This window comes from Miniopterus natalensis, chromosome 9 (assembly GCF_054644295.1).
Source record: "Miniopterus natalensis isolate mMinNat1 chromosome 9, mMinNat1.hap1, whole genome shotgun sequence".
In the NCBI taxonomy this organism is placed as follows: Eukaryota; Metazoa; Chordata; class Mammalia; order Chiroptera; family Miniopteridae; genus Miniopterus; species Miniopterus natalensis.
In genome coordinates this window covers 13,853,511-14,137,577 of record NC_142089.1, presented here as the reverse complement: position 1 = coordinate 14,137,577, position 284,067 = coordinate 13,853,511, and the positions used below count along the sequence as shown (strand labels likewise).

The 284,067-nt window shown below is 49.6% G+C and overlaps 8 protein-coding genes across 8 annotated transcripts in view; 4 read left to right on the top strand and 4 right to left on the bottom strand.

Moving 5' to 3' along the window:
- The window catches only part of PAFAH2 (platelet activating factor acetylhydrolase 2), a 24,683-nt gene extending 18,496 nt beyond the window's left edge, over positions 1–6,187 (top strand). The window contains exon 11 of the mRNA XM_016216431.2: positions 2,847–6,187. Coding sequence (XP_016071917.2) covers positions 2,847–2,941 — 95 coding nt within the window. The 3' untranslated portion in view covers positions 2,942–6,187. The remainder of the gene's footprint in view (positions 1–2,846) is intronic.
- A 33,315-nt stretch (positions 6,188–39,502) lies between these two features.
- Positions 39,503–45,561, top strand: STMN1 (stathmin 1). Its single transcript, XM_016216426.2, has 5 exons — positions 39,503–39,577; positions 41,081–41,153; positions 41,649–41,821; positions 43,951–44,142; positions 45,050–45,561. The coding sequence occupies exons 2-5, from the start codon at positions 41,141–41,143 to the stop codon at positions 45,119–45,121; spliced, it is 450 nt and encodes a 149-aa protein (XP_016071912.1). The 5' UTR covers positions 39,503–39,577; positions 41,081–41,140; the 3' UTR covers positions 45,122–45,561.
- A 24,774-nt stretch (positions 45,562–70,335) lies between these two features.
- On the top strand, positions 70,336–75,919 carry PAQR7 (progestin and adipoQ receptor family member 7). Its single transcript, XM_016219490.2, has 2 exons — positions 70,336–70,938; positions 74,847–75,919. Exon 2 carries the CDS (start codon positions 74,868–74,870, stop codon positions 75,909–75,911), a length of 1,044 nt encoding a protein of 347 aa, XP_016074976.2. The 5' UTR covers positions 70,336–70,938; positions 74,847–74,867; the 3' UTR covers positions 75,912–75,919.
- Positions 75,920–78,040: 2,121 nt separating this feature from the next.
- AUNIP (aurora kinase A and ninein interacting protein) lies at positions 78,041–82,696 on the top strand. The gene is made up of 3 exons (XM_016216406.2): positions 78,041–78,207; positions 79,893–80,031; positions 81,341–82,696. The coding sequence occupies exons 1-3, from the start codon at positions 78,124–78,126 to the stop codon at positions 82,192–82,194; spliced, it is 1,077 nt and encodes a 358-aa protein (XP_016071892.1). The 5' UTR covers positions 78,041–78,123; the 3' UTR covers positions 82,195–82,696.
- Positions 82,697–83,526: 830 nt separating this feature from the next.
- Positions 83,527–93,727, bottom strand: MTFR1L (mitochondrial fission regulator 1 like). Its single transcript, XM_016216394.2, has 6 exons — positions 93,006–93,727; positions 92,365–92,469; positions 88,658–88,767; positions 88,232–88,443; positions 86,711–87,032; positions 83,527–84,524 (listed from the first exon to the last, which is right to left on the bottom strand). The coding sequence occupies exons 1-6, from the start codon at positions 93,027–93,029 to the stop codon at positions 84,419–84,421; spliced, it is 879 nt and encodes a 292-aa protein (XP_016071880.1). The 5' UTR covers positions 93,030–93,727; the 3' UTR covers positions 83,527–84,418.
- A 2,139-nt stretch (positions 93,728–95,866) lies between these two features.
- SELENON (selenoprotein N) lies at positions 95,867–110,208 on the bottom strand. The gene is made up of 12 exons (XM_087820228.1): positions 110,017–110,208; positions 109,272–109,389; positions 105,810–105,943; positions 104,994–105,206; positions 104,698–104,822; positions 104,034–104,171; positions 102,230–102,311; positions 101,596–101,784; positions 101,141–101,246; positions 99,981–100,093; positions 99,787–99,888; positions 95,867–98,359 (listed from the first exon to the last, which is right to left on the bottom strand). Exons 1-12 carry the CDS (start codon positions 110,206–110,208, stop codon positions 98,189–98,191), a joined length of 1,683 nt encoding a protein of 560 aa, XP_087676354.1. The 3' UTR covers positions 95,867–98,188.
- Positions 110,209–117,525: 7,317 nt separating this feature from the next.
- On the bottom strand, positions 117,526–226,849 carry MAN1C1 (mannosidase alpha class 1C member 1). Its single transcript, XM_087820227.1, has 12 exons — positions 226,125–226,849; positions 186,006–186,102; positions 148,229–148,344; positions 145,965–146,045; positions 140,223–140,317; positions 132,966–133,092; positions 129,876–129,969; positions 125,616–125,731; positions 123,187–123,406; positions 120,308–120,480; positions 118,991–119,106; positions 117,526–118,038 (listed from the first exon to the last, which is right to left on the bottom strand). Exons 1-12 carry the CDS (start codon positions 226,617–226,619, stop codon positions 117,912–117,914), a joined length of 1,857 nt encoding a protein of 618 aa, XP_087676353.1. The 5' UTR covers positions 226,620–226,849; the 3' UTR covers positions 117,526–117,911.
- Positions 226,850–254,484: 27,635 nt separating this feature from the next.
- LDLRAP1 (low density lipoprotein receptor adaptor protein 1) lies at positions 254,485–277,241 on the bottom strand. Its single transcript, XM_087820226.1, has 9 exons — positions 277,135–277,241; positions 268,973–269,115; positions 268,093–268,205; positions 266,017–266,131; positions 260,551–260,623; positions 260,086–260,172; positions 259,442–259,572; positions 258,007–258,041; positions 254,485–256,483 (listed from the first exon to the last, which is right to left on the bottom strand). The coding sequence occupies exons 1-9, from the start codon at positions 277,220–277,222 to the stop codon at positions 256,339–256,341; spliced, it is 930 nt and encodes a 309-aa protein (XP_087676352.1). The 5' UTR covers positions 277,223–277,241; the 3' UTR covers positions 254,485–256,338.
- Between the last annotated feature and the right edge of the window lie 6,826 nt (positions 277,242–284,067).

Here is a 284,067-nt window from a genome sequence, read left to right as displayed (position 1 = left end):
GTCATTGATCGGCTGCCTCCTGCACACACCTGACCAGGAATTGAGCCCGCAACCTGGGCATGCGCCCCGACCGGGAATCGAACCCCGATCACCTAGATCCCAGGTCGACGCTCAACCGCCAAGCCATGGCTGGCTGGGCTGAAATTTCTCTTAAAAAATCTTTCTCTTGCCTAGCTGGGCATGGTTCAGTGGCTAAGCATCGACCTAGGATCCAGGAGATTGTGGTTCGATTCCCAGTCAGGGCACATGCCCGGGTTGTGGGCTCGATCCCCAGTCGGGGGCCTGCAGGAGGCAGCCCAACAATGACGAGACGACTCTCTCATCATTGATGTTTCTATCTCTCTCTCTCCCTCTCACTTCCTCTTCCTGAAATCAATAAAGATATCTTTAAAAAACAACTCTCTCTTGACCCCATCAGTTACCACGCTGTTTCCGTTTCTCCTAACAGCAAAACAACTCCAAAGAATGTCTGTCTGTACGTTTTCTGATTCTTCTCTTCCCATTATTGCTTTCTTTTTAAAAATGAGTTTTTATTGATTTTTGGGGGGGAGAGAAAGAAAGGGGGAAACATCGATTGGCTGCCTCCTGCGCACCCCCTACCAAGGCATGTGCCCTGACTAGGAATTGAACCGGCACCCTCGGTGCATGCGATGACACTCAACCAACAGAGCCACATGAGCCACACTGATCGGGGTTCATATCTGTTAAACCCATTCCAGTCAGGCTTTTGCATCCCAACTCTTCATGAAAACTGCTTTTGTCGGGGTTGCTAGTGACTTTCACGGTGCTAAAGCCAGTGGCCAGTTCTCATTCCTCATCCCAGTGGAACCCTCAGCAGCTTCTGACAGAGCCGATGATGCCATCCTGCCAGGACACCACACTGATTTCCGCCTGTCTCTGTGTCAGCTCCTCCTCTGTCTGCTTCGCAGCTTTCAGGGCTCAGTGCTTGGACCTCTTCTCTATCTGTATGTCCTAATGTCATCTAGTCTCATGGCTTTAGAGCCATCTCTAGGCTGGCAAGTCCCAGTTTATATCTCCAGTTTGATCTCTCCCATGAACATCAGACTTATATAACCCACTACTCAACATCTAATAAACATGACAAACAAAAGTTTCCATTGCGGTCTTTCCCTTCTCAACTAATAGTCACTCCATCCTTCTAGTTACTCAAGCCAAAGTCCTCATTCAAGTCTCTTCTCTTTCACCTCCCATCCAGTCTCTCAGAAAGTCCTATCGGCTCTACCTTCAAAATATGTGTGGAATCTGATCACTTGCTGACACCCCACAACTACCATCCTGTGCAAGTCATCTCTCACCTAAATTAAAATTACTGTATTAGCTTCCTAACTGGTCTCCTGCCACCTGTGCTGCTCCACACAGTCTTAATAGTACAGCCAGAGGGATCCTGTTAGAAAGTAAGTCAGATCTTGTCACTCCTCTGCTCAGAATCCTCCAGTGACTCCCCCTTTCTCCGAGAGTCAAAGCCAGCGTCCATTATCCTGCTAGGACAGATGACTGGTCCTCCAGTCAGCCTCTCCTGACCGCTCCTGCTCCTCTCCCCTGGCCTGCTTCACTCTCGCCGCACAAGCCTCCAACACTCCAGGCACAGTCTGGCTTCAAGCCTTTGTAGTGTTCTTGCCACCACCTCGAACATTCTTCCTGTATAATCCCATGGCTCACTCCCACCTCCTTCAAGTCTTTGCTCAGGTCTCACCTTCCCAGTGAGGCCCACCCTGACCAGCCTTTTTAAAACATTGTACCTTCCCTACCTCCCCTCACCCCCATCCCTTGGCCACCACCGCTGCTTCTCTTATCTGGCTCTTTTTCCCCCGCATAGCACTTACCTCCTTTTCATATCCTATGTAATTTATTATGTTTATTGTTATTTCTGCCTACTAGATTGTGAGCTCTATGGGGATGAGGATTCCTATTTGTTTGTGGATGGATTTTTTGGAGCCAAGAATGGACTGTGACACATCATGGGTGTGCCCAGTATTTTTTGAATTAATGAATAAGTAGCACTCACTTGTTGAGGACCTATTCCACCCCAGGTTCTTTGCAGGGCACCGCGATCCAAAGATGAAGGAGAATGGTCCCTGCCTTCTGTCCCAGGTTTTGTTTGTTTTGAACAAGGTCATCATTTGCCAGCTCAGCTGTGCCCTACTCCCTCAGCCTGAGCCGTGAGCCCTTTTTGACTCTTCTTACCATGTACCATCTTCCCATGACCCCAGGACCTTCTCTTGAATCATACCCAGAGTTAACACTGTTTCATGATGTTGCCGCCCTACTCCTGCACTTCACTGAGGTGCCTGGGGTTGCATTCGCTGGCTGGCTTGTGAAGGACCTTTTCTTGCTCAGCACCATCCCTGAGCCTGGAAGTAGGCTTTCCATTTTCTCACCCTTCTGACCAAGGTGTGAATTCTGTCTCTTGTCATTTACCAGCTGTAATGACACTGGACAAATCAGATAGCTTCATCGAGCCCCAGTGTCCTCAACTATAAAGTAAGGCTAATAACCATACTCAACTCATAGGGATATTGTGAAAATTAAATCAAACAGTGCATGTTCAGCACAGTTCCTACAATGAATTATTCGTCAATAAATGTTACTTTTTGTTACTATTATCATTATTGAGTTATTGTGGAGTAAGCAAGTCTTTTATGAAGCATCTTTATAAAGGGACTGAATGAATAATAGTTACCATTACTGCTGTCACCATCACAACCAGTCCTTTTAGTGTCCCAGGTACTCTTCTCTCTAGGATGCCCCACTAAGTCTATGGTAGGTACTCTTTGATCTAACCTTACAGTGATTTACCTAACCGTCCTGTTTTGTTTTGTTTTCAGACCTGAAAGAGAACTATGACCAATGGAACAACCTCATTGAAGGCATTGGACCATCGCTCACCCCAGGGGCCCCACACCATCTATCTAGCCTTTAGACACAACTGGCCATTTGTAAAAGGTCACAAATGGGAGAGAAGCTGAGCTGAATTCTAATTTGGGGTCTGCCCATAACCTCCTGTCAGGAAGTGGTCGACATGGCCCTTCACAGATCAAAAGGATATGATCACACTGCTGAATGGGTAACTGGGTAATTTGATCTTGGACTTGTTGATCTTAAATTCATGGTAGGACTTGGATCACTTACTGATCAGCACATTGACTTTCTGGGCCCTGAGCCCTGATGGTGTAGGGAAGGAGCAGTGGGGTGGGGCTGGGGAACACCCAAGCCCTAAGCCTACTCCCCCACCTTGGGCCAGTGTGGCTCCTGCAGTGGAAGAAATGAAGCCGAAGGGTGGAGTGAAAATTCCTGCCTTCAGGACCTTTAGCCCAACCTGGCTCTCTCTCTTCATACCTCTCAGCCTTCCTCCTCTCCGGGGCTACTTGGTGAGTTCTCAGCAAATTAGGTAACTTTCTAGGATATGGACCACTGTCAGATTTTCTGTTTCTTTTAAGCCTTCTTTATGCATGAAACAGTACTGGGCACTCAGGACTAAGTTATCCTTGTGAGCCCATGAGGAGGTCAGACAGCATTGTCCTCAGAGCATAGGGACAGAAGCTAAGCCCAGAAGCTCTGGATATTTTGGAGTTTTGCTAAACATGTATCTTGACACAAGTAGGTTGAGTTGGAGACGGTAGAATAACAGTGTTAAGTAGCATTTGAACAGGCCCTTGCCACAAAAGGGAGCTGGTTTGGTCAGCTCGGGTTCAGGAGACTACTCCAGGACACGTTAGGAACACTTCAGCCCTGCCTCTTACCTCAGGTATTTTGAGCCTCCAGCTTGCTCAGAATCAGGGTGCTGTAAGTTGTCTGTTTTTTGACTCTGAAGCCCTAGCCCCAAATTTAAGTCAGGATATACGTTGAATTTGTATTCTGTTCCACTTAAAATATGAATTATATTAATACTCATGTTTGCCTAATGATATGTTGGAATATTCTTTACTTAATCTGCATGAGAGCAAGATGGAGAGCCATCTGGAAGTCACTTTCCCTTCTGTCTTTCTCTGTTCGCTTACCACTTTTGCCCACAAGGAAAAAAACTTTAAAAGGGAAGGAGGTCTTCCAGGGTAATCTAGTTCCAAGCTCTGTGGGAAGACCAACCTGAAGCACCCCTCTCTGCTATTCTAGACTTCTTACCTCAGTTCAAGAGGGGACCCCAGAGGAGGCCAGAACAAAAGGCAAAAGCATCTCTACTCAGTAGGTCCAAGGTCAGTGCCACCATCACAGGCTGGGACCGGGTCTCCCACCTCTCAGCAGTTGTTCTAAGAGGTGAAACATCAGATGCATGGAGGCTGTGAACCTTGGGAGGATCTATGAATTCCAATGAGACGTAGCGTAAAGAGAATCTCATTAAAGCCCTGGGCTCTAGAGTTCTATAGGCTGATTTTGAGTCCTGGTTTCACCATGACTGGCTGGTTAAATTTGAGCAAATTATGTTCTCTTTCCAGTCTTGGTTCCTGCATTTCTAAGATGGGGATCTGCATTATGATAGGAGAATTAAGTGAGAGGATGTATGTGCGTATGGATTATTTAAAAGTATGCCTCCTACTTTCCAAATAGACAAGATTTTTCCATTTATCCTATAGCTGTTGTTTTCTAGCTTAATTGCTTTTGGTCAGAGAAAATAACCCATATGATTTTAATTCTGAAACTTGCTTGTTAGCCCAGTAGGAGGTCAATTTTGTAAATGTTCCTTATATGCTTAAAAAGACTGTATTCTGAAGTTGTTGGCTTACTGAACAACATGGTGGATTCCCTTCCATGGGAGTGCAGACAGATGTATAATAGGACCTTCCGACCCCTGCTGGGGACCGAGAGCCCCTCAGCACTCACAGAAGCAGTAGATGCCACCCCGTGTGCCTGAACTGGTTCTGCAGATGCCAAGGTTCTGGCAGCTTTAGCACATGAGACCCACCTTCTCTCTACCTTAGACCCATACATGATACAGGTATATTTTGTAACGACTGGGGCCTCCCTAGAGAAAGAAGTTGTTTGGAAACTGGATCTATCTCTCCTCTATTCATTTTATATTCTAGCAATGACATATTTATCCAGCAACATTAGAACAGGTGAATTTTCCCTATAATCAAAAAATTATCCTTTAAGCCGCAAAACATAACATTGACTGTTTTGAATGGCAATTTACCAAAAAAATAATGCACACACTGCTTAATGTGAACTGACTTCATTTAACTTTTGAGGATGTTTCAGTCAGGATAAACTAGGTCATATGGTAGTAGCAAGCAACCCCCAAACGCAGCAAAAGTTTATTTCTTGCCCATGCTACTTCTCCTCTGTGGGTCAGCTGGAGGCTCTGCTCTGTGTCATTTTTATCCTCACTTGGGGACTCAGGCTGGCGGAGTTGCCACGGTCTGGTATTGGAAGAGAGATGGTGAAGCTTTCTTCCCAGAAGTGACACTCATTATTTCCATCCACGTGTCATTGGCCCAGGCAAGTCATCTGGCCATACCTAACATCCCATAGCATCCCAAGAGAGCCAAAATTTCTGTGACCAGGCCTAATGACAGAGCACTGCCACCCTCTGGCCTATGAAGATATGGCGAGCTCTTTGCATCTACACTACATGACTCCCAGCAGCTGTCCTCTTAGTCTGATTGCATTTCATAGTCTGGGTTGTCTCCCTGTGATCAGGCAGCAGCCATTAATCTTCATTGACTTTGATGTGCCAGCCCCTAACAGCTCTCCCTGTTCACTTTAGATTTATTACTTCTGATCAGCTATATTATTTCAACTGTCTGAAGTAAGGCTAGGTAGTTACTGAGAGAGGGCTTTAGAGACCCTCCTGCAACTAAAAAGCACTGCCTTTAGTGCATAGAATTCTTTGACTGCTCAGAAAGGCTTTTGGTCCTTTGCCTTGGCTTTTGGTTAGCTTCCAGGGACTCAAGGATACCAGATAAATGGCCTTTAGATAAGCAAGATAACCCTGCATGTTAATTGTCATGTGCTGATAAACCTCATTCTAGTGCATCTTTTCCAGGAGCAAATCTGTCTTGGGTTTCTTTTGCATCTTGTTTCCATCCCATTATAGCACTGTACTCACGGGCGCCTCCTAGTGGTATATTGTGAAGTTTCTGAGTGGGGGGAATGGTGCTGTCAGTCAGGAAGGGAGGAGTCAGTACTGGATGGAATGAGATTCCTCATCCCTCCCACTTCCTGGAAACATCAGGCTCAGGCTGGATGGGTTTTCACTATGCCCCCAACACAGACCCCAACCCCTTTTCTGGTGTGTGTCCTGACACAGCTGCCCCCTTGCCCTTCCTCAATTGATGGACTCTAATTTCATGTGTTGGCCATGTGGGGACCTTCATCTGCCCCCTTTTTCTTCTGGGACACCACTTACCCCTGGGCCTGCAAAGTGACAGAGGGACAGGAGAGGCCATAGTCTGTACTTGGGATCCAGTCCTTATTAGGAAGCTTACTTTTTGTCCCATCACAGCCAGATGCAAAGGCCAAGTTTCCCTGCCCATAGCTGTGTGGCAAATGATGACGATGACGATGATGACGACAGTAATGATAATCGCGGTAAAAACCAGCACTGATGTCGCCCCGATTGCGTGTCAGGGACTGTGCTCAGTGCTTTACATGCCTTATCTCATTCAATTTTTTACAGTAACCCCATGGGGTCAGGTGATATTAGCCTCATTTTGTGTAGGAGGAAACAGAGCCTTAGAGAAGTGATTTGATCAAGCTCTCACAGCAAGAATTTGGCAAAGCTGGGATTTAGGCATCAAAGTCCAAGCTCTTAGTCACTGGGCCATACTGCCTAATACACATACTTGGTTTTGCACCTCCCCCTGTCTGTCAGGGTATGAGGAATATAATTTCATGATAGATCGAGTCAAGAATGCCACATTCTCCAGCAATTTCCATGTGACTTGTATTGAGATTCAGCGATATCCTTGGGAGTATTGAGATGTGGGTGGGAGAGAGCTGAGCTTCACTGCGGACTGTGGGTCTGTTGATTTGATAGATGAGGAAAGCAGTTCAGGGATTAAAAACGTGGTCTTTGAAATCAGACAACTCCTACGCTGTTATCCCTGTGACTTTCTGCTAATTTATTCACTTACATGAACTTCAATTTTCTCATTCGTAAAATGGAAATTCTAATAGTATTCAATCTTAGAACTGTAATAAATGAAATAATGCATGGAAAGCACTTAGCACAGGGGCTATACTAAGGGGCTAGTAAACATTAACTGTTTTTACTAGTAGTGTTTTCTCTGGTCCTCCTTAGGTGCCTATAAGGTGAGGGATTAGCCCTTGTCCTCAGTGGCCCCAGATGGCCTTGGTCTCAGTCCTTATTCTAGCTCCTGTTTCAGTTACTCCTTCGCACAAAGCCCACTGACCCACTCAGCTGCTACCGCCGTGTGAGGGCGGAGCTGGATGAGAGAGTTTTTCACTCTCTTTGCTCTCACTTCTCTGCTCCTCACATCAGACATCCAACCCCGCACCACAGCTCTAGCCTTGCAGGCTCTCTTCGCCGCCAGGAAAAGTCTACACACTTAGGTTCTGGTTTGGGTTTTAATTTCACACCTGATCATCCAAACACACGTGTCTGTGCACCAGATGGAAACGGAAGGCCCTAAAATGTAGAATGGGAGGCTCAGAGGAGAAGGTCTGTGTAGAGGTTGGCCAAAGCGAAGAAGACGTGGGGATAGGGAATTTGTAGTAGGGGCTAGCTGTGTTCACTCTTGTCTGAGGCGGGGATCGGGGCAAAGTACCCCAGGACCTCGGGAGAGCCTTCCCCAGGCCTGAGAATGGCCTGCAGATACATCTGCACAGCTCTCTCCCTCACTGCCGTATCTGATTTCCTGCCAATTTCTCTTGTTTCTTCCCGCTTGGTGGTTCTCACTTCCAGCTCGCCTTTCCATGTCGTTTAAGTCTAGTCCCTCCCATCAACTCACCCCTGTCGTCATTTTTACAGTCTCCTCAACTCTAATTTCCCCTTTGCTCTACATTCTGCTGCCAGATCTGCCTGAAACATCACTTTTATAGCAAAATGCCAGCCTGGCAAGATGGTCTAATGGAAAGAAGACCAAACGGATTGGAGCCCTGGGTTCTTGTCTCAACTCTCACAGCCTCTCGACCTATGACCTTGTGCGTACGCCTTTCCTCTCATGACTTCAGCTTCCCGAACTAAACTGGCACGTAGGGTGGTGGTTGTTGCATTGGCTGGTCTCTAAGGCCCCTTCAGTTCTGGCATTTTATGTCCCTGTCACTGCCTTGTCAGGAATCTACAGGACTCCCCTTTTCCTGTGCAGTGGCATCTCACCCCCTCATTCTGTCTGGTGGTGCCCACTTCTGTCCCCTGCTTCCTCCCTTGCACTCTGCTTTTTCCACAGTGCCCTTAATATGCCCATCCATTCCCCACACAGACGCGCATGCCCTTTCTCGTGATCTTTTCTTGCTTGCAGGGCCTTCCCACCCTCCTATCTGTATATCCAAATACTGCTAATCCTTAGGCCCGTGTCTAGTTCCACCTCTTCTGTGAAATCCTTTTTGATTAAATTCAGCTAACATTTGATCCCTTGGCCTCCTGCTCCCCAAGAGAAATATATCCTGTGCCATATTTAGTATTGTACTTTATCCCATTATTCCAGGAGAAGGGTCTGTCTGTTGGACAGGGAGAAGCATCCTCTTGCTGACTGGCGAGGGGAACAGGGATCGCTGTCCCGCCGACCCCCACCCATGCCCCCCGTCAGCGGGTTTCTTGTTCGCCAGCCCGACTTGGGAACAGCTGGTGTTCGCCCAGCCCTCTGATGTCTCCAGCTGCTCCTGCTTCCCTTTCTTTTGGTTTTCTAAGATCTCAGCTGTGGGACCCAGGGCAGAGCCACCAACAGTGTGGCCAAGGGCAGCTGGAGCAAATGAGATACATGGACGTGTAACAGTTGAGAGCTAGAAGGGAGGCAGAACTGAGCACAAATCACGCCAGCGTTGAAAACGAGGGAAAGCAGTTTGCCAGCTTATTTTCCCATCTCGCTTTCATCTAAAAAAAGAAGCTGCTCAGAAATACAGTCCTCCTCAGCCTGCTGAGCCAGGTGGTCCCTAGATTCCTGCCAAGTGTGCATATGTAATTATTCATCTTCATGGAATCACACCCAGGGCTGAATCTAGACACTGACACTTTTTTGCCATTTGATCTGGAACCAGTGAACCCTCTGAGCCTATTTCTTTTTCTGTAAAATGGGGTCACTAATCTCTGCCTTGCCCCCTCAGTGTTTGGAGGGGTTCCATGTGAGATGTAAGAGTGCTTCGTAACTTATAAAGCACTGGGCAAATATATGTTGCTATTAATAGTAAATGTGCCATATTTTATTTTTGCTATAGCGTGCTACTAAACGAGCATGTATTCTGTGCCAAGTACTGTGCTAAGTGCTTTACATACATTAAATACATTTAATCCTAACAACATGCCTGTGAGATAATGTGTTATCCCCTTTCAACAGATCAGGAAAGTGAGCCTCAGAAAGATTGGTGCTGGGGCCAGGATTTGAAGTTAAACTGTTCATTCCTATCTCACAAAAAGAAAATGGCTCTTTACCCTCTTTAAGCTAAAATAACCCACAATTTAAAATTTTTTTTAAATCCTCACTCGAGGATGTTTTTTCCACTGTTTTTCAGAGTGGAAGGGAGAGAGAGAAAGAGAAAGAGAAAGAGAGAGAGAGACTGATTGGTTGCCTCCCACTTGCACCCCGACTGGGGCCGGGGATCGATCCTGCAACCGAGGTACGTGCCCTTGGCCGGAACTGAGCCCGGGACCCTGCAGTCTGCGGGCTGACCCTAACCACTGAGCCAAACTGGCGAGGGCAGCAACCCACAGTTTGATCTCCAGTAAATGCTCTACGCAGTTGGGTCATACAAAGAGCCATTTTTATTGAAGACATGATTGAGACCTGACAGTACACCCTGAATTGCTTTTCTGCCAGGAGAGATGGGCTGGCTCCATCCATCCATCTATCCATCCATCCACCCACCCACCTACCTACCTCACATAACGTTAACAGTTCAGGCAAACAATCCATTAGTTCTGTATTGTATAAACCATGGAGCAAATCCACTGGCAGAATTCTTTTTTAAAATCTTTAACCCACATATTATAAATTAGTGATTCTCAGCTCTAGATGCATATCAGAATCACTTTGAAACTAAGTAAAAATACACATGTCCTACCCTGGCCAGGTAACTCAGAGCATCGTCCTGATACGCCAAGGTTTCAGGTTCGATCCCCAGTCAGGGCACATACAAGAATCAACCAATGAATTCATAAATAAGTGGAACAATAAATCAATGTTTCTCTCTTTCCCTCCCTCCCTCCCTCCCTCCCTCCCTCCCTCCCTCCCTCCCTCCCTCCCTCCCTCCCTCCCTCCCTCCCTCCCTCCTTCCCTCCCTCCCTCTTTTCTCCACCCCTCTCTCTAAAAGAAAAACCCACCAAAAACCAAAAAACATGTCCTGGCCATGTCTCCAGAGATCCAGAAATTCTGATTCAAGGTATAGGGTAGAGCCAAGGGATGTGTATGTGTGTGTGAGAGAGAGAAGCTCCAGAGGTATTCCTTACAGTGCAGCCAAATATGAGAACCTTTGCTGATTTAAAACTATTAGCCTATTTTCTCTTTTATGAAACAAGAGTATTTGCTGGCTGAAAATGATAGGATCATTACATTTTAGACTTGGAAGACCTCTTAGATAATTTGGTCCATGAGGAAACCAGAGCTCAGAGAACTTCAACAAGTAGCTGGCAAACTTGAATCAAAAGTCAGGTCTTCTGACTTCCAGCCTGATGTTTTACGTACATCCATGGCACCAGAGTTTTATTGGATTACAAAGAAAAACTCAGGACCCACTCACTGTGACATCCATGATTCCCAGCAATCAGGCCTTGGAGTTTTGTGCAGAGAAGAAGCCTGGCTAGAAAGCCCACGAGAACCTACTGCGATGGTTGTTCTCATGTGTGTTCATTTGTTCTACAAGCACTTATTGAAGTACTGTGTGCTATGGCTGGCACAGTCCTCATGGGGCTGAATCTAGAGAGCAAGAAAGGCAAGTCAGCAGGTGTTGTGTGGTCAGGCATGAGGCTCAGAGTGGCACAGGCGGGGTTCAACTTCAGAGTAAAAAGGCTTCACGGGGTATCACATACTTGAGCTTGGTGTTTGTATTAGTTATCTATTGCTGCATAATAAATTATCCCAAAATTTAGCAGCTTAGAGCAACAAACATCTCACACTTTCTGTGGCTCAGGAATCCAAGAGTAGCTCAATTGCACGATTTGGCTTAAGGCCCCTCATGAGCTTGCAGTCAAGACGTCATTTGTCATCTGTGATTACTGTCATTTGAAAGCTTGATTAGGACTGGAGGATCCACTTCCCAGACGGCTCATTCACATGGCTGTTGGCAGGAGGCCTCAGTTTCTCAACATGCAGAGCTCTCCATGGGGCTGCTGCTCAAGACTTGGCAGCCAGCCTGGCTGGGTGTGGCTCAGCGGTTGAGCATCGACCTAGGATCCAGGAGATCACGGTTCGATTCCCAGTCAGGGCACATGCCCGGGTTGTGGGCTTGATCCCCAGTTGGGGGCGTGCAGGAGGCAGCCAATTGATGATGACTTTCTCATCATTGATGTTTCAACTCTCCCTCTCCCTTCCTCTCTCTGAAATTAATAAAGATATATTTAAAAAAAACAAAAACACACACAAAGTGATCCAAAAGCAAGTGATCCAAGAGAGTAAAATGGAAGCTGCAACCTCTTTTATGACCCAACTTGGGAAGTCATATTCTATCATTTCCACAATATCCTATTAATACACAGGTCAGGCCTATTCATTGTGGGAGGTACCCTACAAGAACATGGTTACCATGGTATTGAAGACAAATGGAATTTTCCAGATGGACAAGGGAGAAGAAAGGAATTTCAGTCAGAGGAAATAACATGTAACGCCACTGAAATAAATAGCAGGGCAAGTAAATAGGGCATAGCATGCTCAGGACATTGTAACTGGTTCTTCTCAGTGATGGAAGTGTAACTATACTTTCCTTCTCTGCTCACCCAGAAAAGTAAGTATGAGAACTAGAAAGGCCCATCATCTGTACTCACCTCCTCACTTAGGTATTATGTTTCATCATCTCTGCCACCAAAAATCGAGCAGATTAAACTTTAGCAGCCCCAAGTAAGTTCCCAGCATCCTAAATTACCTATTATTTTTAAATGTCCAAGTGTAAGGTTAGTGCCAACATTCTATCAACATAACCACTCTTGAGGGTTTTTACCCACTTAACACTGTTTCGTATATGCATTTCTCTATTCGCGTGTGGTCCTCACATCCAACCGTCTGAGGCAGGAGGGTGTAAAGGTTAGGGCATCACCTTCAGAGTCAGGTGGATCTCTGGATTTGAGTCCTGATGTCATCATTTATTAACTAGTTGGGTGACTTAACTTCTCAGGGCCTCAGCTAACATCTGAAAAAATGGCTATAATACCGACCTCAGCAGATGCTCGAGGATATGAAATGAGACTATCCATGTCAAGACTTCTGCCCAGTGCCTGGCACATAGTTAGTGCTCAATAAATGTTAGTTATTCAACATTCCGGATGACACTTAATGTTCTGTTGCATCAGCACCCATACCCACCCCTCGGGGTCTGCTTAGTAGTGCTCCCCATTGCCAGACTATCTGAGCCATTTCTTACTGTTTTTAGCTGTAATATTACATATTTCTTTGTATAAATTGGTGGGATGCTTTTTAAAAGTGATTTCCCTAATTGTTTAGTTGTAGAAGCTGAAGATTGGAGAGGTGAAGTATCTTGTTAAACAAAAATCATACTGCTTGTTAGTGGCAGAGCCAGGACTAGGACCCAGGTCCCAGATACCCTGACTCTTGACCTTATATGTTCTCTCCACCAGGCCACACAGCCCCCATACTCACTGGAGACTTGAAGACTGGCCTTCTTGCCTTCTCTTCTGAATGATTCAGATCTGCCCTTGTTTCCTCCGGCACCTCTCGCACTCTTTCATCACCCTAGAGTTTCCTCATCAACCCAGTGTATCTGGAGCAGCATCCCTGCTTGTCCCCTAGGGAGTGGGAGCAGACAAGGACTAGTACTTTCGAGACCTGGACTCATCTTTGGCGCCTCTGGACCTCTGTTGGTTGATGCTGTGCAGTCAGATGGGGATGGATCCTGCCTGACTCAGACATACCCCTCCTACCTGGAATGCTGTCTGATGTAACCAGACTCACCTTCCCAGAGAAGTGGCCCTTAAAGGAACCATAGAGATCATTCTCTGACCTAGACCCCTGCTATTTAAAAAATAACTGAGGCTCAGTGATGAAGGTTGATCAGTGGCCAATCTGGGAGTGGGACCCAAGCCTCCTGAGTCCCAGTGCGGTGTTGGGGAGAGGGCACTGGAGCCACGCAGATCTGGCTACACACTGTGTGAACTTGAGCAAGCGAGTTAAAAGATGCTCAATTTCCTCTTCCATAAAGTGGTAATAGTACCCAGCTCAGGGATGTTATAAGAATGAAATGAGATAACTGCTGTGAGTCCGGAGCACCGTGCTCAATAAATGGTAGTTATTCAGCAGGGCGCAGTGGCCAGGAGCTTGGGCTCTGGAATCAGAGTCACGGTTCAAATCCTAGACACCCGATTACGAGCTGGGTGATCTTAGACGACTGGTCCAAAAGGAGCCAATACTCACTGAATTCATTCCAGGCATGAAGCCAGGTGCCGTAGAAATATTATTCCACAGAACTTTGCCAACACGTTTAGGAAGAAGGCACCAACAGTACCCTGACTTTGTAAGAGGAGGTGCTGAGCCCTGGATCAACGTAGGAACTTGCACGTTCCCATTGTTTTTCCTATTATTTTCTCATTGGAATTCTTTCTGCTAAACACCCATCTTCTCTCCCTCGATGCTTAAGGGTTTTCTCCTGACTTCGAACTTTGGAGCAGGCTGTATAAACACCCCGTCACCTCGTCCCTTCGCCAGGCTGTCCCTCCCCGCTGGTGCAGCATCGCTGCTGCCTCCGCTAGGAACCCGCCCCGCGCCCGCCAGGCCGCCCCAGCGTCTCCCTCCCGTCCCGCCGGCCGCTGGCTCTGTTCCTCAGGTTGGTTAGTTCCACCTTTCCTGGTATGTAGCTCCTTTCCAGGCCTCTGTTGTGCACCCTGGTTCCCCCTTAACACAAGGACTTCCTGAAGGACAAGTGTCCCTGGCCAATTCAGTTCACCCAACACCAGGCCTGACTGTGTCACCGCCGGGCCAGGTGTTGGGTACTGTCCTGGACGGTCAAGCCAGGCTGACAAGTCACATATTGCTCACCCCTGCTCCTAAGAACAAAACTCAGATTTCATACCCAAAATGTGTAAGTCTGAAAACACGTGTGTTGGCAAAAATATGCAACATCGGGAACACAAATACCCTTCTGGTGGGACGGCAGTAAACCCCTTAAGTTTAAATATCTCGATGGTAAAATGTAGTAAATTAGGAAACACCCATGTTATTAATAAAACATTAAATAACCGATGTTTTAATTTATCTTAGCCTTTATTTTACTGCCTCTTTTTTTCTTGTTGCCATAAAAGATACGTGCCCCTTTTTTTGTTCTAATCCTTGCACTTCTATCTTTTCCACCTTTTTATTAAGAAAAACTTAAGACATAGAAAAAAGCTAAAAATAATAATACAAGGAACACCTATAATCCACCATCTAGATTCAATAATTTGGAGACTCTTACTCAAGCAGTTTATAGAATGTCACTTTCATAGGTCTCCTGGGTTAGTCCCTCTGTTTCCTATATCCCATTTTCTTTCTGGGATTCTTTTTTATTTTTCTAGAGTATGCATACTTTTTTGAAAGGTTGCCTGAGAGAGAAACTTGGAGTCCTTGTAGGACCTCAGGAATGCATACTACTTTGGCCGGGGAGAGAATTCTAGATGCAGTCTTTTCCCTCAGAACTTTGAAGGCCTCACTATCTTGCCACAAACAGCATTGTTGTTAAGAGATCTGATGCCTTTGTTCCTTTATTTCTGGAAACTTTGGAGGCCTACCTTTATCCTCAGAGGTCAGACACTTCACTAGTATGTGCCTAGATATGCATCTCTTTTTGATTGAAAGACATTTATGAATAAAGGACTTGGTCGATTGGTATAGATAGGCAGCTGGTGTAGGTTTCCTCTGAAGCCTGTGAGGTTTTCTTTCACAGACTATCTCTTTCCCAAGTGGCAGATCTGACTATGGGATCTGATAAGTGGACAGGGCTTGTCAATAAGCAGGCTTCCCTTGAGGTGATCTCGGGAATCTCTGTAAGTGCCAAAATAAAGAGTGGAACACTGTGTTGGGCCTGTTAGTCGCCACTGATGGAAAGCAGACTGGATCCAACTTAAGCAGAAACAGAATCTATTCACTCAGGAAGTCTGAAGTGGGGTTGCTGGCTGTCTGCATGGTTGGCAAGCAGCCCCACACTCCACAATCCCCAGGGAAGATCTTGGAGATGTCCTCTCCCAGGGACCATATTATTAGACTCCGTGGAAGGGGATTGACTCTGCTTGTATCCTGTACTCACTTCTAGGGTGGCTGTGGACAAATGACAGGCACTGTAACTGTGCAGGCCTGAGCCATGGCTCAACTCTTACACCGTGGCAGGCATGACCCTCTGACTGATTGTTCAGACCATGTGGGGTGGCCGAAGGGCCAGCAGCCCCCAAAGGGCAGAATTCAGGCAGACAGACCCATATCCTCACAAGGATCCTAGGGTATTCATCCCTGGGTGGAGTTGCCTCTTTCTTTCCCTTCTGGGACCTCTCACCTTTTCACTTGGGAGCCCCCTAAGATCTTTCGCTTTGTTTAGAAAGCACTTCCAACACCTTTAGAAGATTTTAAAGTAGACATTCAACCATGACACGTGGACACAGCGCTACTCATATGAGGATATTTATCCTAAAAACCAAATCATTAAATTTATAGTTTTGTGGGTTTTTTTACTTTCAAGTGGTACATGTAAAGCAGACATCCTAACTTCCACTCCAAGCCCCACCCAATGCCAGCTCTCACCTCTGGAAATCAGGAATGCTCTGCAGTGGAGACTGTCAGAGAGACACGGTGGAAATCAAGAATAGAGTCAGCGTCAATGTTGGAATAAAAGTTAGGGGTAAGGTGAGCATCAGAGAAAAAGTAAGGGTTCGCCCTGGCCAGTTTGGCTCAGTGGTTACAGTGTCGGCCTGCAGACTGAAGGTCCCGGGTTCAATTCTAGCCAAGGTCACATACCTCAGTTGCAGGCTCTATCCCCAGCCCTGGTTGGGGCCCATGCAGGAGGCAATCAATCAATGTCTCTCTCTTTCTCTCTCTCTGAAAAGCAATGGAAAAAATATCCTCAGTGAGGATTAAAAAAAAAAAAGTAAGGGTTGGATATGCCTTTCATAAGCTACTTGGTAATTTTTAACGGTAATTATATATATATATATATTTTTTTTTTTTAAATGTATCTTTATTGACTTCAGAAAGAGGAAAGGAGAGGGAGAGAGAGAGATAGAAACATCAATGATGAGAGTGTTGTCATTGATCGGATGCCTCCTGCACGCCCCCGACTGGGGACCGAGCCCACAACCCAGGCATGTGCCCTGACCGGGAATCGAACCCCAATCGCCTGGATCCTAGGTCGATGCTCAACTGCTGAGCCACGCCTGGCTGGGCAGTAATTTTATATTTTGACTCAGTTCTATCAAGATGTCTTCCATGTCAAAATGTCCCCCATATCAAATTGGCTTTGCCAGCCTGCCCTGCTTTGAGGCACAGTTGGACTGAGACTCTGGTGGCTGACTCCCAGGCCAATACTCTTATCAGATAGGGCACAGTCTCTTGGCAGAGTGGGCCCGGGTCCAGGCAGGACAGATTCCAGGCCCAGATCTGCCCTCGTTTGTCTCCCGTGAGCAGCCTGAGCAGTTGGCCTGAGCAGATGCTCCACCCATTCTTTGTCTCACTTCCCCCCCTTCCCCTCCCTCCTGGGTGAGGAAGGTGAGGGTGAAATGGGCAAGGGTGAGCTAGCCGCCCAATTCCACCCCACAGCCCCCACCCTAGCTTCTGCCACTCAGTCTTTCCAGCCTGCTTGTCCTCCATAAATAAAACGAACCCCAGGGGATGCCTTCACCTTCCTGCTCCACCCAGTTCAAAACACCCAGTTCAAAAGCTGCAGAGTCTGTAAGACTTCCTCTTAACTGCTCTCGGTGGCTGGGAAAGAGACCCACAGCCCCTGGACCCCTGGCCCTGGTGTAAACCGGCCAGTTGACTCCCCAGGGACCAGTCCCTCCTCACTTTAGGGTCTCAGCCTTGAGGCACTATTATTCGTTTTAATTTCTCTTTGCTTGCCCCCACCCCATCCCCATTCTTTGAGTAAGAGATGCTGTCTAGTTATCTGAGGCTGTCATAAAATACCATCAATCGGGTGGCTTAAACAACAGGCATTTATTTCTCACAGTTCTCATGCTGGGGAGTCCAAGAGGAAGGTGCCGCTGATTTGGTTCCTGGTGAGGGCCCTCTTCCTGGCTTAAAGACAGCTACCTTCTCTCGGTGTCCTCATAGGGCAGAGAGAGAGAAAAAAATTCTGGTCTCTTTTCTCATAAGGACACTAATCCCATCATGACCTCATTACCTCGAAAAGCCCCACTTCCAAATACCATCACATTGGGAATTGGGGCTTCAACATATAAATTTGGGGGAGAAACATTCAGTCCATGATAGATGCTTATTGTAAAAATTTTGAAAAATATGAAACAGAAAAGCACAAACCATCTAAAGTAGTTAGAAACTTCTAGCATATTTCCTTCAAGTATTTCTCGACACTTTTAAAACTAGATCATACATAAAATTCCGTATCTTATAAGCATTTTCGCATATTAAGCAATTTTTATATAACATTTAATAATGTTTATGCATTCACCATTTTAAATGATTAAGTAGTATTTTACTCTATAACTATACCATAATTTGTGTGAGCCGCACCACGGACTGGCTCTGCTGATCCTCCCTGGGGACTGTGCTCTGCTGCCCACCCCAGCATCTCTAGTTACCTGTTTTATTTTCTTACTCACAGATCCCTGCGAGCACTTAAATTAACTTGTGAACTAGCGCTTCGTATCGGCATCTCACCCACTTTGGCAGCTCGGGTGCCATCTTCTATAAATGACCTTTCTTCCAAAAAGCAGGCCAGCTGTCTGTTTATCTTCCCTTTTACTCCATCACAAAGTCTGGAAGCTTCAAGTTTTCTAAGGATCGTTGAGTTCTTTTTATTAAAAGTGGGATGTATGCTTGGCTTTCCAACAGAAAATCAGGCCAAAGATTATTCACTGGATACCCTTTCATTTTCCAGCCACTGTTCCAGGCATCAAGGATATGGATAGAAGTCTTTGCCCTCATGGAGCCTAGGTTTTAGGGAAAGAAAACAAACAATAAACAAGTAAAGATACAGCCGATCAGATGCTTTAAAGTGCCTAGGGGAGAAATAAAACAGGGTTGGGGCATAGGGAGGACCCGAGATGAGGCATTGCACGCTTACTTCAGGCGACCAGGGAAGGCCTCACTCAGGAGTAACAATTGAGCTAAGACCTCTGCGGCATAGTGGAGAAAACAGGTTTTGGGGTCAGACAGGCTAAGTTTAAATCTCGACTCTGGTTTTTTTAATTGTGTGGCCTTGGACTAGACTAGACTCAGACTGAGCTTTAGTTTCCCCATTTGCAGCAGGTAGATAAAAGTACCTACTTTATGGGGATGGGAACAGTTGTCAGAGCTTTTCTATATAATCTTGAGAGTCCATCCAATCCAGTGTTCCCTTATTTCTGGAGGGTCTTACTTGGATCCAGAGGCCCAAGGGAAGGAGCTAGAGTCTCCTTTTCCCGAGTCCAGCAGCAAAATGAGGTCTAAACCTTCTCCAGTGATGATTTAGAAGGAAGTCACTCTGCAGCAATATGAACACTTCTCTCTGAAAACAGGGTTTTCGTGTTTAAGAAAGACTCCTCATATTTCCCTCTTCCCCTGCCTGGTAAAGATGTGGTCTTCCACTCAGTTCCCTGGTTGCAAAAACCTGGGTTGATTCAACATGCTTCATCTATTTTCATCTCTCCACCACTTGCTTAAAATAAGGAGCTCATTGCTGTTCCTCCCACGGCAGCGCCCAAATCATAACTAGGCTGGGAGCTGAAAGCATTTCTCTCTTCTGCTAAATATAATTTTTATCTTTGAGGAGCCCACGGGGCCTCAGACAACAGTGTCTGCTTTAGCAGTCCATGTGTGGGGCTCCACGAAAGGTATTGAGGGACCCCTCCCTAGCTCAGGGTGAGCATCCAGCCCCATGACCTGTTTGCTCCCATTGAAAATTCTCCTCAACCCAGGGCTAGCCGAAGCCACCTTCCAAGCTGTCACCAGTCCCTCCTTCTGTTTTTTCCCTTCGTCTGTCCTTGGTGGGGGGAGGGGAGCTTTGCGAGCCCTTGAGTCTCCAGTTTTTCCTGCAAAGGCTTGAATCTCAGCACACTCTGGACGGGAGTCTCCCCACTTTTTCACCCTTTTTTATAAGAGGTAGAAGATTAGCAAAATGAGGAATTTAGGAAACTCCAAAAAGCAGTTTCATAAACGTGAATTAAAAGAGACCCTAGCCTCCCGAAAGGAATGATGTCAGGCTCTAAATTCAGCCTGAAACTCCTGCTTTTTCATCCCTAATCCTCTGCTTTCCAAGCCCAGCTCCTCCCATGTACCTGCTCTCCTCCTTCCCAGGACAAGGCCCACATTATCACCAACATTGTACAGGCCATGAAATCAGCCCCCTGGGGAGCAAGTCAGTGGCTTGGTCCCGATTAGGACGAGAGGCTCCCCTGAGGACAGACTGGAGCTTGAGGTGTTCCTCGACTGTCTCATTATTTTAATCATTAGGACTTTTCCCTTTTCAGTTAGCTACTGTGCACTTGTGATAAGAAATCCTTGCCACCCACCCGCATTGCAGACCTCATGAGTGAGGAGAGGGACTGGGAGACAGAGTAAGCGCCCATTCTGCTGTTGGGAAGACTGAGAGTAACTGGGAGAAACAAAGGGCAAGGGCCCCGAGAGAGGAACACAGGAGCGAGGGTGAGGGCTGGCTTCTGCCTCTCAGCCGGAGCCATTCAGAACTGGCCCTGCAAAGTGACGGGCTTTCCAGCTGTGAGCCGAGCACAAGACGGGCAAGGAAACAGGCTCTGAAGTGAGTCGGCCTCTAGCCAACCCTGATTCTGCTGTTTAGTAGCCATGTTACCTGGAACAAGTTACTTTGCCTTTCTGAGCCTCAATGTCCTCATCTGTAAAATAGGAATAATAACATTTCTACCTTGTAGGATTGTCATAAGAATTATGTGAGCCCTACCGGGTGTGGCTCAGCGGTTGAGCATTGACCTAGGATCCAGGAGATCGCGGTTCGATTCCCAGTCAGGGCTCATGCCAGGGTTGTGGCCTCGACCAATGACTCTCTCATCATTGATGTTCCTATCTCTCTCTCTCCCTCTCCCTTCCTCTCTCTGAAATCAATAAAGATATATTTAAAAAATAATAATTAAAAAAAAAAAAAAGAATTATGTGAGATGATACAGTGCAGCGCTATTCAGATTACAGTCTGGGCTCCAGGGTCCCATCCTTTCCGTGGGCACCTAGTGTTGGCTGTTGGTGGTTCTTGGGAGAAAGAAGGTCCAGTTGTGTTGGTTTGCTGCTGACCAGTGTAACTTGCCCCATCAGGCAGGCATTTCTGCCAAGCCACCATGGTAGGAGTTGGCTTCTATAGGGCCCAGCATACACCAGGCCATCCCATTCCAGGTCTGAGCAGGATTGGTTTTAATCACAACCCACTGCAACCTTATGCAGAGAGAACTCTTTAGGACACCTTCCTCAGAAGGGGCCATGAGTGGAGCAGGTACTTAGCTTTCCAGAACCCATCGCTTGATGGCGTTTGTTCTACATAGGCTGTGTTTTCTATTCTCTGAGTCCTTCTCAGTTGGGACATTAGGGTCCAAGGTTGCCATTTCATTATTTTTTTCTTCTTTATCCTGATCTTAATGCAGTTTCTCCTATGGAGCACTGCATGAAAGTTCTCCCTTGGACAGAGAGAGCTGGAGCTGAGAAGGAACCTTTAGAGATCACAGGCCAACTTACTTCACAGATGGGGAGACTGAGGCCCAGAAAAGGTAACAGACTTGCAAGTTAGTTGCAGGGCTAGGCCTAGAGTCAGGTCTCCTGACTTCAGTCAGAGTTTTTCGTCGATGTATAAAGGTACTTCTGCACTGTTGAAGTGTTTATGGAGCCACCTGCTGAGCACAAGGCAGCACTCTGTATCCTGGAAGAGGCAGCATGTCATCCCTGTCCTCTAGGGAGCTACAGCCAGGGTGTCAGAGCACAAATAGAGAAAGAAAGCTGTCCAATCTAAAATGGCCTTGAGGCCCTGGCTGGTTTTCTCAGTGGTTAGAGCATCGCCCTATGGACTGAAGGGTCCCAGGTTCAATTCCAACCAAGGGCACATACCTCAGTTGCAGGCTCCATCCCTGGCCCTGGTGGGGATGTGTCTCTCTCACATCGATGTTTCTCTCCCCCCTCCACTCTCTCTGAAAAAGCAATGGGAAAAATATCCTTGGGTGAGGATAAGTAAATAAATAAATAAAGTGGCCCCGAGGGAAGCCAGTGCAGTTAGGTAAATTTTACTGTGTCCGAGGGAGAGATCTGTAAAGTTCTGGGTGCCTGTCTGATCCTCCATGACCTTCTGAGAAAGGTGATCATCAAGATTTTTTTAGGTTTTAGTCTTGTTAGAACCAGACAGGCCCCAGCTGGACGTGGCCATAAGCCAGCAGAGAGCAGTGAGGAGCCGGAGGGAATGGAAAGGGGAAAAGATTGGCGACCTCCCTGAGTGTGACCTGTTCCCTAAGCCATCTGTTCTTGCAGATCCCTATAAGCAGCCCAGAGCAACTAGTAAGAGGGACAGAGGTCTTTGAAACACAAATCATTAGTGATTACAAAGCCGTTGGGTGTGAGACTATCTTTCCTCTACAAGTGGATGTGGCTATAAAGGACAAGTGGTGGGGTTTTTTTCTGGCTGGCCCAGTGTCCCTCCCTTGCAACAGCTAAGGGGATGCTGTCAGAGGTCCTGGGAGCAGCGGTGGACTGGCTTCCAGAAAGACCAGTTAAAGCCCGGCTCCAAGGTAAGCTCCAGAGCCTGGACCCAGGCAAATTAGTCTTTTGGCCTGGTTGCCATGGAGACAGACAGGCAGCAGCTGCGAGGGAAGAGGGAACAGCAGCTTCCCCGACATCTAAGATTCTGACGCAGCCACGATGGGGGAGGGGGCTTGACGCCGCCCTTTCTCCCCCAGATACAGAAGCTCCCGTCTGCCCCCCGACGCCCAGACCCAGGATCTGGTGAGTTGCCAGGGTCACAAAAGGAGCCATGGCAGCCGCTGAGTCCCCGGGTTTTCTGCTTCCAGGCCAGCGCCCTCCCACCGACCATGCTGCCTGCTGCTCCACTTTTGGAGCAAACAGATCTTCCAGCGCTGAGTGCCGGGGCCCTGGGAGGGTTCCCGAGCTCCCTCCTTGGAGGGGATAAGTCATTAGAGGTGACTCTTAGTGTTGGCCACTGGAGGCCAATTTGGCCCTCTGCTCTCGCCATCTCTCTGGAAAACCCGGCAGAGGCTGTGTGGGGACGTGACCAGCCATTGTCTGGGAAAGGAACTTGAAACTGAGCCCAGAGGGAATTCAGCAAAGGATGGGGTTTATTGTTTTCCCATCTGATGCTACACTGATATCATTAATTTGTGGCTTCAAGCCCTGTCCTCACTGGCCTGGAGGAAACAGTGCTCGGCTCTCCCCTGCAGGGGGTTATCTCTGGAAACCGAGGGTGGGAGAGAGGGGCCCAGGATCCAGGTCGCCTGAGTCCACTTTCCCAGCGGAGCAGCCAGTGGTGGCTCAGCATCTCGGTTTCCTCCTCTTTGGAAGGAGAGAAATGAGGCTGGTATTGTCTGGGGCTTTGCGCTCCAGCAGGGTCGTTACCTAAGAGAACAGAGCCCTAGTGTGGAGGGAAGCAGAGCTGGAAAAAGCAGAGGCTCCTACCCACCAGCCAGGCTTTTAATGTTGTTGTTTTAATTATGATTTAATGTATGGTTTAATATAAAGTAAATGGAGAAAATGACCCAACCCCTCATCCCTGCTGGAAACTACTGGTAATTTTGTTGTGTATCTTTTCAGATCTTTCTCTAGGCTTATACTCTCCCCTGATATTATTATTATTATTTTAGTTAAACAAATGATATGAGAACACATTTTTATAGAAGATGGGAATACCACCCATCTTCAAGCAAAAGTCATCTTTTAGTCTTTCCTCTTCATCAGAGACAGCTTTTGTTAACAGTTTACTGCCCTCCACACATTTACACACAAACACAAATACCAAGTTCCAGCTTCTCTTTCTTTAGCATACATGCGACCATAGTATCTGCATTGTTCTGCAGGTTGCTTTTCCAACCACAATAATGTCACCCTGTAGATGCTTTCATGTTGACATACCTACCCCATTCTCCATAACTCTTGCTTAATAGTCTATATTTATGGGTGCTCTGTACTTACATAAGTGGTTTCCTCTCATGGACACTTGAATGTTTATAATCTTTTGGTATTAATAATACTCTGAGCACTTGTGCATCTATTTATACAGGACTTATTTCTAAAAGCAGAATTGCTGGCTGGGTTAATACGTCTATAGAGCTTTAATTGTTCTAAATACTGTGGGGATTTATTTTTAAGTTTTCTGTCTTTAAAGTTATCCAAAACAGGGATACCGATTGCAAAAAAAAAAAAAAAAGTGTAGAAAGTTATACAGGGGGGACAAGATCGCTCAAAATCTCTGCACCCCGTGGCCATGACTGTTGACTCTTGGTACACTCCCTTCCAGTTATTTTCTATGCCTGCTATTGTTACTGTGATCAGATCGCACTGCACAGATAATTTTCTATCCAGCTTCTTTTTTTTTACTTAATGTTATAAGCATTTTCCTATGTTACTAAGGTATTTTTATAAACATCCTTTTTATGATTTCATGATAGGTATTATATGTACTTACCATAATTTTCTTAGCTATTCCCCTATTGTTGGACTTTTAAGCTTCTTACTTTTTTTCCCTCTAACACCTCAGTGAATATCTTTTTGTGTAAATTTTTGTAATTTCCTTAAGCTAGATTCCCAAAAAGGAGAATTACTGGGTCTAGAGGTAGGATTTTAGTGAATCTATTTTTTTTAAGTTGAATTTTGAATTGCTAATATGAACACCTAGTACAAAAGGTTATAAAATGAAAAAAATAAATTCTTTCTCTGACTTGGTCCTTTAGCTGTGATTTTCTTCCATAAAGGCAACACTAATCCAGGAGGCAGCAAGTTGTTATGGTTAAAGGTTTCAAAGGCAACACTATTACCTGGTTTCCTGTGTATTTTTCTTAGAAAAAATAAAAATATATATATATGTATATATACACACATGCATATATATACGTTCCTTTTTCATATAGAAATAATAGCATATCAGGTACATACTTTTGCACTTTTCCCTTTTCATTTAATATTTTTGATGATTGTGCCATATATAAAAAACAGAACTGCCTCATTTTCTAGAAATATTTACATAGAATTTCTTTAAATGGATCTGCTATAATTAGTCAATTCTGTTAATACATTAAAAAAATTTTTTTATATCTTTATTGATTTCAGAGAGAGGAAGGGAGAGGGAGAGAGAGAGACAGAAACATCAGTGATGAGAGTCATTGATCGGCTGCCTCCTGCACGCTCCTGACTGGGAATCGAACCGCGGTCTCCTGAATCCTAGGTCGATGCTCCACCACTGAGCCATGCCTGGCCGGGCCTGTTAATACATTTTGAGGTTGTTTCCCATCTTTTGCTATTTGAGCAGTGCAGCGATGAGTGTCCTTACATATATACCATTTTGTCCATGTACTAGGGCATCCATCGTAGAATAGATTCCTCCCAGTGGAATTGCTGGGTCTCAGGGAATGTGTATTTTGCATGCCAATCATTACTGCTGTCTCCTTAGAGGGTGGCCATTTCTTCATTAGAGGGGATGGACAGTTTCCAAGTTCTTGATTCAAATGGCTAAACTGCTTTTCAGAAGCGTTACCTATTTACACTCGCACCAGCAATACACCAGTGCCCTGTTCCTCCCACTGAGGGAAAACAGTATAGTGATGTTTGCGGTGTTTGTTCTCAATTGTCTTTTTCCCCCAAAAAAGTACCTGTGAGAGATTAGCAAAAGTGAGCAAATAGTTAATTTAAAAATATTTTGAAAAAAATAAAATACAGCATATGGGAGAATTTCCTAACCCACTTTTGCCACTATATACATGTGACCTTGGGGACTTGATTAGCCTCGCTGAACCGGTCATAGCTTAGAGCTGCCACGGGGAGGAAATGAGATAATACACTTAGCACAGTGTGTGGCACATACTAAGGGCTCAAAAGGTGCTAGCTAAGAAAAAAATGTTTAAGAGCAACATGCTGGCCTCCAAGTAATCTCAACCGTGAGAGGAAGGGAGCCAGCCTGCCAGGCTCTGAAGGGTAGGCTGGGCCTCGCCAGCTTTGTTCTTCCCCAGATTCTCCCACTGGCCCTCCCTGCCTTGAAGAGGAGAAGGGGAACCTGGCGCCCAGCTCCTGGGGGAGCGACACCCCACACCAGGACTGGCCCTGAAGAGGGGCTGGCGCCAGGGGCCTCGCCCTCATTCCCTTATGCACCTTGGAGGGGCCCAGGCAGCGCTGGCTTCACCCTCCGTGGAGGTCCCTGCTGCGGAGCTTACACCCCGATCGGAGACGGGGAAGAGAGGAGCGGGCCCAGCTTCCATGTCTTACTCAGCCGCGGGGCGCTGGCTGCCCGGGCCCCCCCCCCCCCCCCCCCCCGCCCAGCGGTTCCGAGCTGCGGGGGCCGCTGTGCACTAGCTGGGGAGGACCTCGTGAGAGCTGAGCTGCCCCTGGCTGCGGGGACCCCTCCGAGGTGCTGCAAGCGGCGGGAGGTGCCCCTGGCCACCGGGGGCTCCGCACCGCCGCCACTGCAGGGGGCCGGCCTGCCCCTCCTCCCAGGACAGGGCTGCGCGGAAAACCCGCAGCCGGGCGCCACCGGTCCCGCCCCGCTCGGGGTCCGGGAAGAGCCAATCAGGTCCGCGCGTGCAGCTGCGACAGCTGCAGGTAGAAACTGCCTCGGGTGGGAGAGCAGATCCCTGCAGCGCCCGGGAGCCATTTTCCCGGAGGATCTGGAGTCGTTTCCACTCCTTGTACAAGGACCGCGTTGGAGAGGTTTTCCACTCACCCCCCTCCGCGCCCCCACCCCACGCACACAGGGGTCTTCCACTGATTTTCCAGGGAGGGTTGACAGGGACAGTGTGGTGCAAGGACTGTGCTGTGGGGAACCGGCTGACCTGGGGTTAGACTTGGCCCTGAGCCTGCGCTGCGGCAGCGAGGAGGCAGGACAGCCCCAGGCCCCAGGGTTCACATAAATAAAAATGCGAGGGATGAAATCAGACCACGTCAAGCACTGGGGAGGTTGTGGGGAAACGGAGGCTCTCCACTTGTCCTTACCTAGCAAAGCTGAAGATGCTCAGACCCTGCCCCCTGACAGTCCCCTCAGCTTCTACCCTGGAGAAATACCTGCTCCTGCGGCCCAGGAGGCTGCCCATTGCAGGGCCCGCCTGACAGCGAACCACTGAGAACAGCCCCATGGCCGCCAGCAGGGCGAGTGTAAATAAAATAGCATTTACATTCATAACGGGCCACTACACGGCTCTGAGAGGGAGCAAATTACATCTGTAGATGCAGTGACATGGATAGAGCTCAAAACCTATTAAGTAAAAAGAGAAAGTTGCAGAATTATGCATACAACATAATACAAGTTTTGCAACATTTAAAACAGAAGTGTGGATGGATTCTCTGTGCCATATTCAGATATATGTAAAAGCATTTTTTTTTTAAATGAAAAGACTGAAAAGATACACTCCACACTCCTAAGAGTGGCTTTCTCTGGGGAGAGGGGAAGGGAGTTGGTACAGCCAGTGGAAATGAAAGAGAACTTCACCTTTCTTTGTAAGATTCTAATTTTTTCTTTTAAAAAATGACAGTACGTGTATGTATTACTTAGGGAATTTTTAAAATATATATTTTTATTGATTTCAGGGAGAGAAGAGGGGAGAAGGAGTGAGAGAGAAACATCTATCTGAGGGAGAAACATCGATCGGCTGCCTCCTACATGAGCCCCGACTGGGGATAGAACCCACAACCTGGGTATGTGCCCTGACCTGGAATCGAACCTGCCACCTTTTGGTGTACAGTATGTCCCTCCAACCAACTGAGCCACACTGGCCAGGGCTCTTCTTTGTACTTTTGGGGTTTGTTTCAGTTTTTAAAAATTCAGGGAAGGGGTTCAAGGGTGACTGTGTGACCCATCAAACCTCTTACCTCAAAGGACCTGTGATCTTGTGATTCTAGGCTGGTTTTCCTAAAGTCCTAGCCCCAGTCCATCAAGGGTATGCATACCCAAAAAGCCACCAAGTATCTGAAGGATGTCACTTTACAGAAGCAATGTGTGCCATTCCATCGTTGTAGGTGTGCCCAGGCCAAACAGTGGAGATGGATACAGGATCAGTGGCCCAAAAAGAGTGTTGAATTTTTGCTGCACATGTTTCAAAATGCAGAGTATTGCTGAGCTTAAGGGTTTAGATGCAGATTCTCTGGTCATTAAGCACATCCAGGTGAACAAAGCTCCCAAGATGTGGTGCAGAATTTACAGAGTTCATGGACAGATTAACCCATACACGAGCTCTCCCTGCCACACTGAGATGATCCTCACTGAAAAAGAGCAGATTCTTCCTAAACCAGAAGAGGAGGTTGTACAGAAGAAAACAATACCCCAGAAAAAACTGAAGAAATAAAACTTATGGCCTGGGAATATATTCAGCATAAAATAAATGCTAATAAAAGTAAAAGCAGAATGTTGATTGTTTTTATTAGAAAATATATTTCAAGTGTCCTTACAAGATGGGTCAAATCAGTTTTCTTCTGATTAAAATTAAAAACATAAATTATTCTGTTAAAAAAAAAAAAAAAAAGAATTGTGGAGGACCTCGTGTGCCATGCTAAGGAACTTGGCCTCTAATATCATAGGAATCGATAAAGTAGAGGGATGGAATCAGATGTTCTAAAGAGAACTTTGTGGTGACAATGGAGCAGAAGTTGACTTGTTTGGCAGTCATGGTATTACAAAAAGTTTAGTTATATTTAATTAGATGCCAATATTTAAAAATCAGGAGAGTTCATAAGAAATCCTAAATTCCAGCTTCTCTAGCCACACATTGTTCCAGGACAGCCATCGGGCAAAGCTAAGGGGGAGCCTCATCTATGGATTTAATTGTATCACCTCAATAGATGTTGAAGTCCTGATCCCCTGTACCTGTGAATGTGACCTTATTCCTAAATTGGGTCTTTGCAGATGACCAAGTTAAGATGAGGCCATTAGGGTGGGCCTTAATCCCATATGACTGGTGTCCTTATAAAAGGGGGAAATTTGGACCCAGAAAATGCCCTCTACAAGCCAGGGAACGACCTAGGCCACCAGAAGCTGGAAGAGAAGCCTGGCAGATTCTCCCTCACAGCCCTCAGAAGGAACCAACCCTGTTGTCACTTTGATTTTGAACTTCTGATGCCAGAACTATGAGACAATAAATTTCTCTTGGTTAAGCCATCCAGTTTGTGGCACTTTATTAAGGCAGCCCCAGAAAAGTAATACACCCCCCTCTTCCCGCTTAGATGGGGCCTGCGCTGTCCAGTGATTTGAGTTGGCGGGTGCCCATGTCCGAAATGGATTCGAGGCGGGGGGACGCAGACCAGTTAGGAGGCTGCCGTGCTGATGTTACTAATTGATGCAAGGGCTAAGCTCCCAAAGGTCTGTAAATCAACCCGAGTTCCAGTGACACACCTTTTCTTCCCGCATGTATTTTCTCTTACACAGCATCCCACCCTTCTCTGCCTGACACCCCAGCCACCCCCACCTTCCCGGCTTGAATTCTGCTCTGTGTATAATTTCACCCCTCAGAATGGGTGTGATTTCAGCAGCCTGGGTTTCAGCTTCCTGTGACAGCTGTAACCTCTGTTCTCACTGAATTGCTAAGATTGCTTCTGAATGTCAAATGCTTGGAAGTTTTGTGGGTACTGGGAACATAGTCCTGTGGCCAGGCCATGGAAAAATGGGCTATGGAATGGCCCAGAAATTTAATGAATTGAAAGTAACTAATAACGCCCCCTTGTTTTTAGGCCTGCCAGTGTCCACTCAAGAAAAGGGCTAGATCTCAAATGAAAATCATCCTCCTAGCCCCAAATGGAACTTGTTTGAGGCCCCCCAAAACCCAGCAGAGGGCGAGGGCTCCAACTTCATCACTCCCACACCATTTTTCTTGCTCATGTTTTAATTATTTGGAAAAGGTTGATTAGAAGAAACAATAGAAAGAAATCACCTTAAATTAAATGTCACTGGTTAAGGAGACCTGATGCTACATGCAAGGTAGTGTCCCAAACTGGATCCCCAATTAAAGCCGGCCGTTTAGTTAATAGTACTGTACTCAATGTTAATGTTTTGGTTTGGATCTGTAAGATGTTAACATTAGCTGGCTGGAGGGTATGTGGGAACTCTGTGTACTAGCTTTGCAATTCTCTGGAAATCCAAAATGATTTCAAAATTAAAAGTTTTGAATGTTTAGTTTTAAATGTCCCTGAGATAGCACTTTCTGGACTCTAGGAGACTAGACTCCAGAATATACCTGTAGTGATGCTGTTTGACCCTCTGCCTTAAATGTCATTTAGTGGCCAAAACACAGCAGCCAAACAATTCGACATCTGCCGAGTGTCTATTCATGGCACTGTGGGGATACCGAGGCAAAGATACAGAACCCTGCCCTCAGAGAGCTCACTCCTCACTGCGGGAGACAAACGTGTGTGGATAGTTACAATGCCAGCGTAGTGTGTGAGGACCAGAGAGATTAAGCAAGGTGGAGAGAATTTCAACAAGACAGAGGCCAAGGGCCGCAAGCCTGAGAGCTCATGTCAGCAAAACACTGGGACATACAGGCGAGTGACTCCTTAGGGCGTTGGGATTAGTCCCATAAAGCTGAACCTTGGAGGCGTGGGGAAAGCAGGGGCTGAGGTCCTAGCAGGACTTAAGAGCAGTGAGACATAGGAGGACTCACATCAGTGAGAATGACAAAACTCTTTTCTATTTTAAAAATATAATTGTTTTATCATTAATAAAAGTAATATATGCTCACTTTAAGGAATTTGGAAAATCCAGAATAGTACAAAGAAGAAAATTAAACTCAATTGTTATTTTACCCTCCAGACACGTATTTTGGGGCAATTCCTTCACTATATTTTGTTCCTAGTTGAGCTCATATCGTTCACAGTTGAATGGCCTTTGTTTAATTTAGTGTAATATCACAAGCCTTTACCCACCTTATTAAAAAAGAACCTTAAAGCATGAAGGGAGGTCACTTAGTCCACCTTTCTCCAAATGCAGGAACCCTTCTTCAACATTCCCAGTGGCTGAGTAACAAATCTTTGTCTGGACACCTCTCAGAGCAAGAATCTCATCCATTCTTTAAGAGGTCCATTCTGTTGTTAACCAAGTCCAGTGAGCACAGAGTTTTCCATGCATCCTAAGTGTGCTTCCCTAGAATTATCCTTTTTGAGATGGCAGGTCTTCAAATACGTCAAGAATCAAAGAGTCTTAGGGTTTAACTGATCTTGAGGTGGATTGCAGTTATCTCATGGAGGGTCTCAAAGACCCTGCCAATGACTCTTGGACTATAATCCAAAGAACTCATCAATTTTTTTAGGTTTCAGGAATTTTTATTTTTCTCATATTGTTACCAGGGAGACCACAACGAGGCCTCGGTTCTTGTCTTCTTCAAGGAAAGATTTCAGTCAAGAGACAACACAGCAGAAATATCCTCAGGATGGTGAAACAAGGAAGGGCACAGAAGCAGCAACAGGGGAGCCCAGGCTGGGCTGCTCCGGCTCAGTGCGGAGTCAGAGAGAAGGGGCCTTGGAGACAGGTTGGGAGCAGGGGACGCTCCTCTGGTGGGAAGCATGCCCGGGGTCTTTTGTCTTGAGCTCATTTATCTCTTTCTTGTGGGTGGAAATCTTAGGGGAGGTCTCTAGGGAGCATGTCGTGGTCTCCAATGATTGGTCGGTGCAGGCACGGGGGTGGGGGTGATCATTAGTCAATGTAGCTGGCCCTAAAGCAGCCAAGGCCTCCTTGCCCCATTGGTCTGGTTTTGCTGCTTTTCTGGGCCTGGAGCTGAAATACAACTGAGGCCTAGATGTTATCTCTAGGAAGGAAATGCTCAGGGGGTCTAATATGCGGGTGGGAGGGGGGAAGGATAGGTTACCCTGAGGACGAAGTTCTTGTTTTCCCAGTTTTGCCCCTTTCTGCCCTGGTGAGTTTCTGTACCTGGCCCACTGTCCTTGCTCAGCTCATGTCTGCCCAACTACATATATAACAAACAGTATGACGCGCCCAAAATTTAATTCATGGAATGTTTCAAGCTGAAAAGTGGCGTGATCAGAGTTGTGCTTGATGATTAATGCCGCAGCGGTCACCTATTGAGGGTTTAGTATGCATCAGAAACAATGCTAGGCACTTTCCACATATCATTGCATTTAGTCCTGACAAAAACCCTGAGGTGGGGGCATTAATCCCACTCACAGATGATGAAATGTGGGCCCCAAAAAGGGGAAGTCACATGCCTGAGCTCACACAAATAGTAACTGAACTGTACCTGCAGCATCATTCCGGGCACAAGATGCAAATTCTGCTGTGATACGAATTTGCTGTGTGACCTTGGGCAGATGTCTAAAGTTCTCTGCCTTTCTCCCCAACCCATAAAATAATAGGGTTAGCCTGATAAACCAGTTTAGAGTGATAGCTAAAAGTAGAGACTTGGAACCAGACTACAAAAGCTCTGTGCCTCTGGGTAGCCTAGTTAGACAAGTGATTTAATCTCTCTGCAGGCCTCTGCTGACATTTGCCAGACCCTAGGTAGGCATCTGAAAGGGAAGCCCACATGCCTTAGATCTATCTAAGTATGTAAGAGTCACAAATCAAGCTAACAAACTAATTTTTTAAAAATACATGTTTATCCTTCTTGCTTGACAAATAAATCTCTGTAATAACCTGGAAAGCCAGCTCCTGAGTTGAGGATTCTGGGATTCCTGGGAGTTCCAGGTCAGAAGGCGGCAGAGCCAGCTCCCGTCTCTTCCCGCTCCTGGTCCTGGGCCCACCCCGGCCCCCTGGCCCAGGTTCTGCCCACACCACTTGCAGGCAGCCAGCCGTGCACTCACCAGCAGGGAAGTTCCCCTTGGCAGGAGAAACGTCCGGAGTCCTGGGCGCCCGGAGTGTGGTCTAGAAGGGGTTAGTATCCTTGCCTCTGGAGCAGGAGGGGAGGGAGCGCAGCCTTCAGAGCCTGCGGCTAGGGCCAGGGCCCTACTTGACTCGTCTACAGAAGATACTGTCTCTCTGTGACTCAGGTTCCATTAGGGTGACCAACTCATGTGGGGTGGCCTGGAACTTTTCCAGTTTTAGCACTGAAAATCCTGCATCCCAGAAAACCCCCTCGGCCCCGGGCAGACGAGGACGGTTGCTCACCCTTGTTTCCTGATCCTTATAACGAGGCTAAAGGGGCTCGGAGGACTGTTAGGGGGATTAAATGAGTTTCTGCGTGTGGAGTGTTTAGACCAGTGCCCGCTGCATAGTAGGCACTGTATGAGCATGCTAGCTATTATCTCCCCCCCCGAATTATTTCTATTGTAATAAAATATACATAAAATTTACCACCTTAACAATTTATTTTTACTTTCTTAAAACCATTTTTAACTATTCAGTTCAGTGGTATTAAACACATTCAGAATGTATTTAATCATCACCATCCCTCTCCATAACCTTTTCATCTTGTAAAACTCAAACTCAATCCCCATTAAACAATAACTCCCCCCAGCTCCTGGCAACCACCCTGTGCTTTCTATTTCTATGATTTTTTTAAGAAAACTTTTATTGATTGATTTGAGAGAGAGAGAGAAAGACATTGATTTGTTGTACCCCTTATTTATGCATTCATTGGGTGCTTCTTCTATGTGCCCTGACCAGGGATGGAACCACAATCTTGTCGTATTGGGACAATGCTCTAACCAACTGAGCTACCCAGCCAGGGCTCCTCTATGATTTTGACTAAGTATCTCACATAAGTGGAATCATACAGTATTTGTCTTCTTGTGACTGGCTTATTTCACTTAGCATAATATCCTCAAGGTTTATTCATGATGTAGCATGTGTCAGAATTTCCTTCCTTTTTAAGGCCGAGTAATACCCCATTGTGTGTACATATACCACATTTTGCTTATCTGTACATCTGTCAATGGACTTTTGAGTGGCTTCTACACTTTAGCTATTGTGAATAATAGTGCTGTGAGCGTGGGTGTGCAAATGTCTCTTGGAGACCCTGCTTTCAGTTATGTTGGGTGTCTAAGACTTGGAATCGCTGGATCAAATGGTAATTCTATTCTTAATTTTTTGAAGACCCCCCCACATGGTTTTCCACATTAGCTGTACATTCCTGCCAACAGTGCACAAGGGCTCCAATTTCTCCACATCCTCTCCAACACTTGTTTTTTTATAGCAGTCATCCTAGTGGATGTGAGGTGCTATCTCGTTGTGGGTTTTATTTGTATTTACCTAATGTTAGTGGTGTTGAGCATCTTTTCATGTGCTTATTGGCTACTTGTGTGTTTTCTTTGGGGAAATGTCTATTCAAGTCCTTTGCCCATTTTTCAATTGAAATTTCTTTTTTAGTTTTAGGAGTTCTCTCTATATTCTGGGTATTAATCCCTTAACAGATATATAATTTACAAGTATTTTCTCTGATCTGTGGGTTGTCTTTTTACTCTGTTGATATTGTCTTTTGTTGCACAAAATTTTAAGTTTTCATGAAGTCCAATTTGTCTATTTTTTTCTTTTATTTCCTGTGCCTTTGGTGTCACATCCAAGAAATCATTGCCAAATCCAATGTCTTAAAGCTTTTTCTCTGTTTTCCTCTAAGAGTTTTATAGTTTTAGGTCTTACATCTAGATCTTTGATCCATTTGGAGTTAATTTTTGTATATAGTGTAAGATCAGAGTCCAACTTCATTCTTTTGCATGAGAATATCCAGTTTCCCCAGTATCATTTGTTGAAAAGACTGTCCTTTCCCCATTGAATGTCTTGGCATCCTTGTCAAAATCATTGGACCATATATGCAAGGGTTTATTTCTTGGTTCTTTATTTTATTCATTGGTCTATATGTCTGTCTTTATGCCAGTACCACACTATTTTTTATTCCTGTAGCAGTGTATTAAGTTTTGAAATCAGGAAGTGTCCAGCTTTGTTCTTCTTATAGCTATTATCATTTTAAAGGTTCCATTCTACTAGAAAATGCTAAGTTTCCATAATTGGAGGCATGGGGGCAAGGGGGAGAAAGAGGAAGTATTGAATCTGACTGAAGTTTTAAACCTGGAGGGCAAGAGTCCAGCAAAGCCACTAGCTGAACAGGGAACCCTAGATGGTGGTTCAACCTGAGTCATATGAAATTTGATCTGGGATAGGGGCATCCATGAGAAGATGTCTTTTAGGCTTTAGAAATAGTGTGGTTTTATTTTATTTTTTAAAAAATATATCTTTATTGATTTCACAGAGAGGAAGGGAGAGGGGGAGAGGGAGATGGAAACATCAATGATGAGAGAGTCATTGATCTGCTGCCTCCTGCACGCCCCCCACTGGGGATGGAGCCTGCAACCCGGGCATGACTGGGAATCGAACCCTGATCTCCTGGACCCTAGGTTGATGCTCAACCACTGAGCCACGCCCAGCTGGGCAATAGTGTGGTTTTAGATTTCAGGAGAGAAATAGGAGCCCAAGAGGCAAAAGGGAGTCATCCTTATAAAATGAATCCTTAGAAGAAGGCATGGACTTCGATAAGGGGGGTGAGGGTTAGAACGTGGCGTGGGAGACTGGCAAGGGCAGTGACGTCTTGACCCCATTCCACTCACACATTTAATATATGTGCGCTTTGCCGTATTCCACTGACTCAAAATGCCACTGAGTTTTGAAGACATACCATTTATTTTTGTACCACTAAGAAGATATGCTATCAATAATTATGACATGTTATTTATTGACTATGAGGCACAACTGATTTCAAAGATACAAAAACGCGGGGGGGAAATATGTCTTAGAGTGAGTTAAGATATATGCCAGGTGCTGTGTCAGGAATCATGAGGAGGGGCGTGGGATAAAGCTGTGAAAAAGACCCTGCCTTCAAAAAGCTTCCAGTCTCGAAGCGACACCTACAGATACTGCTAACCCTCCGTACTGACTGAGACAACTGCTACACCACAGGCACCAGCGCTCTTCTGAGATCAGCTGCTGCTTCTCAAGTATTTTTGGAGGTATTAATATAGACAGAATTGACAGCCACATCCTTCTTGGGATTTCTAGTCCGCCCCCTCCTTTTCCCTGATGCCTGAAATTTCTAGGGACAAAGCCTTTCATATCATTTTTGAATGAACTGAGGTGGTGAATTAAACCACCGCATTGCACGTGTTGAACTGGTATAACTCCTGTGGAAGGCAAGCTGGCACCATCCAAATTACAAATGTGTTTGCCCTTTGACCTTGCAATATATATACTCTATATATACTCTAGCAATATATCTTGCAGATACATTCACCCACGTGGAAAGTGCTATACATACAAGGTTATTCATTATAGCATCATTTGAAATAGGAAATAATTGGGAACAACTTAAGAGTCATAGATAGGGCACTGGTTAACTAGGTTACGGAACATTCATTCATACAGTGGATCCCAGATCAAGGGAATGCTTTATCTGTGAACAGATCCCTGTATGAAAAGATCACTGACGTGTATTGTTGAGTAAAAAAACTCCTAAGTGCAAAACAGTTATAGTAGACTACCCTTTGTATTATAGAAGGGGCGAGGAATGCAAATCTACACATTTGCCTGTGTAGGTATGGAGAGACTGTAGGATAGCAGGAAGAAACAATGTTATGCTGGGGCGGGGGCAGGAATCAAATTTGGCAGTGGGATAAGGAAGGGAGAACTTTTTGTACTTTATTTCTAAACTATATGAATGTGTTATCTATTCAAAATATTAACTGAATTGAAATTTGTAAAATACCCCATGGGAAGAGTTAACCCAGTGACTGTGATTCCCACCAAAGGGTGAAAGCCTACTGTTCACTCATTCATTTATTCAATAACCTATAACAATCAAGAAACTTCTTTAGCAATCATAGTTAACCCGTGTTAGGCACTTACGATGTGCCAGGCACTGTAGCGAGTACTTTTGTGTACATGATCTCACTGTAACCCTCTCGCATTACAGAAGAGGAAGCTGAGGGTGAGAGTTGTTACTGCCTAAAGTCAACTGCAAATATCCAGGCCCCACCATCCTGGACTGGGCTTGGCTCTGGACACTAGGGATATCAAGACGAAGATACACCCCTGCCTTCTTGGACTTGCTACTCAAGTGAGGGAGCCAAGCGTGTGAAACAGCAGATTCACAGGCAGCATTGGAACAGGCAAGGGAGTGTTAGAGCACAATGCCTAGGAAATAGGGGACAAAGGGAACAGAGAGTCTGGGCACAAGGAGAAAACCTCTCCCACGACACCCTTTTGCCAAGGACAGGCCCTGTCAGCAGCCGTGGAACTCTGCTGCGCCTCTGTGGGAGACAACCCCTCCAGCCGCAGAACCAACAATGAACAAAGGCTGCCGGTGCTCTGTAAGAACAGAGGAGATCTGACAACTGCCCCTGCGCGTTTGATCAGTGTAGACATCCCTTCTGGACTTTGAAGCCTGAAGTGCTCTCCTTTAGCTGTCTACACAGATCAAATAAGCTGGATGACTGCCATATCTTGACTTCACTTTGTGCTAATCCAGTTACAGCCAGCTCCAGAGCAATCCGACCATCTGAGCAGAGGCAAAAATAATTCTCAGGGGTAAAGATAGACAGTGCCAAGATGTGAGCATTAACTGCTTGCTGCCCCTTCAGGAGGGAGTGGGTTTTGAAGTTAGTTTTAGGAAGCTTCCGAGAAGGGAGCTCCTTACCCTCTCCACGGGGAAGTGGCTAAACTGTTTTCTCTCCTTAAAGGTGAAAGCCCTTCTTATTCCAGGGCTAGTACATGAACACCCATAAGAGCTAACTGGCTCTCAGAAAGACAACCCCACCCTAAAGAACAGGGATCATCACACCACACAAGCTGGGGAAACCTTCCCCCAGCCTCCTCAGTCCCCAAGCAACAGTGAGGACCTCAGGAAATCCTTGTCACAGAGCCTGGCAGGACCAGGCATCTAACAACCAACCCAGAAGCTAAGTGGCATCATTAAAAAAGATTAAAAATCTACATGAGTTCTAACATCTTCGTTGCTAGCTATGGTTTCCATGGAAATAGACATCTGCTCTAGGGAGAAAGAAAAGGTGGGGGGAAGCATTGTAAATGCTTTAAAATAATCAGTGTTTTGAAGGATTGATTCCGCTCCCCCCCATCACAACATTAATAGTCAGAAAGTGTGAGATTTTTGCATAGCAATTTCTTATGTGTGCTTTTTTATTTTTTTTTTATTTTTTTTTAATGCACCAAATGGGTGGGACCTTCCTCTGGAAACCTCCAGATCAAGTACAAAGACTTCAAGATAAAGGCTGGTTCAGGGGATAATAGACCTCTTGGCCTTGGGTTCTTTGCTGTTTATTTGCCTGCCAATTTGTCACTTTTCAGTGAGGTCTGGTCCCCAGCTCTCTCCAGCTTTTCTAACAATTTCTGAAATTTCACTTGGAAAACTGACAGAGATGGAAACACTTGGCTGTTTCATAGGCAAGTTTGGTCTGAGAGGGAGAAGCCTTTCAGGGCTCAGAATCTGCATAATTTCTGGTCCTGCTCACAAGCTAAGGGAAAACTGCTTAGATTGGGGGTGGGGGAAAAGGCTGACCCCACACAAGGGCAATTGTTGGAGAAAATGCCGTAACAAGCATATTTCAGGCCACAGTACATTGCTAATTGTTTGCTTTGTGTGGAGTGTCTGCTGCCTGTATGATCCAGTTTTCCTTGTCTCAGGCACCTATTCACTGTATTTGTCTCCAGCACATCCTTAGTGACTAGCTGGACATGGAGGGTCTTTTTAAACTAGGACTGTTGTTTCAGCAGAGTTGCCGTATTTGCTTCTGGGTCTGGGGAGAGGAGGCCATTGGTTAATGGAATGAAGGTGTCCTTCTGCCCTGTCAGGATCTCAGAGCAGATGCATTGGTGGAATGACCACTACCTGAAGACACAGCCCTGGTCAGGGGAATGGGGGTGGGGGGGTTGGGGTGGCGGGAAACACATTCATTTTATTCTTTTTCCTCTGGCCTTCTTGTGGGAAGAGGGAGGCCAATCATTCTGATCTGAGAGCCGGGGTCAGACCGATTTCCTTTGCACCTGTGCTGTGCGTGATCTATCCAGGCAGCTAGGAATGGTGACCTTGTGGCTCCCTTTGTTTTGATTTTTTAAAAAGGGCCCAGCAAAGCTCTGGGGAGCACGTGCTCCAAGAACAAAAGCAACACTTAACTGCAATCTGTGTAACTGCTGTTGCTGGATCTTCCCTCTCTTCTGGCCAAAGGCTAGGCAGAACAGATGGAGCCTGCTTCTCAGCCTAGTGACTGTTACACCAAAGGAGATCCAATTCCGGAGCTTTTGGTCTAACGGTCACTCACGCTTCCCCCCTCAGCTCTCTGGTCACCAGTTCCGCGACCCCTCGGATGGTAGCGAGAACGCACGCAGTGAGGAAAGGCCGAGTGGGTTAGAAATTATGATGTCACAATACAGGTGACACGCGGGTGTTAAGGTACGACTCCGGTGCAGGGGGCCTTTCCACGGCGCCTAGAGTGGCATTGTCCTGTCACCAGGGATCAGTCTTAGGTAGCGGCACGGGGTGGGGCACCGTGGGGCACTGCTCTGAGTATTGTCCTTTGGGCGATGCAGGGCAAGTAGCTCAACCGAGGCGGAGTCCGGGCGGCCACCCTCGGAGAGGTGCGGAGGGACCCCGCCCCGCTTGCCCCTTTCCTGGGGATGGGAGAGCTGGTCCAGATCCAGGCCAGGGGTCAGGGGAACGCCTTTTTCCGCGGCTAGACAACAGCCTGCGCCCCTGGCTTATACCTGGGGAGACCCACGAACGTCCCCACCCCTCGCATTGTCCTCCTGCCACGCCAGCCCGGACTACATTTCCCGAGGTGCTCCGGGGTCCACGGGGGCGGAGCCCACGGGCTGTGAGGGGAAGGGGCTGCACGTGCCGCCCCTCTCAGCCAATGCAGAGCCCTGCAGGGAGGTCACGTGCCGCTGTTTGGCGCTTTTGTGCGCGCTCGGGACTGTTGGTGCTCAGTGCGGCCAGGCGGCTCGGACCGAGCAGGTGGGTCGATGGTTCCTGGAGGAGGCTGCAGACAGCTAGAGGGACGCGGTGGGCGGGATGGGCTGGGCCTTCGTAGTGGCCCCCTGGTGGAGGGCTGCAGGCGGGGCCGCCCGCCCAGAGGGGCTGACGGGTGGGGGTCGCTCCGCTTTGTATGTGGTTCGGGCGGAGCCTGGGCTTTGTCCCCGCTCCCTGGGGGCGCGGCTGTCGTGGGGAAGGGGCGCGGCCAGCTGGGCAAGCCTCGGGCCTTAGCCCCGGGGTGCTATCGAGGAGACAATAGGGGGCGTGGGTCCCCCTTTGCCTCCCTCACTCCCCCTGCAGACGCGGCCCTGCTGGGGTCCCCATTGTCTGAAGGGGCAGGGAGGCGCCTGCTGTGAGCAACGGCCTTTGGGCCAGACTGCGCCACGCTAGGGCTGCGCCCGCTCCCCGCTGTGGTCCTTGCCCAGTGACTGTGACGCTGCGGCCGAGAGGCTAACACCCCACCAAGGCTCCCGCCCTCGCGATGGGGGGCGCGGACAGCTAGGATGGCGGTAGGTTGGGTGGGGGCGCGGGGAGGAGGTGATGAGCCGATGTGGAGGCTGTCCCACGGCTTGTTCTCTAGCTGCAGCGGGGTGGGGGTGGCCTCGAGGTGTTTTTGGCGGGAGTTGGGGGGGGCGTCCGCGGGGGGTGAGCCTGGGATGGGCGGAGTTATCCGATAGGACCGTTAGTCCCGCCCATCCCTCCCCTTTCCACGCGCGCGGGCTCCCGGGTGTTGTGAGTTCGGGGAGATTCGAAAAGGCGCGGGGAGGAAGGGGGCGGGGCCCGGGGCCGGGGCGCTGAGCCTGCTCTGATTGGCCGGGGGCCGGGGGCCGCTTTTCTTGTCTTGCTTGACCAGGGCCACGCCCATCCTGGGGTCCAGTGCTGCGTTTAATGCTCTGCTAGTGTTAGGCCATTTCTCTGCCTCTGATTTTAATTTCCAACTGGTGGGAACCCGCAATCCTACGTTTTTGATGCTAGCCTGGGGCCTACAAGAATCACGACCTTAAAAAAATCAAGATAGGATGTAGAATTTTTCATGACTTACGGCAGCAAATATAACCTAAAACCTAGAGATGCGTAAAACTAATTTTGCCTACTGTTGGACAAGGAGCTTAAATCCCAAGAACAATAGGAGTTCAACATTATTGGTTAATATTAGCTTGGGGGTTTTGTTTTCCACCATGGCAGACACAGACAAAGCGTGGGTGGGTGGGTATTTCATTTGCACAATGAGTTGTAGGCAGTGTTAAGATGGCTCCGGTCTTACTGTTGAGTTGAACTATGACCAACGTTCTATTCAGTTCACATTTCCCAATGATTGGTATTTTAGAGATTTTCATAATGTCTAGTTAATGATGTTTTATTTAATTCCACGGTAGTGATTTTTCTGACGCTGATTTATGTGGATATGATTTGAGGTCCCCAAGGAATCAATGACATATAGAAATGCAAAGAAATTGATTGCATGCTTTTGAAAATCATTTTCAGGGCTTTCCTTGCCAGTGGATTGTGTAGAATATATTGCCAGGCTCTTGTCTTCTGTTCACGATGGCTTCTTCTGGTAGGTAAACTATTTAGAAAAACTGAAATTGTGATGGGCTTATGATTTTAGAATAGGAGATGGCTTAAGTCTTAAGCCATTAATTTGACAACTGTGTTTTGGTCTTATCAAAAAATGTATTTTATAAATTGGAGAATAATTAAAGAAAATGGTTATCACTTGAAATACTGAGAGCTTATAATTAATTGTTTCATTATTAGACGATTTGGCTTGCTTTGAAGCAAATTTGTGGAGTTTTGCACCAGTCTGTTCTTTTGTTCATGAAAATGATGGTCAAATAATGATGTCTCAGAATGGTATTTATTAACCAAAATTTTTGAACTTTGTTTTTCTGGGAGGTGGTACTTACATAATAATTTCTTGCTTGCAAACACAGCTTCATCAGCCCTAATTCTATTCATTAAATTGCTTTGGTTTTTAGAAAATTATAGAACAGTTTATTAGAATAGGAAAACCCTATTTTTCTGAGTACATTATAAATACCATCAAATCCAGATATCCAGGTGAAAGAACTGGAGAAGCGTGCCTCAGGCCAGGCTTTTGAGCTGATTCTCAGCCCTCGATCAAAAGAATCCGTCCCAGAATTCCCCCTTTCCCCTCCAAAGAAGAAGGATCTTTCCCTGGAGGAAATTCAGAAGAAATTAGAAGCTGCAGAAGAAAGACGCAAGGTAAATATCACAATTCACAGAAATGGGGTATTTTTTATTCTAATGTGGCAAATCAGTTTTATTTTCATAGGAGGAAAACAGAATTATAGCTAGACGCTAGGCGTGAAAATTACGTAATGCCAGTGGCTGGAAGAAAATACCAACCATCATTTATTGAGCTCCTATTATGCACAAACTTCTTTACTTATATTTTTCCTTTTTAATACAGTGACTCTGAAAGGGTAGGTTTCATCTTAGATACCGAGCTTAGAAAATGGTCTTCGGGATGTTAAGTCATTTCCCCAAGTCATATAGCTAGTGAACATTGGAGTCGGAATTCAAGCCTAGGTCTGTCTGAAACCAAAGGTCATGCTTCTCATGCTTTCTCTTTGAAACGGACTTGTTGGTGTATGATTCATTTTCTTTATTTCTTTAAATTTTGGGGGTTTCTTTTGTTTTTTGTGTGTGCCTGTGTAGTATTTTTGTTTTTGTTTTTTTTGAGAATAAAACATTTAAATTGCTAGTAACGTGAATTTGTTGCTCAGCTGGCATTCTGGTATCATGGCAGTTTTTCTCTTATGTAATCTATTCTGTTTAACGTAGGCACCTTTAAAAAGAACTAATCAGAAAAATTAACAAGTATTAATATGCTTGTTGTAGAAACATTGGAAACCACAGAAGTTTATAAATAAGAAATTAGGAGTATTCATTATCCTACTTCCTAGAAATAACCAGTAACATTTTGCTGGGGGTTTTTTAATCCTCACCAGAGAATATTTTTTCCATTGCTTTTCAGAGACAGTGAAGGGGGGAGGGAGGGGGAAAAACATCAGTGTGAGAGACACATCAATTGGTTGCTTCCCACATGCGGCCCGACTGGCCAGGGATCGAGCCTGCAACCGAGGTACATGCCCTTGACCGGAATCAAACCTGAGACCCTTCAGTCCTTGGGCCGATGCTCTAACCACTGTGCAACTTGCCAGGGCTTGGTGCATTTTCTTCCATTCAACATTATTCTATTAATTGAGAACTTTACATAAATTCTCATTTAGTCCCCTTTACCAACAACCCTGATTGGAGTGAATGAGTGTAATTGTAAAATTAGGGAAACTAAGTCACAAAAAGGTCTTAAAGTAGTAACCTGCCCCCACCAACACAGCTAGTGCAGTTTAAGTCTGATGCATTTACCCACATACATACACATATAGGCCCCTTTTTTAAGCTTCTGTAGCATGTGTTATGTACTTTTCAGTGCCATGGTTGTATACACACGCACTCGCCCACTATCAACACTGCAAAACATTTCCTCAGGAAGAGTGACAGTGTTTGCAGTGGTGCATTGTCTCCTACCTGCTCTTCTATGTAGTTTGTATTCATGGAAGAGATGCAGCTGAAAGCTGGGCAGAGAAGTTTCTAGAAATCAACAGTGGCCCTGTAGCCATTAGCCTGTGCTTTACGTAGTAACTGACTAAATATAGTGAAACTCTTATCTGACTGGGATTTTGCAGAAGAGAATTAACAGAACCACTGGCAGATGCTTTGTAGTTTTCCTACAAGTCAGTGCTTCCAAACACAGCAGAATCTGTTTGGTAACAAGCTATTCTGAGTCTGTTGAGGGAGCCACACTGGTAATCGAGCTCAGTGGTCTGGAAGTTAATGAAGCTTCCACAGAGAAACGCTAATAAGCTTTTTTTTGAAACAGAAATCCTTCTGATTTAAATAGTAACCTGGAGGCTTACATTTTCTATCATTCATGCATTTTCTTTTATCAGTGTGGTTACATTTTTTATAATGAGCTAATTTTCTTCGGATAGCCTTTGAAGTCAAATAACAAAATTCTTTATAATAAAGTTACATTTTTAAGTGCATCTCATTCATGTCACCTTGATACCATTAAGCAGTAAATCTTACGAGGATTTCCTTAAGGAGTAATTGGGTAAGACTCTGGACAGCTTTCCAAAGTAAATACAAACACTAGCAAATGATTTTCGTAATATTTTGATACAGATAACTGAGGTCCTGACTTCAGTATTCTTTAAAGAGCTCTAATATTCTGCCTCTTTCAGTCCTCCCAATTAATAATTTCTTCTGTAATTTTGCCTTATGCTAAATACATTTCTGAGAGCCTGACCGGTTAAACTTATTTTTAGTCCCATGAAGCTGAGGTCTTGAAGCAGCTTGCTGAGAAACGAGAGCACGAGAAAGAGGTGCTTCAGAAAGCTATTGAAGAAAACAACAACTTCAGTAAGATGGCAGAAGAGAAGCTGACCCACAAAATGGAAGCCAACAAAGAGAACCGGGAGGCACAAATGGCTGCCAAACTGGAGCGTTTGCGAGAGAAGGTAGGTGCCAGCCTGGCAAGAGGTGGCTTAAGAGCTTGAAGTTTCACGTACCAATGAACTGGCTTCAACTAATTGCCTTGATCCTTGGTCAAAGGTGTTTGGCATCGCTTTGGGGGCTTGCCATGTTAAATGAGAGGTCTCTTATTTTAAAATAAGAATGGATTTTCAACAATTTCCAGCAGAATTGCACTTTCTTTGGAAGAGTGGTAGGAGGTTCAGTCAGATTCCTTTGATGATCCAGGAAGTTTGAAGATTATGTCTTAGAACTCTAATTATATGATTCCCATAATACGTAATTATACAGTAGTCCTCTATCTGTGTGGGATGTGTTCCAAGACCCCCAGTGGATGCCTGAAACCATGGGTAGTACCAAATCTTGTATGTATACACTGTGTTTTCCCTGTGGCTACTTGCCTGTGATAAAGTTCACGACTTCTCTTCAGCACATCCAAATTGCCAGCATCACTCCTTTTGTACTTTGGTGTCATTATTAAGAAAATAAGGGTTACGTGAACATAGATACAGTGATTTTTGTGACGGTTGATCTGATAACTGAGACTGCTACTAAAGGACTTAACAGGCAGGTAATACAGTGTGAATACACTGGACAAAGGGATGATTTATATCCCAGCGGGACAGAAGGACAGCATGAGATTCATCATCCTATTCAGAACAGCATATAATTTAAAACTTATGAAATGTTTTTTCTGGAGTTTTCCATTTAATATTCTCATACTGTGGTGGCCTGCAGTTAACTGAAACTATGAAAAGCAGAGCTGCAGATATGGGGAACTACTGTATTTATATTATTACATCTATAATAAATATACTGGCACTGTGTTGGGCCTCTTTCGGAGGCGTGACTTGGTAGGCTGCTTTGACAGATGTATATACTATTTCTTTACAGGACAAGCACATTGAAGAGGTGCGGAAGAACAAAGAATCCAAAGATCCTGCTGATGAGACTGAAGCTGACTAATTTGTTTTGAGAACTGACTTTCTCCCCCTCCCCTTCCTAAATATCCAAAGACTGTACTGGCCAGTGTCATTTTATTTTTGCCCTCCTGACGAATATTCTAGAAGCTGATGTAGGACCATAGGTAGATCCAGACTGTATGATGTTGTTTTAGGGGATAAAGGGGAGAAACGGAGTGTTTTACTCTTTTTCTAAAGTGTTGAGGTCTTTCTAATGTAGCTATTTTTCTTGTTGTATCTTTTCTACTTCAGTACACTTGGTGTGCTGGGTCAATGGCTAGTACTGTATTGGCTCTGTGAAAACATGTTTGTGAAAAGAGTATGTAGTGGCTTCTTTTAAGTTGTTAGATGCTGAATATCTGTTCACTTTTAAATCCCAATTCTGTCCCTATCTTACCAGATGCTACTGTACTTGAATGGTTAATAAAACTGCACAGTGCTGTTGGTGGCAGTGACTTTTTTCGATCCAGGTAACAAACTGCCCAGTGATGGAGACCCTCCTAGCTTATCCTTGTGCTGGGTGGGGCCTTCGGCTTGGCGGAAATACCCAGCAGGCACATGGCTGCAAGTTCCCTGCCCTCAGTTCCACCAGAGTGGTTTGCATTGTCTTCTTCCACAATCGTCACTTTGTTGTAGTGCCTCGGCCCAGATCAGCTGTTATGATAGTCATTCAGATGTTTATTTGCAAACAAGCATTTTTTTGTTCCTGTGTCCCTGTTAAAATGGCAGATCTTCAAGGCACAAATGGTGTTTCTAGAGAATAGAAGAAACCTTAAGATCCTAGTTAGAGGTATTTGACAGTTTGCTTTGTGTTACAGTTGAGGATGGGGGTGCATCCTAATGCTTTCCTGCTATGGAAGCTATGACTCAAGAGTTGAAATATCCATAAAACTTCTGTGCCCCTGTAGCAACTCCTGCGAAGTGATTAAATGGAACCTTAAATTCAGGAGCAGCATTTGACTTGGGTGGTTAAGATATGCAGTTGCTTCATCTCGTATCCAGAGGCTGTATAATGTTCACTGGTGTCAGAGCATTGCCTCTCAATTCAGGCAAAGCCTTTGGCAGCTTTCCTAGGGTATTTGGGAAGTAGGCTTAATTACATATTCTTTGCTTCTCAGCCATCTGTATAAAAGCTCTTGGGAGCCAGCACCTATAGCGAGGAGAGCTGCTAATGCAGTAGGGTCTGCGTGCCACCGTGTGTGTCTCTGCAGCTCTGGCTTTATCTTTTTTTTTTTCTGGCTTTATCTTGATTAGAGTTTTACCAAACTTAGAAGGAGAATAGCCTCTCTCAATCTTCCTCTGTTAGGATTAAATGAGTTTGTATGTGTAGAAAGAGCATGCTTAGAAATATTTAGCATGTATTTAGTACTACCCATAAATAATAACTACTATTTGCCCAGAGGCCAGTGAGTGAGCTAAGTTTACACTCGAGTTAGAAATGATTGTGCAGTTTTTGTGTACCTTGAATTGATACAAATTTACTTAGACCAACATGATGATCAATTGTAGGAATTCAAAACAGAAAGGAGAATTTAAAGAGTTGCGGCCATATAGAGCCAGAAGGAACAAGATCAAGCGTAGTTTAGTAAAATGATAGGTTCAGACAATGCCTAAACATAGGTCAAGGTGAGGCCTGTGTGCAGGAACTCAGCATTGTTCATCCTCAGATCTTAGTCTCTGGCACTTAGTAGGTGTCAGAGGTTTGCGTGGGTGAGGTGGTGCCTGCAGGAATCTTTAAAACAAGTTCTGAGTAGCTGGAATATAAAGATGGCCTGAAAGAAATTTGGAGTAATGGTACAAGGTGTCCGACAGATGGCAGTAAGCTTTTCTTCATGTCCGACTCCCAAAGAAGGGAACAGCCCTGGAAAAAGCAAGAAGGGTCAAGCTGGGTTTGAGGGACAATCCTCCTGTTAGTTACAACCATCCGTGGTGACCCTGACTTAGTACAGGAAGTGGTCCCGAGCTCCCACCTCATGACAATGGTGTCACGGACTGAAGGGGGTGCATTTACCCACAAAGTCAGAAGCCCCACTTTTCTGTTTCACCTCTGACCTTTGGAGAGGCACTTAGTCCTGGGCCTCAGTTTTCTCCTGGGTAAAATGATGTTTAGCTAGGTTAGTTAACTATCTTCCATTCCAAAATTCTTTGCCTATAATTTGGAGGGAAGGAGGAACAGTGGTGCCCATGGGTTTCCAGGGAGTGTCTGTGCCTTCCTGGGCCCAGGTGTTCTCTCTCCTGTCCTGTGCATCTCTTCCAGCAGGGCCTCTCCCAGGAGCACACTCCATTCCCTTTGTTTTGATTGGAAAATAAGGTTTGTTTCCTCTTTCTGAAGCTTTGGTACTTGAATGTGGTGATTTCCTGGCCTTGGTGAAAGAGCAGTTTGAGGGCTGTGCAGAAGGCCCTTAAATCCACATTGAACAAGCACCCAGAATGTGGACCACATGGGGCTACACGCCAGCGATGGAGAGGTGAAAGGGGGGGTCTCAGCGCGTCACGCGTTATGCGGGAAGGGGGAGGGTAGCTGTACAACACGGCTGAGAACACTGCTCTCGACCACGTGCTCCTGCTCACCAGGCGTGCTTCAGTGGTTTGGTGGAGGGAGTAACCACTTGTTATCTGGGGAGAAAGATTTTTGTGCCCCACCCACCGGCTCTGAAGGTGTTTCTCTCTGTGGGTGTTACTCTCCCAGTGGAGAGCCGATTTCCAGGGGGATTTAGCACCCCTTGTAAACCCTTCCAGGCAACAGTTTGGCCACTTGACTGGAATTCAGTTGTCTGGATCACTATTAAGCATGATTTACTTGGGAACAAGAGGTGAAGGGCTGGCTCCTCAGAAGAGCTCCTCCTTTTGGGCAGGGGGTTGCATTAGGTGCCCTGACTTTCCTCTTCAATCTTCAAATCCAAGACTGGTTCTGGGTCTTCTCTACCTGGTTAGATCGCAGACTCCTGGGTCAGGGGTCATGTCTCAGCCACTCAGGATTTCCCCACTGAGCTCAACTCCAAGGTCCCAGAAACTGCTGCCATTTAAGTCTCTTACCACCTGCCTCCTACCTCTTTATCCAGGTCAAACAGAAGGTCCACAGTGTCCCTGTGGCTGAGACTTCTGCCAGCAGAAGCTGGTATTCTGTACTTAAGGGACACAAGGAAGGTTTCCTGACTTGTTTTGAGCAGGCACCCAGATTTTTAAAACTTAGTTGTAGAGTTTGATGAGCTACAAAAGAGAAGGGCTCTGGCCCATAGCTGGAAAGGCCCAGCCTTCTTCCAGTGTGCTCAAGAGTGGTACCTTCCCTGTCCTTGGGCACCAAGTCCAACTGGGGCAAGTGGGCTGTGAAATGGGTCCAAGGGAAGAAGAAACAGGCGGGAGATTAGCCAAATACCCATGGCCACAGTAGAATGGTAGACATGAGGACACAGCCTCTGTGGGTGCAGGCATCTACCCTGTGGCCTTCCATCCCCTTTACTGGCAAGAAGCCCCAGTATCCCTAAGGTGGGGGATGACCTTGGGGGGGCTCCCAGCTAAGCTAGGCACCCCTCTTACATGCTCTCACAGCTCTCTACAACACAATTTGGTATCTGTATACTCTATTGCATGCTCACCACCAGAAGTCTAGTTTCCTGTTACCATATATTTAACCCCTTTTACCCAATTTGCTCTCCCCCCAATCTCCCCTTAATTCTTAAAGGAAACTCCATACTGTTTTCCGTAGTGGCTGCACTGATTTGCATTCCCGCCAGTGGTGCAGGAGAGCTCCCTTTTCTCCACACCCTCGCCAGCACTTGTTACCTTGTCTTTTCGACAACAGCCATTCTAACGGGTGTGAGGCGGTCTCTCATTGTGGTTTTGACTTGTTTTCCCTAATAATTAGTGATGTTGAGCATCTTTCCGTGTGCCTGTTGGCCTTCTGTATGTCTTCCTTAGAAAAATAGCTATTCAGATTCTCTGCCCAATTTGACTTTATTGATTTTTAGAGGGAGAGGGAGGGAGATGGACAGAGAAACATCGATGAGACAGAAACATCGATGAGAGAAACATCATCGATCGGCTGCCTCTTGCACGCCCCCCACTGGGGTTCGAGCCCGAAACCCGGGCATGTGCCCTGAGCGGGAATTGAACTGTCACCACCTGGTTTATGGGTCGCTGCTCAACCGCTGAGCCACACTGGCCGGTTGCTGTGCAGAAGCTGCTTAGTTTGATGTAGTCCCATTTGTTTACTTTTGCTTTTGTTTCCCTCACCTTTGGAGTCAAGTTCACACAAACACCACTGAGACCAAGGTCCAGAAGCTTAGCGCCTATGTTTTCTTCTACGTGTTTTATTGTTTTGGGGCTTATATTTAAGTCTTTAATCCATTTTGAGTTAATTTTTGTGTATGATGTCAAATAGCAGTCTAGTTTTCTTCTTTCGCATGTGGCTTTCCAATTCTCCCAACACCATTTACTGAAGAGACTTTCCCCATTGTATGTTCTTGGCTCCTTTGTCATAAGTTAGTTGCCCATGCATGTATGGGTTTATTTCAGGGCTCTCCATTCTGTCCTATTGCTCTGTGTGTCTGTTTTTCTGCCAATTCCATACTGTTTCAATTACTGTAGTTTTGCAGTACAGTTTGAAATCAGAGAGTGTGATACTTCCAGGTTTGTTCTTTTTTCCCCTGGGTCGCTTTGGCTATTCGGGGTCTTTGCATCAAACCCAAACTTTTAACCCCCATGCTATACTGCAGCCCCTCATGTATCACAAATGAATCAATCATTATGCAATTATTTATTTCAAGAGTATCTCCCTAGCTAGAAGAAAGGGTTCCCCAGAACAGGGGCTATGCCTGTCACATTCACCACTGGATCTCTGGCACATGGTGGGAGGTTAAGAAATAAATACTGAACTAAATTATTATGAGTGGGTGATTCCTGCGGTCCACCTCTGGGCACTTGCTTTGCCCTCACTCTTTGTGGACTCCATGGGGAGTCAACCCATTTTTCTAGAAGCATAGGATGGCTCTGCCCTGACTTCGCAGACTTGCCTCAGAGGTGTCCAATCCTTACTGGCAACCTCCTAGATCCAAATGCACAAACTGGCGGCCTGCAGCCAGAGTGTGTCCACAGGCATGTTGTGTTCGGCTCATGCTGTTTTAAATTTTTGAATTAGTTGATAATGAATTCCATTTGAAAATCTAATTTCAGGCTTATCTTGAAAAACCGGAAGATCTGGCAACACTGGGCTCACATTCCCACCCCGACACAATCAGCAGGCTCTGGGCAGCTGCTGCCCCCTTGAGGTAGCACGTAAGCTCTACAGCTCTCCATTCCTCTGGGCCATGCACTTCTGTTCCTTAAGGACTGCGGGTGCCTCCCTGCTGCAGGCCTAGAGTTTGCAGTAACTGACATAGATGACACTCCATCAATCAAACTTTTTAGGTCCAAAGGCCAGTCAGTACAAAAGGTATAATAAACAGTAAATAGTATAATAAATGACTCCTCTCCCTCTGACAGCCCTCAACTCTTCTTCCACAGACGTGCTGTGCCTCTGTGTTACAGTCATTGTCACCTCTTAAGGGCCAGACACCAGCTGGATACCAGAGTCACATGGCACTTTTTCAAAATTCAGAGACTCAGGACCCTCAGACCTTTAGAGGCAGAATTTCTAAAATTGGAAGCTAGGTGTCTATAGGTTTTTTTAAAAAGCCAACAGTGTGTTCTGTTGCTCAGCCAGGCAGAGACTACTGTACTCAAGATGCGATGTCCCAGACCTAATTTCTGCTCTTCAGTCCCCCATGGTCTGGTGGAGTTGGGCCCAGAGCTCCAACCGTCAGAGATGCTGCTCAGAGTTGTGCAGAGTGTGCACTGCACAGGGCACCCAGCCAAGGCCTGAAATCTGGTCATCCCCTTGAACCAAGGCTGTTAACACTGCCCTACCCCCAGAGGAGCAGGCACCGCTTTCAAATTTACCATGTCAACCATTCAATGCAAATACAGGCAGACCTGTGCTGCGAAGTGGGGGCATAGACAGGCTCATCCTGCACGCCCAGGGTGACGTCCTGTAGGTGATGCGTGGGCCACGTTCGGTGTAGGGGTTAGAAGCAAAGAAGGCACACCTCTACCCTGTACCATCTCCCAGCTCACCCACTCCCCAACTCCCTGTGCTTATCAGGGCAATTGATGGGAACACTAACACTGTGCATCAAGAAGGCCCCGGGAGATGGGCTAGGGTGGAAGGAGAGCTCTAGCCATGATTTGGACCAGTGTCCGGCCTGAGGCTGCTTGGGGTTGACTGGCCTGGCATCCAGAAGTACCTGCTTGGAGGAGCAGGGAAGCAGGAGAATTGCTCCTTCTGAAAGTCTTCTAAGGGGCTGTGCAAAGCCAGAGCCCACCTCAGCAGCCTGAATCAAACAGCAGTCCTTGGACGGCTGCCAGTCCACAGACTGTTACTGGTCTGCAAGGAGATCAGTACAGAAACTGAAAGTAAGCATTTAGAAACTTTTATAACAATCTTATAGAATCCGTTGAATACTAATAAAGGCTAGTATTTTGCATCTTTTTTTTTTAAGCGGACATATCAAGATTTTATTGTCACGTAATATGAAACTTAGAATTGGATCAATGGCCCTTTTTCTTCCTCTCTCTTCCCAGCTCAAAATGCTTGCATCTCTTAATAGCCAGCACTCTCTTGGACCTGCAGTTGGGCTCAACGCATTCAGACCTCAGCACAATCATCTTTGTAGTTTTAGTCTTTATGTGGAAAATCAGCTTCGTCTGCCCACCATGGCCACTCTGCTTCCTGTCATAACACTGCTGTCTGGGCATACAGAGGATGCATGCCCTTCTTGTTCTGTGTTACTTCGTGGGCTTGATGCTTATCACACTTCCTCCAGGAAGTCTGCCAGATTTTAGGAACATCGTGTTTGCAAAAGCACTATCGGCACTATCAGAAATGTACATCTTTCATCAGAAAGTTATCGTAAAATATACATAACATAATATGTGCCATTTTAACCATTTTAAGTGTACAATTTAGTGGCATTAAGTACTTTCACAATGTTGTGTAACCGTTACCACGATCTAGTAGATTTCTTTCATTTTTACTAAAGTATAATTCTTAGTAGATTAAAAAAAAATTTTTTTTTTAAATATAGTTTGAGAAGCACTGGCCTAAATCTTGACCTGTGAGCTTCCCAAAGCATCAAAGGCTTTGGGGAAACAGGCACCTCATTGGAAGGTTTGATACATTGTTTGGCTTCATTTTCTCAAACTGTTGAGTTGAGATTTGCCCCAGAGAGTGGCGTGGGCTGGGAAGTGGAGGGATGGGCACCACCCTGGAAGGCAGGGCAGGAGGCATTGCGCAGCCAGCCAGGGCTGGGGCAGGTGGAGGGGCTCTCCCTGGGCAGGGCTCCTAGGGCGAGAAGGCCAGATGAGAGGCTGCAGGGCCTTCTGGCAGGCTTGCCTCCTGACTCAGCCCTCGGATGCTGGGAGAGGTTAGTTTAGAATTCCAAGAATGTCAGCTCCAGCTGGAAGGGCCCTGGTGTCTACACTGCTTGTTTAAAGGAAGAATTTGAGTCTAGAGAGAAAGGACTTGCCTAACATTACAGCCAGTTAGTGGTAGTCCCAAATCCAGGCCTTTACTTTCCAGGTGGAAGCAGGGCACAGCTTTTTAGAGTCACACAGAATGGGGTTCAAGTTCCAGCTCTATTAGCTAGCTCTCCAGGGGCCTTGGGCATCCGTACCTTCATCTGTGAAATGGGGACAATCCCTCATGGGCTGGAGGAGTATTGAGCTGGTGCTGAGTTGAATGAAGCTCCTAGCACAGATCCTGGCTCTCGGGGGATGGGCAGAAGTCAGCCCCCTGCCCCTCCACGTCCTTCCTTGTCCCTCCTTGGCCAGTGCTCTTCCTGCCAAATGCAGGGGCTTCTCAGTCTGCCATTGCCCCTCACTGCAGATGAGGGCAAGGAGGCAGACACTCTCTCCAGACTGAGAACAGGGAGCTCACAATCCACCACACTGCCCCCCCCCCCCCCCAGCATCTCCCTCCCCACTGGTCTTCTCTCTGCACTTGACTCTTCTGCCAACTCTCTGGGCATATTAGAGACATTTTTGTCCTTTGTGGGACTCAGAACATTTGTAAAATGAGGGAGTTGAACCAGGAGAACTCGAAAGTCCATTTGGGAAGGGGATGCTAGAGTGCGGGTGCTTTAAAGTTCGTATCTTTCCTGGGAGAACCAAACTCCTGGCATGTCAGACTGGGCTGCCCCTGGGTTACTAGCCTCTCTCTGTTGTTGCCTCTCAGCACTTTCTTGCTCCCTCCTGCCTCTCTCTAGTGGCTGAGCGCTTACTATTTACTGTGCACTGTATGTGCATTTTACATTTTCCATGTTAATGAGTCCTTAAAACACACTTGTGAAGTCAATACTATTCTTATCCCATTTTCCAGATGAGGAAACAGGTTCAGAGAGGTTATGGCACTGACCCCTAGCTGGTCAGTGGCAGAACCAGCAGGTGGTAGTCTCAACACCAATCCCCAGAAGATCAGGTTCCACTCGGGCCTGAATTTGGCAGGTTCGATATGCCAGTGCTCACCTCCTCCCTCCTGTTTTCCCCACATGGACTTTGACTCTCACCTGGAGATGTTCCACTGGCAGGATCACTTGGGCAGTCAGGGAGGAGGGTTTGGCTGTTGGTGGGAAGATCACTTGTTGGTTCCAGTTTCTGACTTGTATCTCAGGTATTACGTCCCCTCTCATCAATCTCTTTCCTCTCCTTTCTCTCTAGATGTCCAAGAGCAGGAAGGTCCCCTAAGGGATTACCCCAAACAAGCCTCTCCATTCATTCATTCATTCATTCATTCATTCATTCATTGAACAAAGACTGAGTCCCCCTGCATGCCAGGCACAGTTTCAGGCCATGGGGACATGGCTATACGCACAGCAGATAAGGCCCCTGTCCTCATGAGCTTACATTCTGGTTGAGGAGACAGACAAAAAGCTTATGGTGAGTGCAATAGAAAAAGTGAAAATGGTGATGTAAGAGGCGAGGTTGAGGGGTGGGGGGAGTTCTCTGCAGATAAGGTCGGGGGCAGTGTTTTGCTGGCCGAGGGAACAGCTGGTACAAAGACCTAAAGGCAGGTACCATGTAAACATGTGATGGGGGTAGAAGGTGGCATGTCTGTTCTCCTCACCCACCCACTGTTAGCAAATCATAATGGTCAACATATTTCTCTCGTGTTTTCTATGACCTACCTGCATTCCTCTCTATGAGGAATTATTATCCCCATTTTGCAGGGAGATACTATTATTAACCCCATTTACACAATTGATAAGTGGCTGTGCTGGAATGTGAACCCAGGGCTTTCAGATTCCAGAAACCACTGGGCTCACTGACCCCCTCAGTAGCCTCTTGGCCCCCCTTTCCTGAACCCCCTTTGGTCATTCTTTGCTAGACCCCTTCCTGATTTCTCCTCTTTCTTTGCTTCGGACAGGGACTATGTCTCTCGATCACCTCTCTATTCCAGGCACCTAACAAGGACCTGACACCCTTCACTCATTCATCCCACTTTTCAAGAAGCTTTTTCTGCACTAAGGAGTACGGGACAAGTCACAGAACAACACACCCAGCCCAGGGAAGGACAGGCAATTAACAGGCATCACAGTGTGGTGGGTGCTGGTAGGGTGTCAGAGGAGCCAACAGAACAGGGCAGCCAAGTCAGACCAGGGTGGTGGGGACCGGTCTGGGAGGGCTTCCTGAAGGAGTCAGCACCTGAGCTGAGTCCCAGAGGAGAAGAGGGAGTTGAGCAGGTAACAAAGCTGTGGTGAGTGTTTCAGACAAAGGGAGCAGCGCACAGAAGGCTGAGAGAGGTGAGGCATGTGGGGGTGACTGGACTATGGATGGAGTAGGAGGGAGGAGGGAGGCATGAGGCTGGGAGGTCACGCAAGGCCTTGCCAGCCAGGACAAGGAGTCTGGATTTGATTTGGTAGGCACTGGGGAGCCACCAATGGCTGATGAGCAGGGTAGGTCTGGGCACTCCCTACTTGATGGAATGAGCACATGAAAGGAATAACTGTGGGGTTCCATGCACTGTCCTACAGGGAGGGGGCTGGTTAAATGACCTGACAATGGAAGGACAAGCCAGGCAGATGCCTGGCCACCAGCCAACCATTCCTCTCACCTTCCTCTTCCCTGCCTGGGCCACGACCGTCACTGGGATCTTTAGGGGAGCCTCCCCGCCAGCCCCCTCTGCTGCCTGGCCCCCCTGTGTGTTCTCTAAGCCACCCAGTGACCTTCTGAAGTCAGGCTCTCCACTGCCCAGTGCCTTTGCCACCTCAGCTGCATCCAAACGGAAGAAACTGCTGCACTCATCATGGACGTTGGCTCTGGCCTGTGCAAAGCTGGCTTTAGTGGGAACGATGCCCCCAGAGTGTCATCGTAAATGTGGGGCAGGACAGATAAGTGGGTGATGAGCTTGAAGCAAGAGTAGCGTCCTGACCCTGAAGTGCCCCACTGAACTCGGCTGACATGGAGAAGGATCTGGCATCATATCCACCACAGCGCCGCACTGCCCCGGGAATACCCTGTCCTCTACCAAAGCTCCACTAAGGCCAACAGAGAGGGTGACCCGGGCCAGCTCAGAGGCCTTCGATGCCTCCCACGCATGCTGCTGCGCAGGCGCGGCCTCCCTGCGTGCCTCTGTTCACGCCGCCAGGATGCTCGTGGGCTCCAGCGTGGTGCTACCCTCGGGGCCCACTAGTGAGGGTTATGTCCTGCCCCACGCCAGCATCTGTACTCAGCTGGCCACGGCTTGAGAGACGACCCCACGGAGATCCCGACAAGAAGGGGCTACAGCTCCACTCTCCCAGCTGCGAGGGTGTAGGACACGGAGAAGCTGTGCCCACTCTGGCCCTGGAGCAGGAGGCGCCCCTGCTGTGTCCTGCTGCTCTTCCCGGGAGAAGGCTCTGAGCTTCTGATGGTCAGGAGGTCGCCTTGGCAACAAGAAGTCCCGATGGCCAAAGCACCCTCCTTCCTGGGCTTGGAGTCCGGTGGCATTTCATGAAACAACTTCCAGCTCGTGGGGTGTGACGTGGACATCTGAAAAGGACCTGTGTGTGCCCACAGGACATGATCGGGGTGCCGACAGAACCCACGGAGACATCACAGCCAATGCCACAACCACTGTCCAGCAGATGTGGGTCAGCAGGAAGCGGGGGGAGGGGCGGGCCCATTTCCTGTCCACCGCGAGCGCCTCCGAGTGACGCAACTGCACAGCGTGTGCTGCCCGGCTTTGTTCACAAGGAGAACTTGCCCTGGCCTCGTGAGCCTGGAACGAACCTTCCAGAAGAAGCCTGCCCCTGATACTGCAGAAATAGCAGGCCTGGGTTGTCAAGTGAGTTAATGAACTAGTGTAAGTCAGATCCTGCCTCCCACTGCCCCCAGACGGTGGCCCCGAGCACTAAGCATCAGGGGGAGTCCTTGCAACTGGGAGGCTGAAGGAAACGCCGGCCTTCCCCCCTCTCCCCTCCCAGCCGTCCTCGGAATGCCACCCATGCCAGTTCGGGGCTTTTATATTTGCCCTCCGTGGGCATGCACGTGCCACCCTATCCGAAGCAAGGCCCCCGTCCACCCTCTCTAAGCAGCCACCTTCCCGCCCCAGCATCGTGCCCTGCTCCTTGCCCTGCCTCATTTTATTCACAGGATTGATACCCTCTTCCCCACATCAGGAGAGAGGTTTCCCAAGGACAGAGACTCTCCCTGTCCTGTCCTGGGCCCCTGGCGCGCAGTGGGCGAGGTGCTCCGTGAGTGCCTTTGGAAGGGAGATGCCTGGGCCCGTGAGGCACCCTGCGAGGCCTGTCTGTCCCCACGGCTGCCAGGCCCCGTCACCAGCTCCCAGGCACTGTTCCTCCCACCGGCTGTCAGGGGAAGTGGAAATTTCCACTTAAAGAGGGAAAAATGACTCTGTTCCCTGGCTGGGCTAGAGGGACTAAGAGGAAATTTCCATGAACTGTGTTTCGAAGGCTGACAGCGTGGCAGGGGTAAGGGGAGGGGCCAGGGGTGAGTGAACCCCGTGAACCCGTGAACCTGGGCCCCTGCCCCCTGCCCCCTGCCCAGCCTGGAGGACAGTGTCTGTTTACAGATCTGCAGATAAGGGCTCCATCTGAGCTTGTCCAGTCTGTGGGGCCTGGAGTGAACTCTGGCCCTGGAGCCAGAGGCTCTTTCATCATCAAGTTCAATCCCCTCCTTTTCCAGATGCAGAAACTCAGGCCCAGAGAGGGGAAGCAATTTGTCCCAGGTCACACAGAAAGTCTGTGACAGACAGGGGACTCAAACTCACTGCACTGCCTGGGTGTCTGCATCTCTTCCATTCCCTCCCTCCTACCCTTCCATACCCCTCCAGCGAATCTTTCCCAAGTGCCACTTTTGACCAGCACAGTGTCCTAGGCCCTGAGGAGCTCCCTGCTCTGGGACCTCAGGCTCCCTGAAGCTTGTGTCATTGCCACTGCCTCCCATCAGACCTCAAGAGCTGCCTGCCCCTCCTCCCCACACCCTGGACCTGCTGCAAACTTTGCTACACATTTAAAAATCCTGAAGACCAGGTTGCTCCCCATACCAATTGGATAAGTATCTGGGGGTGGGGTCAAGGAATCAGTTTTAAAGGTCCCTGGGTGGTTCCATTTACAGCAAAGCTTGGAAACCACTGTTTTAGCCTTAATTAATGGCACCTCCACCTCCTATCCCTTGGACCCCAGGCTGCAGATCACCTGCTGACTTTTTCCCAAAATCTACTTTCTGGACACATGAGCCCAGGCCCCAGGACAGACCTCGGCTGAGTAATCCTATCTCTTTTTTGGAGAGTAAGAACTTTACCCTACTACAAATGTTATTTCGGCTGGTTTAATAATTAAATTGATATGAGACAGATTAACAGGAGAAAAACAAATTTAATTTTGTACATACAGGAACCCCACATACGTGACAGGTTCCAACATAAAAGGTAACATGAAGTTTATATACTATGCATATACAGTCTGGAGTCAAAGAATGGGATAGGGGCTTGTAGTTTCAGAGGGGAGGAGGGTAATTCACAGGATAATAAGAGCAGATGTTCAGTAATTAGATGTTTGCCCTGCCATACAGATAGGTCATAACATTTATTTCTGGCAATAACTCTTATTATGAGCAAAGCCCCCAATTTACACTCCTTAAGGGAGAGGTGAAAGTTTCTCTTGAACCCACAAGGGTCTTTAGCTCAAGATAATTGTCATGCCCAAGTAGTACATCTTGGGGGGGGCCTGTTCTTTTTTTTTTTTTTAATTTTTTAAAATTGATTTCAGAGATTGGAAGGAAGAAGGAGAGAGAGATAGAAACATCAATGATGGGCGAGAGTCATTGATTGGCTGCCTCCTGCACACCCCCTGCTGGGGATCAAGCCACAACCTGGCAAGTTCCCTGACAGGGAACTGGAACCGAGATCTCCTGGATCATAGGTCAATGCTCAACCACTGAGCTACTCCTGCCAGGCAGGTAGGTCTGTTCTGAACCCCTTCACCCTCCTGCTCCTGCTTTTGCCCAACCCTGGGCCTCCAGTCTGCCTAGATTGCCTGGCCTGACCTTCACCGGGTACTTATTAAATATTTGCTGTTAATGATGGCAACGATCTCAGTCTGGCCAAGAGGATCCTTGACTTGGAAGAAAGAAAAAGGCTTTGAGGTCAAGCAAACTTAGATTCTAACACCAACCAGTTCTGCTTGCTGTGCCTGGGCCCGGTTTACTCATCTGTGAAGGGGGTGGGGCAGGTGAAAAAGCCTACCTTGTAGTTTGTTGTCAGAGTCAGAGACACTACCAAATATATGTAGAGGGCCCAGCAGCTCACAAACCAGTTGCTCTGAGAACAGGCTGCTGTTACCTGATGGTGGGAAATGGTGACTGTTTCCGTGGGTGGGAAGTAAAACCTTAGGAAGGAAGGTGGCTGTGAGCCTTCTAAAGAAGACCCTGCCCAAGGGGGCTTCCTCCTGGGACACGGCAATCAAAACAGAGAGATGAGCCTGAGCCAGCTTTGCTCAGTGGTTAGAGCGTCAGCCTGCAGACTGAAGGTCCTGAGTTTGATTCTGGACAAGGGTACATACCTCAGTTGCAGGCTTGATCCCCAGCCTTGATCAGGGCACATGCAGGAGGCAACTAATCGATGTGTCTCTCTCATATCGATGTTTCTCTCCCCCCCCACTCTCTGAAAAGCAATGGAAAAAAACAACAGAGGTGAAGGGGAGGGTGCAGAAGCTGATGGCTGGAGGTCGTAAGGGATCAGCTAGAAAGTGCCACCACCCTGCCTGAGAATGTAGGGTGAAGTCCCTGGTGGGGCATTCTCTTGGGAACCCCCAAGGGGGCCTGCCTGGGGACAGAGTCAGCATTTGGCTACCTGCTCCCCCCGAGACACTAATGCCCGATTACAACCCCAGCAGACAAAGACGAATTTCCTCCCCTGTCTCTTCCTCTGAGCTATCAGAGGGGAGAAGCTTTAGACTGACTAATACATGAAAATTTTGATCACAACCAGAACTAGACTTTTTAAGACCTAGAAGATGAGACTGTGCTTTGCACCAAGAAGGAAAAGCTACAGGACCATATTAAGCAAGGGCAAGTCTCCAGGGAAGTTAAAGGGGCTCTGACAAGAAAGAATCACGGGGCCACTGTTGCCACATTTAGTGACTGGGTCCTGTGGTATCTGAGTTATGAAGCCAGCCTGTGCTGGGCATCAATGGAACTACTGTCAAACGCCTGCGTGGCCTTGGCAAGGCTTTTTATTTATCTGGGCCTCAGTTTCCTTAGCTGCAAAATGCTTCTCTTTTCAAAGGGGCCTGCTAGACTTTGCCAGTTGGTAAAGAAATCGAGGTCTCTCAGCTCCAAGCAGGGAAATTAAGTATGTTCTCAGCCCAAAGCCTGAAACAAACTGGTAGGCCTTAGGAAGTAAGGTCAGGCAGCGAGTCTGAAAAATGACCTCTTCTGTATAGTGAGGAAATAAAAATTTTTTAAATTGTTGTTTAAAGATGTTAATTGCAATGCTATTCTTAACAGTTTTATTGCGACATTAATTCACATACTATAAGATTCATCTCTTTTTAGTGTACAATTCAATGACTTTTAGGAAGTTTACAGAGCTGTGTAATTACCACCACAATCTAATTTTAGAACATTCAAACATCCCAGGGATCTCTCATACCTATTTTCACCTCTACCCCTGGCAATCACTAATCTATTTTCTGTCTTATAGATTTGCCTTTTCTGGGCACTTCACATAAATGAAATCATGCAATATGTGTGTGTGTGTGTTTTTCGTATCTGGCTTAACATTCAGAGGTGACTAAACATAACATTTCTGAGGTTCATCCATGTTGTAGCATGTATCAGGACTTCATTCCTTCAAACAATAGTCTATTATATGGATATACCACATTTTATTCACCTGTTCATCACTGATGGACGTTTGGGTTGTTTCCACTTTGGGGGGCTATTATGAATAATGCTTCTCTGAACATTTGTGTTTAAGTCTTTGTGCGGATGTATGTTTTCAATTCTCTTGGGTAGATTCCTAGGAGTCTAATTGCTGGGTCATATGATAACTGTGTCTAACTCTGAGAAACTGCCAAATTGTTTTCCAAAGTGGCTGCACCAATTTTACACTCCCATTAGCAATGCATGAAGGTTCCAATTTCCTCACCTCCTTGACACATTTCTTTTCTTTTTAATTATAAACATTGTAGTGGCTGTGCAGTTGAAACTCATTGTGGTTTTGATTGTGTTCCTGTAATGACTAATGATGCTAAACATCTATTCATGCGCTTCTTGGCCATCCATATAGTCTGTTTGCCGAAAAGTCTATTCAAATCCTTTGCTCACTTTTTAATTGAATTATTTATCTTGTTATTGAGTTGCAACAGTTCTTTACATATCCTAGATAAAAGTCTTTTAGCGGATATGTGATATTTGCAAATATAAATATAAGTCTGACTTATCTTTTTTTAGTTACTTTATCATAAATGTAAGGGTTTATTTCTGGACCCTCAGTTCTGTTCCATTATTTATGTCTCTTCTTATGCCAGTATCACAGTGTTTTCGTTATGTTATTCGATATTATCTTTTGAAACCAGGAAGTGAAAGTTTTCTATTTTGTTCTCTATTTTCAGAATTGTTTTGACTATTTTGGATTCTTTGCATTTTTATATAAATTTTAGGATCAGCCTTGGCCAGGTAGGTCAGTTGGTTAGAGCTTCGTCACTATACGTCAAGGTTGTAGGTTTGATACCGGTCAGGGCATATACAAGAATCAAAAAAATGAATGCGTAAAAAAGTGGAATGACAAGTTGGTGTCCCCTCCCCCCTCTGTCTCCCTTCCTCTCTCTCTAAAAATCAATAAATAAAAATTTTAAACAAGTGATTATTGCCTGGCTGGTATGGCTCAGTGGTTGAGAGTCAGCCCATGAACCAAGAGGCCAGCAGTTCGATCCCCAGTCAGGGCACATGCCCAGGTTACAGGCTCATTTCCCAATAGTGGGCCTGCAGGAGGCAGCCAATAGATGTTTCTCTCTCATCATCAATGTTTCTATCTCTATCCCTCTCCCTTCTGCTCTCTCTAAAATCAATAAAACCTATTTTTAAAATTTTTAAGTGATTATTTAAGTGATTAATCTTCCCCCAAAGGATTACACTGATCATGCAGGACCATGACAAACGCTGAGGGTAGGGACAACATCTAATTCATCTTCCTTTTCCTAGGACTGAGCAGAGAGCCAGGCACAAACCAGATGCTCTGTGTGATGGCCACTAGTGTTGGCCACCAAATATTTGTTTCTCAACGCTTACCACGATCTGGGTAACAGGGATAGTCAGCATGTAAATATCTGGGTCATCATAAAGCCAGTCCCGAATGGCTTGCATAAAAGCATATCAGCTGCTTCATCTTGGGTGGCCCACTTGGCATTAATAAGGGGAGATGGACGGTCTCCCTTCTCAGGGTAAACAGACCTTCCAGTGGCTTTTACCCAGCCCACCATGCTGGCTGTGCCCTTGGGGATAAGATCCTGTGTGTCTGCATCATGCACGGCCACCTGTGATTGTTCCACAGGGAGCTGTGGGTCCTGCATGAACCCAGACGCACTCTTCCACGCTGCAGCATTCAAAACTGTGTCTCAGTGGACATTCAGCCTCGCTCATACTAGGAGAAATGCGAAGTAAAAGAAAACCAAGACTCCAGTTTTCACCTAGCAAGTTAGCAGAGATCAAAAGGTTGGATACCTCACTCAGGCGGCAAGGGGAACAGGCCTTTTACACATTGCTCGGTGGGCATTAGGTGCCAGCTTATATAGGTAGTCAGGGAAAGCCTAATAAGGTGACACTTAAACAGAGACCTGAAGGAAGTGGAGCAGCCGGTCATGCAGCTTCAAGGCCACGAGACCTGTGCAGTCACACAGGGCCCTGCGCTCCGCCAGGTCCCACGCTTGGTTTAATGTTTTGCTGTCGCTATCTTGAAATGTTTAAATTTTGAATGAAGGCCTGTGTTTTCATTTTGTACAGGGCCCCAGAAATGATGTACTTGGTCCCTCTGGTGCAAAGTGAGTCCCAGGCAGAAGCAACTTCAAGTGCAAAGGTAACGAGGTGGGAATGTGTTGGCGACTTTGAGGCTGGAGCAGGAAAAGAGGGCGAGGCCCGCGTGTCTATTTCTGCCCTTTGAGCCCCACCCGGCTTCCCGCCCTGTGGCTCGGACCCCTCCAGGGCTCTCAGGAGGAGGCTCCAGGGGCAGGAAAGGTCCCCCTTAACCCACTGTCGAGCTAGTGTTCATGTTTTCCAGGCTTGGCAGGGGTTTAAGGCGGACTCTCTCTCTTGTTGGGGGGTAGGGGTGCTTTCCTAGAAGCCTTGGTCTGGTCTCCCCCAAAGCAGAGCCTGAGACAGAGACTTAGGTGCATGTAGCCTGTTTGGAAGGTGACTCCAGGAAGCCAAGGGAGGGAGTGGGGACAGCGAGACGGAAGGAGGCAAAGCGCGGAGGAGGGTGCGTCTCCCAGGCTGCTGCTTAGGCGGCGGAGCCTGGGTTCGGGACTGAGGTGCAAAGAGAACGCCTCTCCCCGATGATCTTCTCCTGGACAGGAGGCTGGGGCTTTACCAGCAGCTTCGACACACCGCTGGGTGAGGGCTGTTCCCAGGCAGAATGCACTTACATGCTTCAGTGCTTTGCCTCACCCAATAAATGATGCCCGTGTTTGGGGGAAAAGACAGTAATGAGTTCAGGACCCACGTTCATCCTTACGCTTACTTTGGGTCCACTAAAGCCCTTCCTGATGGTCTGACTTGTGAAGGCTTTTGACTCCTTTAAAGTACCTGATGTAGGCATGTCCAAGAATCCAGTCTCGCTGGAGGCCCCGTTCCTCTAAAGCCTGACCCTGTCACGGGGGAGGACAGCTGGATAATGCACAGGTGACCCAACAGGTTCCCCTTCCAGGGTTGACACAATGATGGGGCTTTGGGCTCCTAGAGCAGGGGAGTCACTGTACCTCACTCAGGGAGTCACTGTACGTCCCCTGGCCTAAGCCGGGGAGGGGGAAGATAGGAAGAGAGGAGCTCTTGGCTGTGCTAAAGGAATTAGAGCAGAGCAGAGCACGAAAGAAAGGGCCCTGGCCCCCAGCTTCGCTCCCTGATACCAGCACTCCGCAGCAGAGAGGAACTGGGCTTGCATTCTTGCCTAACACTAGCCAAGCGAGTGGCCTTGGGTAAGTAACATCTTCCCAAGCCGGTTTCCTTATCTACAAACTGAGATAATGACAGCACCCCTCATGGGCCTACAGTGCATGCGAGGGGCTTTACATGAGGCCTGGCACACGGTAAGTGCTCCCTAACTGATCACTGTTTTTACTTTATAATGTTTAACATTCAGCTCTTAAATACCCACAGCCAGGCTTCATGGTTAAGTGGCTTTTCTCTCCACGCATAACTCCAGGTCCATTTCTCAAAGCCTGAATACATTGGAAGCTATGTGACCTGGACTAAGTACATCATGTCTCCCCTCACGGCCTCAGTTTTTCTTTCCATAAAATGGGGGTCATCACACTCCCCTCACAGGGATGCACGCATGAGGCTAAATAAGATAATATCAGTCCCATGTCCTCTTTCTGAGCCTCAGTTTCCCAATTTGTAAAATGGGTTAATAGAGTTGTCTGGATCAAAGAAAGTAGTCATGGCAACTGCTTAGGGCATGGCTGTGCACATAAGAAGAGCTTAATAAATTGTAGCTTTATTTTACTTTATTTTTAACTCTCATTGGAGAATATTTTTTCTGTTGATTTTCAGAGAGGGTAGAAGGGAGAGAGAGAAACATTGACATGAAAGAGACACATCGATTGGCTGCCTCCCGCAAGTGGCCCTGGGGTTGGAGCCTGCAACTGAGGTATGTGCCCTTGGCTGGGATTGAACCCGGGACCCTTCAGTCTGCAGGCCGATGTTCTAACCACTGAGCCAAGCCAGCTAGGGCAATAAATTGTAGCTTTAAAAGTAAGCCCAGTACAGAGCAGGTGTTCCAAAAATGGAAGCTGAATTCAAGTGACCTTCCAAGTTCTACATTTTTATTCACTATTATAGAATATATTCCATCTTATAGAATATAATCTCCATAATGTCCTTACTTGTTTTCATTCCTATACCCTACCTTTTCTAAATGATTAGATTTTCTATGACACTTTTCTTATCCCCATGGGTAATGGAGATTTAATTAATTTCTATAGGTTTGCCTAAATTTGTTGAAGTGGAGACCTGTTTCATCCTATCATTTTATGATTATATGCACTTTGTTATAGTAAAGAAATATACGATCCTCTAGTACATTGCAGTTGACAAAGAATCTTCACATCCATTGTTTTATTTAATCCTCTTAACAATCCTGTCAGGTTGGTATTATCTCCAGGGTTTTTTTTGTTTTGTTTTTGAAAATTTGGAGAGCAGTAGCAAGTCATTTATTTATTTATTCATTCATTCATTCATTCATTCATTTAATATATCTTGATTGATTTTAGAGAGAGGAAAGGGGAGGGAGAGGGAGATAGAAGCATCAATGATTAGAGAGTCATCATTGATCTGCTGCCTCCTGCATGCCCCTGACTGGGGATGGAGCCCGCAACCCAGGCATGTGCCCTGACCGGGAATCGAACCTGGCTCTCCTGGATTCTAGGTCGATGCTCAACTGCTGAGCCACACCCAGCCGGGCTCCAGGTTTTTTTTTAATCCTCCCTCAAGAATATGTTTTTTTATTGATTTTCAGCGAGAAAGAAAGGGAGAGAGAGAGAAAACATCGACGTGAGAGAGAAATATTGATCAGCCACCTTCTGTATGAGCCCCAACCAGAGAACAACCCAGGTATGTGCCCTGACTGGAAATGGAACCTGAAACAATTTGGAGCAACGCTCCAACCAACTGAGCCACCCAGCCAGGGCAGTATTAGCTCCATTTTACATGTAATAAAACTGAGGCCCATAGAGAACAAGGAGACTTGCCCAAGGTCACATGGTGAGTTAGAGGTAGGGCAAGGACAGATCCATCAGGCTGTGTGCTCCCAAGATGGGTGGGGTGTCTCCCTAGTCTGCTTGGTCCAGGTCTTTGCACACCTGAGGAGTGGACAATGCCTGCCATTGTTAGTCTGACATTTACTGAGAGCCTACTATGTGCAGGGACCCCCTCACCTTTTGGTGTTCCCACTCCTGGGGGAGATGTACACTTACATTAGGGAGTAGAGAGTGGGTGTTTTAATACAGGTCCAAACAAAGTGCCTGGGGGTGGGCAAATCAAGGGACGCTGCCCAAGGAGAGGGTTTTAGGTAGGAACTTGAGTATAAGGGGGTGCAGAGGTGGGGTGGAGCCCCCAGGCAGAGATGAAAATGGGGAAGGCTAGGCATTATCTCAAGCAGAAGTAGCTTAGGGAGCGGTGTGGTGTGGGGGTTTAAGTGGCTTCGGGGCCTAGCCTGGCCTCTAGCTGGGAAACTTGTCCTGCTCCTGCCACGACTTGCTCCTTCAGGATAAAGTCAGCAAGGCCCAGCCCGGAGAGCCGGTGGTTCGGGTCCGCTGCAAGTGGGAACCGCTCGTTTGGAGCCTCCGCAGCTGAGCCCCGGGACTTGGACAACAACTTCTGCTCTCTGGCCCCCGTTTCCCTGTCTGCACAGTGACCACAGAAACTCCCCGGACTCCATCCTGTGCGTGACCTTCTCGCCTCCGCATGCAACAAGTGGACGCGGGGGGAGAAGCTGGCGACCGGCCCCTCCTCGGCGGGCGGAGTCCGCACCGGAGTCCCCCGGATCTGCCCGGCCCTCCCCCGGCTCGGGGTGGGGCCACCCTTTTATCTGCGCGCCCGCGGTCCAGACGCGCTCGGCCGCCTGCCCAGCGCCGCGGGCCCGCCGCAGGTACCCGGCTCGGGGCGCTGCAGGAGCGGGCGGAGCGCGGCGGGGGTGCTCCCGCGGGGCGCGGGGTGCAGCGCGCAGCCCCGGACAGTGAGGGTGAGGGTGAGGGTGAGAGTGAGGGCCCGTGGGGAGAGAGAGGGGAGGCAGGACCGCGTCGCCGGAGCTGGGGCTCCTCCGGACGCCAGGGGAAACCGGCTGGAGGCGGCGCCACCGCGCAGCTGGAGGGAGCGGGAGGGAGGCGCGACGGGGGAGGGGGGGCGCGGGGCGCGGGGCCCGGGGAGAGGAGCTCCCGCTTCGTCCCAGGAGGAATCGAGGGAGACTCTAGGGGCAAAAGGGGGTGTGAGTGCCTGGAGCTGGGTACCGTGAGGAGAGTCCCTGCTGGGAAATCGGGAACTGTGGGAACTGCACCGCTGGGGGCCCAGAGGGGCTCTTGCTCCCAAGGAGCCTGGGCCCGGGGCGGTGGGGAGCTTCCGTTGGTGTCTGGAGAGCACGGGGTCCCCCCCCCCCCCGCAGTAAGGGAAGCGGAAGATGGAGCGCCACACCGCCCACAGCGTTTGACTCAAGCCTGCGGCTTTGAGGACCCCGAGGTTCCCCGGGGACAGCCCCTGCAGGCCCGCCTGGAGTGCGCGGCCGGTCAGGCCGGGGCTGGGGAGTTGGAGAGTTCAGTGGATTCTCAGAGCCTGGTTGCACCTGGGTGGATGGCCCAGCAGTCTGTCCCGGAGGGACCCAGCCTCCCGTCGTGGGGCTTGTGCCACCTCTGGGCCCTTTGGTAAGAGCGTGCCCCTCTCTTGCCTCAGTTCTCATGCCCAGGGGGCTTCTGGCTGGTTAGTGGTGAAACTCAGGCTCTTTTCTGTTTCCCATGCTGGGTGACTGTAGCCAGCTTATCCAGCCTCTCTGGGCCTGCTTTCCTCCAGGTTCTTCCCTGTGCTCAGAGCATTTGTGAGCCTGAGCTCCACGGAAGAGTTCCTTTAAGAGTTATTTATTTCATTCAGATCACACTTTTCAGTACAAATGGAGGCCCTAAGTACAGTTACAAAAAAGCAAAAGTGGTTTCTGTTCAGTTTTGGAAGACATTTTCTTTAAACACATTGGGCTGAGTTGGGGAACTGGTTTGCATTCAGGGAGGTGACCCAGTTGCTGCCAACCAGGGATGAAAACTTTGCCTGTGTAATGTGTGGCCACCCACTGAGTGCCTGGGAGTTGGCCACAGTGGATGAAGGACGAGAGAACTGGGTTTAGAGTTAGATGGATGCCCTGTGCTCTGCCGTCCTGCCTCTGGAGTTGTGACACCAGTTTAGATGCAGATCGAAAGGATTGTAAACAGCAAGCCCCTGTAAATTATTAATGATAGTTCTTTGTAAGCAGCAAGGGACTGTAAATTATTAATGTTGGTGCCTAATCTTATTAACATTTCAGGCCCTGCCATACCGTGTCATCCTTGTCAGTGTCCCTCAAGAGGATTTACCTCTGACAATCCTACTGTGAACACAGGCCTGGTCCTACTATTATTTGTATTTAATGAGGCTACACTTTGCTTTCCATGGCAAGATAAAGTTGACTCTAAGGGAGTGTGCTGAGCAATCAGAGCCTAGAAAAGCAACATTGCATTTGACCCTTGAACAAGGAGGGGGTCGGGGCACTGCCCCCCCAGTCAAAAATCTGCTTATAAACTTTTTTTTTGATATATCTTTACTGATTTCAGAGAGAGGAAGGAAAAGGGAGAGAGAGAGAGAGAAACATCAATGATGAAAAAGTTGTCATTGATCGGCTGCCTCCTGCATGCCCCAATTGGGGATCGAGCCCACAACCCGGGCATGTACCCTGACCGGGAATCGAACTGTGGGCTCCTGGATCCTAGGTTGATGCTCAACCACTGAACCACGCCCGGCCAGGCTGCTTATAAACTTTTGATTCCCCCCCAAATTTAACTACTAATAGCCTACTGTTGACTGGAAGCCTACCAATAACATAATCAATTGATTAACACGTATTTTGTATGTTATATGTATTATATACTGTATTCTCACAATAACGTAAGCTAGAGAAATGAAAATGTTATTAGGGAAATCATAAGGCAAATACACTTACAGTACCGTACTTATTTATTGGAAAAAAAAAATCCATGTGTAAATGGACTTGCGCAGTTCAAACCCGTGCTGTTCAAGGGTCAACTGTATTTTGCATACCAGAGGAGACAAAAGAAGAAGTGGAATTATAACCAAATAATATTTATAATAGCTAGGTGTTATTTAGTTAGGGTATTAAACTCCAAGACATCAGGATATTAATATCCTTAGGTGTTACCCTTAACTGTTAATGGGCTAGACTATTGATTATATGAGGGTGGTATTTTAACTGCTTTGTTCACTTTGGAAGCTCCAGGCCTGGCACATAGTAGGCCTAAAACAAATATTGGAATGTCTCAGGGCCTGAAGGACCCTTTGAAGTCATGGTGAACTCACTCTCCTGGATATTTGGAGAAAAAGAGCCAAGAGGGGAACAGACTTGCCCAAGGTCACAGGGATTGAATGGCTGAGCCAGGAATAGAACCCAACAAAAACAGTGGAACCAAGGCTGTGCCAGAGCCAACACCCAGCATCTGTGACTATTTTGCTTTTGCAAGAACCCTTGAGGTAGTTAATTGTTATTCTCTGATTATAAATGAGGAAAATAGGCTCAGAGAGGTAAGTTGCACAGCTGGTAAGTTCCAGTCTTGAAATCCCATCCTCACATAAAAATGGGCGCCAGGCTTCTTTTGAAATAGTGTGCCAGAGGTGAGTGGTGGATGCTGTCCCTTGGGGCAGCAGTTCTCTCAGTCACCACCTTGGTGGCTTCTCGATGAGCTGGATTTTCTTAGGCCCTCGGGCATTTGGTTTGTTCGGTTTGTTTGTCAGGGCAGGGAGCCTGTCTGTTTCATTCAACACGTGCTGGTATCGATCCTTGTATCTGGCATGTAGCAGACACTGAGTAAAATCTGTGGGATGCTATAACCTGGCGCTCTCCCGCTCCAGAGTGCATTTGCTACCCCGCCCCACAACCTAATCCTCTGTTTTGCCCCCAGAGGTCTTAGTGGACTCTGACAGTGTGTATCTGGTGGAGGGACCAGAGGGTGGCAAGCCTTGGCTGAGGAACGAGGTGGGGAGGTTGATCTTCAGCTTAGGAAAAGGGGAATGTAAATTGGGAAGGCTGGGGAGATGGGAGAGGAGAGGGGGAAGGAGCTGCTCAGTGTGACAGGAACTCCCACCATGGCTTCGGAGATTTCGGGTCTGAGGCTCTGCAAACCTGAAAACCTCCCGAACTTGCAAGACATGCCTGGCCAGGCCACATGCCTTTTGGATTACCTGCTGGCACAGTTTACCTCCTTTACTCTTCCCCTGCTTGTTCAGGGATGGGGCTGCTGGGGCTGCTGGGGCTATGGGGCTACCACCTTTCCCTTGGGGGTTTCATTTCCCAGCCACCTCTCTTGGGCCTGTGGGCAAGTGTAAATCTTCAGAGCTCTGTGAATCCAGAGGGGTTACTCTGAATGGTCTTTGCTGAGAACAATTTATTTAATAAGGTCAGTGTCCCCAGAGGTCCAATATCTAGCCAAATGTCCCTGGTCACTAAATGTACCCTCAGAGAAAGGTAAATATTTAAAGAGACACAGTTAACTTTCTGAAGGCCCCAAATCCAGTGGAATTAGCTATTGAGAGCTAAAAGAGGACTGAGGGTTTTTTTTGTTTTGTTTTGTTTTGTTTTTATTTTATATATATCTTTATTGATTTCGGAGAGAGGAAGGGAGAGGGGGAGAGAGAGAGATAGAAACATTAATGATGAGAGTCATTGATCGGCTGCCTCCTGCACACCCGACTGAGGATCGAGCCCACAACCCAGGCATGTGTCCTGACCAGGAATTGAACCCCGATCGCCTGGATCCTAGGTCGATGCTCAACTGCTGAGTCATGCTGGGCTGGGCCTGAGTTTTTTTAGAGGATCCCAAGCAAATCTGTCAGGCTAGGGATATTTTCAATACTACTACTATTTTTAATAATTAATTACTACTATTAATAATAACAATAGCAGTCGTTTATTGAGTCCCTAAACTGTGCTAAAAGTTTGTTCTAATACATTTAACCTTCCCGGCACTCTGTGAGGTAGATAATATTGTAATGCCATGAGGGGCCTGAGGATCAGAGAAGGTGAATCACTTGGCTCAGATCACAGAGCTCGTATGTTACGGAATCTAGTCAAACTTGGTTTGCCTGAGTCTAAAGTCCATCTCCTTCATGAGCCTGTATAGAACCTGCTTTCTTTTTTCTTCCTAACTCCCTTTTATTCTGTTTCCCACTGAATAGAGGACACAAGCCAGTCAAGGTTGCCTGACATTCAACAACCACGCCCTGGACACCTGATCTCAGCCCCACTTTGCCTCTCTGGCTGTGCGCTCTTGGGTAAGTCCTAGCTTTTCAGCCAGGCTCTGGTTTCCCCCATGTTTCATGCGGAGGTTAATGATGAGTTTCCTTTGGCAGCTGAGGTCTGGCTAGGAGGGCAGAGTTCAGCCTGGATTTGACCAATGTGGGAGCGGTCATGGGGGGAGGGGAGAGGAGTGGAGGTTGTTTTTAGCTCCACCCCTCTGGTGACATCACACAAGATACCTCCAGTCCCTGGAAACCCTGCCCTCAGTGACCCTTACCTGTGAAAGTGCCACCCAGTGCGTGGTATCTGGCTAATTTGCCCAGTCCCACAGCAGAAGTCATCAGCCTCAGGCTCTAGAGAAACCCCTAGGTAAGCTGTGCAAAGGGGCCATGGAGCTGTGCTGGGCTGGGGCAAGCTGCCTGGAATAGGCAGGTCCTGGCAGCCTGGTGGGCAGACTACTCAGAGATTGCCTTGAGGATGTCCTCTGGATACCCACCCTCATCCTTCCAGCTCGCGCTGAAACCCTGCCCCTGCTCCTTTCCCTTGAATCCAGGACCCTTTGTCATGGAGTCAAGATATGGGTACTAATTCTGAAAATAGACCTGTTCAGATGGACTGGGGTCTCTAGCTGAGGTCTAAAGGAAACAGGATGGCAGGACCTCTGTCATCTCAGTATGTGGCCTCTGGGTTCTGTGTTTAGGGCCCACTGTTCCTGGGGGAGAGGGGGAAGGCTGTGAATGAGAAGGTAGCTGTGAGCCAGGGTTTCACTGATGCAGAGCCAGTGGGTAGCTGCTAACTGGGGGAGACTGAGGTCCCTGGATGTGAGTCAGTTGCTAGAAGCCTAAGAGAGTAATTTACAGGAAAGGATTTGGTTGCCTGCTTTAGACCAGTATTTTGCAAAGTAGTTCTGTGGGATGCAGATAGGTGTGACAGGGGGCTGGGCAGCAGCAGAGCAGCTAAGAGAATGTGCTCTGCAGAGAGCTGGGTCCACTCTTGGCTCCACCTCTCTCTCTCTGTCTCTGGGTGACCTTGGGTAAGAAGCCCACCTCTCTGAATTTCACTATCCTCAACAACAAAGTTGGCATAATAATATCTACCTCACAGGCTAGTTATGAGAATTAATTGCAACAAAGTAGTAAAGAGTAAGCACACTGTAAACACTTATTACATATCAGCTGGCTTTATAATATAATTATTACTGGGAAAGGAATTCTTGGTTACATAAGCTTGGCAAATGTAGGTTCAATAACAAAGTGAAGCAAGGTTCTTTGCTGCAGGACTTCTCAGAGCCTTTAGTATGCTGTGATGCCTTGGGAAGTTCTAAGAGTGGGATATGGAGCATTTGACTGACATAATGCATTACAGAGACCCAGGAACTAGCCTTCGCTCGTCTTTGTGGTGGGATTGAAACCTCATCGGACTGGGCAATTCTGGAAAAGGCCTTCCTGTCACTGGGTTTTTCTTCCCTCAGAGGAGCTGCATGAGATGCTTTCAGAAGCCTTTTTTGGCTCCCTGAGGTTCTGAGATGGGAAGACAAAGTTGTAGACAAGGGTGGAGGCCAGACTGTTGAGGCTGAAGCTCGGTTTCTTGGGGAGGAGAAGTCCAATGTTGGCTCCCCAACCACCAAGGCAGGCCGGGGTGTTCTTGTGCTCTGGATGAAAGTGGTCCCATTAATTAGTCCCTCAGTAAGGTCTGCTTCCTAAACCTGCTCTGGGCCAGGCCCTCTGGGGAATAGGAAGTGCAAGAGTCCTGGAGTCCCCTGTCCGAGCATCCCTCATGCAGTAGAGTAATGACTTCTTTCACACCTGCCTCCCCACGAACTAGGAAAGGCTACAGACCAGAGAGATGCCAGAAGTGTAATGTGGGAGGCGCTTGCAGACGCAGATCCAGCTGGGGGTGAGGAGAGTGTGGCCTGGGGGCTTGTCTTGATGATGCCTTTGCATAGCAAGCTCTTTACATTTACTTGGACCGTGTGGGAATTACTGAGTGGTTTTGGGGTGACCCTGGTGCTGCTGGTGGCAGAGAACATGAATACTTTTCCTGCCCAGGTCTCCTTGCCACTTGCAGCGCAAGAGTAGCCGTAATAAAATCTGATGCAAAGGTAGTTGTAATAAAATCTGATGAATGATGGACAGAAAACCTGGATGCTGAGTTCAGTAAGCTTGTTGGAGGGAATTTATTTGATGGAGGGGAGTTGTCTGGCAGGTGCTAGTTTTTCAGTAGATATTTGATTTAATGAATGACACGGTGAATAATTGATAAGCCTGAATAAAGCAGCTGGTACCAGGCAAATGCTATAAAAAACTATAGCATATAATTACAAAGTGATTAATGGCACTTGCTACCTTATCTTGCAAAGGGCAGTTTAGGGTAATGGTTAAGATTGGAAACAGAATTTTCATTGTACCTCTGCTGCTTCCCAGCTAGGTGGGTAGTAGGGCACTTCTCTGTGGCTCAGTTTCCTTATCCAAAAAATGGGAATAAAGATAGTGTCAACTTCACAGCGTATTAGGAAGTGTAAATGAGTCAATCACAATGCTTAAAACAGTGCCTGGCACATTGCAAGTGCTGTATAAGTATTCGCTATGATTTGTTTTCCTTTCTAAAAGGAAAACCTCTACCATATCATGATGTTCCTGAGGGCAGTGCTCACTTTTCCACTCTGCCCTCCCTGGATCCAGCACAGGACCTGAGGCAGAAGAGGAGCTCAGAGTTTGCTAAGTGAATGGATGAATGAATTGTAAATGCTAAATTGTATAACCCATTATAAGCTTCCCACAGGGGAAAGTGGGTGGGTGCAGTAAGGAGGGCCCCTGGAGGTGGCAGCTTATGTAGGGAAAGGCAGTTGGTATAGGGTGTGACATTTGTGTTAGGTGGAAAATGAGGGTGGGAGCAGGTCATGAAGCCTTGAATGCTGGGGTGAGGGGTTATATTTGATTTTTTTGGAATTGGCAACCATGGCTGGGGTGGAAGGGCTGGAGGAGGGAACTCCTGAGTGGGGGATATGGCTGAGGGAAAGGGCTCTTTTTATAAGGATCAGTTATTCCTGGGGACTTTCAGCAAAAAAGTGGCTTTTTTAGTTGGGCCTTGAAGGGTATGAAGTATTATCAGGATGCTGCTGTTTTTTGACTCAGCAAACATTGAGTGTCAGCCACCTGCTAAGCATCAGGGGTTCACAAAATAGTAAGACAAACTGCCTACCCTCAATGAGCTCACAGTAACAATTTTAATGCCCATGAGAAGTGTTGTATGGTCAAAGGACATGTATCTGATGGTAGGAACTCAACTAGAGAGGTCATCATTCAAGGTTCAAGGGGCCAGGGAAAATATCACAGAAGAAATGGGTTTTGAGGGATGAATGTAAGTTTGCCAGATAGGCAAGATGAGGAAAATGTTTTGGGTGGAGGGAACAGCTTATGCAAAGATATAGATATGTGAAACAGGCCCAGGGGGTTGGTGAGGCTGTGGCTGGATTTGAATGCATTGTGGTTGAGCAGTAAGGCTAGAAAAGGTAGCAGGGGCTAGATCATGTAAGGTAATGAAGGGTCAGTGGGAGACTGAAGGGGCTAAAGATAGAGGCAGCTGGTCTGTTAGCAAGGTCATTGTCACCACCAGGTGAGCACTGATGGCGGCGTAAACACAGGAGAAAACAATGGGGGCTGCTGTGTGGCCCTTGGACTAGAAAAGAAATGGCTGAGGTATTGAACCTTATTAATTAATGCATTCCTCAAACAAATATTGAGCACCTGTTATGTGCCAGGCAGTGTTCTAGGCGTTTGGGATACATCAGGGAGCAGGACAGTCATGAGTCAGAGCTAAGCTTTCCCCCGGGACGACTCCTTTCTTCTGAAAGTCAGTGTGGGGATAAGGGGGCAGGGAGGAGGGCATGGGGGCGAGGGGGGAAGGCCACCAGCCCCTGACTTTGCTCTGCTCCGTCCCCCAGCTCCCTCCCCAGCCCACAGCCATGGCCACCATGGTGGCCCAGAAGCTTGGCCACCTCCTGCCCAGTTTGTGGCAGGTCCCCCAGGAGCCTCGGCCGGCGCAGCCAGAGCCTGTGTTCACGGTGGACCGGGCCATGGTGCCCCGCCTCTTCTGGAAGCCGTACATCTACGTGGGCTACCGGCCGCTGCACCAGACGTGGCGCTTCTACTTCCGCACGCTGTTCCAGCAGCACAACGAGGCGGTCAACGTCTGGACCCACCTGCTGGCGGCCCTGGTGCTGCTGCTGCGGCTGGCCGTCTTCGTGGGCACCGTGGACTTCTGGGGAGACCCCCATGCGCTGCCCCTCTTCATCATCGTCCTCGCCTCCTTCACCTACCTCTTCCTCAGTGCCTTGGCTCACCTCCTGCAGGCCAAGTCCGAGTTCTGGCACTACAGCTTCTTCTTTCTGGACTACGTGGGTGTGGCCGTGTACCAGTTTGGCAGTGCCCTGGCACACTTCTACTATGCCATCGAGCCTGCCTGGCACGCCCAGGTGCAGACCATTTTCCTGCCCACGGCCGCCTTTCTCGCCTGGCTTTCCTGCACCGGCTCGTGCTACAACAAGTACATCCAGAAGCCCGGCCTGCTGGGCCGCACGTGCCAGGAGGTGCCCTCGGCGCTCGCCTATGCGCTGGACATCAGCCCGGTGGCACACCGCATCCTGGTGTCCCCCAACCCTGCCACGGATGACCTTGCTCTTCTCTACCACAAGTGCCAGGTCATCTTCTTCCTGTTGGCTGCTGCTTTCTTCTCGGCCCTGATGCCTGAGCGCTGGTTCCCTGGCAGCTGCCACCTCTTTGGGCAGGGCCACCAGCTCTTCCATGTCTTCTTGGTGTTGTGCACACTGGCTCAGCTGGAGGCTGTGGCGCTGGACTATGAGGCCCGGCGGGCCATATATGAGCCACTGCATACCCGCTGGCCCCACAACTTCTCCGGCCTCTTCCTGCTTACCGTGGGCAGCAGTGTCCTCACCGCGTTCCTCCTGAGCCAGCTGGTACGGCGCAAACTGGATCAGAAGACCCAGTGAAGGGAGGTGGCAGCTGGTAGGGAGGGAGGTAGAGTGGGAGCCCAGGGGTCCAGGCTTGGCTCCACATAGGAACAAGGCCTGGTAAAGTTGTTTGTGTCTGGATTACGGTGACTCTGTGCGTACGCCTCAGCTGCCAAGGGTGGTGTTGGCTAGTGCTTGGATTTAGGGATTGACTTGGAGCTGCTGGGGTCAACTCCTGGGCCTGCCCTAGCTCCCTGACTTGAGAGAGAGAAAGAGATGAAGATGCAGCCACCCTGGTTTGCCCCCTCTGATTGCCTCTCACTCGGGTTGAGGCTAGGAGGGTCAGCTGGGGCCAGGATTCTGGTTTGAGGCTTCCAGATTGTCTGGGAGGGGGTGGCGGTGGAATTTAGGCCAGAGTTAGATTTGATCTGAGAGGCAGAGGAGGCCTCAGCAACTCCCATGTACCCAGATTTCATTGGTGGATAGGGAAAGGGCAGGGCCAAAATGTGTGCAGGATATTACCATTGTTTGAACCCACGCCTGGGGCTTTGGAGCTTCAGAGTCCCCAAAGGTAAAGATTGTGCCAGGTGCAGTTGGATCCCATCGAGTGCCCCATACCTCTGTCACTGTCCCGGACAGTGAGCCCAGCCCTCCTAGCTTTGGCCTCTGTTCCATGCATTCTGTTCTCAGTCATTCTCCTGGTTCCCTTGTCCACGATTCAGTTATCCATTCAGTGTTCCCAGGGCTTCTGCTCAGACGCAGGCCACTGAGTGGGCCCATGTGGCTCAATGCAGAATCAGAGACTTTAATATTGGAATGAACTGTCAGGGGAAGCACTGAGGAGGGGGTAATCAGTATGGCCTGGGGCCTCGGGGTCTTGAGTTGGGAAGGGTGAATAGGAGTTTGCAGCTGGGGAAGAGGAGGGGCATTCCAGGTAGAGGGGAAAACCTGTACAAAGGCCGGGAGGTATGGAAGGAGTCCAGTGGGACTGGAGCTCGGGGTGGCCTGGACTCTGGTATGTCCTGGATGCAATAAAGTTACTGTGACAACAGCTGCCTCTTTGTTTTCTGTCTCCTGTTCCAGGGAGACCCATGGGCCTTCTCATGGTGTGGTTTTGTTTGTTTTATCTTTCCCTGAGGTGACATTGGGGCCTTATACACTATATGTGTGAACTTTTTTGGAGGGGGGAGACATGGAAGTGGAGGGCAGTTTTCTTAAGTAATTTTTAGAAGTTAAAAGAATGTTTAAAAAATATACATATCCCATTTTGTAATTTGATAAATTTCATTTTTTGGTCTTTCCTTCAGTCAAGGAGGATTTTATGACTTTTCATGGTATTGCTACATGTTAACTTTTAATAATATTGCTTTTTTCAGAGCACACAAGCAATATATGTACAGCGAAGGAAAGTTAGGAAGTACAGATAAGAAAACCCCCCAAATTTCTAAGAAATATATACATACATATATATAAAACATCTGTAAAGACTGTGGTTAGGGATGGAAGGACAGGGGGATGCCATCATTTTTGCATTTCTGAGAGGCTTTCAGAATTTACAAAGTACTTTCACAAACATCACTTCACTTGATCTTTAAAATCCAAAATCACACAGTAAGCCATGAAGGTGGGACCGAAAGCTACTTCTTGACTCCAAGTTTTTAGTTTTCATCTTAACATTTTCGAAATCCTCTCCCATGTGGTTTCGTAGTTAAGCTTAGATTTTCTTTCTTTGAATTACACAATTAATAAACTCGAGAGTATGTTCACCATTTCGGGCGGTGGTGTGGACCTCGGATTTGGAGTCGGATCGGAGCTTCCACTCCACCCTTCCTCTCGGAGACGAGGAAAACCCTGAGCCCCGGGGTGGTTATATTTACAATAAGAAAGCACAACTAACTCGGCAAAAAGAAAATGCACGGTTCCTGTGCAGAGCGGCGAACGCTTATTTCCCGGAACACAACCCTTGAATGAAAAGAGCAGAGAGAACACGTCGCCCTTGGCAACGGGAAAAGCGCTTCACGCAGGACGGGATGGGTCGTCGTTCAGCGTCGGGCGGGGCTTAGGAAAAGGGGCGGAGCTTGGTCCGGGCCCGAGCGGACGCTGGGGGCGGTACGTGCGCCGGGCGGCCGTGACGTAGCTCCGCCCCCGGAGTTGGCGCGAGATACGAACGTCGGCCGAGGCTGCTGGGGCTGTTCCCTGAGGCGGCCGGGCCCTAGCCCCGCGTCGGGTTCGCTTGGTGCCCTCAGCGGCCATGAGGCGAACAGGCCCCGAGGAGGAGGAGGAGGCCTGCGGCGTGTGGCTGGACGCGGCGGCGCTGAAGAGGCGGAAAGTGCAGGTGGGACGGTGGGAGCGTGAGGGGTTTGGGGAGGGGTTAGGGGCGGTTTGGGGGGGACCCGGAGGTGATGAAGGTAAAGTCGGGGACTGAGAAAGGAAGAGCTTCGGGAATTCAAAGGCGAGAGGGAGTGGAGTTTGGGGAGGGTGGAGAGAAAGTGGGGGCGGAAGGAAGACGGGGGGGATTCGCAGAGACTGGGACCCCAGGCCTCGAGGTGTGGGGCGGGGCGGAGAGAAAACGCGCTCTGACGATTCCGTCCGGGAGACTCGTCGGGAACTCGGAGCCGAAGTGCTGGGAAGCTCTGGCTCTTGGGTATCATCTAACAAAGTGTAGGTTAGTATTCAGTAACAGCCTGAAGGGATCTCTATGTAGATTCCTGAATGTTTTCTCTGTGCTGGAAAATCCCAGCCACCTCAGTTTCCTCAACTTCTAATCTCAATTTACTCCATTCATTGAGACTGTGGTGCTCTGCCTGGTACTCTATACATTGCAGTCTGGCAAGTGCTTCCAAGAAGAAAGCTAGGGCATGGGGCTTACCTCATTTGTTTTCCTTCTCAAAAATCCTTTTCCGGGATCACAGTCCTGCACTGTCTGTTATCCACTGCCTAAAATCAGTTGTTTCATTTAACTTACCCAGTTTTCTAGTTTTGTACAGTAAAAGGGAAAGTTCTATACCAATATCACAAGTCAAAGTATGAATTTTAAATCCAGAATTTCTTTTTTCATTTAACCACTTAAGTTTTTTAGTTTCCAGATGTAAAAATAAAATGAAGTCAGCTTTGGGCTAGAATTAATAATTTGGGTTCAGGTTTCATGCCTACTTCTAACTTGCTGCATGAATATTGGCAAATCCCATTTCTTCCTTGACTTTTACAGCCAAAATGAATTGAATACAACTCTATTCTCCCTACTTCTCAGGCATTCCACAACAAGCAAATAGAAATAAAAACAAATCACACTAAATAAAGATGAGGTTATAAAAGCTGACACTTCCAAAACCTCTCTGGCCCATCTTCCATTTCATGCTGTGTGGTATAACGGGGCCTGAAATGAAAGTTTGGTAAGACTGATGCTGTTTCATTGCTTTTCCTTCTATTATTGAATGCAACTATTATTGAGTGGCAGGGACTGTGTAAGAATTTTTCGTGAATTAACTCACCAAATCCTCATAACTGCCCAGTGGGATAGGTAATGTCATGTGTCCCCATTTCTCACATGAGAATGAGACACGGAGAGATTAAGCAGCTTGCAGAGGGTCATACAGCTAAATGGCAGTGCCAGAATTGGGATTGATTTGAACCCAAGCTGTGTGACGCAGGAGCCATGCTCTTAACCACTATGGGACTCTGAAAACTATCGAAATTCATCAACTGCTGCTGATAGAATCATTGTCTTAACTATAAATTCATCCCTGGAATCCTTTTAACAAATCCTATTTGTTTAGTTGGCCTGATTTCAATGAGGAAGCAGAAAGATTGGGTTATAGTTGGAATGTGATTCCTGAGAAAAACACACCACCGGTATTGCAGGAAATGGTGGAAGATGGTATACAGCAAAAACTACCTAGGAAATAGGATCTGAGTGGAGTCCAAGGGTCCAGCATGGGGCCACTGGTGTTTATTGAGTTTCTCCTGGCTGGCAAATGTTTTGATATTAATAGTCTCTATTGTTTTTCTCCCCATTTTCAGACACATTTAATCAAGTCACACACCAAAATGCTAACACTCTTTCCTGGAGAGAGAAAGGCTAAGATCTCTTTTACTGAAAGAACTCCACCTGCAGGCGTTCGGCAGACCAGCATTGCTTCCTTCTTCACCTTGCAGCCAGGTATGGTGACCTGCCTGGGCACACCCAGGGAGCAAAAAGAAGTGTGTTCATTTTTTCATGCTGGAACATTTATAAGTGGAGACACCAGTGCATAGCTCACCTCTTAGAAGAGGTTATAAAACAAGAAATTGCCTTTTGAAAAGCAATATATACATGCTTTTTTTTAATTTTTATTTTTTAAATATATCTTTATTGATTTCAGAGAGAGGAAAGGAGAGGGGGAGAGAGAGATAGAAACATCAGTGATGAGAGAGCCATTGATTGAGCACTGCAACCCGGGCATGTGCCCTGACTGGGAATCAAACCCCGATCGCCTGGATCCTAGGTCGATGCTCAACCGCTGAGCCACGCCTGGCCGTATACATGCTTTTACAAACAAACTTTTCTGGTTCTGTTTTGCTCAGTCTAATATTAAATATTTGTATTCCCTGTCAGAGCAGTGAAGAAGGGTTTACTTGGGATTGAGGGTATATAGGGGAACCCACCTTTAGTTAGGTGTGTCTTGGATTGGTCACAATGAGTAGTTTGTGTAAGATTAATTGATAATATTTTTGTATGAAGCTTCTCAAATTAGTCAAGGTTCAACAATGGTTTTTTTCTTAGAAAAGTTGGCATAAAGTTGGCTTGTGTCTCATCATCCTTTGACGATTCTTTGCTTGCATGTCCCACTTCAGGGGACCAGCTGATTCAGAGCAGGCTAGGGCTTGCAGAGCAAGGTTCCTGCCAGGTGAAAGAGCTCCAACTCTTGGTGCGGTTCCCAGAATTGCTTTGCATAAACGGTCGAAATGCACTCTCCATACTCCAAACAAAAACTTAAACTCTTTTGCTTTAACAAGGACAGACTTTTTCCCCCAAAAACACTTTCCATTTCAAATTCAAAAATTCTGGTATATTCTAGTCTATAGAATTCTTAGGCAAAATTGAGAACTCTTTCACAAAACATAGTTTCTGCAGTATAATTCTTGGAGAAGGAAAGGAAATCAGTAGCTCAAACCCCATATATGAAAACTCAGCTGGAAAAGGAGACTGTGGTCTGATTATATGTCATATTTGACTTTATTAGGTAGGTCATGGGAAACATCTATATATTTGAGTAGAGGCATATATAAGATCTGTTTTAGAAAGATCATTCAGACGAGAATACAGAGATTGAAAGCAGGAAGCTCAGCCACAAAGGTATGTGAAGAGTCTAAGACCCCTGTACAAAGTAGTGATAGTAGCTGATACTGATTTCTGAAAACGCCAGCTAAATCCTGCTCAGCGCAGAGTTTTCCTGCAGAATAATATTTGTTCATGTCTGTTTTACTAGGAAAGACAAATGGTGGTGATCAAAGGAGCGTTTCATCGTATATAGAAGGTCAGACCAACAGAGATTCTAAGAAAGATGCAACCCAGCTAGACCATCTGATCCAGGGCTTGGGGGATGATTGTGTGGCACCCCCTTTAGCTACTTCAACCCCTACAGACATCCAGGAAGCTGGACTTTCTCCTCAGTCTGTGCAGGCTTCTGGCCACCACAGAATGGAAACCCCATTCTTGACTGTGCTGTCTTTGTTCCAGCCTGAGACCTTAGTCTGTGCTGGTGAGAGTCAAGAGTCACTAGCTTGTTCCTTCACCCAGGACTTGGAAAGTTCTTGCTTGATGGACCAAAAGGAGGGAGAGATGGATTCTTCCTGGAAAAAGGAATGGCTTCATGGATCTAAGAAAAAGAACTGTCAAAGTATGGAGAGACGCAGTAAACCACTAGGGGGCAAGAGCCATCAGCCCTTGGACAAACCTAAATTGGAAAAGATGTCTGCCAAAGAAAATAGGCATGCCCCTGACCTCTTTCAAACATACAGGGAGTCCTGGAGTGGAGAGAACACAGAAGCAGTGAAACAAAGTTCTTGTCCTGTTCCTGTGGTTTCCTGGGACAGCGAAAAGAATGACAGGGACTCCTGGAGTCAGCTTTTCACTGAGGATTCTCAGGGCCAGCGGGTCATTGCTCACAACTCTAGAGCTCCTCTCCGAGAGGTAACCAACAACCGGAACCAGGGCTTAGGGCAGTTTCCTAACAGCCTTTGGGCTCAGTGCCAGGATAGGCCCACTCTGTTAAATTTGCAGCCTGATTTGCTCTTTACCCAGGACTCTGAAGGTAATCAAGTTATCAGGCACCAAATCTAAATGTCTTTGAGGGTTTGGTTTTAAAAATACTTTTTGAAATGCCAGGTATAGGAAAATATCTTGGGGAGAGGTTGGTGGGGAGTAGTTTGGGTAAGGGGTAGGTATGGGATGAAGCCGTTATTGTTGTTGAACATTTTCTTTGTGTAAATAAAGCAGGTAGTGACATTTATTGAGACAATATGGTTGGCATCATGCCTTTCCCTGAAGAAAAGGTGGCTGGTGCATTCCCTGTATGAATCTGGTGAGCACTGAGGAGACAGGGGAGGGGTATTCATCCCTCCACTAAAGGGCCTTACTCAGCTGCACTGAGCCACTTCTTTGCCCTTTCATTTGCCTAACTGGGATATTGCTTTTTATAGTGTATACTTTTAATCTCTGGTTGTAATCATACTTACTCAACCTAAGCTTGGGACCACTAATTCCTGACACTATTTTGAGTGGAAACAGGGGCAGGGATCCAGATAGAGAAGAGGAAGGTAGAATGATGGCAGTTTTATTTATTATTTTTATGGCGACTTTACAGCATTTTGAACTTCTCTGTTTAAACATCTCTCCCTTAAAATTCCTGAGCTATATAACAATCTGGATGTGACTATATCACTCTTCTACAAAGTGGGAGAGAACTCCCTTTGTAAAACTGAGTCCAAATAAATGACTGTTTACAAAACTGGCTCTGATGGTAATTAAAACATTACCAGTTTTATTTTTTAAAAAGCAACATTTTAATATTAGATGCTGTCACTGCCCGGGTCTGATCTGAGCAGGAGTCTAATTTGACCTTTGTTCTACCCAAGACTTTATCCACCAGGTAGCAGTTTTCCGTGATACAGGTGTGGTACCTAAGAGACTCCTAGGGGCAAGCTTCCAAGTTATAAGATAGAACTGCTTTAAGAGCTTAGGGCCATATCTCTACAAAAAGGTACAAGAGCTTTTCAGGGAAGCTTTCTTTTTTTTAAACTCCTCACCTGAGGATATTTTTTCCATTGCTTTTCAGAGAGAGTGGAAGGGGGAGGGAGAGAGAAACATTGATGTGAGAGAGACACATCAATTCGTTGCCTCCTGCACATGCCCTGGCCGGGGCCCAGGATTGGGCCTGCAGCCGAGGTACGTGCCCTTGGCCAGAATCAGACCTGGGACCCTTTAGTCCGAGGGCCGACACTCTAATCATTGCACCAAACTGGCTAGGGCAGGATGTTTTCTTTTATAAAGGCAGGACGTTAAAAGGAATGGGGGGAAGCCAGGAGCCTATTAATGAAAGCTCATATACTATAAAACTGTACCCATGGGGGATACTAGGTGATTTTAACTCAGAGATGGACACAGCAAATGCAGTATCTTGCCAAATCCTTCTTTTAATGTCAGGTAGTGCTTCAACCCAAACACACAGGATACATACTGCAGAGAAAGGGACCTGAGGGTGTCTGAGTCATGCATGGTGTGGGTACAAACCTTGGCCCAATGCAAAGAAGCAGTCAAGGGCCTGGAAGAAAGATGGTATTTTCTTTCCCCTCCTGATTTCTCTTTCCTACTGGGCTTAAACTAAAGTCCATGGAAGAGCAAAAGTTCAATCAGTGGAACCAATGAGGCCCCAGGGCCTTGGAGGGTAGATGTGGTTGTACAGTATTACAAAATAAATTTAAGAAAAAAACAGCCCAGGCCTCCTAGATGCAGCCCAAATGTCAGCTGGTCCAGAGGCCTGACCTCTACATCTAGGTGTTGGACACAGGAGAGGGTGATTGCTGGGCATTGGTGTTGGTTTGTGATGGAGCAGCATAGGATTTTTCCTGCCCTGTGAACATGTACATAAACACTGATAGCTCCCTCAGCTCTGCTCTGCTGCAAGGAAGCTGCTGAGAGTGACAGCTGGGCACAAAGTGTCCTGTGAGACCAGTTATGGGGTCTATGCAGTGAATTAACTCATTCAGGACCAATTTTCACACAAGGGCAAGGAAAAACCAGAAACTTATAGCTCAGCCTTTAGACTGAAACATTCCGATCTATACATTTACCTGTAACAAGTGCCTCAGCTCAAATTGGGCCTTAGCTTCTGCTAAGGTTTGAAGTATGTGAAACATATAATCCAGCTCTTCTTTCAGTCCAAGCTCCAGCTTTCGGCAAGACTGTTGCAGAAAACTAACGGAGAGGCAGAAACATCTGCAGTGAGAAAGGCAGCTACTGAAGGAATTCCAGGAGCATGAGACTGAGTGTGCAGAGCTGAGTGCTGTCAGTTTCCTTTCCTACTGATATCTTCTTCCTTCAGAGCAAACTTCCTTCTTAGGACCTCAGAGATAAGGACGGCAGGGTCCTCCTCCTTCAATAAACTCCGGTTCCTAGAAACACAATAATAGTTTAATTATTAATAATTTAATAATTTATTGAGTACTTACTCTGTCTCGGGCAGTATTCCATGTGTTTGAATTTGATCTCATGTAATCCTCACAACAATCTTGGAAGGTAGGTGCTACTACAACTCTCTTTTACAAACAAGGAAACTGAAGCACAGAAAGGTTATACAATTTCCCCCAAATTACTAAGCCAGTAAGTGGTGAATCCAGAGTTCAAAACCAAGCTAGCTGGTTGTAGATCTCATTTAACTAGAATGCTTTACTATTTCCTGAGATGGCTATGAAATGTGGGCAAAGTTAAGGGACGATTATCTCATTAGAATTGGCTGTAGTGGCTAAGCTTCTGCTCCCACCTTTGGTGCTATCTTTTCTTAGTAACTTTTCCCCAGATCAGCAGGGGAAGTGACTAATAACTCTTGGCCATTCTGATCTTTATTAGTTCCAGGGAAAAGGTGTTTGGAAGATTTCCTACTATTCTGTCTCCCCATCAAGGGGGCTGTGAGATTTTTTTAAAAATGACATCTAGAATTAATAGTAAGATATTCACATCATAAGGGACCTGTGGGAACAAAACCAACTCCAGATTGGTGTAGGTTCAAGTGACCTGATACATCATAAAGGCATGTCCTAGATATCTGGAAAATAGTTGCTTGAAATCCTAGTGAACTTACATTCATATCCATACATCCTCATGAAGGTGTTTTACTAGTCATTAGGCTAGATGTAAGGATCAAGAATGATTATTACACCTTGAAAGCAAAAACAAGAGTAATTGCCTTCAGTCTGTCACATTTCTGCCCCTTTGCTGGTGGGGCTACTTTCACATCCTTAGTCATTGGCCCATCTCCTATTAACAACGGACAAAAGATCCCAGGACACAAGTGGGAGGAAGGCCTTAGATCTAATACGGGGCAAGAGGCAAGTAAAAGAAAGCTTGAGAGTCTATGAAACACTGACCAGAAGAGAAGGACTTGGGGTAGCCCCAAAACAGCAGCTGAATTTGGGAATGCAGGAGACCAAAGACCTGGGGGAATGACCAAGATTAACTTGGCTAGGGCCAGAAAGGAAGGTGAAAGTGACTTCACTAAAGGACGGCCTACCAGGAAGCAATAAGGGAGTCACAGCCTTGTCTGGTTTTCAGACAGAAATGGGTCACAGAAAGGGGTCCTTGCACAGGTGAGTAACCTTCCCTTCAACAGGAACTTCAACTCGGGAGAGAGCCCTCATCTCCCACAAGAGCTTTAAATCTACACTAACAATACAGCTGCACATCCTGGCCTCTCGCCCAGGAACCTGCAAACAAGCTCCTCTAGTATGTCCCACACAGGTGCCCTGACCTACTCCCACCAAACACCTAGAGCTCCACTCTGCGGGTTTGGATTTAGTACGTGTAAGGTGTATTTTGAACAAACATGAAAAATTCCAATGGGCAGCCAGGTTTAGGAACTTCCTATGAGTCTCAAAAAAGCCTGTTCTCAAATCTCTGAAATTGCAGGGTTAGTTTCCATAACAGACCACTGAATTTCAAAGCAGAAACTCCCAACTTTATGAAATTCTTCCACCAAAAAACTCTACCAATCTGAGCTACTAAAATTATCATGCTACCCAACTTTGAAGGGTGGGCATGGGAACACTTACTAGCAGAATGAGAATGGAAGTGGTAAAGCCCCTGGGGGACAGAAGCAGGGTTAGAAGCAGCCTGCAAAATTCCTACCACTTTTTTTTTTTTTTTTAAATATATCTTTATTGATTTCAGAGAGAGGAAAGGAGAGGAAGAGAGAGAGAGAGAGAAACATCAATGATGAGAGAGTCACTGATCAGCTGCCTCCTGCATGCCCTAGACTGGGCATCGAGCCCGCAACCAGGGCATGAGCCCTGACCGGGAATCAAACCCAGATCGCCTGGATCCTAGGTTGATGCTCAACCGCTGAGCCATGCCCGGCCGGACCCTACCACTCTTAACGGTTGAGTTAGATCACTCCAACCAAATGTAAAATGTTCTTTCCTCAAACTGGGGCCCCAGTAATTAGCAAGCAGGTAGCAAGGTTTGTGAATAAAGTGAACACATGGCTATTACTGAGGACTTGCTATGTAAGTACCTCTAGTAGATCACTGGCCACAGGTGACTTAAATAGTAACTAGACCACCAGAGCTCCTTATCATATACTTACAGATCTTGGCTCTGTTTCATCCGGTGAAAGTCCTTCAGGATCCCCATCATATCTGCAAAGCTGCTGGCCTTGGACAGAGAGACGCAGTCATCTTCTTCAGACGAGCTGCAGGTAGCTTTGTGTTCTGGTTTGCAACATTCAGGGCTGGCAGAACAAAGCAGGGGGACTGATGGAAGCTCGGGGACCTCTACCTCGGTCTCCTCGGTGATGTCACTAATGACAAAGGAAGTTGTAGAGTGGAATGAGGATCCAAAACAAGGTAAGGGAGAAGAGACATTTGAACTTCCTGGAGATAAGAAATCTGGCGTTAATGAAGCCGAAGCTGAAAGAGAAAACAATAGGCATGGATGGACATTGGGGCCAGAATACAGCAGTAATATCTTCTCCTCACAAGCACTGCCTACCAACATTCTCTCACTGGTCTGACACCATGACATCCCGAAAGCCCAGGGTGGTATCTAAGCCAGTGGAAGGTTTTTCCACTACCCTTCCTTCCCTCAGGACCTCAAGAAGATGCAGAAGCACTGCAGTCCAGGGGGGCAGAACACTTCCCACCCCACCCATAAAGGCCTTGGCTCCTAAAAGCTCTCATTCTGCAGTGAGCTCTGGAACAGCAGCCCTGTGCAGACGGAAACAAGGCCAGAATCTGTCCTTTTCTCTAACTGAGCTCGTGCTCTTGACGACCCTCCTTTGAATGCTGTCTGACTGGAAGAAGCATCCTGCAGCAAAAGCAATGGCGATGGTCCTACTTTCCCAAATTTTAATGAACTTCCTCAATTACTAAGTTTCTAAGAAGCACTCTAGTTTTTCATAAACTACTTTAGCCTGTCTCTTAGATGACAAAAAAGTAGCCAATAAATGCAGTTCCTTTATAAAACTGTCATACAAGGGAATTAAATACATGAAGATTTCAAAGAGCATAATTTTCATGTGTTCTACCAACTGATAAGGTTTGGGAACTGACTGAGCTCAACTAGGAGCAAAATGTGGACGGGAGGAATATGAGGATAAATAAACGAGCTTGGAGAGATCCACCTGATGGTATTTTGTGCTACTGGTGAAGGCAGACTCCCAGCCTTTCCCGGTGTTCTGCCTTAACTGCACACAGAAAGGTGGAGGGGCGGAGAGGTGGTCCCTGGTAGACAGGACAAGGAGCGGAGACAGGTGTTTAAAGGGAATGTTTATTTCTTAGGTTGAAAAGGAAAAACTGCTGAGGGCTCATGGAAGACATGTTCTTAGAGACACTTGGCAGAGGGTGTTAGTTTTGTGGCCAAGGGAGAGAACCTGCTTGGGGTCACAGGTTAAGTGAAGCTCTTGTTCCTGACCAAACCAGTCAGCTCAAAATAACTGACAAGCCATCCAAGAAGTACTTCAGGCTAGCCAAGCCTCAGAGCAGCCCCAGAGTCCTGGGCCCAAGTCCCCTTGAACCAGGGATCATCATTTTCTTTACCACTATCCTGTCCAAAAGCCAGGGGGAAGGAACAGCCTACTATATTCTGGCTCTGACTCAGAGGCTCCTACCTGTATCAGCTGCCACTATCTTAGCAATCTGGCTGCGCAGGTGGCTCAGCTCATCCTGCAGCTCTGTGGTACGGCTCAGGGCTGGCAGGGCTGGCTTCTTCAAGGCCAGGAGCCTCTCCTCGGACCCACGCAGGTTGGGCACTGAGGCATTTCGCTGCATGACAATCAGAGGGCTGGGCTTCCAGGTGTGCCTCAGGGGGCGTGTATCACTCCTGGACCGGGGAAAGACAGGTATATTAGAGTCAGCTGGCTACTCACCCCTTCTAAAATCCCTACAAGATTAACAGCCAGGCTTTGCTTCCATTCTGAGACAGAGATCTCATTCCTATTGCGCTCAGCCTCTCACAGGCACTCCCCCTGCTGCCTGCCACTTCACCTGGGAAGAAGCGCCCCATTCCCCAGCAGACCGGCTACTGCCTCAGCTACCTGACCCGGGCATATGTCTCCTCTTCATCTGCAGCAATCCAGGCGATGTCAGCCAGAGTAGGGACTGGGGGCACATCCCTCAGACACAGATCAGAGATGTTGGGCAGGGTCTATATGGAAGCAAAATTCATCAGCAAACATATCATGATGAAACAACCAGACTGCACAAAATACAGAGGAGGGGCATCTAATCCAGTACTGGGTGTCAGGAAGGCTTCCTAGAGGAGAAGGTTGGGTTCCAGGTTGGAGACAGCTTGAATAAGAGGCCAGAAGCGAGAGTTTGTGGGATTACAAATAGTTCAGCATGGCTCAAACAGAGGATGGGGGTGAGGGGGTTGCAAGAGATTGGAAAGTGAATTAGGAGCTTTGACTCAAAGACCAATAATAAGCTACTGGAAGATTTTAAGTAAGAATTAGACTTTAGGTTTTATTATTTATTATTTTTAAATTTTTAAAAATATGTCTATTGATTTCAGAGAGGAAGGGAGAGGGAGAGAGAGACACATCAATGACGAGTCACTGATCGGCTGCCTCCCGCATGCCACCTACTGGGGGGATCAGGCTTGCAACCTGGGCATGTGCCATCCACTGCCAACTCCTGGATCCTACTGCCATCTCCTGGATCCTAGGTCGATGCTCAACCGCTGAGCCATGCTGGCCAGGCTAGACTTTAGGTTTTAAAAGATTACTCTACTGCTGTGTGGAACACAGATAGGAGGGTGAACAGCCCAGTTATGAGACTGTTGTATCTTTCAAGCAAAACAGGGTGGCCTAGAGGAGGGATGGGCCCTGTTTTAATAAAGTTTTATTTGAAAAAAAATCCCACCAATTTGTGTGTTTTTTTTATGAATATGTCTTTTATCTATTTTAGAGATGAGAAGGGAGAAGGAAACATCAATGAGAGAGAAACATCGATTGGCTGCCTCCTGCAAGCCCCCTACCGGGGATTAAGCCTGAAATCTGGGTATGTGCCCCGATGGGAATCCCACCAGCGACCTCTTGGTGCTTGGGACAACACTCAACCAACTGAGTCACACCAGCAAGGGCCCACCAATTTGTTTGTGTTGTCTGTGGTGGTTTTTAAGCTATAACTGCAAAAGTAAGTAGTAACACTGTTACAGCCCACAGCCTAAATGTTTATTATCTGGCCTTTTAAAGAAAAAGGGGTTTTCAGTGGGACCAACCAGAGTTACCTTTTAACAGAGATGGTTACTGTCTTAGGAGTGTCTTGCCCTCTGGTTGTGAGAATACAGGTGCAAGGATATCAATCTGTTACACCAACAGGAAGTTTCCTCTGGCTAGCTCTTTACCACACCTCTGTAGTGAATTGGGATTTACATTATTAACAGCAACATTGTTTTAAACCAACTTGATAATCTGAATATTCAGACTTGAATAAAAAGACATGATTAATTATACAAAAGGAATATAGTAGGATTCCTTAAAATAGCCCTTCAACCCAAATGAACAACCAGGGAACAGAGAGGCTGACACTATGTTAAAATTAAATGAAAAATTAGGAGGATTCAATCATGTTGAGTGTGAATACAAAAAAAATACATCTAGAAAAAGAACTACACCAGAACAACAATAGTTACTGTGTCATGACTATGTGATTATAGGTAATTTTCCTTCTTTTTTCCTTAATCCTCACCCAAGGATATGTTGATTGATTTTAGGGGGGGAAGAGAGGGAGAGAGTTGCCTCCCATAGGCACCCCGACAGGGGACTGAACCCACAACCTTTTTGGTATACCAGACGATGCTCCAACCAACTGAGCCACCCCGGCCAGGTTCTTTTCTCTTTATTTCCCATAATTCAATATTTTTATATAGGTAAATTTAAAAAATAAGTCAAGATTTCCTTAAATAATATTCAAGGTAATTTACAACAGAAATTCAGGGATAATTTCTCAAAAATCGACCTATACATGGGTTAAATTCAGTTGTTCCTGCTACCAATTGTTTGGTTGGTGGCTCAGGAATTGATGGCTTTTGCTTTTAGATAGGGAACCTGGGTCTCACAGGAGTGAAGTGATCTTTCACTGACCCAGGAGCTGCTGCTAAGGTGGGCCATTTAGGGAAGCTTTCCTGGATTAGTTAAAGCACTCTGCTATTGGCAATAAAATGAGTTAACAAAGTACTCAGCACAGCACCTAGCATATAGTATGTGCTCGGTAAATGTTAGCTGGTATTACTGATACAGGCATACCTTGCTTTATTGTGCTTCACAGATGTATTTTTACAAATTGAAGGCAAGGCCCTCCATGAGTAAAAAGGATTACAACCTGCTTTATTGTGATACTTGCTTTTTTGTGGTGGTCTGGAACTAAACCTGCAACATCTCTGAGGTATGCCTGTACTATTCACACATACTCCTATGTGGGAACCTGTGCCCCTGATTAGCTCTGCCCAGCAACATCTGGCCAAAGGACTGGAGAGATTATAACCAAGTGTCAGAGCAACTTCTACTGAGTCCCCTATACTCCTAGCTGTGCTTCCCTCGTTTCTGATGCTTGAGACAGTTAGGGCCACAGCCCACTCGTGCCCTTTAGGCAATTCTGGATAATTTGGGTCATGAGACAGCTCTCCCTTTACCCCCCAATGCACACAACCTTCCAACCCCATTCCTGATTCTCAATACCAACCCCGACACCACTTCTGACTCCGGACAGACTTCACAGGCTAACATCTAATATTCATCTCCTTTTTTTTTTTTTTTTAATTCTTCCATTGCTTTTCAGAGAGTGGAAGGGAGAGAGAGAAACATCGATGTGAGAGAGAGACACATCTATTGGTTGCCTCCCACACACGCCCTGATCAAGGCCAGGGATTGAGCCTGCAACCGAGATATGTGCCCTTGGGCAGAATTACTGAGCCAAACTGACTATGGCCATCTCCTTCATTTCTGTAGCCACCTGGGCCCATATCTTTTCGGGCATATATTTCTGCCTCCTCTGTGTAGGCAGAAAGTTGGAAGTGTTTCTTTTGTGTCTCAGCTCCCCAGACACACACACCTTAAGCATGTAGCCTGAAGCTGTACTTAACCATTAGTTCTTAGAGGGAGGCAGCTGGGACTAATAAATGCTACTTGGTTTTCCATTGCAGAAAGGGGTCTCAGAGACATTGGCTACGCAAGAAGCTCTACTGCCCAGTGGGTGCTAAAGGCCCCATAGACACAGAGGTAAGACTGAAGTAGCCCAGTAAAGGAATGGCCAGACTTGCCCAGAAAGAGGCTGGGCCTCAGGGAAACTAAAAATAGGTGGCTAAGTGGCCAAATCTTAGCGCTAGTAAAGAAAAGCAGAGTTCAAGTCTGAGTCACACACAGCACTCCAATGTCCCACGTGGGGATCTGCCAGCGTTGTAGGCAAACACCTCAGAGCACAGACATGGCTAGTCTGGTGATGTGGCTCAGTAAGGGCCTTTGGCCCGCTCTGAGAAACTGAGCTGCTAGAGTCTGATGAAATCTGAGTCACTTAGCAGAGGTATCAAACATGTAAAATTATGAATTTATGTGCAAATTGGAAACCTGGCTGTTGTGGTCATAGGTCTATGTGCAATCAGGAAGGCACAGTGACCAGGATCCCTTAACAAGCACTTACAAATTGGAAAAAAAAAGAAAAAAGACCAGGAGTCTGGGGCACAGAGCAGCATCATCCTTCCATACTCTCTGAGCCTCTATTCTCCCTGACTTTCCAGTGCACTCACCTCAAAGGATGCTCGAGGACATGGCTTCAGGGGCAGGTTGGTCCCAATTCTTCTCACTACACTGCGAGCAGCCCCATGTGGTTTGTTTTGCCAGATTGGGATGGTCTAGAGCAGAAAGAGGGACAGCCGCAACCTCAGAGATGAGTTCAAGCATTGTCCCTGTCCTCAACTCCCCTTAACCAGGGAGACTGGATTCCTCAATCCCAGGGACAGGGCACCCTGGGGGTGTAAGTCCAGTCTTAGTTATAAGTTGAGGGCAGGTTTTCCAATTGTTAGCCTTCGCCTTGGCAAGCCAGTTAAGGGATACCTGCTGCTGCCAAGGCACAGTCAATGCTGGGAGGGTCCAGTAAAGGGCTGAGGAATTAGCTGGGTTGGGGATCATCCAGGCTTCCCTCCCTTCCCTCTGCACAGAAAGGCAGAAACACATGGACTCTTTAACTGCCCCCAGATCATAGTTGGTTCTGCCTGGGGGAGTGAGTGGAAGGATAGCCTCCCTCCAGTTCCAGACCTCCAAGGGAAAGGAAGGATTACCTGGAGAGTCTCCATTTCAGCAGGCCCGTGCCCGGCCTTCCCCACCATACCATTGCCCTGGGAGTGCCCAGCCTTCCCCACCACACCATTACCCTGGGAGTGCCCCTTACCACATTGGCTTCCATTCCTGACATTTCAACTGGCTTCTGCACTTGAAGGACAAGGCAGCTTGGGGAGGCGGGAGGCGTGATTCCTTCATATCAGGCCATCTTATGAAACACCAGCGTTCCCTTCCTGTGAAACCACCCTCAGAGTGGGGACTCAATGGACTACCACACAAGCTCCACAAAACCAGGCCCTGCAGAGCAGGGACTAACCAAGGCTTCTCTTATATTTCACAGGGGAGAAAACCAGCCCAAGAGGCTGCCCTCACCCACCAATGGCTCTTCCAAATCCAGACCCTTAAAGGTTCTGTTCCAGACCTGTTGCAGGAGCTCAGACAACCCTGGGAGCCCACCTGGGCCCTTGGGTTCCAGAGGCAAAACTTCTAAAGATGAACTAGAACCTCTTGGTAGTTTAAAAAGTTCATGGGAAAGGCAAACTATAGGTATCACCAAGCCCTGCATTCATTCTTGAAGACGAGATGTAAAAGCCCGGCTGGTGCCACCCAAAGCTCATTCTCAATAATAATTCTTCCAAGCTCCGCTCAAGCATCACTTCCCCCTCCCTGACAGTCAGGTCCTTTACTGTTCAGCCCACAGCATCCTGTATTTCCTCCATTGTTCGCCACTTGTCCCAAGGGCAGGGACTTCCCCAGGCACAGCACAGTCCTGCCCGGGCCCCAGTACACACGTAAACATTTTTTCAATTAAGGAACGAACGAGCCCCGCCTGAGCCTTCACGCCCTCCCCCCCCTTCACAGTGTCACTGGCTAGAAGAACGTCGTCCCCGTTCCCCGGCAGCGCTGGTTGGTTCTTACCACCCTGCGCTCGCACAGCCCCTCTCGAGGCCGCTGTCACGTTCACACAAGGTCTCCCGCGGGAGACGGGCAGCGCGGGGCCTGGTCTCATCACCGCTGGGTCCCGGGCGCCCCACGGAGACCGCCGCGCTTAGCGGAACTTCGCTAAGCGGACAGCGGCGCCCGGAGCCGCTGCGGGGACCTTGCCCGGGCCACGCCTCCCCTCCCCCGCAACAGCCCGACCCGACAGGGCCAAGGTCGGCCAAGTTCTCGCCGCCGGCCCGGCGGTCCCTGGACCCACAGGCCCGGGGACAGGCCCCAAAGGAGCGAGGAGGTGGCAGAGGCGGCGCGGCCGGCCGAGGACCGCGGCCGAAACGAGAAGCCTCCGTGTAGCTCGGCCACCGAAGCTGGGTGACTCGGCTGAGCAGTTACTCCTTGCGGACTCAGTTTCCCCCCTTGCCAAAGGAGGCCGACAGCGACCGGCTCCCGCGAGAACTGGCGCGGCAACAGGAGCCGCGAACCCCGCACAGCGCCAGGCACTAGGCCGCGCTCCCTCCTCCCGGGCGGCACTCGGACCTAGTCTCTCACCTCAGTCTCGGGCTCCTGGGCTCACTCACCTCACGGCCCCTCCTACTACAGCGGGCCGCCCAGCCTCAACCGCCCTCACTTCCGCTGGCCCGCCTCCGGAAGCGATCCTCTGCGGCTGCGCACGGAGCCGCGCCCCGCGCGCCGTCAGAAAGCGGCCCCGCGAGCGCCGGTTCTGCCTGGGCGGGGCGGGGAGCGGTCTCACGTGAGCACTCCGAGGGGGGCCACGCCCATCCCCCGAGACCACACCCCCTCCTGTCCGAGCCCTGCGGGGAAATGGACGGGGCTTCCAGAGGCCTGAGAGCTGACTGGTCGCAAACCCCTCTCTGGTCTCTGTCTCTTTGTTGCTCTCAGTGCCGAAGGACCTTTGGAATCGGAGGTCTGACTAAGTCGCTGCTCGGCCCCAAAACTGTCTACTGTCCCCACCCCGACATTTCAGGTCCTTCGGCCACAGAGCTTGCCTTCCTTATCGCCCTGACCCCCTTCACAGCTCATACTCACCAGCCACGACCCTCTGCAACCTTCTCTCCAGCAAGAACGGGCCTCTCTGACTCCTGCCCTCCAGCGCTTTGTAGCTTTCTCCCGCTTTAGCCGATATGTTACACACACACACACACACACACAGTATTTTCAGTGACTTGGGTAGGGTAGATTCCAGAGGCACTGGAAAGAACCACCCACATTCCCACATTCTTTCCAGGCCCACTCACCCAACCCAGTCCTGGTCTCCTCGGCATCCAGGCCTGGATCACATGCATCCCGCTGACCTCAGCACCGGCTGGGCCTGGCACCCAGGTTGCAGCTTTTTGGTCTCAAATCCTGCAAGTTCCAGCTGCTGGGCACAGGCCAGTCACACAGGGCCTCAGGTCAGGACTCCGTACTTGTTTTAATGTTCTGCTGTTGTCCTCTTGAAATTCATATATATATATATTTAAACAAGGGGCCCTGCATTTTCATTTTGCACTGGACTCTGCAAATTGTTAGCCAGTCTTGGCCAGAGACCTCAGAGGTTGTCCCCAAGCACCACCACATTTCAAATGATGTTGACTTCCAGGTCCAGCCCTTTTTCCAGGACAGCAAACTGTTTAATCATTGATTTCACCGTCCTGGGTAATGCAGATCTTGCAAATCCACCCTAGCTGTCTTTCCTGGACGTGGTAGATGCTGTCTTGGTGCCCCACCCAGGTCCCCTTTACTCTGCCAGTGAATCCATCCTCCAGCTGCTCCCTTTTCTGGAAAACTGTCCTTGCAGAAGGGAGTGTGGAGGCCCTATCCTGGGAAGCTACTCCACCCCACTAGCCAATGACTGACTGATACAGGTTACAAAAGGCTGGTTCAACTTTGTGATGTGGTTTATGCTCCAGAGCTCCTTTCCTGTGATCAGGCCAAGGCCAGGCTTTGACGCTATCCCTGCTCAGCATTTTTCCTTTCCCCTTTTGCTTCACTTTTTATAGGTTTTTCCTGAAGTCCACTCCCTCAAAAAAAAAAAAAAAAATTTACCTAATGCCTGTCTCAAGCTGTGCTTCTAAGACAACGGGTTTGACTTTATTAACACAGCATCAGATCCTAAATATAGGTCCCTCACAAAATTATTTTAAGAAAGTCACTCAAGCCCTCTTGTGACAGAGAAGATAGTCCCCAAAGGCATTCCAGCCACGTTCCCTTGCCCATCTAGCAAGCCAGTCCCACAGGGAAGTCAGATCAAGGACAAAACTGAACAACATCCCACTCAAAGGCACTTCAAACCACCCTTATCTCTCCAATTTTATTACAGGACATGATGGGGACAGGTGAGGGAAGTGGCAGAGGTGTGACAAGAGGGCAGCTGGGGGCCCTCCCCCACCATGAGCTTTGAGGCACATGGGAATTGGGTAGAAGCATCTGATGAGGATGCTGAAAACCCAAGCAGTCAGTACCTTACTGCACCCATGCTTGGAAGCAGAGATAGGTTTAGGGACCCTCCCTCCCTGTAAAGGGCATGGAAGCAGGCCTCCCAGGACATAAAGAACTTGGCTGAGCTTGTTGGCTCATGCCTCATTTGGTCTAGAGATCAGAAGGGAATGAGACATTTTGGGTTGAAAGTCTTTCTTTTTCACTTCAGTGAAAACAGGCAGGGGACAGGTAGGGGTGCAATGCAAAACAAAACACCCCAGAATCAAGACTCAGGCTGAATCTCAACTTTCCCACTGGGTGACGCTGGGCAAGTCATTTCCCTGAGGCACAGTTTCTTCATCTGCAAAATGGGAATGATTAATAGCTGCCTCACAGGCCTGTTGCGAGGATTAAATGAGAAAAGACGTAATCTTAACAAAGTGCCTCAGATAGAGAAGGCTCAGGGTGGCTACTCCAGTGGGAGGCAGGCCAGGGAACTTGGCCGATGAAGGCCTGGGGGGGTGTCTGATGAACCGTCCGCCTTCCTTCCTCTTCCAGGTTTCAGAGTGAGCCCTGCGGGGCGAGGGCAGGGAGCAGGCTTGGCGCCCTGGCCTTAACAAAAGCCCTAGGGGCCTCATGGGCCTGAGTGGAGAGTAAGGATGTATTGACCCTCTGAGGGCTGTTTTTAAAAAACTAGAAGAGAAGGAAGAGAGGAATGTTTCTTCCCATGGGTGCAGCTACAGACACATCAAGCTGGATCCATCCAGGATTTCAGATCCAGCCATCATGGGGCAGCTGCTGGGGGAAGCCTACCCCTTCCTTCTCCTTAGAGCTGGGGTTATCAAAAATACCTACAAACTGTGAGAAAGTTCACGTAAAAACACTTTTCTGCACCTATAAAAAAGAGACTGGCCGTGGTCAGTGGCTTGGGATGTGAACAAGGTCCTAAGAGTGGCCAAAGAGAGTCAATAGTCACCCAATGGTGGACAAGCTGGTCTGGGGGCCCTGACAGTCGCCTCTGGGGGAGGCCCTGTTCTTTGGCTGGGTTACGCTGCTGTGGAACTGAGGTGTCAGGGGCAGGAGGCAACACCAGGGCTCTGGCTCCAGTAGTCTACTGTGACCCTGTGCTGGGGTTGGTAGGGGGGTGCCTTGGGTCTGGGCCTCAGGGACCCCTCAGTGGACCCCCTTGCTAAGGGCAGCAGCCTACTTCACAGTAAATCTTCCCACACAGCTGGCCTTCAGCAAGTCCCAAAACAGGTTTGGGGGTCCTATCAATAGGTCGGATAGATGAGACTGCTCTGGGAGCCAAAGTCTGGGGTACTATGTGGTTTCCCCTCTGGAGGAGAGTTCTGCCCTCCAAAGTCTCCAGCTGAGACTGACCCAAGCAGGGACACCAGGCACAGGGCAGCAAGGACTGTGGCCAGGAAGGCAGCTCCGGACAAAAGCAAAAGCACTTCTCTGGCACCCCCATCCCCACCCCATGCCAGGACTTCTGGATGTTCCTTTGGGAAGGGGTGATAAGGTAAGGTGAAAGGGGTGGCCCTGTTTTCCGAGCACCCACTTCTCCCTGTTCTTCACCCCACAAGGGCCTGGACTATGTGCCTGAGGGTGATGCCTAGGGAAATGACTCCAGGCTCTGTTTGGGAGGTCCGAAGCAGCTTCCGGAGCCGGGTGGGTAGTAAAGGGCTGATGGTGGCAGCTGGAGCTGGAGGTTCACCCACCGGTCAGCCCAGGCACTTCCTTGTCAACCCCCCCATAACAGATGCAATAGGCTAGCTCCCACCTCAGAGGCAACCTGGGCATGGTGGGGGGGGAATGCCTGACGTTTGAAATGTGTGAGGACCACTCTGGCTCTAGGCCGACGGCCTGTTCATCGCTGCTGGAGGCCTTTCTTTCCAGCTCCCCTCTCAGCCTCCTGGCACGGATGAGGCAGGCACACTAGGGCTGGAGGAGGGGCAGGCCGCGCCGCAGGCCCTCCTTCAGGAACTGCATGTAGGTGGCTGTGGACGGGTCTTCAAAGGTGGACGAGAAGCTGAAGGCGTTGTTCTCGATGTCCTCAGGCTTCATGGAGGTGATGTCCAAGAAGTAGTTGGCATTGATGTGGTGGACCTTAGAGAAAGGCTCGGTGAGGCACGGGGCCCACCCAGGCTCGCAGCCCCTCTGCTCTGTCTGCTCAGCTTCTCGGGAGAAGTGGCCACTCTCAGGCCTCAACTGCCCTCACTGAGTGGATGGCAGACAGAGGAACCCTTGTCAGAACCCAGCCCTGGACCAGCCGGCATGGCTCAGCGGTTGTGTGTCGATCTAGGATCCAGGAGATTACAGTTCGATTCCTGGTCAGGGCACGTGCCAGGGTTGCAGACTCAATCCCCAGCAGGGGCATGCAGGAGGCAGCTGATCAATGACTCTGATCATTGATGTTTCTAGCTCTCTCTCCCTCTTCCTTCCTCTCTCTGAAAACAATAAAAATATATTAAAAAAAAGAGAAAAGAACCCAACCTGGGGCCAGGCTGGTTCCCTCCTGCCTCTGCTCACACAGGGCCCTCTGACCACAGAACTCACTCTCCTCCTCCACTAGATGAAAACCTAATGCCTTTCAATTCACCTTTCTCTCGCCGCACCCCACCCCCACTCCTTTGCTCCCGTGACCCCTGAACTCCACACTCCGTTTGGTCAGGAAGAGCAGGAGATGCTGAGGCTCCCAGGCAGGTCTGGTTTCAAAGTCAGCTACACAGCTTTCTTTAAATCCTCACCTGAGGATATGTTTTTTTGTTTATAAGAGCGAGAGAAACATCGATGTGACAGAGAACCATTGATCGGTTGCCTTCTGTACACGTCCATATGCATCCTGACCGTGGAATGAACCTGAAACCCAGGTATGTGCCCTGACTGGGAATTAAACCAGTGACCCTTCAGTGCAGGGGCTGATGCTCCAACCATCTGAGCCACCTGGCCAGGACTCAGCTACACTTCTTACTTGTGCAAGTGTCACCAAGTCTCTGGACCTTTTGAGCCTCAGTTTCCTTGTCTATAAAGTGGGCATTTGTAATCATCTAGCTCCCAAAGCTCCTGTGAGAATCCAACTGGAGGACGTGCTTGGTGCTCATAAGGGGACCTTAGGGAGAAGTCGAGTCTTGAAGTTTGGCTGGGCCTGGGGGGTGTCCCTGGTCCTCTCTACCTGTCACAAGGCCTGGCCCGTCCCTCCTTCTTCCATCCCAGGGATGACTGCAGAGGTCCAAGGTGAGCCTTATGCCTCTTTCCACTCTGCTGCTACACTGTACCTACTGCTTCCTAGTCCCCAAAATGCTGTTGGGGTCCCCCTTCCCATAGCAGAATCCAGACACTGATACGACACTGGGCATCAGGATTCCTATTTTATAGATGTGATAACTGAGGCTCAGGCTGGCTAAGAGACCAGCCAGGAGGTGGTGGAGCCAGACCGGAAGCCTGATGAGGCCTGTGAGTCTGTGCCCCTGGCTGGCTGCTTCCTCTACCCAGTGCCAGGCCTGGACTGGGTGTAGGGAATGGAGGTAACCTACCACAGTGCCATTGGGCAGACAGATCATCATCTCCACGGGGAAGCTGTACTTCTCCAGGTGCAGGTCGGCCAGCTTCTTGTGGGATGGGTTCTCCTGATTGTTCTATGGGGACAGTCGGGCACACTCCTGATGCCTCAGCCCCCAGTACTGTTCTAGGGGCTCCTAAGGGGTGTTCCCAGCCACCCCCTACTCACCTGCAGGTCCTCCAGCTCCTTCACCTGGGACCAGGTGCTAATGAAGCTCTCGTTGAGGAGGGCAAGGATGGGCGAACTTTCCAGGACCGTCTCCCGGAGAGTCCGCCCTGAACCTGTGCAGGGAGAGGCAAGGCCCGAAGAGTGAGGCATCCCCACATGTCTTACTGGCTCAACCAGCAATAAGCCTTGTGGACTACAGAATGGCCTGTGCACCCAGGTGAAATAACAGAGTCAAGAGTCTGTAGGTGCAGAATAAATGGTAGCTGTAATTCACATCAACATACTGGCATCCTGGGCTGAGATTTAGGGTGGAGCCCTACCCAGGGACCTGTAGTCTCAAATCCACGAAACTCTGTGTCCCAGGGCCTTTGCACAGACTGTTCTTATACCTAAAATACTCTTCCTCCTGTCACTTGACAAACTCCTACTCATCCTTCAAAGTCTCATCTTAAACGTCACTTTCTCTAAGAAGTCTCCCGACACCTCAGTTACACACCCTCATGCCCCTCTGGACCTTGCCTGTGTAACACTCACCATGCTTGTACTTACTCACTCACCGTCTGCCTTCTGCCCTGCACTGTGCACTCCCCAAGGACAAGCACCACTTCTGCCTTCCTCATTGCAAGACCCCCAGCACCTAGCTGATGGCGTGGCAAGGGGCACCCAGGATTGCTGACTGACTGACGAGGCCAGGCTCATCGCATTACTCATCTTTGTACCCGCTGTGTGACAGCTGAAGAACCTGGCACGCAGCAGGTCTTTGGTGAATTCTCTGGATAAGCAAATGCATGCCCAGCCTCTGGCAGTTTTATTTTTTATCTCACTGTGTGCCACACTTAGCAGAGCACAGGCACTTTCACGCCATTTCTCACAACTCTGGGAGGTATGTTATTCCTCTTTTGCTGTTGAGAAAACTGAGGCTCAGGGAGAAGTCGCTTGGCCAAGGTTTCTAAGCTGAAACTGGCTAGTTGGGCTCTTTCTACTGTATCCAGCAGCCTCCTCTGAGCTCAGCACAGAAACCTCCAAAGCCCTCCCCCCGCCCCTACCCTGTATAGGCCCCAAGTCCCTCATGCTCCAAAAGGAGAGGCCCATTGGTCTTAGATCCTTTATACCCCATGAGGTGTGACACTCCCCCTCCATCCTCCCCTTGGGCTCCTCACCTCAGCAGGACTGGTCATCCAGGGCCCCCCACAGCAGGATCGAGTGCACCAGCTTGTTCTTGGCCTTCGCTTGGTCGAAGGCCTCGATGAATGGCAGGTAGGTGACCTGGGCCAAGTCAAGACAGAGAGGAGCTACTGTGTGCAGCCAGGGTCCCATTCAGGGGCTGAGTGTGTACCTTGTATGTATATGCATATGTGTGTGTGTGTGTGTAGTATAATGTGTGTGTGTGTGAGTGTGTGTGCGTGTGAAGGGGTGTTGCTGAGATGGGGGATGCCTCCTCCAAGTCCCAAATGGTGAAGGGAGGCTCCCCTGGCACCACTGGGCCCTGCAGGGAGAAAGCCTAAGTAGCAAGCACTGCACACAGCCCAGTGCCCTGTGCCCACCTGCTGTTCCCACAGCTCCAGCCCCAGCCCCATAAACTGTGTGCCCTGCCCTCATCCCTGCCCACTCTCACCTTCTTGAAGGGGTACATGGCCACCTCTAGGCGCCGGGCGGCCTCCTCCCAGCTTAGCTCCTGCTGCCACTTGATCTCCTCAAACACAAACTGAAGGGGTTCCCCTGAGGGCAGGCGGCTGTCAATCATGTTGCCATTCTCGTCCAGGATCACAGAGGGTACTGAGGGGCCTGTGGCCTCCAACTCCATCTAGGCCAGAGGTCAGCAAGGGGTGACCTCAGTCAGGGATATCTCAGAGATGGGCAAGAATCCTCAAGGGGCCCGAGAGACCCTCAAAGGGACCCCACTCATTGCAGAGGTGGGGAAACTGAGGCACAGGGAAGGGAAGGGCCTGGTCAAGGCTATGCAGTGAGTCCAGGTCAGGGCCAGTGTCCAGCCAGGGCTCCTTCCACTGCGTGATGCTATCCGAGGGACACGGCAGATGCTGGGTTCTGTGTGCATTCAGGTGGCTTCCCAGAATCCTACTTTGGGACAGTTGGCCTCAGTCTGCCAGGAGCTCCATCCTTGACCCTGGATTGCCCTGAGGCCCCTCGCCAACTGGGCCCTCCCTGCAGCCAGGCTGAGAGGCCCGGTGACAGAGCCTTGCAGCTGAGCCCCGCCTTCCTAGCTGGGTAGGGACCACCTGTGCGCTCACCTGGGGTATGTAGCCAATGTCCACCTCCATATTGCTATTCTCACCGGCCCCATACAGCCACTCCATGTCCACATTCAGAGACCTGGACACGGGGAGAGAGTGGCCAGGGCAGAGCACCATCAGCAAGGCCCATGAACATATGTCAGACAGTATCTTGCTGAAAGCACACAGCTGTCCCCATTTTACAGATGAGGACACTGAGGCTTGGCAAATTGAACCCAAGAACTCAGTGCTGCTGCGACTCGGACTGAAGAGCCTGGGCCCTTTCCTCTCCCCGGTTGCTCTTCCTAAGGCACTGCAACCACACCCCCTCCAGGGGCCCAACCCTCATGTTCACAAAGGGCTTTCACACCCATGACTTTTGTATTGCTTTCGACCCTTCTAGGCAGAAATCAGTGCATCCCCCAGGACACAGTGGAGCGGACTGACAATCTGGCACAGTCCTCCAGCAGGAAGTCTGGCCTGACCAGGTGCCATCTGCAGATCTGCCACATGGAGGCACCCCAAGACTGACAACCAACCACTATGGGCAGAGTGAGCTGGGTGCCCTCAGAGGGGGTCAGGAGTCCCTGTGGCCTGGTCCTGGTCATTTACCCCTCTCCTTCTGTTTTATCCAGTCCAGGACCCCCCACCTTCAGCCCTGGGGTGGAGGCAGGTGTGACCTGGGCTGAGCCTGTGGAACACAGGTGCTTGCCTACTGAGCAGAGGAAGGAGGAGTCAAAGGAGAGGAAGCCACTCAGTTCCTAGGGGCAACTTTCTCTTCCTAGGTCATCCCGACCATCCCCTCACCCCTGCCAGCCTCCTATCTAGAAAATGAAGAAACCGAGGCCCAGGGCCTTGCCCCTAGACATGCAGTCCACTGGTATCACAGCTGAGAGACTTAACTCTGGGCCTCCCTGCTCCCACCCCAGGTTTTCTCCCTGTACAGTCACTAAGTGGCCACTTAGGAGTCAAGAAAGACTCAAAACCTGGGTCTCCAGGTCTTCTGATCCTCCAACAAGAGGTTGACCCTAAGCTGGCCAGGCAGGCAGGCAGGTGGCTGGCACAGAGCCATCCCAGAAGCCCCTAAGGCCCAGTGGTAGCAACTACAGGCAGCAGAGGGCCTGCTCTCAGGCCTCTGCATGTGCTGTTCCTCTACCTGGCTAAACCCTCCTCAGCTCCCAAGTCTCTGCCTAGATGTCCCTTTCTCTGAGAAGCCTTTCTATTTTTTAAAAAAATATGTCTTTATTGATGTCAGAAAGAGGAAGGGAGAGGGAGAAGGAGAGGGAGAGATCACCAATGATGAGAGAGTCATTGATCGGCTACGTCCTGCATGCCCCCTACTGGGGATTGAGCCTGCAACCCGGGCATGTACCCTGACCGGGAGTCGAATCATGATCTCCTGGATCACAGGTCAATTCTCAACCACCAAGCCATGCCAGCTGGGCTGAGAAGCCTTTCTAGACTCCAACCAGTCAAGTCCCTGCCCACCTGCTGGCCTCCCGCTAGGATGGCATAAGCAGGCTGTGGTTATGGATCAGCGTTATGAGGGTGAAGAGGCTCCAGCTTCAAGGAGGGTCTGTTGCTGCTGCGCTGGGTCCTGGGCACACAGTTGGTAGGTGGGCTCAGCCCATGCAGCACCTGGGACATGCTTGTCAAATGATGGAATGACCCTCCTCAATCTGCTGCAAGCTGCCTCTTCCTGGGTTAGCCCTTGGTCCCTCCCAAAAGGGTGCCCAGGCCTCTCCCAAGGACAGAGACTGAGGGGGACCTCTAGTCACCCGATTCCAACCCTGGAGCCAGGGACTTGGGCCAAAGCTCCCACCTGTGGTTGGGCACGAAGAGCCGGAAGTCGCGGACGTGGGTGGCGTCTTTGGAGAGGGTGATGTGGCCGGTGAACTGGCCGGGTGAGAACCAGAAAGGGAAGTCGGGCGGCTCACTGAGCTGGAACTCGGCGTGGATCCTGGGGGAAGGAGCCCAGCTGGGAGCAGGCCCCGCTGAGCGGGAGCCACCCTCTCACACCTGCCCCAAAGCCTGGGAACCAGGCTCCATGTGGGGGGGGGGACAGGGCTCGGCAGGGGGTAAGGAGAGCGTGGGGCAGGGAGAAGGTTCAAGGCCTCCAAGCACCACCCATCCTCAGGGCCCAATTCACATGCTGCCTTCGGAAGCCTTGTCTGGCCCTCCTCTGAGCTCTCTCAGTCTCTCAAGAGTGTGTGGGACCTGCCATCACAGCTCTAGACACCCCTCTTCTGTATGGATGACAATCACAGCCACCAGCCCTGTGCTAAAGATGCTCTGGCCCTTTTCCTCCTAGAAGGAAGTCACCACCCTTGATCTTCACATGAAGAAACCGAGGCTCAGAGAGCCCAAGAATGCAGGATGCTAAGTGGTGGAGCCAGGCCTGCTCTCCCCTTGCTGTGCTCTTCTGTGCTGCCCTGGAGTCTCAGGCCCATGTGGGAGGAAAGGATGGGGCTGGGAGGACCACCCACCTGAACATCACAGTGTAGTAGAAGTCACTGATGGCAGTCAGGCAGGCGACTGCCCCCTGAGGGGCAAAGCGGGTCTTCACAAAGGGCCGTGGGTGGAACATGCTCAGGAGCCGGTGGATGATGACCTGGGGGAAGGGCAGTGGGACCAGGCTGGCTGCCGGGCCCTGCAGGCCTAGGGCTCAGGGTGGAGGTGGGTCCAGAGGGAGGTGGACAGCAGGTGGGGTAGGCCTGGCATGGCTGTCCAGGTGAAGAAGGGGAGGGACGCAGGGCCCAGGGCTCCCATGGGCTGCCCTTACCTCCTTGCCCTTGGGTGGTGGGGGGTAGAAGCGGTTGTTGGACAGATAGCCAGTGAAGACGCTCAGCTCACTGGGGATGATCCACCAGGGCTCACCCAGCTCTGCCTGGCCCCGAGGGGGAAGGAAGGGCCGGAAGTGGCGGGCGGCAAACTGTGCACTTGGCAAGGCTGCGGTCGTCCAGTTGCGGAGGCCAGACAGGGCCAGGCGGGAGACCTGGGGCAGAGAGAGCCGAAGCTCTGGGGCACCGAGCACCACGACTTTGTCAGGCGTCCTCCCACCCCCCGGCCCTCGGCTGGGGGCAGAACCTCACAGAGTGGGGCACCCCTGTCAGGTACGGGGCACTGTGCTAGGGGCCCAGCGATGCACAAATGAGAACACAGGCAAATGAGAACACAGGCTGCGGGGAGACGGCCGACTTGTAGAAAGTAACAATTTGAAGTGAGGCGACTGCATCACTAGTGCACTTGCTATTTCCTCCAACCACACCCTTCCTTCCCCTGCTTCATCTGGCCAAGCCCTCCTCCCCCTGCAAGCTGTCAGATGTCACTGCTCCAGGCAGCCATCCCAGACCCCCCACGTGGGTTCCAAGCTCATGCTATCCCTCCTGCCTCCCCCAGACTGTGTTCCTGGACAGCAGGGATGGTAGTGCACCCGCTTTTGGACCCCAAGGCCTGGAACATTGGCTGCGCAGAGGGCAGCTGATACAGGAAGAAGACGAGACAAACACAGCCCCATTCTCAGGCGGGGAGTGCACGCAGATGGTCCTCCTGTCTATGGTCCTACCTGTGGGGAGCCCCCTGCCTTACCCCAACTCACCCCTAGGAACCCATCTTTGCTCTTGGTCATGGACTCTGGGAGCAGCGGCTGGAATCGGGCTTCTATGGTGAGTGTCTCCTCGCTGGGGTCCGGGGGCAGCTCCTCCTCCTCGTAGCTGGTCGTAGGAGTTGACCCTATGAGACACAGATCACTGGAGAGGGGCTCTGCCCTTAGGCATCCACTCTGGCCAGTGACTAAGGGAGCCAGGCTTGGAGCTGGGGGCGGAGGAACAGTTAACAGTCGCCCAAGTAACAACCAGTATGTATCACATTTTAGTCTCAGAGTAGTCCTGTGAGGCAGATAACATTACTACAGACTCCCGTTTTAGGAATGAAAAATTGGAGGCTCAGAGAGGTGATGTCACTTCCCCAAGGTCACACAGCTAGGTAGTGGGGGAGTCAGGATTCAAACCCAGGCCTATTTCATTACAAACTCATGGTTAACTACGACCCTCTTCTGGGGGAGTTAAAATCTCACAGCCTCCGTTTCCTCAAAAGCTCAGGAACCAGATGACCTAGGTTCAAATCCCAGCCCCACACCTCACCAGCTGTGTGGTGGTTGGCCGGCGGCTTGTTATGAGGATTAAGTGAGATAATCCACGTAGTGTTAGCACTAGGTCTGGTAGAGAGCAAACCCATAGTAAACTTTAACTGTGTCACTATTACCAGAGGTTTCAGGGTCAGGGAGCTAGGGAGCTGGGGAGCTGGGTTCAAACCTAGTCTCCAGACTTCAACCTGTGCTCTCTCCACCAGGCGAGGCTGGCCGCAGGAAGGACATTCTCACTGCCGCCCTTCCCTCTGCTCTCCAAACCGAGTCCCTGATGAATTTGGTGCTGGGCCATCAAAGGTGGCTTGTGGGCAGGCAGCTGCCTCTCCCAGTGGCTGGGATCCCCAGCACCAAAGAGAGAAACTATTTTCCAGGGCTAGGAGAGGAAAGCCCAGCCCAGCTCCAGCCCAGCTCCAAGTTGAGGTTGACTCCACTTCCTGGACCATTTGGAGCAAATCGCTCAGCCTCTCTAGTTTTCCTACATGAGAAATGGGGACTATCCATGCTGTCGTGGGATCTCATGAAGAAACAAACACTGCAAGGAGAGGCTCTCAGTCCCAGGACCCAGAGCAACGGATGAAGCAAGAAGCAGAATCAGGCCATCTTTGGTGTCACAGAAAAGCACTGGTTTGGGAGGGAGGAGACTCACTTTTCCCTGATTTTCTGGGTGGCAGCTTTCTTTTTTTAAAAAATCCTCATCAAAGGATATGCTGAGAGAGAGGAAGGGAGAGAGAGAGAGAGACATGTATGCTCCCTGACTGGGGATCAAACCCGCAACCCAGGTATGGGCCCTGACCAGGAAATTGAATCAGCAACCTTTCAGTGCCCAGGACAATGCTCAACCACCTGAGGTACTCTGGCGGGGCTGGGTGGCAAATTTCCCCATCTGTATAAGGAGGGCTGGACTGGCAGTGGTTGACCCTGATTTCTCGGATCTCTTCCTGCTCAGAGATGTGCCAAGTCTGCAATCTTTCAAGTGTGGAGGGAGTCATGATGAAGGCATAAGGGAGAAATGACACCTAATTCAAAAGGGGTGACAAATAGAAGGGCAGGGCCCCACGACACAGAATGGAATAAAGCAGTGGTGGATCTTGTCACATCTGCTCTCCAGGGCCCGTGGTACAGAGATGGTGCTGGGCATTTGCTGACTGACTGACAGACTGCATGGGTACATTTGAAGCAGTTCTTAACCAGGATCATCAGAATCCCTCAGGATGCCTTTTAAACCACGGATGCCCAGAACCCATCTCAGCCCTATGGAGTCAGAATCCTAAGGGGCCAGAATCAGCAAACTGCCCTTTTAATTAGCACTCCCAGGGCTCCTGATGCAAATCCCAGTCTGAAAGAATCACTGTTATAACTGCATTTGTAAGTTAATGCAGCAAATCTTCCCCAAACCTGCCATCTGGGAACCTCAGAGGAAGGGAACAGTAGGATGTACAGGGTTAGTAGTCTGCTTGCTTATTTATTTTACTGTTGTCAGAGATAATTATTAATAATAATGTCCAGCATTTTATGGCCCTTTGGTTTTTTAATAAAGTTTTATTTCCTGACTTATATAAGTAACATTTGCTCACTATAAACAGTTTGTAAAACTTTTAAGGCATAAAGCAGAAAATTAAACACTCAACTGTACCAGCTAAAAATACTGTTTACCTCTTTTTGTTGCTTAGATTTGGTGGTTTTTGTTTTGTTTTGTTTTTTATTTTGTTTTCCCCAAAGTTGGTCTAATTTTGCACTCGCAGTGGCTCCGGAGGTAAGGGAGGGAGGGGTTATTCTCCCAACGGAGAAAAAAATTTATGTAAAAAAATTAAAAAGGCCCCCAAGCCCAGCAGGCTTGGCCAACATGTCATTACAGAGGAATTCTTGCTCACTGGCCATAAAATTGACGAGGAGATGGCTCTGTGGGTGCTTGGAGAAGTGTGTCCAAATTAAGAGGTCAAAGCGAGCCCACACAGGGCTGACCTGTTTACCTGCCTGTCTGCTTTCACCACAGACCTGACTGCCACAGAGACACTGACCCATGTCTGCTCCGGCAAATTAGCATTTTTTATCTGACTCTCCTCCTCTGGCAGTGACCACAGGTCACCGGGCCAGCAAGTGATGGACCTACCCGACCCATCCTGAGACCCAGGAAGCTCATCACTGGGCTTTGGTGCTTACTTGCCGGAGAGCAGCTCGCTTCTCTTCTTGCCTTTCCCATCAATTGACCTACTTACAATGGGCAATTTGGGTAAGAAGTAGATGCCCAAGATCCTAAGTTCAAGAAATGTCACAAGAAATGGACACAGAGGTTGGAGTGGTGGTGAGGGGGTGAGAGAAGTATTTTATAATTCATCAGATGTTTCAGGCCTTCATCTTTACAAAAACCCCCCCAAAAACCCACTGATTACAGTGAGGCGAAAATGGGTAGAGAGAATGGGACAGGAATCTGACAGCACCTAAGAGAGTTTAATGTTTAGTAAAATATTTGGAATAGACCCTACTGACTATCTACTGCTTATCAGTCACTTTGCGGACACACTAATCCTGGGGCAGGACCTGGAGCCAGATGATCCTGGCTCTGCCCTTTCTAGCTCAGGCAAATCGGTGACCCTTCCTATGTCTCAGTCTCCCAAACTATAAACATGGGGATCTCATAGGGCATCCTATGAGATAACTCCCATGAAGTGCTTCAGTGATGTCTGTCTGGCCCTGAGGAAGCGGTCAGGGAATGTTAACCAGTACAATTCACATGTGAGGAGTACAGACTGGAGTGTGTGTGTGTATGTGTGTGTGTGTGTGTGTGTGTTGTGTGTGCACACGCAAAGCAGCTTGCTCCAACCAGCAGCTAGAAAGTATCAGAGCCAGGAGGCCCCCAGGGCTGCCAGGACCCACAACCCTCCCTCCTCCCCAGTCCCCAGCTTCTCCTGGTACCTGTCAGCTTCTCCGCGATGGGCCTGAACTCCTCAGGGCTGAGGCACAAATCCCCGTCAGTGTCCAAGGAGGAGAAGAGGAAGAGGCCCTCTGTCCCCAGGGCCTTCAGCGCCGACTCCTGCTGGGGGAGGGCCGGCTCAACACCAGCTGGATGCCCTCTTCCCGAGTTCCCTCAACACCTGGGCCATCGGTCTAGATGCCGCCGCCCCGCGGCCCCAGGCCCCCTTCTCCGGTCCCTGCCCATCCACTGTGGTCCCGCCTTTCCCAGTCCCTCCTATCAGGCGCCATGCCCACTTCACCCTATTCAGAGACCCACTGTCCCCTCTCCCCTCCCCTCCCTGCTGTCTCCGCGCTCCCCAGCCCCCCTTCCAAATTCTCCGGGTGCCAGCTTCACTCTAGGTTGGTCCGCAGGCCACTGTCCTGAGGACTGCGCCCTGCAGTCTGTCCTTCCCAGTCTGCCCAACCCCTGCTACCCTCTCCTCCCCCGCTTCCAAGCCGCCCCCCTCAGCCCCCCGGCCCCTCCCCAGGCCCCGCCCCCGCCCCCCACCCCCGGCCCCGGCCCCGGCCCCCTCCAGGCCGCCTCTCCACCTCCCCAGCAGCTCAACCCTCCCGACGCTCCCGCACCGGCCCCTCCAGCGGATGCACCCGCCTCCCCCGCCTCCCCACCGGGGGCCCGGACGCGCGCTGCCCCCTCCCCCCGTCTCGGTGCCCGCGCCCCCGCCCCCGCCCCCGCCCCCGGCCGGACCTGCCGCGCGGCCGCCTGGGCCTCGGCGTGGCGGGCATAGGCCCGGGCGGCGGCGGCCGCGGCGGCGGCGGCGAGCAGGGCCCCGAGCAGCGCCAGGGCGCGAGCGCGGCGCGGCGGGGGCGCGGGGGGCGCGGGCGGCGCGGCGGGGCGGGGGCTGGGGGGCCCGCGCTCGCCCGGCCGGGACCGGCCCATGGCGGCGGCTGGGCGGCTGGGACGGGGACCGGCGGGGCGGGGCGGGGCGGGGCCGGGAGGCGGGGCGGGCGCGGCCTCCGGGCTGTGGGGCCGGGACCCCCGGGGCCGCCTCCCGCGCCTGGCGCGGTCGGGGCGCGCGGCGGCGTCAGCAGGTCCTGGGCGAGTCGGTACCGGATGCCGCAGCCCCTGCTGCCCCCGCCATCCTCAGGCCTGTCCTTGCTGCCGTCTCCGTGCCTCCTTCCCGCACATCCACTTCCCCGCGGCCCCTCTGCAGGCGGAGGCGGGAAGCAACTCCAGGCTGGGGACGCGGAGAAGGGCGGGGCCGGGACGGAGGGGGGAGGGTCCGCACGCCCGGAGCTTCCAGGGGCGTGGGCTCATGGGCCCCCAGGCCTGGCGTCCACCTCCGGCGGCCCTGCGCGTCTAAAGCAGCAGATGGGCACACCCCTCTCCACTCTCACCCCGCTTGCTTCTAAAATGCCTTCAGTCAGCTAGAAAGAGAAAAATGGCAAAATTTAACGCCTGTTTCCTTTGTGGTCCAGCTGGAAGGCCGCCTCTGCAGGTTTATCAGAGACAGAGGTACCTGGCGCACGCAGGTAGGGGTGCAGGCCCGAGACCCTCGCCCGTCAGGGCCCGGCTTTCCTCCGGCGAGGAGGGGTCAGGAAGCCCTCCTTGGGCCAACCTCGGCTGCGGGGCTGGGCGGTGAGTCGCTGGCTGCCCTCTGCTCTGCTGGGCTTGGCATCGCCACAGGTGTGATTTTCCCAAGAGCAACATTTGGCATGCTTGGCGAAGGACCTTGGGAATGGAGGTGGGTGGGGTTTGAGGAAATGTTTTCCTGTCTGTGAAGCCCCAGGACCCTCGATTCCACTGGAGCTCTTTTCCGTTATGTCAGCGTCCCCAGGAGCCCGGGGAGGCTCTGTCTGCACTTCCCAGGAGAGGGCAGCAGCGACTGAAGCCGCTGGACCTGAGCCCAGGGAAGCAGCGGTGCCATCCTTGGAGATCACCGCTAACCCCAGCGCTTGTGCAACTGTCCGGTTTGGGATGTCAGTGGGATTTAACAGGTATTGAACCCCCACTGTGCCCTGGACTTGGTGGTGGGTGCTTTACCTGACCTCATTTTGTTCTCAAGCGACCCGGTGGGGTGAGGATTATTTGCCTCATTTAAAAATTAAGGGCCTGAGTTTTGGCACCTAGGTTTGTCTGAGTCCAAATCTCTTGCTCACCTCCCAGGGGATGACCCAGTGGACTGCGTGGGGGCAGGGGCTTGTCACTACCACCACTTATGTCTTTCATGGGTAACCAGCCATGACAGTACCATGCAGGCAGGGCCCTGTCTTCCAAGCTCCACACAGGACCTGGCATATGGTGGGCAGTGTCTTTTGGATGAATGATTCCCAGGGACCAGGAATTGTGGGTCCTGGACCCAGCCCCCTGCCCAGTGCTCTGGCTCCACATCCTCAGAAGCATCCACTGAGGGCCTGACATCTGGTGTTGGCTTCCAAAGGCTTCCAACTGTGCCACTTCCAACTCATTACCATTAATGTTTGGGGACACCCCGCATACGGCAGATGCCATTAGAAAAGCAAATTCCATTCTGTCAGGAAGCAAAGCTAACAGAGCACAAAGCAGGTTAGGAGGGGAAGATTGATGAGCCAAGGCCCCTGGAAAATAAATGAGAGAAGTTTTCTTTACCAGATTACTTTTATATACTACACTTTGTTTTTGTTTAAGACACAGACACCCCACTGGTCTCTGGGCCCAGGGCTGGAGAAATGTGCTGCTGGGATTGGGGTGTTTCTATCTTTCAACGCTCAGAAGGGTGAGGGTGAGGGGTGGGCCTACAAGACTGCTCAGGTCAGCGAGCCTCTGGGAAAAGGCTCAGCTCTGGGGAGATGGCAACTCTGGGCTTCCGTAGAGCTGCCCAGGGGCCAAGAACAGCTGTTACACCTGAGCAAGCCTTGGTTTCCTCTTCTGTAGATCTTTGCCTTCAGGGTTCATCAGGACTCCTGTGAAGAGGAAATATGAATTGGACCTCAAACATCCCCCAAAGCAGGGACACCTCTCTGCCAGATTCCTGGGCAAGCTCTCAGCATCTTCCTTCAATCCTCCACGCCTGCCTGAGCATCCCCCAAGGCCAGCCTGGTCCCGGGAAGCCCTTGGACAGTCAACAAATCTTCCTCCCAATTTCCTAGATTCAGGGCTAACGGCAAGATGCTTGCTCAATGCAAAAGACATAAAATGTTCAGATTTATTGCTCTGAGAATTTTGTCTGTCTCCTGAGTCTGGTTGATGCTGTTTCCTCCAAGTTTCAGAGCATTTTGTTTTAAAAAAAGGATTTCGATAGCAGTGTTTTGCCTCACATTTACTCAAGGCTTTATGGTTTACAAAGGACATTCACACAATAGTAATCATCACTGTATGTATTGAGTTTCAACACTGGGGAGCTCAATTAACCCTTGAAATCACCCTTACTTTCCACAGATGGGGAAGCATATGCTCAGGGAGGTTAAGGGCCTTGCCCAAGGTCACACAGCCCAGGGAAAGGGCACAGGTGGGCTGAACCCAGGTCCACTTGGTTTCAACCTGTGTTGGTCCCCTTCTGTCCTGCCACTCTGCCCGTCTCCTCTTCAACCTGACAGAATGCACGGCTATCTGCAGGTAAACAGTGAGGGAGAAAAAAAAACAAAACAAAATAAAAGCCAGAGGCTTTTGCAGAAAACAGTCGGAAGCTGGGATGAGTATAAAAATAACCACGTATATTCAAGGGAATCCTTGAGTTCCCACACAGTGTGTGTTGTGCCAAGATTACTTTTGTAATGATGCAGCTGGTGGAGGGTCAGGGAGTTAGTGAGCAGAGGACAGGCTTTCTAAGTCAGCACTGTCCAAACGGCGACTAGGAATCATACGTCGCTATTTATATTTAATTAAAATGAAACAAAATTAAATATTTCGTTCCTCAGTCACACCTGCCACATTTTAAGTGCTCAACATCCACATGTGTCTTCCCTGCTAGATGGCACAGATAGGGAACATTCCCATCGTCGCAGAGAGTTCTACCGGACAGTATTGATGCAAGCCGCCAGCAAGCCTGCTCCTTTCTTATCCTGACTGCCCTGGAGGAGGGGGAGCTGCTGGCGTAGGTAATAGACATCTGCGTTCTCTGCAGCCAAGGTACTGATAGATGCCATCCCAACACCTAAGTCCCTCTACTGTACTCTGGAGAGGCTACAACTCCAGGGATGCAAATACAAGGCAGAAACCAAAGGAGTGGCCATTAACTGAGGCCTTATTACTCAGAGTGTGGCCCTAGGACCTGCAGCATCAGCATCTCCCGGGAGGTTGTTAGAAGTGCGGGATCTTGGGCTCCACACCAGAGCCACTGAATATGAACCTGCATTTTAACAAGATCCCCAGGTGGTTCAGGTGCACATTCAAGTTTGAGAAGCTCTGATTTAAGAGACAGGCTGAGTGGGATCAAAATATTGTCCCAAATATAGGAAACCTAACAGATATTTTTGGATATAAAATAAAAAGCATCAGTACCCCTCTCCCCCTGTAGTGTGTGATTAAGCATTGATCGTTGAGGGCTGAGCATCTCTGTGTCACAGGATCAATGAGCCTGTTTTCAAGGACAGACCCCCAGAGGGGGAGGGGAGCTGGGGGGATCTGGCCCATTTCCCATCTCCAGCACCTTCTCAGACCATGAAGGGTTGCCTCCCCAGAGCAAAGGGAAAAGAACTGAGAATCACATTTTGGATCGCAGGGATGCTGCCTTTATTTTATTTTAAAATATATCTTTATTGATTTCAGAGAGGGGAAGGAAGAGGAAGAGAGAGAGATGGAAACAGCAGTGATGAGAGAGTCGTCGATCGGCTGCCTCCTGCACGCCCTCGACTGGGGATCGAGCCGGCAACCTGGGCATGTGCCCTGACTGGGAATCGAACCGTGGCCTCCTGGATCCTAGGCCGATGCTCAACCGCTGAGCCAGGTCAGGCCAGGCAGGGATGCTGCCTTTAAATCAGATTTTCTATTTCTGCTTCTCTTTCCAATGCATTTTGTCTTTTGAACTTTGTAACTTGCCAAAGACACAGTGCGATGCACGACGCCAGTCCAAACAAACACACAGTCACTTAAAGGGAGGAATCTGGAAAAGGGGGACAGTGTCCCCCTCTTCCCAGGGGTGTGGTGCTCTGCAGGCCTCAGTGCCTGGAGCCAGGTGCTAGCGAAGCATTAAGCTGGTCTATGACGAAAACAGGTGCAAAGGTGGTTCCATCCAAAATCAAGGGCAAAAATGAGGCTTAAATGAGCCCAGCATCACGCTGACTTGGGCTCTGGAGGAGGGGTCTGCTCAAGGTTCAGGAGCTTGGATTCTGCCTCAGTGAGTATGACTCAGCCTTTAAGTCCTCTCTCCTCTCAGCCTGCCTCAACTCTTACTTATTTTATCCCTGGAACAGAGTTAAATTGCCTAAAGGGCCCTTCACCTGCGAGGGCCCTCCTGGGGGATGAATTTAAAAATATTCATTTTTACAACTTGTTCCCCGCGATACCGCAGAAGACAAGATACTGGGGGAGGAGAGGACAAGTGACATGGGCCCAGTGGGGGAGCCTGGGGCCTTGGAGAACTTTGAAGTGACTCTGCAGTAGGGAGATATTCCAGGAGCTGACCCTAAGGAGTTGGACAGAGGGAAAGAGGAATGGTCGAGTACGCTCTCATAATTCTCTTTATGATGCTGAGAAACATCAAAGCAAAACCCGTGAACAGTCCTGCTGTTTTTGCCTAGCCAGCAGGCAGGTCTATTATTTTGGTAGCAAACCTCATTTTCTCCTCCAGTCAGGATGCCCGCCCCCTGCCTTGGCTGGGGGAAACACTTGGATTCACCCAGCCCACCCAGCCTGGTGGTGGTGCCTCGGGAGGCTGGCGCCCCCCCCCCCCCCCCCCCCCCGTTCTTGCAGCCTGGGTACCTCGCCAGATCCTCTACCTAGTCCTTCTTGAGGTCTGGCTGTCCACGCTCTTGTTTCATGAGCCAACCCGAGGCATTTCAATACATTATTGTTATTATTATTTTGCTTAAATCCGACGGAGTTAGTTTCTATTTGGAGCTAAGAACCCAAACTGACGCCAACCCAAATGCCCAGCAATAGGGCTTAGACCCAAGCGCGTGATACAGCGCACGAGGGAATGCTATGCAGCCAGGCACAGCGATGAGGTAAATGCACATTTGTTGGCATGGAAAGATGTTCATAATCTGTAGTTTAGTGCAGAGCAGATTATACTAAGACAGGATGCATAGTATGATACCATATTTGCAAAAAAAATACTCTGTACATTCATAGAAAAAGATCTTGAAGAAAATATAGCGGTATTCATCCTGGAGGGTCAGACAGTGAATGATTTCTCTTTTATCTTATCTTTCTTCCCTAACTTCTCTACAATGTTTGTGTAATGCATTTTTCTGTTTTCCTTTCTTTTTTAATGGGCACGGGTGAGTCTCCAGGGCCATGCTTTCAGGGGTGCAGTGATTTGCTAGATTTGGGCAGTGACTTATCCACCGAATGCCAGGGCTCCTGCTACAGGGACAGTTCACCTATAGCTCTGACTACTGCTTAGGAAACATGCTGGGAACACTTCCCACACCCCCAGGGCACCAGCAGTATCCCTCTTACTCTGACAGCAACCTTGTGAGGTGGGGGGTCTTCCCTCTGCTTGATGGAAAAGATGACCCAGAGAGATGAGGTCACCTGGCCCGGGCCCCAACAACCCGGGGGCTACTCAAGTTGATAACAGAGCCAAAATGAAGCAGCTGAGCAGGAGGAAGGGCTCGAAACTACCTTGTGAAGTACGCTGTGTAGACAAGCTGCAGAGGGGTGGGGGCGAGGGGAGGAAAAGCGCTCACCACACTGCTGGGACCTGAATTCCTGCTCAGCAGGGGAGCCTCAGTGTTTCAGGGGGCCTCAGGGAAGCAGGGGATGGGTGGTCACGGGGGAGAGTGGGTTTGTGGGGTGCTTGTCCCACCCTTCCTTCTTATCTTCTAGGTGTCAGCTTGAAGGTTATCTGGTCAGAGAGGCTCTCCTTGACCCCTAAGATACGTCCTTGCCATCAGTACTTCAGCCCTTTGTCTCCTCTGTAGCATTTCCTATAACTTGCAGGCACGTTACTTACCTGTTGGTTTGCTTTACTGTCTGTTTCTCCCTCGGTGACTTGTAGGCTTCCTGAGGGCAGGACTTATGCCTGTCTCGCTTACAGCGTCTCTGGCACCTAGCGCAGTGTCCGATCCCCTGTAGGCACTCACTGAGTATCTGCTGAGTGATGGAGCAGATGTACACAGGGCTGGGATGGCCAGCAAATCACAGTGGCTGGGTCACCTCTGCCTTAATCGGCTGCGTGACCTCAGGCAAGTTGCTGCCTCTCTCTGGACCTCTTCCAAGCCTTGACCTAAGTATAAATATCCAACTCTTTCAAAAGGATTGGCCTCACCCTTCCTGAATATATTAGGTCCTATTTAAGGGAAGGTAATAGGAGTTGGAGTCATTTGCTAAATTATACCTTAAATCAGGGGTGGGGAATGTCTGGCCCTGCCACGGCCTCACCAAAGAGTAGCAGTTCCAGCCATCACATTAGGGGAGAGTAAATTAAATGTGTGACCAAATATAGCAGGCTAACTTTTAAGTTGGTAATTTTATATAGCCCTCGAATGATAGAAATATCCAAATGGCCCTTGGCAGACAAAAGTTTCCCCACACTTGCAGATCAACTGCTGGATGATTATTCTGATAACACTGCAGTGGTTTTCCCAGGAGTCACTGATGTGCAATGAACCCAATCGTATTTTACTCAATAAACTCTTTTATTGTAAGTTTCCAGATTTTTCCATTACAATAATGAAAATAGCACTAGTGATTCGTAACACTTAGGCCCAAATCAAAGGGGAGCCCCTCCTCAAGTTATAACATAAATGACACATAACTGAACATATAGTGAATGTTGGGCAAGAGGCATTTAAAATACAGTGGTCCCTCGGTTTTCGAATGTGATCCACTCCAGGAGACCGTTCGAGTTCTAAAATGTTCGAAAACCAAGGGATCCACAGCCGACAGCTGGGCCTCAGGAGCTTGCCCTCAGCGGAAGCCGTGTGGCGTGTTCGACTTCCAAGGCGTGTTCGAAAACCGAAGCATTTAATTTCGGGTTTACAGCATTTGTAACCCAAAATGTTCGTAAGCAGAGACGTTCGGATTCCGAGGCACCACTGTACAGAAAATAAGGTCAAGGTTTTTGTATGTGGACAAATACTTTAAGGTTTAATTGATCAACGTGATTGTTTTTGAAAGCACATGATTTTGAAAACTACTTATAATTTGTGATAAAACACAACTGTAGAGAAAAGGGAAAATCAAGCAAAAATAAAAATACCCCCAAAATGAAAGGAAGTGAACCAAATACATGGGGTCGATATGCAAACCTCCAGTCCTTTGGCCCTGAAATGGCAACTGAGAGGGTTTCATAGAAATTCTCTGTAGAAAGGAATGTCTGGCCTGGTGCGACATTGCTGTGTCTTCAAGTCCTGTCTCCTCACAGAGGAAAATAAGTTGCTTATCCAGCACATCTGCCTGGAGTGGGGCCTACGTTCCCAATCCTTTTGAGAACAGTCCCAAAACCTGAAAAGGCAAGGTGTCCCTGCAGCGGCCTCAGGAGTGGCAGGGAGATGGGGTCAGAGTTGGTCCCCAACCCTGCCAGCGCTGTCCGAGTGGTTCACGGGGAGTGGGTGGGCCTCCGTGTTGAACACCCAGTCTTCTAGGGAGAGCATGTCATCTTCAGAGAACAGAAGATAGAGATACCTGTGCCCCCAGCAGGGAGGGAAGCAATACACAGCCTGTCAGTGCTCTGGGAACAGGGCCTCCCCCGAGAATGAACCTCAGGGGCCTCTGTCACAGGCCTGTGGCTATGGGTGCAGGGTGCTCCAAGACCCCAAATCCGCTTGGAGGGTTGGACCCAGGGAAGATGCTGTGGACGCCAAGAAGAGCACTGAGCTTTGGGGAAAACAGCCCTGGTTTAATCCTGGCTCTGCCCCCAGCCCTCACACCTAACAGCTGTGTTCAGGTACTTGCCCCACCTGGCCCTGTGTGTGAGTCCCGCCAGGAAACCTTATGGCCTAGATTCTCCTTTCTCTGCAGGGTGGCCTGAGTACTGCACCAGTCTAAACTCTTGGGATGCTCCCTTACGTGCCCTCCAGGAGACTCTATAAAGTAGATGTTAGGGCACTAAAATGAACAGGAAGTGGTAGCTCCAGAACCCCAGCTTCCCAAGCCATGTGGGTTTTTACTAGAAGGAAAGGATCATTCAAGTTCATCCTAAAGGGTTAAGGCTCAAGGGCATTGCTCTGGGGAACAGCAAGGAAGTGAGGGAACAGTGCAGCTACATGCAGAGGTAAGTCACCAGCAGTGACCAGTATCGAGATCATCATGGTTATTTTTATTTATAGAAGAAGGCACAGTTTTATAGGACTTCAGTAATCTGAGGAGACAGGCTACAGAACTGAACTTACCACAGCTAATACTTCGTGGGGTAGAGTCCAACCTGGCCTCACTCTCTGAGTAGAGAAACTGGCTGGGCCCAAGGCTCATTCCTGGGGATGTCACACTCTGGATCCCAAGACCCCCATCCCTCTTGGGCCCCTTCCTGTGACTGAAGACTCTGACACTGGTGAAGGGACAAACTGCTGACCCTTCCGCCATCCCTAAGAAAAGCCGTGTAGTCCACTGGAAAGAATGCTGACCAAGCCCGACTCACTTTAGTGTCTCCGCTAGAAAGAAGGTCTGCTGCTTGTTGTCGTAGCTGGGAATGCTACTGTACACGTTCTGGATCCCAGAGAAACCGGTTTTTGTCCGACAGTATTTCTCCAAGGCCTGAAGAAAAGGAAGTGAGCCCTGGTGTGAGGAGAGGAGAGGCCCCCCAAGACTCATGCCTGTGCAGCAGGCCAAGCTCGACAATGGTCAGGCCCCTGACCCCTCAATGGGGACCCCTGGCATTTGTGGAGGCAGAAGGCCGAATTGTTCTCAAGGTTCAGCCCTGCTGCCAGGCTTGAAGGGCCTGCTGCCCAAAGCTCGGTCCCAATGGACTGCGCCCCGAGCTCTGCACCTGGTGTGAGCCTAAAAGAAGCTTCTCTTTACCTTTCAGGGAATAGACTGATGGCAGACTTGCCTACAGTGGGGACAGAGGAAGGCAACTGGTGATGTCTGTGGGCTGGGATCTGGGACTGTCATACTCCAGAATTCTCCATGGAGATGTGGTCCGTGGGCTAGAGGTCCGTGGGCTGTCTGGTTTTTGTATAGAAATGCACTTTTTATCCACTGAGCGTTTGCAGATGGGGCCCAGGAGCACAAAATACTTAGCCTTCAGTGGCCAAGGACCAGGTCTCAGGGAAGCAGGAGACTCTGGCCAGTGAGCCATTACAATGAACCTGAGCAGGCCCCTGTGCCCCAACTGAGGATAACACTCTGCGTATGGCTCTCTCCAGGACAGTCAGTGCCTCTGAGAGCAGTGGGTTGGGGAAGGTGGGGGGAAGGACAGAGAAGGCTCAGCATCCATCAAGGAACCTTCTGGGGTCTCCACACCTGCCTTTGACACCTGCCCCAAAGTGGGCATGAAATTTCCCACTAGGTAGTTGGGGACAAGAGGGCTACTAGAGGAGAGACTGGTGGTAGGGGTGGGTGGAGCAGAGCCCAGAGAGGGATGGGGGTTGCATGGGACTGGGATGGCTTTGGAGAAAGGAGGGAAGTGAGCTGCTGGCCTGGCAGCCATTCCTCTTTGAGAGAAGAAATCTGCAGCATTGGTCCAGGCTTCAGGGTCAGAAAGCAGGCCCCCAAGGCTACGGGCCTCAAAACTTTCTTCTCAAGCCCCTGGCTTGATTCTGCCGAGCTGGGGACTCCTGGCTCTGCAAACACAACTTTGACCCTTTGAATTCTGAACTTTAGCCAGATGCCAACCTGACTTGACCTTCCTCTCAGTGCTGAGTCAGGGGGTTTGGACCCTGACTGTGACTTCTCAGGGTCACCTGCTACCCGTTTAAGCCTCCCCACCCCTTTTCCCCCAGCCTGGCCCACTCACCATCACCACTTCCCAGCCCCACTCCCTGTAGATGGGGTTGTGGGTCTGCCGCCATAAGTACATGTAGCTCTCCACCACCTCAGGTCTCAGGATGTAGTAGCTCTCGCTCAGCTGCGTGGCCATTGCTTCTTTGCCGGAGTTAAACCAGAAGGCCTCGGGCCCCAGTTTGGTATCTGTGGAATGACCCAGAAAACAGAGGGCCTGGCTGCCCCAGGATAGATCTGGGAGTGATGGTTGATGATGGACTGGTGTGGGGTAGGCCCTGCCTGCAATGCCTGATAAGGTTGAGTCTGGCAGATATACAGCTTCCCTGTTGGCCCAGGTTGGCCAAAGCAAGACCCTGGAGGCCTCAAAAATTTTGCAGTTTTAGAACTTGAGAATCCAACGACCCAGCAGTCTGGGGAGGCAAAGGTTGGGGTGGTGTTCCCTAACTGTGTATTTTGAGACATCAGCTCTGTGAGATGTTAGCCAGAGCTCAGCCAAGACAGGGTTCCAGGTTTAAATACATTTGGAGAACAGTGGGTTAAGCAAAGTAAAATAGTCTCACTCACACAGGACTTATCAGATCCTTTAATATGCTAATATGCAATGAAGCTTCTCCACAGACCTTAGGAAACTGCTTTTAGCTTTTCTCAGAAACAGCCTTCCAGAGTTGACAGTTTGGGAGACTGTTGACATGGAGATGAGGGAAAGACCTGCCCAGAGCACATACTCAGGCAGGGGATGCTGACTAAATAAAGAAGGCTGGTGAGGTCTGGGTTTTGCTGCTGTTATTGTTTTGTTTGTGGACAATTTACTGCCATTCCTGTTTTGTGGATGACCACAATTACATCACCACCACTGCAGTTGCCATTTATGATTTCAAAGGCTGTGCTAGGTGCTTTACAGACATTGTTTCAATCCTTAAAGAAATGTGGTTTTGCTGAGGGAGATGTTATCCCTGTCATGAGTGTGGAAACTAAGGATCAGAGAGGCTGAGTAACCTGTCCCAGGGAACACAGAGCAAGCTGTGGCTGAGCTGGGATGACACCCTGGATCTGTCTGATGCCCTTTCCCAGCCTGTGCCCTCTCTCTTTCCCTTCTGAGCCTAAAATTTAGGGTATGTGGGTTGGATGTTCCTCTCTTTTTACTTTTTTAAAATATATTTTATTGATTTTAGAGAGAGGAAGAGAGATAGAAACATTAATGATGACAGTCATTGACTGGCTGCCTCCTGCACGCCCCCTGCTGGGGATCGAGCCCACAACCTGGGCGTGTGTCCCGACTGGGAATCAAACTGTGACCTCCTGGTTCATAGGTCGAGCTCAACCGCTGAGCCACGCCAGCCGGGCAGGACCCTCCTCCCTTTAGTGCCTGCGCATCCTGTGCAGGTTGGCGGAGGGCCCAGTTCTGGTCCTGTTGTGAGCCCTTCCTCTGCTCACTGGGGTTCAGGACCCGAGAGGCCTTGAGCTGCCTTTCCTCAGGACACAGGCGTCACAGGACATCCTACTCTTCTGTGGAGGGCTTCCTAGAAGAGGCGTAAGCCAGACCCAGGCCCTTCTGATCTCCCAAATGGTGCAGCCACTCCTAACATCAGAAAGCGGTCGTCTTGCCAAGCTGCTAATGGGCGAGGGTGAAAGCGACTCCTGCAGCCGTCCGTGGCCAAGCCGGGCTGGCTGGAACGATCTGCTCTATTAAGCCGACTGTCTTTTACGGTCTGGGCTGATTGTCCCAGACAAATAGCAAGCTTTTATTGTTCCTGAGATTTCCTATTTGTTTATGGCGCTGACAGAGAGAGCTCTCTGAAGGGAACGGAAGACCAGTTTTAGGCACCCATCGTGAACCGCTGGCTTTCTGAACAGCTCGGGAGATCAGGATTCACTGTGGCGGTCACAGACACATTTCTGTGGGCCACTAACAAACGCCTCCGTGCTATTGGCTGAAGGAGGCCGGCAACGTGCTTTCTGTGGGACCCTCTACTATCCTGGAGACCTGCATTATTGTTCCCATTGAACTGATGAGAAAACGGAGGCCATCTAGCTGGTGAGTGGCGGAGTGGCACCCGACCCAGGAATTTTTACTGTAAATCTTGGGTCCTCTCCTCCAAATAAGACTGGGATTAAATTCAGAGTATCGGGCACCTTCTGGGGTCCTGGGGGCCGGGGATTGTTCTGAGGGCCGCTGTTCAGAGGCAGCATACAAGGTGGACCTGAGCATCAGGAGACCTGGGTTCGAGCCCCGGCTTAGCTACTCACAACAGTGTGACTTTGGCTCTGGACTGACTCTGTTCTCCATGTGTAAAATGAGGAGTCGGGCTCATGTTCTCTAACATGACTTCTGACTCTAGCATTTGACAGTTCTGCCTGAGTGCTGAGTGGACAGTGAAAAGCCCTCAAGCTTGGATCAAAGAGGTTGATAAATGGTGGTGCCAGGAGGTGCCGAGACTCACTGAATGGGGGGGGCTTCTGGGGAGGAAAAGCAGAGGTATGTTTGAGGGTCGGGGGTTAGGGGAAGGAATTCACTAGCCTCAGGAAGCCAATGTTTCTGCCTCAGGGGCCGGAGGACTCCGCTCTGTGCCCCACTCATGGGACCTTGGCCGCGTCATCTCTGAGCCTGTTTCCTCATCTGTGTTGTGAGGCTCAGCGTGATATATGTCAAGTGCTGAACAACACCTGGCACACACCAATGGCTTAATACATCATCCCTATTTTCCCTGTAACTTAGGTTACAGCCTCAGCGCATACACAGCACGTCCCTCGTTAAATTCTGTATACCTGCAGAAGGTGACACTTCCCTAAGACCACGTGTTCCCTTCACTCCTGCCACTCTGCTGGACTTCCCAGTTCTTCCTTGTGTCTAGCCTCAGTCTGTCCTGCTGGTCAGTCTCCTTGCTGGGTTACCTGAGCGGTCGTACGACTCGTGGCACGTCTTAGTGATCTGGGCTGCGAGTTCTCGGTAGTGGGCCCTCTTGTCCTCCTCGGCATCCTCGGCGCCGAGGGCGATCATGCCCCCGGAGAAACAGGCCAGGTGCCCCATCTTGTGGTCCAGAATCCCCCCGCGCCACTCAGCAATGTAGGTCAGCCCCTCAGGAGACACTTTCACCAAGTAGGTATCTATTGCCTGGGAGCAAGGTAGGAATTATGCGGGAGAGGGGGTGTGGGAGGGCACAGAGAAGGGAGGGGAAAGGACGGAAAATGAATGTTTTGGAGACAGCAGCAGACACAGCTCCACTGAGCCCTGCATCCCGGGCAAAGGAGGCCGACTGACTTCAGCCGGGAGCTGGCCCGATGGTGCCTATGGAGGTTCCGCCCTCGCCCAGCTGAGGCCTGGTGCCTGCTGGGGCTTAAACATAAGGTAGCTGCCCAGGGTCTCTTACATAGACTTTTAAATCTACATACAAAAAAATTTGTTTCAGCAAATCTTTTTTTTTTTTTTCTTTAATACATCTGTTGATTTCAGAGAGAGGGAGGGAGGGGGAGAGAGAGAGACATATCAATGGTGAGAGAGTCACTGGACCTGGAGGCAATCAGACTGTGTTTGCACCCTGGCTCTGACTTGCTGTTGTGTGATCTTGGGCCTTTCTGACCCTCAGTTTCATCTGTAAAATGGGGGCTAAATAAAACCAGGCACTGAAGGTACCTGCCAGGAGAAGGCCAGAGTGACAGAAGCTCTGCCCTTCTTGCCCGTTTTCCCATAACCCTCAGGGGTTGCCCAGTTGGCCTGTCTGAAGCCCCCACACCCTAACCTGCATACTGGAACTGCCCCTCCCTCCACCCCAGCAGCTTTCCAGGCTGTTGCTTGGGTCCCACCCCAGAGGTTCTGATGTAACCTTGGTGGGGTGCACACTGGCCATTGGGATTAAAAAAAATACATTTTTTATTGATTTTTAGAGAGGGAGGAAGGGACAGATAGAGAAACATTGATGTGAAAGAGAGACATCTATCAGTTGCCTCTCACAGGTTGCCTCTCGCATGCACCCTGGCCGGGAATGGAACCAGCAACCCTTCAGTGTATGCGATGATGCCCCAACCTACTGAGTCACACCAGCCAGGGCTGACCATTGGGATTCTTAATGTGTGACTTTTAACATGCCAACAAGGTTGACAACCACCAGAACATTCTTCAAAGTACCAAATTTGCCACAGGTCCAGCCCTTACCCAGGGTCAGAGACACTGAAGGCTGTTCACTGGGGAGATCAAATACAGAGCAAAGCCAGTTGTCTCCTGTTCAATCAAGTGTTTCCGTAAAGCCCCCAGTTTGCTTAAATAATTCATGGTCATTTCTTCCCTTGAGGCCTCAGCTACAGGGTGCCCTGAAGGCAGGGAACTAGGCTGCTCGTTAACTGTGGTGAATGGTGGAAAGGGTAGCAAGGGCCTTTCCAGGCAGCACATCTGGCCACCAGCTGAACGCTAATCCCACAGGAGACACTGGCTGAGGGCTGAGCTCAGCCATAGAAGCTTGGGGTGGATGGGCTGAGCCAGACTGAGCTGGGACTGGAGTCCTAAGAGCTGCTTCATGACTGCAGTGTTGGTGCCTGGGAGCTGGGCAGGGAAAACTCATTATTGAGGCCGTAGATTAAAGAGTCCATAGCCCTGCAGACCTGTTTCAATGTGTTTCCTTTAAGCATTATCATTGCTGGCTAGATTCATGTGATCATGGCGTAGTTTCGTCCATCCAACCAACTGCCTACAATCCATCCACCCATCTCCACCTACCCATCCACCCTTCCATCCTTCCACCCACCCATCTATCCACCCATCCTTCTGTCCATCTATCCAGAGCCAGGACACCTTGCTCTAGCTTCAGCTCTGCCAGTTCCGTGCTGTGTGGCTTTGCCTAAGTGCTTCCCCCTCTGGGCCTTGGTTTCCATCTACAGAAAGAGAAGGAACAGAGCTGGATGCTCCACCGACAAAGGGCCCTCCCAGCTTGAATATACTAATTGTCACCTCTGGCTGGGCAGGAAGATGGCTGATGCTTTGGCAGCCGCCCGTGTGGGGGCTCCTAGCGCCCCAACTGGCTGCATTCTGGGCTCTGACACATCAACTGAAGCATAGATACCGTGGTTTCTGAATCAAACTGCCTGCTGCTTCCTGTGAGACCTCAGACAAATGACTTCACCTCCCTGAGCTTGGGTTTTATATCTGTGAGACACGGATGCTAACCCGGCCCTCATCGCAAGGTGCTGGGAAGAGTCCTGAGAGGGGGTGTGCAGAGTGGCCGACTGGGGAGGGAGCTGTCTTGGGGGGGTGAGCGAGGCCCCCCCGTGCTCAGAGGCCTGTGTGAGCTGGTGGCAAATGCCCACCCGCCAAGAAGCCGGGCCTGCCTTACCTTCAAGGCTTTGTAGTACATATCTTTAGCCTCCATATCTGTCTTGGCCGACATCAACCAGGATTTGATCAGATATTCATAAAAACTGTCCCCAAGTCCTCCGACCGAGACGTGGTCTGTGAGGGGAAGAGAGGACAAGGCATTATCTCTGTCTGTGAGGCCCCAGCGCAGGGCACATCCTGCCCACTGGCCTGGGCGGCCAGTGCTGTGCTCGGTGCCAGCGAGCATTTAATCAGCAGCCGCCACGCCCGGAACGAGACGGAGAGAAGACATGGCCAGCACCGGGGGAGCCAGGCTGTCTCAGCGCAATGGTCCCACACAAAGGTGCCCGGGCTCTTCCAGGTGCTATAAATCATGTCTCTTTAGCAGGCCAAGGACGGCAGGGCCTCCGGTTATTAGCTGTAAATGAGCTGCATTTCTTTAAAAAAGATAATCTGGTGGCAGGGAGTTGAGATTTGTATTACCTGGTGACAAACATGGTAATTAATGCTGGGCAGGTTCATAAAAGGCAGAAAGAGAGGCTTAATTTAGCCAGAGTACAGAGCCCTTCTAGAAAAACAGCTTAAATTTAGCAACTTGGGATAAACGAAGTTCAAAGGAGCAGGGGGAAGGACAAATCGGGTTTGAGGACCCTCCTCTCTGCCTGGTGACATCTGCCCGGAGTCCCCACAGAGCAGGACTCCAGGTTGTGGTTGAAGGAGGAGGCATCTCCACACGGGGCCGTCCTAGGAGAAAGACGAGGTGACCAAGGACCACTTAACCACAGAAGCAAGACACGGAAAACACTCACATGCTTTAAAAATTAACAACAGGGAAACATAAAGGCATTTAATGCTATAACAAAGCACAAAACGCCAGTTCCCTGTTATGATTCACTTAAGCAGAGAGACAGAGGAAGGGGCTCGGGGTGGGGGTGGACGAAGGTAGGTGGGGAACGGGAAGGATATTTTCAGCTCCTCTGCAGAAAGGCGGTAGAAAGAGAGGGAAAATGGGAGAGTGGGGAGAAATAGAGAATACACCAAGAGCTACCATTTATTGGGTCTACGGTGAGCTAGGAGCTTCACTGTATATTCGTAACAACCTTCCCAAGAACCTTGCGAGGTGAGCACTGTCAGCCCCATTTCCCACAGAAGGAGGCCCTGGCTCACAGGTACGCAGCTTGGGGCACTGCCATCTCCACACTCACCTGCTGGCCCTGCCTCCCCTCACTGTTTTCTCTCTACCCCAGACATTCCTAGCCCCCGGCCTTCCCACATTATTTCTCACCTGAGACTACCCCTCCACCCTCTACCTGGAGTGGCCTTCTCCACCTGGCATGGCTCCCTGTCCTCAGAAAGGCTTCGCCCAGTGGTCTCATAAACCTGCTCACAGTCCCTCCCCGCAGGGTGACCATGAGGCTGAGTGTGACAAGGCATACACCACACCTGACCCGGGTGGAAGCGCTCGGTGGTGGCTGCCCTGCCGTTGCTGGGTGGGTGCCTGATGCTGTTGTAGGAATCTGTTTGTGGGTCTGCCTCCCCAATTAGGCTGGGGGCTCTCTGTGGAGAGGGACTGTGTAGGACTCACGTTTTATGTCCAGTATCTTTATGGCACGCAGCAGACACCCTGAACAAATGAAAGGAAGGTAGGTTTGAGCCGTGCTGGAAAGGGCCTCGAATGCCAAGCCAGAGAGTTTGGGCTTCATCATATGATTTTAGAGTGTGTGTGTGAGATGTGGTTGAGGGCTTTACCTGGCAGGTGTGTGCAGGAGAGGGGAGCCAGGTCACCAGGAGTTCCACAGGCGATTGAGACCTGACACCCTCTTGGGGTGTGTGTATAGTCTCTCGGGGGACCGTGACTGAAGTGAACAATTCTCACTTGGAGGTCCCACGGCCTTCTAGCTGCTGTGTGTGTGTGGTGTCATCCCCAGCACCATGTAAGTACAGGAGTGGGAATCAGAAAACGGGTCTGCCTTTAGCTCAGGGCAAGTCATTTCCCCCGTGGGCCTTTAGTTTTCTGATGTAAAATGCTTTTAAAAGGGGAGCTCGAGTTGGTGTCAATGGGCTTTAGAGCACAGATGGATTCTGCTGCTTCCTGACCGTGTCAACACTCTCATCACACTGGGCAGCAGGGGGCAGCCACCCTACAAGCCGGGAAATCAGCCGGCAGAAAAGTAGCAGGAACTGGGGGAAGCTGCCAGGCTGGGGCTAATGGGCAGCTCATGGTCCCATTTGGAAGAATCTAGACCTGCCACTTCCCACCGAGGAAAGAGGGGGATTCAGGAAGTGGACAACGAAGACAAGTCACTTCGGGGCCAAGCTGAGGGGCTGGCATCCACGCTTGGTGCCAGCAGGAGCCTGGAAGCTTCTCCCGGCTGTGAGGTCCTAGCAGCAGGAGCTCTTGGTCTCCCCTGTTGCCCTGAAGCTCAGCTTCAAGCAAGAGTGGGGAGCAGCCAAGAGCACCCCAGTTCCTCCTGCGCCTCTCTAAGCTGCAATTTCTGTGGTTGTAAATGGGCTAAACAGGATTCAAGGAGAGAAAAGAATGTGAACACACTTAGCTTCTGCAAGTTGGGAATGTTATCATCTGGAAAAATACACAATCACACACACACAAAAGAAAACCCGAGATAATCCCAGGCGCCAAAGCCATGGAAGGACGACAGCAGACACCCAGGCGAGCAGGGCTTTGTAACTCTCCTCTGCTCTTTAACAGGCTCTGGATTCATATTTTATTAATATGAAACAATTTTTCACGTGACTGACTTTGCCCAGCCCTGTGACCCCTGGCGCAGCCTGAAAAGAAAATTATGCTTCTCGGTGGGGGCTCCCCTGTAATTTGCCAAGGTAGCTGTTCAGGCTGGGAAGCCACACCCCTCTCCTTTTTATGGGTTTTGCTGCATTGTGCTGGAGCAGCTAAGGCCAGCAGCAGGGTAGTTTATCTCTTTGCCCAGTCAGGCCTTGCAATTAAAAGCAGTAACAGTTACTGAACTGTCTCTTCCTGTGGCCATAATCTGTAATTCAAACCTTCATTTTCTCCCACACTTTTGGATTTCGCAGCATGTTCGGTTAAAAATACTTTACATTTCTAGAAGTGGTTTTTGCATGAGGCCACTTGAGAGTGAGGCCATCACCAGGGAAAAGTCCTGGGTCAAACTTTCTGGGCCCCCTGGACCTGCAGATAGATCTTGGAGGCTGAGGTTGGAAGCAAAAGGCCCCTACAGTCTCCACACATCCCTGCCAGGCTCTGCTTTCATACTTTTACTGATGGGACCTCTTCCCTTTCGGGACAACCCATCTCTGGCAGGTGAACTGAAATCTGTTTCCTGCAGCTTTTGACCATTACTTCACACCCCTTCCTGATACTCAAAGGACATATCTCAAGTGCACCCAATTTGGAGGAGAGGAATCTAAGGCTCAAAGAGATAAAACAAACTCCCGGGCCCCCAGTCATACTTTGCCCCCCCCCCCAAGCCCTTGCTGATGCCATTTAACAGCTTGGGCTAGAGGGGGTGAGGGAAGGAGAGGGGTCCTTGTTTGGGCAGAGGCAGTGAGGCGGGGCTCTGGGAAGCCCCGAGAGCAGGGCCATGGAACCTGCTGCCACCAATCTGTGCTATGACCACAGGACCAGGGCCTTGGTCAGGAGGGCAGGGTGGAGCAGTGCTTCTCAGCAGGGGTGCAATGCCAGGGGTCTGGGAGATTCTCAACACTCTCCCACCTGAGCATTCCCCCAGGACCCATTCTGTTTCAGTGGGTGAAGCTGGGGGCTGTGAGTGAGGCTCCATAGGTGACCAGGTGACCAACAACCGTCTACTTGAGAAACAAGCCTCTGAACAGAGAACAGCAGGAAGTTCTGGGACCGATTCTGGCAGGTATAAGATACAGCAGTGAACTTATACTGCTGTATTAGTTAGGTTCTGCTTAAGTTATTTTTTAAATCTAAAGTTGGAGGTGGGAAACCACATGGAAGGGGCTAGGACAGGAACATTCCTGAAAGGGTGGGGGATGAGGAGCCTTCAGTGGGCACCAGAGATGGAAGCTTTAGCCCTGATGGAGGCTGGAGACAGCGAGTGCAAGGGGGACACACAGGGCAGGGCCTTACTGGACCATCATGTCTGTCACCACAGCAATGACAACTATAGTGAAAACTCTCCAAGCTACCTGGGGGGGCTGTGGGATCCAGGAGCACTGAGTGAGTGACTCACTGGTCTGAGCCCTGCCAGGGGCCCCATGGAAAGTTGGGTGGGAACCAGCTGCAGGAGGGGTGGGGTGTCTCTGTACTCACGTTGCATCCAGTTCCCACTCACTGGACTGATGAAGTTGGGGTAGAGGCCGAAGGGCTTACTGATATTCCTGAGGACCTTCCGGATGTGCCTGACCTGCCAAGAGATGGACACCAGGTGCGCCTTCACTTTTTAGCCGAAGCCAGCCCACTCCCAGCCCGCCGAGGACCGGGGCAGCTGGTTCAGATCCAGAGGAAACAATTCCAAGGAGGCGGAAAGGGAGAGCTGCGTGACCGACAGCAGGCTCCGACCCAGAGCTGGTGGGACGGCCTTGACCTGCACTGTGCCCATGTGCGGGCATTGGGGCCTGACCCACTATCTCTGCACTGACCACTCTGCCAGGCCCCTTACCCCCACTCTCACCTCACCCCTTCCTCACTGCATGTTGCTTTTTTGGAGGTGGGTCTTTTTAGGAGGGGAGATTCATATAAGGGATAGTAGCTGTTTTGTAGACTAGGTAAAACTGCCTTTTTAATAGGTCAGAAATGGTCAAATATTGGAAATTTCATATGGTTCAACCTGGTAACACATTATTTTTTTCTGACACCGTAGGAACCATTCCAGAGGAGAGGTCTGGGCTCCTCAGTACCCCTGGGCCCTCATAGGCACCTCAGGGTCTTAAAAAAAACAGCAGCTGTTAACATTTCTCAGTTCCTCTGAGCCAGACCTGTTATATACATTATCTCCAAAAATTAGGACAACCTATGTGGTATTATTATCTCAGTGTAACAGATAAGACACCTGAATCTTAGAGAGGTTCAGTGACTGGCCCATAGTTACCCAGTACGTAAATGGCAGGGCCAGAACATGAGTCAGGTTTGTCTGACCACACGGACCAGCTCCTGAGTCCAGCACGGACTGGGGTGGGGACAATGCAGCAACGTGTAGCAGAGGCTGCCCCACCTGAGCAAAAGGAAGCTAGATTTGCAACCTTTGGGGATACCAAGCACAAGGGGGCTTTGGGCTATAAAAGTGGGAAGGCTTTATCCCTCAGGGTCTTTACTCTGGCAATCCATGAAATCCTCCCAGGACGGCACCTGCCGGGAGAGAAAGGCCCTCTGGGGCTTTACTGTATCATGCTCATAGATTTATCTACAAGGCAAGGAGCAAGGGAAGCAGCCTTTTAGCTGTCAGGCCTTTCCTTACAGGGGATGGCATTTGCTTTGCCACATCGGATTTCATATCCACTTATGTTAATGCAGTCCATTATGGGGACAGGGCTGTGCTTGTACCTGACTTATTCTCGACTGTCCTGGTGGTAAGCAGTGAGGCAGGCTAAATGAGCTCCCCCAGAGGGTGCAGGCGCTTCTAGAATTTGGGCCAATTTGTTGACTGCCAATAATCACCTCTGTGGGAGGCATGACTGGGGGATGGAAATAGCTGGAGAATGTAAATGGAGAGAGAGAGAGAAGCAGAGAGGCGGTGGACTCTGGAGAAAAAGCCTAAAGCCTGCTGTACTGATCTGCTCTTGAAAGAGCGTGGGCCTCAGAGACAAGAAGTCCTGGATTTGAACCCTGGCGCTATCACTTTCCAGATGGATGATCCAGGACAAGTGACTTAACCTCTGAGTCTTAGTTTCCTCTTCTGTAAAATGAAGATGACGTGGAGCTGGGAAGAATGATCGGCAAATAAAATTAATTGGGAAGAAGGATTAAACTTATTGCATGAACTTTTGAGGTGGAGTGTCACAGGGAGGCAGAGTCCTTTCCATACAAGGTCTGACGACGTGATGGGCTCTCTAAGGGTGGTAGTGAGCCCCAAGGCAGAGGAAATGATCAAGGAGCTGAAATGTTCTTGAGTGTTTTCTCGAGAACACGTGGCTGGATTCCCACACTGAATAAGCAGTGGTCCTAAAGCTGGAGTCAAAACATGCACGAGCCCAGCCAGGCGTGGCTCAGCGGTTGAACATCGACCTAGGATCCGGGAGATTGCAGTTCGATTCCTGGTCAGGGCACTGCCCGGGTTGCGGGCTTGATCCCCAGTTGGGGGCATGCAGGAGGCAGCCGATCAATGACTCTCTCTCATCATTGATGTTTCTATCTTTCTCTCCCTCTTTCTGAAATCAATAAAGATATATTTAACAAAACAAAACAAAAAGCACACAAGTGCTTTTATTAAAAATGCAGATTCCTGGGCCTGGGGCAAAGCCCAGAGATCTGTTTCCTCACAGGCATGCCGGGGGATGCTCTGAGGCTGGTTGGCGGACAGAGACTGGGAGCCACTGGGTGAAGAGTAGATCTAGGAGCTCCTAGCCCCCTGGCGTTCTAAGAGCTGACCATTAGGGGGAAAGGCTTTGGGAGTGGGGCCCTTCAAAGGGTCCTTCTTGGAGGGCAGGGCTTCATCTCCTTGGGCAGGACTCAGGGAGAGACAACTGCTAATGAAGCCTAAGTGTCATCTGAGGGTGGTGTGAGTACACTTCCCTTCTTTGGGTTTAGGGTTAGACCCATGGAGACACTTCCAGACAGTGGGACTGACAAGGCTGAGGCACTGAGAAACTGCTCCTCTGGAGGGCCTCACAGAGGGACAGGCGGCTGTCGGAATGGACGGCAGCCTGGATGCTCTCTCTCAGCATCCCCATGGCCTTAGCCAGCCTGGTAACAGTGAAAAGGAACAGACACGTGCCTCTGCTGTAGAGTGAAATCGCTTTGCCAGCCTGTGGACAGCATGAGCTAGACGGGCATCTGGAAGGAAAGGTCAGGCAGATCTCACATGAAAAAGTTAAATGTCTCTGGAAAGGGGGCTTCTGCATCGGGTGGCCCGTTTCTGCCAGTGTAAGTTGATGCCTAGATTTCAGCTGCTGCGCTTTCTGTAGACTCACGTTATGCATGGTCACCACGAGCTGACATGTGCAGCTGACAACTTTCCCCAGGCAGCTTTGTCTCTTCCTTGCCCTCCCTAGGATCCCGACCACTCCCCTGCACTTGCCTTCCCTGCCACCTGGGATTGGGTTCAATCAGGTCTTTCCCAAGTAACTGTTAGTGGGGCTCTGGGTTCCCCACGCACCCTCCCGCTGATCTGGGAGCCACTTTCCTGTGGCCCATCATTCTGCTCTCCATGGGGCTGTCTGGGGAGGGAGCAGGGAGAAGACTTGCCTTTTCAGCGAAGACCTGGTTGCCAGAGAGCTCAGTGAGGTGTAAGAACTCCAAGTGCAGGGATCCAAACTCCGCCAGGATGCTGCTACTCCCGGCCATGGTCCAGCCCCAGCTCCTGTTGGAGCCACTGAAAAGACAGAAGCAGCCACCATCACTCCTGCCCCCAGCTGGCTCCTTTATTGAGGGTAAGGCGACTGCTTAGCGGGGGAGCACCTACCCTGTGCCAGCACTGTCCTAGGACCTTTCGCCACGTAACCTCAGTTAATCCTCCCTGGGGATCTGTACTAGTAATTGACCCATTTTGCTAATAAGAACACTGAGGTTGAGATGAAGTTGATAGTGAAGAAGGGCACAGAATAAGAACAGAGCCCCAGTTGTTTAATAATTATTCACCTTACTAACTATAGATAAGAGGTTTTCTTACAGGCCCTGGGAAACTGGAGGATGTGTTGCAAGAAGAAAAACAGGGCTGTAAAGAGAAATATACTTTTGTTTGTTTTAATCTTCACCTGAGGATATTTTTTTCCATTGCTTTTCAGAGAGAGTAGAAGGGAGAGAGAAACAGCGATGTGACAGAGACACATCGATTGGTTGCCTCCTGTATGTGCACCAACAGGGGGCTGGGGATGAGCCTGCAACTGACGTACGTGCCCTTGGCCAGAATTGAACCCAGGATCCTTCAGTCTGCAGGCCGATGCTCTAACCACTGAGCAAAACCTGCCAGGGCTAAAAAGAAATACATTTTGAGAACAGACCAAGGACAGAACACGCTTTGATTTGGTTGCTGTGCCCCGACCCTGACCCCCTCCGGGAGTTTGCCTCAGGAACGCTGACCATTCTTTGGTCCCAAGAACCAGGCTGAGCTGTTTGTAACATCATAGATTAGCCATCTGGTTATCGGACTTTGAGCTCCTGAAGGCCCGACTGCAGCCCTCCCCTCCCCTTTCCCTGTTACGCTTGTAGCTCGCAGCTGCAGGTAGCTATCTTCCCCCCTCGCTGGTACATAACCAGCCAGCTGGCGAGGGGGTCCGAGCAGAATTTCCAGGATGACCAGCTGCTCTCCCCATACTGCCAGCATTATTGGAATAAACGCTCATATATGATTCAACCCTGTGTCTGCTTAATTTGGCTCAAGTAGTGACAGGAGGCCTTGGATCCATTGTGTCCAGTTTCAAAGTGACTTGCTGAAGGTTATTTAAACCCAGGCCTGTCTGACTTGCACTCTTCTTTGTCCCTGTACGACTTGCAGGCTTGAGAAGGACAGCAGCAGCACTGTCTTGGTGGCCAAGACACGGCATAGGTGCTTTGCTAAATTTACAGGTGATAATGACAATGCTGTCAGGACCATAAAGACCCCAGAGACACTCCATTTCCATCCTGTGGCTGAAGGCAACCCGGTGGCTCACAGTCAATGGCTCTGCATGTGGAGGGAGGGTCTGAACAGGGGCTGATGAAAAGCAGGGACCTCGCCTGGCCCTTCTCCTTTCCCTTCCCTGCCAACGCTGCCCAAGGACACACAAGGGCCACCTCTTCGAGTTTCATGGAACCCACACCTGATAGGGAGGCAGCTCTGATATAACTACACACCTGGAGCTGTCAGACCCCGGGGAAGCCGAGGTTAGAAATAAAAGAAGCAGGGGCTCTTGAAGCAAAGATTTCTTCACTGGTGAACCATGTATTCTCAAGAACACCTTAGATAAAGTACATGAGGTATTACTAACACCCTGCCACCTCACCGGACAAGGCTGTCAAATGACTCTTCACATACTGGGTGCTTCCAAGGAGGGAGAGTGCAGAGGCAGGGCCTCAGGCAATCCTCCCATCTGCTCCTTTTACAGATGAGGAAAACAGGGCACAGTAACATCACCTGCCCAAGATCACACATCAAGTGGAGCAGCTGGGACCCAACGCTGGGCTGATGTCCTAACCACCTAACCACCATACTTTTATTACACATTAATAAGCAAGGACACTGCCCTTCCAGGTGCTTTCACTTAACATTTCCCTAGGGTTTGCAGCCTGGAGGCACAGGTTCAAGTGTGTTAGCTGAGAGGCCTCGGGCAAACCATTCCTCCTGGTGTACTTCAGTTTCTGCACTGGACAAAGTAGGCAAGAATAATACCTCCCAGTCTCCATCCTAGGACTTTTGTGGGGATTTAGAGAGAAGAGGAAGGTGCAGAATGGGGGTGGCCTTGGGCAAGCTGCTTCCTCTCCCTGTGCCTCAGTTTCCTCATATGCATCATGATGATCTTTTCTATGAGACATTTAGAACAACTAGGGGGGAAGGGGTCAACCTCCCTCTGCAAGAGATTGTGGAGGATGGGGTGGGGTCAGAGCAGGGTGGAGTGAGCTCCTCATTTGTAGGGGCTCCGAGGTGCAGTTAGTATAGGGTAGGGCTGGGGGAGAGTCCTTTTGCTTCCTTGCTGTGATAGCTCTGGCTCCCTAGGAATAGCTCCTGTCTGTCCCTCTGCCACTCAGAGACAGGACCTAAGAAGGCAGGTGTGGGTTTGGGAGGTCACAGTTTGTCACCTGAGGGGCACTGATTTTCCTGGGGTGGGGCTGGGGCTCCCAAGGCTGCCCTTCTCATTTCTAAAGTCCATTCTCTAGCCTGGATGCAGTTTCCGGGAAAGTTGGGAAACTCACGTCTCCCAGCTTCCAGAAACAGTCAGAGAACTTGCATTTTGGGATCTTTTGGGGCAGGTGACCTCAGTAAACATAGAGGAGAACACCGGTCCTTTCTTCCTGTCTCCACTTCCTTGGGTATTTTCCTGACTTGGGGGGAAGGGGCAGGTGGAGGAGGGATGGATTCCATAGAGAGGGGACACTTGGCTCCTGGGTAATAAATAAAACAGCTTCCATTTATTGAGCTGCTACAGATGGCAGGCACTGGGGCAAGCTGCTTGCATTATTTCATTTAAAGCCCACAAGGTAAAGCATCATTAATTCCAATATGCAGAGGAAACTGAGGCTCAGAGAGGGAAGAGAGCTGTCAAAGGTCACTTTGGTAGGTGGTGGAGATGGGATTCAAACTGAGGTGTGCAGGGCACTTCTCTAAGGGGGTCTCCCACCCAGATGGCCCTACATCCACCCGGAGGAAAGGGGAAGCTGTCTCCACTCTGTCCGTCTTTCCCAGCGAGACTTCTCTCTCCAGCTTGTGATCTCAATGGGCAGAGGGTTTTCTGAATAATTGATGCTTCCTGCCCTTGCAGAGAAATTCAAAGTAAAAAGAAAGCCATCAGCTTTCCAGACATCTTTTGTTCTAGTTTCTCCCCACAAAAGCCTTTCCTCTCCTCCTCCCTCCAAAACTCACCCTCCCAAGTGGGCTTTCTGTAGGGGAGCCGCCCTGGCAGACAGGCCGTGCCAGCCAGGGCAGAGGCGGGCAGCGCCTTCCCCCCTCCTGCCTGCCTTCAAAATGCTGGCTCCCCACGTGACCTCAGGCAGGTCGGTTCATTTCTCTAGATCCCAGTTTCCTCATCCATTAAATGACGGTACCCACACCTCAGAGAGTCGGTGTGAGGTATAAATTATGCATGTAATTACTGTCATTTTATCATTATGTAATTATGCACATATAAATTATGTGCTGTTTGTTAGAGTTATTAAGTTCCTGATATGTGCCAGGCAGCTGTGGTATCTTATTTTAACTTCACATCCAACTTTGGAGGGTAGATACCATTCCTTATTTCATAGGTGAAGACACACAGGCTCAGAGAGGGGAAGACGCTTTCCTCAAGGCCACACAGTAAGTGATAGAGCTGGTAGAGTTGAATCTAAATCCCAAATGCTTCTTCTCTGGGCAGCATCGGGAGTCTGGAAGGGCCTCTGGTCAGCCCTGTGAGGCAGTGAGCTAATGGGAGCTCTGCCCTCCCCTCCCCTCCCAGGCTTTGAAGCCTGCAAGTGGGCCTGTAACCTGTGCTCTCTCCCCTCGGCGGGAGGGGCCGCTCCACAGTGCCCCTCCCCAGCCTGGCAGAAGTTTCTATGTGTGTGTGTGCACTCCTGTGTATGGTGCAGTGATTAACTTTGGAGCCAGACCTGGATTCTGATTCTAAGTTCACTTTGCTGCTGTGTGACCTTGACTAAGACACCTCACCTTTCTGAGCCTCAGTTTTTTCACTGATAAAATGGGATCCACGTGGTTGTTGTGAAATTGAAAAAAGAGAATCCATGTCATGGGCTCACATTGTGCCTGACACACAGTGAAAACTCAATAAATGGAGGCGATTACTAAGATGTGTACATCAGTGTGTGTGCATTTGAAAATGCATATTTGTGAGTGTGCGCACATATGTATGGATGTGAGTGTGTGACACAAAGGCGAGCTTATGTATCTGAGCCTTCACGTTTTGGGTGGGTGGCAGTAGAGAGTAATGTGTGTGTAAGAGCGAGTGAATCAGCTGCAGGGGTCCTTGGAGTGGCCACGGCCACTTTCCCAGAGAGCCCAGGTCCCTGGAGGTCACCGGTCATGGCTGGCCCTGCCTCTGCCTCCCAGGCCAGGCTGCAAAGACACACCTCCCCATCAGGTAGGAGGAGCAGTCAAGCTCACTCGGGGACCACCTCCCTCAGGGTCCCTGTGACCAGCAATTTCGGGCCAGAGCCTAGTTCCCCCTCCTGTTGGGGCCCACAGCCAGCCCTGCCCAGAACAGGGGCAGCCGTGTGTGGCCCAGCTTCCCCAGAGCACCCTCCAAAGAGCAGAGTCAGTGCCACTCGGGCTGCACTCATCCCTGACATTCTCCCTGGGGAACAGGGAGGCGCCTTTAGCGACAGACTCCTACCCAGAAAATGGAAGGGGGTGTTGCCAGGAAAGCAGCACATGCCTACACGTGTGCACAGCGCCGGCAGCATGCACACAGCCCCCACATAAATGCGCTTTCTTAATCAGGAACGGCAGGACCTATGCGGACCGGGTCCGGGCTCTGAGGGCCTCTTAACCAGACAGCTAGGGCTGTGGTTTGTACAGCCCGCAGTGCTCGCACACAGGAGGAGGGATGCCTGAGCTGGCACCCTGTCCCAGACGCCAGGCAGCGAGGCTCCAGAAGCTGGACCCAGGAGGGAGCTGTGCTTGTCTCAACTCCATGTCAGCTGGTCCTGTTTCTTTAGGTTTGTGGAAAAGGAATCTGAGCAGAGATCCAAGTGTCCAGTTCTGAGGAGTCAACCCTGGCCCTCAGAGATTTCAGTGAGGTCACATCCTGAGAAAGCCTTCTGACCACATTAGACAGTAGGTGGAGATGCCAAGTCCTCTCTTCTCTGTGAGGCCCAAGAGGGGATGCTGAAGCAATTCAGGCTGACGTGAGGGCGGGGCCTCCCCAGGACAGAGAGGGAGCTGGGCACTCTCACCAGGGCCCAAGCCCCCCCCACCCCCCACCCCAGTGTCCTCCTTCCCTCCCAGACAGCTGGCTGAAGCTCCTGTTGGGCTGAGAGCCCTGAGATAAGAAATCACTTTAGGAGGCAGACAGGGGACATCTGGCGCGATGGAAACGTTACAGCCTTCCTCCCAGGCCTGGGGTTATAGGAGGGCCTGGAGGTTCAAGGATGGCCCCAGAGAGCTCTCCGGGTGTCTTCTACAAGGTTTCCCAGGGGTCCACTCCGCGCAGCTCAGGGGCAGCAGGGTTCCCATCTGAGGACCAGCCGGGCAGGCTGTAAGAGCAGAGCTTTCCAATCGATCATAACAAAATGAGTTTAAATCTTAGCCGTATTACCTATTAGCTAGGAGACCTTGGGCAAGTTACTTCATCTCTCTGAGACTCCGTTTTAACAATGGGATAATATAAATGCCTAGCCTCAAAGGATTGCTGTGAGTAGGAAGTTTGGTGAGGCAATGTACAGAAACTCTTAGCACCATGCTAGGCACATGGCGACTACTCAATAAATGAAACAGTGTTATTGTTAATCTTTTATCCCAAACACACTGTCTAGCAGGAATATTTGTCAAAGGAACAAGAATTGGGCGTGGATCCTGACCTTGAGAAGCTCCCAGGCCAGTGGGGGAACATGAAGATGCGTGTGACAAGGGCCATGAGAAAGGAGATAAAGTGCCTGGAGGCCAGGACAGGCAAAGACACTTTTGGCCTAATGACAAAGGTGTCCTCTGAGCTGGGTTTTGATGGTCAGGGAAGCTGTGAGAGATGGGCAATCCAGTGAAGGGACAGAGTGAGAGAAAGCAAGACAGGGGGCACATCTGGGATGTCCAGAAGCAAGATATATGCACCCCAATGTATCTTAAAGCTGGCTGGGCCATTAGTTTTCTTGACTTTGACCCTGTCCCTTCCCCTCTCTGGGTCTCAGTTGCTACATATGGAAAATGGGTGGATATAAATACACTCCTATCCCATGAGAGGGAAGTGTTGAGGGGACAAGTGAATGCCCTGAGGTATTGAGGGAACAGGTGAGCAGGACAGAGCTGCAGCCCTGGCTCCACCCTTCTCTGGCTGTGTCACTCTGGCTCTGTGACTTAGCGACTACCCAGGGAGATTTTAGTTCACATACTGAATTAAGCAACAGATCAGAGGGGAAATAATGAAAGTGGCCAATAAAAATAAATGTTTTAAGACAGAGCCAGGAGAAAGAAACACTACCAGTGAGTGGATTCTTTCATTAGTGGGACCACATGTTATTTTTTAGTCTTATCCAACATTTTTGGTATAATCCACATGTTCTGCAAAGAGAATTTATTATTTTTACAGAGGGTAAATTCCAATAAATATTATGATTAAAAATGGAGTTGGAATTCCTGGGTTCATGTCTTGAAATGGTCAGTTACTAGCTTATGTGAACTCAGCCAGTCACACACTTTATTCCTCGGGGTCTGAGCCCCTGTGGGTTTGACACTCCTGGAAGCCCGTGTTCTGACACTGGGCTCCTGAGACCCAGCCCTGAGGGTGGGGGTCGACAGACCAGGGGACCCTCTGCCCAGGGTCCTGAGACCCCCTAGCAGCTTTGGGTGCCTTCACATGGCGGAGGGTATGGTGTGCCTTACTGGCCCCTGGCCCTAGCTAGAGAGGGAGGGCACACCTGGAGGGCTGTGGGTCAAGGCAGTGTATGGGACAATCACAGAGGAACAGCTGCCCCTGCCCACCCCTGAGGATCAGGCCTTGGGTGTCCTAAACCCCAGAACCAGGTTTGGTGACAAACACCAGCCCAGGAGAGCCCTTGGTGAGGGCCAGTCTTCACTTTGCTGCTGACTGGCTGTGATTCCAGAGGCAAGTATTACGCTCTCTCTGTGCCTCAGTTTCCACGCAGATGCAACCAAAGGAGTCCTACCTTTTGAAGTTCACGACACCTTTTGGGATTCCCGTGGGGGTGTTGAAGGCCGGCAGGAGTTTCTCTCCGAGCTTGATGGCCTTTACTCGGAACACCTGGAAGGGTCAAAGGACATTGTGAATCTGGGCTGGGTGGGGTGCAGTCGCTGCAAAAAACTGCTGCTGCTGGGTAAACCTGCCAACGCTGCCGGGCCCAGGGTGGGAGGTGGCGCTGCATGAGGCTCTGCAGTGGGACAGGCCTGGCTCCTCGAATTCCCGACTCTGTGGTCTGAGGTGAGGCACCTCTCTCTGAGCCTCAATTTCCTTGGTCATAAAACAGCGACAATATTGCCTTCCTCAGAGGGTTATTGGGAGGAATACAAATTAGGTAATAGTTGCAAAGCACTTAGGCGGTGTCAGGACTACAGGGAAGGCTCAATAATTATATCTGTGAATGGGTGACCTGAGAGAAGATGAAGGAGCCAGGGCAGTGGGTCACCAAGGGTCCAGGCCTGCCCACACCGTGGGACCAGGATGTCACAGGCTGAGCTAGCAGGAAACACATTTGTACAGAATGTGTTTAGAGCCCTGGACTGGGAGCCCAGACCTCGACCCGGTTCCCGTCCTTGTCGCACAGCTTGGCATCTATGTGCTTCTCAGCAAACCACTGGCCTCCCTCTGGGAAACATCCGTTGTAAACCAGGGAAGCACCTTTTCCCCTTTCCCCTTCGGATTCTGCCTACTGTTTCCATTTTATGGACCGGAGAAGGGGAAGGAAGGGAATGGCTCATCCTAAACCACGGGCATGATAGAAAGAGAGCCACAGGAGGTCCCAGGCTCAGGGCCCCTGCCCCAGGCTATGACCCTGTCAAACTGCTGTTCTGATTGATTCAAAAGCTCTGGTGACCTCCTGACTCAGCAGTTTCCCTTGCAGGAATTTATTCTAAGGAAATACATAATCAAGGGTGTCCTGAAGATTTAACCTTATGGCCATTTATTCCAGCATTGTTAGAACAGTGGGGAGAAAATGGAAACACTCTGAATAGGAAACGATAGGGAAGCGGTTAGGTGACAGCTTAGCCCTACCTTGGAACACCAAGCAGCCCCCGAAATGATGCTGTAGAGGACTAGTTAATAGTGAAGAAAGGGTTTATAATGTATTCAGAAAAAAACATGTCAAAATAGTGTAATTCATCTTTTTAAAAAAATTACATGCACGTGGACACGTGGGGAAAGGATGGACCACGCCAAACTATTAGGAATGGTCTCCTGGGAGGGGTGAGCAGGCTCATGGAGGATTTTTCTTTTCTTTTCTTGGCTTATCTCTATTTTCTGTGCTATTTTTATAATGAAAACAAACCCACACTAAACGTCATTTATCTTTTAAAAGATGAGAATCGAGTCCCTAAGCAACCGCTCCCAGTGGGACAACACACGTTTCCTTTTACTTCTGGAGCTTGAGGGTGACCCAGTTTGCTGACCTCCTGCATGTAGCTGCAAAGCAAGGTCATCTTGAGCCCCCCCCCCCACCCCAACTAACGCTGAGGCAGCTGCTAAGGGAATGCAGTGGGAAGAGGCCTGGGAGGGGTCCTTGCTTAGGAGGAGGGGAGAGGGGGGTGAAGGCAGGCAGGAGGGGAGGGGCTCGGCAGTGATGGGCAAGAGAAGGCGATAATGTCAGTGCCAGGCAGGAGGTCCGAGAGTGGACACTGGGGGCTATGTCAGAGTTCCTGGGGAGCTTGGCCAGAATCCAGGTTTCAAAGTCTCCCTGTCACCCCAGAAGCCATGGGTTGAGCAACAACTAAGGGCTTTCATTTGAGGCTCCTGATACCTTCACGGACTCCTGAGGAGGCGGAGCTACAGACCCAGGGGACCCACTGGAACCTGAACCCAAGGCTGAAGCTCCAGGCCACTGTCTGGCTGCCCTCTGCTCTGAGCACTGAGGGCTCACTCTTCTTAGATGCGCTCCTCGGCCGGCAAACCATGTCTTCCCCTGCGGAAGGCCTTGCTGCCGGCTGGCCGTGCAGGCTCTCAGCCATCCCAGGGAGGATGCTGAGTGAGTGTGTGTGGACCAGAGTGGGACCGTGGGAACAGAGCACTGATCCCTCTTGTCACCTAGGATGTGAGTGGGTGCGTAAGGGGTCCTGGACCCAGTCCCACTGTGGGTGTGGGAGTTCTCCCACACCACCAAGCGATTCTCTAGACACCAGCTCCATGTCCAAGAATTCAACTCGATTCTGACACTATGTATGTGGAGATAGCATCAGATTCCATAGGTTAAGGGTTCAGTCCTACAAGACTGCCCCCCCCCCCCCCCCCCCACTTCAGCCGCCAATGGGAAGTGCAGGCTGTTACCTGTACTTCTGACTGACAGGCTATAAACGAGAGGTTCCCATGAACTCCACCTTAGGTTTGATTAATTTTCTAGAGCAGCTCACAGAATTCAGAGAAACATTTTACTTACTGAACTACCGGTTAATTATAAAAGGATGTAACTCAGAACAGCCAAACGGAGGAGATCCCTAGGGCAAGAACTGGGGGAAGGGCATGGAGCTTCCATGTTCTCTGAGTGCAGCACTCTCCCCAAATCTCTACCTGCTCACAATCCAGAAGCTCTCTGAACCCTGTCCTTCTGGGTTTTTATGGAGACTTCATTGCATAGGCCGGGTTGATGAAATCACTGGCCACTGATTTGTCCTCTAACCCCTCTTCCCTCCTTGAAGGTCAGGGGGTACCTAAAAGCTCCAACCCTCTAACCATATGACTGTTTCTCCTGGCAACCAGCCCCCATCCTACGTGGGGTCCCAAAATCACCTCAATAACATAACAGAAGACACTTTTATCATTATCATCACTTAGGGAATTCCGATGGTTTTAGGAGCTCTGTGCCAGAAACAGGGTGAAGACCAAATACCTAGTTCTTATGATAACTCACAATAGCACGGTGTGCCAGGTGTCTCATCTACAGGACCCCCAATCCCTGCGACAGCCTTGTGGGCAAGGCGTTGACCCACTTGGAGGACTAAACCGAGTCTCAGCAAAGCATGTTGCCTGAGGTGTGGAGCTATGAGGTGGCTCTTTTCCAGGACACCCAGTGGCCTTTCCAACACAGAAAGGCCTCAGACAGCATGGTAAGCAATGGGCAGCAGCTGTTGGCACCAGAACAGAGATGAAAGAAAGTGGCAAGAATTATTATTACTATTATTATTTTAAAATATACCTTTATTGATTTCAGAGTGAGGAAGGGAGAGGGAGAGAGAGAGATAGAAACATCCATGATGAGAGAGTCATCATTGATCGGCTGCCTCCTGCACGCCCCTGAATGGGGATCGAGCCCGCAACCCAGGCATGTGCCCTGACCGGGAATCAAACTGTTATCACCTGGATCACAGGTCAATGCTCAACTGCTGACCCACATCCGGCTGGGCAAGAATTATATTCTGTAGAGTGATATGGGTGCTGCACTAGGAGTCAGAGCCCAGGTTCAGATCTTCCCACTTAGCAGCCATGTGACCTTGGGCAAGTCATGCACTGTCTCTGAGCCTCCTCTGCACAGCGGAATGGTGACACGTGCCCTGGCTGCTTGACAGGGTTCTAGACATCGAATGAGAGGGTGTGTGCAAGTAAGTGTGCTATATAAACTGTAAAGTGCTATGCCAGTGTCACCTGGTGTGACTGTGGCTGTATTTGGGACTCTCATGGGTGTCTTGGTAGGGCTGGCTACCCAGCAGGGGATTCCCCTCCCCCAGGTCCCCTCTGAAGCAAAGAACGGCATCAGCCCAGGAAAGGGTATGGGGCCTCTTCACCATTCAGAGTGAGGATATTCATGGGGGATTTTTAAAAAGCCTCACTTCACAGGCACCCATTGTGTGTGAGATGGAGGACTGCGAGAGGAGGGCGGCCTGCACCAGGCTGAAGGAGGGCCGACGGTGGAGAGGCCAGAGTCATGAGTTGACCCAAAATAGCCTCAGAGACCGTGTGACCTGAGCAAGTAACTGCTAAGTCTCAGATTCTGCACCTGCAAATCAGTGAAGACAACATTTCATGGGCTGTGTGAGGAACAAGGACAGTGCACATGCCCCATCACTCTGCATGTGGAGGTGCTGGGGACAGAGAGGGACCAGGAAGGTGTGGCTGGAGGACAGGGGCTGCGCCAGTAACCTGCCTGCTCAGGGATTCTGAGCCACTTAGGCATCTCCTTGGGCCTTAGGGACTATTTCTAAGTCACAGGTGCTCCTGTCCACATCCCACTGGCTGGGCTGCATCCTGGGAAGCCAGGAGGATGGCCCCTTCTAGGGAGCTAAGGTCTCAGAACAAGTTCTCAGAATCACAGACACCTCAGAGCAGGGAGGGAGGGACAGCAGGCCTGAGGAGCGCCAGCTCCAGCCTAACCCACTGGCCCCCACACCGTCCCCTGTAAGCCCCGCTGTATCACTGCCTCCCCTTCCCCGCATCCACCGCCACCTCCCGCCACCTAGACGGGAGGCGGGCAAATGCCCGCAGACACGAGTGCCTTTTTCTGCTCCGTGTGTCATTTCCTGTCCTGGGGTTTCCAAATGAGATTCAGGCCTTGGGTGGCTCAAAGCTGAGGGCTCCCATCTACAATTACTTGGGGACAAATTGGTACAAGTGGTAATCTCCGCTGAGGAGATTATGCCTGATGGAGAGAGTCTAAAGCAAGCGGAGAGCTAAAGCGCATGCTCGTTCTCTCTGAACTCGCTTCAGTCCGTTGCCTTAAATGAAGGGAAGTGGGTCAGGCAGCAGCTGTGCAGGTGAAGGGGGCCTTTTCCTCCACTTGCCCCTGCAGGCATAATTATTCATCTCCGGGTGGACAGAGAGGGGCAGTGAGGGGAAAGGAAAGGGGTCCAGCCCCAGGGCAGCGGTCACACCGGGCAGTGGCCCTTCTAACTAATGGGGAGCACCGATGTCCTAGGAACTCAGCCCACCTCACTGGCAGACACTTGGGCTGTAGTTTCATAGAGGCTCTCAAGGGCCTCCCATTCGTACAGAACTCTGGTTGTCAAACTCCTCTCATAGTGCAGCACTGGGGTGAAACACTTGTCCTCCTGCCCCATGTCAAAAGACTTTTTGACCCAAGCAGGGATTAGGACCATCCCCATGGTGGGGAAGGGAGTGAGGCCCAGGGATGGGAGAAGGGACTCGCTGAAGGCCACAGGCAGGTGTGGTGTGGGAAGGAGGTCCAGGTTTCCTGTGCCCACGGCCCTCCTGGAAGCCAGAGCAGTGCACCTGGGCTGAGGTCTGGTACTTACAGCATGTGGCTGCTCCATCTCCTTTACTGGCCCCCTCAGACCTAGAGCTGGTGTCTGGCTCAGAAGGGGAGGGCAAGGGGTGGTTGTCGAGTCCAGAACAAGGCCTAGGAGCCCCTGAGTGGAAATGGTGAAACAATGGTCTGGCTCTATCAATCCTGAGAACCAACACCTGCAATAACCAGTCCAGCAGCTCTGCAAGCCCACACCGAGCCCAGGTATTGCCGCACACCCTGCAAGGACTACATGGATGATGAGGAGACCCAGTTATTGATCTCAGAGAATTTACTACCAACTGTGGAGCCACTAGGGCTCACCTGGCCCTACTGAAGCATCAGACAGAAGAGGTTGCATGCAGGTGGCACCATGGAGGTAAGAGACTTGGGTGGCCCTGGGCACATCCTCTTGGATGCCTGTTTGGCATCCTTATTGGTGAAATGAAGGGATGGGAAGGATGTTCTCCCAAGCCCTTTCCAGCCTGGATGGAAGCACCAACTCACCTCCTCTCCTGTCAGGTAGAAGGCTGAGAGGAGTCCTCCGATGTACCGGATGTTCACCTCAAACAAAGATGCTTCTCCACTCTGTAGGGCAGAAAGAAGGGGGGAGGGCAGTGAGGACACTCGTGAGATGCCCGCAGGGCTCCCAGAGGTGGCCTGCCGCTTGAGACAGGTCACACCACCATTGCACCCCACCCCACCCCGCTGATCTGGCCGCACCTGGGCTGGTTCCTGGGATGCTCAGTGGTGGTTTTCAGAGCAAAAGGCACCTGCCTGGTGGCCCCTGCACATTTACAACATTCCAAATAAACACCAGGTTTGGCTTCCTTCCCCAGCCCCTGCCCGAGGCCACTGGAGCAAAGTTATGCCTGGCTGCCCTCCAAGGAGCTTAAGAACCCACATGGGAGCTGCTGGCTGAAGCTTAGCCTGAGAGGAGGCTAATCTTCCTCTAGCCTGGCCACCTCGGCTTAAAAGGAGGGGCCCTTCCTTGAGGTGACAGGGCAAGGGGAAGGGTCCCAGGAGGCTCTGGGATAGACAGGGCAGTGCCAAGACTGAGAAGGAGGAGCGCCAAGTAGATACTTGTAGGTCAACAGCAATTTCTCTGCCTGGATCTGCAGCCTTCGGGGTATGCCCAACCTTGCCTGAATCGTTTTTTTCTTTCTGAAGTGTGGCCTGCATATCAGGGGTGCTGGGCATCATGCCACAGACCAGATCTGGGTGAAAACACCATCTGAGCCACTTCCTTGGCTTTGGGGCTTTGAGCAAGATGCTCAGCCTTTCCTTTCCTGAGTTTCTTTATCCCGAGCAGGGCAGATAGGAGACGATGAGTGGTGCAGGTGAGGTGCATGCCCAGTGCCAGGAGTGGCTTCAGAAAGGGACCTGTTGTTGCCTCCCCTGCCCCCAGGGCTCTCCTTGGCACACTTGCCATGTGATGGCCTTTTATTACTGACAAGAACAATGATCATCCCTTTATCTGGGAGAGCTTTTCCCTGGACAGAGCCCTTGCAAAGCCACTCTTTTCTAGCCTCACAGCACACAGTGATGTCATTGTTCCCATTTTTCAGATGAGAAAGCCAAGGCTCAGAGAGGGGGAGTGACCATGTCTTGCTTTCTCCCAGGGACACTCCCTAACCTGTCCCAGCCTGAATGCTCCCAGGCTCCCTCAACCTGGCCACCACCTGGTACCTCCGGCAGCTGCCTGATGCCCACTCTCTACCCAACATCTGCAGAGGGACAAGGTGGGTCTATGAAGATACCTCCCTTCTCCTGCTTCTGTCTTTCTTCCATCTGAGACAGTAGAAAATGAGATTCTAAACTCCTCACGTCACACAGACCATTGGAAGTCATAACAAGCCTCAAAATAATCATGATGGGATAATGGTGGCACTTACATCTGTGTGGGACTTGATGGTGTTATAAAACGCTTTTTACAGCCCTCCGTGATAGTTAAGGCTCACAGGCCTGCGCATTAGGCATCGTTAGTGTTGCTGTTGTGTCATTCTGTCTTAAAGTGGGCCAACTAAGGCCCAGGGAGGTTGAATGACCTTCCCCAGCCTGCGTGCCGAGCCAGAGAAGCGCTCCTGTAGCTTTGCTTTCCCAGACTTTCTCATTTGTCTCTCTGCCCTGCTCTGTACTGATATTGGCCTCAATTCTACCATGAGCTGCAGGAGCTGTCCCCATTCCCACCAGGACCTGTCACTCGTAGAGCCCGATGGAACCCTACAGTGTGTTTTGATGTCACCCCCTACCCCTTCCCATCTGTCTCCATTTCTTGCTCCCCAAATCCATCTAATCAGCCTCTTCCCATGCTGGGTGGGGAGATCAGTGGGGGTGGGGTCTGATACTTAAGGGTTTTGTGCCATCCAGACACATTACCATCTCCTTCTCAAGACTCTGGTCCCTGACCAAGGATGCCTTCAAGGCTGAAAACCAAGAGGGGGTTCGGACCTGGTAACAGGCCTCTCACCTATCGCAGCACAGGGGGGGATCCAGGTTAGAGCAGCTCTGAGCAGATAAGCCTCTTCTCTACTCCAGAGTCACTTCCCCTGCTGCTGTTGTGACAGATGCAGCCTTAGAAGGGTCTTCCTGGGTGTGAGAAACGTGCCTGGTGCCCCAGGGAGGGGAAGGAACAGCCATGGCTGGACTGCTCTGCTGCGAAGCCTGGAGCCAGAGTCCCCACACCTCTGGGTTTCAGAGATGACAGGGTGGAGCTGGCCATGACCTCTCGGGCTGCTTCTGGCCCTAACACCCCAGGGGCCCTGACTCACCACGTTCAGGTGGAAGTTCTTTTCAACCCAGGCCTTGGCCTCCTGGAACTCCTCCTTCAGCTCCATAAGGTAGAGGGTATCAAGGGAGTCAATGATAGTTGCCCCTCTGAGGCCTCCTGCAGTACAAAAGATTGAAGGTATGACCCAGGGTCATGCATACCCTTTCCATGCAGCCATACAAGCCGCTATCCCCCAGACCCCTCTAAATGCCTGGGCAGGCTCCAAGACCAAGGCTGGCCCAGGAACTATCCAGGGAGACTCCAGAGCCACCAGCCTTTGAAGGCAAAGGGGAAACCAAGTTCATGGGCTGAGCTACTTCCCAGACCTGGGGCCACTGATATCTGCCAACAGGTCCACCAGTCGGGCACCCACCGCTTTTCTGTGATGCTGGAGGTAAGGACAAACTGGCTTTTGGCTCACACAGTCTTAACAAATGTGCCAGTCCTCTGGCTCTTCAATTCCATTCCTTATTTAATTCTAAGAAAGAAACATGGAGATGTTCACAAATATTTATGTAGGAAGGTATTTATTGCAGTGTCATTTATAATGGGGAAAAGTATGTGTGTGGGGGGAACTCCAGGTCCAACAATGGTAGATTAGTTATTTAAATTGTGGCTCAAATGTAAGAGAGGATATTAGCCCTGGCTGGGTGGCTCACTTGGTTGGAGCATCATCTCACACATCAAAAAGGCTGAAGGTTCAATTCCTGGTCAGGGCACATACCTAGGTTGGGGGTTCAATCTCTGGTCAGGGTGCACACAGGAGGCAAACAATCGATGTTTCTCTCTCACATCGATGTTTCTCTCTCTCTCTCTCAAAACTCAATAAAAACATATTTTTTAAAAGTAGATTGCAAAAACAAACTAAAAGCACAGTACAATTTCTTTATTGTATGTCAAATGTGGATGTGTCTGCACAGAACTAAGTCTGGCAGGACATGATTCCTTGGTTAGCTCCCAGTACTGGCATTACAGGTGCTTTCTGATTTCTTCACTCATGAATTATTTTTATAATCAGAAATTTATTTCCATTTTTAAAAAAGGAAAGAATATTTGGGCAAAGAAACCACACAATGCACAAAACAAAGATTTTCATAGCCATTCTTGCTCTGGGCAGTGAGTATACAAGCATGATCTATGAGGCCTGGCCCCTGCCACCGGGGCTTCGAATCTTGTCCTGGGAATAAAGGCTGAGAAAATTGTGCAAGTACGTTTTCCACACCACAAATTGGGCAGAAGAGTGATGTGGAAGACCTCTCCATGTGGCACAACCAGAGACTGAAGTGCAGAGGAGTGTGAAGGAGGAAGGGAAGAAAAAAGAGATGCACTTGCTGTCTTCTGGAGGGCTTCCTGGAAGAGGTGGCTGCTGCCTCCCATCAACTTCTTACAACTACTGTCATTGCAGGCAGCAGCAATTTCCTTTAGGGACCAGAGGGTAGCTTATGAGAAGTGATTGTTCCTTCAATGTCCTCCTTGCAAGGGGCTCAAAGCATTGAGAACTGCAGGCTCGGCCTTCCCCACTGGAACTCTAGAGCCCGCTGACAGCGCTGAGCCCCACTTGAGTCTCAAGCACAGCTTAGTGGGCACTCCGGCATTCAGAGTTAGCATCTAATCTCCTTAATTAGTGCTTCCCTAACTGCTCACTTGTGTTGACTTTGCAGCCAGAGAATCCTTCCTTCTGAAACTCAAACACTTAACCACCTCTGAAGGCAGGTGGAAAGGGCGCCGCAGGGAAAACATCCGGAGGGAAAAGTTGGAGAAAGATAAGGGGGGTTAAAGAAGTCACTTCCAGAAGGGAGGATTTGCAAGGGAGAGCGGAAGGAGGGGAGGGTGGGGAAGGGGTCATCTTCTGGAGGAGCTTCGGCAATTGGGTTGAAGTGGATTTCTAGAATGTCAACCCCTCCTCTGCTGAAGGATTTAGTAGAAAAACATACCCAAAGCCAAAGTCAATCCTTTTCTGGTTTATCCCAGCTGCTTCCCCTGTAGGTGTCAAAGGCTAAACATGGATCATGGGAACTCTACCCTCCTGAGGGGCTCAGGAACAGGACAATGATGTGCCACAAAACCCAGGTCACAGACCCCGGCTTTGTTATGCCACAGGGCCTTAGACCTCGGTTTTTAAGCACCTGAAGGGACTTTTGAGATCCTGCTGCCCAATCCCTTCATTTCATAGATGAGAACCACAGAGCAGGGTTGGGATGGCCTAAGATGAGACTTTAGACCAAGGGAGGAGTGGAGCCCCGGCCCCCGTAAATGTGTGATGTATTTTCCATGACAAGGGTGCCTTTCAGCTCCCTGTGAAAACAATTTCAGGTCTGATTGCTGACCCTGCCCCACCCCTGCAAGGGCAGGAGGCCGCTCTGAGCTCAAAGAGAAACCCAGGCTGTGCGCTGTGCATTCTTCAAGGCCAACGGAGAGGTGGCCCAGAGTATCTGATTTCTGATTCTTGCCCTGGGCTGCCTGGTGTTTTCACCTCATGGGACCTGCTGCCCCTGGGCTGAGCCGAAGGCCTGGCCCTTAGCTGGGCTGGGAGGGCAGCCAGGGCTCCTCGTGACCAGCTCTCATTCCCAAACCCTCCCTCCAGAGGCACAGGCTGAGAACGCAGCTTGCTAAGAGACTTGTTGGCAAGGTTCTGCCCCTGCTCTCAGATTCCTGAATTCTTCTCTTGGTTGATCTCTCACCCTCACATCCACCTACCACATAGCTGGGCTGTGGGCCAGCAAGGCACTTATTGGAAAGCCTTTCATTCCAGGCCAGAGGTTACTCAGCGGCCAGGCTGGGCAGGAGAGAAGGCCCTATCCTGAATTCAACTCTATTTGTACCTGTGGTGGCCTGGGCAGCTTCCCAAGGGGAAAAGACACATGCCCATTCAGTAAGCAGGTCCATGATTTATATGCAAAGAACCAACAGGGCACAAAAGTCAGGCAGCCAGCTTGGACTGGGCTGGGCCTGAGCATGGGGCAGGTTCCAGGTTGGCCCTTCCCCCAGCTCCAGCTCTGAACACTAGCTGTTCACAAAGGACTCCTCCCCCTCCTCTTCCTGCCAGGACAGGAGGCAGTGAGGGTTTGGGTTTAAACCCCAGTTTGGGCCAGCAACACATCTGCTCTAAGTGTCAAAGTTCTCATCTGTTAGACCAATGGGCTAGGGTACTGGGGAGTCACTATAGGTTCCTGAGCCTGGATAAATGCATCATATATATACTTGGCCCAAATACATCTGATAAGGGCATTTGTATATGCCTGGCTCAGAGCAAGTGCTTGACAAATCAGTTCACTGGTTATTTCTGTGATCCCTGAGCTCACTTTGAGACATTGGCCTAGCCAAGGAGAAGTGGGTTCAAAACAGCTCCATCACATACTAGCTTTGTACCTCTCTGAGCCTCTTGTGCCTCATCTGCAAAATGGGGATGGTAAAAAGTACCCAAGATATTGGGTACATGTGAGCTTAACATAGTAAATAGAAGTGTGCTCCCCATCCAACTGCCCCTGGGTAGCCCCTGCACAAAGTCTTTTGGGGTCATTGTAGCCTTGTGGAGCTCCTGCATTACTGGCCTCTCCCCTGCCCTGCAGGGCTGTGTGGTCATGAGACTGCAATTTACAAAACCTTTGGCCCAACTTAGAGGAAAAGTGTCACATGGGTCCCACCTGTGTCTGCTGCTGAAGTCATCACCACCACTGACCTGGGTGTGCTACCTCCCTTTTCTTCTAGTTCACACTGTACATTGTTGCCTGACCTGTCTTCCTAAAACCAGACCCCACCTAGTCCCTCCACAGCTCAGGAACCTGCAATGGCTTCCCAGTAACCATGCAATAAGGGGGTGAGACCTTTTGGGTCTGATTCCAAACGATCTGGTTAATCTCATCTCCCATCAAGCTCTGCTTCCTGGGCACATATTGCAAGCCCCTGCCTCCATACCTTTGCATGTGTGGCCTCTGCCAAGAAAGTTCCTCCATGCATCTGGGCTTACTCAAAGCCCACACATCCTTCAAAATCCACCTCCCTCTGGCAACCTTCCCTGATTCTACCCAGCCAACCTCCTCCTGCTTAGAGAACTACAGCATTTTCTTGGCCTCCCATTCAGGCACCCACTACACCCACCCGGGACTGAGGGGCTTTGTCTGCTTGAGGTCAAAGGTTCCCATGGCCTCTCTCACATCCCTTCCCCTCCTTGTCTCCAAGCAACCCCAAAGGCCAGAGCCCCCAACCCAAATGGGCCACCCACCATTCCTTGTGACACTTGTACAAATTGCCAGGAATTGCCTTCCCATTCCACCTTCTCCTGTGGAAATCCAGAGCCCACCCCTTGCCCATAAAGCTGTTGTGATCTCTACCCCATGGTCCACATGAAGTCTCACCCCCCCTGACTCTCCTCCATGAGAACTGTCCCCTGGCCCCTCCAGGGCACATTGGATGCCCCCACTCTGTCCACCTCACCTCCAGCACAAGTGCTCCCATTCCTATCACACTATAAAGGGTTCATCAATTTACTTGTCCCTGCCCCTCCCTAATAGCAGGAGCTCTAGTCTGCATCAGAGTCATCTCCAAGCTCAAGGAGCCTCTGAGAGTGAAAGTGGGAAAGCAGGAGGGTGGGCGTCCCGCTTGCTCTCTGCTGGATCTTGGCCTTCGGGACATGGTCTTCCTCTTGCTTGTCCTCCTAACCCTGTGATTGCTTCTTTGCAGCCCCTCTGCTGGTTCTGCCTCATCTCTACACCTCTAAAGACAGGTGCCCAGGGCTCTGTGCTGGGGCCTTTTCTCTTCTCTGTCCTTCACTCCCTTAGCGATTCAATGCGGCCTCACAGCTTAAATACCCTCTGCGTGATGACCCCCAGATTTAAATTTCCAGCAAGGGCCTTGTCCTCGAACCCAGATTTACCTATCCAACAACTCCCCACCCACATTGCCACACAGAGCTCCACAGGTATCTCACGTTCAACTGTCTGAAAGCAAATACTGCTCCTCCCTCAAACCGACTCCTCCCACAGTCTTCCCACCTCGGTAAATGCCAACCCCTTCCTCCTAAGAGCTGTGGCTTCAAACCCTCGCCTCACTCCCACATCCCGTCCTGCTGCAGATCCTAGTGGCTCTATCCTCACTATTTCCAGATTCAGCCCACTTCTTACCTCCTCCAGCTACCACCTTTGAAAATGCAAATCACATCATGTGACTCCTCTGCTCAAAACCCTCCCATGGTCCCATCGGACTGAGGCCTGTTACCTGGCCCTGGCTTCCTCTCCCCCTGCCCGGCCTCTCACCCCCAGTCGCGAACTGCTCCCGAGCCCTCCAAGCCTGCGCCATCCCTAGGCCTTGGCGGTGTGACTGCTCCACTCAAAGAGAACCCCCTTGGCCTTCCCCACCCTCTTTCTTTTCCTCAGCACCTTTAGCCCAGGGGTGTTACTCATGGATCTGCTTCCCCTGTTTGCTGTCCTCCCTGACAGAGCACAAGCTGCTGGGGGGAGAGCTCTGCTCTGTTCACTGCTGTCCTGCACCACCTAGAACCCTTTCCAGCCCATCGCAGGGGCCCCTCCCCTTGGGGGAGGCTTTGAGTGGGCTGTGGCTCACTCACATCTCTCAGTGCCTGGCCCCCAGAGGCATTAAGGGTATACATGTCGGTTGGACAAACTGAGCGGGCATCTGCAGGGACCATATCCAGGTCAGCTTCACTGTCTCCTCGGCACCACTGCCCTGTGCAGAGCTATTTGTCATGTGTGTGTCAGCTCTACCGGGAGCGACTCAGCTCCTGTAACCTCCTCTCTGGGGGCTGCCTGGCTAAGCACCACCCTGCCCTGCTGGACTGTGCTTGTCATCTTCTGATTCTGCCACATTGGTGACAATGGGTTTTTTTAAATGTGATTTTATATGAACAAAGAGAATTGGGTCAGGCTGGGCAACATAAGCTCCAGGAAGAACATTTAGAAGAAAAAAAAATCACCCAAGGCATAGCCTATTACTGCAGTATCCCCAGAGCCATATATACTAATGGCTGCATTTAATTTGATGATATAATCCACCAGAGGCTTCTTAATCTGTAAAGAAACAACACAATGTTTTTCTCAGCTTCCAATGAAACCAGTGTGGCTGAGTGGCAGGCTGTGTTTCCCAAAGATGAGAAATACATCCCATCCCACAAGAGGAGCTCGTCCCAGGGCTCCTCCCCTTGAACCTGGGTGGACCTGTGGGACTGCCTGGAGCAACAGAACAGAGCAGAAGGATCATGTGCTACTTCCAGGCCCAGACCCTAAGAAACAGGCAGTTTCCACTTTCTCTTGGAATGCTGGCTCTTGGAACCAGCCACCATAATCCGAGGTAGCCGCAAGAAGAGAACACACGGAGAGGCCATGCGTATGTTTTTTGACTGATAGCCCATCTGAGCTCCTAGCCAACAGCCAGCATTAATTCCAGACCCGTGCGTGGAAAAGGTCCCAGCTGCCGAGTCACTCTTGGCCTTCAAGCCCTTTCAGCCGAGGGCCCATGCACGGTGGTAGAGATAAGCTGGCCCTGTTGCGCCCTTTCTGAACTCCTGACTCTGAATCTGTGAGCATAATTACTAAGTGTTCTGAGATACTAAGTTTTGGAGTAATTTGCCATGCAGCTGTAGCAACTGGAATGTTCTTCCACGTGGGTTTCTAGAAAGATTAAAGTGATAGCCCCACTATCCCCAAGTACATTGTTTAAAACCACATCATCTTACGTGGCGAGGTCTTCTGGCTGCATGAAGTCCGTGTAGGGTTTAGGGCCTCTCCATTCCTATCATGGCTGGGTTTTGTTTTGTTTTGTGTTTTCCTCCAGTATGAATTTTTCTTGAATCCTCCCGCAATGGCTACTTGCTAGGTCAAATAAAGTTTCATTCATAGGCTGTTTCCAGGCAAAGGTTTCTCAAAGCCTCTGGAAGGACTAACAGTATTTTTTAGGAACTATTTCTGGAACCCAATAGAATGCTCTTTCTAGAGGCTGACTAATAAAATGTGATCAGATCTGACCACGTCACTGCCCTTTTAAAAAGCTGTCAATGCCCCTGTTCTCCAGGTTCAAAGTCCTGGGCACAGTGTACAGGGTGCCTGTGGTCCAGGCCTTGGCAACCTCTCTACTGCTCTCTCTGCATGTGATGCTCCACCCAAAAGCTCTGGAATGTCTGCTGACACGGGTGCCTCTGCCTGCACGCCTTCCTTTTCCGAGTCGGCTTGATAAACGCTTACCCATCGTTCTGGCCTTGGCTCACATGTTGAGTCCCTGAGCCACCAGGCAAACCTGACCACCCCTCCTTTGCAAGCCTGTCCTGCTCCACTGCAGGTGCCTCTTTCACAGCACTGCCCATGCCTGTGCTTACATGCCTGTGAGTCCCAGGGGCAGTGGCTGGATCTGACCTTTCCCAGAGCCTGGGCATCTATCCCCAGGCCAGGCACAGAGAAGGTGGGAACAAATAACTGTTGAATGAATGAACGGCTAGCGGCAATGCCTACAGCACTTTCCTAGGGATCTCCGAAAACTTTACAAGGCCTCTTGGCCTCGGAGAAAATGCCACATGCAGCAGTGGTCAGCTTTCCAAGGAAAATACCGTTGGAGGGACAAGATGGGCAGCAGCAGATGTCAGGGCCCTAGTGGAACTAATGGCTTCCTCCAGCCTTCCCAAACAGAGGCCACACTTTGCAGCCAGGGCCGCCTGGAGAATGCTTGCCATGGTCAACTGCTGGATAAGGTTCATTGTGACGAATGGCCGGACATGGTTCATTCACTCAGTCTACTGGACAGGGCTCCACTGGAAATAAGGCGGTTTTAAAATGTTAATGTATTATTTGTTTGTTTTTAAATAAGAGCTGAGGGTGCTGTCTGCCCTGGAAACTTATATTTAAAAACTCTCTGACAGTGCTGAGGATCAAGCTCTGCACAGCTTTTATCTCAGAATATCTGAGAGAAGAAAAGGCAGATGGAGAAACTGGAGCCCAGGACACTGCGGTGATTCTCCAAGGTCCCAGAGGCTCAGCAGCTCAGGGCAGGCTGTAATCAGATATCCAGATACCACCTTCTGCCCACTGACCTTGCAGGCGTGCTTCTAACCCCAGCTTTGTCCCTTCCCAGCTGACTCAACCCTTCTGGGCCTCAGGAAAATGGGACAATGGGATCTCCTTTTTAGAGCGGTGTGGCCAGTTCAGACAAAGGTATACACAGAGCATTCAGCGGACACTCAACATAAGAGAATCTGATATACCCAGCACACAGCAGGTGCTCAATGCACGGGGCTGTTATCACAAGGCTCAGGTCCAGCCAAGGAAGCCACACCAGGGCTGGCAAAGCTAGGACCTTCTGTAGATCACTGGCTCAGCAGGGAGGATGGCACAGCCTTTATGCCAGACAGGAAGGCAAGGAGTGTGAGCCATCGGGAAGGCAGGACAGAGCTGGACAGGCACTGTGGCATTTTTAACATGATTTTTGCCTCAGTAGGGAGAAGAGCCCTTAGCTGCTCACCCCAAGAGACACTGAAATACAACTGCTGCTCCAGGCAGCTTCTGAGGGCAGGCCCGGGTGATTGCTCAGTTCTCTCTCCACCTCCACAGGAGGGGTGAACATCTCTGCCCCGCTCTCAGCCTCGGTCTTGCCCATGTACCTTGCTTTGGCATCATGTTGGGTGGGGAATTAAACTCTGCCCCCGACTTTAGGCTTGACCATGAGACTTGCCAATGGGACTAGTGGACATGACCCTCCTGCACTCCTGCTCTTCACCCTGAGGACAAGTTTCTAACGGCCAGTGGTCCAGGAAGGATGAGAGACAGGTGGAGCAGCCCTGGGCCCCGCCGAGCAGAGCCCAGGCGGCCGGAACTCCAGCTTCTCTGCAGCCAGACGCACGAGAAACAAATGCTCACCGTTGTTTGCCACTCGCTGTGGGGTGATTTGTTACACGAATTATTTCGGAAACAGCTAATAAAATATGCTCTACTTCTTAAGTCTTTTCATGTTTTCCATACTCTAGCTAGAAAACCGATTCTATGTGGTCCACTCTTTCTAACCATCCAGCCTTTACTCAAGCTGTTCTCAAATGCCCTTCTCTCACCCCAAATATCCCACGGATGTCCCAAACCACACACTTATTTTGAGTCCTAGAGAAAATGCTGCTTCTTCAAGAACCTCAAAGACATCTCTGATTCTCCCACCTGGACCTGAGGCTGTCTTCCTCTGAACTCTTTTATTAAAAGAACTGCTCTCCGACTCTCACTGGAGTAACCTAGGTCATTGCTGTGTCGTTTCTCAAGTCCATCCCAGGCAGAGAGTCTGCAGGACTGAGTCTAAGCCTGGTCCCTCTAAGCTGGCACAGGCCCTGCAGAGTCCAGGCGTCACTGTGATCTGCCGAATGAAGGGTCGCGCAGCCTCCTCCCACTGCCTCATGCCCGAGGAGGAAGCCTCCCCGAGAGCCAGTGCCCCTGCCAGAGGCTGCTCCTGTGTGGTGTGAGGTGCTGGGGGCAGAGAGCAACTCCAAGATCCTGCCCCGGGGCAGACACCCCACAAAGGTTTGCTGGTGGAATGTGGAATTCTCCTAAATGCCAGTCACCAACCCTTCCCTATCACAGGCTAAAGGAAATAATCACAGCACGACCAAGCACTTGCTTGGTGCCAGGCATTGTGCTACGTGTGTCACACACATCTTGTTTTTTAAACCTCATGACAACTCTATTACTGTCCTTTTACAGATGAAAAGTGAGGTTTCAAGGAATTGAGTCACTTGCTCAAGATTTATTTAGTCCCCCCAAAACATATTTTTGAGTGCTAGGGATGCACCTGGTGCTAGAGCACAGTGGGGAAGGGACAGTCCTGGTCTCCACCCTCAAAGAGCTGCTGGCCTGATGGGGGAGAGAGACACTAATCAGGTGTCACACAGGTGACATCTGGCTACAAAGTAATGTGCGTGATAAAGGTAAAGAGAGCAAGCGGCAGCTGTGGCCAGGAGGGGGTAGCACCAATGCTCCCTAAAGGAAGCACAGGAGGGAAGAGAGGGCATGGGACCATGCCAGGCAGACAGCACAGCAAGCAGAAGAGCCTGAGGTGGGGAAGTCTTGCCATGTTTATGGAGCAGAAAGGTCACCGGGACTGAGAAAGAGGGAACACAGTGGGCGGTGAGGGGGCAGGGCCTTGGGGGCTGTAGGGATGGCTTAGAAACTTGTTCTGACTGGTGTTTTGAAAAGATCCTCTGGTACCTGTGTGAAGAGGGGCCCAGAGAGGACCCCTTGTGGGTAATTCATGAGCTATTGATCTGGGTTGTTGAGTGCCCACTAGTCACTTCTGGACGGAAGGGGGAGGCAAGGAGCACCCGGGCCTGCACATTGAGACCCCACAAAGGCAGCTGCTTACCAGCCCAGGAACAAGAAGAATTAATCCAGAGCACAGGGCGACACTGGCCAGTTGCCTCACCTCAGCCCCGTCAGGGGAGGCTCCAGCTGTCCTCTGATGGCACCGGGGCCGCCCAGGCCCACAGGCTCAGGGCCACAATGCTATCTTGGATATACATTGTGGCCACACAGAGCTATGCATTGATCGTGGCAAACACAGCCTGTGGGCCAGAGCCAAGAGGCGCAGATGTGTAGCTTTGATAACAAGATGAATGATGATGATTGGAAAGGGGAAAAGAAAGGGAATCAAAGAGGCCCTATTCAACCTAAGAAACAAAGAGACGTCAGAGGCAGGGTCGGGAGAACCTGGTACAGAACTGAGCCCCAGCAGAGGGTCCTTGTTAGCTGCAGGGTATGGGACAGCAGAAAGGGCTGAGCCCTGGAGCCACACTTCCTAGCTGCCTCAGTTTCTTCATCTGTACAATGGGAACAACACCACCTCCACCTTGCAGAACTATCCTGAGGGTTAGAGATCGCATAGTGTGTGTGTAAAGAGTGGATGCAGCAGCCACTCCCAGCAGGCCTCAGTGGACGTGACAGTGATCAGCGTGTGTGGAGGCAGATGCTGTGCTGCTGAGCTCCCCATGGGCAGTACCTCTTTTAATCCTCCCAACAACCCTACGAGGAAGTTAAAATTAGTATCCCTGTTTTACAGACAGAGAAGATGAAGCTTCGAGAGAACAAGCAAATTTCTCAAGGCTGATGAATGGGGAAGCCAGAATTCAACTCAGGCCGCCTGCCTTGGAGGTTGCGTTTCATTGCTGTGACATCCTGCTCTTGTGCAATATCTGCAACTTGGCCAGGTTCAGAGGGTTTCCAGGGGTCCCAGGGAGGTGCCCAAAGCCACAAAACCCCCAGGCCATCTCCTCAGGGCCTGGCAGTACCTCCTACCCGTGGGCTGGGGTAATGGCCCTCAGTAGCAGGTGGGTGAGAAGAGGCGGGTGTCTCTTCCTGCAGGAGCCCTGCCCATGATACGCTCAGACCAGCCTGGCACCACTTCCTCTTGGGACAGATTTTTATTTCCTACAGAGGATGGGGTAAAAAGTTATTTTGGAGTCGGGTAGACATAGTGTAAAATCTTACCTTGGTATTCCTAGCTGTGTGACCTCTGGTTAGTATTTCACCCATGTGAGCCTCAACATCCCCACCTGTGAAATGGGGATAACTTCAGAGACTGCATATTACTAGAGAGACTGGCATTAGAAGGTGCACGGTGAAGGGTTTTTTTTCTTAAATGTAAATGGGCTGCTGGGGGTGCTGTGAGTCACCTTTTATTCAATTTAATTTGACTTTAGATGCAGCAATAAGAGTGGTTCTGGTCAAAGTGTTTGAGTGTTGGCTTTGCATATTATCAGCTGTGTGACCACAACCAAGTTACTTAACCTCTCTAAGCCATGAGCCTGCATCTTGAAGGTGTGGGCGGATTGGATGAGGCACAGAGTCTGGCAGAAAGAAGGAGCAGGAGATGGAGGGGTCTGTGCCTGGGCTGAGCAGGGAGAGGCCCCTGCCCCACTTGCCTATGCCCACCCACCCACTCCTCAACCCCTGGTGGGCCAGCCCTGAGCATGCTTCCAGGGTGAGAACTGCCTCTGCTTTAGATCTCGAGTCACAAATGCAGCAAACATGTCACAGCCCAGGAGACAGCTCTGTCTGCTTCAGAGAAAACACACAGTTCAATCTCCTGAAGATCGAACCCCAGGAGCCTTTCAAGGTTTTCCCAACAAGAGCAGTTCTCGGAACTCGGGAGGCACTGCCCTCACGCGACTGAACAATTAAAGCCCCACGTATTTGTCATTCTCAGCGAAGGTTGGCGAGGATGACTGAGAAAATGAAAAAAGAACTGATTTCAGCGGTGCAGTGTTCAGAAATGTAAGGCAATCCATTTCTGTCAATCCACGGAAGGCACTGCTCAAATCATTAAAAAGCCATCGTACTTAATCATGCAGAGAAGGCCGGTCCGTGCCTCTTAGATCATTTTCAAATCGTTTCAGGTTAACTTTCAAAAACTGACAGGCAAACAGGGAGGGGATTATGACAGATGATAATCTCAGGAATTTCTGGTTCTGGTTCTCAGGAGAGGGGGGGATTTATTTGAGAGAAAACCGCCACCCAGGCCTTGGCATGGTGGTGGTGGGGACAGTGGTGTGGAGGAGTCCAGGATGGATCAGCTGTGACTCCTGCCCTCAAGGAGTGTGCAGCTGAAAAACAGCAAATTCACAGCAAACTATTCAGTAAATGAACAGTTACGATGAATTGTGACAGGTGCTGATAAAAGGCGGAAGTTTACCCAGTGGTTAAGTCTCAGCTGTGAGCACACACACCTGGTTTTGGAACTTGCCTTTGCCATTCACTAGCTGTGTGACCGCACAAGTTCCTGTATCTCTCGGGCTCATCTACAAAATGGGATGCCCATCTCATAGGCTTGGGAGGTTATGAATGAGTTAATTCTTATAAAGCCTTCAGGCACTGCCTGGCACATACCGAGTTCTCATTCAATGCTGGCTAAGCAGCTAACTCTGCTGAAGGAGGCCTCATAGATGACCTTTGATTTGGATCAGGAAAAATGGGGAGGAGTCTGCAGGGGTAGAGCTGGAGGGGGGATATTCCAGCAAAGGCCCAGCGGGAAGACATTCGTCTGGGGGAGCAGCACAGGGTACATGGGAAGAGGGTGAGGGAGGGAATGCTGCAAGCTAAATTGGAGTCTTCCTGTGAAGGCCTGTGGATGCCATGCTAAGGAATTGGATCTTACTGAGAGGGCAATGGGGAGTCATGGAGGTGTGTTAGCAGGGCCAGGCCCATGAGCAGCTATGTGGATTAGAAGCTAATTGAGGGGTAATGAGAAGGCTTTGGACGGTGTGCAAGACGCAGGCTCCTCAAAGGTCAGGGATGTCTGTGTCTTCTTCCAGGTCTCAGCTCATGTTGGGGGTTTGTTGACTTTCAGGTGACCACCCCCTACATCAAACTCTGATCCAGGGTCCCCAGGCTTTGTTTGAAGAAAACACCCTTTACTATGGTCAGCAAAGCCCACGCTCCCCTTTCTCAGGGCAGAGTTGCTGTAGGGAAACCGCTGCCCAGTCAGAAACTGCATTTCACCCCCCTTTGCATTTAGGTGGGGCCCTACCACCTAGTTCTGGCCAGTGGAATGTGGACATAAGTTACATACACCACTCTGAGGCCTGGTCCATTAGCACCAGCCATGGGATCCTCCAAAGCTGAGACAACATCGAGAGTCATAATCTGAAGATGGAGTCTCCACCATCCTGGGTCCCCGAGTGACCATGGGGAGCAGACTCCTTCTTCCTCCCACCAACTGGACTTTACATGAGCAAGAAAGAAATGCCTGTTTTCTCAATCCACTGCGATCTCTGGGATTATTTGTTATAGCAGCTAACACTACCTTAAATAAATATACCCACTAAATGGGATGACCTTGGGCATATTATTTCACCTCTCTGGGCCTCAGCTTCTCTAATGCATATTTCTGTGAAGGCCCCAAATATGAGCAATGATTTGCAAGCAGGGAAGTACTACAGAGATGCCATTCACAGCAGTGTTATTGGCTTAAGTCTCTCAGAGAGCCTGATGGAGAGGGAACTTTGCCCAGCCCCCACTGAGGCAGGGGGAGTGCAGTCCAGGGCTTGGAGAAGCAAGGGGTTGAGATCCACCAGCAGATTCTGACCCAGACTGGGGACCCTCGCTCCAGTTCCGCCCTCTGCAGAGATGCTCTCCATTAGCTGAGTCTTCTGGGGCCTGGCTTCCATCTCCTGCTGGCTCCCCTGGGAAGGAGTCAGCCCAGCCTCCCTGATAACTTGGTTCCAGCCTCTCACAACTCATTAACAGGGAACTGCGTGCCCTGCCAGGAAGATGCACGCCTGACTTTTCAGACATGTCAGGTAGACACTGTTATCAAACCCCTGTCTTGTCTCTGCACAGCCCTACATTCTCCTGCTCTGGTGCCCTCCTACCAGGCTCGGTGCTCAGGGCACATGCTCATTGCCTTTGGAGATTTAAGAACCTCATGTGCTTGAGTGTTCTGCCAGACAGGCTGGCTGGGAGCAGGGGCTTAGGATGGAAGCCCACAACAGTGACGAGGCTCACCCTGCACCCCACTCCTAAGTAGTACTGCACTCCCAGCCCAGGGCTGGTGCTGAGACCCTGCAGGAAGACAGGAGCAATGCCTGAGCACTGTGGGATGTGCTGAGCTGGATCTGGTCACTGGCAACTTTAACAGGACTCTGGTCATTACATGTCCTTTTGCTGAGGGGGTTCCCTCTTCCACATCTTGGGAGCAGGGGGTGGAGAATGCCCCATCCCCAGCTTCTGAAGCCTGTACACACGACCCCATGGCCCCATTCTCAGGCGGGCAGGTGCAGACACTGGCCTGTCCACCTCCCGTGCTCACTCACCTTTGCCTACTGCCCTGCTTGCCAGCTCTAGGTAGGAGTTTTGAGAAAAACCATCAACACCCTGGACTAGGCTCTATGAAACAACAGTGATGGCTAAAAGCATCCATTTCCACAGTCTTTTCACACACAATACTGCACATGTTTGATCCCTACACTCATGCAAGGGTGCCATCACCCCTGTTTCACTGAGGAGGAAACTGAGGCTCACAGAGATTAAATGACTAGTGCCCAAGGTCGCCCAGTTAGTCCACTAGCAATAATCTGAGCCGGGTCCAGCAGGCCCCATAATGATCATGGTCATTTGTTTAGTAAATCCTACATGCCAGTCACTAAATTGAGCATTTTATTCCTAATCCTCATACAACTCTACAACATAGCAAATTATATCATCTCCTTTTCCAGATGCCAAAACTAAGGTTCAGAGAGGTTAAGCAACTTGTCCGAGGTTACACAGCAAGTAAGTAGGAACCATGGCCTTTTTAAAAATTATTATTTGTTTTTACTGATTTCAGAGGGAGGAAAGGAGAGGGAGAGAGAGAGAGAGAGATAGAAACATCAGTGATGAGAGAGAGCTACCGGGGATCAAGCCCACAACCCGGGCATGTGTCCTGACCAGGAATTGAACCGTGACCTCCTGGTTCATAGGTTGACGCTCAACCAGTGAACCACGCCAGCCAGGCAACCATGCCCGGCCTTTTAATGCCTACAGCGTTGGTGCTCTCTTCCTACACTAATTGCCTCACCAGTTAGAAGGGTCCCACCCGGGGAAGGCAGGGAAAAAAGCTGCAAGGTCCTACCAAACAAAAAAGCAGGATATAAAACTGCACACCTGTTGGTCACCATTCCATTAAAAACTGAGTGTGCATGGTAGACAGTGGCGCACGACTCAGAGTGAGTCAGCGCATCGCAACGTGCCAATTAGTTCCTGGTCTCTCTTGGCTGAACTTTTCTTTGTAAGGATGGCGAACAGGGGCTCAGTGGGGCAGGTGTGGTGGTTCAGCCTTTCATGGCCCTGGTGGCAGGGGCCCCTCCCTCCTCCCCAGGTGCAGGAGCCACCTGGCCAGCTAACCTCTCCACCCACCGCATTCCAGACAAGCTTCAGTTTCAGGCAGAGATCAAAGCAAGCCAGAGACCACTCCTCTGGAGACGTACAGCTTTTGAAACAGTGAACACTTGCCGGAGAGGGGCTGAGGCAGCTGCTATAACCCAAGCAGTGTCAGAGAGGCCCCCATGTCTGCAGTCCCCCATCATAGATGCCAAGGCCAAGGAGCTGGTCTCCAATTACCCTCTAAAAGGCACTTAGTCATCTAGCCCCTGCTCACCTGGGCGGCTCATTACCCACCTTTCATTTCATGTTACAGACACACTCAATTCAAGATACCACACCGCCACGCCTTTGCCCAGGCCGCACCTTCTGCCCAGAACGCCCTCCCTTCCCCTGCCCTCCTATCTGTCAGCTCTAGAGAGCACACTCGTTGTTCTCAGTTGCCTTGAATCTATCCCTCACTTTTCAGATTGTTCAGAGCTTCCCTCAAAAGTCAAATATCTTAAACTTCTGTTAAACACTTTAAAAGACAAAGTGGGGTGGAAAGGGAGGGTCAGGAAGGGGAGAGAGGAACTGGGAAGCGTGAGGGGATGGCCCCAGGAGACGCTGCACACCTGCTCTGGGAGGCCCTGGGCAGCCTGCTCTAGTCTGCCTCTGTCACAGCTCCTGGGCCCTCACAGCACCTCGCCTCTGCACAGGCTGTGCCCTCCACCTGACATGCAATCCTGCTCTTTTCTGCACGGGAAGCTCCAGCTCATCCTTCAAGACCCAGTTTCGCTAAAGCTCCAGAGGTAAAGCCAGTGGCTCCCTCCTTTGTATTCCCAGCACTCTGTACCTCACAATTACATGTGGCTCCTTCTCTCTAGGAGAACTCTTTGGGGCAAGGGACATGGTTAATTCACCTTTGCATCTCCAGCATCAGCCCAGAACTGGCCTAGAAACGCCTCATGAATGAACGAACGAATGAATGAGCCTCCTGCTAAGATCCCAGGATGCCTAATTCCCCACTTCCTGCTGGGCCTTCCCTCTCTGTCAGGAAAGGAACAAACTGCGCCTTTGTCTCCAGAGCACATTGGTATTGACCAGAGTTGGGTTTTAATGGTGCTTTGACAAAGGGCAGCGCCCACGTTCATTTTCCCTGGCTAATTACATTTCCCAATTGAAATGCTTCTCTCTGGGCTGGTGTTAAAGACATGATTAGTTTCCAGAATGGATTCAAAAGAGGTGAGAAGCAAGAAAATAATTAAGCCAACTTCTGATTGAATCAAATAATTAAGCAGATTAAATCGGTTGCCAGTGATCTACAGCCCCAGCCCAAGCCTGGAGAGTGCATTTCTCCATTGGAGAGAGCATTTCTGATCGTGTTACAGATGGAGAGCATTTCTTCATCTGTAGTAGGTAAAGGAGTGACTCTTTCAACTGAATATAAATCAGAACAGCAGGACCCCAGGTTAAGCAAATTATTCTGAGTTTAGTAGAAGAAAACTCGAAGTTGGGGAGTGCTCTATTCCAGAGCCATGCCTGGGCACCCATGGTAAAGAGGCAGAATCAATGGCCCCCGCTCCTCATCTCGCCCTGTGTCCAAGCCCTCTGCCACTCTGAGCAGGGAGTCCTGCCCTGTCCTCTTACTTTGGGCTCAGCCATGTGGCTAACTTTAGCCAATGAGAGCAAATGTGATGTAAGCAGAGGCTTGAAAAGCACTTGCATGTTTCCACCTGCTTTCTTACCCCTTTACCATCACCATGAGAATACACCTGGACTACTGCTGAAAACGAGAGCCACATAGAGGAGACCTGTGTTGCTCAGTTGTCCCAGCCAAGGGACAGTCCACAGACGTGAGGGTGAGCACATTCAAGATCAGCAGAGTCACTTAGCCAACTCAGCCTGGAGCAGCTGAGCCACGAAGACTCCCATGCTAAATAAACACTTATTGTTGCATGCTGTGAGGTTTGTGGGTGTTTGCTGTGCAGTATCACTGTGACAACAGATAAATGATACAGCACACCTCAGCCCAGGTGGGCCCATTCTCCAGCTACAGCCTGTAGAAGGTACCCTGTACACTCAGCCAAGCAGCCCTTAGAACCTTGGAGTTTGAACAGTAAATCCTTACACAAAAATTCATCTGACCCTCACAAAGGCTTTTGGGAAGTAGTCAGGACAGGGATCATTTGCCCCATTTTACAGATGATGATGAGGCTCAGGAAACCAAGCAATTAGAAGAGCAAGAGATCAAGGTTAAAGAGAGTGGGTTGAATAAATGCATTAGCTTCTATTTTCCCAAAGAAACTGCACTAAAACAACATTATGAGATTTTTTAAAAAAAGGCATAACCCACAAGGACAAAGCAAATGGGGGAAATACAATAGCAACAAAGTCTTGGCAGCTGGAAAGGAGACAGACATGTAGTATTGACTTAGCAAGGCCAGGAAAGAATCTGAGCCATGATACTGAAAGCAAACCATCACTCAAGTCTACACCAGAAAACCCCAGAGGCCCTGGGATTGGTGACAACACAAGGCATATCTCTGGAAGTGGAATAACAAGAGGGTTTGTTGAAAGTCAGCATAAAAGACAGTAAGATCCATAGATCTCCTCCAAGAAAGTGTCCCCCTCATCCGAGCAGAAAACTAGAGGTTAAGTCTTGGGAAGAAGTAAAACAAAGGTCCTCTGGGCTGTGGGACACCTGGCAGAGGCAGAGGGCACCATCCTAAGAGCATGGGGGTTAGGTGAAGGTTTCTGAACTGCCTCACTTTGTCCCCCAGTCCTCCTGACCACCTGGCTCTCAGCACGCTGCAGCCAGGAGTCTATTCTCCAGGTAAGAGAATGAAAAAATTGTCTATGCAGAATCTGACCAGCCCTAGATATCAAAAACCTATATCAAGAGTACCCCTGTCGGATCACCCCACAGCGAGGCACCAGCCAACAGAACCCACTCGCCTGCCACACTGGAGCTCCAGCCATCTTCTTTTCTGTCCACATTTAACATGAACACACAGCCAAGAATCCTCAAACATCTGAGGAAAAACTACCATGCGAGGAAGAGACAAACAGAAAAAGTAAATCTGGAGGACACAGAGGCTCTCTAGGAAGAAGGAAACTGCAAAAAATACCTTCTAAGAGACAAAATAAAATGTTGCATCTATGAGATAAGAAGGGGTTGCTCAAAAGAGAACATTCACAAAATAAAACAGAACTCTCGGAAATCAATACACTCTCTGACAGTAGAAATGAAAAACTCAGTGGAAGAGTTGGAAGATAAACTTGAAGAAATTTCCTAGAGTAGAACCAAAGAGAGAGGGAGGGAGGGAGGGAGGGGAAGAAAATAGCAGAGAAATAATAAGAAAATTAGAAGAACAGCTCATGAAGTCTCACATTCAAACTGGAAATTCTAGGAATGGAAAGGGAAAAATAATCCAAGAAACAATTCAAGAAAACTTCTCAGAACTGAAGGACATGGGTTCCAAGATCAAAAAAGTCCACCAAATGAGAGACATATAGAAGAAAGGGCATGGATTTGTAAAGCAGAGCAAACAGCATTAAGTGTGGCTGTGTCTGCTAGGTGCCCCCTAATATCCATTCTTCCTGACATTTATAGAAACAGAAGCCACAGTTTTAGCTGAGCACATGGCCATGAGAATAAAGACTACATCTCCCTGCTTCCCTTGCAGCTAGGTATAGGTATGCGCACAAGTTCCAGTCAATGACATGTGATTGGAAGTGGCGTGTGAAACTCTGGAGAGTATATGTAAAACGAAGGGATATTCCTTCTTTTCCCTTCCAGCTGGCTGGAATGTGAACATGATGCCTGGAACAGAGCAGATATCTTGGACCGCAAGGTAGATGCCACTACTAAGGATGAATGGTGGAATCTGAGTCCCTGACAAGAGTAGAGTCACGTTATCACTCCTAAATTGACCACCTGGACTTGCAACTGAGAGAAAAAGAAATATCTTGTTGTTGTTGTTGTTGAAGCTATTGCTGTTTTGGGTTTTCTGTTAGTTCCAGAAGGATCTAACACCAAGCAATAAAATGAGCAAAGGCAAAGAGAGGTAAAGTGAAAATGTCCCCAGTGCCATAGACTCCTGGACACCATCATCAAGGTTTGACTATATACTGCTTGAGGGCAGGGTCGGGCATTCCTCATCTTTCTGTTTCCAGGGCTTGGCACCCAGCATGTGCTCAGGAAAAACATTGAGTTGTCTGGAAGACCATAGCATGGCTCAAGACCCACCACGATGTTATGGACTGAATGTCTGTATCTCCCCCAAATTCATATATTGAAATCTTAACCCTCCAATAAGATGATATTTGGAGATGGGGCCTTTGAGAAATAATTAGGTTTAGATGAGATCATGAGGGTGGGATCCTCTGATGGCACTAGTGTCCTTACAAGAAGAGATACCAGAAAGCACTCAACATATACCTCCCCTCCCTCTCCCACATGTATATGAGATGTGAGTACACAGAGAGAGGGTGGACACCTACAAGCCAAGAGAAGCCCACCTTTCTGGCACCTTGTTCTTAGACTTTCCAGCCTCCAGACCTTTGAGAAATAAATTTCTGTTGTTTAAGCCAGCCAATCTGTGGTATTTTGTTATGGAAGCCAGAGCTGATTAACACACACAAGACAGACTATGTGCTTGCTCTCTGAGGGTAGGGCCTGGACCCTCCTGTTCACCACCATAACCCTTGCACCCAGCTCCAGAAGACTTATCGTGGGATCTCAGGTGTATGTTGAAGGAAGAATGAAAGGCTGATGTAGCAGTAATCTGAGGTTTTAAAGGCCAGCATCTACCCATCCTTCTTGTTAACAGGTGCCCAAATCACCACCTGGGGTACCTCCTCTCCTCCCTCATTCCTAGTCCATGACCTTCTTGGGGTGGGACTGTCTAAACCCTCAACAATGGGAATGAGCATGTGACCTAGGCCTCAGCCAATCCATACCTTTCATCTCTCTGGACATAAGAATTCGAGACAGACGGAGCCATGGGCCTAATGAAAGCTTGTCAGAGCTAATCTTGTGGCGCTATTTTACACCACACACAAATTGGGTGGATGGACGCTAGAGGAGCTGTAGCCAAATTGTTATCGCAACTGTACAGAAACTTCATTTCTTTCATATGAACTTTTCAGCTTTCTTTCCTTTTGATTCAAACTGCCCTTATCCAGCACCCTGACCCACCTGCCTCCCCTTCCCTTGCATGTCCACTCCCTTAATCATGAAGCCCTCAGGACAATGAGATCAGCATCAAATAATCTTAGGAACAAAGCCTTGGGCCTGTAGACCACAGAGACAGAGTTTTAGTCAAACTAGAGATAACATCTAGGCCTCATTTGTATTTCAGCTCCAGGTTCAGAAAACCTGGATGATCCCACTGACCACACCCTTATGAAACCAGACAGAGTGACTCCATGGCTGACATCAGGACCAGAAGCAATGATGGGCTACCCCCAACCCTAGCACCAAACAATCAGTAGAGACCATGGCCCTGACCACGACTCTAACTCCCTTAGTCACCATGATTAATGATTTTCCCCTATATAACCCATCCCCTGGAAGCCAAAAGAGAATCAGGTCTTTGAGCACAAACTCACCTGTGACTCTGGATGTGATACCATTTCCTTAAAAATAAACCTTTACTTTCTTGGCTGCAAACTCCTGTTTGTGTTTGACTGGGCTTTAATGCACGCAGGTGAAAGAACCCCTTTAATTTGGTAACACCACCAAGGAAGAACTGATCTGAGAATGAAGCCAACTCAGAGGGAGAAAGAGAAACTGAGTCTTGGTGACTTCATTTGATGCCTGGATCAAGCTGTGCCTGAAGTCTATCCCTAGTGGTTTCAAGTAAGTGATGTAGTAAATTTCCTTTGGGCTTAAACCAAATGGGCTTGAGTCTATTTGTCTCTTGCAACCCAGAGAGTACACACTAACATAGCTGACCTTAAAATATGTCATCTTGGGGGCAGTGCTGCCATCTAACACAGGTGCCAGGGCACCACTAGGCTGTTGCATTAACTCTACTTCCTTTTGAGTATAGCTGACTCAGAACTCAAACAAGACCACCTTGATTCTACCTGGTATGTGACATTGTAAACCAATCTCACATTATCAGCATTGCAAAAATCCCCCTGTAAAAACACAGGAGTCTGAAATGTTAATCTGGGAATTAGTGGACATTTATCTTCTTTTGGACTGGTATAATTTCCTCCCATTTTTTTTATCTGCTTTCTGAGCCACCTCATTTATCTAAGCTTTCAAAAGCTCATGCAAAACACATAATGCACTTCAGCTACAAAAATCAATACTTGAGGACGCATTTTTACCAGGATGGCTATGGAAATTCTTCTATTGCTTTTTTTATTCATGAATAAGAGTCAGAGTAGTTTTACTTATAAACCAAGCTTTCCCCTAATTTTCAAATCAAGGAAAAAACATAATTTTAAAAATACGTTCTTTTTCATTTTTGAAGCGAAGGAGGCTTCAAACAACCCTCACCTCCCCCCAAACACCAGGGACAACTGACTGACTTTAATTAAAGACCATTTACCCTGGGAACGGCTTGCTTGCTGCAGTTTGTACCTAAGACACACATTTGCAGACAAATGAATTGCAGTCCTTAGAGTTTCTCAAACGAGCTGTTATGTGCCCTTGTCACTTCTTCACTCTATTAAGGGAATAATTTGGAGGGACTCTCTGCTACTCTGCATTTTAAAGTGTGATCTATTTCAAGGCCTCCAACACTTTTCTCCCCTTAAAAATGAGTGATGTTTAAGGAAAAATGCCAGCTGGGTGTCTGTTTGAGGAGGGGCTGCAGGAACTCGGTTTCTAACTCCCTCTGAAGCCCTAGTTGCTTGCAAGTGCATGAGTAATCAACCTGTAGCCTGGGTTTGCGACTGCAAACAGCAGACAGAGACGATCTGGAGGGCAGGAGGGGGCTAATCAAGTTCACACGCAGGCTCGGGATGCCTTATTTTATTTTCGTATTTCCTGGCCACCCAGTGCTGGAGGGGTTTGGACAGGACTAACTCCACAGAGCCATGGAGTTTTAATAGAACTGTCGGGCCCTAAGGCTTCCTAATTCGTATGGGGTCTGAAAAGAGGCCTGTGGATCTGCTTCAACACTGGGCTGGAGGAAGCCCAAACTATAGGGAGGTCTCTGGTGTTGTGTTAAAACAAGGTCCTCTGGTGTCTTCTCCATGACCCCGTGAACACCTGTGGGTGCTGCATTACAATGCTCTTGGTGTCTGTGACCCTGAAGGACTGAGGGTGCCTCCTCAGGGCTTAGCTCATTACCTGGCACACAACCGGTGCTCAATAAATGCACAGTGAGTGACTGAGGAAAAACCTGTTCTTTAGTTCTGTCCATATGGAGCTGAGCTCAGCACCAAGTGACTGGGAGCCTGCTCAGTTTCTCCCAAATCCAGGAAAGGCATATCTAGCCGGAGACGATGGGACTTTAACTCCTTTCTCTCACATGGATCCATGAGTTGATTTTAGAGTAGGAAGGAATCTCAGTGTGGTGGATTGAAAAAATATTTCTGTTTTTCCACCCCTTTCAGTATCCATGACTTTAGCAGTGTAACTTAGCAGCTGCTTTTTTTTTTTTTTTTAACATATCTTTATTGATTTCATAGAGAGGAAAGGAGCGGGAGAGAAAGAAACACCAATGATGAGAGAGTCATTGATCGGCTGCCTCCTGCATGCCCTCGACTGGGGATCAAGCCCGCAACCGGGGCATGTGCCCTGACCAGGAATCAAACCCCCATCACCTGGATCCTGGGTCAATGCTCAACCGTTGAGCCACGCCTGGCTGGGCTTAGCAGCTCCTCTTATCAAGACATGGAATCTATCTCCTTGCCCTTAGGTCTAGGCTGGCTTTTTAACTTGCTTGACCAATAGAATGTGAAGGAAATGACTGTGTGCCAGTTCGGAGCCTGGGTCTTGAGAGGCTTCCACCTATCTCTGCCCTTCTGTTTCCAACACTGTTTCCCAGCACCTGCATCCTAACTGTTTGCAGCTGTCTTCCCCATGAGATCGAGAGCAATGTAAGGGCAGGGCCCAGGTCTGATTTCTCTCTGAAATCTCCAGTGTCTAATCCAATACTTGGAACTCCAGTTAAACAATGGCTCACTGAATGAACAAATAAATCAATAACTGATAAATAAGTCTTGTCCGGTGACCGCTTCGCTGTACCAGGGGCCGAGCTGGAAAGGACTGTGAGGCTGGTGACAGGGAGGAAGAGGTAAAACTGTCCAAGGTTATAGCGGAGTTCTCGGCAGGGAGAAAGACGCCGACCTTCCCAACCTCAAAGCCCGCAGGAGCTTTTCCCAGCTGGCCTGTACCCTTTTGAAGCTCTCAAATGCATTTTCTCCTCAAGATAAAGTACTTCCGAGGCAAACCAACTCTCTGGTTATATAAAGAGAATGTGAGCAGATTATCTATTGATTGTCACTCCCCCCCCACTCCCCAGGGGTTTTACAGAGCACTGACGGGCCAAGAGGCAGTAGGATGGGAGATCCAGAGGCCAGAGCTTCCAATGGCCCAATTTTAGTGGTTTGGAAATGTCTGCCTTTGTGCGATGGCTTTCTATGTTGGCATTTCCGTTCCCTGGGTTTTAAAGAATGAGAAATCTGTGGCTGATCACATATTCAGCAACCAAGTGCACTTATTCGAAGACCTAAATTGCCGAAATAACTCGCGTGATTAGCTGAATGAATATGAGTCTGGATCATCAGGCTCAATCTAAGGATAAATCAGGAAGAGAAAACTGGGCCACGTGGAGGGCAAGCCCTCCCCATCCAGCTTGTCTGCTGGGCCAAGAAATACATTCCCTGCCAAGTGGCCATGGCGGGGATCCTCAGAGATGCTTTGCCTTACATCCACATACCAGAGCCAGCCACACTCCGTGCCTCAGCTCCACAGCAGAGCTTCAAGGTCCGAGGCAGCTGGACTTCTGGTGGTCCTCAAAGGGCAGAGCTGCTGCTGATGAGCCAGGCCCAGTGAGGGTCATGAGAAGAGGGCCCTGGTCCCACCTCCAGGCCACAAGCCTGTCCTAGTGCTCACTGGTAAGTCCCTGCAAAACAGGTCTTACCTTCTGGCTCTGGCCTTGGATTTGCCCAGTCTAGCCACATTCTCACCAGCACATCCCCACAGCCCCTGTCTTAGAGTCTGCCTCTCCCTCCTACCCTTCTTTTCCCAGTGCACTTCCTGCTGAGAGCTCAAGTGCCTTGTGCATGCTCAACTCTCCCCACAGTGGTCTGCAAAGATTTCCCCAACCAGACCCCAGTTTTTGCAAGGAGCCTGCTCTAGGAAGAGCACAGATCCTCCCAGCACAAGTGCTCACTCAGCCTGGCTACACCTCAGCCCAGGCCCGATGGCACACTGTGAAGGCATGCTCACAGTTCCCCCATGGTGGGTCTCCAATTGCCTCTTCCTGGCCCTGATGGTTTCCTAGAAGACACCTCCCAGGGACTGAGAACCGCATCTAGGTTACAGTGACATAGCACAAATACCACAGATTCTTCCTTTCCTGTTCCCACTGTGCAACTGTGGGTCTGAGGGACTCCCAGAGACCAGGTGTCAGGCAAGGCAATCACTGAGTAAACAGCTGCAGGAGAGGAAGTAGGGGACAGGCAGTCTTAAACCACAGAGGAGGAGGCGAACAGACCTAACCTTTTGTATCAGAAGCTTCTGGGCTCAAAGGGCTTGGGTTCTAATCCTGGCTCTGCAATTTGCTGGCCGTGTGACCCCAGCCAATGTATATAACCTCTCTGGGCCTCAGTACAATACAGGTATTTCTGTATAGAATCATGCAGGATTCAGTAGATATTATATTTAAAGCGCTCAGCAGAGTGGCATGTGGTAAATATTTGGACATGTTAGCTAGTCCTGTTCTAAACACTTATCCTAAGAAAACTTTAGGATAAGTATGCAAAGATTAGTGAACTGAATTAGGAAATTCATCTCACTATTGCTTAGAATGGCAAAAAATCAGAAATAATCTAAATGTCCAGTAATAAGGAGGAGAAAATGTATAAAATGTGTACATATATAATATATATATATATCCATGTGTATATACACATATGTATATAATCCATCCATACAATAGAATACCACACAGCCATTAAGTATGACAATATAAGTATTTCATATTTAACAGCTTAAAAAGATAATCACAAAATACTAACTAAAATAAGACAGTATTATCATATAATTCTGTTTATGTAAAAATACATATTTATATCTATTCATTTTCATGGAACATACCTAGAAAGACACATGAAACTATGGGTCACCTCTGGCTGGTAGGATTTCAGAAGCTTTTCTTTCTAGTTCTTAGTTGTGATTTCTTTTTTTTAAAAAAATGTTTTTATTGATTTTAGAGAGAGGAAGGAAGAGGGAGAGAGAGAGAGAAACATCGATGAGAGAGAAACATTGATCGGCTGCCTCCTGCAAGTCCCTGGGGATCGAGCCTGCATCCCAGGCATGTGCCCTGATCGGAAATCGAACCAGCGACCTTTTGGTGCATGGGACAACCCTCAACCACTGAGCCACACCAGCTGGGCCTTACTTGTAATTTCTAATTTCTCCACAATGGGCATGGGCATATATTACATTTATCTTTTTTTTTTTTTTTTTAAAAGAAAAAAACAAAAAAGTAATTTTAAGGGTAGAAAAGGATTTTTCATACTCAGGTAATTCCAACACGGACAAAGGGATTTGTTCAAACGTCATCACTCTCCAATTGAGAAGAGGCGTGACGAACAGCAGCCTTAAGAAGAGGGAAAATCCATGTCTCAAGGTCCAGTGTCTATGAAGAGCCGCTTCCAAATGAAAGTGTCTCCCGCTATCCTTATGTGTCCTTCCCCATCGCTCCGTCCCATGGGACACCAACCTTGAAAATCAGCAACAAACCCGATACGAAGCGGGCCCTCCTCTCGGGGAGTGCGAAATCAGAGGATGACAACAAATTTCTATTTTACTTCAAAAAGAGACCTTTCCCGCTGAGATGAGGAACTGTGGGGCATAAATCAGCTCTCTGGAAGGAGAGACATTTTAACAGGCTCAGCTGGAGGTCGGGGAAAACTGAGATGAGAGGTCTAAACATCTCCATGTCATAACTTTGTCAGCTGTGTTGAAGTTGACAAGATGCTTACCCAGCACCTGTGCCAAATTGAAGCCGTGAAATGGGTGAGCCATAATCACTACTGAGATTCTTCAGCAAGCCCGTGCCCAGAGGCCTGCTGGGCCCTGCTCCCCGCGCCCGCCCAGTGATGGGGTCTCAGGGCAGGAGCTGATTGGCTTATTCACCTGCCCGTCTCCAGCATCCCTGCTGCTGGTGCCAGTGCTGGATGCCAGGGTCAGTCGGAAGCGGTGCCTGCCTTCAGAAAGCAGTTCCGACTGCACAGCTTGTTTTTCAAAGAGAGACACAAATCCAATTTACCTCATAAAGGGAATGACAGGATTGGAGGCAGGCAGGGAGGTAGCGGGCACGGGTGGGTAGAGAGAGGCTGTTCCTGCCACTGAGCCTCAGGGGAAAGAAGGGGGCCAAGGCTGCCTGCTTTCCCTCCTATTGATCAGAGAAGGAAGCAGAGATGTGCTGAAGCGGTAAGGAGCCAGGTCAGAGTGGCAGGCAGGGGTCTGCAGGTGGGCTGGGCAACGGGATGAGCTCTGCCAGGGGAAGGTGGGCAGTTGGGTCCAATGGTGCCCAAGGAGACGGGCCATTTATGATAACAAAGCTCCTTTGAGGCTTTTCTTATCAAAAGCATCCAATATCCTTTCCCTGGGTAGCAGGAAGGCGGGGCTCACATACATCCACACCCGCAGCCCTTCTCAGCCGCGCTCAGAAACAGCGCAGTTACATGGACAACGTCCTACATGACCTGAGGGTGGGTTAGCCCCCATGCACCAAGTGGCCAGCAGGCACCCGTTTCTCACTGTTCTGCTGCCATTTGCAAATGCTCCTGTTCACCAGACATCTGCTGAATGAAAACCCCTCGAAGCGCCCCGCCCACTCCCATCACACAGATGCTCTCCAGGCCACACAGCCTTCCCGCTGACCCCGGGGCCTCCAATACAGCAGGACCCCTGTCCAGGAGGCAGACTTGGCACAGAGGGGCAGGGGCTTACCCCTGCCAAAGACACCCTGCCCAATGGAGCTATGGGAGCGGGATTGATCACTTCAGGAGTGCATTTTAGATCAGGAGGGTCCTGTGGTTCCTAATTGGGTTGTGCATCAGAACCATTGATGGAGATTCTGTTTTTAATACAGATCCTGGGTCAGCTCCAGACCCACTGAATCAGAATTTCTGGGATGGAACCCAGAAGTCCCTGTTTGCAAAAGCTCTGCAGGTAATTCCAATACTTTCACCTCGTTAAGAGCCACAAATTGGTCCAAACTGCTAGATAGCAAGCATCCCAGGGAGGTGTGGGGCAAGTGTGCTGTCCAAGGTCACACAGGCAGTCTTGGCAGAGCAGGGACGGACACAACTCTCCTGCTTCCCTGGGCAGCTCTGACGGTATTAATAGACGACGGTGATGATGGTAACAGCAGCTACTATTTCTCGGTACTAGTCTAAGCCCTTTACATGTATTAACTAATTGGACTCTCACAACCACTCTGAGGTAGGTATTATTTTCCCTGTTTTTTCTACGGGAGAAAACTATGGCACAGAGAGGTTAATTCAATTGCCCAAGGTCACACAGTCAGCAAGTCGTGAAAATGGTGACCAGGCAGCCTGATGCCAAAGCCTGTGATCCTAACCAGCTGGTGTAACTGCCTCAGACCACCAAGATCCTCCCTCATGGGTCATGCTTCCTCCCATCAGTGAGTTGAGCTGGACTCTGGGATGTTTCTGGGAAAATGATCTCTGTGGAGCTGTTCAGGAGGCAGAGCCACAGCCCTGACCCTTGGAACCTGGGGGAGCCCAGAGAGTAGGTCTGTTTGGCTGTTGGCCAAGGGACCTGCTTTTGCACTTACATCTGGGTCTGGGTGTGGTTCATGTCCCAGGAATTCAAGGCCTTTCAGATGCAGCCACATCCCCAGTGGGAAGAACAGGAGAGGTGGCGTTTCCCAGCCCAGCCCCCTGGCATCCTCTCAGATCATGGTGAGGGTCATGCGATAGCCTCATAGGGGGTGCTAGGGATGTGTCCCCCTTAGTTTGGGGAAGTAACAACTTTGGTTTTGCTTTTACAGCCTAATACAGAGAGACAATGGACCAAGGCTGAGCAGGGTCAGCAGAGAACGTCGCAACCTCCTTTAGTCAATACACACATACAGACCCTTCCTTGCCATTCCCTGTTACCTCTGGGTCCCGCCAAAGCACGAGCTGGCCTGATGCCACACTGGTAATGCACAAGGCAGGTGACACAGGACGTCCTGGCACAACGGGGGTTCACGGTCCCTGAGGCAGAGGACCCAGGACGTGTGGGCTCTGGAGGCAGACAAGCCTGAGTCTGAACTGCCGCTCTGCCGCTCTGCGGGCTTGAACAAGGGACCTCTCCTCTCAGAGTCGCAGTTTTGTCATCATAACACCACCTGCCTCAGAGGGGAACCGTAAGGAATAGATGAAACTCACAAAAAGGCGCCTGCTCTAGCAGGTGGGCACCTGCGGCGACGCCCGTCCCACGACACACTGTCAGAGACAAAGAGCCTGAGCTGCTGGTGGTTTCATCTGCCAGCTTTAATGACAGCGAGAAGGAAGGGACTCTTGCCCTTCAAGTCTGGGCAGCCACAGGCTCCTGGGCCCCTCACCAGGCGAGGAAGGCAAGGACACCGGAGCAGGGCTGAACTATAACTTCCGCGGGCCCTACTGCCATGAAAAAAATACTAAAAACGATCTTTTACCATTGTATTGATATAACTCAGGCTGGAGTCATTATTAAGGATTCATTATTATATTCATATTTTCCTTCTGACTTTAAAAGAAATTAAAGTACTTTTGTGAACCGAAGGCACTGTGCCTAACGGTGATGTGGGCCCTGTGCCAGGGCAGCTGGGGGAGCGCCTGGCTGGGTGCTGGATGCCCAGACTCAGCCCCTTTTCTCCAAGTCTGCAGCCTCCGTTTCCCCCCCAAGCGCCCCCTTCTCTCTGAGAGACAACACGCTACCCAGGCTGGCCTCCTAGGCGTGGCCTCTGCTGTTCCCCCGCCTAGAACGGATTTCACTGGTGTTTGTCAAAATCCACCCCCTCCCATGCCATGCCTCTCGAATGTCACCATCTTTGTGAGACCCCTGCAATGAAATGTGGGGAACTTTATGAAAACTTTTAAAACGGTCTCAGGAACGTGGCTCAGCAGCTCTCCCGAGAGACTGGCGTGCTCTCCTGCAGCGTGTGGCTCAGGCACGCACTCTGTCTGGCAGCACAGCCAGCCGTCGTTTGTCTCCTGTCCAATGAGCTCATCGTGTCTTGTTCATTTTTGTGCCCTGTCCCCACTCCATACTCAGTGCAGAACCTGGCACACAGTAGGTACTCAATGCAAAGTTGCAGAATTGAATTAAAACCTAAGAAGTAACTCCAACTCTCCATGTCCCCAAGTGCTATCAGTTACTTGTTGCAAAACAATATGCAGATGCATTTCTGGGCGACTGCTATTCTGGGAACAGTATTATTTGGGGAGCTGAGCCCTGCTTGGTGGGTAAGAAACAGGCTGGCGGCCTCTGCCACGGTGGCTCCCTCCCTCCCTGTCCTAATCATTTGCTTGGCCATTAGACAACAGCAATTATCCCCATATGGTCTATTTCCAGAATTCAAAGTTATTGGGGGAGAAAATTCAATTGTGCTTTATCCAGTGATTAAAAATTAAAAAAGCAAGAGCCCTGGATTTCAAACTGTCTTTCAGACTTGATGAAAAGAAAAACAAACTTGAATATTAGCCCCAAATTGTGCTGACAATACACTTCCAGGTCTCTTTGTTCTCTGCCAGGCTCCCTTCAGAATTTTTCAACAATCCCCGCTGAGCCCTGCGTGGCTCTCATCCGACCGTTTATGCTTGGGAGAGCACCGTCTGTGCAGCAGGGCCCCGAGCTGCCTGCCTGAGAGACCCCAAGGGGTAGGCGGAATGAAGTCCTGGCTCCCACCTCCCAGAGAAGTTTTCTAGTTCGGTCCTCGCCCTGTGTGGTGCCACTGTGACCAGTTCAGCACCTCCGCCTCCATCACTGAGCCAGCTGCCCACTTGGATGCACCAGGCTCTCTTCCACCAGGGAGAAACACCCCCCAAAATCGCTTCCTATTTTAGGACCTACCAGTAACATGAGAGACCGTATGCCAGACTCCCATGCTGTATGGTGGAGAGATAAGCTCAGAGAGGGACGGCCTTGTCTGGGTCCCAGAGCAGATAGGTGGCCAAGAAGCAATTAGAAGCCAGGTCTCTTGGCTCTTGGGGCCGGGGGTAGAAAGAAAGTACTGGGGAGCTACATGCATGGGGCCTTATTCATATACCAGCAGTGCTCACAGACAGTCTCTTACCATGCCGCCCCCTCCCCCACACCCCACTAAACATTTTTTTTTAAAGGGAGCCCAAGATGAATAATAATAATGAGAGAGTAAGAGAGAACTTCTCTCTCTTTTTTTTTAAAGAATTTTGTTGATTTTTAGAGAGAAACATCGATTGGCTGCCTCCTGCATGCCTCCCACCTGCTGCCTCCCCTGTGTCTAGAACAGTGTCTGGCACACAGCAGGCACTGAACAATCCCTGACAGATAAAGAAATGTTCTCATGTGATCCCAGTGATAATCCTGTGAGCAGGTGTCACCATCCCCGTTCCACAGGAGAGAAAACCGAGGCTCAGAAAGGAAATGTGACATTTGCCCAGTGAGTTAGTGGTGGAGCCAGGATTTGGAGAACTCAAGTCTTCTGACTCCCAGGTGAACATTTTCTCTATTTAGACCCCTTTCTTGGCACAATAATGAAACTAGAGAAATTCCAGTCCATGCCACCTTGGGCTGTGTGTCACAGCTAGGGTGGGCTGGGAGGCAGAGGCCACCCCATGTCACTGGGAAGACAGCATGGGGAGGGAAAAGTGAAGGAAGACATTGCCAACCATTCCTTCTGCAAGGAGCACTTGAAGCAGGTGGCCTGGGAGCCTGGACTCACCACTTAGTTAAGGCAGAAAGAATAGGGGCTCTCTCCAGACCAGGGCTGAGCAGGCAGTGCAGGGCAGCTGGACTCCAGGGAGCGCAGGCCCCGGAGGCCGGGGCTTTGAATGTGGGGTGTGGTTAGGGCTTGATTAGGAGGGAGGCGGTGTTCAGCAGGAGGCTAATATTAAGCATACTGACAACAGCCAACACTGGTGAGGATAAGGGAGCAACCAGAATTCATCAGAGCCAGAGGGACTACCTTATTCACTCTGGAAAACCAGCAGCATTCAACTTGAGCTCAACATAGTCTAACAGTATAGCCCAGCAATTCAAATCCTGGGCGGATTTCAACATAAATGACTGCTTATTTCCGCCAAAAGCATGCACAAAAGAGTTTATAGCCCTCAAATACTCAGGATGGGAACGCAAAATGGTGCAGCCACTTTGGAAAAACAGTCTAGCAGCTCCTCAAAAGGATATACAGAGTTACCATATGACCCAGCAACTGTACGCCTAGGCATATGCGCAAGAGAAAATCTATGTCCACACACAAACTTACACATGAATGGTCATAGCAACATTATATGTAATATAGCCAAAAAAGTAGATACAATCCCAATGTCCATCAACTGCTGAATGGATAAGTAAAAAGGTACAAGAGAATACTATGTGTCAATAAAGAGGAATGAAGTACTGATACTTGGCTACAATGTGAATGAACCTTGAAACATCATGCTAAGTGAAAGAAGCAGTCACAAAAGGCCAGATTTTTTTAAAAATATATAATATATTTTTATTGCTTTCAAAGAGAGGAAGGGAAAGGGAGAGAGAGAGAGAAAATCAATGATGACAGAATCATCGATCCGCTGCCTCCTGCACGTCCCTCACTAGGGATCGAGCCTGCAACCCCGGCATGTGCCCTGACCAGGAATCGAACTGCAATCTCCTGGATCCTAGGTCGATGTTCAGCCACTAAGCCATGCCTGGCTGGGCAAAAGGCCAGATATTATATGATTCCTTTTATATGAAATGTTCAGAATAGACAAATCTATATAGGAATGGAAAGCAGCTTAGTAGTGGCATAGGGCTGATGAAAATAACCAGTCACTAAATTTTAAACAATAAAAAATGTGTTTATAGCAGCTTTACTCATAATTACCAAATAGAGGGAACAAAAATGTCCAGCAAAAGTCGAATGGATAGTCCTGGCCAGTGTGGCTTTGTGGTTAGAGTGTCGGCCCTCACAACGAAGGGTTGCAGGCTGGATTCCTGGCCCTCGTTGGGGCACGTGTGAGAGGCAACCAATCGATGTGTCTCTCTCACATTGATGTTTCTCTCTCTCTCTCTCTCTCTCTCTCCTCCTCCCTGCCTCCCTTCTACTTTCTCTAAAAAAAAAAATCAATGGAAAAAATATCCTCAAGTGAGGATTAACAGCAACAAAGAAAGCTGAATGGGTAAACCTGAAAAACTAGAGTTTAGACTATAACTGTGAGTGAAAAAAGTAAACCGTAAAAGAGTATATACAATATGATATGAAATTTTAAAGCCGATAAAACAAATCTAAGGTGACAGAAGTCAGAACAGTGGTGACTCTTGGGGGCTACTAACCAGGAGGGGTCTGGGGGAACCTTCTGGGGAAAGGGAAAGGCTCCCTATGTTGATCTATGGGGCTGGTTACAGGGATGTATCCGTATGTGAGATTCATTCCACTGCACACTTAAGATTTCTGCATTTTACTGTATGTAAGTTATAAGTTACATTTCAATGCTTTAAAAAGAAAAAGGAAAACACAGAGGCCCAAATTAAAAACCAGGGGCCGAGTGCTGGCTGTCAGACCTTCGCAAGTCCTTGTGCCTCTTGGTGCCTCTTACTCCCATCATCAGACAACTGGACCGGATGATTTCAAGGAATCCAACTGGCACTGCCGATCTGAGGTTTTGTGAACTCACATACCTATTTGTCACTGCGTTTGCTGGGAAATTTGGCAAATGCTTGCCATCAATGCTGTGCAAAGAAAAAGGGGCGGGCTGGCTGCGGTGGGCTCAGCCTTGTTTCCAAGGAAGGAAAGGCCTTTAGAAAGCGGGTGGGAGCAGGTTGCCACCGGGAATGTCAGTTTCAATATGAATCATCTTCTGCATCCCCAGCAACGTGTTCTGGGAATAGACACCCTGACTCACTCCTTCCTGACAGGAACAAGACTTGCTACTAAAATTTCAGATTTCAAGAGAACCAGCACAGTCCATATAGCCTGGCAGAGGTGTGTGTGAGGGGGAACCAACCGGGAATCACAGCGAGGACGCTCGGCCCAGGGTACAAACCTCTTTGTACAAGGCCCAAAGGAGGCCGCTGGCGCCAGGGCTGGGCTGGGGACCCAAGACTCCTAACCTCGAGTTTTCTTTTTACAACAGCCTGCTACTATATTTTCTAGCGAAATAAATTATGCTTTGTGCTGGTAGGAAGCCTTTCGAATAAAAAGAAAAGGAAAACCGCCAAGACGCATCTTAATTAGAAGTTGCTTGGGAAAAAAAATCTTCGAGGGAGGGGGGTGCAAAGCACCGTGCGGTGAGTGGTCAGCGGGGTGGGAGTGTGAAATGAGCAGGCTCATTAGGAGATGAATGGTTTACCTTGATAATCACCCAGCGTGACCCAAGGGGCCTTCTGGTTTCCAGAAGGTGGCCGAAGAATCGTGGATGTGTCATTCAAGGCCACAGGGAGACCACCCTGGGTGATAGCATCTGACCTGCGACTGCCAGTTCTGCCTGCCTGTCCTTCACATGCAGGGGGTGCATATTTTTATCCTGGCCACGTCCTTGTGCTAAAGGCCTGTCTGCTAGGGACCGGGTGCTTCTAATCCACTTGCTCTGCATTGTGACAGCCTCTGGCCTCCAGATGGAGCAACTAGGGCTCCCCAAACATGTGACTCCTGGGAAGTTTTTTTCTGCTGCCCTTAAGACTGACCCGTTCTATCCAAGGAATTGCAACATCACCACTTCCGAGGCTGATGACAGCTCTTTCACAAAATAAACTCAAGGCCTGGGTCAGGAATGTGTACCACAGTCTGACAGTGATTTTCCAAAGACGATGGACACTTGGCGTTTTCCTTCAGGGAAAAAAGAACTCACGAAGCAAAACTCATGAAAAGAAGACATAGTGTTTTCCACCAGATGAATCAAAATGCTCTGTACCCAACAAAAGGGGGGAAAGGAAAGAAACTGGGATGGATGTGGGTGCGTGCAGGGAAGAAAAAAACTCACGTTGCGTGAGGATTTACTATGTGCTAGAAAGTGTGCTGGGGCTATCTAACCCTGGCCCCCTGGCCTTTTCACAGGTGAGTAAACTGAGGTTCAGGGAACTCTGTCACTTGCTCAGTTTCATTCAGCTGGTAAATGCTGGGGATTTGAACCCGGGTGTATTCCATCTTCAAAACTGCTGCCTCTCAGAAACGAAATCAGAGAGCCGTGGAAACAACATGGAGATTCGAGGAAAACTGGGGAAGCAGGTGGTTTTCACAAACTGCCTGGCAATGTGCGCAGTTCCCCAGGCAGCCACACTGGTAGAATAACTCACCGCAAAAGACCCAGCGAGACGGGTGTGTGCGTGGAGGAGACTGTGAACAGTCTGCAGAAGGCACTACTAAGTCACACGCCAGAAAGCAATTGTAAAAATGACATCTTGGGGCCTGGATTTCTTCCCTCTTCAACATCATATTTGCTCCGTTTACAAGGCAAAGACGATTCTTCTCCCTGCCAAGGCCGAGCATTCCCAGCCCGTGATCTGAAAATCATGCTGTGTTCATTTTGCCTCTTAACTCACCCAAGGCCATAAATCATCCCTCAAAATGGGGATTTGGTTGGCAGTTCCATCAGGGATTCACAGGGCAGAGGCAGAATCCAATCTGGGGCTCTCACGGTCATCCTGGGCCAGCTCGGAGCAGGGGGTGTTGCTTCTGGCAGTGCAAGCTCCTCCGTCTTCCACAGAGAAGACGCCCGAGATCACATCTGCTGACCGAGCAGGATGGCTGCTCTTACAGGGTTAGTCTGCTGACTCTAACTGCCCTTTGTGACAGAGGAGGAGGTCAAGGCAGCAAAGAGGGGGAGAGGAACAGAGAGCAAAGCAGGGCCCAGCCCTTCCTCAGCCGAACCCAGGATGTGGGGCAGGCAGGTCAGAAATCAACAGCCTTGCCCCAACCTCCACCAATTCCCTGAATATCCGCAGACTGTTTAGGGAGGAGAGGAGAAGCTTCCTTGGTCACATCCCTGATTTACGCTAGAGGCCAAAGCTCTGACGACTGAGACGCACACCAGCTATCTTTCCCCAGTGCTGAGGTGGGCTGCCGGGGAAGGTCTGTGCTCTAGGCAGGTAAGGCAGCTGAGCTCCTAAACTGGAATCCACACTTTTCCTACCTGAGGGCAAAGAAACATCCGTCATCCTCTCCTCTGACTCAGGAGTCCTCTCTAGGCATCTATCCTAAGACAAACATTTTATGCACAAAGATGATAACGGCTGCATTATTTTTAAGAGCAAAAAAATTGGAAACGACCTTTGTCCAACATTAGCGGGTGGTTAAATGAATTACGGCACATCCCGGCAATAACTGCAACCATTAAAAACACTCTTTAGGAAAAAATTTAAATGCATTACACTTATAAGTGTAACACTTATGATATAACGTTAAGTCGAGAAAACAAAAACAAAGGACATAAAATTGTATATAGAGAGGAAAAAAGCAAGCAGAAGATTGGATGTAAATGAACCAAGATGTCAACAGAGGCTGTATTTATGTGGCAAAAGAGTTATTTTTTGCCTCCTTTACACTTTTTGATACTTTCGCAATTCCCTACATTCCTATGATAATGGGGAGGGGGGTGGTAGAGAAAGAAGCCACCCAAATTCACACACCCCCTCCTCACCAGGGGAGTACATTGTCTGAACAGCCAGAAGGGGTGTGAATCTGGATGGTTAGAGCGAGGCAGGAAGGTCCCATGTCCCTTTTCCCACAACACAGATACTTCCGACAGGGCCACACATGTGTGTGTGTGTGTAGGGGAGGCTGTCCCTCGTAAACCTGCTTTTGAGATTTCCCTGGGACTCGGTATCTGACTTGGTTCTTTGGTCCCTGACTTCAGGAGCCTATGTGTCTAAGGGGTGAGGAATACAGGTACTGGATTTTTCCGTCTCCAGCCCCAGATACCTCCTGTCTCTCAGGGAAGAAGGAAGTCGGGCTGCTGCCAGCATCTTTTCACGTGAGAGGCCTGCACAGAGGGGAGCTGGCAACCTGGATGGGTGTTAAATTTGAAACCCGAGGCCCTGCCCACAGTAAGGCACCTTGCAGTCTCTTCGTCTGAGAGAGGCTTTTGAGGTGCTGGGTTAGGAGAATCCTGTGGCTGGAAAGGGCAGGGACACCAGCAGTGAGGCTGCAGATCAAACACAAGCTGCCGACACACAGCAGTCCCTGTGCGGCTCCCTAAAGTGTCCACCGAGTCAGTGTACAAGAGATACCCGCCCCCAAGACCCTAAAAGCAGCATATGTGCCCACCTCATTGGAAATGTGCTCAGGTTCTCTGTGAAAACACCCAGTATTGTTTTACAGCTATCCTCAGAGGAGTGGGTTAAACAAGTCTCCATCACTCACTGTCCCCACGTACATTTCCAAGTTTGTTTGCTCTAAGAAAGAAGTGATTGGGGCATACAAAGAAGTGTGTAAGGTTAGAGAGAAGAGTAGGGTTGCCCCAAATCCAAAAGCTCAGAAGCCTGAACAGTCCAGAAGGAACCCAGACTTGGAGGAACAGAGACACAGCTCAGGTGATGAAAAAAACCAGTAAGTTCCGCTCAACCACTGGGGGGCAGTGGGTCTCCCCGGAAAGGGCACTCACCGAACATGTTGCCCTCGGAGCCTTCCATTGTGAGGGGCCGGAGTTCATTTTCTCCCATCGCGTAAAGCTTGTAGTTCTGCCAGGCGAACTGCATCATCTATAAGAAAAGGCGGGGAACATGAGCGTCGTGATTCCCAACAGGGAGGACTGGTCACCCAGCTTTGCCCTTTGCAACAGGGTTTGAAACCACAATTAAAAAACAATCTTTCAAATTGAGGAAAATGATTCCCTCACTATAATTTTATTCATAGTTACAGCTGTCCGAAAGGCCATTCGCCTCCTACAACCCCACGCGTCCAACTTCTATGTATAGATTTCCTAGAGAATACAGAGACAAAGCAAAGAGCCACCTCTTCCAGGAAGCCTTCTCTGTTTTGCTCTGGCTTAAAGTGACCCTCTGAAGGATGGAAACAACTCACTGAATGACACCTGTTATAATCAAATAGAACAACCCCCTGAGCAAAGGGTTGCTAAATCCATATTTGTAGATAAAAAGACAGGTCACACGTGAGGTGACTTGCCCAAGGTTACACAGTGAGTCAGTGCTGGGAATTGAACCCATGCCCTCTGGCTCCAAAGCCTCAGGACTGTCCCCAAAACCTTGGCACTGTCTCTTAAAGTCACCACATGATTCTCTTAGAACTCCTCTAACACTTGGCGGGACCTACCCTGGCTGTCCCAGGCTCCCTGGTAACTCAGCTGGTCACTGTTATTTTTTGTTTTCCTGGTTCTGAAACATAAACTCCTTCAAGTCAGAAACTATACTCACCTTGCCTCAGTTTCTCCCACAGCACCTAGCACAGGGCTTGGCACATGTAGGCAGCAATGAGTATCTGTCAACTTTGTCACCCAGCGTGTGAATTATGTTACTACATTAAGGCAACTACGTCAGCTCCTTGGGAGCATTATGCAAGCACCTTAGTGCCCTGGCTGCACTGGGCTCTGGAGGCTGGAGGAATGCAAGGTGAGGATGGGCCCCAGCCCCACTCCCATCCCCCAGGGTCTCCTTTATTTGCCTTTATGGTACAGGCTTTTTGCCTTTGCATGGCTGGCTGCAGAGGAGGAGAGCAGAGCAGAGCAGAGCTCTGGGTGACTGTGGGGTAGAGGAGGGAGCCAGGGCAGGCAGCTGAGACACAGATGGGTGGGGAGCAGCTTGGTACGGTGGAAAGAACTCAGAGGCCTGGGTTCTAATTCTATCTCTGTCACTATCTCTTTGACTCTGGCCAGTGACAAAACGTATTTGAGCCTCTATGGCCTCATCTTTGAATTGGGAATAGCAAGGCCCACTTTGCCACAATCCTGAAGGGTTTAACTGAAAGAAAGAAGCTGGCAGTGCCCAGTTTCTGACCTGACACAGCAAGTGATCAACAAATGCTGGTTGATTAGCCTTTAAAATACCCACCTGGCTCTCCTAGCCTCATCTGTGCACCCCTCCTTCTATCTACCCTATTAGTTCTCAAACTTCAGCATGCACCAGAATCACCTGCAGGGCTTGCCCCATTCCTGAGCTTCTGATTCAGCAGGCCTGGGGTGGGCCTAACAGTTTGCTTTTCTAACAAGTTCCCACATGATATTGCTGTCCATGGGCCACAACTGCGAAACCACTGAGCTAGCGTATGTGTTTATTTCTATTTGTTACCTCAATTCTAGGCTTCCTTTTGTTTTTCTTCTATCTCTCAGCCTCCCTTTCAGTCCCCTTTCAGGACATTTCCACCTGTATTCTCTGTGTTCTGCCGCGCCTGGTGCCAAGGTTTAGAAGCCATCTCTTCTAGGCACATCAGGACAGTAACTGCTGCCACGCTTGCTGCACAGACCAGGAGGGCAGACGTGACATGCTTATGGCCTGCACTCTCCATCAAATGGCAGAATAACCTAGTATCTCTCCATTTTACAGATGATGAAACTGAGGCCCACAGACAGAAAGTGGTCAGGGCGGCAGAGCCAGCAGGGCTGGAATCCAGCTCTTTCAACTTCCAGGCCAGCAGACCCCACCCCCTCGCCTGGCCTGATATGTGGCTTCCCATGTGACATACATGTAAATGTCATGGTAATGCATGCAAAGCACTTTGCACAGGCTTTGAGTCCTGGTTCCATTCCTCTGTTATTTTCTACTTATCTTGAATTGGCAATAACAGAAACTAATTGCTGCGTATGAGTGCTGGAAGGAGACTGGCCTCCTCCTTCAGTCTCTCTTATGCAGGGGCTCCCTTGGTTAAGTCAGTGTGAGGGAAGGGCAGGGCGGTGGAGGGGTGGGAGAGCAGCAGGAGGCTGTCAAAACATAAATGACAGCAGGAAAGAAGGAGCAGAGGTCTAGAGGGGGAAGACAGCACCTTACCCTCAATACCCCCTCCTCCTTGAGAGAGAGAGAGAGAGAGATGTGGGTGTAGAGGAGTAATTAAGAAAATCACAGGTATCTACATGTTCTCAAAGAAGCTGTCACTGCAGGGATGCAGAGATGTTTGGAACATAGCCCGTTCTCACAGTCCTCCACATCAACAAAGGGAAATGATGGCACCAGTGATCCCTGTGTCACTTGGGACTGGATTCGGAAGGCCATCAGACATTCTCTCAATTGCATGCAAACGCACATACACACAAAGTACATGCAGACCCCAAACCTTGGACCCCCCACCTTGAGTCACGAGTAGTTCAGCCCAGGCACTGGATGAGCAGGGGACAGGAAAGACCCCCAACCAGGCAGTCCTCATTTCTCTTCCTCACGCACCCTAAGCAGCCCCTACCAGGTGTCCTGTCCTGTGGTTGGCCACAGTTTGGGCTGCAGCTTTGGGGAGAAATGCTCTCCCAACCCCACCCTCTACTTCCAACTGCTTGTCTTCCTTCAGATCCAGGCTGAAAGGTCACTTTCGCAGAGAGAGCTCCTCCCCAGCCAACCCAAAGTCAGGACCCTACTCCTACCCTACATTCCTGATGCCCAGTCTCTTAGCAGCCTACAGCCAAGCTTTTATGCTTGCAACTATTTGGTCAGTCCCCCTACCCCTTATTCACTGCCACAAGCCAGGCAACTCATCCAGGGACTGGCACATAACAGGCACTCATTAAATATTTGCTGAATGAATGTAATCACACACAAGAAAATTGGCTCTGGAGCTTAACATATGGCTGGGAGACTCAATGTGGGCCACACACAGCACAAGTGAGACAGGTAACAGATCAGAGGCAAGGTTCCTGTGAACAACAGAAGTGCTCAGAGGAGGGTAAGCCTGGGTCTCAAGGGGAGCTTCGTGGGGCCCCAAGTACCCTGACGGCCAAGTAGTACTGTGAGTTGCACAAGAAGGGGATGATGCATAGAAAGGCTAATCCTAACCTGGCGCTGGTGATAAATGCCCTGGGAGACCCCTGGACTTGGCTTTAGAGATGGACAGTCCCTTGCCCAGCCGGGCGTGGCTCAGCGGTTGAGCATCAACCCAGGATCCAAGCGATCAGGGTTCGATTCCCGGTCACAGCACATGCCCGGGTTGTGGGATGCAGCCAATCAATGACTCTCTCCTCGTCATTGATGTTTCTATCTCTCTCCTCTCCTCTCTCTGAAGTCAATAAAGATATATTTAAAAAAAAAAAAAAAAAAGAGATGGACAGTCCCTGGTTTATGCTTCAGCCGTTCTAAGGCCTCAAGGTCATCAGGTCCATTTCCTGCCGCATGCAAGTTTCTTAATAAAAGATTAAGTAATTTTTCTTTGAACACCCCCAGTGAAAGACTATACTTTCAGGGATCATTTCTATAGTTTGTGAACACCCCCAGTGACAGAGACCTCACCACTTTACAGGGCAGCCCATTCCATTGTGGAGTTTCACAAAGTTCTTCCTTAATCGGTCCAAATCTGTGTTCCCCTTTGGGCCACGGGGAATACAGTTCATATACTTCTATACCAGAAACCTCCAGCCAGGGGAGGCCAACTCCCAAATGGTTCAGAAAACAATGTGTTTCTCCACTTTAACTTATGGCAGAATGTGCCTGTTGCCCATCTCCTTGCAGCTGCTGTTACCCACAGCTCCTCAAAACCCTGCTAGGCCTTCTGGTCCCCTCACCACGCCTGTCCTGCCCACTTTGGCCAGATGACAGAGCAAATGAGGAACTAGCAATTTGGGTTCTCCTTTTAAAATTATATCATCATGTTAAGTGAGGTGCCCGTTTTTACTCTGTTTTTCCTGCTCTAAAAATAAAAGGCCCCTTTTATGAAAATAAAAGGCATTTTCCAGAAGTCCCAGCAAGTCTGGGCTTCAGCCCCCAGGCCCACATCTGGGTCAGTCCTTTCACTTAGCAGGTTCAATTCCAGGTCAGGGCACATACCCAGGTTGAAGGTTCGATACCCAGGTGGGGCGCATACAGGAGGCAACCAGTTGATGTTTCTCTCTCACATCAATGTTTCTCTCTCCCTTTCTCCCTCTCTCCTTCCTTCCCTCCCTCCTTTCCTCTCTTCCTCTCTCTAAGATCAATTATTAAAACCTCAGCTATGGCAAGATAAATTTGGGACAGACTCAAGAATATGACTATAAGAATCAAGGGACATGAGAACTAAATACCAAGAGAAATTGTACCTCTGCTCCCACTGGGTGTGCGTGTGTCTGTGCTAGAGATAGAAGGCAACTCTAGATGGTCTCTGGAAGCCCCTCCCTTCCATCGGTCTGTGATTTATGGATTCAAAGAACATCTAACAATAGCCTGCAAAGACTTCCCTTCACTGAGTCCTGCGAAAGCAGAAAACAAAGCTCCAATGATAGAGAGACAGGCAGAGCAACTGGAGCTGAAGCCTAAGACATCTTGTTAGTTCTTTCTCAAACAAAAACTCTTCTTGTCCACCGGAACAAATTACAATGACATGAAATCTTAAAATGAAAAATAATTTACAAGTTTGAGGCAGACATTATTATTTTATTTAAGGTGTTCTTTCTACCTGTCTTGGAGCTCTAGGATTACTCTACTGCAGAAAGATGACTAGAATTCACTGTGTCACCCAGGCCCAGATGCCCATCCCAGCTGAGGAGCCTCAGAACAATGGAACCAAGAGAGAAAGGGTGCATGTGAGAAGGGAGGGAATGGGAACACTGGCAGACCACCTCCAGAGTGGAAAACTAATAGAAAGTTTGCATAGGAAAGTTCTTTGGGGGCAACTGGGGAGGAAGGAGATGAGCGTGGAAATAGCGAGACATTCTCACCTTTTTAAAATAAACACATACACAGGCAGGATCAAGTCTGGCAGTGACCCAGAGCCACAGTTGCAACATCTCCAGGCTGCCAAAAAGGGAAATGGATCTTCCCAGTCATTAAAGACAAGTGCTCACACCTTATTTGCATCTCCCAGCAGTGACGCCTGGCCCCATTAGCAGGGGCAGAGTGGGAAAGGATTTGGTCTCTAATAACCCTGGGATCTAATGACCACACAGATGGAGAGATCAGAACAGGGAGTTGATTTTTTTCCTTTCACTTTCAGCACAGTCCAGGGAAAAAGCTAACAGCTTGGTACCTGGACACAACCTGTTAGATTTCTCAATCCACCCCCAACTTTGGGTGCCCCACAAAATGATCTGATTGGTGACTGTTGATAAGACATAACCCCCAGTCTATAGTTCAGAAGCTGGATGCGGGTGGGACTGGGTTATATGCTGTGGGTGGGGGGGTAGTAGAGGGGGAGGTCCTGCCTCCAACCCTCTCACTCTTGGGTTTGCTTGAGCTATTGAAAGGCAGATGTTGGAAATGAAAATGTGATGACTCTACCTATCGGAGGTCCACACAGGTCTCCTACATCCTGCCCACAGGAATTCAGATTTGAGCAGTCTCAGAAATCTCACCCCAGCTCTAGCTGTTCTGAGTCACAATGGTTGTAAGAGTGGGCCCTGGAGGTAGACAGACCTTTGCCTCTCAAAGTGTGGTCTTGAGACGAGCAGATGGGCAGACCCAGGGAGCATGTCAGAAAGTCAGCATCCTGGGCCTCACCCCAGACCTGCTGAATCAGAGCCAGCATTTTAACAAGATCCAAACGCACATTAAAGTTAGACACTGCCATAGAGCTCCGCCACCTAATGGCTATGTGCCCTTGAGTGAGTCGCCTAACCTCTCTGAGACTCAGTTTCCTTATCTGTAAAAGGACGACAGGAATATGTAATCCTTATAATAACACAGAGAGTAAATAACATGTAAATCGTTTAGCACAGCAGCTGGTATATCAGGAGTGCTCAATACAAAGCAGTCATAAGATAACTGCTCTCCTATTAATTTACCTACTAAGTATCCTTCTACCCATTTCTCTCTGCATTCTAACCTGAGCCCCTCCCACTTCTCAGCGGGACTCCTGCAGCAGCCAGTCGCTGGCCTAGAGGAGTTCTCTTTAGCCTCCCACACTGTGGCCAGGGAGATTACTTAAAATGCAAATTTATTCATATCTCCACCTCACCCCCAACACACACTTACATACTTCCTTCAGACATAAAGATCAACCTCATTAAAGCCCATCAAGACCTGCAGAGTCCTACCACTCACCATACCCTCCCCATCTCTGTCCCAGCCACACTAGCTTCCATTCTCAGTTCCTTAAAAATGCACGCCGCCTCCTGCTACAGGGCCTCTTAACACCATAGCCCCACTCCCTGGACCACTTTTGGCCTGGCAAATACCACTTATCTTTCAGATCTCGGTTAACTGCCATGTCCTGGTGAAGTCTGGCCTCTTGGGTCAGGTCGAATGCCCGTTACAGAGGAATATTAAAGTCAGAATTATATATTAATTGTGTGATTGATTAATTAGCATCTATTTGCTTACTATTGCTCCCCAGCCCTTAGCAGAGTGTCTACCATTTAGAGGCCCTCCATGAAAATATGCTGAATAAATAAATGTCTAAGGATGGTGACAACACAGGGGGAGTCCCTGGCCTGCTCCTGTCGTGGGGACAACTGGAAAATTGTAACGCCTGGAACAGAAACCCACTGCCCGGTGGCTTTGACTCAACAAGGATTTAAGCAAAAGCCCAACAAGGGAACAGCTCCAACGGTCAGGCCACAAGGGATAGCAAGAATGAGTGAGACCCTTTCCTACCGAGAACCTTTATGATCTTGGTGCAGAGTTTGCTAATGGACAAAAGAAGCTGATGGAGGTCACAAGCAAATTTGAGCTCTGTCACTGCACTGAGATTGGTTCCCTGACTGCAAAGTGAAGGGCCCTCCTTGATTTTAGCCCAGAACTACACGAGAATAAATATGTGTTGTTTTAAGTCACAGAGTCTGTGTGATTTGTTACTGTAACAATAGGAAACTATTGTTATATCACCATGGGGCCCTTGCACTTGCCAACGAAAAACTGAATGAACAAACTACCACATCTCCAATGCACTTTCCATCCCACCATAGCCCTTTCTCTGATATTCTGGAGCATGGGTGCCAGCATCCTGTTCTGCTACAGCCCCTTGCCATCCATCAATGACAATACTTACCCCTTTTGCAGGATATTTTCTTTCGTGTCTGTCTCCCCTGCCCTTGAGTTCTGTGACCTATTCATCTCTGCAACCCAACCCCTGGCACGGAGCCTGGACAAACAGAGGAACTGAAATGGTGCATTAGTACTAATAATGGCTGCTTGTGCTACCTCTGTTACCCAGCAGTGGACATCTGCTGAGCCCTGGGCCAAGTCCTGTACCAACCTTGCAAGGCGAGATACCATTATTATCCCTATTTCACAGAATGAAGCAATCGAGTCCTGGAGGGTTAAATAACTTGCAAAGTTATAACAGAACAAGTTAGTGGCAGAGCCAGGCAGTGGGGCAGGAGCAAGGTCGGGAGCCTGCACTCCACGGGGGCAGCACACTGCTTCCCACTCGATCCTCACTGAGGTAAGACGGGCGCCTCCTTTTCCCAACACTCGGGGCTATGCGGTGGGCAAGTGACGGGGCAGGTGTTTGAAGCTGGGGTCTGGCTATTTCAGAAGGCCATGGTATCCTTTCCATCTCACCAGGCTGATTCACTATCAAATGAATAAATGAACAAAAGCATCGGCCCGCCACCTCTGGATGGCACATGCACCCACTCCGAGACTCAAAACGAGAACCAGCTGCTGCCTTGAGCCTGGAGATTCCACTCCTGGACTCGAGAAAGAGGCCTGAGAAACATCGGATGCTCACAGGCAGGAGAGGACCCTGTTTCTTGTCCAGGAAAATTGTGTCATAAAGACTTGGAGAATGAGCCATCGGGCATCTCCATGTAGCAGCCAGATGTCATCCCATCTAAGCCTCCATCGCTACTCTGGGAAGCAGGTATTATGCCCATTTTATAGAGAAGGATACTGAGGTTCAGAGAGGTTCTGTAACTATCCTAAGGGCACACAGCCAGTCAGTGGAGGGTTTAGATTCAAACCCAGGTCTGGTTCCAACCTTTGCCTCTTCTTGTTTCTCCTTAACCTCCCCCCATCTGAAACCCACTCAGAAAACATGTATGGAGCATGTACTATGTGCCCCATGTTCTGGTACCTGCAGCAGTAAAGGAGACAGGCAAAGCTCTTGCGTTCACAGCTGCTGCTCCCTGGTGCAGGGAGACAGATCATAAGAAAGAAACAAGTTAGCAGGGTGACTCTGAATGGTGACATGAAGCGCTATGAAGGAAAATCAAGCGAGGGAAGGGGATAGGGGACGACCGTGGGTGGAGGTGACCACGGAAGGCCTCCAAGAGAACATCTGCACTGAGATCTTAATTAGTATCTGAAATAAGAGCTCCTTCTGCTTCTCACATGTAGCCTGAGAAATGCGCTTGGCTTCTCTCTTTATTTCTCCTAGGCTCCCATCGGCAGAGATTTCAAAGTACATTTTCCGTTTCTGGTTTTTTCTTTCTTTCTTTTCTCTTTTCCTTTTTTGGCTAGAAAGGCTTGCAAACCCCACTGATAAGGTTACCATTCACACCAGGAGAGAGAATTCCAAAGCAGTACACAGACCCGCTTCAGCCCTACAGAAACTATTAAAATGACTCAGGTCTTGGAGCTCATTCGTCCCAGGAAGCCAAGTGGCTGCCACCCCGCAAGCTCCTTGATTTTGCATTGATCAGACAGCTCCGCGTACGTTTTCTTTTCATTTTTTCTAGGTCTGTGATGACGGATGACGGGCAGGGACATTTCTGGATCATAATCAGAGGCTGATGGTGGTTTCTCACTCCTGTAAGACTGAATTTCATGGGACACGTTCCTTGACGGTGCTGAGCAGAGGCACTGTGTTCTTGAAAGGATTCCTGCAGCCCTATTATGAAAGATGATCTAATCACACGGGAGAGAGTAAAACATCAAGCAATTTGATTTCAAAACCCTGAAATAGAACTCCACAGAATAATTAACTAAGAAAACCCAAAGGCTCTAATCTTGATGAATGAATGGGACAGACTAGGAAAGAGAGAGAAAAAACGCAGGTCTTTAAGTGTCACAGATTTTTGAATTATTTCAATGATCAGAATCAAAGCTCCCACAGGCCCGGCATGATATTTTCCCTTCTCCTCCCACCTCCCTCAAATCCACACATCCCACTCCCTGAGAACTGAACGCAGCCTCCCGAGCTCCGCTGCTCTGGCTTCTAATGGGACCAGGATTTTCTCTTTCCGAAGCCGCCTCCAGATCTGGGCTTCCTGCTGGGGCCTGTGGACCTGCTGCAGGAAGGTGGTTGCTCCCGCATAGCCCACAAAACAGACCCTTCCACAGAAGGCAGACAGACAGACTGAAGGCTGCAACTGGTGATGGAACTTTCACACAACCTCTCTTCCCTGTGCTTGCTTTTGAGGTACAACTATGGGCGGTGGTAGCTCACTAGGGCTCTTTCATAAATCTCAAAGACAGGCCCTTTCAGACATTCCCAACAAAAGAAAGGCCGGGGTGAGATTCGTCACTGACAGCCGTATATCCTGCGTAAGGAAGAAAACCATCCTGTTTTCTCAATTCTGAGCACAATGCTGAAAAAACAGTACATAAAATGCTATCAGCTCAGCTGGCAGGGTGGGGGTGGGGTGGGGTCTTCTCCAGTTGCTGTTAATAAAATACACCAAGTCTTAGATGCCTTTTCTAAGGAGGGGTGTCTTTGACTCAAAGCACCAAGAAGCTGCTCTTTTTGTCTGTCTTTTTCTGGGCGAGAGGAAGAAATTCCTCTTACTTTCACTGTGGACTTGGTACTCCATTTAGGAACCTGAGAAAGATGTGTGTCACTGCTCACTCTCAGATCTGACTCCAGGCCTGGGGGGTACCACTTACAGTGAAAAAAAAACAGGATGCGCCTCATTAGCTGGAATTCCACGGCCCCCTCATGGCTGGAAGTCACTAAGTGAGAAAGCTTCATTCAGGGTGATGAAAGGGGGTCAGGGGTGGAAATGATGCAAAAGAGACAGAGGCTGTAAATGCAAAAACGTTTCCTGAGTGATTTGCTGTGGCTATTTAACCATTAAAAGTTTAAACTCTCTTGAGGTCAGAGAAAGAACCAGAGGAAAATCAGAGGCACATTTCCTCTTTTCCTGGGATAAACCCAGCAAAATTTTAAAATGCAAAGCATCTCTAAACAGCTATTTGATTAGGTTCCCCCCACCCCCCGCAATGAGGCTATATAATTAGCAAATGTCTGGAAGATGAGATTTAAATATGCCAATCAGTCCATCTCAAGAGTTTAGCATGAACAATGTAGAATGTAATTATCTTTAAGCGATAAGCACTTTTGTGGGGCTACAGCCTTCACTAAAGACCTGAAACCCAAAAGATGACCTCTCCCCATGCCCAGAGCAGCTGTTTCCCATTTAAAAGAAAAATAGCAATGACAAGTGTTATCTGAAAATTCCACCAGTGTGACCTTTAAAGAGAATGATTTTGAGTACTTCTGGTGATAACTCTGCCATCATTTCTTCCACTAATGGAGCATTTTCAAAACCAGCAGGGTGATGGAGAGAACCTGACTTCACAGGGGTGCAAATAGACTCTCCCTGCAACATCTGATCTCCTATTTTCTCCATTGGTGACTATTTCTTAGGCTGGAAATCATCAAAAACCTAAAGGTTCACAACTTCCCCCTTCTCGTGCAGTCTGTAGGGGTGCGCAAAATGGGTCCCGCAGTAGAGACTGGTCTGTAACGGGGCAGAATATTATCGAAAGAGGAGAGCAGAATGCAGTCAACTGTTTAGAAGTGGGTGGGGTTTTTTCCTTCTGTCTTGCTACTGGGGAATGTTGGATCATGAAAAATACTCTAGTTCAAAAGAAATCTTAGGCCCTGGCCAGTGTCGCTTAGTTGGTTGGGTGTTCTGTGCACCGAAAGGCCGCTGGTTCGATTCCCAGTCAGGGCACATGCCCAGGTTGAGGGCTTAATCCTCGGCAGGGGGCATGCAGGAGGCAGTGGATTCACATAGATGTTTTGCTCTCACACTGATGTTTCTCTCTCTCTTCCTTCCTCTCTCTCTCAAATTAAAAATAAATAAATAAATAAATAAAGCTAGGCTTGGTCCCTGCCCATGGGAAGCTCCAGTGGTGCAGTGGGTTCTCCTACTCAGTCCCAAGAAAATGGGAGCTTTAAAAAAAAAGACGTCTTAGAATTCTAAGACTCAGGCTGTCATCACAACCAGGTCCATTTTTCACCCCCCAGACTGGACTCAACTATTTCTCAAAATAGCTTTTTATAATATTGTGATGGCAAAATGGCTGAAAAAGAGCAAGATTCCACTTATTCATCCTGTAACTACAGAAGCGTGCGTCTTGGGCACAAAGGGATGTTACCAGGCAACATGACAAAAATGAATAGCATTGATAACCCATCCCATGGTAACAGCTTTTATAATTAAAGATTACGGCAAATACAATAGATCCCAACACAAATGGGAATGGAGACACGGCCATCTCTCTGCCTTTTTGTCAGCAACTCTCCTGTCTACACATGGACCTTGTACTTCTGGGGGACTGGAGAGGTCTGTCATGAACCACCTGCCAGTGTTGGTGGCCATAACTCTAACTGGGGCAGCACGCCCTTGACTAAGTTCTCTCAAGTGATAATTAAACCCGCCAGCCTCACTTGTAAGGTCTGATCACAACTGAGCAGTACATACACATGTTGGCATGTCTAACGGTGACGAATCCTCCAAGTACCTCCGGCTGGTGCCAGGGCTGCCAGCACTCTTATCATGAGATAAGTATCTCTTTATGTGAGCACCTTAAGTCACAGCCCCTGCCCCATGAGCCTTCACCTTTTCTTTTAATCGAACAATGTTTTGCAATTTCAGCTCCATCCATCAGTCACCTCCACTGTCTGCTAATGGAATTTACAGAACTCTATTCCCCAGTGTATAGCCAGGGCCAAGGACTCTTCCGTCATTCCTGTAAGTCCACGAACATTTCAGATGCACTCACTATAAATTGAACTTGAACTTGGTCCACCATCGGCTGCTGACCTGAGAACCTGCCAGCAAGGGCTTTCGTTCATAATGAGATGTTGGCTAGACAAAGTACCTGCCAATGGTACCTCTGCCTATCAGCATCGCACAGGCCAATAATGTTCAACGTGGGGATACATGGAAAGAGAGCTCTCCCGGGAGGAAGTGTTTTGTGAAATCCATTTCCTTGACAACTATTTTCCAAGCAAATGCTAGTACTGTAGGTTTTTTTTACCCCATGGTTTTGAAGTACTCTGACGTCTAAAAATCACCACTGTCAAACGCCCTAATGTGAAAAATAGGGATTAAAATAGAAGCAAAAAAAAAAAAAATTAAGCTTCTAGAGTCTAACATTTTAAAAGCCAGGGATTTACACTACCTTCTTGGGGGGGTGGGGAGAGTAATGAGCAAAAGATGGGCAACATTTAGAGGTACCTCTAGGGAGCACTTATTCAATCCCGGTGACCATGGAGAAGAATCTGGAGGACAGATGGCCTGCTACGCTGGACCCCTCTACCCAAAGTTGGAGAGGACTAATCTAGTCTCTATGGGGAGTGCAATCTAGTCCCTGATCATCCCCTTCTGGGTTTTAAAGAAGCTCTAAAGAACAAGCCAATCACCCTCAGGACTAGGTTATGTTCCTTTAGAATCACACAGTCTCTGATTTTCTGAGACAGGCCCAATTTTAAATATTCCATCCCATTATCAATGTGTCAGATACCATGTGCTAAGTTTTTATTTGGAAAATGGTCTTATGGAATTGGCGGGCCTCCAGGGTGTGGACAGAACCACACTCTTAGGGCAAGGACAGAGCAGTGGTGTAAGGAGTGCTATCATTCTCTGCTCAAGCTGACCCCTCTCCCGCCCATGAATTCAATGGAATTATAGGCTCAACTCTAAGCAGGTCATGGCAGATCAGGACACTTCTTAACATAATCATCTACCCAGTCATCCTTCGACTGACCTACCCACTGTTCCACATTAAGTACTGCCTATATACCAAGAACCATGCTTGAGATTGGGGCTACAGAGGAACAGGAATGTGCCTACTATGGCGAACCATTTTTAAAAGCAGGGGCTTATGGATTTTGATTGGGGCTTATGGATGGAAGGGGAGCCTCTGATCCCCTTGAAATGAAAGGAAAACTGTGTGGGTTTTTGTGCACACATGTGCACACCATGTGCATTAGTCTTGGAAGGAAGGTTTATAGTTTTTATCAGATGAGCATAGCAATCTGTGACTCAAGAAAGGTTAAGAATCACATAAAGCTCTAACACACATTGCTGTGTTCTGTCCCAGAGATCTATCCACAGAGAAAGGGTAAGAGAAAGCTATGCAACGAAGGTTATGCTTGGGTGGGACTTGGACATGTTCATGAGTTTGGCTTCACCTACCCCAAGTCAAAGAATGAAGGCTTCATTCTTCTAGCTCAAGCTTCTTCTTCCAGTGCCCTCTGGGCCTCTTACCCATATCAATCTCCCTCCTCCATGCTCCTTCTTCCATTCACTTACTCAATGAGTTTCTCCTGAGTGAGTGCCTACTTGGGCCCTGTAAACAAGACAGACATGGGTCCCTGCCCTCCTGGACCCAACATTCTCATGAGAGAGACAGACATCCATCAAACATGGACAGAGACATATAAGTACACACTGAGATCAATGCTAAGTGGGGGCAGAACAGAGAAAGAAGCAATCTGGATTACAAACTGCCCCATGAATCTGAAAATCCCTCACAGGGAGAGACCATGGATAATATGGCGTGGCAGCTCATAGGGCTCCCAAGCCCCTGGCTCTGGGTAGGCACTTGTATTTGCTGAACAAATAGACGAATGAATCAGCAGGCTATACTGCAACATTTCTTATATTAAATATTTTTAAGTCCTTTCAGGTGCAAAGGTCTCATTTTAGATATCCTTCAACCTCATAGCACAGAGAACAGCTAACAAATCATTAGACTGGGAGGATGCATGCCAATTTCACAAACTCTAAAGAAACTATGATTTTGCTTCCCTCTTACTGGCTTTCTCCCACAAAGTTACTTTAATATTCAGTCCTGGGCCTTCATTCAAGTTCCAAGCCATTCACACATGACTCTGCTCAGACTCCGTCCTTGAGCAGAGCCAAGGCTCATCTCCATCAGTGCAAAGTTGACAGATGTGATCACGGTGGAGGCAGAGCTCACACTTGGTGGGGGTGATCAAGACCCAGAGGGGGGCACCTGTGCCTCGAAGGAGGGAAGAGGTTGCAAATGGGGTTGACATATTAATTTTGTTTACTGTCTGTTTTGTTCCCTGCTGTGTCTCTGATGCCTGGCACATAGTACACACTCGATAGTTATTTGTTAAATAAATGAGTCAGTGAGTGAAAGGGGAGCTGGGTATGCCAGTCAAGGCACTGAGGTGGTAACATACACGGGCCATACAGCAAAGCCGTACCCAGCGGTGTGGTGGCAAAGGTGTACTTCCCACATGAGCACTGGTTGATACGTTCATTTATCTTAAAAAGTGAGACTAAAGTGAAGTAACAAAAACATACCAGAATTTCATTTGTTTGTCAGTGACATGAGCAGACTCCTTCCTGAATTGGAAGGTAGTTTTTGAAAACTGGAAGAATGTTATTTTCCATTTTTTGTGCAATTTACAATGATACACTTTAAAGTTTACTCTGCATTATTGACATTTTCTCCACCACTTCTGTGGTGTAAATATTTCCACCACGGCCAGTTTTCAGCTACCAATGACATCAGAAAGGGATGTCAGTAGCACACTACGCCATACAGATACAACAGGTGTATCTGTACATAAATAATAAAGCCTAGCAAATCAATTAGAAAGTGATGAGTTCTGAGTATTCGCTACCTTTGCTTTTAATATAATTTATTTAATTGTACATTTGTATAATTAACTGAAAAATAATGGCTGTTTTTAACAATCAGCTCACAAAATTTCTGAAAATTTAACAATGGCTTTTTACAACTCAGCTTTAGCACATGACTGGGTGCATCCTATAGGCAGACCCAACCCTGCTATGGGGTCACAGAAGATTCAGCTGAATGGGCTCACCCAGGACTGTGCAATCAGAAAAGCTGGAAAGCAGCTATATCAGTGTTTATACAACGTGTAACTTTGCCATTAAAATAAATAAATAAATAAAAATTTCTTTTAAATTACATTTTGGGCCCCCAAATCTCCCTGGATTTAGGGTTTCTAACAGCTGTGCTCCAGCCCCACCCCAGGCCTCAGTTCCCTGGAGGAAGGGTATGCCACGGTGTTCTCTGGAGGGACTGGCTGACTTTTAGAGGGCTTGAGAAAGATGTAGCCAGCATGGTGCTTTTTAGGTAGTGAAGCATATATTGTAGAAAATTGTGGCCGCCCCAAACCATGGAGACTCCAGCCCCCTCTCCACTCCAGTCAGCTCTTAAGAGTCTATAGCTTGTGCATCTTGTGATCAAGGGCAGAAGGGGATAACCAGGAGTCCCACTCTAGATTCATCCCCTGGCTCTGCCACTTTCTAGCTGTGTAAATCGCGGCATGTTGCTTAACATCTCTGAGCCTTAGCTTCCTCAACTATAACACAAGGAGAACCATCTCTGCCTCCTACAACCATCATGAAGATGAAAAACCTAAGGGAAAGGCCCACCCTCTGGTAGTGGTCACTGAGTTTTGGCTTTGAATGACTGACATCTGCTAAGCCACCCAGAGGGAGACCAGGTATTCTTCAGAGAACAGGGGCTGTGGTCTTGTTTAGATGGTTCAAGGCCTCAGGGGGCAGGAAGTGGGCACAGAGAACAGGGAGGAGCACAAAAGATGCTTGACTGTAAACGCATCTTAAGTGGGTGAGTCCTCAAGCGAGCTGGTGTCCAGCTGGTGGGCCAGGGTCCACGTGTGCTCACCCATGTCCTTTCATCTGAAGCCAGGCCATGGCCTAGAGTTCATCACCCCTGACCACACTACAGGGCGGTGATTTGCCGTGCAAGTTACATGGGTGTTTTCATTCTAGTAAGAATGACATATAAAGGGAAGGCAGTGGGAGACGGTGATAACTAACCGAGGCCAAAGCCCCGTGGGCAACAGGGCCTAACATGAGGTCACTGAGCTCCCTGGTTCTGCCTTCTCGTTTTTCTATGGCTCTTGCTGTATTAATCTCTTTTTTGTGTGTTTGTCAAAGGGCATCCCCCAAGCCCCCAAGTGGGACATAAATAGAACTGATGTACAAAGAGCTACTATATTCTCAGCACAGGGAGTGTAAGGCCCTTAGTCTCAAAGTGACAGATGAGTAGGAAATTATTTCTTGCTACAGAATAATGAAGGTCATAAATTGTGTATGGATGATTCACCAGAAGGTGAGCAACTCTGACTGTAAAAGGAAGTCACCACCATTTAGGGCCTCAGGGCCCTGCTCGGTGGCTTTGTTCCCATACTTCAAGCTCCCCAATCTGCCCCCGCGCCCCCCTCCCACCCCCATCCTTATAACCCTTGCCCCTCCTACTCCCCAACCTCTGGAAAAAGGCATGTGTTGAGGGTGGATTTCTCAGTCTGAAAGTTCCTCACTCCTCGAGTTTCATGACAATGACAGGTTCTCCCTTAGAAGGCTGAAGGCCCTGGGGTCCATTTTCCATCCAGATGCCAGACCTTCCCTTTGCCTGGCTACAACCCAGAAAAACTGCCCACGTGCCAAAAAGTTCCCTGCCTACACCCTATAGAGCCTTCCTCCCAACCCCTCGGCGCTGATGCCATGTGGAGCTCAGCCCATCCGTATCCAGATGCTTTAACCATCTGTATTCAGGTGCCCTCATAAAATTGCCTTTACCCTTCTCATCTGGCCTCGTGTGTTCCTCCTCAGCAAGCTGAACACACAGCACCCTGGAACCACCGAAAATTTACAGCCTAAATGTGAGCAAATTACATTCCACAGCATCTGCCATAAAGTCAGGCTTCCCCATGCAGCCATACATGGATTAAGGTAAAAGGTCCACTAAGCATGAAGAAAGGACAATTATTGGGAATAGCTGCTTCAGCAATGGCTACCTCCTGGGACCTGGGAGCGGTGGTGGTGGTGGGGGGTGCCCACCCACCACGTGGGCCACAGCTTCCTTAACTAAGGGCCTGGATCCAGCTCAACAGTCCCCTCTCCCCTAAATAAAAGTCAGAACTGCCTTTCTTTTACAAAGCTTTACCCTCTGGAAGGAGCCAGGTGCCTCATGAATCCATATAACAGGGTCTCCTAACACAACAATCTCTACACTAGACTTGAAGTCTTTGAAAGATCCTCACCTAGAAAGGCAACTCCCAGGATCTTTGTACATAAGGAATGAAAACTTAGGCTCAGATGGGTTAATTAATTTGTTCACAGTCGCACAGCACATCAGTAAGAGATAAGTGATTCTAGGTTCTTAGGCAGGGGGACAGGAATGAATGAAGGACTCAGGCTGACCTATTTGGGTGGTGTAGCTCCTACAGTCTTTAGGATTCCCGAACTTGTCTCCCTGTTCAGCCAGGAATAGACCAGGGTTTCTAAACCTCATCACTATTGACATTCGGGGCTGGATAACTCTTCATTGGGGGGGGGGGGGGGTCCTATGCATTGCCAATGTTTTAGCAACATCCTTGGTCTCTACCCACTGGATGCAAATAACATCCCTAGCTGTGACAACCAAAATGTCTCTGGATATTGTCAAATGTCTCCCTCCCCTGGGGGAGGGCAGGCAAAACTACCCCAGTTGAAAACCACTGGAATACACAGACAGCAGATTTCAGAGAGTGCAATCCCCTGTACTGTCCTCCCAAACATGCCCTAGGAAAGAACTGGGATACTCACAGTAAATTTTCTGCAGGAGTCAGACTTGAGGGAAGCTGAAGCCAGCTATAGCAGCCTAATTCTGGGGAAAGTAGCTAAAGACCCATACCCTCTCTGATACGGCCCCTCAGCCCAGGATGTTGACCCCTGCTGGGTGCAAGAGGGTTCAGAAAAATCAGGGAGTCTGTGGAGTATCCAGGGTGGGGTGACAGGACACCTGATTAGAGGGGATTTGAATTAGGGGCACACAATAGTCACATCACAACACAAAAGGATGGTTTCCTATAAGGGCCCCTTGGAGAGATGGGCCATGACCAGCAGTGCCAGGAAATTTTCAATGGTCTCAGCAGAGAAGTTACAATAGAAGCTAACATTGATTAAACACCTACTATGTGCTAGGCACTATGCTAAGCAATTTATGCATACTCCAACCCCAAGGTTATCACCTACTGTGCAGTAAAGGAAACTGAGGCAGAGGTTAAGTAACTTGTTTGAAGCCCCCTGTTCATCCTGCATGCTGTGGGAGGGCACCCAAGCTCTGCTTTAGGAGGAAGCAACCTTATGACAGTGCCTCGTGGGGCTCTGGCCCCAGCTCGAAAGACCCACCGAGGTGGGGGAAAAGACAGCATGACTTGAGGCAGCAGCTATCTTTGCTAAACAGCCACGTGCCAAGTGCTGCCACCAGCTCAGGCCTATGCCTGAGTGGGTGCTGGGGGCCTTCCAGCCGGGGGGGTGGGAACAGCTGGCGCCAGCTGGAACAGAACTTGAGAACATGTTAGCCATCTCACTTCCCAGGGGAGCGCAACTTCGTCGCACTGAGCAGACTTCTTTGGCAGCAAGAAGTACTTGCAGGAGTCCTCGTGTCACTTAGAGAAGCCATTTATTTCCCAACAGCAACCAGGAAGGCGGTAGCCGTTCTGGAGCAGGAGTCACTGGCACTGCCTGAACCTCTGGTCAGGGAGGTCTCTGCCGGGGAACACACAGGCCTTCCAGCCCTGACACTTGGGGCAAAGGCGCCTCTGCTCAGAGCCTAGGAGTAGAATATCTATCTACCAGTGTCCTCAAGAAGTGTCTGGAGGCCTGGCGGTCAGCCATAAGACTCCTAGGAGCCAGGAGCGCTATGAAGGTGCAAACTGGAAAGATGAAGCACCTGGCTTTGGGTGCTGCTGCTGGGAAGCAGGACATGCCCACTGAGTCCCCAGACTCCTCGGCAATCCTTGTTCAGGGCGGTCTAAAGCCACAGCGGGCAGGCTGCAGGGTCTTCCTTCGCACTCAGAACCCCCCATAACACTGATATGGGACTATGTTGCCAACACTCCTCAGATAGAACAGACTTAATTGCTTTTCTAAATTGCATACCCAGGAGTCTGAGGAAACACCTGAAATAAGCCTAATATAACCCCCAAAGCACATATTTTCCCCAGGGAGGCTATCTTTCTTTCTGACAGCTGACCTCAGGCTCCCACCGGGGTAGGGATTGGAATGCCTGCTAACAGGCCAGAAGGATCAGTTTGTGGTTAAAGGGTGAGCATGTTAATTCTGTACGACCTGCTCAGTGACAGTAGCCAGAGCGAGGAGCATACATTTAGTCTCTCCCTACACGGGCACTGTACTTGGAGGAATGGAGTTCCTTGGGTCACAGCCCCGCAGACACAGAAGGGCAGGACACTGCCTTGAGGAGTCTTGTCACATTGCTGGGCATAGCTGTGTTTTCCCACCAGCTGGGAAGCTGCTCACAATGACAAAGGCAGAAAGAGAACAGGAATCTGTCCAATTCCTACTACTTACAGGACAAGGAGTTCGGAGCAACCCTCCCAGCCCCAGGAACAGGGCAGTGGGCTGGGAGAGACTTGAGGTACAGCTGAAAATCTAAGCGAGCTCAGGTTCAGGTCTGGGAGAACCAAGAACACTCTCGCCTCTCAAACAGGGCAGTTTGTCTTTCTGGCCAGGTTGGCCCAGTTACCATCAGAAGTCCCCAGCAAGGGCTAGTCTGCACTTCCCCCCAGGAGAGAAGAAAGAATGGGAGAGGACTTCCACCTGGCACTCCGGAACTCAGCAGTGGCCAGCCGGCCAGCCCTTGGGTTCTTGGCATTCATTGATTTCTAGCAAGTTGGTTCATTAGTTGGTGAACACCATTCTGAGTGTCCAGCAGGTGGGGATCTCTCCAGAACCAAGCTTCTCACCCAACTCTTTCTGTGGTCATGTACTCTCTTTCTCCTAAGCCAATCCCTTCCAGTTCTCCTTTCAGGTGTTCTTATTTACTGAACAAACAAGTGAAAAATAAGCACAGATAAGAGCAATAAAGCCTCTGTTAGCCTTTGCCATTAAAACTGATTTGAAATAGGAGAGCCCGATTTTCCAGGTTAGAATTACAGGGTTTGTGGATTACGGAAACAACCAAATCTCCTTTACTTTTCTTTTCTAAGGACTAAGTTGATATTTACTTGCACAAGCCAAGAGCAAAAAGGGACAGCCAGCTCTCCCAACAGCTATTTATACATCCAAGTGTGGCAGATTTATCAGTGTCTAAAATGGCAGAGAGAGAAATCAGAACATGATTGTGTCAGAGATAAGTTCTATATTGTCCCAAATAGAGTTTTCTATTGTTAAGAGCCCCTGTTCCTTGCTGGAGGGGAGATCTGGGTTATGCCCTAGAGAGAACACAGTCAAGCAGGCAATGTCTGACTTAGTCTCTCAGAGGGCAGGTCATGAGCTCCCAACCACAGACCTGAAAATAAGCTCAGAACAACCTCAGAAGCAACAACTACATGGAAGCAGCCTGGAGTGGTGGTTGTTTGCAGAGGCTGATGGGTCTCCTAGAGGCCTAGCATGGTGCACACAGGGCACTGATTTGGAAACAAAAGGCTCCAAACTTCTACACAGTTGCTAGTTGGATCCCCTCAGCTTTTGGTCAAACTAATACCTGCCCCACAAGGTCATAGCACAGCAATGAGCCAGATGCCTCCTTACTCATTTCTTGAGGGAAGGAAAATAAATGTTGGTAAGAAACAGTGCTGAAGACCTGACATATAAAGGGGAGAACAATCTGTCTTGTGTAGAAAAGACTGGCCTCATGCCCATGGTAAGTGGAGACCCACAGGATCCCACCGGGGGCTGCCAGCATTTATACCCTCTGCTTTCAGAGTCAGAAGCTCTTTCCCACCCCACTGGCAACTTGGCATGTGGCCAAAGGTCTTCTAAGGAGCCAGTACAGCCATGGACAAGATGGAGCCTTTAGAGTTTTAAAAGCATTAGAAGCAACAAGGCTGGCATACACTTAACCTCTGGAGTTCACCCTGTGACACTGGACTGGGACCAGATGCTTCCATCAGATGCAGGGCAGCTGGAGAAGAGCAGCAGGCAGGCTCTCAGACCCCAGGAACCACGAAGTGTCCTTGGGAGGCAGGGGGTCCAGCATTCTGGGACCCTCCCGCCTAGAAGCCACACGTGTATTGTATTCCAGGAACAGAAACATGCATCTGGACAAACTGGCCTCTGAAGCCTTGAAACCATCTCTTGCCTATGAAATGGCAGTGGTGTCTCATAGGCCAAAGGGGCCCGCAGGGAAATGCAGAGCTGCTGAGGACAGAAATGACAGGTTCCAAGGGCAGGTATTCAGGGGTATTCAGGGCAAGATGCTAAGGTTTCTGCCTCAGAGCTGGCCACCGGTGAACTACAGCAGCAAAATGACCCAGCAACTTGAACTTCAGAACCATTAAGAGCAGCTACCCAGCCCCAAGACTAGGGAAGCTGGTGCAGCCCAATGACCCAGGCAAAGGATCAGCCAATATGGACTGAGGATCCCCCAGAAGGTGCTGGTAAAATCCTGAAATGCAAGGACTTCTTTGCCCAGGAGAGACTCAGTCAAGAAAGTCAACAGGAAAGAGATGAAAATGGGGCGAGGGTGGACCAGAGAGACGAGAAGGCATTCAGTCAGACTGAGGCCTTCGGAGTCCTCCGTCTTTCCCACACTCTGCGGATTCACACAGTTACGAGGAACATGTCTGGGATTTCGGATGTTCAAACAGTGCCTGAGTATCAGCAGGCTGTGTATGCCTTCATATCATGCATTTGTCACGAAGACAAAAACGGAGGCTCAGCGTCTCCGGTGGAAAACACAAAGCATCTTCAGAAGACCTGGTGCCAAGAGTTCTTCTTATGAGACTCAAGTGCCAGGAGGTCCAGGAGGGTGCACTTTCTAAGCTGGGTGAAAACGCAAATTAAGAGTCCTGGGGTCCTTCCTGGTACGTGCCTGGCATAAACGTTAAGAAAGATGCTTGTGAAACTCCTAAGGAAACGCAGTGGCAGGCTAAAGCGGCTTCTACCGTTGACAGGAAGTAGGAGACAGGTAGTCAGGGAAGAATGACAGTTTGGGGATTAGTGTGATGACAATTAGCCAAGTTCTGCTCTGCTTCTCTTTACAAAGAAAACTTCCCTTCTCTTTGCTCTTGGAGTGACTGCCATGTTAGAGGAGAGACATTTCCATGGCAACCACATACACATTTAGTGATGTGTCACTAAACTTGTGTGTGCACAAAGGCACATTAGGAGGCTTTTTGAATGTGGCAAGAGAAATAGATTTTCATAATTGAATGTTGCCCTCAAGTAGAGTTTACCATTTGCTGAAAGCTGGGGCTGCAAGCAGGAGATGCTGACTCTGCCTCATCAAAACCAAGGATCGACCCCAAAATCTCAGCCAACTTCAGATAAGGTCTATCACTTTGGGAGGCTGCTGCCCAGAAACAGACACAGACAGATGGGAGACCAGTGGGGGGCCAAGATGGCCTTGGCAGAGCAGGGAAAACAGATCCATCTCACGTTTGACCAGAGCCCAGGGAGAGCAAGACCCACCTGCGTAAGAATCAGACATGACCCTGATCCTTCCCCAGGTTCTTAGCATCTCATGACTCCAAGACTCCCCGTCTGTTCCAACAAAGAGAACGTAGGAAAAGATTGGCACCAGTATCAGACAGCTTCCCCAGGAAGTGGAACACGATAAAAAGAATGCTGGATCTAGAGCCAGAAGTCCCAGGTATGTGTCCTAATTCTGTCTCTTCCTAATCATGAGCTTTGAAAGCCACTCTTTTCTAAGCCTCAATCTGTAAACTGGGAATATGCTCCCTGATTCACAAATGCTCCAAGGAGGCAGTGAATGTAGACACATCACTATGAAACTGTAATGCTGTTAAACTATAACACTGCTTATGAGGTGGCACTGACCTGGCCCACGTACCCTGGAGGAGGCCTCTGCCAGATGCAGGCTGGGCTCCCAGAGCCTGGCTACGGTGAAGGGAGCCACCTTCACCCTGTTGTGGGTTTATGGCGGCCTGAGAGCCAGTATGACAAGGGGTGAGAGGACATCCCTGAGGCACATGCCAGAGCCTCTGAGGTTAGTCTTTCTGCTCCTCCCCGGCCTCACACCTGCCCTAGGTCCCAAGCCAGTCAGTACAGCTAACAGAAGGATGGGAAGTCACATTAGGTACACATTTAACTCACATATAATCAATTCTACACTTCTGCCACCCAATCTCTTTATTTTCCCTATTACACTTGCCCCACTCAAATGAGATCTTGGCTTCCACTGCTCCAGGAAAAGAGAAGCCACCAAGGGCCTAGATCCTGGCAACAAGAGACCGTCAAGGACAGTTTTGACCACACAAGCTTAGATTTCACCTCACATGCTTAATTCAGAACCTAACCCCAGATTCAGGGCAATCAGCTGCCTTGGCCTCAGGAGAGGGGCATTGCTTTGGGGTAAGACATGGCACCTCCATTGACTAGAGCCCAGGGAAGTGCCCCCACCCTCCACTGCAGCGCTCCCTCCCCCTGCTCCCCCATCAGCCTCCTCTGTGGGCAGGGCTTGGACCTGCCTCCTCTTTCTACTGGAAACCAGTCTTCCCTAGGGTGAGGCCACACTGCCACCATCCCAGGCTCAGGGTCTAACCCCTCACACCCACAGGCACCACCTGGGTCAGGCCTCCAAAGCCCACCATGTAGCCCTCCCACTAATCAAATCACCTGCCCTACACTTCACAAACCCCACCAAACTGAAGAGGTTCAACCACCCCTGCAGGCTAGGCCCTGGAAGGCCCAGCTATGCTTGTGACCTCAATCAGAGTTCCCCAGGCCCCATGTTCTGCCCCTGCTCATTCCTGAAGCCACTGGTCCCAGCTACCCTATACTGAGGCTCACCCCAGATAATTATTTTGGTTTATGCAGCGGGGCTGGCACATTTAGCTTCAAAGGTCACCACCGCCCTTGATACTCCTGATGAGAATGTAAGATGGTGCAGCCATTGTGGAAGCTGGGCAGTTCATCAATGAATTAAACACAGAATTATCATGTGGTCCAGAGCAAGTCCACTCCTAGGTACGTACTCAAAGGAACTGAAAACATATGTCCACCCCAAAAAAGTATAAATTAACGTTCATAGCAGCATTACTTATAACAGCCCAAAGGTAGAAACATCCTAAATGTCCATCAGAGGGTGAATGGAAAAACAAAATGGAACATTATTCAGGTATAAAAAGAAATGAAACTGACACATGCTACAGCATGAATGAACCCTAAAAGCATCATACAGCCCCATATTATATGATTCCATTTATAAATGTGAACTATCCCGAATAGAAAAATCCAGGCACAGGAAGCAGAATAGTGGTTGCCAGGGGCTGAGGGGCTGGGGGGCTCGGGGGCTGGGGGATAGGGCTGGGGGGTGGGGAGTGGTACTCAATGGGCACAGGGTTTCCATTGGGAGTGATGAGGAAGTTTTGGAACCAGACAGTGGTTATGGTCACACATCATCATGAATATACTTACTGCTACTGAATTGTACATTTTTTAAGTGATTAGAATGATACATGGTTTTTAAAAGGTTAGCACCTCATGTAGCAGGCTCTGCAGCCTCAGTGCATGTGAGATTCTGGAGTCTCCGGAGCTCCAGGACTGCAGAGGGAGTGCTGAGGACAGAAAGTTCAGGCTGGGGGGGGGGGGGGGGGGGGCAGCAAGTGTATACAGAGTCAGGATGTCCAACCCTTTTCAGCATAGCTGGGAACTGCAACAAGGTCTTCTGCCAACATAAAAAATCTGGGTGAGGGTGGGCATGGATGAAGGAACAGGAAATCACTTTAGCTTTCAGCACCTCTCCGAGGAGGCCTAGCAACCCAACACAGGCTATTGTTGGAAACACAGTGACCGCAGGGGAGAAAAGCACCACACACTTTTCAGTTCTTTGACAATAAACCAGAACTGACCAGCACTCCACACTTTAGCTGGTACCCAGAGGACGAGCAGACTTAAACATTCAGACTTCAGGATGCTCAGACCACTTCAGGAAAAGTCAGAATGATCGGGGCAAGACAGAAAAGGTCAAGACTACCTGGTTGCCACAGACGGGGGCTGATCTGGCACCATGGCTTTCAGGATTTCTTCCAGACACACAGCCCAGCTGAGGAGTCTGTTTCTGATCCCAGGCTGGGCCAGGAAGCAGGCAGCTTCTGGGGTGAGGGCTGAGCCAACAGGAGAAAATCTGGAAGGGTGGCCAGGATGAGAATGCCATTTAGACACTCCTTAGATGGCAGTTTCAGCAGAGACTTTGCCAATGACCCTTCCTTCCATGGTCAGGGGCTTGGTTTCAGAAGAATCCGCCCACAAGCCTAGAAGAACATGGTATCTATTTGGCCACTGACTGCTGCTGCGGTCACTGGGAAAAGACAAAATGCACCTTCACCAGGCCACAATCTCTTCCTTTCCTCGACAGTAATGAAGATTAAACTATGCCTTCTCCCAGCACAGGTGGTCTCCTCTCTCACTGATGAAGGAGCTGGCCTATGAATCTTTAGTGAGTGGCCAGGCCGGGGATGCACACCCCCCATATCCAGAAGGGAGCTGGAGGACGGCTCCACATGTCTGCTGGGACAAGCAGGAAGCAAGCTACACGGCTGGGCTCACTCAGCATCAGGCCAGGAGAAGTCGCCCCATCCTCAGGCTGGCTCCTGGGCTCTCGCTCAGAAGTCAAAGAGCAGACAGCTCAGAGCACCCGGCTCTTCTTAGCAGAGGTCTGGTGGTGAGCCCTGATATTCCACCAGGAAACAAAGGGGAGACTCTCTATCCCTGATGCCAGCAGGGAAGGAAAGCTAAGGAATCCATGGCAAGAGGAGATAATCCTCTGAAGCTGGGAGTGGGAGGGGAGGAGCCGAAAACTAAGGGCAGGCCCCTCAGGAGAGGCACCGGGTGCAAGCTTGCATGAGGCTGAGAGATGAGAGCTGGGGTCCATGGGCCACAAGGTGTGGCAGACCAGCTGGTGCAAGGAAAAAGGAGAGTAGACACAGCTCTCTTAGTCCCTCTGCCACTTGCCTCTACCTTGTCCCAAAGGCTCTGACCCCTGTGCCTTGCAGTCCAGTCCAGGTTTTCCTTGAGTAGCTTTGTACTCAAGCCTTCAACCCCTGGCACACATACTAAATCTGCATCTCCTGTGCCAGCACCCCCACTGGTACTAAACCTACATTTCCTAACCACCTAGATTTCACAAGCGTATCATTTCTTTCATGTCTAGAATTCAACTCTTCTCCCCTTCCCTGGATTTCTCCCTGTCTCAATTCCTGGTCTCCATCTACCCCAGATGGAAACCTTAGCCATTCTAAACTTCACCTCCCACGCCCACACCTATGTCACCTCCCCAGACCCAGCATGTGGAGCCCCCTGCTGTTTTGCAAGCCCACTGCCCCATACTCTCCACATCTGCTTGAAATGCCGTCCTTTCCCCCAATCTCACTCCAGGCTGACATGACTTCCCAGCCCTTTGTTCACTCCCTTATTTGGCACCTTCATAGTGTTACAACTGTGTATACGTTGTACACTGTTTACACGTCTGCCACACCCTGACTAGATGTCGTACTTGTTGAGGGCAGAAGCCTCGTCTTTGCAGCCGCAGCCTCTAGGCCACTGCCTGGCATGCAGTCAGAGCAAGGTGAGTTCTCTGAAAAAGTTGAACTGGAGTGAGACAGATAAGCAGCAGGTTGTTAATATTCCACTCACTACATATCAGTTCAACTACATTATTTCATAAAGTCTGGTATGAATCTGTTTGACAACTAGATTTCCAACATGCATCAGCTCTGCAAATTCTGGCAGTCACATGAAGGCAGTTCCAGAACAAAAATGGGGGGGGGAACACCCAGCAACTGAAAGGAGGTAGGACTGAGGGTTATATCAAGACAAAAATGAGGGGAGAGAAAGTTGGGCCCAGAAAAGCCCCAGACCCTCTCCAACCTAAGGATTGGCATCCACCTGGGAGAACTGACAGAAATGGACCCTTGCAGAAATGCCTCAGCATCTAATTAAACATTTTAGACTCCACTGCACACGGAAGGAAAGCCACGTCCCCCACGGAATCCTGACAAATGAGTCGTTTCCAACCAATCTATCACCGTAGCATCTGGGTACCTCAGAAAGATGAAAATAAGACCAATGCATAAATGAAAAGCAATATACAAACAACCTTCCCCCAACCCAGGCCTCCAGGAAGCCGCGGCTACAGCCATCTGCCAGGCTCCATCCCGGTCACTGCTTCCTGCAGCCAGGGGCCTCCGAGTAAGCACGCCTTAACATAAGATTTCACGACAGAAGGAAATGTCTTCTCTGAAGCCTGACTCTCCATTAGTGCTAAATGCCCACCCCCTTCAAGCTGGAATGAAATAAGTTTAGGATAAAACGGACTTGTTCTATGGTCCACATCAGCCAAAGAATTTGCTAGAAATAGTTGGGACAGATTGAAGAAAGATTGCAACTGGGCACCGGTTGAGAATTCAAAGGTTTCTTGCATGGAAACAGCTCACACTGACGTGCAGTGTATTCTCACCTCCCGCAGCTTTCCCTGGAAGTGGCCTGGACAGATGTGATCTGATCAGCCCAGGGCAGCAGTTCTCAGGTTAAGTCACACGCAGCTCCTGGCAAGGCGGAGATGATACGAAACTGCAGGCGCTGCTGCCGTGAATCTGAACACCCGGGACTGGGCTTGGCTCCTCCACTCCTCCAATATATTCTTTTTCCTGAGCACCTGTTATCAGATTTTAAGGCCCAAGCCCCAATGTGAAAGGCTGCTCTGTTAGCTGGAAAGTGGCAGAGGCAGCCACAGGAGGGAGGGTGATGGCCTTTTGGGAAATCTACTTCTGGGCAAGCAACTATTTTCATTTCAGATGTTTATGCCCCACCTGCTTCCCCAAAAGAGATTTCAGTGGGACAAGCAAATATTTATGCAGCTTGTTTAATTCCAACGTTTGTCTCCCTCTATACATCTGTGTGTGGTGGGAAGTGATTCAGACGCATGACAATGTTACACTATAAAATTTCTGAAAACCAGAGATTTCTCTGCTGTTCCTTCAGCTCATACAGCCTTCACTGTGTAGCTGAGGCTCAACAGTTGGTGTTTTCAATATTTTCTCTTACCATTTTAATCAACTTATGGCTTTTCTTCACCATGTTAACAACATATGATCTTAACTCTAGAAAACTCCGTTTTAACTGAGTCTTTGCCCCAGCTCATTTTTCCCCCTGATCCTCATTGAGGTCTTAATAAATATAGAAAATTTCCAAATTCTTCAGTAAGTGGGTAAAAGGGAAACCTAGCCAGAAAGGAGATATAGCTCAAGTGAAGACAAAACTGCCATAGATGAGTTCTAAAGCATAGTGCATGTTAGAACCACCTGGAAAGTTTTTTAAAATCCCAGTGCTTAGGCTTCACCCGAGACCAATTAAATCAGACTCCTGGGGGGCGGGGGAGAGAACTGGAGCATCAGTATTTACTAAGATCTCCTAGGGGGTTCCAGATTGCAATAAAGGTTAAAATCCCTGTTCTTTTGAATACCTACCAAGACTATGACAATTTCTACTTAATTCCATCCCAAAGTGAACTCTTCCTCTAATTATCACTCATTAGCTTTCAGATGATGTAACAGAAAGAATGTCAACCTAAGCGTCAGGAGAAGAGATTTAAGTCGGTGCATCACAATTTAAACTGGCAGGGCCTGGAGCTGGTTCCTTCCTTTTCAGGGTCTTCCTTCTCTTTGCTATAAAATGGAATTATAGTACGTGCTCTGTAGGCCACAGGCTGTTGTGGGGATCAGCTAACCTCTTAATGGGAAGCTAGGGCGCTACTAAGAAAACCACGTACATGAGGAATTACTGATCTGATCTGTCTATGAGGTGTGGTCATCAGCCCAGCTCAGCCCAGCCCCCACTCCCTCCAAAGCAGAACCCCCTGGGGATTTAAAAGACAATGGGTGGTACAGAGGCCAGAGAGTCAGAAACCCTTTCCTAACACGCAAGATGACTTCGAATTCCAGGGCTGACAAACTGGAATTCTGTTCCCACCGGTGCCAAGTTTAAGAGCCCTTTACTCAGAGCACATAATCTTGTTATGCTTTCATCTAATCCAGCCTAATCACAGGAAATGTCTAACATCCCTCGTCTCCCTCAGTCCCATCTGGACTGATGCCACTCTGGTACCATTTCTCACTACTCAAAGATCAATAATCAGACATAGACCTCCTGGCATGATAAAAGAGAGACTATTATACAAGACCACCTTGGAGAGACTCAGTGTAAAGTCTCTACCCCTTACATAATATTACACACCCAGGAAGGCCTGTATCTGAAACTGCTAGAAGTCTCTAAACCGAGCTTCTATTTTTCTGTCAATACATGAACCTTTCTTATAGAGGGTTTCCTTATATTCTAAAGTAGCAAAATTGTTTGTATTTGATAGGCTGCTCTCGAAAAGATCCAGTTCTAAAAGCAAGAGACTAATGTCTTCTTTTCCCATGATTCTTATTATTAAAAACCAAGACTACGCCAGAACTCTGTAGGAATGACATGGAAGAGTTGGAAAGGAGGAAGACTTGTTGATTTAGGTCAAAAACACAGTTCAGAAAAACAAAAAGGTGCTGAAATGTCTTCCCAGGAGACCAGCATTTACTTGGCAAAGCCTAGGTTTAACCTCTGAGAAGCTCACTCTAGGAGTGAAAGTGGGGAGAAGGATCTGAAATAAGAGACATAACTTTTATTCAACCCCCACATGCCCCAATGAGACAAATGCAATTAAAGGTAGACTTTTCAAAAAGATACTACATTTATTTCATTCTGAACTTTCCTGAGCAAGGGGAAATAAGAGATCAGAGCTCACAGGTGCACCTTGGAAATCCTTTAGCCATGTACATTTAGCATCCTTCTGATCAGTAATTCAGCTACTTGGCCTACACGAACAGTTCTTTTTTTTTCTTTTTTTAAATGTGGGGATTTACAAACCAAATTTTAAATAGTCATCATTAGACTTAAGGCAAGGAGCCAAAGAAAATATTAGACACATTAAAAAAAATCCTAAGAGGAAAGTCACACTAATGGAGGCTGCTGGAACATCAGAAATACCAACAAATAATTCTTTTAACATCTAAAAGCAGAAAAGCAAAAATGCACACATAATATAAGATGACATCAACCAGAAATCAGAAGCCCTTTTGAGAACTATTGTCTCTATTCAGGGTATGTTGCAACACAAAATTGTATTTCATGCATCTAATATCAATTACCAAAAATGAATAAGAATCTTTAAATATCTAAACTACACTAAAATATGTACATTAAAGTCCAAGCACTGGATTCAGGAGTCTTCAGAGACCTACTCAAGTCTGCTTATTTGTACTTTACATATAAAGCTAACAAGCTAGACTGAACACTTTCCTGGCTCACTGCAGGTTAGAAACAGCAAAATAGGAAGAGCAGAGAACAAGCAGCAAGAGGCGGGTGTCCTGGCAGCCGAAAGCAGTGACAGCTGACAGCTTAACAGAAAGGGGAAGAAAAACTGCTTAAAAGCAGACAAATCTAGAATTTCAAAAAAGCAGTATTCACAATGTTTGTTATAAAATTTAAAAAATGAGTAGACACATGTAGAAAAATGTGAGATAACCAGGAGATAAATGGCCAACAGAGACAGACCCAATGATGACAAAGATATTGGAAATAGCAAAGACTTCTTAAAAAGCTATTATACACGTGTGTGTGTATATTACATTATATTAATTATATTAATTATATTATATTATATTATATTATATTATATTATATTATATTATATTATATTATATTATATTATATTATTATATTATTATATTATATTATATACGCCTTAGGGCTTAAAGGAAAATATGGAAACAATGAGTGAATAGAGAGGAAATACTGGAGAAACAGAAACAATAAAGAAAAGGTCCAAATTAAAATTCTAGAAGTAAAAAACATTACTTGAAATAAAAAAATTCACTGGGTGAGCTTAATAACTCATTGGACACTACAGAAGAAAAGTTTAGTGAACTTGAAGGTGGGTTAATATAAATTATCTACACCAAAGCACAGAGAGAAAGAAAGAATGAAAAGAAAATGAAGAGAGACTCAGTAACCTCTAGGAAAATATCAGGGAATCTAACTTATATGTAACTGGAATTCTAAAAGAAAAGGATAGATTGGGGTAAAAAAAATGTTAAAGAAATATGGGCAAAATGTTTCCAAACTTGATGAAAAAAACATTAACAAAAGAAGCTCAACAAACCCCAAGAAGGATAAACAATATCTGCACCCAGGCACAACATAATCAAATTACTGAAAACTAAAGATAAAGAGAAAATCTTAATAGCATTCAAAGAAAGGGGAAAAGATTATATGCAAGGGAATATATTCTAACCTCTCACCAGAAACAATGCAAGTTATGAAACAATGAGTCTTTTATGTAAAAAAAGAAAAGTGTCAACTTAAAATTCTACATCCAGAAAAAATATCCTTTTAAAATGAAAGCAAAATAGAGGCATTTTCAGATAAACAAAGCTGTAAGAATTTGTTACCAGCAGAACTGCACTACCAGAAATGTTAAATAGATTTTCAGGTTGAAGGGAAAATGATTCTATACAGAAACTCAGACATACAAGAAGGAAGGAAGAATTACTGTGCGTAAATATAGGGGGTAAGTAATAAGACTCTGATTTATTAATTTCTTTAAGAAAATTGACTGTTTAAAGCAAAAACAATACCAATGTATTATGAGGTTTATAACACAAGTAGAAGCAAAATATATGACAGCTACAGAATACAGATTAGAGGAGGATTAGTGGACATAGGCAGATTGTCAGGCTAGATAAAGAAATTAGAAAAAGAGAATAAATTAAGCCCAAAATAAGCATAAGGAAGGAAAGAGTTAAAAATCAATAAAACTAAAAAATGAATATTTTAAAAAGATCAAAAGTTGGTCCTTAGGAAAGATCAGTGAAACTAATAAACTACTAACAAAGCTATTTTTAAGAATAAAACAGAGAAATCAATTACCAGGGTGAGGAATGAAAGAGGGAACACCGCTACAGATCCTACAAAGACTCAAAGTAAAATGAGAATCATAAAAACAATGGTATTCCAATAAATTCCACAACTTGGATGAAAGAGGTAAATTTCTTGAAAGTGAAATTGACAAAACTGACACAAAGACTAGAAGTTGTGAACAGTGGTATAGCTGTTAAAGTAATTGAATTCGTAATTTAAAACTACACACACACACACACACACAAATCCACTAGGCCTAGATGGCTTTCGTAGTGAATTCTATCAAACATTTAAGGAAGAGGAAATATTAGTGTCCCACAAACTTTTTCAGAAAATAAAGAGAACACTTTCAGTTCACTTTATGAGGCCAATATAATGCTTTACCAAAATCAGACAAAGGCTTCACAAGAAAACTACGCACCAAAATCCCTTACAAACATAGATGCAAAAATTCTTAATCAAATATTAGAAAATCAAATGCATGTTTGGTTTAACATTTTTAAAAAAAATCAATATGATTCACTATATTAACAAAATTAAACAGGAAAACCATATGAAGATCATCTCCATAGATACAGGAAAAAAAGCATTTGGAAAAATTCAATCCCATTCCTAATTCAAAAAAAGCCCAAAAAACCACCTTTCAGCAAACTAGGAAGAGCAGCTTTATTCATAATAGCCAAACACTGAAAACCACCAAAAAGTCCAACAACAGGTATATGGATAAACAAATTATGGGATATTTATACAACAGAATACATATCACCAATAAAAAGGAATGAAGTACTGATCCCATGTGGATGAAAGAAGCCTTGCCCCAAAAGGCATATATTGTACTATTCCATTTATTTGGAGTTCTAGAACAGGCAAAACTAATCTCTGGTGACAAATCAAAGCAGTAGTTGGGAGTGGGTGAAAGGGGATTGACTGGGAAGGAGCAGAGGGGCTTTTCTACGGTGGTGGAAATGTTTCATATCTTGATAGGGGAGTAGTTTACATGGCTTTCTGTATTTGTTAAAACTTAGCAAACTGTGTATTTAGGATCTGTGCATTTTGCCATATATATATATATATATATATATATATATATATATATACACACACATATAAATTATACTTAAATAAGTACATGATACCTGTATCACAAGGTGGTTGTAAAAAAAATAAAACAAATAAAAAGACAAGAACACAAGGGACAGGCATTGAGAGGCCGACAGTCTTATCTATAGACCTCATCAGGCCCTATAAAACACTGTTGTATTGCACAGTGGGTTTTATGGTGACCACCAAGTCACGGCAGAGGTGAAAGGAGAGGAGCAAAATCTACTTCTCTGTCACCGAAGATGGTTGCTATTTAGTGAAAATTGTTTGCCTAGAAGATTCACCTGTGGAGCAGCTGAATCCCAGAGCACACCAGATAAGAGCACAAATACTGCTTATCTATTAAAAAGGACACTAATCAGTATGCCAAAGTTTCTTCTGTAAGAGTTACCACTAACAGTACTACACTAAAACAGATAGACAATTGCCCTGGTCTTTAATTAATGAAAATTCAAAGTTAAGAGACATACTCAGACCCCTTATAGTACGAGCTGTTCTGACTTGCCTGACTGCCGAGTTTGGGGAGCTCCCAACCCAAACCTTAGAAAATAGCTTTCTCAGGGAAAGAAACACCTATAACTGGACCATCACACTGAGGCCGCAGCCTGTAGCTGTGATCTCTGTAGCTTCTGTTCTCCAGTGATGGAGACACCAAAAAGCACGTGTGGCTTACAGTGATCTCTGCATTTAAGAAAACCAAAACTATGCTGCCTCAGCTATTACCTGGCCCCTGGAGCTGAGTGAGGGTGAAGAAAAGAAGGGGAGGGGGACTTAGGTCCTTGAATCCTCAAAATTGTTTGAGGAGTCTCCAGTTTGTTTCTTACCCTCACCTGCCACGAGAATACAGAGCTGAGAAAGCCCATCATCCCCTCCCCCCCAAATTATGCAAACACTTGTGCATAAGGCCTGGCCCCAGGGTAATGGGAAATCAAGAGCTAGGGCTTATTGTTTGAATGAGCCTGGTTTTTTTGGACTGCAGGTGTACAGAACTGAAATAATAATAATCCTTGGTTTATGAAATTCATCCCTGCTCTTTGCACGGCCCTTTTAAAAAAAGAAATGTAATAAATGCCCATGAATTCACCTGAGGCAACCACTCTCCTGAATCCTGTCCATCATTTCCTTGCTAAGGCTTTCCTAACCTGGCCCATGAAAGCAAGGTAGGGAGAGAATTTCCTAAAGCTCCCACCACCTCCTTTAACACAGACTTAACTTAGGATGCAGAGGCAGGGACCCTCCCCCAGCCAGAGGCAGAAACCCAAGGTTGGGTGCCCACCTAGATTGCCAAACAGCTTCCCTACACAGGGCTTTCCAATCTGCAAGCCTGATTTATTTGTTTCAATAAGAGAAGAGATGTAAGTCCCTTTGAGCAAAGTATGCCTGATATATATCACAATATTTATTTTTGGTGGAGTAATGGATCAGTCTTCGGGGAAAGCTAGAGAAAAGGCATTTCTTAAGCTTGGATGTAAATCAGTCACTCTAAAAACCGCAGGGGAATCTATACTCTTACCCCCCTAACTACAATGTGAAGTAAGCAGCTGACTTTTAAAAGTCATTGTATTATTTGTTTCTAGACCAAACACTAAAAATAGTTAGGGATGTGAGGCCTGAGAAGCAATTAGTCCTGGAATGTATGCGCCTAATTCCCCCAAGGGATGGTGCAACTCAAAATGAAAGTAGAGACCCACCTAACCTGGGGGTGTTAAGTTGTACACCTGGAGGGAACGATTCTAAGCCTTCCTTGCAGTACGCAGTTCCAAGGAAGAAGAATGAGGTATGTGGCCAAGCTTAGGATGTAAGAGTCACCCAAGGGACCTGTCCAGTTATTATAGGCCACTCTTTCCACTATATTAAATGTATCATAGAACAGGACAACAGTAAAACTGAAGGACTAGGGGGGAACAAAGATATTCAGTGGATTTGCAACTTAAACAAAGCTCTTCAAAGGAAAGCTATTTAAATCTGAGGTGTTCCTAGTATTAATTATCCTGAATGTCTCACACACTCAGACTCACATGCTACAAAGAACACAAAGCCTTTTAATTTTCCTACCTGTCCCTGACACTAGTGGTGATAAATCAGACATGCAGAGAAACCACATATGACTAACGAAACCAGCCCATTAATGCGGAGCAAAGATCATTTGCCAAGATGACTTTCTCAGACATAGCCACATATAACCAGCAATATCCTGGAGGCTTAACACAGCAGGCATGGACGGCAAGAGCCCAGGCACCCCCTGCCAAGTCGCAGGCACTTCAGGACGACTCGGGCATCCCGCAGATGCCCGCTATCCAAGCATGAAAGATTTCACTCATGACTGCCCCTCCCCACTCCCTTCAAGATAAACTTGCACTTGGAAAATTACTACAACTTTTTTTTTCTTTCTTTTTTACTGCAACTTCTAGAAGGTCTCTTGGGTCCTGGAGCTGCTAAGCTCCCAAACCTTGCTGTGGCCCCCTACTGAGAATCAGGTACCCTAGAAGAAGGGCCAGCCTCTGCCACCAGCAATCCTAACTGCTAATTTATAGATCTTTACTGTAGCCACTCACTCAATTATCTGAGCCAACTAGTGTCATACCCTATTCTAGGTGCTTAGGCAGATCCATAAACAAAACAGTAAACAGGTGGGAGTGAGGGAGAGAGAAGAATCCCCTAAACGCCAGTCTGTTCATTTTACCATGAACACTGAGGCACAGTGACAAATAGGAATTCTCCCATGAGGCTGGAGAAGATGGTGTGGCTAGGATGTGAACCCAGGTTGGATTCTTAGTGGGACTGCCACATACAGTGGTGGATACGGGCAGAAAGGATTGGGACAAGAGTGAAATTTAACCCACATTCTTCAGGGGACTGAGGGCAGCCCCCTCCAGTACTATGTTCTCATTGTCCCAGACTGCTCAATTCCCCTTAATAAAAGCTTCACTGGAAGGGACGATTGAGGTTCCCCAGATCAGCAGCCAACCATCATTAGTAGGACCCAGGAGAATTTGAATCCTTTCACTGGGATGCAACCCTGACAAGCTAATATACCCCCAACTCTTGTCATGAGTCAGAAGAATCTGTTGAACTTAAATCCATCAGAAACCCACCTATGGCTGAGGTCTCTATAATAATTTTAACAATAATATCCTATATTATCGTCAGATCTGAAAGGGAAGACCGCTAGCAAGCTGTTTTACATTTTCGTCAACCCTTTATGATTCCAAGCTGAGGATCTGTCACTGTTCAATCCCACCTCTAAAGCTCAGTTTATAGGTGATGGGGATAATTAACTTAATCAACTCTATAAATATCTATTCTTGACTAGGTGCTAGGGAAACAACAGTAAACACCACCACCATCAGTAGCAACACCCCTCTGTCCCAGACTTCATGGAACTAAGACATGTTGATACAGAGCTGGGAAAAGCCCACCTGCTAAGAAGCCCCTGAGAAGACTGGCAATCTACTTAGAGGCCAGGTCTCGAAGCAAGAGTGTATGAGACCAGTCTATTCTCCCCTCACTCACCCCATGTTACAGAAGGAAAAATCAGGCCCAGGAAGGAGAGGAAGCTGCTTGTCCAGAGTCAGACAGATGATAGTTGAGCTAAACTGTCAAACCCATGTTCTCTGGGTCTTCCCTTTCCACCACATTGCCTCCCCTAAGGTTCCAAAATTGCAAAGTGAGGAGACGTAGTTGGTTGGAGTGACAGACTGTTTCCTGATGCATGTACACTCAGAACACACAGCTCCAACCCACCTTATCGGCACAGACCTTGTGCCCATGTCCATCTCTCAAACTAGGATGTTTATAAATATTTCGTTGATCTAGAGCCCAGTGTCCAGTCTTCATTCACTCTCATTTATCACCCTGACACTCTCTTGATGTTTACTTTCACTTTAAAAAAACCTCATCTTATAAGAACAGAGCGCTTTTTATCTGATGCTAGCTTCCCCTCTGCTCCTGGGGTCTAATCAATCCATGTCTGGAAATAAACAAGCTGGAGAGGAAAGCAACAGTCCCTTTTATGAAAACAGGCACCTTTCTGAAATGATCCACCCGTGGGCATGGCACAGATAGAAATTTAAATGAGGAGGAAATAAAGATACTCTCCAGCAACAGTCATATGCATTTCCCATCAGGCAGGGCACCAGGGAAGGTAGCTTTGGGTTAAGAGAGAAATCGAAAACTTGGCCCCACATAACTCAGGTTGTTTGGGAGGGTGGGGGAGGGGAGGATCCAAGCTCAGGAAGTCTGACAGAAGCAATAGGCTTCAAAACATTAATAGTGTATATAGTCCAGGCCCCTCCATTCTGAGGAGCTTAAGATCTTCAAGATAGTAAGAGAGGGCTCACTGAACGTCAACTTCAGGTATATGCAAGTAGGCCTCCAGCTACTGCTGGGGCACACGAAGATGCCAGATAGAAAGATCCAGACATCTGGCATTCAGCACAGACCTCCACCCATCATGTTATTTTACACCCACCTGCAAAGCATAGTCTCCACACCCCCCAACTCTCACCACCCCGCAGCCACTGCAGCAAGTCAAGCCCACAGACTCTACCAGCGAGGTAGGCTGTCTTTGTACAGAGGGGCAAAACCAAATCCCCACTAGCCAGGCCACCATGACTCCCAGCCCCAGGCTTTCAGAAATGGGTCACATGTCCAGACACAAATGTAAAACGTACCTCTTCTGAGGACAGTAATTAATTCCTTTTTAAGTATATATATATATCTTTATTGATTTCAGAGAGGGAAGGGGAGAGAGAGAGAGAGAGAAATATCAGTGATGAGAGAGTCATCATTCATCGGCTGCCTCTTGCATGTGCCCTGACTGGGAATCGAAATGCGAACTCCTGGATCTTAGGTCCACGCACAACCGCTGAGCCACACCCAGACGGGTCAGTAGTTAATTCTTAATTCTTTGGGGATCCTTTTTAAAATCTATGGCAGCTCTGGGCACCCCATGAAAAACTGCAACCATGCAGTTTATATGTAATTTCACTGGGGGTTACTGCCCTTTGAGGAGGTCTGAAAGTGCAGAAAGGGCTAAAGTGCTCAGAGGCAGCTTTGAGAAAGGGTGCTGTGGGTGGTCCAGGTGAGTATTCCACAACAGTTTCTTAACCAAAAAGATGCCCCCTCCTTAGCTACTGCAAGTTCCAGCCTTTAATAAACCTTTGAGATTTCAACAAGAATTTGGAAAGTGAGAGTGGGTACACACACACTAAACAAGGACTCATCTTTGTGGCTTCCTATCTTGATGTCACAAAATGTCCTGTGAATGCTAGTTAAGACAGTCTCCAGACAGGGCTTAGTGCAGAAGAGCTGAGTAGCAGCAGAGATAAGAAGTGAGGAAAGCTGGGCACTGGGAAGGAGGAGAGTTTGGACAAGGAGAGGGGGGCAACGAAGCTCTCCACTGGCTGAGTAGGTCTTGACAGGGCAGGTCCTGAACCTCGCTGTCTGCTCCCCCTGGAAATCACACCAGACCTGCTGACTCCTTTGCAGCAAACTGAGAAGTTCAGAGAGAAGCATCCCTTGCCTCCTGGGCTCGTCCAGGTAGGGAGCATCCTCTCTTTTCTAGAAGACCCTGGCCCACTGCTTGCCCACAGCCCCCTGGTGGCCTGGGGGTGTCACTGCAGCCCGCTGTGCATCGCTGGGCAAAAACCTCACACAGGCAGCTCTAGCAGTGGTAGAGCAGAATATTTAGGTACCAGTGGCAGCTTGACAAGTCTTCAAGCCATGGTGAGGCTACGTTTGCTTTTGGTTTCTTAAACTAAGACTAAGATTCAGGCTCAAAGTGATCCTTCTAAACCCCTCCCTGGTACAATCCCTACAGGGAACAAGTCTAAGAACTGCCACATTAAGCCAATAACCCTGGAGCTTCTGTAACATTACCACCACCTTACTGGTCATTTCTTCCTGCATCACGTGCAATTACGTGCAACTGTTCCAAAGCGCAATCGAAATAGTTAACAAGAATGCACCTCTGGTTTGTAGGTTGCTGGCTAGGTTACAAAAGATTTGCAGGACACCAAATACCGCCCCTTCCTAATCCTGGGTTTCCAGGTAGCAGATCCTACAGGGGTTTGGGTAAAGTCAGGACATAAGAACACACAATGAGAAAGAACATGGCCCTTGGCTCCCTGCAAGCAGATTGGGTACCATTAAAGAACCTTACTAGAGACTGCACAGAAGTCTTACTAACAACTCCAGGGCTGGGGAATGGACTGGAGAGACCAGAGTCTGGGGGTGGGGGAAAGTTGGTCCAGTGGCTCAGCTACCATTTGTCAAGAATGGGGATCATTAACTGAACCCAGCAGTGGGAAAGTGAGCACGTAGGAATAAAGGTGGGAAGTTTCGGAGGAGAAAGAAGGTCACAGAGTGCGCCAGGAGAGCCTAGGATAGACCAGGGATCTGGAGTGATAGGGCCAGGGGTAGTGGAAGCAAGCACGAGAGGGTCTTTTCTTTTTGGGGGGCGGGGGGGGGGGGCTGGGGGCAGAGAGTACTTACCTCCTTGATTTTCGTCCGCTGGGACTGAACTAGGCTCGGGGGGTCCTCACTGTCCTGGGTTCTAGTCCCCAGGACCGGGTGGTGGAGGCGGCTCCGGAACGCATGAAAGTCGAAGCTAAACGGGATGCTCTCCTCCTGCGGTGCGAGGGCCTCGGCGCTGCCGCCGCCGCTCCTGGTGGGGGGCGCCCGGCGCGGCCCCCCTTTCCCGCTGCGGACACTGGCCTGGCTGCTGGGGTCGTCCTCGCCTGGGGCTGGCGCCGCGGGGGCCGGGTTGGGGGGCGGCTCCTGCTCTCGGGCCACCACCTCCACGCCGGGCTGCTGGGTCCGGGGGGGCAGGAAGAGGCGCCTGAAGCGAGAGGAGTTGGGCAGCAGGAAGAGGGCCCCGAAACACAGGGTGAAGATGCCGGATAGGAAGAGCAGGAAGAGGAACTTCTGCGGCAGCCGCAGCCCCCACGGGGAGGCCGGGACGAAGCCGGGCACCTTCCTCACGAGCATCGTGGCCTGGCGCGCGGCTGGGGGCCGTCGGCTCCGGCCGGCCCCTCAGGCTTTCAGATCCGGGCAGCGGCCGGCAGGGGTCCCGGCCGGGGGAGGGCGCCGCCCGGGGCGGGGGTCCCCGCGAGGTTCTCCGGGTCGGGGACTGCCCCTCAAGGAAGTTCAGGGAGTTTGGAGAGAGTCTTCCCGCGCCTCGGCGGGGGCGCGGCGGCCTCGGCGGGGCCCGGGCGAGCGGGCAGCGCGGCTCAGGACCCGGGCCCGCAAGGGCCGCCCGCGCGCCGCAGCCTCTTCCCTTCGGCGGCCGCCCGAGCCCCCCGGGCCCGCGGGGCGCGCGCCTTCCCGCGCTGCGGCCGCCGCTGTGCCGTCACATGCCGTCCGCGGGGCCCCGGCTGTCGACGCAGAGGGGCGCCCGCAGGCCTCGTCCCCGCGCCGAGCCTCACCCAGCCCCTCGGCCCAAAGTTTCCGCCTCGGAAGCAGTTTCCAGAGAGGGCAGGCTCGGGGCACCAGGCGGCGGCGAGGCCGGCGCGTCGGCGGCGCTCCGAGAGCGCGCCCACCCAGCCAGGGCACAGCTCCGGGGCCGGGTTCGGGACGCGTCCACAACTTTGCCCCGCCGAGGAGCAGCTTCGGGCACCGGCAGCAGACACTTCTGAGCCTGCGGGCGCAGGAGGCTTCCCGAGCCCTGGTGAGACGAGGGATGCCCTAGCCCAGGTCCGGAGGCGGGCGCCGTCCGCAGCCAGCTGCGCCCGGGAGTGCGGGCTCTCGCCCCGCAACTCGGGAGGGCTGTGGGTCCCCGCTGGGATCACCTGTTCCCAGCCCCCGGCGGCGCCCGGGAGCGCGCGGCCCCGGCGGAGCCTCCCCCGCTGCAGCTGGCGTCCGCGCAGGGGCCGCTCCAGACGGGCCGCCGCCGCCGCAGGCTGAGCCGCCGCCGCCGAGCCTGCGCCCCACGGGAGCCCCGCCGCCCGCCGCCTCGGCCGCCGCCGCGCCGCTGCAGCCCCGGCTTTGGCTGTGACTGCGCCCGCGGCTCCGCCTCCCGCCGGGCCACGCCCTCGGCCACGCCCACTGCGCGCGCCTGCCGTCCACTTCGGCCGCGGCGCGGCAGCCCGGCCAATGGCCTCACATCTGGGCGTAGGGAGCGCGGGGCCTCAGCGAGGGTGGGGAAGGGGACCCGGACTCCAGGCCACGCCCCCTCCCTCAAATGGCCAGCGCGGCGCGCGCTCCCCGCATCCCACCAGCACCAATGGTCCAGCTGCGCGGGGTTGGCGGGGGCGGGGGTGGGGAGCGGAGGGAGGTCATTGGCTGCCTCGGAGGGATCCCTGTTGGGCCGCAGCCGCCCATTGGTTAGCGCCCAGCGTTCGCTGGCCTGGAAGCGACCCAGACCTAACCCCCCCCCCCCCCCCCCGCTGTTGGTCCCGCGTTAGGGGGTGGGCAGGAGGGCTGGCTAGTCTGGAGGCCTCTGGCCAGCGCTGAGTAACCTCTCTCACCCCTCAGTGTCAGTCCAGAGTTGGCACGGGCTGGGGGCCCGCCAGGGGTCGCCGAGCTTCTGCAGGAGCCGCAGTGGTCCGCTGTGGCAGGCTGCGAGGAAGGGGTGGCTGGAGCCAGGCCAGGGAGCTGTGGCTGCGGTGGGGCCCGGTTAAGGCAGTGTGTCGACCGGACCCCTGCAGACCACTGCTCTGCCTGCCTTTTCCCTCGGTCCACAGCCGGGCCAGCACCCCTGGGTGGGGCAGACAGAGATGCTAACCGCAGGGGTAGACGGGCAAGAAAGGAGAGGCCCAGTCGCGTGTACAGAAGGCCGCCACTCACACGTGACATGCGTACCTAGATGCCTGCGAGTGTTTATGTGCACTTGTGTGTTCCTATGCATAGATACATATGCGCTCAGACATTGCGCGTGTGCGTGTGTGTGCTTGCGCACAAACATACACTTAATTCAGGTGTGGACACCACGTGATTATACCAATGAATACATAGACCTATACATATTAGTACAAATATTCACAGGAGCACTCACCTACCCACAAATGCACAACACATAGGTCCAAAAACATGCACATGTACACACTGCCCAGACACATGTGTCTCCACCTCAAGGCCCTCGCTCCTTCCTCCTTGGACTTAAGTCTCTCTGTGTCTTTCCTTCCTGTTAAAACTAACCCAGGGCAAAGCAACATTGTGCTATGTGGGTCTTTCATGCAAAACACTTTATAGAGACAAATAACAGCAGAGGGAGAGACAAATTAAGAGGTGTAATAGGCAAGAGGGAAAATATCTGCTTTCAGCTGCAATTTAAAATGAAATGCAGCATTGACGAGACAGAAAATACTGCAGGGAGGCCTTTCCCGACAGAAGAATCAGCCCAGGCAGGCTCTCACCTCGTAAATCCTAAATTGTGCTTCTTCCCTGAGGCCTGCTATGGATGGGCTGTAGGGACTCAGACATCCTTGTACAACTGGCCAGGCCACAGACAGCAGACCCTCCCCTGATAGTTAAATACCTTTGCCATGGCCCGGCTAGGCGTGGCTCAGTGGTGGAGCATCGACCTAGGATACAGGAGATTGAGGTTCGATTCCCAGTCAGGGTACATGCCCTGGCTGTGGACTCAATTCCCAGTTGGGGGTTTGTAGGAGGCAGCCGATTAGAAACTCTTTCCTCATTGATGTTTTTATCTCTCTCTCTCTCTCCCTCTCCCTTCCTCTCTCTGAAATCAATATATACTTTAAAAAATAAAAATAAATAAATAAATACCTCTGCCATGTAAATCTCTTTCGGCTGAAAATAAAAGGCTGGCCTGGGTAACAGGTACAAATAATTTGGTCATTGGGTTGAACAGTCCCTCCCAAACCCACAAATTCTAATTCAGATATTTCAGTCTCTGCTGAGTTTGATTGGCAGGAGTCAGCTCTGTGGAACCATCAGAGATGGGGATGTGATCCACTTGGATACAGGAGCCCAGAAACCGGGCCTGGCCTCTACTGACTCCCAGCGCCTAAGCATTTCCTCACTGGGTCTCACCTCTGGAAGTGGCAGGCTTGTCTCTGGAGAACCAGATAGGAACCCAGCTTTCCTTGAAGGTACCCCACATTATTCCACGTTGAAAGAGTACGGGAATCACTGTTCAGTCCCTTGAGAAAGTAGGACCCGGAGAAAGAGAGGAAGGCAAGGCCGAGACTCAGAAGGACATACCTGTTTGAACCGGATGCTCACTGTGATGGTGACACCTGGACCAGTGTGTGGTATGTTGGTGAGCCAGGGTAGAAAGTGGGACTGCAGCAGGATTGACATGCCTTCCACAGACTCAGGCTACAAAAACCAGAGTCCAGACGGGACAACTCCATTTCCAACAAATATCATTTGGTGATTACACTGAGTTGGTAATACCATAACCTTTACAATCTCCCCAGCAAGCTCACTGGAACTCTGGAGGTCCCCATCCCACCCCCGCACCTCTGGCCCCCATAGATCTTACACACGCTATGGCTATTTTCTTACTGGATTTTTACTATTGATATGCTGTCCCAAACAGACACTGAATTCCTCAAGGCAGGGACAATAGCTTGTTCACCTCTCTAACTGCCCTAGGTCTTAACTACAATGCCTTGCACACGGGCACTATGTTTGTTGAATAATGAATGAATGAATGAATGGATGCCCATTTCACAAGTGAGGAATCTGAGGCTCAGGAAAGGGAATAATAGTGACCTAACCTTTTCTATGTTTCGATTACATATTGCTTCATTTAGTTTTCAGGACAATCTTATGAGGTAAATCCTATTTTACAGATAAGAATACAAAGGCTTAGAGATATTGAGGGTCAGTTAACAAGTATCTTTCTCAGTTTAATTTGGAAACTAAAGTGGGATTGGGCACAGAAATGAAAGCTATTTTAAAAAGCTATTTACTCTGTCCACAAACGTTTATTGAAATCAGATGCTAGGTATTACACTAGTCTCGAGAGGACACAGAGATGAACCAGGCATGGTCCTGTCATTGCTGATTCATTCATTCTTTTCATGAAGAACTGTTTATTGAACACCTATTATGTGCCAGGTACAGAGAGGCTGGGCATAACAGCCCTAAATAAGGCAGACACAAAGCCTATCTTCAGGGACTTGCTTGTCTGAAAGGCAACAGGGACCAATTGAGCCCATTAGGCAGGGAGCCCCAGGCACTGGGCACTGTGCTAAGCCCTTTACTCTCATCCTATCCAACCCTCACAATCCTCCTCTCTGAAGTAGGCCTTGAGATACCAATTTAACAGATGGGGAAACTGAGGCTCAGGGGTATGACATAGCCTGTCCAAACTCACACAGGGAATACTTAATAAATATGAGAGAAAACCAGACTCATCCCAGAATCTACACTTTTTCGTGAATAATATTGATAATAACTAAGATTAATGGGGCACTCACTATGTGTCAAGCCCTTATAAAAGCATGTTGTAGAAGCTCATTTATTTGATCCTTACAACCCCCTTGAGACAGGTACTATTATTACTGACATTTTACAGAAGAGGAAACTCAAACACAAAGATGTTAAAGAAATTGCCTAATGTCACACAGATGAGAAGTGGCAGAGGGGGGATTATGAACCCAGTTGGTCAGGTTCCAGAGCCCCTTCTGTGTTTCAGTCTATTGCTTTTAATGCCACGACAGCAGGTGCTGCAGGAGGTCAGGGCAGAGAAGGAGCACAGGAGAAATTCTCACAGGCTTGCTGCAGTATATGAGTTCATTCAGTCACTCTATAAGTATGTATAAAGGACCTACTATGTTTCAGGCAATATACTGGGCTTTAGGGATAGAAGCAAAAATAGACACACTGTCCCCATTGTGGAGCTTACAGTTTCTTGGGGAAGAAGAGTTAAAATAAACAGGCAACCCCCAAATAAGTATGCAAGCTGAGATAAGGGAAAGGAAGGGGAAAGAAATACTGCCATAATAATATGTAACAATGGATCTGGACCCAGACTCAGGTTGGGTGAGAAGTGGCCAGGGAAGGCTTCCATAAGGATGAGTGGAGTTACCTAAGCAAAGAGGGATAGTCAGAACACTCAGGCTGAGGGGACAGCATATGCAAAGGCCCTGAGGTGGGGGAAACATGGCGCTTTTGAGAACAGACAAGCCAGTATGTCTGGAGTAGACAGAATGACGGAGAAAGACAGTAAATGTCACTGAATGATTTAAGGCAGGAGTAGGAATGTGTGTGTAGGGTTGGGTGGGTGGGTGGATTCACATTAACATTTTTAAAAGGCTACTATAGCTACAGTGTGAAGCAGAACGGAAGGCAGGAGTGAATGAAGTGGGCGCCTTTCAGAGGGTATTGCAAGCCTGTGGTGTCTTGGACTGGGGAAGCAAAGACAGGACACAGGACCCAAATCATACTTAGAATCCAAAACTGATTGGACTTGTTGATGGCTTGAAATTGGATGTTGATAGAGAGAGACATCTGTAACGATTCCCAGGTCTCTAACTTGCCTGGCGGTGGTGGCATTTGTTGGGATGGGAGCAGTGAACCAGGTGGGGCCTCCTGTCTGCCTGAGAAGGCACTAGCCAATTGGTGCGAAATGGAATCTCAAGTGGTCGTTAGTCCCATTTAGAATCGAAGACTAGAAATAAAGCCAAGTTTGAGCCAAGAGATAATCATCAGGCAGTTTTCTTAATGGCCTCCAGACAAATTCAACCCTGGGCAAGAGAGACAGGGCCTGCCGGGGGAGAGCGCTCCAGGTCAGTCCCCAGATAAAAGGCCCTGCGGCTGTCCTATGCTCATTCCAGCGGCTGCAGTCAATACCTCACCGTGTGCACCGAGGCTGATTTCAGGATTACAGAGCCCAGAATACCTGCCCTCAGACTCTTAAAAGATCATGAAAGTGTCCTTTCAATTCTTCTTGCCTCAGTCCCCAGCCCTGCATCACAGGTGGCCCGGCCAGCTGGGAACAAGAGGTCTCAACCAGGAGCAATATTGCCCCAGGGAACATTTGGCCATGTCTGGAGATAATTTTGTTTGTCACAGTTGGAAAAGGAGTGCTACTGGCATCTAGTGGATAGCAGTCAAAGATGCTATTAAATACCTTACAATGCACAGAAGAGCCCACCCCCACAACAAAGAATTGTCCAGCCCCAAATGTCAACAGTGCCAAGGGTGAGAAACCCTGGCTCAAAGCCAAGGCTTTGGAGTCAGAGAGGCCTGGGCTTGCATCCTGGCTTTGCACACATTGGCTGCTTGATCTTGACCAACTTGTCTGACCTCTCAGAGCCTCGATCTCTTCATCTGTCAAATGGGGTCAATAGCAATGCACTCCTCATAAAGCTGACGTGGGACTTAAATGAGATAACTGGCTATAAAGAGCCTGAAGCAAAGGTTGCACTCACCCTCCAAGTGAGCAGGGGCTGGGTTGGACTTGCTCTTATTATTGGGCTCTACCCCCCAAACCTAAGTCCTCAGTATGCTAGAGAAGGGTAAGCAGAGTACTAAGAACAAGGACCCTCGGTTCAGAGCCCCCATTTTGAATCTTGACTCAATCTCCTACCAGCAGTGAGATCTTGGGCAAATTGCTCACCTCTTGAAGCCCCAGTCTTCCCATCTGTGAAATGGAGATAATCACAGTATCCACCACATAGGGTGTTATGGGGAATAAAGGTAAATATCTTAGCACAGAGTCTGGTACATAGCGAGCACTGGAAAAATGTGAACCGATATTATCGAAGACAACAAGAATTAGTGTTGCCTCATTTCCTAGTCGCAAACAAGCTAGCAACCCGAACTGAAACTTTGCAATTTAGTTTCCAGGGAAGCTCTAATTTCAAATGCTCTGTCCCTAGACCCTATGAGAACTCTCATTTGTCAGATTGCACACGCCGATTTTCATTTCTGAAGATATGGTCCCTGTCTTGACAACAATAATAATACTGTTTATGAAGTCCTATTGAGGTAAACATGTTCAGGTAAACCCCTCCTCTCCAGGAGTTTCTAGATCATCGAGTTGAATGGTAGAATGTTGCAGATGTGGAATCTAAGCGGCCCAGCTGGCTGCTGGATCTCAGTACTTGAGAATCCCTGCTGAGGCCACTTCCGCAAGCAAACTAAGGGGTCAAGGTTCTTCTCATTCACACAGTCCTGGGTTACATTTGCCCAGCTGACATTGTAAGGATTAAGTGAAATAATCCATGTTAATGTTCTAGCAGAGTGCCTGGCATATAGCAGGAACTAAATGTTAGTATTATTTATGGTGCTGGTACGTTTTAAAGGGCATGTAAAATAAATAGGTTTGAATCTCATAAAAATACATTTCCAAAAGCTTACATCAATCCCCCCTAAAGCAAGAAATAAAATTGTATGTTCAAAATGTAACCCTGGCATAATTTAGTCAGCCGGTTCTACTTGTTAATGTCAAGGAGTTTTTGGTTGTTTGTATGTCTATTTTTTAATGTCCGTGTGTTATTGAAGCTCCAATTTCTATGCAGGGTCTGAGAATTTCTGCCCCTCTGGGATTAGGGTGGTGAGAAGGTCCCAAGGCATCAGGCAGGTGTTGCTGGGTGAAGACCACATAGACCAAACAACTGTGGGAAATTCCTGCAAATCTTATTCATTATGCCATCCAAGTATTTTCTAGAACCAGATCAATAACCCAGAGGGACAAAAGAGCATTGTGGCCAGAGCTTTTTATCTCATAGACATGCATGTGAATCCAACTCCTGCCTCTTGGTGGCTACGTAACCCTAGGCAAGTTACCTCATCTGTTTAAGCCTCAGTTTACTTGACTATAAAATAGCAACAGTAATATCACTAAATTCAATATATGTTAAATGTTAGTATTATTAAAAGAAGCAAAAAACAGCAAGTTTAAGATAGAGGGACCCATAATACCCTGAGATAACCAGTGGGTAGGGACTTTGTTAGTGTTAACGCATAAGACTCGTGCCTATGAAACCTGTTGGGAAGTCATTTTCATCACTCCACAAATATTTATTGAGCCTCAATCATAATTTAAAATTTTTTGTGATTCCCCCTGATATATTTCCCATTTTATTCCGTTCAACTTTTTCTAATATCCAATTCTATGTATTTTAAAGAAACAAAAAAGCTGATAGAAACCAAGCTAGTCATTTGCCGTTTGCCAAATATTTCCGAATCTCTGCCTTTGGGGCACAGGGCAGGATGTCTCCACCCACTTAAGTAGATTAAGTAGAGCCATGTGGCTAATCGTGGCCAATGAGCTGCTAGCAGAGATGACAGATGTCACTTTTGGTTCCGAGCATTGTGTTGCCAATGCCATACCCTCCAGAGCTCTGTCTTTCTCTCTAGCAAGGTGACTGACAGGGATTGAGATGGCAGCTGCTCCATCAGCCAGGGTCCCTGTGTGATTGTGACGAGCAGAACCGTCTGCACATCTGCACCCGAATGGGGGAGCTTAAGTCAGAAATTAATATGTGTTGTGTTGAGCCACTGAGATCACAGGGCTTTAACTTAAAAAAATTTTTAAGGTGAAATTAACTTTAATAATATATTTTATTTAATCTAACATATCCAAAATATTATTTCAATTATTATTTTTAAAGCCAGTAATGAGCTAGGTTACATTTTTTTTTTTTTTTACATACTAAATCTTCATGATCTCATGTGTATTTTACATTTACAGCACATCTTAATTCAGACGAGCCGCATTTCAAGTGCACAAGCAGCCCCATGTGGCTAGTGGCTACCGGACTGGACAGCACTGCGGTTATGAAAATGACCCTCATTTTGAAGCACATTGTTCTAAGGCATCCTGAATAAATAAATCTCTATCTTTGTCCAAAGGTCTTTAGAAAAGGAAATCCCGTGTTTCATAAAACAGGCTGTGACTAGACTTTAGAGCCATTTCTCCTCATTTAGTCTGCAGTGGGGGGTTTCCTTCCTGCATTACTACTGGCTGCCATTTCCCTTCCTCTAGCTAACTTGCTCACCTCCATGCTCTCAAATTTTTAAAAGGGGGGGTGCTTTTAAGATGCCCAGGTTGAAAATAAAAAGTGTGACTATTTAAAATGTTCTCGGGCCCAGCCGGGCGTGGCTCAGCAGTTGAGCGTCGACCTAGGATCCAGGCGATCGGGGTTCGATTCCCGGTCAGGGCACATGCCCGGGTTGCGGGCTCGATCCCCAATGACTCTCTCATCATTGATGTTTCTATCTCTCTCTCTCCCTCTCCTTTCCTCTCTCTGAAATCAATAAAGATATATTTAAAAAATAAAATAAAATGTTTTCGGTACCCACTGTTTTCCAGCATACTGAGGACTTAGGTTTGGGGGGTAGAGCCCAATAGTAAGAGCAAGTCCAACCCAGCCCCTGCTCACTTTGCTTCAGGCTCTTTATAGCCAGTGATGTCATTTATGTCCCACGTCAGCTTTATGAGGAGTGCATTACTATTGACCCCATTTGACAGATGAAGAGATCGAGGCTCTGGGAGGTCAGACAAGTTGGTCAAGATCAAGCAGCCAATGTGTGCAAAGCCAGGATGCAAGCCCAGGCCTCTCTGACTCCAAAGCCTTGGCTTTGAGCCAGGGTTTCTCACCCTTGGCACTGTTGACATTTGGAGCTGGACAATTCTTTGTTGTGGGGGTGGGCTCTTCTGTGCATTGTAAGGTATTTAATAGCACCTTTGACCGCTATGTTCTATGCCAGTAGCAGGTTGGGATGGGGGTGGGGGGCGTATCCATGCACTTTCTTCTGCACAGAATATAAACTATTGGCTTCAAGATCCTGAGGGATGGAGGATAGGGGTGGGAGGAGGGTGAGGCTAAGGCATTAGAACTTGACAGAATTCCTTCTGACTTGGGATGTTCAACTGGGACCTAGACAACAGGATTACGGGTTGCAGGTAAATATTAATTATTTTCTTATTAATTTGCGATTATACGTGTGTGCTATTGTTCAAATGGGATTATACTGCACCTACTGCTTAGGAAACGTGTTTCTTTAATTTACCAATATGTCAGGAATATTTTCCCATGAAACTAAATATTCTTTCACTTCATCATTCTGACAGCCAAAAGTATTTTTTAAATGGATATACCAGACTTTATTTACCCAATGCAGTGTTGCTGGACATTAAGGTCATTTCTGATTGTCATTGCATTTGACAATAGTTTATTGCTCTCAAAATGCCTTGGGTTCCACAGAAAGCAGGTCAGAGGACACATTCAGATTGAGAAAAGCATGATCACCCCCAAGGCGTCTTTCTGGCCTTGTGGGGTTTTAACACATAAGACACCAACTCCGTGGAGGAGGGGAGGGCGCAGCTTTCTCGGAGCATTGCCGGGGAGCTGTAAGGGGAAAGTGTTCGAGACAGAGGCCCACGGTGGTACCAGATCCCGCCACTTATTAGCGCTGTGGAGATCCTCTCTAAGCTCAGTTTGCTCATTTGGGAAATGAGAATAATAACGCTGGCCCCTTGGTATTGCTGTGAAGATTAAATTAGACTGGCTATGAATTCTGGCTAAAATAGACAGAGCGAGCACACACACAAAGCTAGTGCTTCACTAACATGAAGCGAAGGAGACTTTTCTAAAGGCATAAAGCCACAAGGACGGTCAGCACAGGTGAGGAGGTCACAGTAACACAGTTTGAAAGGCAGAGATGGGTTGTACCTTAGGGGAACCAAGAATCTTGAACCCTAAACTGCCAGTGGGGAAAGCTAGAAGTAACTGGATTTATACTTTAGAATCCCCAAAAGGCTCAGCGATTATCTACAGAGGTCAAGGTGAGGGGGAGCTAAAAACAGGAGAGTGGGTCCCTGCTCCTCCCTGCCTTCCCCTGTACCCAGGTACCACCTCTGGGTCGGGCCTGAGGACGGGGGTGAGGGAGGCCATCCCTCCTGGGGGCCTGCCCAGCCGGCTCCACGCCAGGCCCCAGGTACCTCGGGGGGGGGGGGTGCAGACAGAACCAGCAGAGGCTGCGGGGGGCAGACCCTGGAGGACCCAGCAGAACGGCCAGCTGGCCACGCGGGTTAGAGGGGCCGGAGGCAGGGAGGGCTGCGGGGCCGCCTCACACGGAGCGTTTGCTTCAACTGCCCACGTTAAGATGGGGGCACTGGGGCCCGGCCGGGCGTGGCTCAGCGGTTGAGCGTCGACCTAGGGTCCAGGCGATAGGGGTTCGATTCCCGGTCAGGGCACATGCCCAGGTTGCGGGCTCGATCAATGACTCTCTCATCATTGATGTTTCTCTCTCTCTCTCTCCCTCTCCTTTCCTCTCTCTAAAATCAATAAAGATATATTTAAAAAAGAAAAAAAGATGGGGGCACTGGGCTCAGAGAGCACGGGCCTTGCCCCAAATTCACACTCTTCAGCCTCTCCAGTCCCCCCTCTCTGTGCCTCCCCTTCCTCCACCACACCGACAATGGCCTCTTCCAGGCCCTGCCCCTGATGCTTTCTCTTCAGCCCTTGCTCAGGGGGTGTGGGGACCACCCTGCTCAGCCTGTAGCTGGGCCCAGGATCCTCAATATGGGGTCTCCCGCTCCTCAGGGGCCGCCCCCCCCTCCCAGGAAATCGCCACTGAATCCTGTGCTCAGAAACTCCGACGCGCAATCAGCGGTCTCATAAAGCGCTAGCTGGTGCGGCTTCAGCCCTCTCGGAGGCAGCTGAGCTCCCCGAGCATCTGAAAAGCGGCGAGCATCCGGAGAGCAAAGGTGGGAAGAGGGGCCTCAGTTGGCCAAAGGAGGGTGGCTCACGTCTCAGCTGTCGGTGGCCAGCCCCACAGGGCAGGCGCACTGCGGTAAGGGGGAGCAGGGGGGAAGGTACCCCTGGGCCTGTCTGCTCACCTGGAGTCAAACGCCTTCACAGAGGTGAAGAGGGAGTGCTCGGACCCCGCCCCCAGGACCAGAGCCAGGCATTTCAGGACCGAACCGGGAAAGGAAAACGCAGGACGTCCAGCCACATCTGAATTCCAGATAAGAACCGATAACTTTCGCGAGCAAGTATGCTCCACGCGGTGTGAGGGACATACACACAGTAACAGATCACGCGTTATTCCTCTGGAATTCCAGCTTAATGGGGCTTTCTGTACTTTATCTGGCAACTCCATCTGTGCCAGCATAGCGTCTGGCACACAGCAAGTGCTCATTGAAGGAGGGATTTGTTTGTGCTTTGAACGGGATGTGAAATGAAATTTTACATTTCACTGGGTCAGGGTGGACTTTCTACTGAAAGTGAGGTGGTTTTTTCCCATTGATATATATATATATATTTAGAGAGAGTGGAAGGGAGGGAGGGTCGTGGGCAGGGTAGAGAAAGAGAGAGACACTGATGTGAGAGAGACACATCGATTGGTTGCTTCCAGCACTCACCCCGACCAGGGCCGGGGAACAAACCTGCAACCAAGTTACATGCTCTTGACCAGAAACGCACCTGTGACCCTTTGGTCTGCAGGCCAACACTCTAACCGCTGAGCCGCACTGAAAGTGAGTTTTAATTACCAAAATGAAATTGTTGTTTTTACCAAAAGGAACCAGAAAGCCATGGATCTGCCTGAATTATCATCAGGAGTCAAGGGTTGAGCAGGGAAACTTTCCCCTTACCCCTTTAGTTCTCCTGGCTGATTGAATAGTTTATACAACATGCAGCAGATTAACAGGAGAAAAACAAATTTTAGTATGCACATGGGGAACTCACATAAGCATGAAAATTCCCAAGACAGTGAGGCAAATGAGGCATATATGTCACTTTGGACTAAGGAAGGGGAGGTAGGCAGCTCATAAGTAGGTGAGAAAGAGCAAGTGCTTGGTAAACAAATTCTTGCGGGGCCACCCAGAAACAATGGGACAAAAGGGGACCTAGTGGAACAGATTTTTGCTTGGACGCTCCCTGTCCATCACATGTACTAAGGTGGTCATGCTAAGGTTCCCTTTCTGGAGCAGATTTTTCTATCTGAATCTCTTTAAACAGGAAAGGGGCTGGTAAAAAAACAAACCCCAAAAAACCCCAAAAAACCACATACACACACAAAAAAACAACAACCACCTTGGTTGGTTGGGCGTTGTCCTGTGCACCAAAAGGCTGCCAGTTCAATTTCCAGTCAGGGCACATGCCCAGGTTTTGGATTCCATCCTCTGTCAGGGCACATATGGAAGGCAACCAATTGATGTTTCTCCCTCACATTGATGCCTCTCCCTCTGCCTCTCTTCCTCTCTCTAACCATGTCCTTGGTGAGAATTAAAAACAAAAAAATTAAAAATATCCCATGACTCAGCTTGCCTGAAAATCAGAGAAGCATGACCTCTGCCTCATGGACCAGGCTAATGTCCATGTATGTCTGATTAATAGAAGAACCTAAATCACCTCTGGACACTTGGTTTTAGAAGTCTAGCTTCTTGGTGGTAACTCCACAGTCTTACCTTCTCTCAGTCCCTGGTAATTGCTCTGCTTCCTCTTGCCACAGGGCCTTTGTACATGCTGTTCCCTTTACCCACAATTCTCTTCTCTCTCCCCTTTCCCTCCTTTCTTCAGATCCTAATACAAGTATTTTCTCCGATCTTCCTATTATTTTATATCTCCGTTTTACAGATGAGGAAACTGAGGCCCAGAGAGGTCAAGCAATTTGCCCAAGAGCACATAGCCAGTAAGCAGTGAGCTGGAATTTGAACTCGGGCACACTGACTCCAGAGCCTGCTCTGCTGAGCAGCTGCGTTCTGTTATGCAAAGGTCAGTGTTAAAAGGCCAGGGCCGGGGCATCAAGCTGCCCTAAAATAAACAAGGATGATGCTTCAGCAAACGCTGATGAGCCCAGAAAACTCTGAGAGTCACAGGATGTGCAGGTGAAAGGTCTCAAGACATGAAAACATCAAATACGGCTGAGCAGAGGAGTCCACGGAGCCCTGACGACGACGCCCTCCGCTAGGGACAGGGAGCAAGCCGCACTGTGTGGGGGGAGGCATTGCATGTCTCTCCCAAGAGGGGTTATCGATTTCAGTGGCAAACCCACAATCACAGCAAACAAAGTGTGTTCAGTTCTCATAATTTGAACAGGCAGAATTTTTTAGGGCAAAGAGCTGTTAAGGAGGAGGAGCCACCATAAAGGAGGGACTTGGGGTACAATTGGTGCCTCCGCTTGTCTTCCCTTGGCAGCCAGGGCCCAGTGAAGAAAACTGAGAAACTCAGAGGACATTAGATTTTTTTAGATTTTTTATGTAATATTTCCTCAGTTCACAAGCAGCAAAAGGGATCCCTTGCCCCCCACCCCAAGCCAGGTATAGGAATCCCTGGAATAGAAGAATAGTGTTCCCTCCTCCCTGGCTGCCATGACCAGGTCCCTCTAAGCCAGCAGATGCTCAGCAAAGGAAAAAGACAGACCAGGAAACCTGGGTCAGTGAACCTGCTCTGTCACTTACCTGTCCTGTGGCCTTGGGCAAAGACCTTCTCCCCTAAACCTGCTTCTTTGTCCATGAAATGAGGGCACTGGATGAGTGCAAACATTTTAAACCTTTTTTCTTGGCAGCAAAACCTTTGTTCAAAAAAAAAAAAAAATCTTACATAGCCCTGTCCTCTGGTTGACTAGGGGATGTGGGGACTCGGAGGCCGCTCACAACCCCGGCCCCGGTGAGGCCCACCTCGAGCGGCCCACTCAGGAGACGATGCCTGCATTTCTCGCCGTGTGGAAATGTTACCACTAGTCACGTGTGCGATTATTTTATGTAGTCACTGCAATAATCTTAGGAGGAAGCCAGGCGCAGCGTGACGTATCGCTGAGTCACAGAGCGAGGACGTTCCCTTCCCATCTTCTGTCAAGGGGAAAGTCCCTCAGGTGCTCTCTGTCTCCAGCACCTCGATGACACCTGTTCATCTCCCTTTTTTAACAAGAGGAAGTCGACTTTGGGGTCAGGGCCTTAAGCAGGTGATGGGCTGTAACATTATTTCATTTTCATTAGGTTTAGTTTTAGGTCACTGTGTACACGACACAAATTTGGATGGTACTTAAGTGAATCAGTTACATGCAAAATAGTAAGTGAATAATATTTATACCTGGGACAAGAGATGAGGCTACGTCAAAATTCCTGAAGATGGTGAATGTTTATGAAGAAAAATGATCTGCTGACGTCACTTGCAGGCTTGGCGTCCGATCCAGATCCCTCATGGGCAGCGGTGCCCAGCCCGTGAGCCGGTCTCCCCTGCACACCTTCCCCGCTGCCCACTCCGGTGCAGGCGCGTGAAACTCCTGCACTTTCTCCCAACCTCCCAGCCTCTCTCGCCTTCAAACCGCTGCACCTGTACATCCCTCTGCCCGGAACTCTCCCCTCCTTCCTCTTATCTGGAGAATTCCCACTCAGCCCTCAGGTCTTGGCTTAGATGAGGCCTCCTCCAGGAAGCCCTTCCGGCGCTGCTAGCGCTCCCTGCGCCCCTGCATTGCATCACTCCGCGTAGTTAGCTCCCTGCACTGCACATTAGAGGGGAGCTGGCTGAGGGCAGGGACCCTGTCCAGTTCGACCCTCACTCACTCACTGGGCAGTTTTACCGGGTGCCTACTAAAGTGCCAGGCCCTGTTCTAGAAGACACAGCAGTAAATGGGACAGAAAAGTCCCTGTCTTCATTCTAGAGCGGGAGTTGGATAAAAATGAAATAAAATCCATATGTTATATAGATACACTTGCAGGTTTTAATAAATACTTTCAATACATTAAAACAGAGTTAGGTAATTTTTGTTCTTTATAAAAGATGGGCAGCAATGGGACACTGGCTCTATTTTCATGAGCGGTCAGAAAAGGGCTCTGTGAGGAGGTGACGTTTGTACAGAAACCTGAAGGGAGTGGGGGGGACAATGGGAACAGTGAGGAGGAAGATCCTGAGGCACAAACAAGCCTGGTGCCTTTAAGGGACATCTAAGGGGCTGGGGTGGCCGGAGCAGAGGGAGCTTCCAGGATGCAGAAAGCCTGGGTGCCCGCTCCTGCTCTGGGGTTCAGAAAGGGGGCTCCCCCAGGATTGGGAATGTGCTTTGAGCAAACAGGAGGGAGGAGGCGCTCCGGGCCTGTCTGCCTGCCATCCCGCCCGGAGCCCTGCCTGAGAGACTGTGGCGTTTGCAGAGGTGCTTCCTGTTAACATTTACCTTGGCTGATGTTTATTAATCGGGTCTATTAATAGCCTTTTTTTTTGGCCCTTCCTAAGGAATAACTTCTAGAAGCAGCATTTCTCCCATTATGCCCTGCCTTGCATAATGTTTCGGATTTGTAAATTGCTTTTTGAGCCCCTATCTTTTGATCTATTAATTTATCCATAGCACACACATAATTTACTGAGCAGGGAACAAGACAGACTCAGCTCCTACCCTTGTGAAGCATATATTTTTGATGAGAGACAAGCCTGGAGGGCCCTGGAGGCTCACTTTTCCCCCCTGGCCTCTGGGAGCTTAGAGAGAGCTGGCTGGGCTGGGCCAGGCCGGTCTGTGGGGGGCAGCTGACAGCGTCGGGGGTGCTGAGACTCTTCAAGGCTCTTCCCAAGTCCTCGGGGTGCGGCCCTGGGCCTTGGTGAGCACACTCCCCAGTGTCACTCACGCCCAGACATCCCTTGATATATTTCTTATTACTCAGAGAAATTCCATGTCCTCTCGGGCCAGCGGTGCGGGCGGGCCCTTCCTCTTGGAGCTCGCTGCCCGCCAGCCCTCTGGCTGAGGCGGACCCTCTGGGCTGACGCCGGGCACTTGAGGACAGACACGCTTGCCAGGCTGGCGCCCATGCTGGTGACGCTGTTTCTTTGCTTCTAAGTTTCCCCGCCCCTCCGATCTTTCTCTGCACCATGTGGTGCTGGTGCTGTGTCCATGTCCCCTCCGTGACAATTTTAGTGGAAGTAGACAGGAAACAAAGAAGTACCCTAAATTATTATGTTACAAAAATGATGACCCAGTGTCATGGGAGTAACCTATGACTTGGACCGGGGGTGTCGTCACAGGCTGGGTGCTCAGGAGGCAGAATCTGGGAGGGAGGTCAGAGGGAGGCGTTTTAGGGAGTGTTCTGAGATGGAGGGGCAGGAAGCTGGGTGGGGGAGGCGAGACCCCAATACTGGTCCAATGGCAGCCTCAGCTGACCCTGTGGGAGCCCTGGACCTAGAAGGGGCCTTCAGAGTTGTTCTGAATTGGGTGGAGATGGCTGGGTCTTCGATTCTCTTTCCTGCCAGTGCTTCCTGAACAGTCACTGGACGTGGGCAGCCGGACTGGGGTGACGCTGAGGGGTGAAGGCTGCCTGCAGACCTGGGGCACCGAGTCTCCCACTGAAGGATGATCTGGGTAACGTCCTTAGGTCCACCAGAGGAACTTCAGGGAGGCTTCCTGGAGGAAGGGCATTTTGCCTGGGGATGCAGGGGTGGACAAGGAAGGGACAGTGGTCCAGCCAAGCGGGCAGCATATAAAACGACCTAAAGGTGAGATGGCAAAGGGCGCTCTCAGGAGCCACACAACGCAGGAGGAAAGCAGCTGGGTCCATTTTAAGATGAAGAAACAGTCTCAACAAGGCAACGGACTCATCCAAAATCAGGTTTCAGTAAATGATGGAGACTAGATGAGAACCACAGCTGTGGGCTCTGACCCAGAGCCCTCCACACACACCCCCTCCTCGCAGTCTGGTTACCAGTCCCTGGCCGGGGCGTTCTCGCCTTTGAAATTGCCACTCTCATCCTGACACCCCTCCGGGCCTTGTGCAGTATCCACAGCTCTGCCCAATGAAACACAAGCATTCCTCTGGTCCCAGCACATTTTCTGTTATTTGAAGGGACCCTGGGCTCCAGCTGGGTTAGGTTTCAGGTCAAGGGTTTGTTGTTTGGAAATTAGAGGTCAGTCTGTGGCCACCATCACAGTTCAGCCAAGGATTGAGGTCAGCACTGATTTAAGGCTGGATCATGACTGAATTTCTGACCAGAGTCGCGATTTATTTGGGCATTAGCTTTAGAGCTTAATCTATAGTAAGCGCCTACCTGGAACCAGGGTCAAAGAAATGTCTAGAAAAAAGAGAAGAGCTCAGTTTTAGAACAAGGCCAGGGATCAGCTTGGAGCCAGGATTAGGACTCAGCCTGGGACTCTGATCAGGATCAGGCTAGGGGCAGGTTTGGGTCTCGGCCTGGAACCAGAGTCATGGTTACGACATGAGCTGGGGCTCAGGGATGTGAACGGCATCCAAGACTGGACTGAGGACCATCAGGGTTCTGGCATCGCAGCCCCTCAGGCCTGGGATCTGAGCTGTACCCAGGGTGGGAGTAGGCAGGAGATACTCAGGGACTGACACATGCCACCCTCAGCCCAGCTGAAGCTCCACCCCAGCCGAAATGCTGGGAACACGAACACACACACACACACACACACGTGCGCGTGCACACACACTAGGTATGTGGGAAGCGGGGACCCTTGGGAGTGCTGCGGACTGCGGGAGTCTGGTGTCTGCAAGGAATGGCCTGCACAGACCAGATGGGGCCCCAGGGAAATCAGCATCAGCAACCAGGCAGGCCCAGAGACGGGCGCGGGTGGGGGAGGGGCTCAGGCTGCACTCCCCAAGCCTATTACCAGAGCCCAGTCTTCCAAAATCTGAGCCTCTGCATCAGCTGCCCACCGTAAGTCCACTGTGAGTGACCCTGCCCCACCCCCTGGAAGGAGGGCGACGGAAAGGTACAGAGGAAAGAGACCCAGCCTGCGTCATAGGGGCCTCGGGACCACTGCCTTGCTTCCCCTCTCTGGATCATCTGTAAAATGGGAATAAAAGCACTTAAAAGGGTGAGTATTTGACAAAAGAGGAAACTGAGAGGGAAGGTATTGACCCCTGGTCACACAGCTCAATGAGGAGCGTGGGGACCAGCCCCCAGACCTGCTGGCACCAAAGCCCTTACTTCTCTTGCCATTCGTGGCTCCTTCGCCTCCAAGACTGACCACAGCCTGCCTATGTCCCACCCCATTCAGGCTCCCAGGTAAGGCAGGCAAAGGGAAGGGGGAGGTTGGGGCAGGACAGATATCCACTTGGGTCTGCTGGGATCATGGAGCACAGACGAGTTGAATGGTCTCAGAGGTCAGGCCTGTTCTGTGCTGGTGACGCTCCAGCTCGGACCCAGGTTCAAATCCCAGCTTCCCTGTGTACCTGTGTGATTTCAGGCAAGTCGTCTCGCCTTGCTGAGCAAAATGCAAACCTCCATCTAGAAAAGGGGGCTGCCAGAGTGATTTCCTCTTGTGCGATTATTGGGGGGAGTGCCGTGCAGGGTGAATGGCCTATAAATGCTGCTGCTGCCCTGGCTGCTGGCAGCCCAGCCTCACTTATCAGCCTCCTCTCAGTCTCACCGCCCCCAGCACACCGGCCTGCCTGTCTCCCCAACATTTCGTGCTCCTTCTTGCTTCAGGAACTTGGATGCGCTTTCCCTCAGCCCGGCCTGGCCTCAAAAGTCACTTCCTGGGGATAGCCCCAGAGGGGACTAGAATAGTTTTACACTTTCTTTTTTAAAAATCCTTACCCAAGGATATGTTTTTATTGATTTTGAGAGAGAGGAAGGGAAGGAGAGGGGGAGGGAGAGAGGGAGAGGGAGGCAAATGTTGTGAGAAACATCAATTGGTTGCCTCCTATATGAACCCTGACCAGGGATCGAACTCACCACCTTTTGATGTACAGGACGATGCTCCGGTCAACTGAGCCACCCGGCCAGGGCTCTATACTTCCTTTTAAAGCACTTGTCAGAACTGTCACATGAGGATAGGATTATATGTCTAATAGAATATTGGAAGGAGCTTCTCCATTTGCCCCAGAATTGACAACTGGGTGCAGAGCTGGGGTGAATAATTGCTGAGCACCCCATGTTCTGAATAGAGGCCCCAAAACGGGGTCAGACGGCCCCTCCAGGGCTTTCCAAGTAACACACACAAACACTACAAGTTCCTCAGGTCTGGTGGCTGGGGACAAAGGAAGGGAAATTGCCTCTAGGACTGGGATTTCAAACAGATGGTTTTGTAATAACTGAATGTGGCCACAAGACCCTGGGACCCACCACTGCACAGTTGGGGCCAGTGATTAAAGGAAAATGAAACTGCTCCCTGTTAAGACCCCTGTACTCAGAGAGCTCAGTAAACTGGCTAGAGATGTTCACTGTCAGCTCCGCATGGAGCACAAACTCTTTGAAGGCAGGGCTGCTGGGTCTGGCTCACGCTGGGCTCAGCACAGAGCCGGGCACATATTGAGTCAATGGTTGATGAAAGAATGAAGAATTTCCCTCATTAGAAAGAAAAGGAAACTGAGGCCCAGGGAGGCCATGACCCTGACCAGATCCTCACAACCAGGTAAAGGTGGAGGCCAGGACAAGACCAAGATTTTGAACTCCTATGGCCCAGGCCCATGTTGGACAGGGCTGGATTCCACGGAGAGTCCCTCCTCCAGCTGTGCACATCTGTCCGCCCTAGCAGGATGAGGCAATCGCCCAGAAGCCTGGCCAAGGATTCAAACATCCGGAACAGAACAACAGGAGGCTCTTCCAAGGGGCAGGTTGGCAGCCTGGATCCCCGCAGGGCTGCCTCCTCCGGCCTGGCTCTGGGAGCTGCATTCCTAAGGCCACACCTCCCCCTGTCCCCCTAATTCCATCTGGCTGGGAAGTGGGAATCCTGGGAGACTGTCCTGGTTAGCCACCCTCCCGCGGATGAACTCAGCAGGTCCCCGCCCTCCCTGGGTCTCCATTTCCCCTTCAGTATAATCAGATTCCTCCAGCTCTGCTAGTCCCATGCCTCCACCCTGTGTGGGGTTTGCTGGCACTGACTTCCTAGGACACTCAGCCGGCATCCAGATGGCCCAATCTGAGGGAAGAGACACTCCACCTTAGAAGCCCCAGTCTGAGGTGGGAAACAGCCTTGCGCATGGGACCTCTGGTCTGTTGGAAGAGATGTCACTCTACTCGAAGGAGCCCCCATTCTAAGGAGGGATACCCCTTCTGATTCAGGAACTCCTAGTCTGACTCCTGGTCCAGCAGGAGGCCCCTGTGCCAATGCTTGGGCTTTCGTCAACCTCTCTCTTTTTCAGATAGCCTCTCCTCTTTCCAGGTGGGGGGACAGAGGGCTCACACCTCTCTGCTTCTTAGAACCCAGCATCTCTCCATTTACACAGCAGGGGCCCCACTGGAGGCTGTTGGCTGCAGCCAGTGTCATGACAGACTGCCCACATGCTGAGGCCTGACAGAAAACACGTGTTCTGTTACACAGCTGGCTTTTGGTGAGGAGCTCTCCGGCTCAGCTGTGGCTGCCACAGTCCCCGGGATGATGCCCCCTTGGCCCAGGGCCTGTCCCAAGCAGGGCAACAGCAGTGGTGTCTAGAACCAGTAAGTGCTCAGACTGGACAGGCTCTTCCCGCCTCTGGGAGGCCCAAAGGCCAAGGTTGGCCTAAACTTAGGGCAACCCCTCCAAAAACCCGGTATCTGAGCTGTCCAGCATCCATGGTACCCAGCCTGGTCCTCACAGTACCCCGGAAGTCTGGGGTTGTTACTGATGAAAAAACTCAGATGTTTTCCTAGCTGCAAAATGAATTTGATAAAAGATCATTGTGAAGATGAAATTGAGATAATGCAGGTAAATGCTGGCACATTGCCTCACCACAGTGAACATTTGCTGTTATTTCTTTTCCTGATCAGCACTCAACCCCCTTTCTTGTTTGGGGGGCCTCTTGCCAGCCCCCTCCACATCTGTCCCTTCCCTGATCCTGTTCTCTAATTGATTCTGCAAGCTCCTTGGTATCCTGCCAATAAATTCCTGTTCCGCTTAAATTAGCATCCATTTTCACTGTTTTCCACCAAGAAACCTGACTAGTTTGGAAACTGGTCTGAGGAGGTGGGTTTCAGACAAGATATCCATAAAGAAATGGGAAAAAATAATTATCTGGTCTAGTTAGGGCTGAAGGAAGCAAAAATCCAGTTAGTATCTAGGAATGAGAATCTATGTAGTGGCGAAACCACTAATTAAATTAAATTAATTAATTAAACTATGGCCTGTGGCCATCTGGAAAAAGTGCCATTGAAGGCAGGCTTTGAGGCCTGAATGGCGACTGCCACTGAGCACAGGAATGGCACCAAGATGTCAGATGGGGTGGCTGCTGCTGTGACACTGGACGGTTAAAAGAAAAAGAACAGCAAGCTTCAATCACTAAACTCTTGGCTCAAGGCACAGACTGAAACTTTCTGTAGCTGGGCTAAAAATTCTCTTCTCTCTCACCGCAGCAGCTCCCACGGCTGCCGGCTGCCGGCTGCCGGCTGTCGGGGGGCTGGTGCTTTTCTCCCCCAGCTCCACACCCTCCAGGGCCGCTGGCTGCAAGAGCGGACGCGCGCATCCTAACTCCACGTTCAGTGACGGTCAAGTTGGCAGCTTGAAACTGGCCACGGAGGGGATATTTACACCATGGAAGTCAGTAAATGCTACAAATCAGCGCTGTTTGGGGTTTTTTAATTGGAGATGGTTTACCAGCCACACCAGGGCTTCACGCTAGGTCTGGCTCCCTAAGGGGTGGCAGCGGGGCCACCTGCTTCTTTGTGAGTGTGCAGCGGGGAGAGGGAGACGAAGGGAGGGAGGTGGGGGGGGGCTCTCCCCTGACTGTGGGAGAGCCTCGCTGGGACCAGCGCCAGGGGGGATCCCATGACCTGAGGCTGGGCTGTGAGTTCAGCTGCCCTGAAGAGCAAGGGCTCTGTTGGAGGCAGATCTCTGAACAAAACAAGTTTTTCAGAGAATGAGGAAAAGGGAGTGGAGGTGATGTGCTCCCCGTATTCTCTGGGGTGCACGCTCACACCCGTGGTTTCACTGACCACTTTCAAATCAGCGCCCAGACCTGTGTAACTGACCACCCACTGGACATCTCCGCCTGGGCAATAAGAACAACAATCCTGACAGCTAACGCACAGCACTGACCACGTGCCAGCCCGTTCCAAGTGCTTCACCCGTGTCAGCGCATCTGGCCACGATGGCCCTCTGGGCGGTCACTGCTGCCCCACTCACAGGTGAGGGAAATGAAGCTCAGAGCTGGCACAGCGTGCCGGAGCCCACGGTGCTGGTGCTGGGACAGGGAACCAGCCGCCTGGCTCCAGGTCCTTGCTCTGAACCTCCTCTCCAGCCTGTGTCCGCAGGCACCTCAAACTCATCGCCTTCCCTCCGAACGCGCTTGAAGCCTCAACTCCACGCGCAGGAGTCGCTGCAGGCATCTCTGTTCTAGGCCTTTCTCACCCCAGGCCAGGTGAGACGTGCTGTCCGTGCCTGGCACTGTGACTTCTGCCTCCTCCATCGGAGCCTCTGGCCCTGGACGTTGCAACATTCTGGCTTCTTGTCTGTTTCCCTTGAGGGCAGAGAATAGGTCTGCTCCATCTCCATATGCCCAGAGTCCTCAGCCCAGGGCCCGCAGCACACAGGGGCCACTTGGTAAAGAATAGGTGGGTGAGAGCCCAGCCTTGGGCTCTGGGGGTCCTGGCACCTGCAGGCCCCTTTCACCAACCTTCCAGGCAAATATCCTGGCAGTCCCTCTGCCATCCAGCCTCGCCAGCTGGGTCTACTTCACACGCTTAGCACGGATTTCCTTACCTCCGCGTCTCAGCCTCCTTCCTGCTTTACTCTTTTATTAAGATTCTAATTAAATAATTCTAATTAAATGTAATGAGCTGAATCGACAAACTTATTGCAATAAAGCAGCATTCGAGACATTCTCTCTCCTGATCTTTCTCGGGCAGCGGAAGCGAAAATGCATGGGGCCTCCGCTTCCCCAGAGTGGCTCGGCAGGGCTGGGGCTGAATGTCATGCTTGGAGGACATCGCATGTGCCAGAACCATTGGTGGGCACCCACGTCCCAGCCTCCCCTGACCGAGCCACCCTGCGGCTCCATGCTTCATTTCCTCCTTCAAACAGCTGGGGGGGGGGGGGGGTGAGGATGGATGTATTCTTGACTTAATCCTGACTGGAAAAGAAAGTTTTTGAAGTTTTAGCTGAGGGCACAATTTGATGGTGGGGAGGGGCCAGAGGGTACAGCTGGGTGGCGTCAGGGTGGAAGCTGGTGGGACAGCTTCCTCCCCAACTTGTCTCCTCCCCAACTTTGCCACCTTGAGGGGCCTTACCTCTGGGGTGAGACTGGTCTTCCCCACTGATTTCCCCACCCGCCCACCCATAGAGCTGTCCTTGCAACGACAGTAAATACCAAGTGCCAGCCACAGAGGGCAGTGTTCTCAGCACCTTGTAGGTATTAACTCATTGACTCATTTACTCCTCACAACACCCTGGTTTGGACAGTACTGATATCACCCTATTTTACACATGAGTAAACTGAGACCCAGGCTATTATTTGCTAGTAACTCACTGACATGGCTAGTAAGTGGCAAAACTGAGGTTCAGACCCAGTCTGGCTCTAGAGGCTGGGCTCATAACCACACCCCCTCTTCCCTCTTCCAGGCAGCTGCGCCTGCAGCTCAAGCTGCAGATGAGGCCTCGGGCCCTGGAGGAGGGAGAATGAAGAGACGGTGGTGCGTTGATTATGTGCTTGAGAACCCAAGGTCCTTCCTCCAGCTCTTCTCATCATAACCACTTCCACTTCCCCACAGCCCTCAAGCGTGCGGCCCCCTTCCAGCGGGTGTGGGGAAAGGATTTCTTTCCTCTCCACCCGGTGGATGGAGGGCTGGGCATGGCGTCTGTGGGAAAGAATACAGCTCAGATCTCAGCTCTGCTTAACTGCCCGTGCGGCCTGGGGAAGTCCTGTCCCTCTGTGGGCCTCGGTTCCCAACTGTGAACAGAGAGGGTAGGCTGGGAGACCATTATGGGCTCGAGAAGCATCCACATTCTAGAGCCCTGCTTTAAAGACATTTTGAAAATGAAGATCTTTGGCCAGGCCGCTGGCTGAGTGTCAAAGCCCAGTACGCATGGGGGCGTTGGCCACAGGATGGGTTTGCCTCCAGAACAGATAACCTGCAAAGCGGTCCATCAGCTTGCCAACTGACCCAGGGCTGCCCCTTCTCTCAACAGTTTCTCACAGGAAGCCAGGCTGGTTGTATTTTTTAAGCTGACTTGAGTCACTGATGGCCGCACTATGCTAGATCCTGGGGCCACAGGGTGAACCAAACACAAGCCCTGGCCTCTCAAAGTTCCCAAGCTAGCGAAGGCAGACTTTAACCTTTCTATTCTCCTTCAGCACCCAACTGGAACACTCCCCTCTTGCAGGAGCCCCCTGGCTTCCTCAACCGACTTCCAATGTCCCCCTGGTATGGTGCATACCTAGCCCACACCCAGGAACTTTCTAGGGCACCATGACCCACAACCCCTGGACTCTGAAGAAATCGAGCCAGACCCTGGCATCCCCACCCCATGCAGGGGTGTTCAGCAGGTAGTGTCAGAATTGTTGTTTGGCAATAAGACCTTGTGGCACAGCTCACACCTATCCTGGCTAGAAGGAAAACTCCAGCCTGATCCAGCATCTAGGCTCTGGGCACTTGGCTAAGGTCATTCTGTGCTGGGCTCAGAAGCTCCTAAGCAAGCAAGATCACTGTGATGTCCAAATGTTTCAAGTGACCGGCAGAGAGGCAGGGTCACCCCAGGCCAGTGGAGAATGCAGGCTTTGAATCCCAGGCCTGCAAAAGCTCCGTAGGCTTTAGTTTTATCTCTAAAAAGGCTAGCAATGCCCACTAGCAGAGTCACTGTGCAGCTTAACCTAGCTGACATGCACATGGCTGCGGTGCTCCAGATCGTGCTCCCCTCCTTCCCAGCCCCTCTGAGGCTGGCATTCACTACCCACAACACACCGAGTCTGCACCAAAGCTCACTCTGGGCCCCCTCCCACCCTGTGCCCCATAGGCTGTACAGCATCTACTAGGGCAAGACAGGGCCCCGATGTGATGAGACACACCCCGCTGAGTCCTAAATTGGGCATGTCCAGAGCAGCAGCCCCAGAGGGCAGCCACCTGGGAAGAGGCGGGAAGGATCTGTCCTAACCAGTCTATGAAGACAGCCCCTGCCTCAGGTACCCAGCCTGGCCTAGGCCTGACAACCTGCCTGTGGAAACACCCACTGGCCAGCATCTCCTGCCTGTCCTTTGGCAGAGGCTGCCCATTGCTGGGCAGCTGGCGGCACAGAGCAGGGCACGGGCAGCTCAGCTTGGACTTGTCCTTCACCCCACGGGTGGGTGGTGCCATGGGAATAAGCTCTGGAGTCAGACAGACTGGGGCTCCAATTGCAGGTCCACTCCGTACTGGTTATGATCCTCCCTGACCCTCAGCTGTCCCATCTTGAAAATGAGACTAGGATCATCCACCTTGTCGCACGGTTGTTAGGACCAGTATCACTGATGTTATAAAGAACCTAAGAGGGCCGGGCATGTAGTTAGCACTGGAGAAAGGCCCCCCTCTTCATATACAAACGGGACACCTGTTGTGATCCCTACAAGGGGTAGCCAAGGGAGGGAGGCTGGGGTCAGGAGAGACCCCACGGCAGCTCCAACCCCAAGCCAGCGCCAAGGGCACAGAATCTACCCAGATTCCCTATCCAGGTTTGTCACAGTCTTTGGAGAGATTTAATGGGGGTGGTTTCTCCTCCTGGGAGAGACCCCAACATCCCCCAGCGAAGCTGAAGGTCAATCAGACCTGAAAGGCGACTTTGTTCTTCCTGGCTTTTCCGTTACGCATGAAAGAGCAGACAGCGGGTGCCCAGGATTCATAATTTGAGACATCCAGAGACTAAAGACATTGGCCAAATTTAAACCGAAAGATGAACTTGTTGGGTGTCTTTTCAGATTACGGGGGAAGAAGAAAGAGAATTTAGTCACCCAGGATCCACTCAGAATTCACAGCGTCTGCCGCCGGCTGACATCTCGGGGCTTTGCCTCTGGGTTTGAACACTTTGAGAATCACTGTTTGAAAGGAACAAAGCATGAATGTCTGAGGAGACCCCCACTGGAGCCTGGAGAGCGGCTGTTCTGTGAGGGCTGTGCCTGCGGGTCGCCAGGTCACAGGCACCACGACCGCAGACATGGCTCCTGGGAGGCCACAACATCGTGGGTCAAAGGTCACATTTCTGAGTCTGGGCTGTGGCTCTGCCAAGTGCCAGAAGGTGACTGCCTTCCTCCCTGCGCCTTGGTGCCTGCATCTGTAAAAGGGGCTGATCCCATCTGGGCTCCACAGGGCTACTGTGATGAGACAAAGCTGAAAGCTCAGCAGAGCCCGTGCACAGAGTAAGAGCTCAGTTAACAGCAACTCTTGGTTGTCAATTTTACTTTCATTCCTTAAACGTATTTGCTCCAAATTTCCTGAGATAACCTTTAGATAAGCCCTCTAAGGACACCACCAATATGACAGTGGTCACCTTTGAGTCTCATAAAACCAGGGAGGTAGGAAGGGTGGGGCTTATTGCACCCTTTTTCCAGGTGGGGAAATTGAGGTTCAAGGAAAGAAGTTGACTGATCCACTTAAGTCTCTAAGTGGCAGAGCCAGGGCTAGACCTTGGGTCTCCAAAGCCACTTTCCCCCACCCCCCATCCCAGTGCCATCACACCCAAGTCACACATCCTGAATCCACTTGGACCCTGTCTGGACTGCCACCCCCAGCACTGCGCCCCAGGCCCAGTTTGTGTTCAGCACAGTCTGTCAAATGAATAAATTTTGAGGACCCATTTGAGAATGTGATGGAAATGATAGACAACACCCTCCCCAAGAAAAACGTACACACACACATTGCATGCACATCCTGGGGCTTCGCAGACCCTGGTTACAAAGTCCAAACCTAGGTTTTCAGAGACCTCTTGGGTGCTGACCCTACTGAGGGGCCCAGAGATGACCTCATCACACCCATCTGCTGAGTGAAAAGGGGGTCCTGATGGGCTCCAGCCTGTGGTCACTGCTGCTCCGCCCACCGGAGGGCAGGAGCTGCTGGTCGCCCACTCCCACATTGTCCTAGGTTGCTCCATCCAAGTGCTCTTTGTGTTTCCAAAAAGAGAGCATTTATTACTTGTCCTTTCCTCATTAGAAATTCCTTTACAACAACACGGAGAAAAGCACAAGACTTATCTGTAGGCACACGGGGAGCACACCAACCGCAGGTGCCCAGAGACCACGGTGAAGGCCGCAGTCCAACATATACAAACACAGCCCGGCCCTTCTCAGGGCTCCTGGACCCCAGTGCCAAGGACAGCTTGTCAGGCCCAACCCACGCTGCCTCATGACAAAAACAGGGGCTGATACCAAGGTCAGGGGAGAGCAGCAGGGGTGTAGGGGCTGAGCAGAGAAAGGAAGTTGTATTTTGATAAAGGCCCTACAAACCCTACCCCGCCCCTCACCCAGGCACTTCTGTCTTTGTGTTTTGGTATAAGTGCTTAGACAAGTAGATTCTAAGAAATGGTGTTTTCCTGGGCTGGGGAAACCTGCTCTGACTATCAGCAGTGTCTTACTTAAGATTAGCAAAGCAAGACCCAGGAGGCACCTCACGATGGTGAAGTGCTGGCAGCTTGGCTGGGTTTCAGGATGTGGGGAGCCCTGTGGAGACTAAGACGGAGGCAGGAAGGAAGACCCTGAAAACAGGCTGCTGCTGGTGTGTCCTGACCCGGGAGGTCAAGAGTGTCAGGATGCTTAGAGTTTGGTTTTGTTTAACCGCCTGAATTAACAGACGTCAAACAATTCCATTTTCCCGGAAATCAACAGCAATGAGGCAGCGAGCAGGGCACGGAGGCCCCTGCCAGTTCTGTGTGGAAAGGCACCAGATGGTTTGTTACAAAACACATTTTGGTCATGAAATAGCTGGGGTTTTTGGTTTCTGGGAGGACAACAAAGCTAGAAAAAAGGATGTGTGAACTGTGTGAGGCATAGGTGAGAAGGCAGCTTTGGCATCAGGTCTGCATTCTACTCTAGACTCTACCCCTTTCACGCTGGTGGCCTCAGTTTTCTCATCTATAAAAGGGCAACAAAATATTCTTCCTCAAATCCAGGAAGTACGGGAGGTGGGGCTCAGGGACACTCAGACACAGATAAAAGGGAGGAGTGAGCACAGCTCATCCATATGGGGAAAAGTGGCGGGGGATGCCACTGGAGGGCAGCCATGCAGCAGACTCTGGGAGTCCATGGGCAGCTGGTCACACTGGGTCAGAGCACTGACGGACCATCCTCGGGGACTTTGGGCCCCTTCTCGTGGAAGGGCAGCAAGAAAGCTCTTTGCACTGCAACACCGTCGTGCACCCTGGGAGCCACACCTGTTGTGTGTGCTTTAAAGTGCCAGCTGTGTGTCATCTTTGGTCAGGGGCCGCCCCTCTGTCTCTGAGAATCCCCAGGTCCAGGGGCTCAAACCCAGGCCTGCTGGGGCCCCTGCGGCAGACAAGCAGAAGGATGCAGTCCTCTATGAGGCTGCAGTGCCCTCCTGTGCTCAGAAGGTGACAGAAATGAATGCTCCTACTGCCTTCAGTGAGGAGCAGGGCTGCCTCCAGGGAAATCTGGGTCCTTAGAGAAAAGGGACAAGAAATGCTTTGGTCACTGTCCGGACACCCACAGCAGAGCAGAGCTTGCTCAAGAGAAGGCAGGAAGCTGGTTTTAACACTGCGCTTGTGCCTGACATAGAACCAGCTTCCGAGTTGAACCAGAAGTCACTGAATAAATATTCAAGGCACCTTTCAGTTCTTAGACAGCGGGATTAAAAAAAAGGTTCCTTTCCTTTGCTCGACTGGCTGCAGCTGTGATCTGTAGGCTGACAGTGCTGTGCACCAGAAGAGGGTGGCTGGGGGTCCTGGGGCTGCCCCACCCCAACCGCAGGAGACTTTGGTCACATGCCCCGGCAGCCCTGGGCGCTCAGAAGCTGAAGAGATCGTCCTGCTCAGTGCTGCTGCTGTCAGGCTTGTCCCAGTCGACGGGCGAGAGGCACTGGGCGTCATGGATGTCCTGTGCTGTCAGTCCAGTGTCCAGGAACTGAGGGTTCGTCCGAGATTGGGCGAGCCTGGAAGGCAGAGCTGTATGAGCCGAGGGCCCAGGCAAGGGGCTGGCGGGGGCATGAGGAGCCAGTCCAGCCCAATCAGCACCAGGGTCAGAAGTGAGAGGGCACGGGTGGGAAAATGCCAGGACACAGGGGCCAAAAAAGAAAGTCTCAGATGTCAGGAGAGGTAGAGTCTCTAAGCAGACAGCCTACCCTTGACGGTCAAACGGCTCAGAAAACTGTGGGGCAGGCAGTGGCATTCTCGCCATAGAGAGGCGGGGGCACCCACACCGTTCACGGCTCCATCGGGAAATGCCCAAGAAAGGGGCAAGGGCGGCACCGGCGAGGGCAGCGAGAGGGGCACACGTGGGAGGGAGACAGTACAACCACGAAACTGTTGGCTGTAACTATGTTCAACACAGTGCCATCCAAAAATGAATTTAACAAGGGGGACAACCTAAGGAGCGAACAGGGGAGAGTTAAGTAAATTACGGCCCATGTCCTTAAAGGAATGCAGGCAGTGGATGAAAGATGTGTGTGTGCCTAAGGCGTTTTCAACAGCCTGGAGAAATGCTCCCGATTTGTCAGTGATAAGTGAAAATCAGGACCCCCAAATGTAAATATGACGAGCTGATCAATGCAAAACAATGCATCTGTATAGGATTAAGCCCAAAAGCCTGGGCTGTGGGATTATGGATTATTACTTCCTATTTAATGCTTTGCTGATTTTTGAAGTTCTTAATAAAAGGAACATGATACTTGGGTAGTCTGGAAAAAGCAAATGGAAGATTTTCTTCAAATGAGGCGGACAGCCAGCCAGCAAAGCAGGGAAAACAGTAAACGAATGTCTTTGCCTCCAGGAAGGAGCCACACATGCTGGTCCCCGCCTCCGGGGCCAGGGGCTCCCCAGGCTCGGGCAGGAAGGGCTTGAGGAGGAGGGAGAGGAATGTAGGGGGCTGCTGGGTGTCCCCAGGGAGAAAGGGAAGCCAACTGGGAACCCTGAGCTGCCGGGCCTCTCCTCAGCCTTCTCGGTGGCCCTTTCCCAAGCCAACGGTAGCCATGGCTAAAGGGATGGCCCCCGGGAAGGAGAAATGCCACCACCCCAGGCTAAAGGAAAGTATCTCCTTGCTGTGCCTGACATTCCTCCTCTATGGAATGCTCTGTGGGCTTGAGTGAGCACTGCCTTCTCCCTGCCCCTTTCCATAAATGTAAAACCTCTGGAGGGAACAAAGGCTGCAAAAAAGCCACTTTTTGAAGGTTACACCAGGTGCAGGAAGAGGAAGTCTGCCTGAGCAATAGCAGTGTGTTTAGTTCAGCTCCAACTACGGTAAAGCAGCCACTAGGAATAGTTTCTGACTTAATAGCAAGAGCTTTCTAGCAGACCTGGCCAACCCCAGACAGTGAGGTCCCCATCCCTGGAGGCATTCAAGTTGAGATTTTTGTTCTGGAGGTCAGAATTCATGCTCTCAGACATGGCAAAGGGCCCCAGAGACCAGCCGACAAATGCCAGGCCTCCTTCCCCAGCAAAAGGAGCCCAGTAATGTTACCTTGAAAATGCTTCATCCAGGTCATCATCCAGCTCCTTGGGGAAAACAAAGTGGGAGATATGAGCCCTAGGTCGGGAGGCCCATGCTCATAGCTGGGACTTGTCCCAGCCCTGGGTAAGCTATAGGGACTCCAGCACAAGCATAGGAGTCTGGTGAGCACCTGAAGGAACAGGCATAAGCAGGTCTCCCACCTGGCTACCACCAGCAGCACCTCAGCCCAGGGACCCAAACCTGGGATGTGGAACAGGAGAAAGAGCGCCTGGGTGGGTTCCATTCCCAGCTCTGTCACTACTTGAGTGACCCCTTAGGCAAGACACTACTCCTCTTTGAGACTCTGCTTTTCCTCCTGTCAAATTAGGGGGTTGAGCTGAATGACTGCTAAGGCTTTCAATTCTGAGAGGAGGAGGGCGGGGAAGGTTTTTTTGCTTTCATCTGCTTCCAAAAGCCCAGCCCAAATTCCAAGCTCCAGGGAGAGCTGCCTCAGTGGGAAAACAATGGGCGAGGCCTCCGCAGTCTCCCTGAGCATGGGCAGGGGCCAAGGGTGGTTCCAGACAGCGGAGAACAGGCTCAGCGCGCCTGCTCAGTGGACGCTGGGCGGCCCCCAACTGGCAGCGGGATTTCACAGTTTTTCATGTCCCTCAATGTGCCAGATTATTTAAAATTAAAGAGCTATGACAAGTAATGTGCGATTCTGCAATGGACCTTGGTCCAGAAAAAGGACACCGTGGGGACAAGTGGTGAAATGTGAATAAAGCCTAAGATTATATAATCGTGTCGTATCAGTGTTAATGACTTTGATCACTGTAATGTGGTTACATAAGATGCTAAGGTTTGGGAAGTCTGGATGAAGGGTAAACAGGAATTCTTTGCATTGTTTTGTAACATTTTATAATTCTAAAATTATTTCCCAATGAAAACTACTTTTAATTTTAAAAATCAGGTTCCTCTGGGAGATGCTGCAGGCAGAGGTCATCGCCCTCACTGAAGGGATGAAAAAGCTGGGACACAGAGGTCAGGGGTCTGCCCTAAGTCACAGAGCGTGTCAGGGACCAACTGCTGACTGCCCAAGTCTCAGACTCCTCATTCAGTGGCTAAGCGAGGAGGGGTGTCAGGAGCCAACTGCCCACACAGAGAACAAGGGAGCCTTTAGCTCGTCCTGTGGTGGGTTGAGCTCTGGGTGCTCAGGCCAAGAGGCTGGGCATTGTGAGGAGACAGCTGTGCTGGGAGCCAAGCCTATTGAGGACGTAGCCCTGGGTTCAAAGGGGATATTGTTTATCCCCTACCCTGGGTCTGGGTGCTGCTGGGCTGGGTCTGACCCTTCTAGATGCCTGTAAGTCATGGGTGCCAGGCCCTGGACCACCCTTAGGCCTCACCCCAGGAACAGGCTGAGGCTCACTGGATCCCTGTGGGGTCAGCAGGCCACATGAACACTCACCCAGACAACGCTGCTGTTATTCAAGGCTTGAGGCCTCAGTGACTCGTCGACGTTAGTGGTATTAGCGCTGACCGTGGACAACGGGGCCTTGGCCATCTCTTCCAAGTCCAGCAGGTTCCCAGTGGCGACCACTGTGAGGGGTCCGGTCAGATGTGTCAGTGGGAGAGGAGCCTTCTGGGCTGTCCTGGTCCGGACTCCCTCCTTCGGCATGGCCTTTCCCATGTCTATCACTGAGACCACCCAGAGCCCTACTTTGGTACCTCCCAAAGCGGCTGAACAGCTGCCCCCAATGTGAGAACTTCTCCCCAACTAATGGTTTAGGCTGGAACTTTTATATTCACAACAGGTGTTAAGTTTTTAGGAGATCCCACACAGGATGTAAAGTATATACAGGGAGGTATATACATATGTTCATATTTTTGCATAGGAACCTATGTGGAAGAACATGCGTCATAATGAGTAACTTTTCCCCTTTATCTCCATTTTCTAATTTATAACGACCATGTATTATTTATTTAACAACAAAACAAAAATAAAAAAACCAAGAGTTTGCTCCAGCCCAGGAGGGAGTGGGGCCCTCTGGGTAAAGGGCAGACCCCATGTCATGCAGCTGATTCCACCCCCTCCCCCTGCCCAAGACTCACGGTTCTTCAACGAGGGGGTGCTGTCGCCGCGGCCCCCGCCCAGGCCATCCCCTCCCTCTTGGCTGGCTTTCTCCCTCTTCTCCTTCTCTGTGGGACCAAGGCACAGCGCTTTAGCGCCTCTGACCCTAGCACTCCGACCCCAGCACTCCATCCGGGGAATTGCTGGGCAGGGAGTAAGCTATGGCCAACCTCAGGGGACAGGGGTAGGTCTCCAACAGGGAGGAAAGAAATGCAGATGTCAGTTAATCTCCACAAGCACTTTGGGGGGAGAGACAGCTGTTTCCATTTCCTCAGATAGGGACACTGAGACTCAGAGAGGTAAAGGGACCGTCCAAGGTCATACATCAGGTAGGTAATGAAGGTGGGAGTCAGCCCAGGCCTTTACCAACCCCTCCCCACCCCATTCTGCCAGCCTTCTTCAACACTCCCTCTACCCCCACCCCAATGTCTGTGAACAAGGCTCACCTTCCTTGGACACCTGCCAAAACTCAAAGGCAACTTTGAAGGCCTGGGCTACTGTGAGGGTGACAGCCTGCGCCTGAAAAACAGGAAGTGGGGTCAGGGGAGGGGTGCATATTAAGCATGTAACAGCAAGTCTGAACTGGAGGCTGGGGGTCCTGGCCAGACCCACCCTGGCTCCATTCCAAGGCTCTGGAATGCCTGATGGATGGAGGCAGAGTCCTGGCCCCTCCCAGGTCACAAAGCAGCCAGGTTATAATGAGGCCACACCCTCTCCACCGGTTGGGGGGGGTGGCATCTTCACCACCTGTAGCCCAGCCAAGGTTCCCACCCTCATTCCAGCCCTCCCGCCTCGGCAATGGCTGTTCACCTCCACCTTTTCCCCTTCCCTTTGGGCTTCCCTAAATTCAATTAAGTGTAAGGCTTACTTCCTCTGAGAAGTCCTCCCTAATTACTAGAGGACCTCACATACTTACTTAACCCTTGGAATCAAAAAACAGAAAAGCCAGAGGTGGAAAGGGTCTGACCACTGTCTGAATGAGCTACAGCAGCAAAGGTCACACTGGTTAGTACTATACAGAGTCAGAGGGCTTATAACTGTGTCCCAGAAAGGCAGTAGGAAGCTTATACATTTCCTGGCAGGAGCAAGATGTCAATGAGTGCCCATGGCAGGGAACCAAAGCCATTCAGTGCCATAACCCACCTGGAAGGAGGGGCCACACCCTGGGCCTTCACCCTTGGGCAACTCCCATCTACTCTTCAAACCCAACTCAAATGTCACCCCCTTTCTCATGTCACAAGCTCACATGCCTGTGTCATCCCATCTGGGTGCTCCCTAAAGGCAAGAATCACCACCCTCCAGAGGTGCAACAAGCTGGCTGAAGCGCATTGTCCCAAGAGGCAGGCATCCTGAGGCTTCGCACTCCCACATTCAATTCAACCCCTTCCTCTCTCTGATTCTAGTTCAGGGTTACTCAGTCAGCTTCTGGGAGTGCAAGTCCCAGAGCTCATAGCTATAGCTGGAGGCGACACCTAGCTTCCTTCGGAAAGCCTGGGCCTAGGGAAGAAAGGCCCGTACCCTTTCAAGTGTACAAGTTCAGGCTTAACCAGCCTCTGCCCCACTCCCTTCTTCTCCGCCAGACAACTCAATTTAACTGAGAAATGAATCCGTGGCTACTGCCTTTAGGTTTTTTTTTTTTTTATTTAAAATCCCTAAACAAGCTGACTGATCCATGCCAATTAAACTTCACGAAGTATAAAATCTCATTTGAATGTCTCCGTCATTTACATTTTTGATGGCAGTATGGGCACTTTATGGCAAAACTTAAATATGGTAATTAAGTATGAAACTCTTCACAGCTGTTTACAATTTAAGCTGTCACATCTGAATCAAGTTTAATAGACCCAGTTACCATTGAGAATTGCCCATGAACTAAAAATATGGACTAATTACAAGCCCGAGTCCAATCACTACACACCCAAGCAAGGGATGGTCACTCAGTGCAGCAGGGAGATGAAAACACCATTATTTTTGCCTCCAGGAAATCTGTGAGCACAAGCCTGATAGCGTTTTTGCATAAATCTGCTTGTTCATTTGCATACACGCCTGCCCTTTTGCCCTGAAGTCCCAAGCTGTAAGTTAAACCAAATATAACCCAAGATTCGGAGGTGTACAGGTGGCTGCAAGCCCAGGCTGAGCAAGGACTGGGAGGGGGTTGGGCCCTGCTTCCTGGGGTGGCTGCAGGAATTTGGGCAGCGTCAGAAGAAAGGGCTGCCCCAGCCTGCCCTCGGGTAGGGGGGAGATGAGTGGGGGGAGGGGGAGGGAGTCTTCCTGGATTCCACAGGACAGATGTCTATCCCTCTGAGTGTCTCTGGCCTGTGTATCTTATTACCCTGACCAGGTTCTACCTCGCCCAGTTTTTCATGTTCCTGTCACCAGGCTGTTAGGTCCTCAAAGGGACAAGGTCTAGCTTAGGGCTGCAGAGCTGGGCCAGGACCCTGGGATGCCAGATTCTAGCCCAGTACTCAGACCAAGTTGAGCCACATGTCCCTGATAGCCCTGCTGCCCCAGAAACATAACTCTACACGAAAGGATTACCTGAGAAATGCCAATGGCTATGTGAGGGAGGACAGCTCTGCCCCACCCTGCCTGGGGCAGGATTAAGAGCATCATTTTGCTCACTGCCCGTACAGCTGCATCTTCACCTCAGAGCCCAGAGGCTGAAGTGCTTCCTGAGGAGTCCCAGTTGGGCAGATGGAAACGTTTCTTTGCAGAGAAACTTACCCTGGCTGTGCCCAACAGGGGCCACTGGGGAAGGGAGGCCTGGTGGTTGTACTGCCTGGGTTGAGCGGAACTGGTGGGCAATGCAGAAAGGAATCCCTTGCCCCCGACCCCGGATGGGTCATAGGCATCTCACTTATTCAGGCATCCAGGCAAGAGAGGGTGGGGATGTAGAGACTATGGGCCCCAGGCCAAAAGGAGTGAGGATTATGCCAGCATCCAAATTTAAGGCTCCCCTTCGAGATGACTCGACCTCACCACCCTCCCAGGCTCCAGTGACATGAGTCCTAAACTACCACTCACTCCACTGAATTCTGCACCTGTGTCTTTGCGCTTGCTAACTCCTGTGCTGGAGGGCACTCACCTTCTCACCATGCCCACCCCTTTCTCTTGGCCTGGCAAACTCCTACCTATTACTCATCCTTCAGAGCCCAATTCAAAACATCTCCTTCTCTGGGAAGTCTTGCTGACTTCCAGTGAGACTTAATATCCTCCCACTAGAACCAAGACCCCTTTATCCCAGTTACTGAATCCAGCCTCTTCTCCCACCCACCGCCTTGTTCATTTCTCCATGGCTGACTCCCTGGGTCCCCAGTGCCCGACACAGAGCTTAGCCCAGGACAGACAGCAGCAAGCATCTGTGGGGCCACCTGCTGCCTCCTCCCCAGAAACGTCCACTAAGCCCCAAGAATCCCGGGATTTTCACCATGGCCAGGCCACCAAGCCATCAACACACCACCAGCTTGGGCTTAGCTGAGGACTTGGGGAACACAAGAACACCATCCTTGCATCACATGGTCAATTTACACCCCCTTGGGCTGGGCTAGCTCATCGATGAGCTTCCCCAGGGCTCCCTGAAGGGGGGAGGCAGGTGGGAGAGGGTAGAGAAGCACAAACCATGATCCGACCAATCATCCGACACAGATGAAAACCCGCCAAGAGAGCATGCGTCTGGACCTAAGTGTCCAGCAGGAGCCCTTCCCTCTGCCCAATCGGGGATCTGCTGTCAGCACGAAGCAGTGACCAAGCTGTTTTCCTCAGTAACTGACCTCTTGGCCTGGGGCAGGCTGATCTCAATCGGTCTGTCTAAAGTCCTCTGGACGCGGAGGACCTGGGCCCGGCCTCCCTTCGCAGCTGGGCCAGCACAGGCTTTCTTTTACCTCCCAACCGCGCCTTCCCAGAGGAAGCTTCTACATCTTGGGAGCCCCCTCCCCAATCCGCCGCTCTGCAGCAATGGCCATGGCCAGGTGCCCTGCCCAGCACCTGCTCTGGTCAGTGGGGAAGAAGAGAGAGACAATGGGGACATGAGCCTGCATTTTTAAGTCTGTATGGACTCATAAGAAACAAAGCCAGGAGTCTAGTGTCATGGAAGAATCCACCACAGCTCAGGGACCTAGGGTATCACGAGGCACAGGCTGAGTGGCCGGTGACACTGAGTCTACCGAAAAAATGGTGCACAAAAGAAACTGGGGCGTTACAGAACAATCCTGGAGGTCACTGAGGTGACCTCCTCATTCTGTTGGAGCAAGCAGCCCAGAGAAGGGCAGGGTCTTATCCACGGTTACACAGCAAGTACATCAGCCAGGATCACACCCCTCACGTCTTCTCCTGTAGTGGTCCTTCCAAGAAACCTGTGGGACGCTGAATTGTGATCCCAAAGATGCCCACATCCTAATCTCTGGAACCTGTGAACCTTACCTCACATGGCAAAAGGGACTTTGCTGATGTGATTAAGGATTTTGAGATGAGGGATTATCCCGGATTACCCAGTAGGCCCAATCACAAGGGGCCTTATGAGAGGGAGGCAGGAGAGTCCAAGCCAGAAATAGTTATTGATGAAGGAAGCAGAGAGGGAGATTGGCAGATGCCACAATGCTGACTCTGAGGCTGAAGGGGGCCATAAACCAAGGAATGCAGGTGGTCTCTAAAACTATAAACAGCAAGAAAATGTATATCCCCTAGAACCTTCAGGAGGAAAACCACCCTGCCAACCCACTTCAGACATCTGACCTCCAGAACTATACAAGAATAAATCTGTGTTGTTTTTAAACACTAACTTTGTGGTAAGTTCTTATAGCAGCAATAGAAAACTTATATTGTATCTAAAGCATGCCTGATGGGTATACCAGTAAGTATGGGGGTCCATTTAAAGACTGTGATGTCCTTGACGTGTTCTTGATGACAGAGGAAAGGGATAACCCACAGGGCATCTCCTCTGAGTTCCGAGAGCCTGTTTTCCCACTCCACCACTTTTCTCCTTGACTCCCATGACCACAGGGCATGGGGACTGGGGCTCTGTGCTCTGAACACAGAGGTTAACAGAGGCCAAAACTAAATCAATAAATGTGTGGAACCTCTTTCCAGGGCAAATGCTCAGACTTCAGGGGCCAAGGAAAGGAAGGGGGCTTCCAACACCAATGGTTGACTCACTCAGGCTGCCTGCCCCAAAGTTCAAGACAAATGCCTAGAGACCACAGAGATTCCCACTGGTTACAGATAGATGTGGCCAGGGGGTGACCTAGAAATGGGGCCAGGAGTCCCTGGCTCCTGACAGTCATGCAAGGAGGGGGGAAAAACATGGGTTTCACTCTGCCTGGCTAGTTGTGTCATCTTCAACAAGACAGCTTACCTCTATAAGTCTGTTTTCTCATTAAAAATAAAAATAAAAACAATGAAGACAGTAACTGCTCCCACCTCACAGTGCTGTTGTATTAAATAAAAAGATAGCTTAGAGGTGACCACTGAAACAAGCACACAGTACATACCCAAAAAGTGGCCATTTTCCTCCCTGCTCTGCCACAGGAAGCTGAGCCTTCCTAAGGTTCTCGCTTTTGCTTTTCACCCTGGGCCCCTCTGATCACCAATCTCCAAGGACTAGTCCCAGACAAGGCCCTGCACCTCCAGATCACATTATTAACAGGAGACCCCCCAAAATCTCCAATCCAACAAATCGTGTTATAGACTGGAAGGTGTCCAGGGCACTCACTAGGGATAGGGGCTTGTCAATGCTCACAGCCCACTCTGACAGGTGTCTTGGAGCCCTCAGTTCTCACCACCCACTTGGGGTTCCCAGAGATTTCATACTTTAAATGATGTGCCACCCTGGTCTTGCCTCCCCACCAGACAGGGCCCCAAGGACAGGCTTCCAACGCAAGCAGAGCCTGCTGGAGCTCCAGCCTCTCCCCACTGACCATTTTCCGCTTGGTGCAGAGGAAGGCATGGCACTCAAGATTCTCGTTGTGCTGGCTCTGGGCGATGTAGGCAAATACTTTGCCATGCATCTTGTCTGCTGTGCAGTAGGAGATCCTGAAAGGCAAGTAGGAAATGTCACCAGACCCCAGCATGGGGGCCTGACAACAACCAGCTAGGGCATCTCCCGAGTTCCAGGCAGCCTGCTCTCCCACTCCACCAGTGCGAGGCTCCAGAGAGACAGCCTTGGCCTCTGGGCCTGGCATCCTGGGCCATCCACGGGGGCAAGGGGGGACCCAGGCTAGGCAGGAAGGAGTGGAGAAAAGACGGGAGACAGGGAACTTCCCCCCTCTACTGAGTCACCCCTAAAGTTGAAATAGTTGAGCCCTTACTGTATACCAGGCAACGTTCAGACATCACCTCATTTAACTCAGAGCTGCCCTCTGAGATGGGTTCTAGTATTATTCCTATTTTTCAGATGAAAAAACTGAAGCTAGCGCCTCAGACAACCAAGCTAGTGGCAGAGCTGACACCGATCTAATCTGATTCCAGAGGCTGTAACCACTGCCATGCTACCTCTCAAGAGTTTGTGTTGACCAGCTAGAAGGGGAAGCGGGACACTGCCCACCCACCGAGGCCCTTTACCTGGCCTCCCCCTCCCCTACCTGCCCTCCGGTCATGCTGCTGGCCAGAGGTCAGAGGGGTTCCAGGACTGTCCCTCCCAGGGTTCTGAGACTGCTAGCAGATTCTCCTGGAGCTTGGATGAAGTGGAAGGGCTGGGGGTAGGATGAGGAAGTATGGGCCCAGGGGCTCCCTCCTCTTGGAACACTCGCCTCCCTTGTCTGACTCCTCCCTGCTGGCTCCAGTCAGCCTGGGAATCTCAACCAGCAGAGGAACTGGCAGCCCAGAATGGGCTGACTCCCTTGCCCGGTGTGGCCCCAGCTTCAATCACAGGCATTGACATAGGGATTAGTACCACTTAAGACCCCCAGGTGGGCAGAGGAATGGGGTACCAGGTCCCCAGCTACCTCTTCTCCATCCAGAGGATCCAGCCTCCTGCCACCTCCCCTGGGAGGCCTTCCCAGGTTTCCCCGGGCAGGCCCTTCCTTTTCTGCCCTCTTGGGAAATACTTATACTCCATCTCCTATTTCCTTCCCTCCATTCCCTCCTAGACTAGAAGTTCCTTGAGGGCAGGGCTGGGTCTGACACCTCGCAACCTGGTTAAAGGAGGCAGAGAGAATCAAGAAGGTGAAAAATCTGAGCCAGAAACTACAAAACTACCACCACCCCAGTACTGGCCTGTGCTCCAGACAACTAAGCCACCTGCTTAGAGACAACGCAATATGGTAGAGGGATGCCTGACAGACCAGGGCCTGCTGGACAGAACTCAGGTCTTGGTGTCCTGGTCCCTACTAACTCACTGTGAGACCTTGGTGGACCTGAGGCCTCTCTGGACCTCAGACTCTCCATTTGTAATATGAATCTCTGCTGTCCCTCTCAGCTCTGAAATCTTACAACTGACCAGCTGAGAGAGGACAGGGAAAGCATGTGGCTCCAAGGGCTGGGCTCTGCCTCCTCATAAGCAGGGCACTCCTCCCACCTCATACCATCTACACTCTGGCCTCAGACTCTGCCTTCAGATATCACCTCATTTAATTCAGTGGCTTCCCTGGATACCTGGCCAGATGTCCAGAGCAGAGCTGCTGCATTCACAGTGGAAGGAAAGAACTGGGACTCTGCAGCTCTCTGCTCCAAGCCTGACTTAGCAGCATGCTTGGGGTGGGGAGAGCAAGGGGAGATGTGGTTCCCACTCCTGATCAGGCCTCAGCGGCCTGCTGCAACTAGTGAGCATGACAGCAGCAACTGTCATTTAACCAAGCACCCATTGTGAGCCAGGTGCTGTGCACTCTGCGCTTCAGAACAGCACTGAGGCAGGATCTATTTCCACTTCAACTTACAGATGAGGAAACTGAGGCTCCAAGGTCATTCAGAAAGGGAGTGATAGAGCCAGGCTTCAGACAAGGCATTCTACCCACTGCCCCAACTGGCAAAATGAATGTGAGCAATGCTGAGCTTACCTGTAAATGGACACGTTCTCAATGAGTTGGTTGGTGATACCATCGGTCAGGATAATCCCCCGGGGCGACACCTTGAGAGTCACCTTCTGCAGCTTCTTCCCGCTGGCTTTGGCCTTGGGGCAGACTTGAGTCAAAGAAAGGACCCACCCTTGTGGCTACACCTAGCTCCTCCAGGCCCCAAACTCCAGACCCAAGTGAGGCCTCAGCTTAGGTGACTGGAAGACATGATTTAGAAGACAATTTAGCTAACACCTTCTTCTGCCAAGCACTGATCCTTGAGTTATCACAGGCAGCAGTGCCTCTTCCCAGGAGAAAATGGACCCAGAGAGGTTAAGGGACTTGCCCAAGGACACACAGCTACGAGGGAGCTCACACTCTGAGTGCTGACTGGGTCATCACAACCCAGCAGGATGACTCCTGGAGACTCTCTGCTCCACCCACTGACCCTGGCTATAGGGCCTGAGCTGAGGGGTCTGAAACCACCTAGGGAGGTGGATTTATAGGGCCCAAGTTTACTCAGAGCTGAAGAGGGAATAATCTGGTCTCTGGTATGCTAACCTGCCCCTCAGGCCACAGAGCAAGTGGCTGGGTGACAGTAACCTCCCCCATCCCTTCCTAGCATTAAGTTACCAACCATTAGGCAAGGGGCCTGAGTTGGGCGAGAAGAGGCTGGGAGAGGACATGGCCACAACTGCTAGAGAGGAGGACACTGACCCTCACCCCACAAGCCCAACTGCTACTCTTTACCAGAGTCCCTGATGCAAGGGAACTCAAGGGCAGAGACAGGTCAGACACATTCAATTGGGGTAATAATCAGGAGACAAGCAGCACCCCAGAAGGAAGCTGTCCCTGACTCCTGGCTCCGCCAGCTGGGGCTCACCGTGGCCACGATCCTCTTGACTGCGGCCGCTGACATCTCCTCGCCCTTGGGTTGCTCCACCAGCGTCATGCCCAGGTACTTGAGGCTGAAGAGCATCCCCTCGAGCAGCGTCTCCCGAGTGTCTGTCCAGTTCTCAGGCAGCTCTGGGCAGGAGGACAGGCGCTCAGACCCTGCTGGGCAGGCCCACCCCAGCAACAGCTCTCGCAGTCCCTTTTCCCAGGGAGACCCAACAAGGGGCTGAGGCCATGGGGTCCTGCCATCTACCATTATAGTTAATAAAGGGCTAAACTAACATTTTCCAGTATGTACCAAGTACTCTGGTAAGCTTTACATCAAATACTCTCATTAATCCTCATGAGAACTTAGAAGGTAAATACTTTATCATACCGATTTATTTACAAAGACACTGAAACCCAGGGAGGCAAAATCATATAACCAAGTCCAAAGGGCCAGCAAGTACAAGAGCCAAGATTCGAACCCATACATTCAAGTCCAAACCCCAAACTCAACTTCAGTGCTAACAGTTGCTGAGGGCAAACCGTATCATTTTCTCACTGAATCTCCATCACAATCTTATCTCCTGTAAGGTGGATATTATCCCCACATCAGAGATTAGGAAACTGAGGCTCAGAGAGGCAGTCATCAGACAAAGGCCCCATTCGATGGGTAAAGAAAGAGACCAAACAGAGCTATCAAGTAACAGAAGACAATAATCACAAAGCAAGAGCTCCTAGCATTACCTCAAATACTCAAGGCTACCTAGCAAGCAGGCATTTTTTATTCCCATTTCACAGAGGAGGAAACTGAGATTCAAAGGACCAGTAATATGTCCAATTAGCTGTCTATTCAACTCGAAAGCCCAAAACCTATCCATTAGGCAAGACTATCTGCCCATGAGGCAAACTACCTTAACATTAGCAAAAGGTCAGAGAGAAGTTCCTAGAGCCACAGTTATTTCCTCCCGAAGTCCATAATTCCCGAGGCTTACCCTCTGTTAGTAGATAACAGGACTGCCACTGTCTTTATTTTATTTTTTAAATCTTCACTGGAGGACATTTTCGTTGATTTTTAAAAATTTTTATTATTTTTTTTTAGAGAGAAGGAGAGAGAGAAACATCAATGTAAGAGAGAAACACTGATCAGTTACCTTCCTCATGTGTCCCAACTAGGGTGGGGATTGAACCTGAAAGCTGGGCATGGGCCCCCAACTGGGAATCGAACCTGAGACCTTTTGGCATATGGGGCAATGCTCCCACCAGCTGAGCCACACCGGCCAGGGCCAGACCACCACTTTCAACCAGAAGTCCACCTAAGCAGGGCTGGCAAAGTAGGTACTACCATGCCTATCTCCTGGCAGACATTGCTAATCACTTGCAGCTCTCTATCCCCTCTGATTTACGGGCTTTGGACAGTTTCTCAACACAAGGCTCCAGGCAGGCAACACCAATTGATCAGGGTGGCCTTGTTCATCTCACTATCCATCACTGCCCTATGGCAAACATCCCCCCCCCCCCCCCCCCCCCAACCACCATTTTCATGTCCCCACTCTCCCATTTCCTCCGGCTCAGCCCTTTCCTGGTCTGTCTCCAAAGCCACTTCCGCTCCCTCCATTCCAAAGGACCAAAGCTTGCCAAGGTCACAGACGACCTCTTTGCTGTGAAAACATTCCCTAGCCCTCCCTGACCTCTGAAATGCTTGACATTTTTCTGCATTCCTCCTTCCCTGGCCTGCCCCTGCCCCTAGTCTACGGCCTCCTGGAAGACACCCCAGTAGGTGGGTTGCTGCTCATCAGCCTTGGAGACCTTCAGCTCAAACCCCTCCCTTTACAGGTGATGAAACTGAAGCCCAGAGAAGAATCGGACTTGTGCAAGCTCACACAAGTAAAGGGAACCCCAGCTCCCAATCCACTACAAGCAAGTCCTACAATGACTGTTGGGGAGCTACAGGTCCCCCATCTCCTCTCCCACAATATCCTATACACACACACTCAACAGAAGCTTTAACCATGAAGTTTCTTCCTCATGGTGTAACATTTACTTTCCCATCTCTGTGCCTTTGCTCAGGTGGTTTCCTCTACCATAAATGCTCTTCCCCTGCCCTGATCAAAATCCCTTACACCCAGCCTCCTCCAGGAAGCCTTCTCTGAGTCACTATGGCCTAGTGGTTAAGAGCAAGGGCCTTAATCCTAGAATCCCAGTTCTGACACTAACTTAAGTGAATTAATTACCTTCCTTGAGCCTCAGTTTTCTCATCTATAAAGTGGGGGAAACAAGTCCCCAGCTTACAGGGCTGTTCTGACCTTTTGATGAGATAATAAAACGTAACATGCTCAGCAGAAGGCCCGGCCGACAGCTATGCCTCCTAGTGGCCTCATCCCTCCTGTCAGCGGGTTGCTCCTGCCTCCTGAGTGTGGACTTCCTTTTCTTACCAGTCAAGCAGCTGCCTACCATGTGTCTTCCTCTTGAAGGACTTCCATTCTTGCCTCCCCCAGAAACTGGTATGGAGGTGCATTCCTGCCCAACGGTGCTGTTCTGCCTGTCCTACTTCTCCCTTGCCCACCTTCCATCCCCCACGGCCCTCCTAGGACCAGCAGATCCTCCTCCCCCTCTAGGGAAGCCAGCCTCCGCTTCTACAGTTCTGGGCACGACTCCTCTCTTTAATGAGGTGTATGGTCTCTCATGCCCCATGCCCTCTTCAAGACACCAGCACCTAGAAGCTCTCCATATACACAGAGGCAGAATTCAAATACCACGCTCCTGTTCACTGCTCAGCCACCTCACATAGGCTGGAGGAGCCTGGGCTTCAGGAAGAGCTCCCAGAGGGCCCCAGACAAAATACAGGCTTGAGTCCACACCCTTGTTCTGGTCTGGGTTATTTTTGGTCCTGTGGTGGGTAATGACTAGCTATTTTAACGTTGCAATTTTACAGATGACCTATCAGAGTTAGCTGGGGATAGACCATATGCCCAGTCTAACTTGGGGCTGCAAACATGTGCTCTATCCTCATTAAGACCCCCTGCCCAGGAGTCAGAGGTGCCCCTACACAGGTGCCCCTATGCCCTTTCTGCAGCCCCAGGTGACCTGACCTGGCTGGTATCTGGAACATCAGAGCTGCAGCTAAACCCATTGCCTGGGGGGAAGCTCTGACTGGGGCCCTAGCCTCCAGTCTCCCCCGCCTGGAGGGGAGATGGCCTCAGAACCCTCAAAGTGACATCTCAGAAGGGGTATCAAGCTCTGCTGTGACCTGAAGTGTGCTGCTCCTCTAGGCCATGGTTTCCTTATCTAACAAATGGGTTCAGCCCCTCAGGAGCCTCATCAGAAAAAAGTTCAGGATGTGAAAAGTGCTAGGCAAATTTCAGAAGTTGTTAAGATCATGCCCTGGCTGGGTAGCTCAGCTGGTTAGAGCGTCACCCCGATACACCAAGGTTGCGGGTTTGATCCCTGGTCAAACCCGCACATATAAGAATGAATCAATGAATGCATAAAGAAGTGGACCAACAAGTCAATGTTTCTCTCTCTAAAATCAGTATTTTTAAAAGTTGTTAATGTTATCAAGAGAAAATTTAAAAACTATAATAGCGGCAGCTACCATTTCCTAAGTACCTACTTACACTGAGAAAATACGCTGCCAAGGTTAAAACAATGGGGTCTGGAGATGGGCTGTGGGGTTCATAGTCCCTCCACCTCCCTGCTCCTGTTTCCTCTAGATGGGGATAATACCACTACCCACCCCATGGGGCTCTTGTGAGGATGAAACGAATTCACACGAGGTAGGCTTAGAACCATGCCTGGTACATACCAAGTGCGGCTGAAGTGTGAGCTATTGTTATTTCCAAGGGTCAAGGGCAAAGAGCTTTAATGTATACACGGCCATTTGCAGTATTTGATAAGAAGAGTCAAGGAGATATTAGGATTCCCGTCTCAGGTCAGGAAGCTCAGAGGAGTCTGGCCATGGTTCATAACTGACAGCGCTGGGTCTCGAATCCCACAGCCCACGCTCTTTACCCACTCGCCGCCCACCGTGCCCTTTCCTATGCAAGGCAGGAGTCAGACTCAGGCTCCCCCAGGAGGGGGCGGGCGTGCTGCCCTGCAGGACTGCCTGAGAGGGGTGTCCGGCTCACCCTCAGTAGGCAGCAGATGACCTGGCTCCTTCAAGCCACATATCCCTCTGCTGCCAGACCTGTGAGAAGCAGGATCCCAGCCTCCAGTTAAATGTTCCTTGTACCTGCTGTCCCTCTGGCTGGAATGCTGTTCCCAGATTCCTCCCTCCCTGTATTCATACATGTGTTCCAAAGTCACCTTCTCCGAGAGGCCTTCCCTGACTTCCAGCACTGACACTATCAGTGCCCCTCCTTTATCCCCTTGGTGGGTACCATTTCCACAAACGCCACCTGACATATCACTCTCTGCCTGCAGCTCTCTTTGGCTGCTAGAGGTGCCCATGCAGACTGGGAGCATTAGAGTTCCTATCCCTAGAAGCCCTGCACCCACCACTGATGGAACTGCCCCTCAAACAGAGTAGAGTAACTGCAGAGCACTATCTACACCTCCTCCCAAAGCTCCCCACAGGATGGCGCTCCAGTCGCCCACAGTGGTAAGTGATTCAGTGTTCACTTTTTGGACTCCCTTCCCTGTTTACTTCTCCTAATACTATTTCCTGGGACCAAATAAATGACCTGTACTCACATCTATTTTTTTAAATTTTTATTTATTGATTGATTTGAGAGAGAGGAAAGGAGAGAAAGAGAAACATCAATTTGTTGTTCCACTTATTTATGCATTCATTGGTTGATTCTTATATGTGCCCTGACCCAGGATCGAACCCACAACCTTGGCTACTGGTCAGGGTTTGTACTCAGATCTTTGTCTCAGCATCTGCTTCTAGAAGAACCCAAATGAAAATACCACCCTATGTAAAGAAGCTACCCCATCATTTCTTCACTCCACTTTACCTGTCTTCATAGCTTCACCACTACCCACAACATACTACCCATTTGCACCCTGGTCAACCTACCTTCTCCACCAGACAGTAAACACTATCAGAAGGGAGACCAACTCATTCACCAGACTCCCCAACACCTCTATCAGTGTATGACACATAGTCAGTGCTCAATAAATATTATGGCCTGAGTGTTTATATCTTTTATCGTAAATATTAAAAATAAGCATGAACAGATCCTCTGCCCCCTCTTCCACCATGAACTAGCTTTACTGAACCTGTGCCTCATATTTCATTAGCTGTTCTCACTGAGTTCTCTGATAGGCTGGCACAACCCAGAAGGAGCCTGAGGGTCAGAGGGACCCTCTTGGAAAAAAGGGTGCTAAGGAACCAGGGTGAGTCACTCTTCCGACAGCTGGAAGAAAGGAAAATCCCCGGCCAGAGACTGAGATAAAACTTTTATGGTTCCCGAAGAGATGGGAGGAAAAATCACATGTGGGAGAGGGAGAGAATCCCCTTCGAAGTCAGGATTAACTGGGAGACAATGGGCCATGAGGTTCAGTGCAAAGAAGCCTGGGGTGCTGGCTTTGCAGTGTGACCTTGGGCAACCTGCCTCCCTTCTCTGAGCTTCAGTTTCTCCACAAATAAAACAATGATCATACTTGGCCCTGGCTGGGTAGCTCAGCTGGTTAGAATGTTGTCCCCATACACCAAGGTTGGGGGTTTGATCCCTGGTCAGGACACATACAAGAATCAGTCAAGGAATGCATAAATAAGTGGAATAACAAATTGATGTTTCTCCCACTCCCCTCCTCTCTCTCTACAAATCAATTAAAAAAATTTTTGTTAATGATCATGCTAATCCCAGGTGAGGACCCTGAGGTGTGATGTGAGGAGCAGGTCACAGCTGATAGCAGATGTCAAGTGTACCCCTAACTCCACCTGTTTCAATTTGGCCCCAAAACAACCTAGCCCTCAAGGTCTGAGCCCAAGGCCTAGCTGGGAACCACCACAGGTCCGGCTGCCCCCACATCCCACCCCAGACACACCTCACAGTTTCCCTCTCTATCTTGTGTCCACTACTGTCCTCAGGGGTAACCAGCCCAACATGGGATGGGCCTGCACCTGCTCCTCCCATGGCCAGAGTCCATGAGGCACAATGTTAACATCTGGGCTGGGGATTTGGTGCACAGCCTCTCGGAAGCTGTGTAGGAAACTCTGGGTCAGGGTCGGTGACTCCACTTCCATCAGCCTCGGTTCCTTTATCTCTAAAATGGATCTGATAAGAATCCTTGCTCTCATCTCACAGGAGCAAATGAAATAATGGAAATGAAAACACTGTGTAAACCATTAAATGACAAAAGCAGTAGTTACCATTTATCAAACTCTTTCTCTATGTCAGGCAAAACATGATTTCATTTAACCCCAACAAAAACAAAATCTTAGGAGAGTATTACTACCATTATTTATAATTTACATATGAGGAACTGAGACTTAATAATGAGGGACAGATGGTAATTTGACCCAGATCATTCTGGGTCCAGAAAGCTTCAGGACAGCATTCTGGGCTTACTGGGGGACAGTAGGAAAGAGGGGTTCTCCTCTTCCTTCTGCAGGTATAGACAGGCTCTGAGACCCCACAAAAACTTGTTCAACCACACTATCAGTCATGTGGAATGCACATATAACAGGCGACAGAAGGGGAGTGGGAGAGAAGTAAACTACCAATTAGGTGCCAGAAGGAAGCATGATTAACAGTAACTTTCTCAACAACCCTACCAGGTTAGAATTTTTACCCCCATTTTACAGATGAAGAAACTGAGGATCAGAAAGGACAAGTGACTTGTCCAATATCAGAGCAGGCAGGAGAAACTGTTTTCTACCAACCAAGATTTCCAGTTCCCCAGATTCAGGGGGGCTTCTAAGGTTCCTTCCCTTGACCTGCATCCCCTCCCGCCCTCATCCCAGGAGAAAATGGCAGGGTTTCCCCACTGGAACAGTTCATCATTCTCAGAAGTCCTGGTCAAATCCCACAAATATTTAAAGGGGCTATTTTGGGATTCATAAGTGTGGGAGATGGTGTGTGCCTGGCCCTAAGGGGTCTCTGACCCCACCCCGACCCACAAGCACAGCCCACCTTCCCAATGCCAGTCTCAGTTTAGGAGGCCGCGGCAGCTGGAACAGCAGAGTTCAAGAGGAGGGGCAGGGAGGGTTCTCTAGGCCCAGACACGCTGGCACTCCTGGGCTGAGGGAACTGCGACTCCCCTGGCTGAGCCCAGGAACGCAAAGGCAAGCGGGTGGGGGTGGCTGCACTGTCAGTGGTTTCCTGGTGGGGGAGAGGCCAGCGTCCAGGTGGTTGGCAGCGGGGTGGGAGTGTGTAGGAGGTCCTGGCTTTGGCTCCATCTACCAGGAAGGCCTCTGTGACTCCAGACAAGCCACCCGGTTTGTCCTCACGAAAAAGCAGGGACTTAGGTTGGGTTTCTCAGGCCTCAGGAGAAGGTGCCAGGTGACGGCTTCCCTTAGAGTAACTCGAGACGGGGAGAGGAGGCCGGATGAGGCCCCTCCCAGGCGCCCTGGGGAGAGGTGGTGTAGAGTAAGTTACTCCCCTGGGCGCCCTGGGACCTTGGAAGCCCGAGGGGGAAGGTGTAAGAGAAAACAGGTTTCAAAAACAGCCAGGACGCCAGCCTCCACACCTGGGCTCGGCTACAGGAGGGGACGCAGGGGTCTAGGGCCGGGTGTGTGGTACCTCCCGAGCCCCGAGGCTGACCTCGACCCAACTTCAAGTAGGTACCTGCGAAACCAGGCTCGTACCTGGGACAGTTTCTAGGCGCCTGGGAGTCAAAAGATCACCTCCGAGGTTGGACAGGTGGAGGGGGCAAGATGGGCTCCGGCTGGCCGCTAGCGTGGCGGCTGGGGCACACTCCCCTCCCCGGGGCACGCACGCGGAGCTCCGGCCTCCCCTAGCTGTCCAGGGCGGCGGGGTGGGGAGGTGCCGGGGGTCGCGCAGGTCCCCCCTCCGGACCTGCCAGCCCTTTCCCACTGCTTCTGTCCCTCCTGCCCAGCGGCTCTGAGCCGGCACCAGGCGGGAGGCACGGCTTGACCCCGGGCGACCCCGAGCCCCGCAGGACGCGGGTCAAGCCCCGCCTCTCCCACCGGCGCCAGGGAGGCCGATCCCCGCGGCCTGACCCCCGCCCGGCCCCCCCAGCGGACGCGCGCACACTCACTCCGGTGCCGGCCGCCGCCCCCCCAGCTCTGCTTGGCGAGGCTGGGGCTCCGGATCAGCGCCCTCCCGGCGGACTTGAGCGCGTCCATGGCCGCTCCGGCCGCCGCCGCCGCCGCCGCCAAAACTCCGCCAGAGAAAACTTTCCGCCGGGGTCGGGCGGCGCGTGGGCTCCGCGCTCCTCCCCTCCCAGCGCGAGCTCGGCACCGACGTCGAAGGGGCGGGGCGGGGGCAGGCCCCGCCCGCGACCCCGCCCCCGACACGCAGGCCCCGCCCCCACGGCCCTGGCCGCTGCTCCCGAGGCTGTCCAGACAAAGGGCGCCCGTAAGGGAGGGAGCCCAAAGCCCGAGAAGACGCCGTCTTTTCCTCCCTCTCTCCAGTCCCCTTACTACTCACCCCGTAGGAGTCTGAAGGTTCGCGAGGCGCCTTCCGCGCCGCTGGAGTTGCGGGCCTAGGATCTCTAGACAGTGCAGCGTTAGGGTACTTGGAAACCATTTCATAAATTGGGAGACTGAGGGCTGAGGGGAAGTGTCATGCTTAAGAGGAGGGAGATGCCCAGGGCAGTGGGAGACTTAGAAGGAGAGGTGAAGGTTGTAGAACTTTGCTGGGAATGGGGCAGTAGTGTAAAAGTTTGCCTTAGCAAGACCAGTTGCACTTACTAACGCAGTTGCCCCCAGGCTGCTCCCTGGTATCACCTGGGCACACTGGGCCTCCCCATGCCCAACCCACTCCCCAAGTAGCCTTCAGGTGGTATGGCCTGGGTGTTATGCTCTGAGGTATAGGGAAAGAAGTGTTAGCTCTGGCTCTGACTTGCTGTGTGACCTCAGACAAGTCCTTTCCCTCTCTGGGTCTTAACCTTTATCTGTAAAATGAGATGGGATCCTATCTCTCGTGATCCTTCACATCTGCCAGGGCCAGGTGCTGCATGACATAGACCCAGACCCTGCCCTGCTTGCTAGGAGGCACTTGGAGGAGAGTCTGGATGCTAGAAATTCTCAAGCACAGATGTTCTAACTCCAGGATTTAGAATTCTCTCTAGAATCCTGTGCCATCCCAGCAGGCTTTGCCAAAGGAAGTCAAAAGGAGGGCACATATATTCTGGCTGCTTCTAGAAGGTGGTGCCTCAGCAAGGCAAACTTCAGCCTCTGAGGTTGCTCCTGGCTCAAAGGCAGGAGTCCTGTTTCTGTGTCTGGGGAAAGACTGGGGTGTGCTATCTCCAGCTGGATAGGAGACCTTGCTGACATTTCCTCTCTCCATTTATAAATTAAGTGCTTTTTCAGCCATTCTGTCCTTAGCCTTCCAACAACACTGCAGCCAACATTAGAGTAAGAGCCTGAGGCCCAGGAGAGGAGCACTCACTGAGGGTCTCTCTGAGTCAGAGGCTGGGATCAAACTGAAACCCAAGCCCAGAGACCAGAGGAGAGTGCCAGGGGTTTGAACCCAACTTTCCTCCTTTTAGTGGTTGTGCACTCACCTAACTTACCCTCATCTATAAAAGGGGAGACAATACCTATTCCCTAGGGCTGTCTGTAAGGATTAAATAACATGAGTTGGAAAGGCTGAGTCTGCCTTGAGAACTCACCTATAAAGTTGCCTCCTCTAGCAAGCCTCCCTGACTATCACCCATTGGTTAGGCTTCTCCCTGTGGGACCCCAAAGGCCTGAGCTTTTGGCATTGCAATTGTTGCTGCTGTCTGTTTCTACTCTTCTCACCCTGACTAGACTTTGTGTCCTTCAAGGGCAGTTACATTTTTCAGATTCATTTCTCAATCCCAAATGCCTAGCAAGAGGTCCAAATGGAGTTGGAATAAAGTCAATGTTCCCTTCCTTCCTCCCTTCTTCCCTCCTTCCCTCTCCCCAGTTTTTCAACACACCAGGCTGTGTTCTGTCACAAAGGGCTGTGGTGATGGGTAGGTAGGTCCTTAGGGCTAAGCAGATCCCAGCTCTCTTACCCTGAGCCAGCTGGGTCCTGGGGCATTAGAAAGAACACTCTGGAGCCTAATGGAAAAGCAGTCACCCAGGGCTGGCTGGTGAGGGGCATCTGGTGGTGTCCAGCTGGCAGGGGGCACCATATGGGCCCAGTCAAGCAGGCAGGCCCAGGAACGCTGTGCCTGCAATGAAGGCTGTTTACAGGGCCATTGCATCCTCCCGGAGGTGACTTGCTGTGAGCTGTCAGCCATGCATCCCCCGCAGAGGGGCAGCCTGCTTGTGCCCCTTCTGCCAGTCCCAGAAACAGAAGCAGAAACAGAAGGTGAGAGCTGTGAGGGGCCTCATCTGAGGTCACCATGTCCAAACTTTCATTTCACAGGTGAGATGTGGCCCAGAGAAGGGCTGGGACTTGCCCAAGGTCACACAGAAAGCCAGGACCAGAAACCAAGTCTCTTGCCTTCCAGCTTGAATGCTTCTAAAAAATAGAGAGGGAGCAAAGAAATCTTCAGTATATACCAGTATACAAGAGGAATTTTAAGATGATTTTTCTTTTTCTTTTCTTCCTTTTTTTCGTATCTGATCTTTGTGAAAATTTCTGCAATGATCATCTAACCTTTATTAATCAGAAGGGGGGGGGGAATGAAAGGGAAGAAGCTAACTATGGGCATAACTGGCCTTTGTCTTTAAGAAAATGGTGTCAGAATTGTAATCTTACTGTTTTCTCCCCCACTGGTCCCTTAAGGGACCCCAATGAGGCAGTGGGTGCCAGGGAGCTGAGAGGGCTCTCAGCTTCTCTCCAGCTACCACTCGGGCTCGCAGTAGGGACCAAGACAGAGCCTAGACTAGGATCAGGAGTCCTGCTTTCCTCAAGGGATCTGTCCTCCCTACTTCCCTATGAGCTAGCCACTCCCTTCATCTGGCTAGGCCTGTTTTTCCATCTATAAAGTGGGAGTTTTTAGAGCAGAGTATGTATTCTTGCCCCCACTAGCAAAGCATAGTGGTTAAACACATGGATACTGGAGCCTAGGATCCCATGTCCCACACTTCTTTATTTTATGACTTTAGGCAAGTTACTTAAATTATAGGCCTTAGTTTCCTCACCTGTAAAATGGGGATTATATAAAAATAAGTAAGTAAATAAATAATAAAATGAGGATTATACCTCATAGGTGTTTGTAAGGATTAAGAGTTAATGTTTAGGACATCTTTAGAATTATGCCTGGTGTATAGTAAGTGCTATATATGCTGCATATTTTAATAAAACTAAAATCACTTTCCTAGTTGGATGAACAGTGAAGATGGAGTGGTTATTATTATAATTCTTGGTTGGTCCCCAGGGAAGGGAGTTCTCTTGGGATTGAAACCAGCCTGCCCCAGGCTGAGCTGTGGGTAATCCAGCCTCACCCTTGAGCACCCCACCCGTATGCCCTACTGGTGGGCTAGGACCACCCCCCTTCCTCCTTGGCCCAGGTCAGTCAGCCTTCTCCCAAGGAATCAGAGGTAACCTGGGTTACTGGCCCTGAGTCAGAAGCCCAAGGGGTTTCCTGCTTAGACTTGACCCTGACCTTTCACCCAGTCTCCAAGGCTGCTTCTGCCTGCTGTTCCCCTGACCCAGCTGCCCAACCAGTTACCTCTGAGCCCTTCCCCCTCAGGCTCAGACTCTTTTCATGCTGTTTCCTCTTCCAGAAACATCCAGCCAGATTGCCTTCTCAACAATCCCAGCCTCTCTACCTTTGCCCAGAACATCTAGTTTGCCTCCATCCCAATACCCCAAGTCACAGCTACCCACACACCTCACTTCCCACCTTACCACACACACACACACACACACACAGACAGTCCTAGGCAATAACGTTTGACCCTGGAGTTCTATATACTTGGGCTCAAAAACAAAATCCTCCACAAATTTTATAAATATATGCAACTTTAGCTAACTGGGCCTCAGTCTCTGTATTTGTACAATGGGGGTAATACCTGCCTTAGAGAGCTTCATAAGGCTTCTGTGGGATAATATGCGGGAAATGCTTAGCCCAGTACCTGGCATGTGGCAAGAGCTCAGTAAATGGAAACTGGTTGTCATTCTTTTATTATGGTTTTTGGTGAACCTGTTTGCCTCTCGCAGCAGCTGAGCATGCCTGGAGACCATCAATCACCCCAGTGTTCCCTGGAGCAGCTAACCAGTGCCTCACACAGAGGAGGTGCCTAGTACAAATCCAGGGACTTGACTTAAGTTCTGTCTTCTGGTTCTCAGAGTGCGCCCAGCATGACCCTCCGCAGGTGGAGAAGCAGCAGCACCTAAAGGGGCTGGGGGAGCGCTCATGAGGGGCCCCTACCTGCCTAGACTGCCATCCAGGGTAGCACCAGCACCTGTCTCCTCTTCTGCCTGGGCAACCACAGGGAGGTATCCGGCTATGGAGCTGCTGAGCTAATTAAGAATGACAAAGCACCGTGTAATTGCCAGCAATCAATGAGTCCCCTGCCTCTTCCTGCCTCTCTTTCCCTTGCCCTCCTTGGCACTGTCTGGCATGGAGGTCACCACACAGACACAGAGGCAGAGAGAGTGTTGAAACTGAGCACAGGCTGGAGTCAGGAGACCTGGAGGCTGGCTGCCTCTGCCACCCCCTTGCAGTGGGATCCTGGGCAAGGAAGCTCCCTTCTTACATTGGCTCCATTTCCCTGCCTTCAGGGCTCGATCATGTGTTAGGAGGACAACACTACGAGGCTCTGCCGAGGGACTGCTGCACCTGCCAGATGGATTGGGTGCAACAAGGCAGACAGCTGCAGGTTTGAATCCCAGCCCTGCCACTCACCAGGTATGTGATCTTGGGCCAGCCACTTACCTTCTCTGAGCAACAGATTCCTCATGTCCAAGATGGGATTTGTTTGAGAGCACTTAGCTCTTACTAGGAGAGCCTGCATTTGTCCTAAATCTCTGCCTGTCACAGAGGTCCCTGGACAAGCCCATCTCTATCAACATGAATATAGAAATTAAGGGTTAAGAACTTGTACAGCAATTTGACAGAGCAATTTTATGTCTTAAATCTCATAATAAACGCTTCATCTTTTGGATTTTTTAATTTTCTTTTTTTAGTAATTCATTTTCCTTGTATTTTACAAAAGTTTAACAACCAGCTTGCAAAGTTCCTGAATATTTAACAGTCTGCTCTGCGAGCCGCCCTGCTCCAGCACCCTGCCAGGACCCCTCTGGGTGGGACTGCTCTGAGCAGAAGAGCAGCCAGAGCAGTCTTGGGGCCCCAGTTGAGAGACAGGCTGCCTCCCCGGCCCTCTACCCAGCCGGCACATTGAGGGCCACCCAGGGAAGGGCCATAAGATCAGCCATGCCCCACAGAGAGATCCTCATTCCACCAGGCCTCCAGCCCCTTTGTTCTCTGGGATAAAAGCCAGTGAAATCATTCATCTACCTCTCAGAAGGAAGAAAAGCTGGGCCAATGGGCCCACCTGATCCATCCGTGACTCTTGGGGGCTTAGGCAAGGGGAAGGGGCTACCCATACAGCCAACAGGGGCCAATTTGCAATAGGCCTGTCCCCACGGCTGTTGCAGGCTAATGAAGCTAACCCTGGTCACAGTGTCCCTTGGCCATGGTGGAGAGCAGAGGAAGTTTGTGTACAACCTCTTGTCCCCCGCTTTCCTCATCTCCTCCAGTCATGCCCAGCCTCCAAACCTTTGCCTATGCCGTTCCCTCTGCTTGGAATGCTCTCTCCCTCTCTCCTAATTCTCTACTCTGCAAAATCTATCCTCAGCACCCAGCTGACACACCACTTTCTCCAAGAAGTCATTGTTATACCTTGTAGGCCACCAGAAGCCACTCCAGGCCCCTCCACAGGGGATGCGGATGCATGTCTCCCTTCCAGCCCCTTTCCAACTGCCACCCATGCCTTGCCCTCTGCCCCTACAGCAATGGTTCCCTTCGTTTGCTTACTAAAACTGCAGATTCCTAGGCGGTACCCTCAGAACTTTGGTACCCACCGGTGGGGCTCAGGAATCTGTGCCCCAGGAGATTCAGATATAGAGGACCTGAGAACCTCCCCTTGAGGAACTCTGTCCTAACTCACCAAGTATGTGACTGATTCATACTGAGGCCTCGTGACCCCTCACCAGGGCCATGTGCTTAATGTGCCTCCACTGCATTGAAGCCAGTGTCTGCTCCTGAGGCCGTGCCGTCTGGAGGGCTCGTCCTCCTGGCTCAGCTAAGTGCAGCTCTGTACTCATCTCCTGGTGCCTGAGCAGAAACACAGATGAGCACAGGGTGTTCCCACTTTCCAAACACTGCTGCTCAGGCTTCAGTCTCCTTCCCTGTAAAGTTAGCAGACACCATATCTACCTGGTAGGATTTGACAAATAAGCCCATGCCCAAAGGGCTGTTAGCATGTGCCTGGCACATAGGAAGTGCTCAAAATGGTCAGCACTTAGAGAAAAATCCAAATTTCCTAGCCTGGGTTGTAAAGGCTGCACTAGCTGACCGCTGCCTGCCTCTCCCAGCTCGGCCTGAAGCACTGTCCCCCTTGCCCACTGGCCTTGTCTTTATCTTGACTTGGATCGACCAAGCTTATTTCCCAAGTCAGGGTGCTGCAGGCTGAATTGTGTTCTCCAAAGATCATGTTGAAGTCCTAACCCCCATGTGTGATTATCCTTGTAGATATGGCATTGTGATCTGGGTTTCCAAGCCTCCAAATCTCTGAGAAAAATAAACTTGTTGTTTAAGCCTCCGGTCTGCAGTATTTTGTTACAGCAGCCCGAGCTGACTAATACACAGGACCTTTGCACGTGCTATGCCCTCTGCTTGGAATGACTTCCCCCTGACCCCATGGTGGCTCCTTGTCTGTCAAATTCAGCTTAAATAGCGTCTTGGAGAGGCCCTCCCTGGCCACCCCTCTGAAGTATTCTGGCCCCTGATTTTAATTGTACACAGAACACTCTCACTGTACAATACTTCTCCCTTTCATGCTTATCATCTGCCTCTGCCTTACCAGAGTGTCAGCTACATAAC

What these genes read in the sequence shown, in the direction of transcription:
- MAN1C1 (XM_087820227.1), bottom strand. Translation starts at nt 226,619, where the DNA reads ATGCTCGTGAGGAAGGTGCCCGGCTTCGTCCCGGCCTCCCCGTGGGGG. An exon ending in CTCCGAGGGCAACATGTTCG is followed by an intron (nt 148,345 to 186,005) that starts GTGAGTGCCCTT and finishes TTTGTACTGCAG; the next exon opens with GAGGCCTCAGAGGGGCAACT. An exon ending in TTTCTAGCGGAGACACTAAA is followed by an intron (nt 118,039 to 118,990) that starts GTGAGTCGGGCT and finishes CTGGGGGCACAG; the next exon opens with GTATCTCTATCTTCTGTTCT.
- STMN1 (XM_016216426.2), top strand. An exon ending in CTGCAGAAGAAAGACGCAAG is followed by an intron (nt 41,822 to 43,950) that starts GTAAATATCACA and finishes ACTTATTTTTAG; the next exon opens with TCCCATGAAGCTGAGGTCTT. An exon ending in TGGAGCGTTTGCGAGAGAAG is followed by an intron (nt 44,143 to 45,049) that starts GTAGGTGCCAGC and finishes ATTTCTTTACAG; the next exon opens with GACAAGCACATTGAAGAGGT.
- MTFR1L (XM_016216394.2), bottom strand. Translation starts at nt 93,029, where the DNA reads ATGTCAGGAATGGAAGCCAATGTG. An exon ending in CAGGAATGGAAGCCAATGTG is followed by an intron (nt 92,470 to 93,005) that starts GTAAGGGGCACT and finishes TTTCTGCTCTAG; the next exon opens with ACCATCCCAATCTGGCAAAA. An exon ending in GTCCTCGAGCATCCTTTGAG is followed by an intron (nt 88,768 to 92,364) that starts GTGAGTGCACTG and finishes GCTTCCATATAG; the next exon opens with ACCCTGCCCAACATCTCTGA.
- PAQR7 (XM_016219490.2), top strand. Translation starts at nt 74,868, where the DNA reads ATGGCCACCATGGTGGCCCAGAAGCTTGGCCACCTCCTGCCCAGTTTG.
- AUNIP (XM_016216406.2), top strand. Translation starts at nt 78,124, where the DNA reads ATGAGGCGAACAGGCCCCGAGGAGGAGGAGGAGGCCTGCGGCGTGTGG. An exon ending in TGAAGAGGCGGAAAGTGCAG is followed by an intron (nt 78,208 to 79,892) that starts GTGGGACGGTGG and finishes CCCCATTTTCAG; the next exon opens with ACACATTTAATCAAGTCACA. An exon ending in CTTCTTCACCTTGCAGCCAG is followed by an intron (nt 80,032 to 81,340) that starts GTATGGTGACCT and finishes CTGTTTTACTAG; the next exon opens with GAAAGACAAATGGTGGTGAT.
- LDLRAP1 (XM_087820226.1), bottom strand. Translation starts at nt 277,222, where the DNA reads ATGGACGCGCTCAAGTCCGCCGGGAGGGCGCTGATCCGGAGCCCCAGC. An exon ending in TTGGCAGGTGTCCAAGGAAG is followed by an intron (nt 260,173 to 260,550) that starts GTGAGCCTTGTT and finishes TTGGTCCCACAG; the next exon opens with AGAAGGAGAAGAGGGAGAAA. An exon ending in CACCCCCTCGTTGAAGAACC is followed by an intron (nt 259,573 to 260,085) that starts GTGAGTCTTGGG and finishes GACCCCTCACAG; the next exon opens with TGGTCGCCACTGGGAACCTG.